Genomic DNA, 235,374 nt, shown 5'->3' with positions numbered 1-235,374 from the left:
AAAATTTTCTTGCGTTAGGTTCATTTTCACGTGTAACAAGAGTTTTAGATTTTTAAAAAATGACAAATGAATGCAATATACTACATTAGCAAAGAGTTCTAAATTTGAAATTCAAAAAAAGTTTTCATTAGCAATGTTTCTAACTGGCCAGTTCTTAACATTTTCAGTGTTACCCACGTATCAAGTTACCTCCCCTTAAATGGGTAACAATTGAAAACTGTATATATATTGAATATAAAAATAAAATAAAATATACATGTACAGCTTTTTTCAATATTCCTATAAGTTCGTAGCCCAAATGAAATAAATAGGCTGAACATTGTTTCTTTGTTACAATTTTAGAATATTTTATAACATCTACAAACGTACGTACATAAAGATGACGACTCTAAAAATAACTCCGTCCCATAGCAACTTTTATTATTCTAGATATAATTAAGTACTTGTAACTAAGTATACGAGTTCACGTTCCTTGAGTTGTAAACGGCAAAACGTCTACAAAATCAAACGTAGAGTCTCGTGGTGACATTTTGTGAGGGTGAAATGCCACTCCCATTCTCAGTAAAATATTTGTGTTGATACGAAGTAGGTCAAACCTGTAGCAACTTTTATTAAAAATGCAGACGGACAAACACGTATAGTATACCTACTTATTGTGTACATCACCCAGGTTACGTAACGTTTACGACTCTATTTAGATATGAATAGAGTTTTATTAAATTAAAATTAATCAAAAAGTAAACCAGAATAGCACCACTGCAAATTTATTCAAAACTATATTCAGGCTTACGCACTGGGCGTGTACTTGTGTCGGTAAGGACGCTCATGCTATTGCAGTTAGGGGGCTTGTTACGTGAAGAGCTTAGACTTCATACAAAAATTGGGAGCTCTCGTAGATATGTGAAGGCTTGACTTTGCCTAGAGCACATCAAAACGATCAATGCGCATGCGCGCAGTGCGGCCGGTGCCTTGGCCGAGGGGGCGCTGTCGTCGCGATAACGGCAGTAGTCTGCGCGTCGTCGACCGCTAACTACCTGTGACCTGTCGCTCTCATTCAAGCCATTGATCGCTTACGATCTTCGCAAAAAGCATTGTGTAACAAGAAGTCCTCGCACCGATGACATTATGGCAGTGATTCAATAGGTGTTTTAGTGATGAGTTCCGCGTGAGTGTTGGGATTGATGTGCCGCTGCCGCGAGGTAAACAACCGGTCCAGATAGGGAGGCTGCGTCTTGCGCCGGGCTCTAGTGGAATGCGGCAATTTTAACTACTGCGGACCTCAGGAGTCTTATAATACAAAAAGTGGGATTGCCCGTTTGCTTATTGAAGGTAATTAGAACTCATATTTATTTATCTACACATCTAATTAAGATATTATCATATTTTGATTTAAATTTTGCTATTAACAGAAATACTGACAAGTTCAATTTTAGTTATTGGTATTATAATTCAATTCAGACTAAATTTCGATGAAAAAAATCACAGAGAATAATTAAAAACCAACTCAATAACTCACTTAGGTGGTAGATACTAAAAATATGTCTATATAGGTGTGATAGCTCTTAGTCTATAATATATAATATTTAGTTAAACTATATAATATATACGTTCAATAAATGGATACAATAAGAACTCAAGCTTCGATACGGTAATATTCAGGTATTCTGAACCCAAGTTAGCGTATTACCTGGCGTGAAATAATCCTGTGAATCTATTTGAAAATTCATTGAATAGTTACACACACTTTCCCACGGCATTTTTATACAGTTCCCAGGGTAATTACGACCGCAATGTTGCAGAAAAGTGAAACCGATTCATTCAGAATTATTACAAAATAAAGCGGAACGCGTTACATCAATGTAATAATATTATAGAAACGAATTATTGTACGTTGCACAAGATGCCGAGATCTACGCGTGTCGTACACGAACACGATTACACCTACACCGCAAGCTATTTCTATCGACTCGAACTTGGAAATAGAGGAAGCCTTGGTGGCATATTAAATTGATACATTTTCAAGTTACCATTCAAATTCAAATATTTTTATTCAAAATAGGATTTAAAATCACTTATTGAACGTCAAAAACTACCACCCATTCGAAAGAGACTGCCTTAGACCTGAGAAGAATGGGCGCAAGAAAGTCAGCGGGCTTTTTTTTTACATAAAATATGGATTTCAATGTGATATCGTACAATAAACATTTATAATTAAAGAGCCTGAGGGTCATTGTCTTCGAGTTTAGCGGGAAGAAAGAATGCATTTGACATGAGTAACACAAATTCAAAAACATATTGGAATTATTTAAAATTGTAAATATTTTTATCTAACATATAAAATGTTCAAATCACTTATTTATAAATTAATTATTAATCGGTTCGTATAGATGATTAAATTTAAATAACACAGCTACCGAAGTGGACTAGTGACGGTTGTTGCTATTTGAGTGTCAGTAAAAAATAAAACTAATAGTGATTTAAAAGACGTTTTAATTAAATTCACATGAATCTGTTGTAAGAAAATTACTTTTATGTTTTTATACGTTTGTGATGTGATTCGAATGAGCCATAGAGACGTTTTAGCATCATTTTGCTATTCTCCCTTGTGAAAGCAAAGAGAAAAGGGAGAAGGTGAAATTAAACTATCGATATATTGTTGGGAGGTGAACGAAACTCATGTAGAGTCGCGCACTTCGATATTGGATTGCTCTACTTTTGACACCGTATTGAATGATACCGCTCAAGACCGCTCTGGGGACCACCGATAACTTCGTGGATCTAAAAAATCAGGCTTTAAATAAACTAATTAAATAAGAAGCATTTCGTGTTCTGTCTACTAATGGTAATTTATTTCAAAGGCTACATCTAAAGATCAATGGTAATTTACGGGAAATATTTTTGGGGCATTTTAGAAGATTCTTATAAAAATACTTTCAACTTCACTATTAAATGAATTTCTATACACGCTCATAAAAGACGAATATGACACGGATACCTTAAAGACCGGCAACGCTCCAGTGATACCTCTGGTGAAGAGAGTATGGGCGGCGGTGATCACTTATCATCACGTGGTCAAAAGAGTAATTTTTCTTTTATTTTATAAAATCTATGTAAGCACTCTTTAATAGCAAAGTAGGCTTAAACTGGACACGAATTATTTTGTTTCATGGAGCTTGCGGCATATATGATTTCACTTAGGGAAGGTTTATATTACCTACTATACTTACCAATTAGTTTCGAAATGGAGCGGTGATACAAGAAATTTATCGAGATTCAGGAAGTAAATGCATTTAAAATGGCTTGTTGGAAGTTAATGATCACTTCGACTTTAAGAAGGTGTAGATTTTGTGAATCGGAGGTTTTAGATGTCAATGAAACTGGAATTTAAAAGACAGATTCAGAAATATTGACTTAAGAGAGTGAGCGAGAAAGATGACGTAGCACGTGTTGTTGGTAAGAGAAAGAAGGGGCCGGATGGAAGTAGATTGACTGCACTACATGACAGGGCTGATGTGGAAGGAAGTGTTGGTAAAGGTCGAGTTAGACGTATGACTAGGAAAATTACGCAATTAGGTCCATCCTCGACCTTCAAGATTAGCAACAACGAGATAGCATAATGATCCTGATAGAAAGAGCCAAAGAAGTATGTCTGGACTCTACCAAATGGGGGAGTCCGCAAGTGTGATTGTATGTGTATATGTGTGAGAGAACAAATCTAAATATTTTTGAGTTGCTGAGGTTTTATTAAGTTAGAATTGTTGGGCTCATTCTTTTGAGATAAGTCAGTTGTAGTAGAAAGCAGAACTTATGAGTCTCTTATGATATCTGATCATATTAATTGGTATTGCACAGTATTTTTTTTAATGAAAATAAGGGATGCGACGAGCTGGACGTTCAGCTGATGGTAATTGATACGCCATGCCCGTTACAATGCAGTGTCGCTCAGGATTCTTGAAAAACCCCAAAAATTCTGAGCGGTACTAAAACTATGCTCGTCACCTTGAGACATAAGATGTTAAGTCTCATTTTCTCAGTAATTTCACTAGCTACGACGCCCTTCAGACCGAAACACAGTAATGCTTACATATTACTGCTTCACGTCAGAAAAAGGCGTCGTTGTGGTACCCATAATCTAGCCGGTATCCTGTGCAAAGCCTCGCACTGATCGAAGCACAAACATCGGTAATTACCACTACAAAGTGACACGATAGCTCCTTTAAAACCCCTATTCCATTATTATAATTCACAATTACTCGCTTTCCTGTTACGAAGCCATGTAAGTATTGAATGACTTGTAGAAGCTCCGGGAATTCTCACAGATGAAAAAAGGGTTTTATAACCATCCGTACTTAAGGGCGTGGGTGGCGATATTTTGTAATGTCATAACGTTTTTGTATCTTGTCTATATAAACGAAGTTGTAGTCTTATCTATATAAATAAAATGAAAGATTATTTCATTTATGTAAAGATATATGATAGAAAAAACTGGATAGATTTTTGTGATTTACATATGAAAGGAAAAGAGGGGACTCACTTGCGGTTATACCTACTTCATCTATTGGTACGCTAGTATCGCCTTTCTTTTCTCTCATTTTTAAACCCAACACCTAAGTAGACTCTAAGATTACTTCTAGTTGCACACACTCTAAATAGTTTAATAAGTCTCTTCGATCTATATATAAAGTACCCAGGTAAGAAATTAAATTAAATCCTTTTAATTTTATTGCTTAAATATTTGACCCTTATTTAAAAAAATCATTGCAATATATTAATTTAATATAAAGTTATTAATTATTTTTATACCCACAACGTACTCAATCATGTGTGTACGCGACGAAGTTGCGGGTATTAGCTAGTGTAAAAATAATTTCATTGGATTTAATGTTTTGAACATTAACTGTGCTATTACAAAAAAGTTAAACACGTCTTGAACACTTGTTTTAAAAAACTGCTATATCAATATGTGTCTTTCTGTTGTTTAGCGTTCAACAATCTTTAGATATTGCTTATATTGTAATACGAGTAGAATCTAAGGTGTCTCTAACTGATAGATCATGACAGTTAGATGACAGCTGTCAAAAATTGCGTTCCGTTTCTTACACTTCTTCTTGTTTCTGTACACTTCAGTTTATGTTGTGTTTAACGCAGTTTTGGTTAAACACAAGCTAAACACTGTTTTGTAACAGAAAAAGATAAACTCCATTTTAGATGTCGTTATTGTTAGGTCACTGACGTTGTTATAGTTAGGTTATGGCCACGTTTAAATTATTTTTTTGTAAGAACATCGTTAGAGATGAAAATTAAGTCACGAATGGATTTTTTTGGCAATAGACAAAAAAATCTACAGGTCAGCTGTTGATAAGTGATCTCTTGATCACACCAACTCTACATTGGAAGACGATTGGTCTCGACAAGAGCTGTCGAACGAAACATAAACGAGTATCGTAGCTTTTTCAAGTCAATGTATTCTAAAGTAAATTATATGGTGCAGTGAATATACCTGAAAATGGAGGTGTATCCCACTCCACCGGGCGCAACAATTCACACTGCACACTTACCGTATTGATTTCTTTGAGTCTATAGCTTAACTACACATAATTAACCGTTTGTGATATGCTTCGATTGAGTTTTAAACGCGTTTTAGCAATCCCCCTTCTTGAAAGGGAGAGAAAAGCAAAGCAAAGAAAAAAGGGAGAAAGCAAAATTGAACTAACGAAATATGGTTGGGAGATAAGGGAAACTCATATAGAGTCACGTACATATCGATATTGGAGTGCTCTAGTTTACGGTGTCAAAACTTGAATGACACTGCTCAAGAGCCGTCTGGGGTCCCCGATAACATGGTGGATGCAAAAAATGTGAATTTAAATAAACTAAGTAAATAAGAAGCATCTCGTGTTCTGTCTACAAATGGTAATTTATTTCCAGGCTAGGTATTTAAAGATCAATAATAATTTACGATGGGAAATATTTTTAAGGTATTAAATTAAATGGCGCAGTGAATATTCCTGAAAATGGAGGTTCTTCCCACTCCACCGGGTGCAATAATTAACTTATTGATTCCTTTGAGTCTTTAGCTATCGAGTGTCACTATAAATAAATCATATATAATACGTGAATGATAGATATGTAGCCCACCATACGACGTATTGCCTCCTACTATTCAAGACATATTCACAAATAGAGAAAAGTTCGGTCAAATTTCTTATCGGATTCATCTCTGTCACTTTTTTTCCTGTGGGGAACATTATAGTATATTTATTATAATGTTGCCCCACTTGCAAGTAATTCTACTTTAACTTAAACAGCTAGATAGATTAAACTAAGAATGTGTACATTAACATATTTCTGAATGTCTCTGTTAAAGGGAAGTGATTTTATTCATGTGTCTTTTATAACATTACTATTTTTATATTGTGTTACACTAATTCATTAGCACTACACAAACTTGAAAAGTTTTGTCCGTTTTTGTCTTCATACTATATCAGTGTTGTCAAGTTATATAAATAAGTTATTGTTTAAAAAAAATGTCTTAACAAATAAAATATCTTATTGTTCTTATATACTGAAACTAATATATAAACTAACTAGCTTTTAGCCACTACTTTGTTCGCGTGGAATAGTTACTTTGGGCAGACTTTTTATTTTTTAGGATACTTTGCAAATAATACATATACACAAACTGCTCTTTCCGCTGCTGGCGGCGCTCTTCTATGATACAGCGGATATCGCTTCCCTGCGAACTTTAATCTCGTTTTTCATCCCCATGTAGGCCAAAGTTTCGAAAATGCTCGAACAAATATATATAAATTACTTCTTATCAATTGCCTAAACACAAAGTTTCATGGTGTCATCTTCCGAACTTCCATCGCCTATCTCAACCCCCTCCATTTTTTTTCCATATATAAAAAGTAGCCTTTGTCCTTTTCCAAGCTCTAATCTTTGTACCTAATTTCATTAAAATCGGTTCAGTGGTTTATGTGTGAAAGCGTAACAAACAAACTTACATTCACATTTATAATATTAGTAGAGATATGTAATACAGACGCGTCAATACTACTTTAGCTATTATTTATCAAAATTTTTCATAAATAACTTATTGTAGGTCGTCGCACAATATATTATATTCAAACAATTATTATATGCCCAAATTTTATTGTACTTTTCAGTTAAAAAAACTTATAACAATTAGGTCAGTGTCGTAGAGTCCATTAGATAATTTATTGTCAGTTACGAGGTAGCATTAGGCAATATTATTATAACACATATTATTGAGTAAGTAAGATCAATTTAACTCTTATGTAGGCTGGCCGTGTAATCAGTTTAATTGGTTGAACTGGGGTCTTTAAATGTGACTAGCGTTTCTAAATTGCAAAACTAAATTACTTGTTTTTAAAATTATATATGAAAATTTATTGAATGGGCGTTATTTTGCGAAAATCCAAAATTATTCAAATATAGTGTGCCTTTCTTGACTGTAAATTCCGCTAAGATTCGTCTTCTAGTCTCGGGAAGAATTTGGCCAGTCAATATCTCCTGTGGATGCCTCGTGTGGAGGCGAATTACTTGTCGAATTGATAGAAGACAATTAATGTTAGCGGAATTTACATTCAAGAAGGCTCACAATATTTGAATATGGAATATATGTTTTCACTGGCCCTCACATCACACACCAGTGGGAGGCTGCTTTGGACAGGATGCCGGATAGATTATGGGTACCACAACGGCGCCTATTTCTGCTGTGAAACAGTAATGCTTACACATTTGTGTTTCAGTCTGTAAGGCGCCGTAGCTAGTGTAATTACTGAGCAAAAGAGACTTAACATCTTAATTATGTCTCAAGGTAACGAGTGCAATTATAGTGCCGCTCAGAATTGTTCTAATGGGCAGGGCGTATCAATTACCATAAGCTGAACATCCTGTTCGTCTCGTCCCTTATTGTCATAAAAAAAAATCAGCGGTCGCGTGGTGTTTTATTATCACTGGGATGCTCTGTTGGATAGAACGCCGGATAATTAGACCTGGAGATAATTAGATTCTTAACCTATCTAGTGTTCGTGATAGTGATCCCACTTTTTCTACCGACAAGCAGTAGGTAGTGTGCAAGTATTATTTCTGCTTAGTTTTCCGTGCACCATCACTAGTGAAACTACTGATCTTGTGTCTCGAGACTTAGATAATTTTTACGTCTAGATGGAGCCTCTTACTGTTACGCACCGCATGGTAACAGGCCAGATTTATTACTTTGTGTGCGTGACCTACGTCTTACCCCCGGCGATACTAAACAAAGTGACCGACCACTTTGTTTTGGTGTGCGTGCGTTGCTGAAAAGATTTTTTTTTTATTAAATTAAGGGACGAGACGAGCAGGACGTTCAGTTGATGTTATTTGATAAGCCATGACCATTAAAATGTAGTGCAGCTCAGACAAAATGATGTTAATGCTTACACAATACTGCTAAACGGCAGAAATAGGCGCCGTTGTGGTATCCATAATATGGCCGACATCCTATGCAAAGGAGCCTCCTACTAGTAAAAATGTAAAAAAATAATCTCTTATCAATAAGACAAATCTTCAAAATCAAATCTTGACAAAAGCCAACTGCAGTCCTGTTCAAAATTTTTCGTTCTTCAAGAGTTCCGAGCTGAAGCTGTACAAGCCAGTGGACTGTATTGCGGGATGCTTTACGGATCAATTACAGTGAACAATTACTTGTTGCTAGTCTCGTCAGTTTTTATGGAAGAGAAAAGCAAACCAGCTTACAGGTCACCTGATGTGAAGTGACTTCCGATCATATTGTCTAGCCACACCGGAGGAATTACAGGAGCGTTGCCGGCCATTTACGTGTACGCACTTTTCTGGACAATTCGACGCCAGCAATCAGGTCACACAACTCTTTGCATGGCACACTGTTATTAATGCGGTAGAAGATATACAATGCAACGACGTGTCTACCCATCGCCAACTAATCTAGCCGGTGAAAAAGCACTGGATATTCGACAATTCGAATAGGTGTAGGTTGCACACGGTCAGATTCTAATCATTAACAAAATTTAACGTCGTTGTCTGCTCAACAGGTAGGATATGTAAAATTTATTTAGCATTTTATAAGCCTAGTACATAATTTAGTTAAATATTCATTCATTCAAGTTTTATTTGTGTAACATAAATTATGTATGCATCTCAATAACATAACGGGTGTTTGTTAATATTTTTATCTTATGCAAATCGGTCTTCACAATATGATCACGTTTAGTCCAATTCAGAATATTGCTTTATATTAGATTCACCTGTGTATCTACATATGCATCAATGTATGTAACTGAATATTTGAGTGTGATTTACTTAGAATTTGTAGCCACATTTTGTTTTCTTCGTGTGCAACTTCGTGTGTTTTTTTTATGGAAAAGGAGGACAAACGAGCGTACGGGTCACCTGGTGATACCTGATGACTGCCGCCTATATTCTCTTGCAACACCAGAGGAATCACAGGAGCGTTACCAGCCTTTAAGGAAGGTGTACGCGCTTGTTTGAAATGTCGTATCGTCCCGGAAACACCGCACAAGGAAGTTCATTCCACAGCTTTATAGTACGTAGAAGAAAACTCCTTGAAAACCGCACGATGGAAGACTGCCACACATCCAGGTGTGGTGTGGTGGGGATGATATCCTAACTTGTGGCGTGTCGTGCGAAGGTGGAATTCGGCGGCAGGAATCAGGTGAAACAACTATTCGGAACACTCCCTGTGATAAATTCGATAGAAGCCACATAATGAAGCGACGTCTCTACGCAACGCCAAGTGATCCAGCCGTTCACAGAGCACTGGGTCCCTGCCAATTCGAGCTGCACTGCGTTGCACATGCTCAAATGGATCGAGCTGATACTGGGGTGCGCGAGACCAGAGATGACAGCAATACTCCATATGTGGTCGGACCTGCGCTTTGTAGAGCGCTAGAATGTGCCAGCTTCAAGTATTGCCGTGCTCTATTAATGACGCCCATCTTCTTCAAAGCCAATTTGGCTTTGCACTCCAGATGGCCACGGAATTGACAATCGCTCGGGATTTCGAGACCCAGTATTCCGATACTAGGCGAGGCTTTAAGAGAAGTGTTGTCGACTGTGTGTGACTTGCACTTGACTTTTGTAATTCCTATTCAAATAAAAGAGATCCCATTCTTCGGTCGGTCGTTCTTGTGTTTCAGGGCTCTAAAGTAACGTAGCGTCGTTTACAATAAAACAAACAAGTACATCGCAGTACCCACGGGCAGCTTGTGAGGCATGAAGTGCATTCATCCGCACTGCCTGTAGTTGTGTAAGGTGGTCTCACTTACGATCCTCATGTTCACTTTACTCTGTTATATTAGCTCGATAAATTATTCTCACTTTAGAGTTAACATTGATTTTTTTTTTCAAGAGGTAACCGACCGTAGTTAATTAAGTTTTCAGAAACGGTTCCGTGGCTTCTTATTAGTGTGTAAATAAACATTGTGGCTTTATCATCCACAAAGCTGTTGGTCAGACTAGTCTGTATGTACTGTCTGTTGTTGTGTGTATCCCAATGTGGTCTGCTTCCTTCCATCGTGTCAGGGTTCATGTTGTGTCCACGTCACATGGTGGAAAAACTCGAATGAATGCTTGCTAGTCGATCTTTTATTTTCAACTCTTCTACTATAGAAAAGTTGGCCCAAAGAAGCCAATGGAAAAGTGGCTTATGTAGAGAACAGAATCACCATATATATAGTATCTATACATATATACACATAATATGCAAATAAAGTTTTATAATCTTTCATTCCAGTCCGGCTCCTTTGCTCAGGATGCCGGCTAGATTATGGGTACCACAACGACGCCTATTTCTGCCGTGAAGCAGTAATGTTTAAACATTACTGTTGCTAGTGAAATTACTGGGCAAATGAGACTAAACATCTTATGTCTTAAGGTGACGAGCGCAGTTGTAGTGCCCCTCAGAATTTTTGGGGTTTTTCAAGAAAGGTTTTTCCTGAGCGGCACTGCATTGTAACGGGCATGGTGTATCAATTACCATCAGCTGAACGTCCTGCTCCTCTCGTCCCTTATTTTCCTAAAAAAAATTGAAATTCTTTGACGATAAAATCTAGTCTGACATAATAATTTAATAATCTCTAAATTAAAACCCATAACTACACATACCAAAAAAGAAGAGGACACTGTCAGTAAATTTTGCCAAAAACCATCTGTGTACAGCAAATACCACCTCCGAGGAAATAAATGGCGCTAAACTTCATAATGACAACTATGACAAATACTATCTTTGACTCACTTCATCTACAGTCCCCCTGAAAATGACATCTGGAAAGGTCTTGAAACGTCGGGTTAACTAAAATAAAAATGTTACTTTTACGCAAACATCTAATGTAAAACCGTTACAATTACACGCGTTTTAATCCTTTAAAAGTGTTTTATTTAAATACTTACATATTATTATAAATAAATACACTAAGTATTCTAAATTTCGTAAGCCTTCCTGTGGGCACGATTCTGAATATACCTGCCGCGTATCTAAAGGATTTTTAGTTTATATGGGTAACTTACCTTAAATAAGGGCGTTACCGCACACTGTGTAAAATGCGGCACTGTCTTTATAACCTTAAAAGAACTTAACAAAAATTTTAATCTTTAGGTCGGTAAGTTTTTTCTAAAGTTGATAGAAATATAAGTAACAAGTTAGAATAGCTAGTTGTTTTACAACGATTAAAATGAATTATGATTATAAATTAATTGAAAAACCTAGATTAAAATCCTATATTTTCCAGTAGGTAATTTGTACCCGCGTATAAATCTATTAAACATACAGTTTTGTAGAATAGTTTGAAACATCATCAAGCTTTCAAAAAAATGTATGTCGGTACCAACATACAAAAATATTTTTAACTAGTTGACCCGACAGACGTTGTTCTGTATATAATAAATAAAATAATGTTTTTATATGAATTTGTCAACAATATATCATAACATCAAAAATTACTTCGTAAAATATGCATCCTGCTGTCGTAAAGAAATTGTTTCACAGCAGAACTGTCAAACCGTGCGTCAGTAAATTCTCTCATAGAAATTATGTATGGACACATCAAAGGAAAAACAAAATTGGTGTTTTTATTTAATTTAGCAGCATTTTCCTATTTATTCACCTTTTAAACCTTCTCTGGACTTCCACAAATAATTCAAGACCAAAATTAGCCAAGTCGGTCCCGCCGTTCACGAGTTTTAGCGAGACTAACGAACAGCAATTCATTTTTATATATATAGATAGATAGATATTGTTATTTAAAATATAAAATAAAAGGAAGTAGGATAAAGTGAAAGCCCTGTATTAAATTCGTTACAAAGATTAAGCCAATTGTCCTTTCATCTCATTAAGCTTAAGACACGTAGGAACATTTAAAAAAGGTAAACCGGATCTTGATTACACGCTCAAAGTGAACCCCTTCTGTGGTCGCAGCGTGCGCGCTTTCCCATGCGTTTTACACATTCCAAGATTGTTTTTACTTGCTTTACGAATTGGTTTTAATGACTCGTGTCGCTTTTTTGCGGTGTCGTTTGACAATCCTGTTAGCGACGAGTTGGGAATCCATAGAAGAAGCTTCGTGAAATGAGTGAAGTCCGTATTAAAGTTTGCGTACCTACAATGAAATAAGAAACTCTTACCTAATATTAACTTCGTTGTATTCGTAGAGTACCTAGTGATAAATAATGATAGTGTCATATGTTTTACTTGAACTATATTTAAAATTTTGGATATTTTCTGCTTTTCACTCAATTTTTATTTATTTTTATAAGATTTTTCCATTTTAATGTCAAATGTTGTCCTCTATACGTATAATAATATTTCAAAAATGAACTCCTTCGTCGTGCTCGCTTAAATGTTGCTTGTGGCGGCGTGGGGCGGGTCGTTACTGTCCCTAAAGTTGAGAATAGAGATGTCTGGTCCATGCATTAAGCTTGTGAACTGACGAAACTTGTGGTGGCTGGATGATCCTGTCGTCGATATCCCAACTTTTTTGATAAATTTAGCTCTACTTTATAAAAATACTTGAAAGGTTTCAAATGCTTGCATAATACATTTATTTATACACCTACAGTGTGTGTGAATATCAATTTAGCATCAGCTGAACTCAATAACTCTTGAGTTTTATTTACGACTAGCTGACCCGACAGACGTTGTTCTGTATATAAAATTAAGTTTATTTTTTACCTCCTGAGAAAGAAAGATATAAATTCTAGTAAGTTATTCATTTTAAACTATTCTTTCAATTTGATTTCTGAACGACGGGGGACACATCAAAGGAAAAACAAAATAGTTGTTTTTATTTAATTCCGAGCATTTTAATTTTTATTCACCTTTTAAACCTTCTCTGGACTTCCAGGAATAATTCAAGACCAAAATTAGCCAAATCGGTCCAGCCGTTCTCGAGTTTTAGCGAGACTAACGAACAGCAATTAATTTTTATTTTCATATATAGATTTACTGACATTTTTAAAGTCGAAATTACTAACAAGTTGATCGATTGAGTTGTTGCATCACTTTGTATATTTTGTATGTAAAATAGTTGTAAAACTATGAAGCTCTAAATATTCTTTTAAAAGAGTGACAGTGAATTTCTCACGCTCCACTTTTCCGAAGTTATGGTAAATGGTAAGAAGTATATGTACAAGTACAAATCTTTGACATTCAATAAAAAAGTATTGGTTTGTTAGTATAATTCACGATATGAGTAGGTGATAATACAACATAATTCATATAATCTTAAAGTTGGAGGTTATCAGTAAGTTGATAAGTAAGTTATGTTCATCGAAGCGTGGTGACAGTGTGCTGTGGACTGTGCCTCTTAGAACTGAGGAAGGCCCTGGCCGCTCTACATTAATATTTCACACCGTACTTAAGTAACATGACTGTGGACTCGACGCGACCAACACATCGATTTGATTTATTTATCCGTCCTTGCGAGAAACTGTTACACTTTTCGATTTTGCTTTAGAATATGCAATGAAAAAGCTTTTATATAACTGAGACGAAGATTCAAATTTGTATTTTTGTTTCGGCATCGTAGACAATCCAGGGTCGTTACAAAATCTTAATATATATAATTCTTGTGTGCGTGTGTATGTCACTGAACTCCTCCTAGACGGCTGGACCGATTCTAATGAAACTTTCTGTGTGTATTAAGGTGGATTCGAGAATGGTTTAGATTCACAATTGAACTACCTCCTAAACGGCTGGACTGATTTTGATGATATTTTTGTGTGTTCCAGTAAATTTGAGATTGGTGTGTGTCTTCAGGTGGATTCGAAAATGGTTTAGATTCACAATTAAACTACCTCCTAAACGGCTGGACTGATTTTGATGACTTTTTTGTTTGTTTCAGTGAATTTGAGATTGGTTTAGATTCTCAATTCCGCCCATATAGTATAATTCTCCTGCTCATGTGTATATTAGTGAACTGCTCCTAACGGCTGGACAGATTTTTCAAATTTAAAACATGTGTACAGGACAACGTCTGTTGGGTCCACTAGTTTTATATATTACTAGCTGACCCTGCAAATGTTATTTTGTCATATAAATTAATAAGTAAAATTGCAATAATATTTTAGGGGTATGGAAAATAGAGTACGATCGATTGTCAGACCTACCGAATAAATGTATAATGTTTTATAAAAATCAATGAAGACGTTTCAGAAGAGTATGTCAGTAAGAGTATGGCAACTAACAGGTGATATGAGAATTTTATATAATATATATAGATTTGCGTTGGGTTTTTTTAAACAGCTCAATAATCTTAGGCCAGGAGTTTATCGTTAAGAGGATACATTAGCTGGGACCTTTCAAAGATTTAAGTATTGTAAATTAACTAGCTGTTACCCGCGACTTCGTCTGCATTTAACAGCGTGACTATATAAATTTAAGTTGCCGTTCCAATGCTGCCACATGCATATAACAAAACGATCATATATCTCTCATCATAAGAAATATTTTCGGTAGACCGTTTTTTCTCTTACTTACTTTGCACATCCGGCACTTCCGATTTTAGTGTATATGCAAGATCTAGTGCTAAAGGGCACTTACCGATTTTGGTCACGACACTCACAAATAATGCGGCTATTAGTAACCGAACTTTATTTTAGCAGCGACCATTTATCACCAGGTAACCCACTTTTAAGCTTAATCCTCTATTGATAATGTTCGCCACTCTGTGTCATACTTAGATAATAATCAAGTTTTAAAGCTAGGTACTAAAAAGAAGAAAATAATTTTAATAGTAAAAATGAAAATTATAATTCTTTCTAAATAAATTGATAAATACATAAATGAGCTCACCTTATCCCTTTGCTAAATGTTCTTCGTTTCGAAGCTAAAAACTTATTATCAAAATGGAACGAAAGAAACAGGAAGCCCCGGTTGATAGGGGATCTAAGAAAGGCAACATGGGAACGCGATTGGTGAAAAGAGAAATATCTGCTTGCTATTGTTAGTAGGAGCATGTTCCCACGACCATTGTGTAACGAGATATCAGTCGTCATTCATTAAAACTGCGACTTTTCCGTTATGAAATTATGAAAACCCTGTGTAATTATAGGCAACGCGTTGATCAATATGAGCGGTTGCAATCGAGTGCGATAATTATTGGAATGAATTTGCGCTTTGATTTAAAATTATACGAGCGATAATTTTAATAGCATTGAAAAATTTTGTTTAATTATTTTACGGGCTGAATTAAATTATTACGAGACAATTAGTAAGTATAATCTTTCTTTATTACCAATTAAAACATACTATTATAAAAGAATTTCTTGGTTAAAGAATATTCATATTTTGCACATATTTTGTTTTTAGGAAATAACATTACTTGAATACTTTTATACAGTTTATATTATTAGCTTTTTATTTTATTGAGGACCGATCAGAATACAATTTAATACCAGCGTCACAAGTATAATATGATTTGCAGCTATGTACCTTTCGACCTCTTTGTCACAGTAATTTTGCCAAAGCATTGCCGCCTGCTGGCAAGTTGGGTGTATCCATCTGAAATTATCTCTAAAGGATGCAAGGCCCAACATAAAAAATCACTTGATATTATCTCATTACTTGTCTAATATTGCAGAATTAATAATAAAGAATGACCTTAAGTTTTATTCTGATGGGAGTGCCACAGGGTACAATTCTAGGACCTTTCTTATTCCTAGTCGATCTAACAACGACTTGCTATATTTTAAAGATTCGATATAGTGAGAGATTCTCTTCGCCGATGGCATTAGATTATTCAAGGATGGTACAAACCTATACATATAATAAGATAAAATAAAGAAAACTTACTCATGTAGAGGCCAAAAAATAGCATTTAGCATTTTTGTGTTTTTGTCGGATGTCTGTTTGTGCACGCCAATCCCAGAAACGGCTAATCCGAATTATATGGGGCTTTTGTTTGATTTCAATCGGTTCACGAGCAAAAAGTTATGATGATACATCGATTTTACGCGGGAAGGTCGGACGCCCGCTAGTAGTTATATGAATATACAAATGTATAATGTGTATAAATAATACACTCATTTAATGTTAGCGCTACGGGTAATATGCATCTGATTACTCAAGTGATTTTTAAAGAACATTTGCGATAATGAGTTAAACTATCACTTTATACAGAGATATATACAAACTACATCGGTAAGTTCTCGCTTGCTTCTCTAATGACCAGGAAAATGGATAAAAAATAGCCTATATGTTTGCCTTTTTAAAAGTCTTTCCTTTGTATCGCATTATCAATTTGTGGATATCGATCTTTAGATCATTTATTCTCATTAAAAACATTACCAACTCTCACTTACATGAGAACAATATTTATAAATAATAATCTATGAATCGTCCTTATAATAAACGTAGGTATAAAACTAAATATAAGTGTGTGCACTAGAAAAAGGAAGTATCATATGCAATACATTTCGCTAAACGAAGCTTGAATAAATTATATTATGTATAGAATTATTTCAAATTATCTCGGCAAAAATTTATTTGTGATGCTATCTCATACATGATGTTAGTAATTTAGATGTAAAAAATCGTTATATAAAAAGCAACGGCTTTAACATATATTTTAAAACAAGTACCCTAACTAAAATATAAAATACAAATATTCTTCCTTCACTTATAAAAGGCGTCGGTTGCGCGATTGGTAGAACCGTTGTCTCTCACTAAGGTGTCGCCGGTTCGATTATTGCTCGCCACGTACTAACGTGATTTCGGAATTCAAATTTCATATTATGTAGGACGTTTATTCGACGCCTTATATATCTATAAGATCGGCAACCATCTTGTGATTCAACGACGTCAAAATATGACAAGAGAGGCCGCAGTTATCACATACTATTGAGCCATATTGCTCGGTTGTACTTCCCACTCGTATTGCTAGTTTCCCAACACTAAATGCTTCCCTGGGGCGTAAATTTAATAGGGAAGTCTCAGGCCCATAGGTGTCACTAGACTAAGGCGCCTGAGTGCTATTCGGTGTGGAAGAGTCACGCAGCCGTCCTTTAACAGAATGAACGGACCAGATAGACAGAGTTGGCGCCAGTTCCGTGCGAGTGTACAGTATACCTTATACCTTTTGTTACCTTTCGCGAAGGCTAGTGTCGATAATCTGCTGCTTCGGCAATTTTGAGGGCAGCTGTCTACTTTCTGGCTGCATGTAAACTTTCAGGATTGCGTTCGCATCTACTCATGTGTCTACAGGCCCCATAGTGGTAAGGCAGAAACGGATCGTGCCGTGGACTGTGTTATTTTGTCAATTAACGACGTGCTTGCATAGATCCCCCCCGCTGTGTGTGTCGTCAAACGGGCATAATGCTGAATGCCTTAGGTCGCGATCTGTACATAATTTTGGTCTGTCCAAACTGTTTTTGGCATAATCACATACTGCCCTTAATTTGCTTATCGAAACTGGGCAGTGGCGCTGGGTACAAAGGTCAATCCAAAAAAGTGCAAGTTGGAAACACAACCGATTATTACGCGGCAAAACGCTCTTGCGATATCTAAGCGTCGTCAGTACCCCATATGGAGCATTGCTCTCATCTAGTCTGGCGCACTCCAGTATCAGCGCGGCTAGATCACTTGGCGTTGCGTAGAAATTTCGCTTCATATACCGCATTTATCACGGGGAGTGTTCCGAAGAGCTGTTTCACCTGATTCCTGCAGCTAAATTACACCTCCTCACGAAACGCCACAATCTTGCCTATCATTTTCTCTATCTGGATGTGTTGCGTACCTCTATAGTGCGGATTTGAAGGTTCTTTCTTTGCGCGGTGTTCCAAACACACTACCACATGGGTATCTTCAAAAAAAGTACACTTTTCAAAAAGGCGGCATCGTTCTTGTTATCCTCTGGTGTTGCAGTAGAGTGTTTTTGCTCTACCTACAAAAAAAGGATATTATTTAGTAATACAAGTAAATATTAATGTATTTAACCATAAACGAACCTCGTGGCATGCCTTACCGTATCGATTATTACTAAAAATAGGTTCCTACTTCGAATCGATCAAACCGTGCGGCCCTACGTATCGACATCAATGTTAATATCAGCTAACAACGGATGAACACAATTCCAACCTAGTGGTAGGTAATTCAGATTCATTTCTTAACTAACTACCACAACCGGATGAACCAAGACATGTGGGTACAATAGATGAAATCTGGCTACCAGATATTTTATACACACAATTTTTTACACAGGCAATTTTGTTTATCCTACCAAAGAATATGTACAAGACAGTACCTACTACCTAAACCCGAGGTTCATTTTACTGCGCCTCATTCGTTTAGTTATTAAATGATATTATATATAGCTGGTCAAAAAAACGAAATAACGTAAGTAGAAATAAATAAACATAAAATAGGTGTGTAGTTATAGTTTTTTTTATGAAAATAAGGGACGAGACGAGCAAGACGTTCAGCTGATGGTAATTGATACGCCCTGCCCATTATAATTCAGTGCCAGAATTACTTTGCTTTTTAAGATTATTCAGTTACTCCTGAAAAAAAAACGATTTATATTATTTATAAAAATCATCCTGCACAGCAACAACTAAAAATTAACACATTAAACGAGGAAGCAGACGTATGCCAAAACGCTAAAAAGACAGCCAAGTCGTCTGGCCACCAGTCTAGCCAAGCCACTCATAAAAAGTGCCCGAAAAAACTTGCAATAATGGATTTGGCAACTGACAATGACATCTGAAGCGTCGATTTTAAAAGAGAATACGAAATGGGGATCCTCCTTGTCAAGTCAACCGTACTTCAACTCTTAAGTCTTAAACGGATTGATAGCAAAAACAGAACAAAATAAAATACAAATAATGACTTCTATCTATCATGCATATGTATTATAATATCTTTTTATATACTGTAAAACAAGGTAATAAAAAGTAATAACTAAATAAAATTATTTATATCATTTTATTACCAGAGACGAATGTAATTATTTTGTTCGGACATAAAAATATAAGCATTGAATATCGAAATTTATACGTTTAACTTGGCACTGGCACCAACTACAAAATTTTGTTGACAGTTATTTTTTTTTTTACATTTGGACACGGTAGGTTAGGACAAGGCGACATGGGTCCTGATGGTTCGATTTTAATTGATCAAAACTAATTGCATGCGATTTGAACTGTCGAACTGTTGAACGACGTGAAATAAATGTATTAAATTTTGTTGGCATGCGATATAATTGAGTTAAGATATCGAAATAATACCATAATTATATATTTTGTTTCACATCACCTAGCGACACATCACGAATATTAATTAAATTTATTAAATAAAATTTCCGCCATCTTGGCTAGCAATTTTGAACTGAATTTGTATTAAATTTTGTTGAGCAATACATAGTACGAGATCCGGCCGCTTGATTTTGGAGGCGGCTGATTATTGTTGCTTTGTATAATATACTGAATTTATTTTAAAGACAACTATGTGATGTGTAGTGTAGAAAAAATTCAATTTTATTTTTATACGTATATAATTCAACAAAATATATATATAAGTGTATATTATCAACTTGCTGACTTAAAGCTGGTAACCATATTTTTTCTATTCCCATGTTCTATACTTCTCATTATCTCCCAAATGATGTTGGTATCACCTAAAACATGAATCTGAGATTATCTAATAAAACCTAAACTGGATCCGTTTATCCTGCGGTTATCTATTCATCCATTTTGCCACCCATCGAATCATAAAAATTGAGTTTAATCCAAAAAACAGATACCTGCAGTTTCAAGCCGCCAGATCCTAGACAATGTTGGTCAACAATAAACGATTGAAAACGCTGTTATAAGATTTGTCACATATCAGAACTTATATTTGGAAAATTTCACTTCCCACTATCATCAGTTTTATCGTAGTAACATTGTGAACAATGTCTGTATGTTGCATAGTAGGTACAACGCATTTTATACTAGCAGGTACTCTGGTATCGAATATTTCCCATTTTAAATTAGGTAAATTGAGAGTGTATGTTTTACTAACATTCACAAAACAAACAATATAAATTCATCGGTAAATAAACTGTAACGCAATCTCCTTACAGCTCAATTTCCCCCACTCGTTACGGCCTTCACTTAGACCCTTTCGACGGCAACATAAAATTATGATAATTCTCACTTACCGCACTTCCAAAAGTGTACAAACTCGTTACAGTCAGGTCTTCGTTACATAATATCGGTTGACGGATGACGAGTGGATTGGTGAAGGAAACCTGCTAGGAGCCGGTTCGATGCCCGCGCGGGGCACTTGTCGCGTCTGCTGCAGGTACCTATGTACTTTATGTACTTATGTATAGAACAAGTACGATGTTTTCAAGGACATTCGCTTCGTTAGCAACAGTAGGTACTTACTTATCTCGCTTTGTAGGTTTTTGTTATTATTTTACAACATCATTGTTAAAATGTTTCTTTTCAGATGAAATGTTTGACGGTTAAATATGGAAGTATCGTATAAGATTTCGTTAGCTCAGGAAGAAAAATAATTTATGTAATTGACGGATTTTTGCTCATATTAATGTAAAAAAGAAGTATTATAGAATCACTTCGCTATCTGCCTAACTTCGTTACTTCTCACAGATCAGGAAGTGTTTTTTCAGTGAAATTTTCTATGTTGAATATTAGATACTTTCCCTCTATGGGCCTATTTTTTTTATGAAAATAAGGGACTAATGCAGTATCGCTCAGGATTATTGAAAAAACCCAAAAAGTCTGAGCGGCACTACAATTACGCGCGTCACCTTAAGACATACGACAGTTAGTTCACTAGCTACGGCGCTCTTCAGACCGAAACACATTAATGCTTATACATAACTGCTTCACGGCAGAAATAGGCGCCGTTGTTGTACCCATAATCTAGCCGGCATCCTGTGCAACCTCCAACTGGTAGTGGGCCTATCTGTGGAACATCCTCTACTTTTTTTTTATGGAATAGGAGGACAAACGAGCGTACAGGTCACCTGTTGTTAAGTGATCACCGCCGCCCACATTCTCTTGCAACACAAGAGCGTTGCCGGCCTTTAAGGAAGGTGTACGCGCTTGTTTTGAAGGTTCCCATGTTGTATCGTCCCGGAAACACCGCACAAGGAAGCTCATTCCACAGCGTTGTAGTACGAGGAAGAAAGCTTAAAAACCGCACTGTGGAGGACGCATTCAGATGGTGGGGATGATATCCTAACTTGTGGCGTATCGTGCAAGAGTTCGATGGCACCATGGAAGAAATTCTATATTGTGTAAAATATTTGAGGGATCTGCTTAATTACTCATTGTTTCCCTCATCAGAAATAATTTTTTAATCAGTGTGTGTGAATTGATACATCCACTGTACTCAATAACTTTTGCGGTTTTTTTATTATTAATTGTCATCTTTTATTTTTTCACTTAAGTATTTCAAGTTGAAACTTTTGAGAATCTTGTTGCATCACTTTAAATTTTAAAACGGTGGAGCTGTAAATATATTGCTTCAAAATTTATTGGATGTATTGAGTTTCTGGCCACTTCTTTTAATTAAGAAGGCATAAAAAAGGCATAAAAGGAATTTATTTTCTCAAAATTGATTCCTTTAGAATTCTTTTTGATGTCATTTCTAATATGCTAGACACTACTTATCTAAACTAAAGCTGAACTGTTCCTAAATGGTCATATGCATAACTCAAATTCATAAGTAGAATTTTTTAACTTACGTGAAGTGCTGAGAAACATAAAACTATACTCCAATTTACATCGTCTTTCATAACATGAAGTCGGTTGAAAATAGATTCCAACACATAATTTAAACGCCTTATGTTTACTTACGTTCACTAAATAAAAGGGCATTTAAAGCGCATTTCAGCCTCAGTTTGAAATTTTCCCACTGTGAAGCCTATAATAACATATACGCAAGATGCCATATGAAAATGAGACACGACATAAAAAAGTACTGTTGCATAATTGGTTCCATACAACAAGCTGGAAGTGATGAGTTAGTTGTCACAGATGTTATGAACTTATGGAATAGCATCACTATGACTAAACTTAATTAAAAATATCTCGTCACAGAACGCGATGCAAAAAGTCATGAGATTCTTATAGGTACTTACTCTAAAAATGTACTGATCTCAAATAAAATACACCGCATTACACGTACGGTCGAAACAATAAAACAGAATTTCATTTAGATGGATAAGATTAAAAGGAGAAAGAATTTCACGATAATCTTGTTTGCCGATGCGCTCTTTGAAGTTGAATCGTATAAAGACATCTGTGGCCTGTTCGCTACGTCGTATTTGCCAACAGCAGCTTGCAACGCCGATGTTTGTTCTCAATAAGCTATCGCAAATAGCCTTAAGACGTCTACACCCTTGCTTTCCAAACGATTTAGAATTCTCAGCTTATTCCCTAGTTTTCTTATTCTAGACTTGTTATATTGGTTTGGATGGAATTGTTCAATAAGTAGGACGAAATTTTTCAATTTTGCATCTTGGGAATTGTTCAAGAATTGTCTTACAGATATATGTCTGATGGACAATGTTTCAAAAGAATGCATGTAGACCGTATTGGTGTGAATGGACGTAATTAGTAAATAAAGAATATGGATCACATTTTCTTGAAGCTCGCATATGTAATGTAAACGACTGATAATGATACGAAACAATATTATATAATATTATCTACTTGTCTAGTAGTGCTGTACTTTTTTTATTATTCTCAGTTTTTTGTATTTAACACATGTTATATTATTGTTATTCTATTGGTATGTCATTGGCTTACGGCCGTTTTTAATAATCTATCTATCTATCCTTAGTTTAACTTACTAGAGGTAGACAAATCTGTCCTTTAACGCTTACTTACATTTCAATAACTTATCGACATAAAGCATTGGACTATAGCTATATTGGACATAACTATGGATAGAAAAGATCTTGTCATTAAACGGTGACAGCAATGTATCTGTAACTAGAGATACGTTATTGAAAACGGCCGTTAGAGGAATTCGGTCGCTAGAGATGAAGGAGTGTTCAATTTCGCATCATGGGAATCCAATTATGTTAATATTTCGAAACAATCAACATACAACTTGCGATTGTGTTTGTTCATTGCAGATTTAGATGGTGCGACCATGACATATCATTGTGTACGTAATAAAATATCGTTGATCAAAGCAAGTATTATGTTGTAAATATGATCCGTTTACAAGCGTCGTACCACATCTTTGGCTGTAATAGTTCAGCTTAAAACGTTATAGCCACAATAAATTTCTTTTCATTTACAGAAGAAATTAATATATCTCGTCATCTTATTTAATTATTATCTATAGGTATATCTTAATATATATATATATATATATATATTAGGATATATATATATTTCTTTTGTGTGTCTGTTGTAACTGAACTCCTCCTAAACTGTTGGACCGATATTAATGAAACTTTCTGTGTGTCTTCAGGTAGATTCGAGAATGGTTTAGATTCACAATTCAACTACCTCCTAAATGGCTTGACCTATTTTGATGATTTTTTTGTGTTCCAGTGAATTTGAGATTGGTTTAGATTCTCAATTCGGTCCATATAATATAATTCTCCTGCTCCTGTGTATGTTAGTGAACTCCTCCTAACGGCTCGACCGATTTTTCAAATTTAAGACGTGTGTACAGGACAACGTCTGTCGGGTCCACTAGTTATACATATATAAATTTACTATAAGATAAATAAACTTACAAGCGATACCACATCTTGAAAATCATGAAATCCATTTATTTGTAATACAATAAAATTAAAAAAAACCCCCGCTTATATCTTGCGCCCGTTCTTCTAAGGCACAACTTTTTTAAATAGATTCTAGAATTCCTATAAACTACTTTTAAATTTGATTTTTATATATCCAAGGAGACCAGTCTTGATTCAGAATTCAGCAAGTCAACATCTACTGATAATGCCTCGTGTTGAGGCGAAACGTGTGTCGAATTGGTGATAGATATAAATTAGCCGAATTAACAGTCAAGAAAACCTCACGACGTTAGGATAATTTACACAATTTGAATTAAAAAAAATGATTCTGAATTTTCAATGACATTGCAAATGGCTGATTTATTTACATTATCGTTATAATACCCCTACAGCCCAGTGGTTAGTGACCCGGCCTACTGAGCTAGAGGTCCCGGGTTCGAATCCTGGTAGGTGCAACCATTTATATGATGAATAAGAATACTTGTTTCCGCGTCATGGATGATTATTTGTATTATTGTTTATATGTATTTATGTATGTTTAAGTAAGTATATTGTATTAAATATATCGTTGTCTTGTACCCATAGTACAGGCTATAGAAGTGTGTATTTTTTGTGCAGTTTGGGGCAAGATAACTTGTGTAAGAGTGTGTCAATATTATATTATATATTATAATGCAGTATTCTATTTCGTTGAACAACATTAGATATTAGGTAAGTCCTGGCTTTGCACAGCGCAGCAGAATTGGCACGTTCTGGATAAGCCGCACCCGTGTTCGTGACTCTATGAAAGGAACACGCCCCAGCGCCGAGGGCACTCGGCTTAAGTGTCAACTTATCAGTCGGAATAACTGGGTCTCATGTTGCTTTCAATAACTTACTTCCGTTGAGATTTCCAAAATCCAGAACATAAACTTTTAGCTTCAGTTTGTGTCGCCTCTGTACCTCTAAATCTGGAATCTGGCTCCTTTGCACAGGATGCCGGCTAGATTATGGGTACCACAACGGATGCTATTACTGCCGTGAAGCAGTAATGTCTAAAAATTACTGTGCTTCGGTCTGAAGGGCGCCGTAGCTATTGAAATTACTGGGCAAATCAGACTTAACATCTTATGTCTTAAAGAGATGAGCGCAATTGTGGTGCCGATCAGAATGTTTGGGATTTTCAAGAAACCTTAGCGGTACTACATTGTAATGGGCAGGGCGTATCAATTAGCATCAGATGAACGTCCTGCTTGACTCATCCCTTATTGTCATGAAATATAAAATCAAATTTGCACCCGATGCGGCGTGTAGGATCTATATTTTTGTCGTAAAAGTAACCTCTTCCCATTATAATAAATTTCTCGTCCTTCAATAGTTTTAAATTTACTTTTACTTTCATCACGCTCCCTCGGGAACTCTTAAAAATTTCGGGATTAATTGCATCTCTGGCAATCTATTGAAAAACATACTTAAACTAAGAGTTTTTGAATAGTAATAAATATATTTAAGTAATTTGAATTACTGACTCTACTATGTGCGGAAAAAGTAGAGCTCGTGAGAAGAACATACAAGAAACTCAACGGCTTCTCTTTTTAATCAAATATAATATTTTATTTAATAGTAATATACAAAACAAATTAGTTTTTAAGGCTGCATCCATGATAGTAATTAAAGCTTGCTTATCAAACAAATGAAAAAACAAACATATTCGCATTTATAATAATAGTGAGGATATCAGAAACAAAATAATAAATATTACTATAATATACCAACATATACATATTTATCATATAGCGGTTCCGACGATAAAAAAGGCCATTGAACGAAACAGAGAGAGTATATGTGGCGAGTGAAAGACAAGATACCATTCGTTCATAGTTGTTCTTTGTATGTGAACAAGGCCTTATATAGGAAACAGTTAACTTCTCTTTTTTTCCTCATATTCACACATATTGACCCCTTTGTAATATTCATAGGGTTACAATAACACACACATCGGCGTATAGACAAAAGCATAGCGTATAGACATGCGAAAGAGAAGAACATCTCTAACGGATATACAGAAAATGAAAGCAAATATATTTTACTGTGACCTATTTTGATCTACAAGTCTTAAACAGTCAGCCACGCTTGGCATTATTAGCTCCTTCGTATTTTGAATATTAACCCAGTTCCCAATATTCAGTCTATCGCTTACTAGAGATAAAAGTCGAGATAAACTTATCGACGGTAACTCACCTTATACGTACACGCTGTCCGTCAATGGGACGACGTATAGCTTACCGGCGATAGAAGTTTGTATGGAAATTGCAATTCACGCGTCCTAATTCAAGGCAAAGGACAGCTTCAGATTATTGACAGCTAACTGACTGACAGTAGAAGGTAGTAATTTATCTCTATCTGTAGATAGTAAACCAATAGCTAACGAACGCACTGACAAATCAAAATTGTTCACAAATTATCGGGGTGTCAGGATGTCTATAGGTTAGTATATTCTAACTCTATGGTTATAACATCAATAAAATCTCTATCGCAGGTAGTTACGGTAGTGTTTAATTAACGTTCCCCACCGCCTTCTGCGCCCATTCAGTCCGGATGGCAGACACCCTCCTCACTGTTTGGAACTGACGAACGACTATTAATACACACTTCTACCAACTCAATCTAGCTAAAAGAAGTTTCAAACATACTCTCGCGAAAGTAACTCACTTCTAAAGTAATTTATTCACTATTAGTAACTTACTTTTGTTTTTGTCGGTTCGTAATCCTAACTTATCTCACCAAATCATTCCATATTAGATTGGCTGCCAATACTTACAATTTTATATATTAATAGCATTATTTTACCTATTTGCCCAGATTCTATAAACTTGTACTTGTTGGTAAAAAAGTACAGCTTGACTATTACCTGAGTTGAAGTCAAACTATTCTTCATAATATATACAGGGCGTCCCACGACTATGCCACATGGAGAGAAAGTACCGTAAATACTGTAGATGTTAACATTTTACCGAAAGAAGATTTTATTTTAATTCAAAAAACAATTTTTTACTGCATTCATACCTTTTTAAATAATTGCGTAGTTGAACCGGAAATTGTACCCACTGCACGAGATAAAAATACCGATCGAACGGTTTCATCATAAGCCATTTTTTTTGCTGCACTATCATAGAATCAGAAATAAAAGGAAGACAACGAATTTTAAGATTTTTAATTCCAAATTAATCAATAAATTTAATCAAATGCTTAACCTTCCCCCATCGGCGCTCTCCGCCTCAAAATGTCCCATTCTGTTGAATATAAAGCCGCACTCTTTTGATTATTAAACTTTCTGTCGCTTTTTGATCATGTTATAATGAATAATTAGAATAATACGTCTCAGCTTCATGCCGGTTCATATTCATATTCATTTATTTGCTATTAAATAGGGTGGTACAAATTTGGTCTTACAATAGCTTAAAGTATCTCCTATTTAGCCATTACCAATAGCATACAAACTTGGTCTTTGGCAAAAATTTTATTAAAATATTGTATTCTAAGTCTCTAACTCTTCTAGATTCCCAGCTAATAATATCATACGACATCTTTATCTTTAACCGATTTCAAAAAGGAGGAGGTTCTCAATTCGATCGGTATTTTTTTTATGTATGTACACCGCTGATTTCGCTGAGATTTATGATCTGATTTACGTAATTCTTCTTTAGTTCGATGCAGAATAGATGCCATTTGGTCCCATAACATATTTACATAGTTTGGCCCAGTAGTTTTCATTTTATGAACATTTTTATGAAAATTTTTGTCTACGTGGATGATATCATTGTTTTATTGTGTACAGATTTTTTAAGAATTACCATTTGTCTGTTATACATTATTATTATAAACTGAAACTAAGAATTATAAAAAAAACTACGTTTAAAAAAACCGACTCCAAAACCTGAAAAGTATAAAATATTGTGCCAATAACATCGCAAGCCAAATGTAATACTAGGTACTTACACACCCCACGCGTGACTTTGAGCGGAATAGCCTCGTCTAGAATAACACAACCCAAGCGGACAGACACGCGTGGCCAGACATCCTTAATAATTACAGTAAGTAAGCTGTTTATAATATTAAGTTTCATTTTGCTCAGGGCGTGGCACTGACTTAAAATCTATCAATAGTTAGCACATATAAATAACTGTATTTTATTAATATTAAAGGTTTGCATAAGAGGTATATTTAGTTAAATTTTTAGTTATCTGACTTTTCACTTTTTGAAGTAGCTTTTTGTCTCTCTAGTCTTCTTTCTAAGTCTATGGTTATGAGTAATAGTCTCTTAACGAAGTTTTTGGTAACCGGAGTGACAAAACGTACGCATGACTCGCCGTGGTGTAAGCTTCACAATAGTAGGTCAGCGGCACTAATCCGAGATCATTATAATTTAGCCATTAGGCATTTCAAAATAGCGACAGGGGGACACGGATGTTACTAACTTTCTATTTTTATATAATTACACATTATATGTCATCTATAAGATATATTGGATGCAACTGCCTGTAGTTATAAAAAAAAAATCTATCCCAAACCCAGTATGTTCATATAAAATCCCAGACTCTCTAGAACAGTGTTTCCCATGCCCCACTGGGGGCAATTAAAAAATGGACTCGACACGACTTTCGCTTTGGGTTATTTAAATGCAATGCTAGATATCGGTGACAAATTTAACAAAAAAGGCAAATTCCAAGAATGTGCAAGAATACTTTTACTACCATTTCCATCTTCATATTTAGCTGAATGTGGATTTAGTGCTGTGAATGATTTACTGATAAAAAATAAAGCGACTTGATATAACACAACGCAGGGACTTGAGATTAAAGCTAAGTAAATTGGAACCTAATATAAAATCTCCGTGCAGCAAGCATCAATCGCAAGGAAAGCACTAAATGAATATATGTAAATATGTAGAAATATCAATATTAAAATTATTTTGAATTTCAGTTTTCATTTTTTTTATGGAAAAGGAGGATAAACAAGCGTACGGGTCACCTGGTGTTAAGTGATCACCGCCGCCTACATTCTCTTGCAATACAGGAATCACAGGAGCGTTGCCGGCCTTTAAGGAAGGTGTACGCGCTTTTTTTGAAGGTCGTATGTCGTAATGTTGTATCGTCCCTTTGTAGAAAGTGGAAGAAAGCTCCTTGAAAACCGCACTGTGGAGGACCGCCACACATCCAGATGGTGGGGATGATATCCTAACTTGTGGCGTGTCGTGCTAAGGTGGGATTCGGTGGCAGGAATCAGGTGAAACAGCTCTTCGGAACACTCCCCATGATAAATGTGGTAGAGGACACACAATGTAGCGATGTCTCTACGCAACGCCAAGTGATCCAGCCGTTCACAGAGCACTGGGTTTTATGTTTTGAAATTTTACTAAATTTATTTCTTCCTAAAACTTATCATTTATATTTCTTAAGGGAAGGGGGCATAAAAATTTTAGATATGTTAAGTTGGGGCATGGCCTAAAAATGGTTGGGAAACACTGGTTCTAGAATGTTGCAAAACTTTCTTCCAAATTGCAACGAAAAGTTTAAGCACAATCCTTGCAACACGATTATCAAAGTATCACTATCGTCGGAATACTCATATTTTCAGCTACTTGATGGAGGACTTTTTGATCCCCGAACCTTAATTTATATAAAGAAAGGTTCCAATATATATCAAACACAAAGCTATCCCTCCCTTCTCTCACCACGCCCTTTCCACTAAATCAATCTAAATAATTCCTTCACAGTAAAGACTGCTTTTAAAGGCCCTGTATTGAAATTTCAATCATCTGTCCATTTTCTATCTTTCTTAATGAGAATATATATATATATATATTAATAAGCTCATATTACTGAAGTCCCAAAGCAAATAATCATTACATTTACCCTTTATAGATAGTAGTAAAGCAGTCTGCAAAGACCAGTCAAATTTTATAATAGGGGCAAGTCAAACTATGTCTACAAAGTAGAAATATGGATATTAAGTGGATTTTATAACGTAAGCATCCAACATGATTGGGTTTCATTCATGGGTTTCTATGATATGATGGTCTTCGTACGTTCGGTTAGAAGCATGATTTGAATTATTGCTTCTGAGCGTAAAAATAATTTCACCTAATTAGTATAATATTATGTAAAACATACAAAATTACTATTGATGAAATCGAATGTGGGCGACGGTGATCACTTCATATTGGGTGCTCATACGTTCGTTTGTCCTCTTTAAAATAAAAATGTAACGATGCCTTTCATCGAAGGAAAACAATTCCTTGTTACTACTGTACGCTGACTCAGCATATCAGCTCGCCCAAAGCGAACCTTACCAAAGGTACGCCTGTCTAGTGCAATTTTTTGCCTCAAATCGGCTGCTTGATATACATATATTAAAGGGAGTCTTTCGACTAGAAAGTTCAAACCAGGAAGATTCTTTAGATTGTACGTTCCGCTAATCTACCAGATCCACTCCAACACACCGTTTAACGATATATCAATTAACCACCGTTTTCAATAACCTATCTATCCTTAGTTAAACTTAGTAAAGGTAGACAAATCTATCCTTTTACAAGCGTAATAACCTATTGACAGATAGCATTGAACTATAACTATATTGGACATAACTATGGAAAGATAAGATATTTTCATTAAACGATGACAGCAATGTATCCGTAAGTTAAACTAAGGATAGATAGGTTATTGAAAACGGCCGTCAGTCACTAGATCTAATAACGAGTCTGTCTTTTCTACTACTTCAGTTTCCATCGTTACCTTCAGTTGTTTTATATATATTAAATAGGTCATTGCGATCGAAACGCGAGGCTAGATATTCAATTTGTTGAGTGATGTTTTTTCAGTCCAATTATTGCTTCAATGAAAATCCCAGATTGCTTTCTGTTACCAAAAGTGACTTCAAATGAATACGAAAGTTTGTAGTCGAATGAAAAAGATTGTTATGTGACAAATAAAATTTTGGAAAACAAACCTTGGCACTCGGGCCCACGACCTCTGGCGTTCCGTGCCAGTGCTCTAACCAACTGAGCTAACCGTTCGAGTTACGTGTCGTCATAAAATCTTGTATGCTTTGTTCAACTCTCAGGGTGTGGCTTTTTTTTATTTTTATTTTTATGAAAATAAGGGATCATCTACGTCTACAGGATCTACTTTACAGTTGATAACCTGCTCACCCAATATTTGCATATTGTTGGTTAGAGCACTGGCACGGAACGCCAGAGGTCGTAGGTTCGAGTCCCGCATGGTTCATAAAATTTTGTTTTTCAAATTTTATTTGTGTATTAATCTTATAAGTGAGGGTTATCACTTTAAAAACATAAATTGTTATGTGACTTAAAATAATCAATTCTTCTTTAATTATTAAATATTCAAAAAACATTAACGCCAATCTTCATACTTGTCAGGAGTCAGCGAGTAAACAAAACAGCCTATTCTTGAGTTACGAGCATTATTAAATGTTAAGAGGATATTGACATTTTGAAAGCAGGTTTATATTACAGTTAGGCTATAATGTGAATAAATTGCGTATGAAATGTTAATTTTTTATTTTTTGGTTCTATCTGTAAGCCAACGTCATTGGTATGAGCACTCTGGTATAGTTCAATGATTTTTACTGAATTTTTCAGTTCTGACTCTTATAAAGTTATTTACAAAGTGTAGGGACAATTTTGAGAAGCTAAATATAGAAGAAAATACCACATCAATTTAATTTAAAATTTTAATTGATTCCGGTTTAATTTATATCCCTAAATTTAAAATGCTGAAGTGATATATAAATGATTAACAAGTCTTTTGTGGGGATCCCAGAGAATGTTCAAAACAAAAGTGTTACGTTATTCAAAAGAATTGTTAAAAAACGTTTGTGTGGTAAAGGTTACTATAACATAAATGACTTTCTTAATGATACCACAGATTGGGAATGGCCTCAGGCTATTAAATAATAAGTTTAATTGTACAATCTTACTTTGTTACTTTGTAAATGTTACTTTAATTGTAAAACATATTTTTGATGAAAAAATAAAGCCCGCTGATTTTGTTGCGCCCATTCTTCTCAGGCCTGAGGCATTCATTTTGGAATGGGTGGTAGTTTTTTGACTTTCAATAAGTGATTTCACATCCTATTTTGAATAAAAATATTTGAATTTGAATTTGAAAATTGTCTAACATAACGAGACCTGTACTCGTATAGTGAGAGTTTAGAGTTACTGGGTTTGGGCTTCGAAGACAGTGGAAGTCAGTGACAAAGGAAGGAAATACTTCAAACTGATCCATATTCTAGCGCTCTTCAAAGCGCAGGTCTGACCACATATGGATTATTGCTCTTATCTTTGGTCTAGTGCACCCCGCAGTATCAGCTCAAACCATTTGTTGGGCATCGAGCTCTATAAAAATCTCATTCACTAGACTATTGCGAGGAGATCTCACCTTTTTGTGTATCTTAAACCGCATTTATCACCAAGGTGATTTCTGCCGCCGAAACCCACCTTCGTACGACACGCCACAAACCTGGACATAATCTCCTCATAATCTCGATGTATGGCGTCTCCTAACAGTGCGGTAATTTTCAATGAAATTTCTGCCGTGAATAACTAAACCCTGGAAATTCCCTGTGCGACTTCTCCAGGACCTGGATACCTTTAATACCATCTTTGTGCTGCAGAAGAGGGCTCTTCGCGCTATTTATAACCGAGGTCGTAAAGAACCATTAAAAGAAAAATTTAAAGAAATTAACATTTTGACTGTTGCATCTCAATATATTCTTGATAATGTTCTATAATATGTTCTTGCACATTAAGGAATTTGCTAGAAACTGTGACAATCATGTTAACACGGGGAACAAACATAAACTTGTTATGCCTACTACTGGGTAAAGACGAGTTAGTAAGTCTTATATTGGGCGATGTATATGCTTTTACAATATTATCCCCGACAATCTACAAAACAAATGTGTTACGAAATTTAAAAGTATTGCTAAAAAACGTTTGTGTGGGAAAGGTTATTATAACATAAATGATTTTCGTAATGATATCACAGACTAGGAACAAAGCCGACACCCTCAGGCTCTTTAATTATAAATGTTTACGATATAACATTGTAATCGATATTTTTATAAAAAATCCCGCTGAGTTTCTTGCTCTTCTCAGGTCTAAGGCAGTCTATTTTGAATGGGTGTTTTTATTAACGTTCAATAATTGATTTTGAATAAAAATATTTGAATTTGAATTTAAAAAGCGTTTATACATGGAAAGACCGGCAACAATCCTGTGTTTCCTCTGGTGTTGCAAAAGAGAGCCGGCGTTGGTGATCACTTAACACCACGTGGCACGTACACTAGTTTGTCCTCGTCTTCCATAAAAAAATGTTTCTGTAGAGACGTCATTAAAATAACTAATGCTGATAGCACCATACATTTTTTTTATCATCCCGTTGTAAGCTAAATACTTTAATTACAATAAGCTTTGGAACGAAGCATCCTAAAGCTAAAGAAAATACAAAAAATTAAAAGGGAAATGATAAGAAACAGACCAAGCTTTCAGATGATCTTGAAAATGCCTAAAAGCAAAAATGGAGTGGGCTGGAAATATCTGTAGAGTAAAAGATAAAAGATGAAGGTAACAAAATGGAATAGGCCCATAGCTAAAAGCAAGTCGGAAGACCCAAGAGACGGTGGGTCGATGACATAAAAGCGATAACGGAAAGGAATGGATGAAAACAGGACAGGACAGAGAACGATGGAAAAGTACGGAGGGGGCTTTACCCGAAAGGTGTCCGTATGAGACCAATAATAATTAGTGTTAACTGTAATAACTTTAGAATTTACTGTTTTAATTTAAGTTTAAAATCTTATTGATACAAAATTAAATGTAAAATGTGATTCGGAATTAATAAAGATTTATTATAGTTATAAGCTAAATTTACAATACTTTAGTCATTCTGCCATTCAGTCTATGTTTCTCAAACATTATTACGTTGTGATGATTTCTTTTGTATAAATTTTTAAATGAGGCTTCAACTTTGAAAGATTTGTACAATTCACTATACCATTTCATCTTTTTTTCTTTTCCCTACCATCAAATGCAATTCTGGTTATCTCTCTACACGGAAAAACCAGCCCAAACTAAATACCCAACGCTTCGCAGTTTAAGCTGAAATCCAATCAAAGTCTTTCATCAACAAAAATTGAAAAGCCTTTGTTAACTCTGCAGTTTGAGTGGAATTTCAATTTAGGGTAACAAACGTTGCTCGTCAGTGCTCTTTACCTTTGAGCTGGCGTCTACAGCTTCTTTTGTTTCATTATTAAGTTTTAACACAAGAATCGCTTAGGTCATTTATATCAACGTTTTATAACTCTTCATTGCGTTAGTGTCGGCCCTTAACGGCAATAAAACTTTTTAAACGACGTTTAAATCGAAGACAATAATAGAGGGCGAAAAATAAAATGAATGAAGCAAAATTGATTAATTTTGTGTTGTTTCATCAACTGAAATGATTGACATTAACTGACTGATTTGTTTTATTTAAGTCTCCTAGATCTTACATAACATCAGGTTTTTTGTGGCCTTCACTCATTTAACTTTTGACTCAGTTGAACTTAGATTAAGGATTGGTCTTCGCTGCGCTCCAACTAGATACCGCAGGCGAGGTCACAAAGTGCGGCAAGTATAAATAGTACGCCCCAAGTGGGCGTACTGCAGCCAGTCACGAACAATGTGTGACGTTGACGTGCCACGTGTTCTGTTAAACTTTGCTAATAATTGAAACTAAAATGCCGGGTTGCGTAGTAAAACTACGTAAAAATAACACTACAAGAAAGACACTGGGATCACATATCATCAGTAAGTATTTTGTGTTTTATTCATTTCAATGTAAAATAACACGAAGCGTGTGTTACAAAATTTGAAAGATGCCATTGAGTGTCAAGATGCCACGCACACAAGTACCTAATAGTTGCCGTAATAAAAAGGCCGTATTGTTCTTAGGTAGTACGGTATCTAGTTGGAGCGCATAAATTTATTCGTGCTTTTATTTCATAGCAGACAATTAGAAGTATTATCATTTTAAATTACTTATCATTATTTTCTTTTTATACTAACATGTTTATTCTAGACTTTTCACTCTACATTGTAGTTCATGTGTGAATGAATAAGTTATTGAACAAGACTGCGTGAAATATACGAAAAATATACTTACTATCTTAACAGAATATTAGAAAATTTCAAAATATTAATATTTATTTTAGCAATAATTATCAATTTTGTCTAGCAAATAACGATATAATTATGGAAAGAACATTTATGTAACACTTAGAATTATGAACTGAATATGTGCTATATATCAGCTTGGTTATAGACAGTCTCTTTGAAGAAAAAATAAAAATAAAATATTAGGACTGTTCATTGTTAGTACATTTATGAAAATTTAATATGTTCACGTAAATCGTCACCTTTTTGCTCTTAATAGTGATTTTCATTATTATAACACTAGAAATAAGGGATTGCTTGTAACTTATTCTAGTAGGCTTCATAAGATACATAATAGCTTTAAGGGTAAATGTATACACTTCTATAATAAAGCCCCAGCCACTGGTCAGGCATTATCTATAAATAAATTTAAATGTTTTATAAAAAAATGGCTCTGTCGTAAATCCACTGCTGAATATCTAAATGATCGGACAGCCTGGGACTAGATTGTGATTATTTTATAGCGATAGAAATAACTGTACAATATTGTATATTTTTATTGAAAAGAGCGCAAAAAAAAGAATGCTGGGAGAGTTCCTTGCGCCGCTTCTTCTCTCTCAGAGCGCCATTTGATTTCGAAGCGGTAGTAGTATCTAGTAGTATAAGAAATGACATCAAAAATAATTCTAAAGGAATCAATTTTGAGAAAATAAATTTCATTTTATGCCTTTTTTTTAATAAATTATTGCAATCTGATAATACTGTTCTAATTATACAAAAGTTACAATTCTGCTATTGACAGTAGTATAATTACTGAAATCATTTAATACTGAATCAAACAATCACCCATTGAATCAATCAATCATCATCAATGATCAATCCATTAATTCAAACAATCAATTATTGACAATGCTTCTATTCCGGACGTTTTAAAATACCCCGATGTTTCGAACAATGGCAAACGTTGAACCTGCATAGAGACGTTTCGTTGTTTTTTTTTTAATATTTGAAATAATGGAGAATGAATAAGAGCGCTTTGGCACTACGTCCGATCAGAGTCCGATCCGTATCCGTGAAAACATGGTCCGAAGTAGTCGTAGTACTATTTCTAAGGTTGTTTACGCACTAGATGTTTCCGTCGTTCGTTTTCTTTCCTTCAACCGTTAATCTCCGTTCCAGAGAAGATTTTCGAAGGACCGAAGTAGGCATAGTATTATTTCTATGAACGATGGGGCACTGCGTCCGATCCGAATCCGAATTACAGGGATGTTAGTGTTGATCTAACCTCATAAGTACCTATAAGTTAACAATAATAAATATTGTCTGTTTAAGAACTGAGTTTTACTTATCTTAATGTGACTGCAAGCATTTCTTCTGGCGGTATACATTATCTAAATTTTGTGTCTTTTCGCAAATATTATCTTTTATGTGTTATAAAATAAAATCGAAAGTGGACACACTCATTCGGTAGTAATTATAAAATTTCCTGTGGTATTGACGTAACAATGCGTGGTGATTGTAAAAATTTCGTAACACATTTGTTTTGTGTACATTTTCTGGGATCATATTGTAGAAGCATATACATCGCCCAACAAAAGACTTACTAACTCGACCCAACCGAGTAGTAGGCATAACATGTTTGTTCCTCGTGTTAACATTATGAATGTCACAGTTTCTAGAAAATTCCTCAATGTGCTTATGTACATACAAAACATTATCAAAAATGTATTGAGAAGCAACAGTCAAAATGTTTATTTCTTTAAATTTTTCTCTTAATGATTCTTTAGGACCTAGGTTATAAATCGCGCGAATAGCCCTCTTCTGCAGCACAAAGATGGTATTAATATCGGCCGCACTGCCCCATAACAATATACCATAGGACATAATACTATGAAAATAACTCGCGCCGTATCTATGTCAGTTGACCGTCTAATTTTCTTAACCGCATATGCTGCAGAACTAAGCCTATTCGCCAATCCTTCAATATGGGGGCCCCATTGCAATTTGGAATTAAGAGTACATAAATACAAACCCAATAAGAACAAAATTAGCACATTGTTATACGAAATAATGTAATACAAAAACATTAAATGATCGTATTTAATTCCGCGGCGGCACATGGGTACTGGCATCGCTAAATTGCTGTCATAGCGTCTACGATAAAATACTCAAGCAAGAAACCAATCTCTTTTACGGTTTAATCAGAGCTCGCTCTATCTGGAACTGTTCTCACAATGTCGTAACAGCTTGAATTCGAGCACGATCGTATCGTCCACACGAGGCCAGCATATTATACGGAGAACTTTGCGCGTTAGCTGAGCTAACCGCCGATAACGCTAATAACTCTGGGGAATTATATGCAAAACAAGCGATCGAGCTACTGAATCCCGTAACCGAATTGTTGACTTATCAATGCGATACGCTATGGTCTGGCAATTGCAATCGCCTCTCGCTATTGTCCCTGTATAAACTACCCGCAAGATCACGCAATGAATTTCCATTGCATTTATTGTCATCAAAAATGGTCTTAACAATTTGTTTTATTTTAAAGTGATAACCCTCACTTCTAGGATTAATAGACAAATAAAATTTGATAAACAAAATTTTATGAACGGTGCGGGACTCGAACCCTCTAACTCTAGCTCTAACCAACTGAGCTAACCGTTCGTATACTCTGCTCAACTCTCAGGTTGTGACTTCATCTACAGTATCTACTTTACAGTCGATAACCTGCTCAACCCCAATATTTGCATATTAGGAAATTGACTTCAGATGTCGCTCTTATAAATCTAAAAAATTTGTTATGTTTTTAAAGTGATAACCCTCACTTCTAGGATTAATACACAAATAAAATTTGAAAAACAAAATTTTATGAACGATGCGGTACTCGAACCCACGACCTCTGGCGTTCCGTGCAAGTGCTCTAACCAACTAAGCTAACCGTTCCAGTGACGTATCGTCATAAAATCTGGTATGCTTCGTTCAACTCTCAGATTGTCTAGACCAGAGGTCGTGGGTTCGAGTCCCGCAAATCCCCTTCAAATTCACTTGGGGTCTGCCATCCTTGTCCTTTTTGTCCATTCGGCAAGGTTTTGCGCCATGTCAGCTATTAAATGAGCTTCTTTCATGTCTTTTTCGCCCGTCGTCAACCAGGTGGGGGGTCTTCCACACATACGCTTCGTGATTACCATGTCTAGGGCAAGCTTCACCATATTATCGTCTGGGCGCCTTTGAATGTGACCGAACCACCTTAAGCGTTTCTCTTTGACCTTCTCGACTATTGGGGCAACTTTAAAACTTCCTCTGATGTACTCATTTCGGATTTTGTCTAGAAGTGTGACACCCGCAGACCAGCGTAGCATGCGCATTTCTGTTGTGTACAGTTTATTTAGGTGGTGCTTTTTGGGTCGCCCAACACTCTTAACCGTACAAAACAGCAGGTCTAATAGCTGCGATACGCCCTGCCCATTACAATGCAGTACTCAGGATTCTTGAAAAACCAAAAATTCGGAGAGGCACTACATTTGCCCTCGTCACCGTGAGACATAAGATGTTAAGTCTCATTTGCCCAGTAATTTCACTAGCTACGGCGCCCTTCAGACTGAAACACAGTAATGTTACCACATTAATGCTTCACGGCAGAAATAGGCGGCGTTGTGGTACCCATAATCTAGCCGGCTTCCTGTGCAAAGGAGCCTCCCACTGGTAGCTGTTTTGTCATAAAAAATATCTATTGCAAAAATCTAAATAGGTGGGTTTTTACGAATTCTTATCATCTGTGTCGTGTCTGATTTGTATATGCCGCATGGAATACATACGGGTCACGTGATGATATGTGATCACCGCGGCTCACAGTTATGGTTTTTTTCTTATGAAAATAAGGGATGTGACGAGCAGGACGATTCTTGAAAAACACCAAAATTATGAGCGGCAATAAAATAGCGCTCGTCACGTCGAGACATAAGAGGTTAGTCTCAATTAATACGGGACGAGACGAGCGGGACGTTCAACTGATGGTAATTGATACGCCCTACTCATACCCCTACAATGCAGTGCTGCTCAGGATTCTTGAAAAATCCAAAAATTCTGAGCGGCACTACATTTGCGCTCGTCATCTTGAGACAAGATGTTAAGTCTCATTTTCCCAGTAATTTCACTAGCAACGGCGTCCTTCAGACTGAAACACAGTAATGTTTACACACAACTGCTCCACGAAAGAAATAGGCGCCGTTGTGGTACTCATAATCTAGCCGGCATCCTGCGCAAAGGAGCCTCCCACTGGTAAAACTCGTCCGACTCACACTTTCTACAAAGAATAACAACAAAGGCATTTTTATTTAATGTATTTTTAACTTTAATTTCCACTCGAAGCTCCATCAAAAGTTTACGCCGAGCATGAAACGCGGACAAAAATTGATAACCAAATCAGCTTCAATTTTCTTTATATATCTCGGTTGATTTAATTAGAGATTCCGTTATGGAAATCAGTACCCGGCTGAAATTCGAAATGAATGTTTATTTTAAAATAAAACCAACACTAGTTTATCGATAAAATTTCCATTATTTTATAATACACTAAACATCATAGCCATCGTCAATCTGCGTACTTATATGATAAAATTATTAATAGTGACCTAAATATATGACATTACATATATGCAGAAAAGCTTTAAATCATTGGCTAACTTGTCGTCTGATCAGAAGATTTTCCTTCAGACTGACATGACAAGCACACGCATTCTATAGATGGACTCAATTAAAGGTCCAAACTCAAACCCACATGCACACACTCACACACACACACACACACACACACACACACACACACACACACACACACACACACACACACACACTGTTTGAGGGAGGCGATGGCTGCCTCATGCGTCATGCTCGTGAACGGGCGCTGCTTGTGGTGGCGGGATGATCCTGCCGCCGGAGACTCGGTATCAGTTTCTTAAAAGTTATTGTGTGTATGGATATATACATATTTATATAATTATAATCGCTTATAAAATGCTCACAGAATACCTTTATTTATTTACGGTGTGTGTGGATGATGCAGCTACTGTACTCAATAACTTTTGTACTAATTTACATTTACTTTTTTGACTTACTCGTGTAAGACATTGGCAATTTGACGTTTGAGTGTGTCTGTTGCATCATTTTACATATTATATTGTAATTGAAATGATTTGTAAATCGATGTAAATGTAAATCTTGATATAAAAGTGTGTCAATGAGTTTCTTGCTACTTCTTCTTAGCCTTTACGAAGTAGCGGTAGATTCAATAAGAAAAAAAATTTTTTTTTGACATTCCTAAGTGCCATTTCCGTGACCTGCATGAATAAACTGATTTTTATTTGATTTGTTTATTTCTATATTGTATTATGTATCTGCTAAGGAACTTGCGAGATATTCCCAATACAACTTACTGGGAAGTCTCAACCACTAAAAATGTATATATCTTTGAAATAAACGAAATATAAATTAAATTTATAAATAGTGCGAAGCGTACTACAGTTTTCCAGCTCGAAGTAAACTTTTTTATCATTTATCATAATACACTCTAGCGGAAAACTTGAAGCAGAACTACACTTGATTATCGAGTTAGCGTTTTTATTCTACAACTAGATAAGGAAAGGTATTCCTAGATTCATACCAGTTGTTTAGAAAAAAAGCACCTTAACAAGTACGGCTTTGCCTTGTAGTCTTTGGTATGTGACTTCACAGTCGCGGCGAATATGGAAGTTGATCCTAAAAGTTGACAAACAGCTTATGTACAGCCGCAGGATAAAATCGTGAAGTTGCTATTTTTTCTTTCTTGTGGGAATATAAGAGATTCAACAATGTTTAATATGATGTAATAGTGCCGGAGGTATTCATGATAGATAAAATAGGAAGTTTAATTTGAAAAAATTGCGCTGATTTAATAACGCTTCTATTTATGAGAATCTGGACGCACTTAAAACGACGTACGAAACACTTCACAAGTGGCGATTGGATAGTTAAGTGACTATAACATACCAAATTTATATTCTAATGAAAATATAACCTGGGGTAGTAGTAGGTAGTAGTGGTCATCGGAATTCGGAATCGGAAAAAATGTCAAATATATAAATATTTTGTAAAAAAAAAAATTTGCATTACCTAGGTACTATAATCAATGCCCAAGCGAGAGTTTCTAGACTATTCATTCTACCATTAGAGATATTTCTCACCATAGGCTTAGAATATAGATAACTAGCTTTACCCGCGACTCCGTCCGCGTTGAATAGGCATTAATTTTGAATTACTTTGGGCAATTTTCTTTATCTTTTAGGATACTTTTCTAATAATACACATACAAACTGCTCTTTCCGCTGCTGGCAGCGCTCTTCTATGATACAACGCATATGCCTTGTCACTGTGGACAGTCTCTTTAATAGTATTTCCCTGTGAACTTTAATCTCCTAATTGGTATGTAGGTCAAAGTTTTAAAAATGCTCGAACAAATATTTATAATTTATTTCTCATCAAGGGCCTAAATACAAACTTTCGTGGTTTTATCTTATAATGACTTACATATTGCCATCCCCTATTTCAACCCCTCCATTTTTTTATGCAAGGTAAGCCTATGTCCTTTTTCAAGCTCTAGTCTATCTCTATAGTAAATTTTATCAAAATCGGTTTGGTGGTTTAGGCGTGAAAGAGTAACAAACAAACTTACATTCACATTTATAATATTAGTAGGGATATCGTATAGACGATCTGACAGCCCGAATATGCATGACAAAGTATTCGTTAGTGAGTGGTTTAGTATTCAAAATGTGGTTGTCTGTTTACGACTTGTAAATCAAAATCGGTTATAGTAGATTCGCTTCTTGTGATATTATCTTATATTGTAAGCCTGTTTCTGATATATTCTATTGTCAATTACCTCAATAATTGATTCTAACTCATGTTTCATTTCTGTTAAAATTACTACATAACATTATTTTCTCCACTTCTCACTCTTAATTGCCGTAACTTCCGATGTCGAAGACAATCTTTGCGAATTAAATATTTTATTATGCCAATACGGGACGAGACGAGCGGGCCGTTCAACTGATGGTAATTGATACGCCCTACCCATAACAATGCAGTGCCGCTCAGGATTCTTGAAAAACCCAAAAATTCTGAGCGGCACTACAATTGCGCTCGTCACCTTGAGACATAAGATGTTATGTCTCATTTTGGCCAGTAATTTCACTAGCTACGGCGCCCTTCAGACCGAAAAACAGTAATGCTTACACATTACTGTTTCACTGCAGAAATAGGCGCCGTTGTGGTACTCATAATCTAGCCGGCTTCCTGTGCAAAGGAGTCATTCAAATCTAATCAAATCAAAATAACTTTATCCACGTAGGTCACGGGAATGACACTTATGACTGTCAAAAAATATATTTTTCTTATTGAATCTACCGCTACTTCGTAAAGGGTTGAGCTAATGAGAAGAAGTAGCATGAAACTCATTGCCACTCGTTTATATCAATATTTACATTTCCATCGATTTACAAATAATTTCAATTACAATATAATATGTAAAATGATGCATCATTTACATACAGCACAATCATTGGCGAAAATGGCAAAGGAATGGCAAAGGAAACGCCATGAACACAAACAATAATAATAAAAAAAAAAATATAATAATACGTTTGATATCTGTAACGGCTTTTAGACGGGGAAATATATTTTCACTTGATTTTGTATTACATGTACTTATGTAACTCTCACCTTTGTAAACCCAATTTCGCTTATTCAGATGATGTTGGCTTAAAGACTTACCGCGGACGGTAATAAAACGGTGTTTACACTATCTACCCACAAAAGGGATTAAGAGTTACGTTATGGACGGAACATTGTAGATATTGACTCTATAATATCTAGCTAATAATAGGAAAACTACCTTTCTGGCTTGTAACACAATAATCTATAAAAATGAATTGCTGTTCGTTAGTCTCGCTAAAACTTGAGAACCGCTGGACCGATTTGGCTAATTTTGGTCTTGAATTATTTGTGGAACTCCAGGGAAGGTTTAAAAGGTGAATAAATAGGAAAATGCTGCTAAATTAAATAAAAACAACAAATTTGTTTTTCCTTTGATGTGTCCATACATAATTTCTATGAGAGAATTTATTGATGCATGGTTTGACAGTTCTGCTGTGAAACAATTTCATTACGACAGCAGGATGCATATTTTACGAAGTAATTTTTGATATAATGATATATTATTGACAAATTCATACAAAACATTATTTTATTTATTATATACAGAACAACGTCTGTCGGGTCAACTAGTATTTAATACATATATTAAGTTTTATGACAAACGTATAAATTAGGATGGTCGATAATATTTTTTTGAAGAAATTAAGGACGAGACGAGCAGGACGTTCAGCTGATAGTTAATGATACGCCCTGCCCATTACAATGCAGTGCCGCTCAGGATTCTTGAAAAACCCCAATAAATTCTGAACGGCACTACAACTACGCTCGTCACCTTGAGACATAAGATGTTAAGTCTCATTTGCCCAGTAATTTCACTAGCTATGGCAACCTTCATACCGAAATTCAGTAATGCTTACACATAACTGCTTCACGGAAATAGGCGCCCAATAGGTGGTTACCCCAGCGTTGGCAGCTATATATAATAAAAGTACAATATTAAGTATTGCATATATATTTTTTATTTGTCCAGAACCGATATGAGAATAACCCCCTTATTCATAATAGTCTGCTAACTTAAAGCATTGCTAATTGTCACTCTGTCTTCTTCTATTGACCTAAGTCAGAATGAGAAAAAACACTCCTTAGCGGCTGTTTTAAGTTAGCGGACCATTATGAATATGGGGGTAATTGTATAAATTTCTTAAAATAATCTGCTGTTTGCTACCCAAACACGAATGTGACTGAACATATTAGAACGAAGCTTAGCATGCATTTTGTAACTTGTAGAGTACATTATAATAACAGGATTTACTATAAATACCTATATATCCCGTAAAAAGGCATAAAGGCATAAAAGGCATTTATTTTCTCAAAATTGATTCCTTTAAAATTCTTTTTGATGTCATTTCTAATATACCAGATACTGCTACGGCTTCGGAAACAAATGGCGCTCTGAGAGAGAAGAAACGGCGCAAGAAACTCTCCCAGCATTCTTTTTTTGCGCTCTTTTCAATAAAAATATACAATGTTGTACAGTCATTTCTATCGCTATAATATAATTATAATCTAGTCCCAGGCTGTCCGATCACTTAGATATTCAGCTGTGGAGTAATAGGATTTACGACAGAGCCATTTTTTTTATAAAAAAATTATTTATAGATAATGCCTGAACAGTGGCTGGGACTTTATTATAAAAGTGCATACATTTACCCTTAAAGCTTTTATGTATCTTATGAAGCCTACTAGAATTAGTTACAAGCAATCCCTTATTTTTAGCGTTATAATAATGATAATCACTATTAAGTGCAAAAAGCGTAAAAGAACATAGTTAGATGTTATTAATTGTGAAGACCACAGACGAAGCCACGGGCTGAAGCTTGTAGTGAAATATCTGGAGAGTGCGTTTGACAGCTGATGCAATTTATATTAATAAAATATCTTTGTTGAAACAGGTGGCCAAGAACTGGTAACTGGAAAGCTATTTGTGTTGTCATGTTGTATCCATCTGGTTCACTTGTAATCTATCAATATGAGGAGCTGGTTATTAACTCATTTATTTATTAATTTACATTTCTTTTAATGCCTTTGAGTATTTTTTAAAGCAACATCTGGATGTGTCGTTTTCAAGGAGCTTTCTTCCACGTACTACCAAGCTGTGGAATGAACTTCCTTGTGCGGTGTTTCCGGGACGATACGACATGGGTACCTTCAAAAAAAGCGCGTACACCTTCCTTAAAGGCCGGCAACGCTCTTGTGATTCCTCTGGTGTTGCAAGAGATTGTGGGCGGCGGTGATCACTTAACAACAGGTGACCCGTCCGCTCGTTTGTCCTCCTATTCCATAAAAAAAACAGTTTGCATAGATTGTACAATATTTTCTTTATAGATGAAGCTTTAACTATTGATTTTAAAGATTGGCAATGAGTTAATTCCACGTCATTTTTAAAAGTTCAACCTTTTCCGAAGTTGTGCTAAATGGTAAAATGTATAAATATTAACATTGATGTGTCTTTTCGTATTTTTTATTATAGTATCTTATATAGTTAAGCTCGTCCGTCTAACACAACTATGTCTATTTATTGAAGTAGGCGTTACTTTGCGGAAATCCGTAACAATACAAATGATTTGAGTTTTATTTAGTGTTAATTCCGCCAATATTTGTCCCTAAGCAATTCGACACGTGCCAGATTTTGGCGAGATAACACGTCCTGAGGATGCCTCGTGTAGAGGCGAAACACGTATCGAATTGTTTAGGGACAAATATTGGCGGAATTAACACTAAAGAAAACTCAAATCATTTGTACAACTATGTCAGACATAAAAAAAACCTATCATAATACTATGTGATAAGGAAGGGAGTTCTTTCTAAAATTTGGATGAACATAGAAAAAGTTCTTTCACACCGCCTTGGTTTTTTTTTCCAATTAGCGCCATGGCTGGCAACACAACTGGCAACTAGCATTTCCATTTCATTGTTTAAAGAGTGGAGTGACAAGTGTATTAATTGTAAGCGTACAGGAACGGGGCGTCTCTTGCGAGGCTCGAACCTTGGTCTGGCTGTATGCTAAGGTTATATAACGGAAAATAAAGATAACGATAAGATAAGAGAAAAATAAAGATAGACAATAATAAAATTAAGGACTCCAGACGCGACTTGGTTGGAAATGAAGGACCTCACCTTCGGCGCCGAGGGCCTGCATTGTGGAGGAAGATCACACAGATGGCTTGTAACATGTCATAATATCATGTACACTCATCCCATGGTTTGAACAGCATTTTAATCACCAAATGTTTGTTATTTTCAGGTACCTACCTAGTGAAATATTGCAAAACAACTAAGAATAAATTCAGGTATTTATTTTTGAAAGCTGAATAACTCATAACTATGAATTTCTTAAGCTGAAATAACCTTTTTGAAAAAGCCTGCCTATTACAATACAGTGCCGCTCAGGATTCTTGAATAACTCAAAAACTCTGAGCGGCACTACAATTGCGCTCGTCACCATGAGACATAAGATGTTAAGTCTCATTTGCCCAGTAATTTAGCTATGGCGCCCTTCAGACCGTAACACAGAAATGCTTACACATTACTGATTCACGGCAGAAATAGGTGCCGTTGTAGTACCCATAATCTAGACGACATCCTCTGCAAAGGAGCCTGCTACTGGTGATTAGGGCAACTAACAAATTACACTCTTTACACGCACACATATATGAATATAATAATTATATAGTATTAATATGAATTGGAGTTAATTCAATTAAAATTTCCGCTGTATTTAAAATAATACTTAATAAAAATAAATAAAGACCTCTATCCATTATAGCAAAGAACTGAAAAGAATGGAAATTCAAAACATCAATCACATAGCTTTTAAACAAAAAAAACCCTTCAAAGCAGGTCCATTCGTTTGGGATTTAAGGTGTCAAAGACAGTCACACTGCCAACGTATTTCTAAATAATATTAAATACTCTTGAATAATTAATACACAACTCAATTTAAACATTTTAAATGTTTTGAATAACCACAATTTATTTATCTCGACTTTTGGCAATTTATTTTGCTAACTTTGCAATTTAGTACGATGGCAACTCATTAGTGTCGCGACTCCTGTTAACCAGAGATGTATTTAATAAAGTGTTTTATTTAAATGTGATATTTTCGCTTGAGACCATAAATTATTATGAATTAATTATGCATACCACGTTACTACTTACTGCGATGGCTCAATGACCTGGAGTGGACAGTGGCTTTCGACTCTAAGCCACATCTTCCTGGCCAATGAACAGCAACAAGTAACACAAGACATATGTTAGCAGTTATTGCACTTCTGAAGAATATTCCGTGATTAATAGGGTTGATCCTGGTATAGCACTGGATCATGCTGTAACTAAATGAGTTTGTCATACATAAATAAAAACATAATCGTGGCATTAAACTGTAGACATCAGTGAATGATATGAATAATATAATTGTAATAGTTTAGCACTGGATAAAGCTGTAGCTAAATGAGTTTGTCATACATAAATAAAAACCTAATCGTGGCATTAGATTGTAGACATCAGTGAATGATATGAATAATATAATTGTAATAGTTTAGCACTGGATAAAGCTGTAGCTAAATGAGTTTGTCATACATAAATAAAAACCTAATCGTGGCATTAGATTGTAGACATCAGTGAATGATATGAATAATATAATTGTAATAGTTTAGCACTGGATAAAGCTGTAGCTAAATGAGTTTGTCATACATAAATAAAATCCTAATCGTGGCATTAGATTGTAGACATCAGTGAATGATTTGAATAATATAATTGTAATAGTTTAGCACTGGATAAAACTGTAGCTAAATGAGTTTGTCATACATAAATAAAAACCTAATCGTGGCATTAGATTGTAGACATCAGTGAATGATATGAATAATATAATTGTAATAGTTTAGCACTGGATAAAGCTGTAGCTAAATGAGTTTGTCATACATAAATAAAAACCTAATCGTGGCATTAGATTGTAGACATCAGTGAATGATATGAATAATATAATTGTAATAGTTTAGCACTGGATAAAGCTGTAGCTAAATGAGTTTGTCATACATAAATAAAAACCTAATCGTGGCATTAGATTGTAGACATCAGTGAATGATATGAATAATATAATTGTAATAGTTTAGCACTGGATAAAGCTGTAGCTAAATGAGTTTGTCATACATAAATAAAAACATAACCGTGGCATTATTAGACTGTAGAAATATTTGAATGATATGAATAATATAATTGTAATAGTTTAGCACTGGATAAAGCTGTAGCTAAATGAGTTTGTCATACATAAATAAAAACATAACCGTGGCATTAGACTGCAGACATCAGTGAATACAGTCTAATGCCAATAATACTGTAGATACTTAAATGAGTTTGACATTCAGACAGAAAAGCATCGTCGTGTAAATAGTGTGGTTACCAAAAAAAAATAAGTTGACCTATTTTGGCTGTAGATCCCCAAAAATGTAAAAAAGTGTAGGAGCGGAAATAATCTCGCACATTTGATACATAGGTACCTTGAAACGATAGACAGGCCGTGTTCTAGCCGGGATCGTTGACCCCAAACCGGTCTCAGAATTAGAGGGCGCCTATTTTGCTCCGTACTGTTAAATCTCACGTCAACATTGGCCACTTCATGACGGCCGGTCATCATCCACGATATTTCCACTTTGATATATATTATTTTTACAATAAAGTATAATTCGGTTTGTCTGTGAATTGCTTGTTTCGGTAGGTTTAATTAATTTTATTATTAATTGACATGTGTACGTTCAAAGAAACGCGTACACCCTTATAAAATGCCGGCACCTCTACCGAAATTCCTCTGGTGTTGCAAAAGAATGTGGGCGGCGGTGATGACTTAAATGAGTGAACATATTTTGTTTTAAAAGTGCTTAAGATTCTTTAAAGATTTGAATCAGTGATAATATTAGTGAAACAGATTAATCCGAGTGACAGATAATGTTTGTTTGTGAATATAAAATATAACCAGAGGCCGTATATTATGTGAATATTGTTACACTTAAATTATTTAAAATAAAATTTTTACAAAAAAACAACCGACTTCAAAAACATTATTTCAAAACAATAGATATAATATGCATTAAACAGTTTAAAAATAATTGCGTATTTTTATACAATCTAATAAATTAATCTAATTCTTATTACGATTATTGTTATTTTTGGAGTCGGTGTTCTTCCGCCGCGACCCGCTCTCGCCTCCTCACGACTCAAGCACATCTCACCTATAATTATGTATGTAGTTACAAACCTATCTTGGATGACACCGACTCCAAAAATTACAATAATCGTTGCTAAAATTTTTTTTTTATATGAGAGGGGGCAAACGGGCAAGAGGCTCACGGGATAGGGAGAGGTGAGGCAACCGCCTATGGACATCCGCAACAACAGGTGTGTCAAGAAATGCGTTGCCGGCCTTTAAGGTGGGAGTATGCTTTTTTCTTGAAGGTCCCTAAGTCGTATCTGTTCGGGAAGAACGCTGCCGGTAGTTGATTCCACAAAGTGGCTGTGCGAGGCAAGAAATTTCGAACAAAACGCGCGATCGTATAAAAATAGATTGTATAAAAATACGCAATTATTTTTGTACTGTTTAGTGCATATTATATCTATTGTTTTGAAATAGTGATTTTGAAGTCGGTTGTTTTTTTGTTATTTTTTTTTTATTTTTGATTTTTAGTGAATTTGAAGTACACTAACTAACAATTCGACCATGGATTCGGTAATCAGGACCTTACCAAACTCTCACCAAACTATCTTTGAATTATATCCTTTTCAATAAAAAAAGAATCATCGAAGTCGGTTGGCGCGATATGGAGTTATTCGTAAATTTATCATCCACTTTGCTATATGTATGTATAGCAAATTAAACACGTTTATGGTTTTCTCATGGATGTTATTATCAGAATTGGACCACACGAGAAGCATCAGCTTTCAAATAAAAAAAAGAATTATCAAATTCGGTTCACCCAGTCGAAAGTTTTGAGGCAGCAAACATAAAAAAGAACATACCGACGCATTGAGAATTTCCTCCTTTTTTGAAGTCAGTTAAAAAGTATTGATTTTATTAGCAAAAGTTTATTCACTCTATATTTTTAATGACTGCCGACTAATACCCTAATTACAACAGACACCCAAACGTGAAATGTATTACAGTGGGATCCAACCGGAAGCCGTTGCTCAATAAGGAACGCAATTTAACTCAAACACCGTTATTATCTATGAAAGATAAATTAATTTGATTTAAAAAAAAAATTGTTATAACAGCTTCCAATATATTTACGCAAATGAGGTTGATAAAACGTTGCCATAGTATGCTGTTATAATGTATTCTAAGTAACGGCGTCCGTTAAATGGCAAATAGATAATCTAATCATGCCGTTAATTTCATTATTACAAACACGTGAACATATTTATTACGTATCACACATGTGTATTCTATAAAACTGATTTTATGCATACTTACATTCACCACTAGTTTTTAATTCCAAAAACAGTTCGGCTATATAAAAGGAGAGCTCGTAAATATGCAATCAGTTTTCTTTATATTTTCCATTTGACCGCGTGCAACGCAGAGCAGCTCGAATTGTCGAGGACCCAGTGCTTTGTGAATGGTTGGATCACTTGGCGTTGCGTAGAGAAGTCGCTTCATTATGTGTCTTTTCTTTCTTTCTTTTTTCGCACGACGCGCCATAAATTAGGATATCATCCCCACCATATGGATGTGTGGGGGTCCTCCACAGTGTGGTTTTCAAGGAGCTTTCTTCCACGTACTACAAATCTGTGGAATGAGCTTTCTTGAGCGGTGTTTCCAAGACTATACGACAAGGGTACTTACTTTCAAAAAAAGCGCGTACACCTTAAAGGCTGGCAACACTCCCGTGATTCCTCTGGTGATAGATCACAGGAGCGTTGCCGGCCTTTAAGGAATGGAATAGGAGGCGGCAGGAATCAGGTAAAACAACATTAGAGGTAGGATAGTTTTAAATAGATCGAGACCTTTAATATTTTTTCATTGTATGCGATAATTGTTGAAAGTTGCTGCTGTGACATTTTTTCATTACAAAACCAAATAATTGTTGCAATGATTGAACTTCTAGAAATTTCGTAATTAACAAAAAAGATTTTAAATTTTGGCATCAGATAGTATTATTTATATTATTGCTACGTCTGTGATGGACTTAATACAATATGTGAAATAGCTAAGCGCTTGAAACCTTTACAAAATGTTGTGTGGGCGACATGAGCTTGCCTCGGTACTGTCCGGCCCCACTCTCGTCATACGGGTTCCATTCAACACCGCATGCTAATGATAAAGTAAACAAAAACATGTTTTGTACCGAACCAGAGATTTCATTCTTTTCCCATCCTCAATCCATTCATGTTATCCTCTGAGAATGAAACGTACTTTGGAATTGAGAATTTGTTATGCAAACACGGTTTTTCATAGATCTTCTACGTGTTAAATGAAGTCTAGGTAACTTTATTATGATGTATTCGTTATCCCTATTTCGACAAGTCATTATAACGTATATGAGTCTGCCATTAGAACATTTCATAGTGAATCTTCTAAGAATGTACCTGCTCGAAGTAAATATAAACACTCCCACGGCTGGTATTATAAAAATGTCGGTAAATACTTCAACTTCATTCAAATTAACATGGGCAATAGACTCCTGGTACCGAAACAAATATTGGAAACATGTCGTGTTATTAACTAGCGAATTCGAACTGTATTAGGCATTGATAAGCCAAGTGCAAATATTAAGCAAGTACATTTGAAGATTTGAAAGCTTTGCGCTCGTTGGACACCGCATGATTTTGCGAATTACCAGAAACGTTTACGTCTACTGTGATGCCGATAAAATTATAACAAATATGATGGAGGACAGTTATTCGCTGCATTTAAAATTGTCACCGGTGACTGAACCAGAGTGAATTGCTTTCAACATAAAAGAAAAAGCCAATCGGCGGAACGGTTCCCTCCTTTTGTAGATTTGCCTACGAAAGTTTAGAAAAGTTGTTACATTTCTAAGAAAATGATTGCTTCTCGTTCCGAATAATAGGGACATTATACTAGATTAACGCTTGAAAACCAAAGTACAGCTAGTGCGGATTGGTGAGTAAATACGTGCTTGCCCAGAGTTTTTGAAAAAAATTGCAAAAATGTTCTCGCAGCAATCTAGTCTTCACATTCTGCTAAAGTATTGAATGTCTGAAATATAGAACTGATCCATTATACAGTCTGGACCTTGCAGCTTGTGATTAATAATATAATATTGACACACTTTTACACAAATTATTATTACTTAAACATTCATTTCGTTTCGTTTCATTCATTCGTTCATCATATAAATGGTTGCACCTACCGGGATTCAAACCTGGGACTGGTAGGCAGGGTCACTAACCACTGGGCTATATTTATTTATTTACTAGTCGTTCCCGCCCGCTTTGTTAGGCGAATTTTAAAAGGAAATAAATTAAACAATAAAAATATAAGTAGCCATAAACCATCTAAGATCGCATCGAATGGTGGTAGTTTCATGTCGATACGATCAGTGGTTTAGGCTTGAAAGAGCCTCAAACAAAGACCATTTTTATTATATATATATATATATATATATAGATTATAAATACACTGTAACATTGATTAAATCTAAAGCGAATATGGGTCGACTATTTGCGATATGCGATGTATAGATGTATTTTTTTTCCAAAAGGACGAGAAAATATCAGAATAACATAACTTTTTCATCTATTCAATGCTCAGTATATTATACGCCATCTATGTAATATATTCTGGTGACCATATTATGCCAATAAAATTACGAAATGCTCGCGTCTATCGCTTTTAATTTATTATGGTGATTGTGGGACGAAGGGCAACGTGAATATATTATGGACTACTAATATTAAAATTGCGTGACCGCCGACCCTTGCGAGTAGGTGATTACCACTAGCAGTCAAAGAAATAAAGTAGGTTAGGTAACCATTATGTTTATTTAATTATCCAAACACAACGAGTACGTGATTCGTTACCTGGACGCCATTATTGTGATCAATATGGCGACGTGTCAGTTCTATTTGTAGCCGAATATGTTTATTACAATTAGATTTACAAAGGTCTCTTAGATACCTACATTGATTTCTACATTTCTATATGAAACACCAGAAAAACCGGCAATTCGTCAGTTATTAAGCTATTGCATAGCTTCTATCGCGGGCCTTGAGCGTGGAGACCGAATTCAGAAATTCCGTAACGAAAATAACCTAACACTTACTTACCAGATGTATATAGATATTTCGCCACGTTGATTTCAATTGCCGTGGAACAGCGGTTATTACGTATGCTTTTGGTGCAGAATGTCCCAGGTTCGAGCCTGGGGTACGTCTTGATTTTTAACAATTTTTTTTTATCACGTTTTTTATTTTCTATTATTATGACAAGCATTTTTATTTAGTTTCACCCGTCCCGTTGTCTGTCTGTAATCAAATCTTGCAAGTTAAATTTTACTCTCTTCCTGTTTGCTTTTTTTTAAATTAATTTTATTAAATAAAAATACTGCATAAATAAAATAAATAAATAATTATAATTGCATAAGTTGATAAAAAATGCTATGCGATAGCTTTACCGCGGTAGCCCACACGCGGTAGTGCCACACGTCTTTTTTTCTTTCTTCACAGTTGTTCTGTGTTCATCGGGCGCAGTACGAGTCGTACCGAATTACGCTACGGTGCATAGATAGTTTTGCGATGTGACTACTAAAATCAATACAAATTAAATTTGAAAACAAATTTGTGAACGATGCGGGACTCGAACCCATGACCTCTCGCGTTCCGTGCTAGCGCTCTTTCCTCTGAGCCAACCGTTCGAGCCAATCGTTGATAAATCTTGTATGTCTTGTTCAACTCTCAGGTTGTGGCGTCATCTACAGGATCTACTTTACAGTAACCTGCTCAACCCCAATATTTTGCATATTAGGAAATTGAATTAAGATGTCGCTCTTTAAAATCTAAACAATTTGTTATTTTTTAAAGTGATAACCCTCACTTCTGGGATTAATTACACAAATTAAATTTGAAAACAAAATTTATGAACATAACAAATAATAAAATTTATTGAAGTGGGCGTTACTTTGCGGAAATCCATAATTATACAAATGTATTGAGTTTTCTTTAGTGTTAATTCCGCCAATATTTGTCTTTAAACAATTCGACACGTGTTTCACTTCAGTCTCGTGCCAGATTTTAGTGAGACAACACGGCCTGAGGATGCCTCGTGTAGAGGCGAAACTGAAATCATTTGTTTAAAAAATAACAAATTCTTAATAAAATCATAATATTATCGTAGTGAAATGTAGAGTACCTAGCTTGTACATGTTAAGAAATTAGTGGGTTAGCTGTTAGATAAACAGATTGACGCATAACAGTGAGATGAAACTTCATACAGAGAAATAGAAACCTGCAGGATGAAGGGTGTTCAAACTCGATAAAACTGGTTGGTAATAGACTCGGCTGTAGCTATATTGGATCGGTTTCGATACACCCCTAAAACTCGGCGTATAGAAAATTTCATCCAAACCGCTTATACTTTATGTGCGTTAAAGCGGTCCGCGAGAAACATGAAATATATCTATGGAGTAAGATATCGTATATTATCACCCCAATCCATACTCTCTTGTGACACCGGTAGAATCATAAGAGCATTACCGACCCCGGTAAAGGGGCTCCTGTGTCCGCTATTAAGGCGAAGAGAAAGAAGACACCCAACGACGAACTGACTGCGAGCGGCGTCACAAGTCACAAATGTCATTCTTACGCATTACCTTATGCATCCTAGTGACGTGCCAGACTGCGTAGTGTTTTTCGGTATTTAAATATAGGTATTGCATGAATGTGCCCCATGTCTCTATATGCTCCCCCCCTCCCCCTACATATAAATACGAAAATCGTAATTATTGGTAAGCGGCGCGTAAAGGGGCTCCATGGTGAAAATCAACGGTTCTACCAATTGTGTCATTTACCAAAGCCGATCTTTAGCTCTCGTACATAAATTCGTAAAAAAAATCTCGTATTTAAATTAAAAACCACTTTGTTAGCCAATAGCATGATATTAATAATCAATATGTTTACTATTTAAATAAAGCCTAAAGATTCATCAGAAGTAATACCTTGACCTAGCTTCTCGCGTCATTAATGAATATTCAGTGTCCCACGCGTGATGGTAGATGAATGAGATTTACTGATAATACGTCACTCCTGAGATAATTTTGTCTGATATCTTAATGTGCGCGTAGGTTTATGTTAACACCTATTACGAAAGATCACTATATTTGTATACATGATACAAATATAGTGATCTACCACCATGATTTACCAGTGGGAGACTCCTTTGCACAGGAAGCCGGCTAGATTATGGGTACCACAACGGCGCCTATTCTCAAATTCTGCCGTGAAGCAGTAATGTTTAAGCATTATTGTATTTTGGTCTGAAGGCCGCCGTAGCTACTGAAATTACTGGGCAAATGAGACTTAACATCTTATGTCTCAAGATGACGAGCGCAATTGTAGTGCCGCTCAGAATTTTTGGGCTTTCCAAGAATCCTGAGCGGCACTGCATTGGAATGGGCAGGGCGTATCAATTACCATCAGCTGAACGTTCTGCTCGTCGCGTCCCGTATTTTCATAAAAAAAGACTATAATATAGGAATTACAATAAATAGAGACTGATATGTAGTTAACGCAAGTAATAACAAGAAATATAATATGAATTAATTAAAACAGCTTATTGCCTCTTATAAAGTTAGCATAGATTAAAAAATAACGATGCAAACAACGAAAAAATAATGACATTAACTTTATTTCACTAAAACAGAGATCCACAAGACTTATTTAAAGTTAAACTCTGGTAGCTATGATAATATCTAACTTGTGTTATTGGTACCAGCAACTCACATAAATCAACTAATATTTGTTTAAAACAACAATTCCCTTCAAAATGGAGGTAAAAAGCATTTTCAAATAAGTAAAGTAAAGTAAAGTATGCATTTATTCATGACAACACAAAACACATAACATATATACAAAGTAAAATTAACAAATAAAAAATATGGCGTCATGAAAAGGACAGCCACTCAGTATTTTTGGAAATGATTTCCAACACTGATTTTCAGTAGGTACCTACCAAGTCGACCTGTTGACAGTAGCTGTAGACAACACTTAAAAGTGACCATCCAAAAATAGTAGAAAAAGAAAAGAAACTAAAAGATTGAATTGGAAATTAAGTATTTACGTACGATTACGTATTTCGATAAATTCTTAAGAGATTCTTAAAAGAGCTAAGGAGACGTATAGGGATGCCTAAAAATGCAATGTCCCAGTTGCATAAGATATGGCGAGACCGTAACATCACGCGAAAAACTAAAACCAAATCGGTGACTTCGCTGGTTTTCTCTGAAAAAAGCCTACTCGGACCGAATACACGCCTTTGAAATGTGGAGTTGGAGAAAAATGCTACAGATTCCATGGACCGCCTTTCGCACCAACGTGTCTATTCTGAGACAGCTTAATGTCAAAACTAGACTTTCCACTGTATGCCATCGTAGGCTGCTGGAATTCTTCGGACATATTGCTCGTAAAGAGGGTCACAATCTTCAACAGCTGATGGTGACAGGCAAGATATATGGCAAACATCCCAGAGGACGCAGTCTTCTCTGAATATCAACGCCCACAATAATATAATAATAATAATTTATTTCTCTTAAAATCATAGTTTACAGCAGCTAGTGGCCGGAGTCACCTTTTAAGCAAATAATGCCTGTACCAGGTGTCTCCGCTCTTCCAATTCAGCAATGTGTTATATTTAACAAAAGTTTTATTGACATGGTGGTGAAATAATAATAAAGTTATGAAATGAATATAAATTTAAAAAGGTTATGAAATGAATATAAATTAACAATTTAAATATTTGGAAAGTTACTTTTGAACACCTTAACAATTACAGCGACAAAGATTTACAATTACGATTTTTAATTCTTATCGAACATGTAAGTCACTTTTTATTATTATAAACATAAATGATAAATATGTGTAACTATGTGTGAGTGTGTGTGTGCGTGCGATACTGTGTGTGTTTTGTGAGTGTTGTGTGCGTGTATATATGTTAAGTGCGTGTGGAATATTTTCTGTCTGATCTATGTAAACATTGGATAAGTTATTATACTCTGTACATTATTTAAGTTGTTTAAGTAAAATCTCCGTTGCCTCATAGTCGAGAGACTTTAACCACTTCTCTACGATTTTTTTACAATCGTTATATTGTTTTGAGTGGATATGTAGTTTTTTATTTATTTTATTGTAAATTTGAGCTGAGAGACTATTGTATTGTGCGCTAGCAAACTTTGTTTTTGTTCGAGGGACTTTAGTTACGTTAGGTTGCCTCCTACTTTGTTTATTATTTACGAGATATGGTACTTCTTTATGTTTTCTGATTAAAACATGTTTCAGAAACAGTTTCCTCACAGAGAGTAAACCGCACTCAAGGTAAAGTTGTTCTGTAGAATATCTGTAACAAATGACAATGACCTGAAGCTAAGGATCGCAGCAGATGTAGGAAAATCGTACAAGAAAAAGTGATGCTGCGGGGGAGTCTCGACTCTCAGTAATGAGGAAAACGACGCGAGGAGGAGGATCAATTCTTCGTTCGCTTGTTAACGATACTTAACAAAACAGAAGATAGAACCGAATCTGTACAAAAAACAAACGTATAATTTTAATCGAGTTACATTTAATAGATTAAAATAACGACGCGAGCAGCGGAAATGTATCTGTAGTTCCGTCCCGCTCCCCCCCCCCCTCCCCTGCCCCCCCCCCTCTCGCGCTCCGAACGCCCGTCATTTACACACGATCATTATCCCCTGCCAGCGGAACACATTTCAACTTTTTATCTCAACCAGATGAACGTACATATAACTATATATAGACGTCCTCGTTGCATTCACTTCATGCATTTATTCCACGGAGAAAAACATTTTCATGTCGCTAGGAAGCTAGGCAATCTGCACGGACTCGTTTCGTGTTTGAAATATAGTTATAAAATTAAACGCTTAAGTTATGTTTTGTTTACAAGTGGCGACAACTAATATTATTTGAGTTTGACATAGTTTTGATGCCTTTAATATTTTTTAAGTATAGACGAGGTCGATTTCCAGCGGTATAATGCTACCCACAAATCTAAATATATAAAAATGAATTAGTTGTTCGTTAGTCTCGCTAAAACTCGAGAACGGCTGGACCGATTTGGCTAATTTTGGTTTTGAATTATTTGTGGAAGTCCAGGAAAGGTTTAAAAGGTGAATAAATATGAAAATGCTCGGAATTTATTAGAAACAACGATTCTAATTCTTTTCTTTGATGTGTCCCCCGTCGTTCAGAAATCAAACTAAAATATCTAATTTGAATTTTTATATCTTTCTAACTTTCTCAGGAGGTAAATACCGAACATTTTTTTATTTGTTTTTATAAAAAAAGGATTGTTTTAAGCTTATTTCATACAAAAGTTAAGGTCTTTTTTTATCGATTGAGGCAGTACGAAGTTTGCGGGGTCAGCTAATACACAATATGTTTTAGTTATTAAAGTTTGTGGTGAGGAAACGCGGGTTAAATTTTGTTGGGCACTTGTTTTTTGTTTTTTAATCTTATTATCTTAAATTATAAGAAGATGAAATAGAACTGAAATTAATATTTGATTTATATGTTCTTATCGTAATTAAATAATGGTTTATAGTAGTGGCAATCGATACTGTTATAATACTATTAAAAAATATGAAAATTTAAATTTAAGAAACAGAAAGTAGGAAGCTTTTTGAATGAATATTTTGAACGTAAGATTTCGAAGCACTGCGCACTTTATAATGTAGGTTTTTTCTTATTATAATATACCTCCTCTATATATTAGAAAATGACAAATTGTCGTATTTGACATTCATTCTCCATCACCGGACTTTGAATTCGATCCCACCTAAAAATCGCACCTCTAACCTAATTTATAAACCAATTCACAATCTAAAATGTATGTCAAGCAAAACGTGCCCCGATTTTATATCCCCAGTGTTGTCTTGTTGCTAAAACCCATTGGACATATCTGTCACGTACCATATAAATAAACATGATAAATCTTATATCTGGGGCGGGAATCAATTATTTAAGACAAGATATAACGGGCTCTTGCCTCATAAAGTCGGAGTTTGGACCCAGAAACATAATAATGAATATTAAAGCATTTAGGGTGTGTGCACACTGCAACTGTCGAGTGTTAATAGACTATTTTACTTTACTTTTACATCCAAAGATGGTTTTGAAGTATTTCTTTCATGCACTTAACTATATAGGGCTGCCCAATCATATTGTTAGCTTTGAATTCACATAATACTAGTTTTTTACATACATCGCAATGTTTTTTGTTATCATAATAAATGACAAGACGAGCAGGACGTTCAGATGATGGTAATTGATAAGCCCTGCCCATTACAATGCAGTGCCGCTCAGGATTCTTGAAAAACTCCAAAAATTCTGAGTGCACTACAACTGCGCTCGTCAGCTTGAGACATAACATGTTAAGTCTCATTTGCCCAGTAATTTCACTAGCTACGGCGCCCTTCAGACCGAAACACAGTAATGCTTACACATTACTGCTTCACGGCAGAAAAAGACGCCGTTAAGGTACCCATAATCTAGCCGGCATCCTGTGCAAAGGAGCCTCCCACTGGTGTTCGATGTAATATGATGATGATATGAATTAAATATTTTATAAAAGTAGATCTTATAAATGTTTGAATGCATATTTACGATATACTTGTACCCGAAATTTCGAACTAGTTATAAGAAATAGTCACAAAAGAATGGTGAGTACCATAGAAAATTCAAAGGAATTTAATTGAACTCCTGTTTCCAGTTTTGTTTCTGTTTTTACGGTTTAAGAATAGATTGAGTAATTTATGGAGTACTGACGTATCAGTAATATTAATAACTGCAATATGAAATAGAAACTCAAAGTTAACATATTAGCATTATAAATATTAGCAACCTCTGACAGGTTAACTCATTATTAATTTTTCACTTTTATATATTTGTCTTTCCATATATGTTATTCAAAATGCATAATTTTATTTTATATTACTAGCTCAACATTTTGTTGTTCCACATCAAATAAAAATATCTCAATAAATGTTTGATAGGCGATTGTACTCATATTATACTTTCACAGAATAAAGGTATTTAAAACGATTTAAATCACAGATTATAGATTTATATGTGATAACTGTACAATGTATTCAATAGTCTGTCTTTTACTTTATATTTAGGCAAATAAATAAACCAATCCTAAGTTTCTGTTATAAAGTAATCATGATAAAATAGGATTTTTGGAAATTTCAACTTTAATGTGAATGTATAATTTTATAAGTATTGTATTTGTTCTTTGTATTAAGAATTATAATTTGAATTACAGCTACTGAGCATAATTATGTGCTACTAATTAAACTTTTGTATAGGAAAGTCGTATTTATTTTTATAAAGATCTAATAGTATTTTAACGGATAGGTTGACAACACATGACATTCGCTGCGTTGTAGATTCACTTTGCCAGATGCCGCGAACCACAGCCGGTTTCCGGTTATAACTGACATGATCTACAACTTCACCCAAGAAGTTTTAAGTGCAAACTTGATGACAGGTTTACTAATGCTATAAAAAAAACATGAAAAGGTTATATTCTTTATTTTCTTTGTAAGCAACACCTACCAAGCTACTTGAATATTCAAATTTTTTCTGATAAAAACAATCATTGTTCACTGTAAAACTTTATAAGTTATTTAGTGTAAGTCAGGATGAAGTACAAAAGTTACAATAATATTCAAATGAATATAACAATATTCATTAACAATAAATTTAGAACATTAATTTCAACTATCTTTATCATTAAAATAATCTTCACATTATAATAGGCCTTAGATGTTAATTTATTTTTTACGATACATTTTTTTTATAGCAGTATTTTTACCAAAGCTATATTATGTAAAAAATAATCTATTTATGTAGGGGCATAGTGACAAAACTCTCTGATAATGCAGAAAATGACTTGATGTTAATAGGCATATACTGCCAATTAAAACAACAGTATTATCTGAGTTATAACACATCATAAAACGACTTAAGATGTAGAGTATCCACACTCTTCAAACCCGACACATAATATTACAGTACAAAGTAAGTTATGATAGTATTTGTCAACTGAAAAGAAAATGTGCCTTCGAAAGTTTCTACGGTCACTGCATTTCTTTTTAGGATAATTACTATTCAATTATTTTAATTTGCACTTAGAGGAATCCACCCAATGCGCAGGTGAGTGCTACCTATAAGCGGGACATTGGTAACATGTGTGAGTTTTATATGAAAAGATGAATGACTTTCAAAAATTTTACGTAGCTTCTATAATACAATGTGACTGAAATATATCTTTTTTAAATTAGGAATAATACTGCAATATACGTTGTCAGTCTTCTAAACAATAGTTATGATAAATATGATGTGTCCCAATTACAAAGCGAGCCTTATCATTAGAAATTAAGGGTTAATGTTGTGATATATCAGTGTGAGTAAATGATTGACTCGCTCTGCCGTTAATCCTGTATGATTCAACATGAATTCAGCTATTAAATATTCACATGTGGAGGGAGTTGGCATTTACTGTTTCCACTCGAGCTACTCCGAGCCGAGTCTCCCCTTCGCCACCCTCCCGCGCCACCATTCCCCTCTCACCCCGCAGTACCCCGTCGCCACCGTCTGAAAACAACTGAATGTGCTAAAATCAATATTGCCGACTGTTGTTTGACATTGGAATCAAAGTAATTTGCGGTTATTGTTTAATATAACAAATTTTAATATGTAGTAAAATAAAAAAATATCAGAAGACAACAAAAGGTTTGTATTTATTGTAAACTGACCTACTGAATTTTTGAACCATAAACAAATAACAGATTTCATTTCTATTATTAATATAATAATATAATATTATTTAATACAATATTAAAATACAAACATATCAGCTTTTAATAATGTATAACCCTAAATTTCGTTGCTTTTTCGTGTTATGGGTACGGGGTTTCAATTTTTCATGACTCGAGAGCCGACCCGTCACCCCGCGAAAGAGGCCCTAGATGTTGGTTAGGTTAGTTTCCTCGACCCTTAGACATTCGTGAATATCTAAGGATCGAGCCGGCAAATGCGATTAGTTGGTCAGTTTGATAACTTTCTATAAGATTTTCTAAAAATTCTTAAAGTGAGTTCTAATCTGTTCTAGTATAGTTGCAGCGACATCTAGTGATCTTCGTCGGTGTTATCAAAGGAAGATCAAGACATACGCTCACATACGCTTATATTAGGTTATGAGTGCATATAAAATTTAATTCCTATGTCAAAATATATCCAAACTGAAAATATTAAGTATGATAGACTGACCATAAATTTTTTTAATTTTTTGAACCCAAATTTGGATGGCATTTATAATGTTGCACACTGATAATTTTCCCGCCATATCACTTATTTTTTCGAGGTTAATAATTATTAACCTCGAAAAAATAAGTTTTGAATGAATTAATTGAAATGAATTAATTAATTCACGAGAATGGAATATGGTGTTAAAACACAGATTCAGTGGTAAACCACTATAAGTATGCAATTGGATAAACTCAAGACAATTCAAGAGCTAGGTGGCAGTTGTTTGTTCGTATGTCGTACTATCGATAGATTTAAATACAGGAGATAATACCTACTGTTAAAACCAGGAGTCGCCGAAATCCTATACCATAACAAAATAAAACTTAATATTATACACAGCTTACTTACTGTAATTATTAAGGTTGTCTGGCCACGCGTGTCTATACGCTTGGGTTGTTTTGTTCGCTATCCCGCTTAAAGTCACGCGTGGCGAGTGAAGGTACTTACATTTGGCTTGGCACCGACTTCAACGCTATCAATATGTAGCACATACAAATAATAGTATTTTATTAATATAAAAGGTAAAGGTGTATTAAATTAAATTTTTAGTTATTTAAACGTAGTTTTTTTGAATTTTGACTTTTTAGTGTCAGTTAATAATTATAATATATAATCAACCTGAATGAAAACTCCTAAAAAAGCCTTACACAAAAAACAATTATATCATCGAGGTAAACAAAAACTTTTATAAAAAATGTTTATAAAATGAAAACTACTGGGCCAAACTATGTAAAATGGGACCAAATGGCATCTATTCTGCATCGATCTAAATAAAGATTACGTAAATCAGATCATAAATCTCAGAGTAATCGGTGTTAATACTTAAAAAAATACCGATCGAATTGATAACCTCCTCCTTTTTGAAGTCGGTTAAAAATTGTCATTTGCTGATATACGTCAACGTCAAATACGGTATTGCTTTTCAAATATTTCAATTTCCAAAAATTTTTTTCACATTTAAAAATTAATTTCTTGCGAAAGCAATTTATCCATATCCTACGCGTAATTCTAAAGTTATGAAATTCATTAAACAATGTTTGACTCTTATTTAAATCAATGTCAATCAAAATTAAACAAATTATACTTGAATAAGAGGCCGGAAAATTATGAACATGAATAATATTAAGTTATAACTAACACAATAAATGTTTTATATAAGTAATATTATCAGTGTTTGTCCATTATAATCTAACAGCATGTATATTTGTTTCAGGTATAATAAGAAAATAAATCTGTTTTGATTCTGGGCACCGGTCATTACTATAATCACTTATAAATTCGTTTACACCGATCAAATGACACACTCTAAGCTTGTTGGTCTACTGAAACGTGACATTGGCGAGTTGTGGTGCCCCTTCCACAGAAGACACTAGAAAGAATAGAATAGAATGATGAACATGATATAGAGATCTCAATCAGCCACGGTATTATGAAGATACTCGATGTTTGGTTCGTTCGTACTTTTTGTGGGCAATGATCGAAGCTAAACAGCCAGATTGCACGGGAAGAGGTTTGCAAACCACAAACCTCTTTCCGATAAAACTGAAATATGATAGCTTTGTACAATCTCAACGCTGCATCAAACCGGTCATTTTTTAACTTTTATAAGGTTTCTTTCCCGGACGAGCGTCGTATTAATCCTGTTCGATCTGATGTTTATAAACTTTGACTTTACTGAAATGAGATTTTTATATTATCAGTAAGTAACTTATGCTTAGTATTTAAGAAAATTTCAAAAGATAATTAAATAATAAAAAGATATACAATAATAATTTTAATTAATATTTAATAATAATATAACAATTTCACTAGTGATGTTATAATAATTAACCGGTAGATTGTCAAACGGCTTCATTTATTACAACTTAACGGTCTGGTTTTAGTGACATTGGTAAGTTACTTGTACTTTTCACGGGCTCTACTTAATCCGATTCGAATGAAAACAATTTGAGTTTTATTTTCAGCTTAAAAGTGATCAAAGTTAGTTCGCTTAGTAAAATAAATAATAGATATTAATCAGTTTTCGTACTTTTATTTTAACGAAATGAAAAGATACGACAAATGTTGGTACAGTATCTGCCAACTTCACCTGACAGCTGTCAACACTGTTATAATTGACAACAAAAACAAAATGGCGCGTAACCGATAAAAATTTCTCTCGTGTGTCGATAAAGAAGTTTCACTTCAAAAATAAACTCTGTAGGTTATCGTAAATGTCGACGTCCTGAGATAAAGTTCCGCGGGGAAAACTACGAGATCCGTTGTTTCATTTGGTAGTAACGAACCCTAAGAAATAGTACGTAATTGAATGTCAGTACAGAGAACTGGAAACACGAGCTGTGAAGTAGCTCTTGAAAGCCCTCGTGTTACAAGTGCTACAGCGAAGTAACATCCATGAGTGAACTAACCATGCTCATTGAAGCTACTGCATTAATTAATTTACATTTTTTTTATCTATGAATTCTAACAAGAAGGCTCCTTTACGGTTTCGTGATTTAGACTCGTAACTGTTATAGATATCTACTGTTTTATCGTATAAAGTTATGAATAAAAATATTTCGACTAAGTTCGACTACTATATTTATACATTGCTGTATTACTCCAGTTGTTAATAGTATTCTTCAATAAATCACAAGGTAAAAATTTAATCAGTTCAGGTAACGTCTGTTGAATTTAGAACCCGATTCGGACAGTATCAGTACAGTACAGTGGGTTCGAATCCCGCATCGTTCATAAAATTTTATTTTTCAAATTTTTTTTGTGTATTAATAAATTTTTTTAAGATTTTAAGAATGACTTTCTACAAGCATATCAGGACAATATCATTCGCAGTCTGATAGCGGAACGGTTAAAGTGTGCTTAAAGACAATGTAAGCACATATTACTCCTTAGTCGTGTGTCAACCGTCAGAGCGCTTTCGCACTACGTTCGATCAGAGTCCGATCCGTATCCGCGAAATTACTGTCCGAAGTCGTCGTAGAACTATTTCTACTGTTGATGGAAAGAAATCGGTTCTAAATTCAACAGACGTTACCTGAACTGATTAAATTTTTACCTTGTGATTTATTGAAGAATACTATTAACAACTGGAGTGAGGTCCTAGAAGTTAGGGTTATCACTTTAAAAACATAACATATTGTTTAAAATTGATTAAGAAGAAGATTAAGAGAAACGTGTTGTGGCATGAGAACACAAAACGACGTGCAACTGATTTTCTTTTCCGTGACATTCTTAAATAAAACACGTCGCCGGTAGTAGGGGGCGCCGTGCCTCTTCATACCACCTTATCGTTGTCCTGTCTCGTCGCGGAGTTGACTTTCTGTCATAAATAAACTAGCTGACCCGGCAAACGTTGTTTTGCCATATAAATTGTATTGATCTTTTGCTTGCTGATAAGTTGATTGATAAGAGATGGCGCTAGTTGTATTCATTAGTAACAATCACACTTCTTTTATATTTTGTATAATTCACACGATAGTATTATAAATTATAGCCTATGTGTTATTCTGGTGTGAAATCTATTTTATTGTTAAGTTTCATCAAAATCTATTCAGTAGATTTTGCTTTGATGAAAATATTAAGGAACCAAAGAATAATTAATAATTTAATAAAAAAAAATATATGACGAAGGGACTGTGGTGAAAAGGAAAATGATATATTTGATATAAATATTGAGTTTATTTTTATATTCATATATGGCAGTCGGCCATGTTAACTGAAACATGAATGAGTCACGCCTTAATTATCATCACTGTTTCGCTTGCAGTTTTGGTTTTTACACAATGTATTAACATTAATTTTGGTGACGATGTATAATCCGGCTAAATTTGAGACCGTATGCGGCCTTACAAATAAACTTGGTATAAAGTTATACCTGAGTACAAACCAAGAATATGCAAAATGTTGACTCTATCGCTGACAACACTGTCAATACAATGATAATTCTCAACTTTTTCGAATGTCAGGCAGTCCTGCAAATAAATGCAGGAAACGTCATACGTCCGAATAAACCAATCTTCAGCAAAATGTCTTTTTTGTAAACAACAAACAAACAACCATTTTGTATATTCTTGGTTCGTACCTAGGTATAACATTATACCTCTAATAGCTTTAAAGGTAAATGTGTACACTTCTATAATAAAGTCCCAGCCACTGTTGAGGCATTATCTATAAATAAATTTAAATGTTTAATAATAAAATGGCTCTGTCGTAAATCCTATTACTCCACTGCAATATCTAAATGATCGGACAGCCTGGGACTAGATTGCGATTATTTTATAGCGATAGAAATGACTGTACAGTATTGTATATTTTTATTGAAAAGAGCGCAAAAAAAAGAATGCTGGGAGAGTTTCTTGCGTTGCTTCTTCTCTCTCAGAGCGCCATTTGTTTCCGAGGCGGTAGTAGTATCTAGTAGTATAAGAAATGACATCAAAAAGAATTCTAAAGGAATCAATTTTGAGAAAATAAATGCCTTTTATGCCTTTTTACCATATTTATTTTTAAGGCCGATTGGGTTTTTCTACTTTTTTTGCAAGATTATAGCCGTCATCTGTCAATCTATCAATGACTGCACGTTTCATACAATCGTGTGCATCGCTTTGTTCTTACAGAGTTTCGCTACCATTACATCATACAAACGAGTGTTGTAATGAAATTCAGTATAACATTATATCATCCGTTTTCATAATAACACTCCTTTGCATGATATTATAGTAACTAGGACTGGATTTTTTTAAGTTAGCAATATACGAACTGTTTCAGAATCTTTTATAGAGGATTCATTTTATGGGTGTAGATAAAGTCTTGTATGGAACTGTTCATAATTAGGTATTAAAATACTCATGTGATACTATTATCTAGATAAACCTGCATTCGTGTTTTAATACCCCTTATTACACAACACTTGCATAAATAACTAATATGTTATTTAATTTTCAGCGGCTAACATAAACTGATAACCTTTGTAAGTTGAAATTATTCTCGTATATTTAACTCCGCCTACCTACCGCTAAGGGAGTGCCCCTTAGCCGACTTTAGCCGGAAGCACATTGCTAAGCCGAAGGCTGCAGCTGAGTATCATTTAATACCTTAAAATATACAAAATAAAAGTGCTCAACGCATCTAAAGAAGAATTCACATCAAAAAGTTACTGTTCCCTGACGATGAATGATCAAATCCGCTCTCTTGAAACCTGACCACATGAGCAACGCCGGCGTTCAAAGGTAAAAATAACCAACACGTGTCAATTTCAATAATAATATTAAATTGCTTGTTCGAAACAGGGCTAATAGAAATTCAAAATTTCAAATATATTTGGCATCTATAAACTTTAACTCACTGCTATCAAACATTACACACGCGATATCAAATACGGGTACGAAATTTGCTGAGTGTGTTACCTATCTGCAGTGTACCGGGAACGGCCCGATTTGCCTGTCCCCACCAAGTATAGCTTCCTTCCCCCGGCTTACTCGCTATGACTGCTGATAAAGCTGAAATTTGCCCTATATTTTGTTATTCAAATGTGCAGAACTTGCCAGTGAGTTGGTTACTTGTTCGCACATGGTAATAACACGATCGTGAATTTATTGCAAACAAGTTTTACTAGTGGGCGGCTCCTTTGCACAGGACCCTGCCTAGATTATGGGTACCACAACGGCGCCTATTTCTGCCGTGAAGCAGTAATATGTAAGCTTTACTGTGTTTCACTCTAAGGGCGCCGTAGCTAGTAAAATTATTTGGCAAACTTAACATCTTGTCTCAAGGTGACAAGAGCAGTTGTAGTGCCACTCAGAATTTTTGGGGTTTTTCAAGAATCCTGAGCAGCACTGCATTGTAATGGGCAGGGCGTATCAATTACCATCAGCAGAACGTCCTGCTAGTCTCGTCCCTTATTTTCATAAAAAAGTTAATTTATTACAACCATTTGTATACCAAGTAATATTGTTAGTAAACGCCTTTTAACAGTGACGTCAAAAGCGGTTGGAATACCAAAACCCTGAAAACATTTGTAGGAATGTACTATGTAGGGTTTAAAAAATATTGAACAATTTATTCAGAATGCTCACGTCTAACGCCTGCTTCAGGCATGTCTTATATTTGAACACGAGTCGAAGCTTGTCTTAGGTGTGTCTAACGGGTAGATAGTCACAACAAAATGGAAGATTTAGATTATATGAGGACAGATAGATGACAGCTGTCAAAAAAATGTTCCTTTGTTCCTGTACACTTCAGTTTATGTTGTGCTTAACGACGTTTTGTAATTGAAAAAGATAAACTCCGTTATAGTCGTCGTTATTGTTAGATCCCTGACGTTGGTATAGTTGGGTCATTGTCTAACAAAACTTGTGTCTAAGCTACGTTTTTTAATTAATATAAGTTAATTATATTTTTGTTATAACACCGTTAGATTTTATATTAATAACATCATTCATTTGGCATTAATGTATGTTGTACCTACTAATCTCGAGATAGAAACTATCCCCCTTATTCATAGTGGTCCGCTAACTTTAAACAGCCACATAGGAGTGTTTTTTTCTCGTTCTGACTTAGGTTAATAGAAGAAGAAAGAGTGAGAATTAGCAATGTTTTAAGTGAGCAGACTATTATGAATAAGGGGGTATGTCCACGAATAACGGCAATACAAATTGCATATTAAATACAAAAAAACCTAATAAATCCAAAAGTATACAGCCAACACCAATTAATCCAGTATTCATTGTCAAAGTTACTGTTGAAAATGGCGCCAATTTAAAAAGCTCCAGCGTACATTTTCATATCATGCCTCTCCGCCTTCTACAAAACTAATTAAAACTTTCAAACATCATCCAACTTTCATAAACAAATCCCAGGTAAAAAATCGCTAACTCTTAGTTTTAAGGGAATATTTATGAGATACCAGAATTATATTTTGGCCAAAACGTTGAATTTAATGAAATCATAAGTTATAGGGCAACGCTATTTATATCATACCTAAAATAATGTTGTTCATTAAGTTCATTTGTATAACAGAAGAAACCTAATTTTAAATAATATATTGTTTTTTGTCCTTTATGGTTCAGCCTGAATAGAATAATAAACAGAGAAATTATTTAATTTTATTTGCGATGACTAAACATAAAGCCGATTAAAAATTTCAACAGAAAAAAAAAATCCGAGGTCAGTCTTGTGCCTGAGTTTTGCGAGTCAACATCTCCTGAGGATGCCTCGTGTAGAGGTGAAATCGTGTCGATTTGTTTGAAGACAAATATTGGCGGAATTAACAACAAAAGAAAACTCAGAACATTTGGATAGTTATCAAATTCCGCAATGTAACGCCTACTTCAATAGATTTACAGAAAAAAACTTATATTATTATCAAGTTGTTAAAAATTTCAATACTCGGTCATTTTGTTTTCGAGTGAAGTCAGGGCGAGCTACTAGTCGAGTATAAAATGTAGAAGAATATATATTATGAAAGTACTGCTTTAAATTAAACAGAATCAAAAATAACATTGTCACCAGAATCCTTGATTAAAATGGAAAAACAGCACGTCATCCTGTGGCCCAGTCTATTGAAATGTTCATTTGCTCAGCTTTAAGCGGTTCGCGCGCGTTGTGTTGCCAACTCGCCTCCCGATAATTAAAACGGTCCACTTTATTACCAGCTCCGTTACCCTGTGGAAGTAGGGTAAATTACCATTAATATGGAAAACAATTTGTTGGTTGGTTTATAAGCCGTATGCGTTAACAACGTAACTTTTTGTACCTACCATCATCGTTAATGCTTTTATGACAGATATCATGTAAGAACTATATTAATTTAATATTATTTGTTTTTGGAAAACATTAACAACAAGTTTCCACGCTTTACAAAAGTTCAAAAGAAAATGCAAGATTGATGATTAAAACATTGTAAATATCTATCACATAATTAATATTAATAATCGAAACATAACAAAATGGTGAAATGTATGTAATGGGTGTAGGCGGCGGTGATCACTTAACAGCCGGTGACCCGTACGCTGATTTATCATCCTCTTCCTTAAAAAAAATAAGTGTGATTCTCCGGGAGTGCCGGCAGAAGTGAAAACTTGAACATTAATGTTGTGCAGTTTAGAATATTTTGGAATGGTTAGGAAATAATTTCTTACGAATTGCTTTATCTATCAGTATAAGAGTACTAGCATTTATGTGGTTAAATACAATATTCATTTATTGCGCTGTAGTACCTACACAAAAATGACAAGTTACATTACCTACATAAAATATTAACACTTCAGAACTATTACTATTATTTTACATTAAATAGTTTCTAACAATCTCTCTGAAAAATCAACTTTCATCCATAATTTCAACGGCTGTCTTACGAATTTTCGATCAGGCCACGTGTCCTGACGCGAGCTTAACATTTTATACTCATCCCAAGAAAAGTGCTCAACGCCGATAAAATAGTTTTCACTTCAAAAAATGTATAAACTTGATAAAAAAGCTACGGTCGGTGCCACAAGTAGTCGCCTGCAACTGCCCTGGAGACAATATTACCTTGAATATTTACATTACCCTTTGAGGGCAAAAAATGTATTCTTATAGTATAATTATAATATTACTATCATTAGTGTAACATGTATTCATAACCCATTCAGTGTTGAAAATTAATTATAAGAGTTCATTGTCGAATTTTCCAATTATAAAATCGGCACTGCTGCCAATTAAAATAGTTATTTTCATCTCTCTCATGGTGGCTCAGAGCTCTTATGAGCAAGGCATTATTTATGAACGGGAGAGTTGAAAAAGGGTTATATTATTTTTATAATTATTTTTAGCGTCCGGTATGGCATTATGGGATATCTTTTGCGTCTTGTATTAAGGCCGCTATCCGAAGAAATCGCCAAAATAGCGCATAATTGAAACCATTTCTTCACGGTTTATATAAAGCTTATGTTTTTACAAAAAAATAATTATATGTTTACAAGTGTGTCAATATTATGACATAGTTTTGTTATTTTTGTAAAGAAAATCGTATTATGTTTGTAATAAATTATAAATGCTTCTAATTTTGAATTAAAAGTATGGCGATCTTGAGCGAGAGAGGTAACCTAACTCCACTTGGTTCCTCAAGGCCATTGGCTCGGTCCACAGCCTTAAGGCCTCTCCATATTTTATCCACGATCAAGCGTATTTTGTCTTGTTTATGCACAGTCTTCATGACTGTGACAAAACAAACTTCATCTCGGATTACGTACTGCCTTTCAAAATACAGACCAATTTTTTAAGCTATTGCATATATTCTATCGCGGGGCTTGAGCGTGGAGACCGAATCCAGAAATTCCGTAACGAAAATAACCTAACACTTACTTACTAGATCGATATAGATATTTCACTACGTGCATTACAGTTGCCGTGGAACAGCGGTTTCACGTATTCTTTTTGTGCAGAAGGTCCCAGGTCCGAGCCTGGGGCACGTCTTGATTTTTTTAATTTCTTGTATTTTTTTATCACGTTTTTTTAATTTTTATCATTATGACAAGCATTTTTATTTAGTGTCACCTGTACCGTTGTCTGTCTGTAATCAAATCTTGCAAGTAAAATTTTACTCACTTCCCGTTTCCTTTTTTTAAAATTAATTTTCACAAAAAAAAGTACTGCATAAATAAAATAAATTAATAATTATAATTGCATAAGTTGATAAAAAATGCTATGCAATAGCTTTACCGCGGCAGTCCCCGAGTACCACACGTCTTTTTTTATTTATTTTAATCGATTTTACATAAATGTATGAGATATGATTTGCAAAATTGAAAATATAATGACATACTTTTTACTCGAAAAATAAGTAGAATCAATTTGAAGATTTTATCAAATGACAGGAAATTATAATATGCCGAAGATGTCAGAGATTGTCCAGAGCTTAGAAAATTACTATATAGAGGTCACTGTTAGAGAATTTTACTGGATTCAACCGACCTAGTTTTGATGTAACACAGCAAACTTAAATTTACAATTACACTTCGACCTTTGAACATATACCGATATAAAAATGATGTCTTTTTAAAAAGGGAAGATTTTTCTGGAGGTAGATAAAAATCTTTTATGCATCTGTACGTAATTTGTAATTTTATATCGTACTACACACTCGTACACTCAAAAAATTTGACTTAAATAAAAATGACAGATTGTATGCGCCCTGGGCTGTAAAAAAAGTGTTGTTAAAATAAGTATAACAGCGAGTTATACTTATTTTAACAACTTTAATTAAGGGGAAGAGTAAGCAGAAAACACGCAAACATGATGTTTTTAGAAAATTTTTGTGGTGAAAGTATAGCATTTCGAGCTATGAACACTATTTAATCCTGTTACACATATCCTTAAGTCTTATTTGTAGGTTGCTAATACTTGCTGTTGGTTATAGTTAACACTGCCGAGCCTTTTTGAACTACCACTTTTCTTTGAAGTTTAACAAGGTTTTTGGCATGGCGTGACGCATTTTTTTGGTACTTCTTTCAGAAAAGTTATCCTTATAGCTTATACTTTTTTTGTAGGTTCATTTATTCAGATTAGTAGTGAATAACGAGGATTGTAAGCATATAAACTGTTTTCCACGTAAGAATTTTGAAAATATTGGCTTTGTTACATAGATGGAGGGCCGGCAGCCGTGAACTCATATCGCTCAAGGTCGCTGACATTTAGTGTCGCCTTAAGTTAACGCGTCCATGGCGAGTTAAGGTCTTATTTATGAATTAAAGGTTGCTGCAAAGACTAGTAGGTGTATTAGTCATTACATGGCTAGTAAGCATACGAAAATTCCAATTCAAATCAAATAAAATATTAAATGAAGGTAAAATATATAACGTAACTTACTTAAGTGAGTAGAAAATCTTATATTTAAATTTATTTTATAAAAATCTGAAATACTCTTATTAAAAAATGTTCCTATCTTCACGGCTTGATTCAATTACTCTCTCTCTCTCTCTCTATAAGTCGCCAGTACTCCATGTTCCGAGAATCAATCTAATTTACCTGAAGAGCTTGAGATATCGCAAAATTAATACAGGATATATCACGTTCGGGCTGAGTACCGATATCCGGATATTGCCAGCAACTCTACTCGCACTAAATCTATATTCTACATTTAGCCTACACAATATCGTCTGCCACACTTAACTGAGTTTGCGTAACGTTGTTATATTCAAAGGATTAGAACGCGTGTATTTATAGCTTAACTTAAACGTAAGTTTAAACAATGGCTTATAAGGTCGGCAGCATTAGAATATTATAGAATAGAAATGTATTTATTTACGATAGGGAGTAACAATAACATAACATATTGCAACAGCACTTGGTAAACATCATGAAGCTATACATCAGTTCGTAAAAGGACTTTGACACGGAAAGGAGAACTGGTAAGAAATTCCCAGCCCGTATTAAAAATCATAGGATAAAAGAATTCTTTAGCATACTTAATAATAACTACCAGTTATAGGTGCAATTTAGAATTGGCAGTAGGTAGGGCACATATTTCAACGGACAGATGACTGGTGGAGCTGTAAAGTCCTCGAATGGCGACCACGTACCGGAAGACGAAGTTTTGGTAGGATGGACACACACAACATGGACTGACGATCTGGTCAAGATCGCCGGAATACATTTAATGAGGGCAGCGCAGGACTGATCGTCGTAGAGATCTTTGGGGGAGGCCTTTGTCCAGCAGAAGACGTCTTCCAGCTGATCATGATACAATTTTAGGTGGCCTACGCAGAACCAGTCCAGCACCTTGCATCATTATCCTCTATATAATCTGCTATACTATAGTAAGCCTTCTTTATCAAAGAAGCTTTTATATATTAATATGATATACACTCTTGTGATTCCTCTGGTGTTGTTACATGAGAATATAGCACGTTTCCTCTTCTCCCATAAAATATGCTATAAATTAAAATTTGTCTTACTCAAAGATCAAAATTAATATTAATATACACATTTATTTCAAATTGAAAGACAACAGAATTATTACATTTTCTAAAACTAAAATTATGAACATATTACTCATAAATACTACATGCTTAAATTTATGAAAATGTTTCAATATATTAGTTAGTATCAATATATTAATTAGTTTTAATATATTAATTAGTATCAATATATCAATGTAGAAATCCTTCCGTTGGTGGAAGTAAAGTTTTGAATTTGACGAACACACAAAAAACAGACATCGAAAGTTTTTAATTACTTGCTATTTTGTGACAATAAATGTTGCCGCTGTTTTTATTTTCTCATAAACGTTTTACTACCCATAAATTAGTTTTTTTTTTGTTAAATTTATAATAATAGTGTATATGCTACTTACAATATATTCATATTTGATTAATGTTGGAAAAGTTTTTGCATATATAAATTCAACCCGAGAATACTACCGAAAGAGAAACATGAACTAATTTGGCCTCGTTTTATTTATTATTCGTTTTTTTTTCGGTTTAGTGATTCTTATGACGATAAAAAATTTTTCAACGCAGCTAAAGAAGTTTTCACTTCAGAAAATTTGCAAAAACAATAATGGAATTTGCCTTTTTAATCACGGAAAAAAAGGTCAGTCACATTTACTTTAAAAAAAATCTCAGGCTCTAATTTAGTAAAGAGCACAGCTATAACAAAAAGAAATTTCGCAGACGCGATCTTTTCACAAGCCCACCTCCCCTTAACACATAAATTTTTACTAAAAATATTACGAGCTTCAAGTAATAAAGTGCGTCATTAACATGTACTTTAAATTCAGAGGCAGCTGTGAGTGTCGGCCTCTCCCTGATTGATTGGTAACGCCTTCCCCAGCCTTGGTCCTTGTCGACACGCCAGCTCGGAGTACGCATTGTTTTGACATGAGCTCTTACCATGATTCTGTTATGCACACATCGTAACTTATACAGAATTTGCTGAAATTTATGAGCCAGAACAGGCCAGTGTCGGCTGCAATTATCAACTAGAGTTATGTTGTGCGTTGTCGTGTTCTAATATTCTGTGCTTTGTGGTATCCCTTGCATTAATTTCGTTGGTTAAAGCTTGTCCAGTTTTGCTATTGCAGGGATTATCTAAATTTCCCTCTGTATCCATGTTTGGTAATATATTATCATATATGTGTGTTCTATTCTATTCTTCCTACTGTGGCTTCTGTGGCAGGTATACCACAAGTTAGCCAATGTCATGTTAAAGTAGACCACCAAGCTTAGAGCATTTATAATTTTTTTATTATTAATTTCGTTTGGACCACCCTTAAGATTTAGGGGTATGAAAAATAGATGTTGGCCGATTCTCAGACCTACTCAATATGCTCACAAAATTTCATGAGAATCGGTCAAGCCGTTTCGGAGGAGTACGGGAACGAACATTGTGACACGAGAATTTTATATATAAGATGTATATTTGATTCAGATATAAATATCTGAATCAAATATGCTGTCAGACTATAAAGGACATACACAAATATAATTACTTAAATTATTAAATATACTTTTTTTATGGAATAGGAGGACAACCGAACGTACGGATCACCTGTTGTTAAGTGATCACCACCGCCCACAATCTCTTGCAACACCAGAGGAATCACAGGAGCGTTGCCGGCCTTTAAGGAAGGTGTACGCGCTTTTTTTGAAGGTACCCATGTCGAATCGTCCCGGAAACACCGCACAAGGAAGTTCATTCCACAGCTTTGAAGTACGTGGAAGAAAGCTCAATATTATTAAATATACTTAGTGATATTTATTGAATGAAAACTAGGGAGGAAATTTAAAGGAATTTGGGCGGAGAACTTCAGGTGGTATAAATTTGTGCAAAGAAGGTTGCATTAAAGGGCAATTGAAGAAGAAATGATCCTCATTTCCTTTATCTAGACCACATTCACAAAGGGAATTGTCTCCGATTCTTAGTTGTACTAAAAAACAAGCTTCGTTAAAACGTAGACGACAAACAGTTGATTATATCACAGTTTCATTGGTAATTTTAAATTTGGAGTACCAAGGATTCAGGTTGGTGTTGAGGAATTTCAGATTGGAGTTCTCCATAAAAATAATTGCCTTTAGAATTTTCGGATACTTGTCATATGCAGGACCGACTCTCATGCAATTTGGGTTTCAGGATAGTGTACAAGCTATGATAGAACATTTCAGAATATTGGAGGGAACCAGTTTGAGTAGTTAATCTCGCACAGGCATTTTCATTACCAAGGATGTCTGAATGACCTGGAATCCACGCTAATATTGAGTTCTTAGCACTTTTCCAACATGGTTTGTTAAAATGTGTGTCAAACTGTCAACCTGTATTTGTCAGATATTGTATCTAACGAATTTTGTTCATTTCTTCATTATAGTAAAACTACTCAAACCAATTTCCGTATATTATTGATATAATATTGACACACTTTTACACAAATTATTAGGTATCTTGCCTCAAACTAGGCATAACCGATAGGTACAAGACAACGATATATTAAAAACTTACTAGAACACACATAAATACTTATAAACATCCATGACTCGGAAACAAACTATTATCTATTATTCATCATATAAATGTTTGCACTTACTGGAATTCGAACCCGGGACCTGTAGCTCAGTAGACAGGGTCACAAGCCATTGAGCTATATGGGTCGCCTGTAAGATATAGATTATAGACGAATTATAAAGTGAATTTGGTTGACAGCAAGGTAACGGTAGAAATCTCGTGCTAAATTAATGTAAAAAAAAAATGTGCAGTCTATTAAGGTCAACACATATCTCTAAATTATTTTAATGCTAATGTTCAATATTATTTTTCTGTATAGATGTTATTTAGTCCCTAAAATTCTGTTTCCCTATTCGATTTAGATTTCATGCATGCTTACTTCATCGACCCAGCGTTCCAGTGCATCTCGGCCTGTTAATTGAGACACTACCTATTTCACAAATCTAATTTATTTTTTTATCTATTATCTATTATATCCTGAAGAAATGATATTTAAAAATTGCCTTGTTGTTTTATAAAACCACAAGGCAAGTGAAACTTTTTATCACAAAATAGCAGCACAATAATCGAAAGAAAATAAAAATTATGATATATATACTAGCTGACCCAGCAAACGTTGTATTGCCGACATTAAAATTGCGATACAAAAGTACCTGTTGATCGTAGATGGGTGAAAATTGAAGTTGTGTGTATTTTTAATGCTGACTCATAATCAAACAAATTTAAAAAAAAAATAAAAAAAAATAAAAAAAAATCGTGTGGAGCATCCTTAACATTTAGGGGGATGAAAAATATATGTTGTCCGATTCTCAGACCTACCCAATATGCACTCAAAATTTCACGAGAATCGGTCAAGCCGTTTCGGAGGAGTTCAAAGTTTAACACCATGACACGAGAATTTTATATATTAGATATTTGTCTATATATATGCTGGACTTATGTGTGGCGCCTTAGTTACTGTTACCACCTAGTAACTACTCACCCAACTTGACTTCAAAGAAATTAATTAACGAAAAAATTTAAGGCGATGCAATGAAGTTTCACTTTAATCAACCTAAGAGCTAATAAATAACACAGGAATTTGTCACACGCAAAAAAAATACAAACAATTTAAAACAAAAGATCCCATAATCTATCGCCACGTTAGCCGAATCAAATAAATTATCCATAGAAGTCTTAATAGATCTATAATGGGGTATTTACGGAATGTGTTGAAAAACGCAGCATTTGATAAAGGGGTATTGGCACGCGGCGTGTCACGTCAAACCGTGAAACACGCACCGACCGACGCAGCCTGCCAACTCTCGCTCCAGTGTGAATAGAGCCTATTACAAATACAATAAGGTTCATAATTGTGATGTTTATTTCACGGCTATTAGCTGTCTGTTGTTCGCAATGTGATTTATTCTTTAAAATGTCCTTTATAGTTTCACTACGCCGTATCCAGTGCCAATTCAGGGCATTGCACTGTGCTTGTCGTCAGAAGACATCTACATTACATTCTAAACAATTTGTTCATTTAAGAAACAAGAAGGGTCCCTAGATTAAGGATTGGTCTACCTTCTTCTCTCTCAGAGCGCCATTTGTTTCCGAAGTGGTAGTAGTATCTAGTATATTAGAAATGACATCAAATATAATTCTAAAGGAATCCATTTTGAGAAAATAAATGCCTTTTTATACCTTTTTAAGAACGCACTACCTTAGGACAATAGCTTTTTTATAACGACAACTATTAGATGCTTGTGTGCGTGGCATCTTGACACTCAATGGCATCTTTCAAATTTTGTAACATACGCTTCGTGTTATTTTACATTAAAATTAACAAACTACAAAATACTTACTGATGATATGTGATCCCAGTTTCTTTCTAATTTTTTGTAGTATTATTTTTACAAAGTTTTACTACGCAACCCGGTATTTTAGTTTTATTAGCAAAGTTCAACTGAACATGTGGCACGTCAACGTCACACATTGTTCGAGACCGGCTTGAGTACGCCCACTTGGGCGTATTATTAGTCACTAATTTGGAAAACCAATCCTTAATCTAAGTGTAGTGGTTCTTTAATTTACATTAATTACGTATGGTGTTTTTTAACTTGATTTGACGTTTGACTATTTGTAAAACTAGTTGATGTTGATTTAAAAGAGTGGCAATGAGTTTCTTGCCACTGCTTCTCCTTAAAAGCTCAACGTGGTGGCTCTAACCAATGTTGTGGTATGGTAAGAAGTAAAACCTTTGACATTCATAATAGGTTTCCATTCGACCGAAACAAAAATAGTGATACTGATATTTTAAGAGGATAAAAATATCTCATAATGTTTGATAACAATGACGTTTTAAAATGAGTATTTACATATACCCACAAACTGTATCTAACACCATAATTCCTGTACATACATGGTGTGAAGTAACACAAAGCAGTGAAACTATAATTACAGTGAAAGTTTACGTAACCCGGGGCTTCTGCGAGACATCAAAGAAGGAAAATGTAACATCAAAGTCTGTGTAATCTTAAAGAAGTGTCTCTAGATAATTCATCATAGAAAGGAGGCGAGAATGGACCCATATAATTAAAAAAATATGCATCGTACAAGTACAAGTTTATATTATTTATAAACGTAAGTTTATAAGATGTTTATACAAAAATTATTGAGGCGCTAAGATATTTAAATCAAAAGATATAAATTATTAAGATTTATTAAAGAATAGGTCATCTTGCACTATCGGAACGTTTTGCGCAATTGATTATTGGCATCTACATTTATTGACGTGACAAGTAATTTATTATATGGTTTTATTTATTTATTAACACACAAAGAAGTATTTTACAAGTTTACTTAAATTTAAGTACAAACATAAACCCAATCGGGTTTTACCGTGTACTACACTCGTCGCATTATATAAATAATTAATTAAGAGTAAACTACAAATATACTAAATGACATAATATCAGTACTTAAAACTAATAACAATGTAACTTCAAAAAATGTATTACAATAATTATTAACACTTATTCTTATTTCTACAAACTTATTATATTAAATTACAAACCTAGTTCTTACCGTATACTTATTAACAAGTACCCTTCAATACATTTACGTTTGTGTATTATTGTTCTCTGTTGAGGATGTTCCGACACCATCAAACTATCTATACTTACTCAAATCAATAATTCAGTAGTGATATAATATGAATTACAATAAGATTCAATAGGATTATTATCGTTTTTGATACTAAAATCAGTAGGTAAGTAAGTATCTTTAAAAGATTCGATACCTGCTTGAAAAAAGAATGAATGTTGGTCAACCTTCCACATATTATATATTATTTTATGTTTTAGCAGACAGTAATTACGCATAGACTTATGATACAAATTATTGATTGAACAATATATTCATTAATAATTTTAGGTTATATTATACTTTTAGGTAAGTATATCTTTTTTCTTCCCACTCTTTTAGACTTAACAATTATTAATAAGTCTCCATGATGTACGCCACTTATTTCAGTGGGTCCCAAAATACATGCATTCTCGCCATCCTCCTTTAATTCAGATTCGAATAATTACTTAAGGCGACACTAAACGCCAGCGACCTTGAGCGATATGAGTTCACGACTGCCGGCCCGCCATCTATGTAACAAAGCCAATATTTTCAAAATTCTTGCGTGGAAAACAGTTTATATGCTTACAGTCCTCGTTATTCACTACTAATCTGAATAAATGAACCTACACAAAAAAGTACAAGCTATAAGAATAACTTTTCTGAGAGAAGTACCAAAAAAAATGCGTCACGCCATGCCAAAAAACTTGTTTAACTTCAAAGAAATGTGCTAGTTCAAAAAGGCTCGGCAGTGTTAACTATAACCAACAGCAAGCATTAGCAACCTACAAATAAGACTTAAGGATATGTGTAACAGGATTAAGTAGTGTTCATAGCTCGAAATGCTATACTTTCACCACAAAACTTGTCTAAAAACACCATGTTTGCGTGTTTTCTGCTTACTCTTCGCCTTAATATAACCACCAGCGTTCCGCAATACGAGGACTAATCTGATTTATTATTAAACACCGAAGTATTTTAAGGCATTTCCAATATTCAATAACAATAGAAGCCGTGCTTTATCTAGAAATATTCCGTTTATTTTTATTCGCATTATATTAAATTCCGTTAGCATTCAGTTAAACCGCACGATTTTATATTTTTAATGCGAGTAGCCTATTCATTCTCTTTTATACGTTCACATATAAGTCTGCTAATGAAATAATACTTCAATTCCATTTCATGTGTTATGCTATTATTGATAGCTTCGAATATATTATTTATCGTCCCGCGGTGTTATCCGCGTGTATTAATATTTGTCCCATAAATCATAACATTTACCAAATTCAAATATAAGTGAGCTAAATATCTGTTAATAATTATTAATTACCTACTTTTATATACTATGTAATATGTGATTAATAAATAGTATTTATTAGTTATGGGCCGAATGTGGTGTGAATCGAATACGAACTTCTGCCGAACATTCGGTAAAAATAAAAAATTGCTTCGGCCGAATGCCGAAGTTCTGTTCAAGCCGCCGAAAATCGGTTAAACCGAATGTAAAACGAAGAGATGATGGAAATTGATACTCCCTGCCCATTACAATGCAGTGCGGCTCGGGATTCTTGAAAAACCCAATAATTCTGAGCGGCACTATAATTGTGCTCGTCACCTTGAGACGTAAGATGTTAAGTCTCATTTGCCCAGTAATTTCACTAGCTGCGGCGCACTTCAGACCGAAACACAGTACTTAATGCTTACACAATACTGTTTCACGGCAGAAATAAGCGCCGTTGTGGTACCCATAATCTAGCCGGCATCCTGTGCAAAGAAGCCTCCCACTGGACATCATAACATTTACCAAAATTCAAATATAAGTGAAGTATATATAATACTGTTAATAATTATTAATTATCTACTTTTATTTATTATGTAATATGTGATTAATAAATAGTATTTATTAGTGATGAGCCGAATGAGGTTTGACCCGATTACCGGGATTCGAACCCGGGACCTCTAGCTTAGTAGGTAGGATCGCTAACCACTCGGCTATACAGGTCGTCATAATATATATACGGATATAAACGGATTTAGAAGTTCGAAAATTCTTTTTCTTTTTACTTTATATATTTTTAAAGCTGAGCAGTGATCCTAATGCTATTTAGCCTTTATTTACTTTTCCTCATAAATCTGGCTATAATACACAAAAATAATTATTCAAAGCCGATTGAAGGACCTAAAGATTGGCGTGTTCAAACAAACAACACTTCAGCTAAACACATAATATGGCGTTATAACAAAAAATAATTTAAACATGTCTTAGACACTTGTTTTCTTAAACAGTTTAACTATTTAAGCAACGTCTAAAAATTGACGTGCGGCCGATATTAATACTATCTTTGTGCTGCAGAAGAGGGCTATTCGCGCGATTTATAACCTAGGTTCTAAAGAATCATTAAGAGAAAAATTTAAAGAAATAAACAATTTGACTGTTGCTTCTCAATACATTTTTGATAATGTTTTGTATGTTCATAAGCACATTGAGGAATTTTCTAGAAACTGTGGCATTCATAATGTTAACACGAGGAACAAACATAAACATGTTATGCCTACTACTCGGTTGGGTCGGGTTAGTAAGTCTTTTGTTGGGCGATGTATATGCTTCTACAATATGATCCCAGAAAATGTACAAAAGAAATGTGTTACGAAATTTAAAAGAATTGTTAAAAAACGTTTGTGTGGGAAATGTTATTATAGCATAAACGATTTTCTTAATGACACCACGGACTGGAATTAAAGCGAACACCCTCAGGCTCTTTAATTATAAATGTTTATTGTACGATATTACATTGTAATCCATATTTTATATAAAAAAAAAGCCCGCTGAGTTTCTTGCGCCCATTCTTCTCAGGTCTGAGGCAGTCTCTTTTGAATGGGTGGTAGATTTTGACGTTCAATAAGTGATTATAAATCCTATTTTGAATAAAAATATTTGAATTTTAATTTGAATTTGATGCTAAACAACAGAAAGACACGGATTTGCAATAGAACTCTATTTAAACAAGTGTTCAACGCGTGTTTAATTTTTTTATAATAACACGAACTTCGGAAACAACGCCCATTTCGAGGTTGTGGTTTTAAAATTTACAATAGCGGGTATTTTTAGTATTTCTTAATATAAGATCAGGTGCAGTATATTGTAGCATGAAATATTTGATAATAATTATTGAACAATCCGACAAGTGAATATAATAAGCGGTCGTTATCAAGACTTTGCACGAAGATTGTTCTTTGTGGAGATTTTGGCTTTATTTTATAATGAACATATAATGTTCATTATAAAAACATAAAAGGAAATAAATAAAACAAGTAATTAACAATAATAACAATATTTATTTTAAAATATACCTATTTTTACACTTATTGTCGAATGAAAAGTCTGTGTGAAATAAAAAAGAAAGACAATATGAATAATTTATACATAGTCTTATAGCTTGTTTCAATAGCTTTCAGTGACAGTCACTCAAATCACCCTAGTTATAAGCATTTTATAACTACACGTAAAATAATACGCACGGGGAAAACGGTGCGCGAGCGCCGACCGCTTGCCGATCTAAGGTGTACATCGAGCGGCGGAGCGCGCCGATCCGGAAAGGTTAATAAGTGAATTGTCGAGTGTGTCATTATTTTTCGGAAACGGCTAAACTAATAAAGCAGGGCCTGACAGTAAAAAACCTGAAATATAAAAATTTTAATATTACATTTTGTTTATTACTTTATATGGCAATACGTTTGCGGGGTAAGCTAGTAATATATATAAATCCAGTGAACTCCTAACTAATAAACGGATTTAAATGGGGATTACTTCATGGAGTGCAGTTAGGTCCAACTTGAGAGATATGATAGTTTTTATTTCGATTTGGGACCCATAATTTTTGAGCATATTTTACGAAATTATTCTTGATGCTTTGAAATATTATTGACAAATTCATAAAAAAACAGTATTTTATTTATTATGTACAGAACAACGTGTGTCGGAATAGCTTGTAGTTACAATAACATAAATTACTTTCTTAATGATACCACAGATTGGGAATGGAGCGACTGCCTAGTATAATATAATATTGAACACTTTAACACAAATTATCTTGCCCCAAACCAGTCATAGCCACTATGGGAACAAGACAACGATATATTTAATGCAATATACTTACTTTAACATACAAAAATACATATAAACATCCATGACTCGGAAACAAACAACAATATTCATTATATGAATGTTTGCACCTACCGGGATTCGAACCCGGCACCTCTAGCGCAGTAGGCAGTGTTACTAATAACCACTGGGCTACATAGGTCGCCGATATAGTTAGTTTATGAGTTATACCATGTTTATTCTAACGAGTATGAAAGTTCTTGTAGGTTTATGAACTAACTTGATGCTGCATAATGGCTTTAACCCGCTGCGCACTACCCGTCCATAGGCCTTTTCCGATCCACGAAAACGCAATTGACGCGTTGGCAATATGCCAAGAGATTTTCTCCATACATTTCATCCATACATCCTCTTCTATATATTCCTTGTTCTTCTAGAAAGAATTGCTGCAACTATCTAACGGCAGCATTTATTTCAGTCAGTAGAGAGATTATTACTGACAATGCTGGGAACATTTAAATAAAATACTTTATTTAATTAGGCTTATTTTGCGGAAATCTATAATTGTTATCCAAATTTCAACACGTGTTTCATCACTATACGAGACAACCTCGGGAGATGTTGACTCGCCAAACTCTGGCACGAGACTCTCACGAATTGATTAAAGACAAAACTTTGCGGGTTTTATACTCGATAAAAAATCACTACATTTGGATAAAATACTCTTAGAGGACTTAATAAAAAAAAAATTCGTTAACAAAAAATGTTTAGAAGTATTTATTATAAACTGTACCACACGCCGCTTAAATAGAGTATGTAGCATTGATTCACGTAGAACTATAGCTGCAAGTCGCCATTACAAACACATAAGGTCTAAAATTTATAACAAAATCAAAAAAAGCATAAAACCTATCCACTGACCAAGAGGAAATGTAAAGCGAAACTTGACTCCTGGCTAAAAACACTACGTTATGAAGATACAGAGAAACTTGTCGATGTGTCAAATATTCATCACTCCCTCACACACCTAAGAAAACCACACACAGCACAAATGTAAGAAACTTCACAATCACTATACAGAGTGTCCCAAAGTTATGGGACATGAAGGGAAAGTACCTTAAATATCGTAGATAGGGTATTTTACTGAAAGAAGATTTTTAAAGGGGTGTTTTTTTTTACATTTAAGTCGGTTCGAGTCCCAGACAAGACAAGTAATTTTTAGAAAATTTTTTGAATGCAGAATTACTAACTCTTAAAAATAACATAAAGTCTTCTTTCAGTAAAATACCCTATCAACGATATTTAAGGTACTTTCCCTTCATGACCCATAACTTTGGGACGTCCTGTATACATATCTCTTACACTCACCCACAGACTTCACCCAAAACTAATCACATAATATTATTATAATAATGTATACATTTCAAATCACATGTCCTGTACTATTTTTTAATTTCTTGCTATCAAATACTGTACTCTGTTTGCTATTTAGATCTTTGTGCATGGAATATCATTCCTTATTGTATTCGGAGAAGGTCATTGTTAGCTGCGCTGTAGTTCATACTTTTGCAGCTATCATCGTTTTTACTTGTTTGTATTAGCTTAGTTAAATTGTTCAAAGAAAAAGTTTTATTATTTTATTATTTATTAAATATTTTTGAATTAATTATAGCTACTGAATTTAAACATTAATTATTTCCTACCTTAAAACCCTTTTTTATTTCTTTTCGAATTCTTTGCATCCATGGTGATGGAAAAAGATGATAATATATATAATATATATACTGGGAATGTAACTCTGCTCTTGTTGGTAATGAAAACTTTAAATTTAAAATATTTTACTAATAAAATGCTCGCATTATACTTTTATTTATTTAGAGTATTTGCCAATTCTTAAACGCGGTCTTTTCATTCTAGCCCGACCTTTCGTTTGAATGTTAAAATCCAAATATACCACACATTGATACTAAAAATATCCCAAACTTTATCTACCGATACGGGTGAATAATATTGTGAGTAGTAGGGATTCGCCGGTTCTGGCTCACAGTAGTAGGGATTCGCCGGTTCTGGCTCCTCGATTCTGGCTCACTTGCTCGTGATGCCTACTAAAAAAAAAAAAAAAAGAAGTTTGGTGTCAAACTGGGGGTTTTGATGTATTTCCGAGCGATTGCGCTGATCCGTTTTTCGATATCTCTTATAGTTTCAAAGTTAGCATTTTAAATTAAATAGAACCATAATCATTAATAATCACTGGTCATTTAGCTAATGATTGGTGAGCGACTCAATGTCTAAATTTCCATGAACGTGATACAGGTAATTTACTAATTACCTCTATCACATTCGTTACTACGATTAAAAAGACAGTTTCTGTATTTATTATTTATTTTTAAAACATGATTTAAATAAAGTATATAATAAAACATCATTGCAGATTGTATCATTTTCAAAATATTTGATGAAATCATTCAAACTCTTCTTATTAAACTTAAAGTATAGATACATTATGCAGTACTCGCCACACACTGCGGTATATTCATTCTGTACTCTTGCAGTATTGTAGTTATACATTCTGCAATTCCTTTGTAAAAACATCAGCTGGAATCCCTGAGGTGGACGACCATATGAATCGAAGTATTGTCCAATACCCTGCTCATCAATGTGTATTGCAACCCAGTGAGTGCCTGGCTTATTATCACTATCTAAATTGCTGACAATATAACAGGGCGTTACAACATATATCGGCAATCGGTTTGCCGCATAAACATTATTTTTAATACTGGGATCGATTTTGTTCAAATAATTCTGTATCTCGATTGTATTCATATTAGTTGAGAACAGGGTCTTGTCAGTTGCGAGGATTGAATAGTTATGTGGATCATAATAACATAAGCACTCAATAAATAAGGCTTTAATGTATCTTATTCATGTATTTAAAACTTATATGGTTACAATAAAACAAAATATCATTACAAGCGATTCAAATATAAATCTATGAACATTTGATGAAATTATATTTTCATCAATTTTATTATAATATAAAAGCTGATTGAAAACGAACTTTGTACCTACATACTTACGTAGTCATTAGTACAATCTGGAAATGTTGACTCCATTAAACTATCAATAATTGAACTTATCATTTAAGTGCCATTATGTTTCACCACAATATTTAAAAACCAGTACTAATCATAAACAAATTTACTTTTACGATATTTTAGTATAAAATGCTAGAACTGTTCAGAAAAATAATCATTGAAGTGGCGTATTCAGTCAAATTAGTATATATTTTGTGTGTTGTGTAATTGTTGAGTGATTTGCTGCAATGGAGGTAAGTTTTATCTATTATTCACTTTGAAATTAAAAAGTAATATCATTTGTTATATTAAGATATGTATGTATAATACTATTCTAAAGCAGTCTAATTGTTGTTGTAGAATGCATTCACCCCAACAATGGAAGAAACTACATATAAAACATTTTACTATCCATTATCTGAAGATAGTCAGGATTCATTAAAAGTTCCTCAACTTAAATCCTTGAAGAGGGCCAGCTCAAATGAAAATATAGATGCATTATTCGAAGTGAAAAAAACAAAACAAAAGAAAATATCATCATCAATATCCAGAGCACATGAGAATGGAAGTATTTACATTACAACTAATGCAGATGACGGAAGAAATGCATCACATTTGGTTAAAATAGAAATCTATGATCTCAATAAAATAAAAAACACGCCTGCACAAGAACAATGGAAATACGCTGATTATAGATTAAAATATTATACAATCGACAATAATGAAAGTTATAAGGACATAAAAAAGATTTTATACAATGTTACGAAGAAAATTTTAGAAACAGAAAATTATAAGAAATATAATTTTAACAATAAGTAGGTAGCTATGAAGAAATACATAAATATTAGTTCAGTTTAGTTATTAGTTTATTTATTCTCTTATACAAATAATATTATTATATTCTCATCATTTGGAAAATTAAACATAACGATATGGAACTCTGCTTTGTATGTAATGAGGTTGAAAAAATGATCAAGTGAGTTATTTTCTTTGTAAATTATTTAGTATTATATTATTGATGAAATGTGGCTAATATCATTCACTTATGTTGTAGTCAACCTGTTCTACAAAGTGGAGGAGGTTTTAAGAGAAGAAGTGCAGTATTACAAGGCAGTGAAGACAATGATACAAGTACAAAGAGAGGACGACAAGGGGAACCATCCACATCATCGGGGCTCACCAGTGTGACCGATGAAATGGTGAACTGTTCTTTATGTCAAATCTTAATACGGAAAAGATATTATGCAAATCACCTTAGAAGTAACCTCCATAAGAATAACGTAATGCAATTACATAGTACTTTAAAAAATGTCACAGTACACGAATCGGCTTTTGGTAATAGAATTATCTCATATAAAATTAAGAGTAAATCCAACCAATTACAAACATTCGAAACACCAGAAATGTTTTTGAATTCTATTAGAAATGAAATTATTTCACTATTTGAGGAATCTGTTCGATTGCTTACAATTTTTAAAGTTAATTTTATTCTGCACGCTAATTTTGTTCAAGAAACAAAAAATATTTCTAATGAATTTGAATTTCAAACATGTAGTTATACTATAATGCAGGGTGAGGATTTAAATTTTTTCTTTTCGTCCTTATGTGATATGTTGATGACTAAAATTAGCACATTTGAGAAAAAAGATAGTGGTTGGAGTCTTAAGAAAATAAATGCATTAGACATGAATATAAACAAATTCAATCCATTACGTGGAAAATCATATATTGAATTACCTAAAGAAATCAAATTAAAAAAAAGTGTTATAAATGTACAAAACTCGGATGATTTATGCTTTAAATGGGCTTTGCTTTCTGCATTATATCCAGTTACTAAGAACTCTCAGAGAGTTTCATCTTACAGTAAATATTCAAATAAATTAAATTTTGACGGAGTTACGTTTCCTGTTAAAATGACAGATATACAGAAAGTAGAAAGGTTAAATAATTTAAGTGTAAATGTTTTTGGTCTTGAATACAATTGTAAAAAGAAAGTACATGAATTAGTTGGTCCATTGTATTTAACAAAATCACGGAAAATTGTTCATATCAATTTATTATTTATTTCGCACGGAACAATTAATCATTTTTGCTACATTAAAAACCTATCGCGTTTAGTAAGTGGTCAAATTTCAAACCATGAACATGCAATCTACATCTGTGACGGTTGTCTTTTACACTTCTCAACAAATGATAAGTTATCAGCTCATCAATTGAATGATTGTTGTCATATTAAAGTGGAATTGCCTAATACAGAAAAAACTTTAAAAGATTGGTTTGAACAACCAATTTCAAACAATGTCTTAAAATTTGATAAATTTAATAAGATGTTACAAATACCCTTTGTTATATACGCGGATTTTGAAGCTTTCCTTAATCCAATTCAGACATGCTTTAACGATCCATCAAAACCTTATACAACTAATGTTCACAAACACGAAGTTTATAGTTTTGGGTACTATATTAAATGTTCATATGATGATAGTTTATCAAAATATGAAACATATAGTGGTCCTCATTGTACTCATGTCTTTATGAATCAGTTGTATAAAGATTTAGAAGTGATTTGCACAAAAAATTATTTTGTCATAAGTCCAAAACCTTTAACTTCCAATGATAATGAAATTATTTCACAATGTAAAGACTGCTTTATATGTCAATCTAATTTAAATGGTGAATGTGCATTATACTTTGACTCGCATACAGGAAATTTTAGAGGAGTTGCACACGAAGTATGTAAGACAAAGTTTAGAATCCCCTATCACATTCCAGTTTTTTTACACAATCTTAGTCAATATGACTCTCATTTTATTGTTCATGCATTAAATTCTATTGAAGGGGAAATTGATATTATTCCACAAACGAAAGAAAAGTACATTTCTTTCACAAAAACGATAAAATTAAATAATCATAAAATTCAATTGAGATTCGTTGATTCGTTTAAATTTTTACCTTGTAGTTTAGACAAACTTGTTCAAAATTTGAAGGAAGAACAATTTCAAACATTAAAATATAATTTTCCAAATAATAATGATTTTTTACGTCTTAGAAAAAAAGGAATTTATCCATATGAATTTATGTCATCACATGATTCCTTAAAACTTTCAGCACTCCCTAGTCGCGATAAATTTTACAATACATTAACCGACACACATATTTCCGATGAAGATTATGAACATGCCAAGGATGTTTGGCAACACTTTCATTGTCAAAATATGTCAGATTATTCTGATTTATATCTTAAAACCGATGTTTTACTTTTAACAGATGTGTTTGAAAATTTCCGAGCCTTATGTTTGCAAACATATGGTCTAGATCCAGCTCATTATTATACAGCACCTGGGTTAAGTTGGGATGCTATGTTAAAATGCACAAAAATTAAATTAGAATTACTTCAAGACTTTGAACAAATAGCTTTTATTAGATCGGGCATTCGAGGAGGTGTATCTCAATGTAGCAATCGTTATGCCAAAGCTAATAACAAATATATGCGAGAATATGATAAAGACACACCAAACTCATTTTTAACTTATCTTGATGCTAATAACCTTTACGGATGGGCCATGTCTCAATTCCTTCCTACAGGAGGTTTTGAGTGGGTAGATGTCACAACTAATTTTGATGTCCCTGATGATTATGAATATGGTTTTATTTTGGAAGTAGATCTAGAATATCCTATTGAACTGCATGATTTACATTCTGACCTACCCTTATGTCCCGAGAATATATGTATTGGTAATACAAAAGACATAAAATTAGTTCCAAACCTTCGTAATAAAATTAAATATGTGATTCACTACAGAAATTTAAAGCAATGTCTGACAATGGGTTTAAAATTACAAAAAATTCATAGAATTTTAAAATTCAAACAATGCGCATGGTTACAATATTATATAGATTTAAATACAAGCATGCGTAAACTAGCCACATCTGATTTCGAAAAAGATTTTTATAAATTAATGAATAACTCAGTGTTTGGAAAAACAATGGAAAATATCGAAAAAAGAGTAAATGTAAAATTATTGAGTCATTGGGAAAATCAGGGTAAAATTCTAGGCGCGCAAGATTTAATTGCTAAGCCAGAATTCCATAGTTTATCTATTTTTAATGAAAATTTGGTTGCAGTTCAATTACGAAAGACGAAATTGTTCCATAATAAACCTATTTATTTGGGATTTTGTATATTGGATATTTCTAAAACTCTAATGTACGACTTTCACTATAACTATATGTTTAAAAAGTTTCAAAACAAATTAAAATTATTGTACACAGATACTGATAGTTTAATATATCAAATTTTTACAGATGATTTTTACAGAGATATAAAACCTGATTTACATTTGCGTTTCGATACCTCGGGCTATACAGAAAACAATATATTTGGCTATCCAAAACTCAATAAAAAGAAGTTAGGCTACTTTAAAGATGAAAACAATGGTAACATATTTAATGAATTTGTAGGACTTAGATCTAAAATGTATGCATTAGATGTTGAGGGAAAATTCACAGCTAAAGCTAAGGGGGTTAATAAAAGTGTTACTAAGAATATGAAAATGGAAAATTATAAGACTTGCTTATTTGAAAATAAGAACGAATATTGTTCAATGCTTAGATTTAAGTCAATAAAGCATAATATTTTTACTCAAAGAATAAATAAATCTAGTCTGTCATTTAATGATACCAAACGGTACATTTTACCAAATAATATTGATACCTTAGCTTGGGGTCATCATAAAATAGAATAAATATTATATTAAATTTTAAGAATAAATTATTATAGTTTTAAAAAACCAAATGAGAGATTATTGTATTTAGATGTATAAGTTGCGGAGTAAAACATGATGTACTGTATATTGTTTCAATTATAGATTTTTCTGTTTAAATAAATGGTGGTTTAATAACAGATTGTTTCATTACTATACTAAACCTTAACACACATAGACGTAGTAGATAATGAATCATTTCAATCATCCATTCACTGCAATAGTTGCTGGTCCAAGTGGATGTGGAAAATCAGTTTTCGTAAATAATTTTATAAAATTTTTGAATGATATCTGTGATGCAAATTTTACCCAAATCACCTGGTGCTTTGATGAAATGCAGCCTTTATATAATCTCAACCACATTAATTATCTTCAAGGTTTACCTGATTTATCTATGTTTGACGGAAAAAATCCTCAACTTGTAATAATTGATGACCTGATGAGGGAATCAGATGGTCGTATTGTTGATATATTCACGAAAGGAAGTCATCATAGAAACTTAAGTGTGTTTTATTTATCTCAAAATTTGTTTCATCAAGGTAAAGGACAAAGAGATATATCACTCAACTCAAGTTATATAATATATTTCAAAAATCCTCGAGATAAAACCCAAATTCGATACTTATCTCGTCAAGTATTCCCTGAAAATCCGAAATATTTGGAAGATTCTTACAGAGATGCTACCAATGAAGCTCATGGTTATTTAATGATTGATTTGAAACAAGAAACAAATGAATTGTGTCGCGTTAAGACAAAGATATTTCCATCCGATGGATATTGCACTGTTTATGTACCCACAAAAGGGTTTAAATATGGTAAGAATCAAGAAATTTCGATCATTTATAAATGATGCATAGACGTTTAAAGACGCATAAAGATTTGTTAATTGCTCTACATAAACTGAAGCCAAAATATCAAAAAGCTTTATTAAAATCATGTAACAAAACAGAAATAAATTACATTTGTGAATGTATTCATAACGTACTGCGGGGTAACGTTGAATTGGCCGAGAAAGAAAAATCTAAATTAAAGAAATATAAAAATATTCTTCGAAAATTGGTAAGAAAAGGTACGAATAAAATTAGAAAAAATATAATTGTACAAAAAGGAGGTTCATTTCTACCGATAATATTGGGTTCTATTCTAAGTGGGTTGATTAATTCATTTATTTAAGAAAATGGATAATGCTAAAAAAATGTTACTTATTGAACCATCATTATTGGAGAAGTTAAAACAACACAAAGAAAATGATACGCCAAGATCTCGATTAGATACTGATATGCAAAATATCTTAAGCAGTGACATAGAAGATCGAAAGAAATGTATTTTATATTTGCAAACCCTTCAAAGATATCTAAACTTCGTCAAAGAGGATCGACAACCATACCACATACCACTTATAAATGATAATGATTCATATATTGGTTTTAATCAAGGTCATAATGAAATCGATACTGATTATATAAATCATGATGTGAATAAAATAAATGTAGTTCCTTCTCAAACATCAGTGGAGGTTAACAAAAATATTGGGGAAATATACACGAGCTCTGAAATACTGAAACTAATACCGAAAACATATGCTAAAAAAGGTGAACTTTTACTAAATTTGATTTCCTTGAATAAAAATAAAATAAGCTGGGATGAATCTGGTACCGTGATTATAGATAATGAAAAAATACCTGGGAGTAATATTGTGGACTTGGTGAGTGATACCTTGAGAGCTCTTCAGAAAAGTGAACCTATAGGTTGGGAAAAATTCGCAACAACTTTGAAGGAAATAAAAGTACCACTCACTTATATCGGGAACCCAAAGCGAGTGGATTTTATAAACCATTTGCAATTAAAAGAGGTTGAATCTAAATCAGTACCTGACGAAGAATTTTCTACACCAACAAGTAATAAGTACACAGGGAAACTAAAAAAAAGATCGGACTGGGAAAAATGGACCCCCTATTAGAAATAAATAAAATTTATTATGATGCATCACATCCTGCTGGCTACAGCACTATTGATAAATTGTCAAAAGCAATGAAGGGTAAAATGGACAGAAATAGTGTCTTAAAGTGGTTACAATCACAAGAAACATATACATTACATAAACCTGTTCAAAGAAAATTTTCTCGTAACAGATATATTTTGTCTAATATTAATGAGTTATGGCAGGCCGATTTAAGTGATATGAGATCTTATTCTGAATATAATGATGGTTTCAAATACATACTTTGTGTTATTGATGTCTTTAGTAAATATGCGTATGTTCGAGCAATGAAAAAGAAAAACTCTGAAACAGTTAAGGAATGCTTTGAAAGTATTTTTGCTGAAGCTAATACTACACCTACACATATACAGTCTGACAAAGGAACTGAATTTGTTTCCAAATATGTACAAAAATATTTTAAATTAAAAAACATAAATTATTATACAACCAATAATCCAGATATTAAAGCAAGTATTGTCGAAAGATTTCAGAGAACTCTTAAAACGAAAATGTGGCGCTATTTTACACACAAAAATACTCATAAATACATTGATGTTTTACAAGATCTAGTGCATTCATATAATCATAGTTTTCATTCTAGTATAAAAATGTGTCCATGTGATGTTAATAATACAAATATAATGAGTGTATGGCAAAATTTATATGATAGAGAAAGTAAGATAAAAACATCAATTAGTATGGTGAATCCAAGAATTCACATTGGAGATTATGTTAGAATAACAAAACATAAACATATTTTCCAAAAAGGATATGAATCAAATTGGAGTGACGAAATATTCATCGTATCTACCATAATACACCGATCTCCGTTTGTAGTATTTACTTTAAAGGATTTAGAAGGCGAAGAGATAGTTGGTACTTTTTATGAAAAAGAGTTACAAAAAATCATATTCGACCCCACTACTAAATACAAAATAGATAAAATAATACGCTCTCGATATACCGGTAACAGAAAAGAATTGTTGGTGAAGTGGAGAGGTTATCCAAATAAATTTAATAGCTGGATATTAGCTTCTACTTTGAAAAAAATATGAATAAAGATAGTTTTTATTTAACTTTACTAAGCAATAGTTCTATGGATTATTTTCCTGATAATACAACAACATTATTTTCTACGAAACTGCCAAAACCAACAATACTAGAAGGTGAATGGAGGGTTGGAGTAGTAGAATTTCAGTACCCATGCACTATGTTCACCGTTCAAGAACATGAAAACATTATTTATATAACAAAGTTGATGCAAGTACCCAATGAAAGTAAACCGTCATATGTTTATTACAAGACACATATTCCAGCCACAAATTACGATAACATAAATCATATTTTGATGGCACTGAATAACACTCGAGAAAAAATTAAATTTAAGTGCGATGAGGTTTCAAGGATTGTAGTTGCTACGATAACGGATGAATCCATAAAATCTGTAACTCTATCACCTAAATTATGTCTTCAACTAGGGTTCGAACCAAACAGGAACCTCGTTGAAAAAAATTTTGGAAAGTGTCCAGCTAATTTGCATTTGGGTTTACCGTCTCAATTATTTGTTTATTGTGACATAGTGGAGCCTCAAATCGTTGGAGATGTTATGACACCCCTTTTACGAATAATACCATTGGATCCCTCAAAATACATATATGGAGCGTACAAAATGCACGTTTTCTCTCCTCCCCATTACCTACCTGTGATGCGTAGAGAATTTGATACAATTGAAATAGATATAAGAACAAGCACCGGTCAAAAGATACCATTCCAATTTGGAACAGTGTGCATTAAACTCCACTTTCAAAAATTATAATGTACGGCAAACGTGATAATATTTCATGTCCATATGAACACTATTATACTCACCAGGCCGGATCAGGTATCGGAGTTATTTATAAAGGAGCACCGTATCAAAGAGGTCATGGAATCGGAAGTTTTCTTGGGGGGCTGTTTAGATCTATTTTACCACTACTGTCTAGTGGTGTTCGAACTATTGGTAAAGAAGCATTAAGTACCGGTGTAGGTATATTATCAGATATGGTTAATGCACGCCCCATGGAAGATTCAATAAAAACTCGTCTAAAAGAAGTCAGCTCAAATTTGAAACGAAAAGCTGATGCCAAAATAGATAATATCAACATGTTTGGATCTGGGTATATAACAAAACGAAAACGTCGTTCTGCGATCATTCCATCATTGACTGCGAAAGCGAAAGCTATTAAAAAATTAAAATTGAATCAAAAACAAATCAAAGATATATTTACTGATTAAATATGTCATTTTTACATAGTCAGTCTTGTGAATGCATTAAGTCCGAATTGGATTTATTTGCATTACCATCAACTCAAACTAGCATTGAAAGTGGACTATGGATTCATTATAAGCCCATTTCATCACTTGCTGATGATGGACCAATAGAATTTCAAGTACCTGGGGCAGGTGATGACTATGTGGATTTATCCCATACTTTACTCCATATAAAAGCTAAAGTTTTGAATCAAGATTATACAAAACTGACAGTACCGACAGTTGTGGCCCCAGTTAATAATTGGTTACATACACTTTTCAGTCAACTTGATGTATATTTAAATCAAAAACTTGTATCGCCACCGAATAATACATATGCATATCGAGCTTATATTGAAACTCTATTGAATTATGCACCTGCTGCAAAAGAATCTCATCTCACTTGTGGTCTATGGTATGAAGATACAGCTGGAAAAATGGATGCAACTGATGAACAAAATAAAGGATTTATTAAAAGACAAGAATTGGCTAGTGAAAGCAAAGAAATAGAAATGATAGGACATTTACATGGAGATTTATTCAACCAAGAAAAATTTTTGATTAATGGCGTTGACATGTGCGTAAAGTTAGTTCGTTCTAGAGAAAATTTCAATCTCATGGCTTCATCAACTGACCATAAATTTAAAGTGTCTATTACAGATGCAACTCTTATTATTCGAAGAGCACGAATCAACCCAACTGTGCTACTTGCACATCAAAAAGTTTTATCATCTACCACAGCAAAATATCCAATCACGCGAGCAGAAGTCAAAGTTTTAACTATACCATCAGGCATTCAGGGGAAAACCCTTGATAACATATTCCTTGGCCAAATACCCAAAAGGTGTATAGTCGGTTTTGTGAATAATGCATCCTTTAATGGTAGTCTCACAAAAAACCCATTCAATTTCGAAAATTATGATATTAATACATTTTGTTTATACATAGATGGACAACAGATACCTTCAAAAGCCTTACAGCCATCGTTTGACAATAATATTTTTACTACGGTCTATCATACGTTATTCTCAGGAACAGGTATACATTTCCTAAATGAAGGCAATGGAGTATCAAGAGAGCAATATGCCAAAGGGTTTTGCTTGCTAGCCTTCGACTTAACACCCGATTTATCAGCAAATTCTTCAAGTCATTGGAATCTTATAAAACATGGTAGTGTAAGATTAGAAGTTCGTTTTGAATCAGCTCTTACACAAACAATTAACTGTATTGTTTATGCGGAATTCGATAATGTTATTGAAATTGATAAAAATCGTAATATTTCTGTAGATTACAGCAGTTAGAATATAATAATTAATGTTTGAATCGTTTGTATCCTTGTGTATTTTTTATGTTGATTAAATACTAGATTACCTTATAAATTTATATAATAAAAATATGTATATAAAATGATATTTTCTTTTATTATGGTGAAACATAATGGCACTTAAATGATAAGTTCAATTATTGATAGTTTAATGGAGTCAACATTTCCAGATTGTACTAATGACTACGTAAGTATGTAGGTACAAAGTTCGTTTTCAATCAGCTTTTATATTATAATAAAATTGATGAAAATATAATTTCATCAAATGTTCATAGATTTATATTTGAATCGCTTGTAATGATATTTTGTTTTATTGTAACCATATAAGTTTTAAATACATGAATAAGATACATTAAAGCCTTATTTATTGAGTGCTTATGTTATTATGATCCACATAACTATTCAATCCTCGCAACTGACAAGACCCTGTTCTCAACTAATATGAATACAATCGAGATACAGAATTATTTGAACAAAATCGATCCCAGTATTAAAAATAATGTTTATGCGGCAAACCGATTGCCGATATATGTTGTAACGCCCTGTTATATTGTCAGCAATTTAGATAGTGATAATAAGCCAGGCACTCACTGGGTTGCAATACACATTGATGAGCAGGGTATTGGACAATACTTCGATTCATATGGTCGTCCACCTCAGGGATTCCAGCTGATGTTTTTACAAAGGAATTGCAGAATGTATAACTACAATACTGCAAGAGTACAGAATGAATATACCGCAGTGTGTGGCGAGTACTGCATAATGTATCTATACTTTAAGTTTAATAAGAAGAGTTTGAATGATTTCATCAAATATTTTGAAAATGATACAATCTGCAATGATGTTTTATTATATACTTTATTTAAATCATGTTTTAAAAATAAATAATAAATACAGAAACTGTCTTTTTAATCGTAGTAACGAATGTGATAGAGGTAATTAGTAAATTACCTGTATCACGTTCATGGAAATTTAGACATTGAGTCGCTCACCAATCATTAGCTAAATGACCAGTGATTATTAATGATTATGGTTCTATTTAATTTAAAATGCTAACTTTGAAACTATAAGAGATATCGAAAAACGGATCAGCGCAATCGCTCGGAAATACATCAAAACCCCCAGTTTGACACCAAACTTCTTTTTTTTTTTTTTTTAGTAGGCATCACGAGCAAGTGAGCCAGAATCGAGGAGCCAGAACCGGCGAATCCCTACTACTGTGAGCCAGAACCGGCGAATCCCTACTACTATTGTGAGTATTTTCTTCATCGCAACGAGAAACAAACAAAGTCAAAAGATCGGAAATATCTCGTAACGAGGCAAATTTGCTCGTTATCTTCGTATTCTGGTGTTATTTAAGTCAAGCATATTCTAACGTATGAGGTAAATTGTACTGAAAACCAAAACATTTGAAGAATAAAAAAAAAATTTTCGATTTTATCTTTTATCTTATACCTTAAAATGAGCAATTCTTGTATATATAAAGGCATAAAAGGCATTTATTTTCTCAAAATTGATTCCTTTAGAATTATTTTTGATGTCATTTCTTATACTACTAGATACTACTACCGCTTCGGAAACAAATGGCGCTCTGAGAGAGAAGAAGCGGCGTAAGAAACTCTCCCAGCATTCTTTTTTTTGCGCTCTTTTCAATAAAAATATACAATATTGTACAGTCGCTATAAAATAATCACAATCTAGTCCCAGGCTGTCCGATCATTTAGATATTCAGCAGTGGAGTAATAGGATTTACGACAGAGCCATTTTTTAATAAAACATTTAAATTTGTTTATAGATAATGCCTGAACAGTGGCTGGGACTTTATTGTAGAAGTGTATACATTTACCCTTAAAGCTATTATGTATCTTATGAAGCCTACTAGAATTAGAAACTATATAAAATGAATATCTGAACGGCTCAAACGATTTTAATAAACTTTAGTAAACAGGGGATTTCGGGGGCGATACATCGATGTAGCTAGGTTTCAATTTATAAAAAAATAAAGGTACCCATAATCTAGCTGGCATCCCATGCAAAGGAGCCAGTGGTTGAGGGATCAGGTTTCTGTGATGTTTTTACCACTCATCAATCATTTAATCAGATCACAAGGATTAGAAGAAGATCTTATTGATTGGATCCACTTTCAGTGTCTTATTCCTTATACTAAATTTTATTTGTGTTTATTAATCCCAGAAGTGAGGGTTATCACTTTAATAAAAAACAAATTGTTTAGATTTGAAAGAGCGACATCTCAAGTCAATTTCCTAATATGCAAATATTGGGGTTGAGCAGGTTATTCGAAGCCACAACCTGAGAGTTGAACAAGACATGCAAGATTTACCAATGATATGTCACTCGAACTCAGTGGAAAGAGCGCTCGCACGGAACGCGAGAGGTTCGGTTCCCGCATCGTTCATAAATTCTGTTTTCATATTTAATTTGTGTCATAACTTATCATAAATTGATCAATAGACGAAACTTTTCGGTGAGTATAAAACACTGGTTGATGTTTTAAATCATGTCTTAAAGTTGATTGTGATACATTTATCTAGAAGATATTTATGGAAGTAAACGTTTACCACTTTATTATATACGTATAACAGACATAAGCTTATAATGCCAACTACTCGACTAAGTCGAGTTAACAAGTCTTTTGTGGGACGATGTATATGCTTTTACAACAGGATCCCAGAGAATGTTCAAAACAAAAGTATTACGTTATTCAAAAGAATTATTATAAAACGTTTGTGTGGTAAAGGTTACTATAACATAAATGACTCTCTTATGATACCACAGATTGGGAATGGAGCGACCGCCCTCAGGCTGTTAAATAATAAGTTTAATTGTACAATGTTACTTTGTTTTAGTTAGTTAAGTTTAATTGTAAAACATATTTTTGATGAAAAAAAAATGCCCGCTGAGTTTGTTGCGCCCATTCTTTTCAGGCCTGAGGCATTCATTTTGGAATGGGTGGTAGTTTTTTGACTTTCAATAAGTGATTTCACATCCTATTTTGTATGAAAATATTTGAATTTGAATTTGAATTATTTTCGAAACTTACTAAGATACAAAGTGCGGTGCGCAAAAAGGAAATTGATCCAATAAATACGGAAACTCGGAGTGCGACGCTTAAAGGAATAATACATGCTGAACCTGGATAAAGATGTTGAACCGAAGCCAAGCCAGCTGTATTCGAGCAGTGATGTTTGTCATTCTTCTGTTTATTAAAGAAACGATTTAAGAATGGTCAAGTAAGGGATATAACTTGCACTTTTTTTAATGGAAAGGGGGCGAAATGTGCGAAATTAATTATCAGTATGTTTAAGACATCTTTAAAAATGCGATGAGATGCTGTTATGATGCAGCGACTAGGATATATTTGGCATCGAATGGGGGTAGTCTCATGTCGATAGGATCAGTGGTTTAGGCGTGAAAGAGCCTCAAACAAAGATCATTTTCATTATATATATACATAGAAGAGATTATATTATGTAGGTACTAAATTAAAACAAAATATACGCTTGCCATATTATGACTTATCCATGAATACGGTTGCGGAATTATGGTACAATAATTAAATTAGAGATGAATTAAGCTTTAAATTAATGAAATTCGGTTTAAATATATATAAAAATATTCCACAATATGATATTATCAAGATCATTAGAGACATGTCGGCCTCTTTGATAGTAGTAGCACATGCCTGCAGTGGGAGTAGCGTGTAGTTGAGAGGTACCGGGAGCGAGGGCCGCTGGACAGTGAGCACGTGAGGTGTCCGGGCGACGCGGAGGGCGCCATTCATGTCGGGGCCCGGGGGCGGAGGCCTGCGCGCGCAGGGATCGATAGCGGCGCCGCGGCCAGTGCCGAGAGTGCCCCGCGACTGGCTGCACGCGCCACGAGGAGCTCCATGCGCGCTCGCTACAGATGACGGAGCCCCTGTCTCCTGCCCGACATCGCCCTTCGCCCAGCATCCGCGCGCACGAGATAGCGCGACCCCGCACCGCTCGCGCTCGCCTCGCGATAAGGTACCGCTCGCGAAAATCAATATCGCGGCCTCGACGCGCGAACTGTGTCCCGGTGATCCCCTAACCCCATCAGTAACAAAACACCACATTTTACTGTTACTTTCGCTGTGTGCTGATGGGCGTAACAGAAAACAAGAAACTCACGTTAAGTGGTGTATATCAATGATTAGAAGCGAACGTACATTTAAAAATTAAACATAAAGTTTTAAGTATCTACCATGGTAGTAACTAAATAAATAAATATTCAAACAACTGGCCAGTGACTGTTCCAAAATCGTATAGTCTTCGTAGCGACGAAACCTTTTTATTTTCGCGAAATAGAAAGAGCTTCGATTCAAAATGTTTCCGCGTGTTTCATTTTTTGGAGCCGTTATTACGTGATAGTGAATTATTTAGGCAATTTCAAATTCAGTGTTTTAGTACAGCTAATATAGTGCAATGTTATTATTATTTCTAACACTAGGTTGGTTGGTTTTAATATCTAGTATTTCATAGATAAATAGTACAACAATTTTTTTGTAGATATACCGCGCCCAAATCCGATACATATTTATTTAAATGTTTAAAAATTTAATTTCCAAAATAATTGTCTTCATTACACTGTCTGCCTTAAAAATCTTTCAAAATAACTATTATTGAAATATTGGTTAAATTTATAGTAGAACCGTTATATCAAATATGTGGAACTACATTTATATGTATGTACACCGGAGGGCGACCCAATATTTTGTATAGTTATAGTTTATCATATTATTCACTTGATCACGCATTTCGTAACAAGCAAGGTAATTTTGGTAGATATAAAAATGTTTTTATGAGGAAATCCGTAGGAGAACCAAAGTCACTAACATAGCCCAAATGGTTGCGAAACAGAAGTGTCAGGGCACATAGTTCGACGGACAGATGGCCGTTGGGGCAGTAAAATCCTCGAATGGCGACCACGTACCGGAAGACGCAGCGTTAATAGGCCCCCCACAAGATGGACCGACGATCTGGTCAAGATCGCCGGAATACGTTGGATGAGGGGACTGATCTTCGTGGAAATCTTTGTGGAGAGGCCTTTGTCCAGCAGTGGATGTCTTCCGGCTGATAATGACTAGATGATGATGATAGATTTTATTATAACATAAAAGGAATTATATAAAGTTAAAATGTAATTGAACGTATTATACCCCCACAGAAACCAAATTAGTACTCTAGTACTTTTAATAAAAGCTGCATTTGGTCATAATAATGTCATTTACACATAAGAATAATACTAATGACAAAATAATAATAATGACACTTAATTGGTGAAACCTCAATTGATATAAAGTAGCGAAAGTAACATTTCGAAGGAGTTGAAAATGTCAACGTCAAATGTAGAAAAAACGTGGTCAGTGTGTTAACCCTTTCCAAACGAGTGAGGGTTAAAGGAGGGGGCTGAAATGTCGTGAGGCAGTGCAATTACTTCGGTACTAAAGAAAATAGCCCAAGGACTTTTACTTAACAGTTTAAGATCCCTGCACGTAAAAATCTTTAAGCCCAATCAAAAGGTAATTTATATTTACATACCTACATGACTTTTACACTACAGTCAATATAAAATTCCTTTCGCTACTTCTGAACGTAAGATTACTTTTACTTTTGTACTTGACGGCTTTTGCATTTTCAACCGACTACCTATTTGTGAAGTGAAATCTTCTTTAGGTGTTGAGCCCTTTTCTTGGGATGAGCATAAAATGTTAAACTCGCGTCAGGACACGTGACCTGATCGAATATTCATAAGACAGTCGTTGAAATTATGGATGAAGTTGATTTTTCTAAGAGATTTCTATTGAACCACATAAATGCTTGTACTTTTATACTGATTAATAAAAAAAAATCGTGCTAAATTATTCCCTAACCATTGCAAAATATACAAAAATTCACAATGTTAATGTGACTACAGCTCGTAGTTTTTCTTTTTTATAGGTCTCTCTTCTCTATAACCACCAGATTTCTGCGGTGATGAGAAGCGAACTTAATGTTCATTTTCTTAATGGGTTTGGTATATCTCATGGGTGATTCTGTGAAACATATTTACAAAAATACCACACCAAAAGTATTTTTACATTTCTCAATGTATTCGCCATTTGTGAATTTTGTTTTAATTATAAAAATATTTTTTTAAGTTTCCACTTTATAATTATTAGCAAATGTCAAAATGACTTCAAGTGAATATTAATTAAGAGTGTACTCAAGGTTCTTGAGTTCTTGTGCGTCAATGATCACTTATCAAAGACACATCGGTTTCATTGTAGGTATAACCGATACCAATATTATGAAGAGCAAAGATGTGTTATTGTATAAATGATTGTTTGCAATAAATAAATTTATAAACAAATTAGGATATCATCCCCACCATCTGAATGTGTGGCGGATTGCGGTTCTCAAGGAGCTTTCTTCCACGTACTACAAAGCTGTGGAATGAGCTTCCTTGTGTGTTTCCAGGAAGATACGAAATGGGTACCTTTAAAATAAACGCGTTCACCTTCTTTAAAGGCCGGCAACGCTCCTATGATTCCTCTGGTCTTGCACGAGAATGTGGGCGGCGGTGATCACTTAACACCAGGTGACCCGTACGCTCGTTTGTCCTCCTTTTGAATCAAAAAAACTATCAAACCAAAATAAAAAAAAGTGCGTGTGTACTTCTGTATGCACTATTTATACTTCTTTGGCAAGCAAAAATCATAAAAATTATTTATTCCTCGTACATACTTCGTTTTTAGAGAGAACAATTTTGTAAAAATCTTGCAAAGATGGTTTTGACAATAAATTATTGAATAATGAATACGGCTGTATGGGCTTGAACCCTTTGCCTGTCCTAATAATGGACGAAGAAACCATAAATAAATAACGAATGACGCAAACGTCAGAAAATTTTAGGAACCAACTTCAACCTGTTACTTCGTTATCGGCAAAAAGTAAACGCTATTGCCAAAAGAAGAAAAAAAAACCTGTTACTTTTGTATTACAGTGATGCGCGCACATCTTAAAATTTCATTCTCATAATTTAACCTGAACGAGTAATCTAGACTGACTATAAAATCCATCTAGTTGACTATAAAATACATTTAAGAAAAATTAGCAAAATTTTATTTTTGTGTCTTCTTCTTCTTCAAGTGCATTCTTCCTTCATTCTGGAGGTCAGCAGTCAGTTTTTTATACTTTTCCTTGTGTATGGCTAAGCGGAAAAGTTCTTGGACTGTCTTGATACCAATCCACTCACTTATATTTCTGAGCCAAGACTTCTTTCTTCTTCCAACACCTCTTTCCCCATCAAAATAGTTTGCAGCAGGCGGTACCTATCGTTGGGCAGTATATGAATGACGAGATCTTAAGCTGTTTGATTTAGATTTATTGGTGTCATTCATGTTGAATAATACAAGTTTATTATTAGTTCTTACTTGAACTTGAAGCAAAATTTTACAAGAAAAGTAATTTGATATCACCTTTTGGTTTGATATCACCACATATTACACAACTTATTTATTGCAAGACTGTTTTAAACTGTGGAAAAATTAAAATCTCAAAAAAAAAGGAGAATTTTTAGCAGATACTTATTAAGATTCTTTTTCCTGAGATTGCTGAGCTAGTTGCAGTTCACTTGAAATTTAGGGACCAGTGTTCATTTATTTATTTAAGATTACCTACTGAAACTACAACATACATTCCACTATAACTACAATATATAAAAAAAAATAAAAATGTTGTGTGTACACATGTCAGAAGAGAAACTTCTTTGGAAAAACAAATTTTTAAATCTCGTTTATATTATTTATCCTAATCTGTTCTCTAAACCAAATGTTTTTTTGTCAAAATTAGTAATTATAAGATGTCCTACTTACTCGTGGCCACGCGCTAAACCTGCACGATACAACGCTAGTACGAAAGATGTTATACTTTTTCGCGGCAGCGTGCTGAACCCTCGAGAACCTCGGATACGATATCTATATTGTTGAAATCATAAATTGGCGCGGCGGCCATCTTGGATTTAAAAAATGATCCCAAATTCGTTCTCTGCATCCTCGAGAACCTCGGATTCGATATCAATATTGTTGAAATCATAATTTTGCGCGGCGGCCATCATGGATTTCAAAAATGATCAAAAATACGTTCTCTAGACCCTCGAGAAGCTCGGATACGATATCCATAATGTTGAAATCATGATTTTGCGCGGTAAAAATGATTGAAGATAGGCTCACAATACAGTGGTTTGTATAAGAGTTGAAAAACTTATAATAATTAAATGAAATATGTGTTGAGAGTGAAGGCAGGTTCTAATTTTTAAATTTCATTAGCAAAGAATATATCTACATAGTGCCTTGATGTATTTTTGAATGAAACTATTAAATTTATAATTAAAGTATATACTGGCTTAACAAAACAAAATTTGATGCTGTCAATTAAAAACTTAACAAAGCTATTAATTATGAAAAAGTTTAATTAAAATAATACTCAAGGCTTTTGGGTACATTGACAGAATTTTTGAGTCGAACGCCTAGGCTGAGTTGATTGAAATTTGTCGGCAAAAGCATTCGATACTGTACCTATACCAATTTACGTAGCTTGAACATGAGGAAGAATGTATGTATCGGAGCTAGTTGCGTCATATATTTAGCTTGCTTATGATCGCTACAACCAATACCGTTTGGTTCGTAAACAGTCGGTATATTGAGAGCAGCATAATGGCCTACGGATGAAGTTAATAATACCGTTATAACTACGGAAACGGCTACCGATTTCGGACGGCATACCCCATGACGCCCTTGAGAATTTCTGCGATTCGCATCGTCACTGATGTGATTGCTTTTATTTTATATTTTATTTTACCAGGATTGCTTTTTACACCTGTGGCCATAAGCAAACTATATGTCACAGATGAAAAAGGTGCGTTTTGGCACTAAATGAGACAGAAAACATCTTAAATTGTGTATCTTTTTTGTAGGTGATGCTGAGAGGATGAGTCGCCGCGCGCGGCCGTGACATGGGAGCGCAGGTATGGGCTGGCGCGCCGAGCACACGCCGCACATCGCCGCCCGCGCTGGCCTGCTCCTGCTGCTGCTAGTCAACCTGCCAGGTACGTGCTATGTACACAGTGCTATATACAGGACATGGAGTCAGGTATGGGCTGGCGCGCCGAGCAAACGCCGCACATCGCCGCCCACGCTGGCCTGCTCCTGCTGCTGCTAGTCAACCTGCCAGGTACGTGCTATGTACACAGTGCTATATACAGGACATGGAGTCAGGTATGGGCTGGCGTGCTCCTGCTGCTGCTAGTCAACCTGCCAGGTACGTACACAGTGCTATATTCATGACATGGAGTCAGGTATGGGCTGGCCTGCTCCTGCTGCTACTAGTCAACCTGCCAGGTACGTGCTACGTACACAGTGCTATATACAGGACATGGAGTCAGTTATGGGCTGGCGTGCTCCTGCTGCTGCTAGTCAACCTGCCAGGTACGTACACAGTGCTATATACAGGACATGGAGTCAGGTATGGGCTGGCCTGCTCCTGCTGCTACTAGTCAACCTGCCAGGTACGTACACAGTGCTATATACAGGACATGGAGTCAGGTATGGGCTGGCGCGCCGAGCACACTGCTACTCTTGTTGCTAGTCAACCTGCCTATGTGAAATGTAAGCTGCATCGCTGTGTGGTGCGTTTTGTTATCTGTGTTTAAGACCCAATGAGTTTAGCAGATCCTTTATTATGTACTCAAATTGTGGTCGTTCGTAAATTGATTAAAACGATTGTCGCAAGTATCCGTCGGTGGTTTGAATAACCAAACGTAGCCTAGTATAGGTATTGTTGTGATCTGATTAAATCTGCCAATGCATACAATAGCACTACAAATTGTTGAAGGGTAATATGCTAGGTCATCAGAACATAATCTATTAATAGGATGTTCAATATGTGACGTCATATTCTCCGCTTTCAATCAAGGACATTTTCATACAATGTACACAATACTGGTACTTGGTATTGTGCTGCCTTATAAAAATACCTGTCATAATTTATCGTAAATACCATTAAAAGATTACTTTCTTTCCTTCTTTTTTGCCCATTTATTATTACGGAATAGGATAGCAAATGAGTTGAAGTTACCTCATATCGATCTAAAGCTTTGCTGGTCGTAAAATAAAGTTTTTTGTAGAACCCTAAACATAATATAATTCGATGACATGAATATAGATTTCAATCTTTGGATAGTTAGAACAAACATACCTTACTATTAAAATAACATTACAGCCCTTTTAAAAATGTAGGTATAACTTAACCTGTTCTGTGGGTATAACCAAATACTCAATAATTACAAATAAATTAATTTGACATGACTAGGATCTGCTCATCAAGAGTGGATAAAAATATAATAAAATCATTGTTTAGCGGCTTGTTAATGCGGTATATGTAGCGTCAACTGCCCTGTGCTTGACAACAGCTGCCCGTACACGGGCTTTCACCAAAATGTCTGTAAAAAATAATTGCAAACTCTCGTTGAACAGTTAGTTAAATAAATATATTGATATATTAATGTTATTTTATCGCCATGACGTGTCCATTTTGTCTAATGTTCCAATTTTCGTACAGTTACTTGCCACCAAGACCACCAAGATGCAGTGCATATCACGGCGATACTCGGCGAGAGCGTCGTGTTTAACTGCCAGGTGGACTTCCCTGAAGAAATTCCCGTGCCGTACGTGTTGCAGTGGGAGAAGAAGGTAGGCGAAACGGTACGACGGTCCACACTCCACTTTACATTACAATACTGCTCATCTTTGGTGTGTGTTTCTGTTCAGTAAGGGTCGGCTCGTCTCCGCGACGCGCCCCGCAGACTGTAACGTATAATTGTTGCGTACGCTTGTGTTCCCTGCCCTTGGGATACTTGGTATTGTCTCGACTCCCGTGTAGTGGTACCGAGGCGCCGCGGGTCGGGATTCCCCCTGACTGCCGCGCCCCGGGACCCCGTATGCACGCCTTAACATGATGCCTTTTATGTCGCGGCGGTCGTCCAACACCACAGTAACAAAGACCTCTAGAACGAGTCCGAGAGAGCAGCAGACCCCCGTTACATACCGAACATACACGTACACAATCACAAATTACGATTTTCTTTTGGGGTGCACCGATTTGCGTATTGGGGAAGCACTTAGCTTACACGGCTGACACGGGGCCTTCGCACTCCCTCGCGCACTGCGGCGGTTCTGTCTGTTTCTCTCTTCCTGTGGCTGTGGTCTCCCAGCTGCCTCCACTCTGTATCGTACACGTAGAACCTTAAGTAGGTACATGTCTATTCGTATTTCGTGCTCTGAACGTATTGCATGTCATGTACTCAAAAATGTATTCTACTTATTTACGCATGCATTCTGGTATACCCACAGCTTTTGGATAAACATATTATTATTGTACGTTAGCTTTCTTGCGAAAACGATGTGTTATGTGTCGTATTTGCACACGTACGGGACACGTATATTATATTTTGCCACACTCGCATGCTTATTTTGCCCTTATATATGTTTCGTATTTAGTTCTATACATCTTCCTACGACAAGATTACATAGTAGAGTAAGCAATGCATAATACAATACATGGACTAAACAATGACATGACTATAGATGTAGCATACGATGTTGCCAGTAGTTAGCCATATTGTGTCAGGAAGGTGTTCGATCGCGACAGCAAGGGTCATATAATAATGTGTTTATGTATGTGTAGGGTCAAGATATACCGATATACATCTGGTATGAGAGCTACCCGACGCACAGCGGCGAGGGTTATGAGGGCAGAGTGTCCCGAGTCGCTCCGGACTCGCCATATGGCGCAGCTAGTCTCAACCTCACCAACATACGAGAAAGTGATCAGGTAATTCTCACTCTGAATGTCATGATGAACTTTCATTGTATTTGTCTTCAGATAGATATCACATGTACTCAGAAAAATTCTCTACTCTGTATTCTGAAAAATGTTCTTATGCTTTTTTGCAAAAGAATATGGGCGGCTATCAAATAAAGGACGGTTTGAGTGTTATTTCATAATTTGTCGATCGTGCATATTTTGTAAGAGTGCTATACCTCGCTTTTAAACCCCGGTACGAGGGACAAAAGTGGCCGATTCTCTCCCGGCAAGACGATTTGTCCCTCGTACCAGAGACTAAAAGCCCCTTTTCATCCAGGTGGCAAAAAAGTCGTATACGCACCATGTGAGATAAGTAGGATATTTCCGCCCTCAGAATATTGACAACCGCAGTTTCTCTCTAGGTACGTAAACCTAAAACTTCCAAAAACACCCATAATAATGTGATGGGGTTTTTGGTTGATTACTGTTTCGTTTATAGAAGAAAGATGTCGAAAGAAGTAAGAACATTAGTCCATAAGGTCCGCTCTGCCCATTAAAATGCAGTGCCTCTCACGATTCTTCAAAAACTCAAAGTTCTTCGCGGTAGCACGATTGCGCTCGTCACTTAGTGACATCTTAAGACTGCTGGCAAACCGCCTATGATGGGGACAGCTTCCAGATGTACAGATGGCGTCTTTCCAGCACTGTCACAGTGGGGAGGAGATGAGTTGATGTACACACTGAAATATATCTACCTGGCCGGTCTGGTCTATATATAGGTACACTCCCCTTGCCTGCCTAACTTCCCACAAGTTAGGCTCATCTTCATACCTAAGCAAGGTGCCACAGACAGTCCCTTATGCAGAGGTTGCCTGGAGACAGAGCAAACAGCCGTCCCTGATCGGCTGGAGTGCACAGAGGTGGCAAACTACAGGGCAAAGCACCTGGGCTCACCAGGTGCTCTTCGGCAATGTTAAGAAGTTAAGTGACTCCCTGGAGCTTGGCTGGTTGGAGTAGTCTCTAACTCTAACTCACACAAAATATGACGCTTATATGACGTCTTGTTGCGGTAACCACCCGTGGGAAGAAGAAGATGTTAAGACTTTAAGCCCATACACAAATAGTGCTTGCACACTACTTGATGGCGGCAGGAATAGTCGCAGCTATGGTGGATCCTGTGTTGGGAGGATTCTCACCGGTTTAATGATTCTGTGCTATATCATTTTGAATTTGAAAATTGTCTGTATCATTAACAGGGTTGGTACGAATGTAAGGTGGTCTTCCTCAATCGGTCTCCAAACCAGCACAAGAACGGAACCTGGTTCCACCTGGATGTCCACGCACCGCCCCGATTCTCCATCACTCCGGAAGAGATCATATACGTCAACTTAGGTATGTATCGAGTGTTTTATTCTTATAATAATATTAAATCTTGTAGATTTTATTTGGAAAGACTTTTAATATTTATTTATACTTATTTCAGATACGGCTTCGGAAAATTTCTTATGATTTGGATGAAATTTAATATTTAGGTAGCGTTAATTTATCTATGTGTAGACGATTATGGTACAGATTAATCACGATTTAAAAAAATAAAATAAATGAGATCAATTTAAAAAGTATCTCTATTGGTGCTATTAGATGTAAGATTTGTACAATCTTCAAATCAATCTCCTCTCCACAACCCTGTGCCGTGCCCCTCGCTTATAGCCTATACACATAGTCGGATTTGGTCCGGCCGAACCAAAGGAGTATAATATATTCGATGTTTTGTCGCAGTGTAAATCGCACAAAGTTATTATCAATACTTTCCGGACCGTACCGAGGCAACCACTCACGCCCACTGCAACGCCCGATGGTCCGGCCGTACCAAATCCGACCATGTGTTCAGGCTTTTACGCTGACCTACAAGACCGACGACCTTATAGTTACCACATAATCTTTGTAGTTATTTATCGTTATAAGTTTGTGTATATTCACATCTTTTTGTTCTCATTATTGAGCTTAGAATAGGGATTTATGACTTTCACTGCACAACAAAACTACCTAGTCCTTCCATTCTTCATTCAATGTGATGATAACTTTAAATACTCAACAACGTAATAAACGAACAAATAGAGGCAGTACCTGAGCGTATCTGTCTTAATAAAGACATAGTTACTCTATAGTATTTACTTAACAGATTTCTATCAAGTCATTTAAGAGTTTCAACGACGATCAATCATCGTGTATTACTTTTCATAGCGAAAATTCTTCAGATGTAAATTATTCTTTTAATATTATGACTACTTTTAAGTATTATAATATAAATAATATGTCACGCAAGGTATTTGTTACGTGACATTAGCGGAACATTAATCTCAAATGATTTATAATGGACGGTTTGATGTCACTTAGTGCGGAGTAGCAATAAGCTGTTCACTCATAAATTTGTTTCGTTACATTTATGTTACGAAATTTAAGTGAAGGATAGATCGCCGACTATATCCATTAAGTTTCGTTTTATTATATGTACTGAAAATCCTTGAGTCATCAACTATTTACCAGTCGGAGGCTCCTTTGCACAGGATCCCGGCTAGATTATGGGTACCACAACGGCGCCTATTTCTGCCGTGAAGCAGTAATATGTACCTAAACATTACTGTGTTTCGGTCTGAAGGGCGCCATAGCTAGTAAAATTACTCGGCAAATGAGACTTAACATCTTATGTGTCAAGGTGACGAGCGCAATTGTAGTGCCGCTCAGAATTTTTGGGTTTTTCAAGAATCCTGAGCGATACTGCATTGTAATGGGCAGGGCGTATCAATTGCCATCAGCTGAACGTGCTGCTCGTCTCGTCCCTTATTTTCATTAAAAAAAAAACTAACACCGTGAATTTAAAATACATACCTAATGGATATGAAAAAGACGCTTTTGAAACGCCTCTAATCGTCACCTACCTATATTTTGATAAATAACATTATTTATTTATTCCGAAGTTTCGATTTCTTTGAAACAACAAAGTATAATTACTTAAATCGGCTTTACTCGCGATTGATCGATGTTGGTACTGAACTGACCGACTATGGTGACTGGGTCAGCCATTATTATGAAATTCTTGGCTGAAAGCTCGGCAAATGTTTATCACAGTAAAGTTTAACGAAATAATATCCTTGTAGGAGATGCAATTATACTGAACTGCCAAGCGGAGGGAACGCCAACTCCCGAGATCTTGTGGTACAAAGATGCGAACCCCGTGGAACCTTCGGGAACTGTGGGCATCTTCAACGACGGCACGGAGCTCAGGATCAGCAACATTCGACACGAGGACATCGGGGACTACACCTGTATCGCTCGCAACGGAGAGGGACAAGTGTCTCACACCGCGAGGGTTATCATTGCTGGCGGTGCAGTTATAACGGTATGTATTTATTACTTTACTTATCTAATAAGTTCCACAAATAAAGTAAACATTTGACGATATCATGGCCTTTTTGTTGTTAAAGGTCAAGTCAAAGTCACCGGTTAGAATACCGATAGGTGCAAAAAAATTTATGATGACTTTGAATGTTTATTTCCGAATCATGGATGTTTATTTATTATATACTAGCTGACCCAGCAAACATTGTATTGCCATATAAAGTAATAAGAAAGAATCAATAATTAAATTCAAGTTTTTTTTACCTCCTGTGAAGATTAGAAGAATATAAAGATTCTTATCAGTTATTCATCTTAAACTATTATTATCAAAGGAAAAACAAAATTGTTGTTTTTATTTATTTTAGAGCATTTTCATATTTATTCACTTTCACCTCTTAAACCTTCTCTAGACCTCCACAAATAATTCAAGACCAAAATTAGCCAAATCGGTCCAGCCGTTCTCGAGTTTTAGCCAGACTAACGAACAGCAATTCATTTTTATATGTATAGATTTATGATATATGTTTATTTATGTACCTAATATGAATATGGTATATACAATTACCTAGAGTTAAAACATCGTTAGGGTTCTACGTGAAGCTTTATTTATTTTATATTTCTTATCAATAATTATATACCTACTGCTGTGAAAAACTGTTGCTTACCGCCAACAAGAGTGCTTCCTTTTCATTCACCTCACTTAAAACCTCTGATCTTGATCTGAGCAAATCCTCGCAGGATTTGCTGGCTCTGAAAACGATTTACCCCCTTATTCATAATGGTCTGCTAACTTTAAACAGCCGCTAAGGAGTGTTTTTTCTCATTCTGACTTAGGTCAATAGAAGAAGACAGACTGAGAATTAGCAATGCTTTAAGTTAGCAGACTATTATGAATAAGGGGGTTAGTATTTATGGCCTTACCGCAGCAGCGGTTGTCTTTTGTTTTAAGAAGAGGTGGAAAGTTGGACGATTCAGCATTGATTCTAAAGCTGTCAGTTCACATGCATCATGTGGTCCATTTGATGACAATAAGAGACGACACGAGCAGGACGTTCAGTTGATGGTAATTGATACGCCCTGCCCATTACAATGCAGTGCCGCTCAGGATTCTTGAAAAACCCAACAATTCACCTTATCACCTTGAGACATAAGATGTTAAGTCTCATGTTTAATCCAAACAGTCTGATGTTTAAAAGCGTTCTCGTTTGTAAGTGCGTAACCACCAGACTACTGCACTGTAACATATCGTAGGTCGCATCACAGCTGTGTAAAGCCAAAGTGCACATTCAGAGCAAGACCCCATATTTAACCTATCATTTTATGGCATAGACTTCTGAATATATTTGCGTTAGGACTACCCTGATAGGCTTTTAATGCTTGACCAATTTTGATTTGTCAATTTTAGCTAGTTTACTGTTCAAAATTGGCTAATACCAAGCGTGGCTGACTGTTTACGAATTGTCAATCGAAATAGGTTACAGTTACAATAGATTCCTTTTCTATATCTCCATAAGAGATGTTCGTCTCTTTCGCACGCATTGTTTGTATGTGTATATGTCTATACGCTAGTATATTGTAAGTACGGTAGTAATGGCCGTACATAATATTTTCGCCTCTATAATATATAGCCATGATTAAATGAGTCGAGTAGTAGTATTTTATATCAGTTGCTTGAATCCAATTTCATCTATTCATACGAAAAGATATAAGCATTAAGCAATAATAAAGAGAAAATATTTGATTCAGATATCTCATACAACTGGTAGGAAAAAACCTATATTTTGCTGATATTTCTTATTAAAAATGTTTAGATCTTTTGACTATAAACTTATATATGAATAGCCCTAACTAACTTGAACTCGTCATTATAGTCTTATTTAAACTTTTCTATATCTGCTAAGAGTGAAATAAATCAAATTGGTATTCAGACTTATATTCAATACCATTGCTTTCACCAATTATAACTAGCTTACTCAATAGTAACGCCTTATAAACCTAACCTACATTTAACAAGGTAAATTGATTTTTGAAATAGCTCTATAAACAGATATAACAGTTGTTAAATACCTATTAAATTATCCGTCTATGTATTTATAACTCTATGCAATACTGTATGTCTAGTGATACAAAGGATATCTATGGTACGAACAAGAATCGATTCTCGTTTAATTGTGTTAATCTTTTGTTAGTTAAGCGCAATCGCCGACAGGACCGTGGGTCCACCATCGCGGTTCCTGCTTCTGCGTGTAATGAGTGTGGAGTCCATGCGTTGCATAGTTAATTACTTAACTATCGATTTCATCATCACCAGCTGGAAGACGTCCACTGCTGGACAAAGGGCTCCTCCAAAGATTACCACGACGATCGGTCCTGTGCTGCCCTCATCCAACGTATTCCAGCGATCTTGACCAGATAGTCGATCCATCTTGTGGCCTACCAACACCTCATCGAATATCTTCCAGAATTTTAATTTATATACATTGTTACAGATGCCACCAACGAATCAAACGAAATTAGAAGGGGAGAAAGTTCAGTTCTCATGCGAAGCTAAGGCGTTACCTGGAAACGTTACGGTGAAATGGTTTCGGGAAGGTGCCCCCGTCGCTGAGGTGGCAGCCCTCGAAACGCGTGTGACCATCCGGAGAGACGGCGCCCTGGTAATCAACCCAGTAGCAGCTGACGACTCGGGGCAGTACTTATGTGAAGTTTCCAACGGCATTGGTGACCCTCAAAGTGCATCAGCCTACCTGAATGTTGAATGTGAGTAATACATCGGAAAACAAGAAGAAAACAAATGCTGGAATTGCTTCTTGAAGTTCTACTTCTCTAGGCGAGATATGAAAAAATAATGAGAGTGCAAATTTAAGATGTGCGCGCATTACTTTCCTAAAATTTTCTGACGTTTGCGGCATTAGTTTTTTTTTTGGTTTCCTCATCCATTATTAGGATAGGCAAAGGGTTCAAGCCCGTACAGCCGTATTCGTTATTTAATAATTAATTGTCAATGCCATTGCCATCTCAAGATTTTACAATATTGTTCTTTCTACAAACATTCTATTTTTGCATGAGAAATAAATAATTTTAAGGATTTTTGCTTTGTTGCGTGCATACACACATATAAGTACACACACACTTTTTTTCCTCTATTTCTGATTGTTCATCAGAAGCAGAAAAATTCCGTAACACCGGGTCATTAACGCTGAATTGCTTAAAGATCTTTCCTTCCTTTGATTCCTGTGGTGTCGTGTGTGTTTAGATGGTGATAGTTGCTTAGCTTACAAGTGGGAGCCACCTTTGCACAGGAAGCCAGCTAGATTATGGGTACCACAACGGCGCCTATTTCTGCCGTGAAGCAATAATATGTAAAAATTTCTATGTTTCGGTCTGAAGGGCGCCGTAGCTAGTGAAATTACTGGGCAAATGAGACTTAACATCTCAAGGTGGCGACCGGAATTGTAGTGCCGCTCAGAATTTCTGGGTTTTTCAAGAACCCTGAGCGGCACTGCATTTGTAATGGGTAGGGCGTATCAATTACCATCAGCTGAACGTCCTGCTCGTCTCGTCCCTTATTTTCATAAAAAAAAGCTTCAGATAAATGGGTGGTAATGTGTTCTTCTGTGTTATTAAAATATCATAAATCAACAAATTAGTTACAATGAAAATGCTCTTCCTAAAGGTCATAATTAAGTAAATTTTGAATAATAATACTATATCAGAATCTACTCATCTCTCATTCATCTGTTACTGTCGATTGTTAATGTTAACGCATTAGTTGATATAACTCTTAAAACTTTATGGTTGTGTTTTTATGGAAGAAGAAGACGAAGGAAAAGACTCACACAATCATAGCTAATGTTAAGTGATCACCGCCGCCCACATTCTCCCCTGTAACACCAGAAGAAGCACAGAAGAGTTTCCGGCCTTTTAGAAATATGTACTTATGTTACACTCTTAAAACTAATAACGAGATATTTATTATAAATTGAGTATGTTTCGAAAATCTTTCATTGTGTTATGAATTGTGGCTCCTATCCAGTTATAAGTTCTATGAACTCATAAATCAAGTCACAAGCTACACAAAGGCCCAAATAAACTCACCATTCAATTGTTTTTTGTAGATCCAGCGAAAGTAACATTCACACCGACGGTGCAGTACCTGCCGTTCCGGTTGGCTGGAGTCGTCCAGTGCTACATAAAGGCGAATCCCCCCCTACAATACGTCACGTGGACAAAGGACAAGCGGTTGTTGGAACCATATCAGACAAAGGACATAGTGATTATGAACAACGGCTCCCTACTGTTTACGCGAGTGAATCAGAATCACCAGGGACGGTATACCTGCACGCCATACAATGCTCAGGGAACGCAAGGATCTTCAGGTAACGACAGCAAAAAAATTGTCGCAATGAATGACGATAGTTTTTTTTAGTCGTAAAGTCAGTTGTTGGAATTCCACTAATGATTATTTTGATAAATTCAGGACCCATGGAAGTACTGGTGCGTAAGCCGCCTGTGTTTACCGTGGAACCGGAACCCTTGTATCAACGAAAGGTATTGTTTCTTACAAAATAAGATAGCCGATGACCTTATACAAATAAGAACCATTTACCACACTATCACAATAATTAATCATAGATAATCAGAACTTACAATTATATGACTTATACACAATATGTGTGGTAGTTTTTGACTTTCAATAAGTGATATTATAATGCTAATTTAAATTATAATATTTAAATTTGAGTTGTATTCAAATAAGATGTTTTTATTGATTAAAAACATCTTATTTGATATTTTCTTATGATACTATGTACAGTATGAAGAACACTAACGATACGAACAAAAGTACTCGGTATTCGATTCACGATGTGATTTAATTAACTAATTTACCCCATTAATAAATCAAGTATAATGACACATCATCGCTCTGTGCAATTATTTTGTAAGCGCAAGCGCCGTCAGGTCCATGTGTGTTCCTCCTTCCTACTTCCGCCCCCGCGATCAGCGTGTAGCCGTGTTTAATATATAATATTTATTTTTAATGTTATGATTGTCAAATATCACATCTTCTCGTCAGTCGTGCTGTAGAGAGACGAGCCACTAGCGATACAAAAAACAGAAAAGTCGAAATTGCTAGTTTTATATGTAAATCTTAGCGCATTGGTTTGAAGTTTAATAAGATGGTACTACTACCACATTATGTTTTAAATAACCACGTTTTGTAACTACAATACTCTACCTTAAATTCTCTAGGATTATCACAATATATTTTATAGACTATCAGATCTATATTAATATTATAAAGCTGACGATTTTTTAGTTTCTTTGATTCTAATCTCAAGATCTACCAGTCCGATTCAAACAATTATTTTTGTACATGATAGCCAGGTTCACGAGTTATAAACACCTGTAAGCTCGCATTAAATATTCATTTCTATGAATTAAATTTGAAGAAAATCGCTTGCAAACTGTATTGGAGTTATGGTGTGGAAAATATTATTCCTCAGTGCATAAAAAAAATCCGGGACACTATATGCCTCTTTTTTATAAATAGGTATACCCACAATAGAAATTATATGTCATAAATTCTTGTATGCTAAAACAGCTAGCCACGGCTTATAAATAGAAAATTGGTTGACTGTTCAACTAGATTCAAATATTGTTATTTAAATAATAGGTAGGCGAATCTGTGGAGATGCATTGTGAGGCTCAAGAGGCGGAGGGAACCCAGCGACCCAACGTGGTGTGGAGGCGGCGAGATGGTTTGCCGCTGCAGAAGAGTCGGGTGCGCGCGCTTGGAGGAAACGTCACCATCGACACGCTGCGGAGGCAGGACTTCGGCATCTACCAGTGTGTCGCGTCCAATGAGGTATGGCATCCCAATAGCTGCTTCCGACGGCCTGCACTCTTCCCCTTGACCTGAAAAATTATTGAGCTTTATTGAGATAAATTGGCAAGACATTCATTGTCACTTTTGAAAATCAACATTTACAGCTTAATCTTTTTACAAATCATTTTAGTTACAATATATGTGAAGTGATGCAATAAAAATACTCAAACGTCAAACATTCAACATAAAAAAATATAATAAATTCAATTTTAAAAACATGAAGCATAGTTTCTGGTTACAGGAAAATCCTGTCACCACAAGTAGCGCCCGTTCACGAGGCAGCCATCGCCTCTCTCAACCATATTTTAGGGATGGAAACGACCTGTCCCACGTCGCCGCCACAAGCAGTGACATTGATTACACATTAATATTATATATATAATATTCAATCTGTTACGTCCAGGTGGCAACCATCGTGGCGGACACTCAGCTTGTCATCGAGGGCACACAACCCCACGCGCCCTACAACGTGTCCGGGATTGCTACTGAGTTTCAGGTACAACTTTATAAACATGCTTTTATTAGCTTGGTATATATTATCTATGTAACGAACTCTTTGTGATTTTTACCCACATTAAGAACGTCGGATTGAAGTGAAACCATGCACACTATATTTATATATAATTTAAATAGTGTGTCTCACTTTTATGAGCCTTATTCCTCATTAAGCGTGATTTTGACTAACTTTATAACGTCGGATTGACGTGAAACCATGCACACATATCAAACAATGATAGCAATGCAATTATTTAAATAGACTGAACTTTTATTAGCCTCATTCTTCATTAAGCGTGATTTTCACTAACTTTTAAACTTCGGATTGAAGTGAAATTTTCCACACTTATCAAGCACAAATTACAAAGCAATAATTTTTATATCTGTCCTTATTTTTCGTACCAGGACCTTCAGGATATTCGATTATTTAATGTCCGATACCCGGTAGTGTATTTATGCCAAAGACCTAGGAGCATGTTAATCCATGCATACACAAAAAAGTCCATTTATTATTGCTTCAAAATTATCATTGTACTGACTAAGAAAGTAGTAAAAAAATAATAAAAGTAGAAAATAATTTTCAATAAGTTTAAACCAGTGTAAGTGTGACAAACAATGTATTTTATTGTTAACAAAATTGTATGCAATTGTCAGATTATAAAGTAAACGAAGTCTACATGAGCATTATCTTTATTTATTTATTTGGTCAACTAACAAATTACACTCTTTACATATTTAAACTTAAAATATAGTAATAATATGGATAAGAGTTAACTCACTTATAAGCTATCACAGCTTTCATAATTTTTGCTACATTTTTAAGACAGTAATTAACAATTTAAAAACTATAAATATTGTATTGTATAATAGAAAAATAAAAATGAAAATTGAAAACAAGGTTTCTAAATCACTTCTGTAAATTTAGTATTTTCTTTTTATATTCAGCTACCAGCATGAAAAAATCAATGTTCTGTGATTTGGCCAGTGAGTTATATGACCTACAGAGCCTAGAAATAGTTGCGTTTTGACCCAGATTAGTTATGGAAGAACATTTATTTTGAATTTTGACAGTAAGAATGGAGAATCTATTTTACCGTCTTATCATGTGTAAGAAGATGTCACAGAAATCTTCTTACTAGGGTCCGTCACACTGTTGCAGGTAACTCTACGCTGGCAGCCGGGGTACGCGGGCGGGCCGGACTATAAGCAGGACTACACGATATGGTACCGGGAGGCTGGCTTCTCGGAGTGGACCAAAGTACCTGTCACGCCCTCTGGAGCCACTTCTGTGAGATTATTTGACATTAATTACACATTATTTATTTAACAAATTAATTTCATCAATTTCCACAAATGCAGAACAAACTTTCTGTTCACGGTAAGGTCTTTCAAGTTGATCAAACATTAAAAAAACCCTGTTATTTATTAAGTTTAATAGTAGACGTTGCAGTTTAGTAATAATGTCACATTTGACTATACGACGTTATAGTCAATCCTTCAGCTCGAACTCGGAATTCTATACTTTATAACGTAGCATAAAGTGTTTATATTTTTGTTTCTGTTCAAAAGGTTACGATAAACAGACTTCAACCGGGGACCACATACGAATTCCAAGTGAATAGTAAGAATACAATAGGAGAAGGGATGATGAGCAAAGCTATTACTATTAGAACGCTAGGTAAGCTAATCTTCCAAATATAACTTACTTGTTGGTCGCTGAGGGGCGTCGGTGAATTAAAGAATATTCAATTAACCCTTCTTTGTAATTTTAAATAATCTAATTGTAATTACAGGCTTACTAACAATTAATCATGTGAATATTAAATTATATAATATATTTGTTTATATTCTTATGGAAGTTATTATTTTATAAAATCTTTAAATAAAAAATTTTCTACTAATAATTTTGATAATATTTATTTATAATTTTAGTATAAACTCGTTTATTTGTAGCTTGTTTGGTGGTTAGTTAGTTTGCTGGGGGATCGCACGGCCTGTTCATAACATACAATTGCTTTTTGTAGATGTAGGCGCCAAACCGAAAGCGGCACCCACAGCCCCCGGGCCGGTCGACGAAAAGATATTTCAAATGGCGCCTGAAGGATCCGGTACATCTTATTTAATAACCTTTAGAATGCTTCTTTGCCTGAGTTTGATACAACTAAGTTGTAGTTCGATGCTTCGACTAATCCCTCCCAACAAGCCTTATGATTAAAATGTGTAAAGTTTAAGTTATTTCTTCTTTCAATCATGATTGATCAATGAATTGAAATAACTTTTGCCTATATAACTATTATTAATGAAACTCTAACCCCCTTATTCATAATGGTCCGCTAACTTTAAACAGCCGCTGAGGGGTGTTTTTTCTCATTCTGACTTAGGTCAATATAAGAAGACAGAGTGCGAATTAGCGATGCTTTAAGTTAGCAGACTATTGTGAATAAGGGGGTAAATCTTAACATCCCTTTAATAAATATGTCATAATTTATTCACGATGCGGTATTCTATGTGTTGTTCATAAATCTTTGTATGTTTTTTCAACTCTTTAATAACAATAAAACGAAATATTTTATTTCAATTTTTACACCAATCACTGGACAGAAATTACTACATTTATTATTTACAATTACTATATTATTAGCAATATTTTTTGATACTTTGAATAAAATTAAGAAAAATAGTATTGCAATATGATCAGAAAGTATGGACCCCTGAACTCGAAACAAGTAAAAACTGTATCTTCGGGGTCAGTGATTTTTCGACAAATTAAGGTCTCAATAATAACATTTTTATAAATGAAAAATGAAATGTATGAGTGTGTGTGGAGGAGTAAGGGAAAATTACTTAAATATAAGAAATTGCTCAAAGCCCTTTTTGCAAAGTATTTGTTTTAAAATATATTTTATACCTAATATCGGTGGATGTTATCAGAAATATTGGATTCGAAAACTATCGCAACAAAAAATTACAAATATATTGCATAGTAATTCATGTTGTAAGAAGTTACTTTATAATATGTTAATTTGTCTTTAATTATTCAAAAACATTGCTGGAAATAGGCAAATCTGTTCGTAATAATTTCTATTTAACTTCAAAAAGCTATTGTTCTTTTTTGCGCAACAATGTCACAACTCGGAATAATGCGTTTAAGAGTTATTTTTATTTTGCGTCCTATTATTGACAATAATTCATAAAATTTGTCTTCATTTTTGTTATATTTTGATACCAGGTCCAAAATCAGGTCCGCCACGCAACTTGACTGTCACAGAGGTCCATAACGGTTTTCTAATTACCTGGCAATCCCCGCTGGAGCGATCAAACCTCGTTCAGTATTATACTATCAAATACCGAACGGATGCACAATGGAAAACGCTCAACAGGGGACAAATACGGCCAGAGGAAACTAGCTACCTTGGTATGTATAAACTTTTAAAGTGAAACTTTTATTACATCGTCTCAAACTTTTTCGTCTGTATGTTGCATGTCGCGTGACGGTCGACCGTCGTACTCTCTGAGACACAGAGTTCAATAAAAATATTAGTAGAAGACTTAGTCTACTTTTATTATTTCCCATTATCATTCCAATTTTCCAAGTATAAAATTAAGATTGATAAAGCGTTTTTTATACCCTTATCGGAATATTATTCGAAAAATTTTTAGTTACATATCTATAATGTGAAAAAAAGTTTCACTTTTACCGTGGTTTCTTAAAACCACACAATCTTTTTTTGACAATTTGCTGTATAGATCACAATCTTTAATGGATTCACTATATTTACAATTTGAGACCAAAAAACAGTTATTAAAAATGTATTTCCCCTGTAACATACAGCTTTGAAAGGATAGCAGTTTTATGAATCTTTTTAATATTGATATATAGATGTTGTAAAGCTGTAGAATCTGGCCTCAAACATAGCTTTTTACAATTTATTCTTGTCTGTTTCAGTGAAAAATTTAGTTGGCGGTAGGACATACTACTTTCGTGTGTTGGCGAACTCCGCGACAAGTTACGAGAGTTCGGATGAAGTGAAGTTCTCTGTTCCGGCAAGAGTTAAACACAAAGCCATAACTGCCGGGGTCGTTGGTGGAATACTGTTTTTTATTGTCGCCATCATTCTGTCCGTGTGTGCTGTTAAAATATGCAATAAGAGAAAACGACGCAAGCAAGAGAAAGGTAAGGCTGAAAGGGTAGCGGCCGTTTGCTCGCTCCCGACAAATTAGAGCTAAACATAGTAACTTTAGATACCCCTCCTACGTTCTGAGTGATTCTGACAACATAAAATAAATCGTCGCGTTAAAGTTGCCATATTGTCGGTGATAAAGCGTTTATGTCACTTTACTTTCATAGGTTGGTTTTGGTTTTAAGTCAATTTTCTTTTGCTTATGTAAGTTAATTTTTGATAACGCATATTATTATATTTAATGCTTTTATGCATTGCGTATAGCTTGGCATGTTATTGAAACCCGTGTGTTGTGTGGTAGTGTGTAATTACATTTAAATGGTATTATATTTATTTTTATCAGTCTATCTAATGATATATCGGTATTGGTACCGATTAGTTTCAGACCAATCGGAGGTCGTTCATCAGGGTTAGTGTTGTAAGTTTAGACAGGGTCACTGCTAGACGAGACACCACCAGGAACTCCTAACACTAAACCTGATGAAAGACCTCTAATTGGTTCTGAACTAGTCCGTACCAATACCGCTTTATTGTGAGTAAAACTGACTTAAATAAATATTAATGTAAACTAGCTGACCCAGCAAACGATGTATTGCCATATAAAGTAATAAAAAAAAAACACAATAATTAAAACTTTTGGGTATAAAAAAAATAGATGTAACCGATTGAGACCTACCAAATATATCGTACTACAATAATTGTATTCGATTGCCATCTTGCAACCCCTATAGTGGATTGAACAGAATAATATAAAAATCGCGATACAAAAATAGTTGTAGATCGTAGAAAGTCGAAAATTTGAAGTGTATGGAATTTTTTAATGCTGAATAAGAATAAAATAAAAGTAAAAATATTGGCAAAAATATAAAAAAATATATTTTGGGGTGGGTCCGTTTCGGAGGAGTTTGGTAACAAACACCGGGACACGAGAATTTTATATACTAAATAATGTCCCACAAAAGTTTTAATAATTTAATTAAATGACATTGTTAATTTTGTACAAGACACGACATAATATCGCACATAACCCATACAAGCTTTGTTTTTATTTTCACAGTTAACACAATTCATATACCTGACATGTTCTGAGTTGAACACTGTTTTTAACGCATTTTCATTATCATAATTCACCGGAAAGAAGCAATTGTATGTAGAGTAGTGTATCGATGCCGGTGAATGTGGCTTTAAGTTGACAATATGGTGTGGGTGTGGGTTGAGGGTGTGGGTTGAGGGTGTGGGTTGAGGGTGTGGGTGATGGTGATGGTGTCGGTGGCGGGCAACGGCCGAGTTGGTGGCGGACAGAGACTGACTACACCTCGTTAATGTTCAGAAATAATTCGGTTGCAGCATACAACATGGTAACGGCGCGGCTGACCGATCTCCGAGCAGCAAACAGCACTCAAGTGCCTTTTAAAAAGTAAGTTATTATAAAATTACTTATTTACAACAACAAATATTTCTTATATAATCTATACGTCTAGATAGACTGTGACAACTGTGAACACGTCGAAGAAATAGCGGCGAACTGTTAACCTCTATTTTCAGCCACGCACGGACACAAAAACATTGTGCCTAAAGCTATAAACCTGGCCTGTTGTCATGCATTGCCTAATAGCAACATTGCCCAGAGCCTCTACTCTATCTAGATGTATAGATTATCTAAGAAATATTTAATACTCTTACGACTTGTATTATATTCAATTTAATAGATTCCTAGTATTTATACTGCTAAAATAACGGCCCAGTGTGAGTCGGACGAGTCTCAGGTGAAGTACTGTCGTACAATGTTACACTTCATTAATATTTACTTTTATAAAAATTTAATATTTTTATTTGCACTTCGGCTATTATTATATCCGCCATTTTGGTTTTTATATCTTAACATCCGTATTATGAAAGAAATACATAATAAACCTGCTTTCTGCTTTCGAACTAATGAAGAGCAACATGAACCATCAGCCTATTTTTTTTATAGAAGAGGAACGAGCGTACGGGTCACCTGGTGTTAAGTGAACACCAGAGGAATCACAGGAGCGTTGCTGGCCTTTAAGGAAGGTGTACGCGCTTTTTTTGAAGGTACCCATGTCGTATCGTCCGGGAAACACCGCACAAGGAAGTTCATTCCACAGTTTTGTAGTACGTGGAAGAAAGCTCCTTGAAAACCGCTCTGTGGAGGACCGCCACACATCCAGATGGTGGGGATGATATCCTAACTAGTGGCGTGTCGTGCGAAAGTGGAATTTGGCGGCAGAAATGGTAGGCAGGTGAAACAGCTCTTCGGAACACTCCCCGTGATAAATACGGTAGAGGACACACAATTAAGCAACTACGCAACGCAAGTGATCCAGCCATTCACAGAGCACTGGGTCCGACAATCCGACAATTCAAGCTGTTCGAGGTTGGATCGAGCTGATACTGGGGTGCGCCAGACCAGAGATAATAGCAATTCTCCATGTGTGGCCAGATCTGCGCTTTGTAAAGCGCTAGAATGAGGGCCAGCTTAAAGTATTGCCGTGCTCTATTTATGATGCCCAGTTTCTTCGAAGCCAATTTGGCTTTGCTCTCCAGATGGCCGCGGAATTAGCAATCGCTCGAGATTTCGAGACCCAGAATTCCGATACTAGGCGAGGCTGTAAGAGAAGTGCAGTCGAAGAGTGGTGATACGACAAAAGGGACTTTTTTAGTGATAAACGCGCAAACTTGAGTCTTCTAGGGGTTAAATTGGACAAGGTTCAATTTACCCCATTCCGCGACCTTCTCAAGAGAGGACTCGATAGAAGACAAGTTTCTCCCGGCACTGGTCGACGATTTCTCTAGAGAGACCTGCATGGCCCGTGTATATGGCATCGCCCGTGCTGTCTGCACAGCAATGCATAGCAATGTATGTTAGAGGTGTCCAATATATCATTGATATGCAGAAGAAACAGTGTGGGAGATATGACAAGTGTAGATAATTAGCAGTTGAGCAATGGCTAAACATACACAACCGAACTGCTACTATTACTAAAACACTGATGTAGCGACAACTTAGTCTGTATATAGGGAAGGCCTGTGATCGAGCTATGTGGCACAAGGTGCTTCCATAGTTTGGGCTTTCGGAAAGTTTATAAAAGTTTATCACTAGCTTCCTAGTGAGGAACAGTGGTTCACAGCACCCTTAGCCCATCAATGCTGGTGTTCTTTACGGGCGTGTGGTACCTCCTAAACTGTTTCTTCTGTGTAAAAATGATATGTTGGATGCCTCATACAATTTCCTATGCCGATGATAGAACTTTAGATCTCGTATATACCGACCATGCATGTCTGTCTTGGGCAATCGTCGACCAGTGCTGGAAGTCCTGTTTTGAGAAGGTCGCATTTTGTCAATATAATGAGACATTACCTTAAGACTGCCGACATTCCAGCATTCCTAACTGAATTGCAGATCATTGCTTCATTGTATGTCTTCTCCTGCATTTGTTACGGGAGGGGTCCCGAACTCCTGCTCGACCTGATCCCTTCCGCCGAAATCTACCTTCGTACAACACGCTACAAACTAAAATATCGTCCTTACTATCTGGATGTGTTTTGTTTTGTTTTTTTATCTCCACGGTGAAATTTTCAATGAACTATCTTCCGCGTACAACCAAACTATGAAATGAAATTTCTTCTGCGTCGTTTTCAAGACGACACGTCATGGGTAACTTAAAACGCATTCAACTAATTAAAAGGCTGCCAACACTTGATTCTTAAGGTGTTGATGGAGAACCGTGGGCAACTTTCATTACATGGATATATTCTAACAATAGTTAAGCTTTGCAAATTCATTCACCGAAATAATTCCCAGCTTTGCAGTTTAGGAGTTGTGTTGCCAGTGTCCTATTTGCTATGACTATGATTAAAGTTGCGATTCAGTTGTGCTAAATGCTTATTGTTGAAGCCATACTCAATTTTGAAATGATATTCTATAATGGTATGTTATATTGGTTTCCATGCTGGCATTAATTCCAGGAAATCAGGTTTGTATAATACTACAATATTATGATAAATGTCCAAACTTAAAAAAATACTAATAAGGTACTTTTTGAAATTAATGAAACAAAAATAAGCATAAAAGTTAAGGGAGCCTGTTGAACTCCTACCAAAAAAAAATTAAGAAATTTAAGTGAAAGCACTTTACCAACATAAACTTTATGTATCATTGTGAAATTGATAATAAATGAATCCGAGGCATTTAGCATCATCTTCCAGTAAGTTATGAAATTGTTTTGATTTTACTATGGTTTTATTGGTTTCGTGACGAGACAATCCCATAGATTGTAATAAAAAGTAAATGCAATTTTTAATAAAACAAATCCTGTTTGTGTCAACAGATTTAGAGAAAGCGGAATATCGAGTATAGTTCAGTGTCTGCGCTTCACGGCCAACTGGATATGGCCGCCCGGCCGGTGCGGCGCAGAGACGCGGCCCTGGGGAGTCGTCCGGCGTGTGTCCCCCGCGCCCTCCGTGTCCTCGGGGCCCTCCCCGGGCCCCTCCCCCGCGCCCTCTTCATCGGACGACGGCGGGTTTCTCCCGCGGCTCCGGGCGCCCCTCCACCCCGCGGCCGCGCCCCCCCTGTTCCGCGCATCATCCCCCGCGCTCGCTAACTGGCCGCCATGGCCCCCCTGGCCCGCGTGGGTGCCCGCCTGGACACCGTGGTCGCCGCTTCACATCTCCGACCTCAGTTCGGTGCCATTCCCGAGCTCCGCGGACGGCTCGTTCCCCACCCCGCCCTCGTTCTTCCTCCGGACGCGTCCGCCCGTCAACGACTCGGCGAGCCGCGGGCCGTGCGGCGCTCTCAACCGGACAAGATGGCGGCCGCTGCCCCGGCAGGCGCGCGCGCGGGCCGAGCCGCCGCCGCCGCACGAGGCGTCGCCGGAGAGCCGCTCGTCGTCGAGCGGGTTCGGCAGCAAGAACGCGTCCTCCCAGCAGAACCGCAGCAGCCGCACTGGCAGCCTGGCCGAGTGGCGGCCGCCGCCGTACCGCGCGCCGCCCGCCCCTCCCCCCGCGCCGCCCCCCGCGCCGCCCCCCGAGCCCGACGCGGGCTCCGTGGACGGCCACTACGAGTGGGACCGCGCGACCCGCACTCCCACGCCGCAGTCGCCCGAGCGGCCCCGCGCGCGCCCCGCCCGCGACGACGTGGAGGCCCGCGTGCGCGCCATGAAGGAGGAGTTCCTGGAGTTCCGCAAGCGCCAGGCGCTGCGGCGACGGTCTCCGGAGCCCCTCGGCCTGGCCGCCCTGACGCCGCTGGGGCCCGGACCCGTCGCCACCCCCGCCGAGACTGTCTGCTGATGGAACTAATGCGACTGAAACTCAGAATATGTCACCGAGTGATGCGCTAATCAAACAAAGACTGCTGCGCTACTGTTGTCGCTCCGACCACGAGTGAGAGTTGGCCGTCGTACGCTGACACGTCGGATTGTTTCTTTTGTCCCCACCGAACATGTTTAAGCCTGTTTTAAAAATCGCTCTATTTAATGCATATTATAGTCATGGAAACATAATACATATTTAAAGGAAAGATTTACAATCGATACTCGATATCGGAACGAAGATAGAGCGTAACTTTGAACAGAGAAAACATATTAGAGTGTTCATAATATAAGCGTGGCTGATATACATTTGTTTCGTTAAGTTAATTTAAACCCACCTTGAAAGAATGTAGACGAAATGTTGGCGACTATATTTATTATACTTATAAGTATGATGCGAATATTTCAGTCCCGTGGCTGTTCGACTGAACATAATCTAAACTGTACATACGTGTATGAATGTGGATGCAGTGCCGTTTTGTTTCGCACGGCCTGTACGTCTACAAGTATTATTATAATGTCAATTAAAATGTCAAGTGTTCCCTCAGATATATGCTATTAGCTAGCATATCGTAAAAGTGACGGAGGTAATAAAAATCTTCTGATAACTGTTTCAAAAGGTAGATTAAATTTCAAAACGAGACCTTTCAATACATAGCAATAGCCAACAAAGAAACCGTAAAAAAAATATGAAAAATAGAATAATCGAACAGAAAGGAATTCCAAATTTGAAAGCTTTTGTGAAGTTAAGTCTAAATGTACCTACCTAAAACATCGGGCAGACAACATTGATAAACAACAGAGAATATAACGTAGTATAGTTGTTATTACGTAGCAAACAGGCGGTGCGAAACGATTCGATCACCTAAACGCTTTAGGTATGAGCGGGGAAGCATCCACGACACCGCTCATACCAACATTATATTGTAGTTTATTGTAACTATAAAAGTAATTTAAACTATTATAAGACTACGCGTTCGGTGCTAACGCAGCGGCAACACGAAACTTATATACGAGTATGCAGCCTGCAAGTTTCGAACGCAAATATACCTAATGTACAACACAAAATAAACTTAGCTAGAACTAGAGTATAATATATTTGGTAGAGCAAAACATAATCGTGTTTAATTTTTATTATTAAGTAATTTATTTTGAAGTACAAATTTTTAAGTTTTATCTGTTACATAGTTATTTTATATGTCTTTTTTGAGATGTACATATGTAAAAACGCGGTAGATGTTATGCGATAATTACTTTTATTTATTTAAGCAACATGTTGATATCTACGGAAGTTATGTCACATACGAAAAACGCTGTTGTTATGTGATAAAAACGAAACTAAATGTTAAGTTTAAGCATCATGGTTTTCTTTAAATTATAGAAATCGCAATGTTTATTACTACTTATAAAATCCCATCTCTCATATTAATTGATTCACGGTTTGTAATTTTTACATCAAGGTCCAAAAAATGTATTCATAATATTCTAAAATCAATTTTGATTATTATTTTACCTAGATTTTATTTTACAATGTGATCACATTGAGCGATTTTTTTTTTGTAGATTAACTTCAAGATCACTTGTTATGTTGATAGTCATTCAAAAAAATCAAAGAGACAAAAATTGGATCGATTAGTTTCATACTTTCTAACTTTTATCGCTTCAACTCACTTGTTGAATGTCAACTGTCATTCAAAACATTATATAAAATTTAAAGAGGCAGGAGGGCCTGCATCAGAACTCATCTTGTGTGATGTATGTGGTTAGATAGGCAGGCAGGTCGGTGTGAGCAGAAAAATCACAAGTCCTTGTTACAATCACAGTTGTTTAATCAGCACAGGGTTTAATAATCGAAATACACAGTCAAATGAACAATGTACAGTCTAAGCAACACGAAAAACCAACTTAATTTTAACACTAGATTAAACTATCACTCGGATGCAAAGCGATTCGTCACAAGCGTGGTGTGCGGGCATCGTCTCGAACAAAAAGTGAAGTCAAGATGTCCGCCCGCACTGCCATCGACAATGACGCTTCGCTAGGCTGACTTTTACAGCTAAAAGTCAACCTGACGTCCAACGTTGGCGGATGCGCCGTCAAATTTATTTTATAAAATTTATATTATCGTGATGGTTATATTAGAACAAAGTCAACAAAACAAATTAAAATGAACTGTTTATTTTGATTTCATCATATTAAGATTTTTGCACGGATTAGGTAATTTCCTCAGAAGTAAATTATGCTCACATCCTAGATCTCCCAAATACCATACCCACAAACAAATGTTTTTCGAGATCTCTTCTATTAATAATGTTATCTTATTTCTTCTTAAATAATCTAAATATTATTATTAATTATAGAATACATATTTGTTATACATAATTAATTAATTATTTATTTGACGCACAATTTTTTATGTCCGCCAGCTTTGCTATGAATGCTAATCGTACCGTCTGAACATCCCTTTAGCTTTTATTTTTATAATGAAACTAAAATCGCTCTTTGTGAAGCCGTTGTTAATTTATAGTATCACTAGCAAACATCAGGCAATGCATTGGTTCCTGCAAAAAATCCCACCTGACTTTAATGTTATTTTGTTGACCAGTCAATAGAAAGACTGTTTATTTAGTTTTAACTGCTAATTATAACTAACCTTAATTTGTTGCGATGCATAATTATTATTTAAGTGAACAATGTCGAATTGGATTTAAAAATAATGAAACGATGCGTGAATAGATATCGTGTTAAGGAACTCATATTAAGTAAGTATAAAATGTACGCTTTAACGAAATTGATACATAAAATAGTAAAACTAGTTAGGTAGTTATGGTAAGGTGTAGTTGAATCGTACGTATGAAGTTTGAGTGATAACATCTGCCAGCTACTACTACCAAATATCAGATATTAAGTTTCAGATGTGTAGGCGACCATACACGTAGGTACAACTCTCCTATTTCTAATAATATATACAAAATAAAATATTATCCTCGTTATACGGACGACTAAAAAAAGAAGGACTCCGTGTCACATTACATAACATTGAAGCACCAAAACAAGCCGGTAAACGTGTTAATATATAGCCCTACGCACACACTTACACTAATACAAGCCGATCGGCCGCCATTATAAGATATGCCATTGTCTGTGACAGATCAGTTTGCGTCGCAATAAAATATTTTAAAAATGCCGTCGTAAATACGTTGTGAAAAAGTGTAAAAACAATACTATAAAAGTATTTGTGGATATGTGATTATTTAAGGGAGAAAAAATTGTGTAACTGGTATAGGTACCCCGTAACCGCACACACACTAGCTTAAAGGTGCTTCACTTGCTAATATCACAGCGCGGAGTCCTTCTTTTTTTACTAGTCCGTGCCTTATTATTGCAATTTTCAATAACATCGATTAGCATATCAAATATTTTATCACAGAAATATAAGTACGCTATATTAATATTGAAATATATTAACTACGGGAGCTTCCACTGGCTTAGGTTTATTTTGTATAATTCATGTTCACAATCTATTTAATATAGATGTAATGGTTTACGATTTGAATAATAATTCAACATAATGTGAATGTCTTTTTGGTAGTGGTGTTGGTAAGGAGTTCAGTATCGTGCTACTGTTTATTGTTAATCGTCTAAGAAAAGAACATCAGTCAGTTCACTGCCGGATATTAGATATAAATAAAATATAAGTTGCGGTTCTTGTATTCTCTCACGGTATGTAGAGCGTAGAAATAACAGTGGTAGAGAATGTAACAACTATCGTTTTTATCTGAGCTTTATTGCAAATTTTGTAACAGACATTAAAAACTCAATCGATTTATCTAAAATCGTCTTTAGCCACACTCATGCTTTATGGCCCAATGTCCTAATAACCATTACATCATCCAAATGAGTGTTGTAATGAGATTCAGTACAACATTACAAAACTCGTTTGAATGACATAATGGTTACTAGGACTGGTTTTTTAATGTTAGCAGTAAGCTAACTGTTTCAGAATCTTTTATAGAGGATTCATATTGTGGGTATAAAGTCTTGTATGCAACTGTTGATAATAAGTTGTATAGTTGCATAAATGACGATTAAACAACTCCGTATTAAAAGTGTTATTTGTTATCTGTTCTTACCACAGATGTTAACTATGACTTTGACACTCTTTAACTTGACCACAGATTAAAAATAAAAACTCGTAGAATACTTTATCGGAAGTATTGAATTTTAAATGAAATTTGCAATAAAGATATAAAAACATGTCTTTAGTTGCGCCACGTATCACCTGTAGACTAGTTAACAGTTTGTGCAATAAATTCTCCGTTCAATACGATCATAGTTATTGTTATGTAAATATTTCCCACTACTAAAAATTTATTTTTCCTAAAGTACCTACTGTTTGCAAGAAAGTTTTGCTGCTTGTACAGTACCCGGTCCTACTACGAGTTTTGTTGTTTGTGGAATTCTCTGATACGTTAACGAGAATACAGTGTCACCAACTTATCTGTGAACTGATAGGTGTCGCCATCGTTGTTTCAGTGTTGCTAATTAATTCCAATGTGCACAAAATATTAATCGGGGCATATTTAACGCTTAAAATTCAGAAGTAACGCAACAAAAAACACACGGAACACTCGAAAGTAGCAGACACTGACAGTCGAATGACATTTCAAGATGGCGACCGTAGTTTCTATTTTTGCCACTTCACAGTTGTTGGTATTACTTTAAATGACATGTCTACTATAGCAGTATAGTATACACTAGAGTTTCACATCCTACAGAACCGTAACGAGACGTACTTAACAAATGAACCCTGTCTCAATTAACTACATAGTATCGATGGCAAATAATGATAGTTAATATAAGTTTTGACTTGGCGCAAAGAAAACTAAATTTTAATGATGTATAATTAAAGTTAGGGCAAAGATATTCTAAAATTAATCATTAATAATGAACATTTAAAATGGACTGTCTTGCATTCTCCTGCACCATTCCTATGTGCGTTATAGGTACCCATTAACTTATATACTGGGGTTATGTAGAAATATAATATATATATATATTACTTGTTCATTAAACTATAATTATATTGGGTCCATAAACTTCAACAGTTGACAAATTATAACGGAATACAATTTAATTTTGAATGTTTCACGTGCCTATAGCGAATTAGTATAATTTTTTAAAATGTCGAAGTTTTTTATCGTAATAAATTTGAAACGAAATATATGAATATGGACTTTTCCAGATTGGATTTACAAGGCCTTACCTGTCGTGCAGGACGAGAAAATATTCAAGCCATAAAAATGTTTTAGAATTTTATAACACGGCTCAAACCATGTGATATCTAGTCTTTGTCATAATAAAAAAAACTTTCTCTATATTAAGTACTGAATTCTGTATGTCATTGAATTGGAATTAAATCTTTGGTTTTTATATTATTTAAATGTGCATTTTATATTTTTTTTTATTAGTGGGATTCGATGAATTGTTGAAGTACGTTCAACGTTTAGACTAAATTGAAATGATAGCAATATATTAGATTAAATGTATGTAATTAAATCTTATATCATTTATTTAATGCGATGAGCGATGATATAATAATGTGCACATTGGCAAAGTATATTAATACCTGTATTACACGGGGATACATCGGCACCCAATATTCTTAAAGGCATTTAAAACATTATTGCACTTAAATCTGCACAGGTATCTTCTAAGTTCCAGAAAATACCTACCTAGCACTTTAATATCCAATAACCACAATGGCCATTCGACTTGGTTGAAACATAAGAATAAATTATGCACAAGCCACATTCTTTTATAACGGATGTATTTTTGTTTGTTTTCATTTAGAATATTTTTAGTTGTAAGTGTTGAAATCTGTGTTTACTGTGTAAGCACACAATGGATTCAATTCGAAAAATTATAAATACAATAACGTTGCTATGATATTATTGAAGTTTTAATGTTCTCTAACACCTCACTAATGTAGCGAGCGAAGGGTTGAAGACAGTCCCGAAAGATCGATATTTGGTACCAATATTATTACTTACTTATTTACTATTCACTCGCTAGATGCCTGAGTGTTTATCAACTTTCCTACTCCTAACTAACTAGCTGGTCAAGTGGTGTAATCTTCGCCAAAGTCACAAGATAACAGTAGAACAATACTTTTAATTTTATACTACAGCGCCCGATTCGACGCACGCTCACAAACACACGACTTACACGACCGCTAAGATATCTAGGGGAGACAAACTTTTGAGTGCGACACTGTAGACCGCCGAGACTGCATGCCCTATTGCCAATATCGAAATACGAAGATTCGGTTGACGGATCGTACATTTTCGTATTACGAAAGTATTTCGGATCCGAAGATCGTCACGAAGTTCGCGATTAGACATTTTGTCTTTCGTTTACCTTATTCCCAAATTAACTTGACATTTACTTTTTCGTTGTTTCACATTATTATGATCGTAATAACAACTTTACTTTTTATTGTTATGTCTTTTGTTCCGAAACGAAATCCGCCCGCAGTATACGGATCCGAAAGTACTTTGGTAATAGGATTTAATTCGAAGTTCGTCGTTCTTTCGTTTCGGACCGAAACTTCGGCTTTTGACTTAGGTAATAGACCTGGTCGCTGTCCGAGTTAAATTAGCGTCCGCGTCGTCAATCTTTTTGTATGTACCAACCGTAGCGTTCCGCCCAGACGTAGGTACCCTACAGCTGTTCTTTTACTGTATTATGCCAAAGCTCTAGTTTGCTCGAATGTTGCTGAAAATAACTGCGTTGTAACAAAAAATGGGGGTTGGAGAAGGGAAAGTGGGTTTCCCCTCTGTAACTGGATACAAATGCCAACTTTAGAGCGATCTAGTTACTAGAGTATTGGCGTGTGGTATATACGTGTCCTATTGCTGTAACAACAGGCTGTGGTTCAATCCCCGCTGAGAACATCGCCATACCAAGTCTACGTTAAGTTTTACTCGAGTTTTTAGCAGTACACTAAGCACCTACAGTATACAATTCAAATTTTGCATTATTTATAGTAAGAGTTGAACAGCATTGCGAGAAGTGTTCAAAAGAGGATCCAATTGTGTACTATTTATAGGTAAAGATGAACAGGACGGGGAGTAGTGTTCAATATAGAATTAAATTATGTATTATTTATAGACAGACTTGAACGGCATTGCGAGAAGCGTTCAATAGAGGATCTAATTATGTACTATTTATAGGTACAGACGAACAGGACCGTGAGTAGTATTCAATATATGTAGAATCAAATTATGTATTATTTATAGATAGTGTTGAACAGCATTGCGAGAAGCTTTCAAAAGAGGATCTACTTGTGTACTATTTATAGATAGAGACGAACTGACGGGGAGTAGTGTTCAGCATAGTCTGGTACTACTAATAGGCGTCCAGTATACGATCTAGTGGTTTACTATTTTAAAACCTTAACGGCAGGTGAGTAGAGAAGGATCTAGTTGTGTGCTACTTATTGATTTAGATAAAGGGGATAGTGAGTTGCGTTCACCACACGAAGTAAGGAAGTGGGAAAGTTAATACTTGAGTACTTTTAATGTAATTTTAATTTATTTATTTTATTTATTTAAATAAGTATTATTGATGAAATTGAGAATAAGAGCATAAATAAATAACTGTATACACAATCCCCTTTTAATTGGAATGAAATTGTTCACGGTGTATAGTTTTTTATAGAAAATTCGTAAATAAATAGAAATAATTATATTACAGCCTGGAGCTAGTTCCACTATGTGAAAATTTCACGTTCATTAATTATTTTAATACATTTACGGCGGTTCCCAATATAGTATCTACAAATAGAGATAAATTACTACCTTCTACTGATGGTATTAGCTGTCAATAATCTAAAGCTGCCCCAATATACCCGATAAGTCATTCTTATCGCCTTATATTGGGACGCGTGAATTGCAATTTTCATACAAACTTCTATCGCTGGTAAGCTATACGTCGTCCCATTGTCAGACAGCGTGTACGGATATGGTGAGTTATCGTCGATAAGTTTATTGGGACAGAAAAGTCAAAGTTAGTTACGAATTTTATCACAAGTAAGAGATAGACTGGATATTGGGAACGGACGTTAAACATTTGTTTAGGAAATAAGTGACATTATCTACCGAAAAAACCGCCAGTAACAAGTTGTAATCATAGAAATCTAAATAAGAATTGAGTGACATTACCGCGGCAAACATGTCGTCTCACAGGTGACTAATAGCATAAACACATGATCGGATTTGGTACGGCCGGACCATCGGACAAACCGGTAGGCGCCTCTGACCAATTGGTTCAGCGTCTTATTGGTACGGTCTGGGCTGTAATAACAATATTTTTTGCAATGTACAATAAATAATGCGACAAGTATGTAGTAATCGAATACAGTCCGTTAGTTTACCGCGTATGATGTTTCGGCCGTACCAAATCCGATCATGTATTTAAGGTATTACAGACAACCAATGAATATCGGAACGTACGTATTAACTAACTGCGGAAGCTCTCACAACCTACAACTAAACTGTTTCTTTTTAAATAAAATATATAGCGATCATTTTTTATCAATAAGATTTCTTATTTATTCGTATTGCTGCAAAATTGCACACAATTTCGTCACAATCCCCTTAGTATCTAAAGCGTTGTAGGCATAAGCAGCAAGGAATAAGATTTCTGTAACCTACCTTCTTATTCAAGAGTTTTTTCTTAGTAATTTTCACAGTCGGATACTTGAAACTTATGACAAACCTAAAATAAACAAAAATGCAATTTCGTTTCATTTAGATAAGCGGGCGGCACCGAGCAATAGTACGCAGTTATATAGAGAATTTCGAAGTTTTGTTTTATTTAAAAATTAGTACAACTTAGTTTTTTATTTCAATAATGAAATTCAAAAATAATAATTCATTATTGAGCTTAAGAGGAGCGAGAACAGATACACAGCAGTATGACGCCGACTTAAAGTTACGAAGCGACTAAGTCATCCTTATTTTGATATTCATGGTCGTGTGATAAGAAATAATTAGTGCTAGATAACAATCGCGGATGTATGATAAATAGCAACCAGCAAAAAATTGTAGGTAACAGAGAAACAAGAAATGAAAGCCTTAACTTTTGTTTTATGTATAAAGACTTCACAAACACGTTCATGTGTAACAGTAACTACAACAGTTGGTCTTTAAAATGAAACCGAAAACGTTCATGAGTTTTGTAGTTCAATTAATCGGTTTGTACATATCAAAAATATTTTATTATTAGAATTAAATATTAACAATTAATCTATTAAGTATAGTTTTAAAACTGTGATGATATTTTAAAAATTCCTTGAACGGTTAATTAAAATTCAGACTTAATTTAAGGGGCTTACCTATTAACCTGTACTAGATATGTTATCTCGTGACATCCAGAGGACAATATTAGAAGGATAGTTTTTAATAGCAAAAGCTCTAAAAAATTGCAGTTCTATTTTGTAATAATATTTAGTTTTATTTGTATTTGAAACTTCTTAATAATTTCCAAAATTCGTGGGATAATAATTATGATATTGTTTTTTCAGTGACGTAATCGATATACCAGTTTTTTTTTTTTTGATAATTTTATAAAAACGTGTATCGTGTAGCTTCATCGGCGACATTGAATGAACACACGCGTAGAGCTAGTTAACCGTAATCATAAAAAATAAATTCGAAAAGATAAATACATAATTCATCTAAATATATCTTCTATTCATAATATCATTTGGGAACACCCTGTAAGTAATAATATAATAACAATTTGTCGGACGCCGCGCCGTAGCCGTTCAGAACGTTTTTTTTTGTACAATTTGTTTGTTGAAAAGTTTCATAATTTCAATTATTTAATTTAATTTTAAGATTTGTTTTTTTTTTTAACTACGGTTAAGAAGTTCTACACTATGTTCATTGAATCTCACCATTGGATTGGAGCTGTATGTTTTAGGAAATAAATTATACTTAATTGTAATAAAATCTACAATATATACAGCGTGGCGCTAAATACCGACATTAAATAAACATACGTGTAGAACTAGTTAAACGTAATCATAATAAATGTATTTAAAAAATAAAATACATAATTCACCCAAATATTCCTAATAACCAATTTTCTATAATATAATCTCGGAACAACCTTTAAGAAATCTAGTAGCCGCGCGCTAGCGTAGCACTGATACCTCCTTCGTGCCGTCCGTAAGGGTGATTAAAATTTTTTTGCTTAAATATATAAACAATTTGTTATGTTTTTAAAGTGATAACCCTCACTTCTAGGGTTAATACACAAATAAAATTTAAAAAACAACAAAATTTTATGAACGATGCGGGTTGGTTAGAGCACCGGCACGGAACGCCGGAGGTCGTGGGTATGAGTCCCGCATCGTTCATAAAATTTTGTTGTTTTTCAAATTTTATTTGTGTTAATATATTATTTGTTTGTTTGAAAATTTCAAATATTTACTTCAAATTTTAGAATAATCTTCTCCATAAAGTTTTTTTCGCTAGCGTAGGCATTGACACGTACATCTTAGTTATGCGACCACGTATGATTAAACGGTGATTAAAATTTTGTTGCTTAAATATATATTTTGTTTGTTTCTAAATTTTAAAATTCCAAATATTTACTTTAAATTGTAGAATTTTTTTTCCATCAAAGTTTAGATAGCTGTTTATTTAATGTCGCCATTTGAGCAACACGCTGTATATTTATAATCTGAAAGGTAAAAGAATTAAAAAGGTAACTAAATAAACAAAAACAATTAGTTTTAAGATATCAGTATGGTGAAGGTCACGAGGCTGATCCAGGATACGGCCGGAAATGGCTTCATTTCATAGATGAGGGGGGACAACGTCACATCATGAATTTCTCGAGCATTCCAGAAGTATTTCACAGCTTAACACTTGGCCATACAATTCTTAGATTATATACAAGGTTAGTAACCTGAAATTTAATACATCGAAGTGTGGGGTAAAAAATGGAACGAATTCAAATTCAAATATTTTTATTCAAAATAGGATGTGACATCACTTATCGAAAGTCAAAAACTACCACCCATTCCAAAATGAACGCCTCAGACCTGAGAAGAATGAGTGCAACAAACTCGGCTTTTCTTTCATCAAAAAATATGTTTACAAAGAAATATTGTACAATAAAATTATTAATTAATAGCCTGAGAGCGATCGCTCCATTCCCAATTTGTGGAATCATTAAGAAAGAAAAAAATCAAATAAAAAATCTTTACCACACAAACGTTTTTTAACAATTCTTTTGAATATCGTAATAATTTTGTTTTGAACATTTTCTGGGATCTTGTTGTAAAAGCATATACATCGCCACACAAAAGACTTACTTACTCGACTTAGCCGAGCCGTAGGCATATCAATTTTATGTTTGTTTCTCGTGTTAATATAACGATTGTCACAGTTTCCAGCAAATTCCTCAATGTGCTTATGAACATATAGAACATTAAATTATCAATTAATACGGCTTTACTCACGTTTTTGTTGGTGTCGGTACCGACTAGTTTCGGTTACTTAATAAATAATTTAATAATGTCACACGAAAGTTTTAATAATTTAATATAGATTATTATATTATTATATCATTATCAAGAATGTATTGAGAAGCAATAGTCAAAATGTTAATTTCTTTAAATTTTTCTCTCAATGATTCTTTAGGTCCTAGGATATAAATGGCGCCAATAGCCCTCTTCTGCAGCACAAAGATGATATTAACATCGGCTGCACTGTCCCAAAACAAAGAAAATATCGACTTAAAAGCAAAAACGCAAAATATAGATAGGTTACTTTAAAACGAGGTAAATAAAAATTAAACTTTAAAAAGTAATTACCACCAACTTACGAAATTTTGTAGAGAAATATATTTTTCTTACTTTTTAATTACTTCGTTTTAAATATACCATGCATATTTGAAATGGGTTTTCTTTTTGTATCGCTATTAAGTATTATAAACTCTCCTTATCTATTACCTCACACGGAAATTGATTACGAACTATCAAATGCATAAATAAAGTATCTATATATATATAAATACTAGCTGACCCAGCAAACGTTGTATTGCCGATATTAAAATCGCGATACAAAAGTAACTGTTGATCGTAGATGGGTGAAAATTTGAAGTTGTATGTATTTTTTAATGCTGACTAATCAAACAAATTTAAAAAATAAATGACAAAAAAATTAAAAAAAAAATCGTGTGGACCACCCTTAACATTTAGGGGAATGAAAATTAGATGTTGTCCGATTCTCAGACCTACCCAATATGCACTCAAAATTTCATGAGAATCGGTCAAGCCGTTTCGGAGGAGTTCAAAGTTTAACACCATGACACGAGAATTTTATATATTAGAAAATCTAGTAGCAAATGCATTATTAGACCACTATAGTGTAAAGAAAGGGAATTTATACATAGCCTTATATATTCTAGATTAAGGATTGGTCTCCGCTGCGCTCCAACTAGATACCGCAGGCGTAGTCGCAAGTGCGGCAACTAAGTGGACGTAAGCTACGCCCAAGTGGACGTACTCGAGCCAGTCTCGAACAATGTGTGACGTTGACGTGCCATGTACTATTAAACGTTGCTAATAATTCAAATTAAAATGCCGTTGCGTTTGCGTTCAAATACACGTATGTTACAAAATTTGAAAGATGCCATTGAGTGTCAAGATGCCACGCACACAAGCATCTAATAGTTGCCATTGTTCTTCCTAAGTGGTGCGGTATCTAGACAAAGCGCAGCGGAGGTACGGTAAGGATATATGGCTTAGAATTTAGATCATTCATATGTCTACATAGATTATGACAGAAATGATACTTTTTGTATACATATGCTTATTATTGAAATAACCAAAAACTATAGTTTAACAATTGGACACATCTGCGGGTAGCTATAAACAATCCTTTCAATCCAAAAAAATTCTAATCGTTCCCTAAAATTCAAATTGAAATATGTGTCAGACCTGAGAAGAACGAGTGCAAAATACTCGGCGGCCGACTTTTATTTCATTAAAATATGGTTATAATGTAACTTCGTACAATTAAATTTATTATAATTTAATAGCTTGAGGGCGGTCGGTTCATTCCCAATCTGTGGTATAATTAAGAAAGCCATTTATGTTATAATAAACGGCGGATATATGCAGTAACAAACTTAAAACAAATCTTTCGTTTGACGTTGATGTTTGTATGTAGACAAGTCATAAGACCACATAGATTACCAATAGGTAATATTTGATAACAATAGTTATCATCTCTGATATAACCGTTATATTTAAATAGAGAATATGACAAAGTCCGTCATATCACGAAAAATAGTAGGATTATATAATATCATATAGAAATACACAAGTTTTTGTTTCAATAAAATCAAGCGAGTAGTTATGAAGTTACGATAGTTTTGCTTCCGCATTAGGTATATAAATATTTCATTTGCCACGTCTTCCGCGTCGAAGGCGCGCTCTAAAGAGCTCTTATGAGTGGGTGTGTACACAGCACTCAAACAAAAATATTTTTAACCTATTTTTCTTTAATAGATAGTTGTAGGTATAATAAATACAGTCCCCTCTCAAAATTACTTTGCATTTAATTTCATTCAACATTTTTGAAGTGAAACTTCTTTATCGACGTATGAGAAAAAATTTAAAGCAATACGTCACGATTCTGATATAATCACTTGAATATTACCACCATAAATCACCAGCAGTTCGATGAACTTTGAACGAGATGTATTATACAACGTTATAATTTTTTTCAGAAATAATAAGAATACAGCGGAACGATTAAAATTACCTCGAACCGGCGATTTGTTTATTAAAAGCAGATACTTCAATGCAGCAAACGATGTTAAAATTATAACACATGGATGGTTTTCTTCGAACAATGCCAGCTGGTTAGAGGATATGAAAGATACGTTCCTTCAAGATATGGATCTAAACGTCATAACTGTTGACTGGAGCAGCTTAGCACAGAACATCTTATATCCGGCCTCGGCACTGGCTACGAGACATGTGGGCAAGAAGGTTGCGCGCTTGATAAATGCCCTAAAACGAAGTTACAGCATAAAAAGTGATATGGTCCATCTAATAGGTCACAGCCTAGGTGCCCATGTAATGGGTTACGCTGGAAGTTACACTCAAGATGACCCTGTATTTAGGATAACTGGTAAGCACTCTTCATAAGTTAATATTGCATTACTCGAAACTAAATCTATCGATCAAATGTAGATTTTAGTTACTGAAATAATATAATATATTGAAGTAGTTACTAAACAACTTTAGATTAAAAATTACCTGAAGTGATCTAATGTTATTTTTTTTTATTTACGTATGTGTTTATCCATGTCAAAGATACGTAAATTACCATCACTTCGGAAAACGCTTTAATGACAAGTAACTATTTTATCACTTTTTTATATCAATATAATACAGTTTAACTTTTTTTTACTATATTTACGCAATGTAGGGATACAAAGAGCTGCACCAAAAATAATCAAATGTGTAAGTTACAAAAGAAGTGATTAAATGATTAAAAATCTTCAAAAAAGTAACAGTTGCATCTATCCACACACTCTAAGCAAATAAAGTCATGGTGCGAGCATTTTATCAACTTAAGTAAAATAATTAATGTAAATATACTTATATCATAAAATGTAATATTACCAATATGATTGTGTTACCAAATAACAGGACTGACCAGGCACCACAAGCCGCCCATTGGTAAGGTACCTGACCCACGACGCCGTGACGAGCCAGACTGTGTCCAAGTTCAATTGTATCCCTATTTCACACATATTTCTTTACAGGCTTAGATCCCGCACGACCTTTATTTGAAGTGCCGAAATTGCCAGATAAATATATTTTAGATAAAAGTGATGCAGTTTTTGTAGACGTAATACACACTGATGCTGGAGTGCTGGGCTTTTCAAGCAATTGTGGGCATGTTGACTTTTTTCCCAATGGAGGCAAACCAATCCAACCAGGCTGTACTGGTAATATAGTAGAACAAGGTACTTATGACAGACATTTATTTTAATAAATAGTTTTCATTAGGGTACAGTCCCTCATTGGGTAATTTTCATGTAGTTTTGTGGGTATATGTCGGAACTTAAATCAGCCATTCAATTGGAAGGCTATCCCATTCATATATGTTAAGGAATAGTAATCAATTAATTGGCGGAAAAACTAGAACCTGATGGCTGCGACGTATACACCACTAGTTTTTAATATTAACTCAATAGACTTTTTCTCCAACCATCAATATGGTTTTAGATCACAATTCAGTACTGTATCTGCTACTATAGTTTAGTTATTTACTTACTGAAATAAAAACAAACATTGACCAAAAAATATAGACATCTACTTTTTTTAATTTCATCGATTTAAAAAAAGCATTTGACACTGTCAGTCACACACTTTTACTACAGAAATTAGCAAATCTGGGTATCACAGGAATAGTTCTAAAAATGAATCATATTTGAGTCAACGGCAGCAAATTATCAAGATAAATAATCATCAAAGAAAGCCTTTGTCACCTTTATACGGGCTGCCTCAAGGCTCAATCTTAGGACCCCTTTTATACTTAATTTATGTCAACAACATTCATGAAATAGGTTTGCACGGACAGATTAGCCTTTATGCTGATGACACTTGCCTTTTTTACTTTGGAAAATCAATTAATGAACTTGTTTCTTTTGCACAGGCCGATCTTAATACTATTTTTCAATACTTTCAAATTAACCTTTTAAATAGTTTTAGAGAAACATATCTAAAACCTCGTACATCATCATTAAAGCAAAAAACAAAACTATTCCACCTTTCACACATTTAAGAATAAATAATCAACAAATCGAAGAAAAAAAAGTAGAGAAATATCTAGGCCTCATTTTAGATAGTGATATGGCATGGATTCCACATATCGATAAAGTAAGAACAAAATTATCATCTCTAATTGGTATGTTGCGAAACATTGTCAGATCTATTCCACGCCGTGTCTGATTTACAATAATTTACAACTCACTAGTTAAACCACACCTATTGTATCTCATAGAAATATGGGAGTGTACTGCAAAGTCGAAATTAGTTAAACTACAGACAACACAAAATAAACTAGTAAAGCTACTGTTTCATTATCTTATATATTCATTACATTATTTACTTAACTTCAACTGAAAAAATCTACACAGAAACAAAAATTATGACAATCAGACAATTATACACACACACTACATGCTTACTCATTTACAAGGTTTTAAATAAAAAAAATTCACCCTAACACATCCTTCTTTAAAAAAAAGAATTTAACCAGAAATGTTACACGAAGAGCTAGTCATATTGAGCTGCCAATGGTGAGAAGTAATTATAGAAAACAGACAATAACCTTTGAGGGAGTTCAGATATATAACAACCTGCCCTCAGAAATAAGAAATGCCAAAACATTGACTTATTTTAAAGCGAGCCTTCAAAGGCATATACTCAATAATTATGAAACGTTTCAATAACATATGTAGGTTGTTTTATGTCTTACTCGTATCTATTTGCCTAACATTGTATTGCATTCTGTACCTATCAAAATCATTGTTTGTGAGTACCTACTTTAATTGTTAAAATATTAATTTCTCATGTAAGTGACAATATGATGATTAATGAGAATAAAGTTATTTAAACCTAACATGCACACAGATTTTTGTATTGGAAAATAATAGAACTATTAGATATTATTAAACTTTTAGAAAATCCCGCCTAAAATTATTATACTTATCAATGAAAGTATGAATGTAAAAATTTTTCTACCTGTGGAACAAGTGAATTGCGAATTAAATGATTTGCCATTTTCTTGACCTAATTTTCATTCACACAAATGTGTTCCGCAATAAGAAAGCAATGTTTTGGTTATTTTAATGTAAAGGTACCTAATACTACGTGACTGAGGCATTTGTGAAAAGTATTTTGAAGCTATAAACCACATAGTACATTATATAATAAAACGCCTAACCACAGTGAGCAAGCTATCGAGTATAATTCTATTATTTTCGGGTTCAAATAACTGACTTCATAATATTTACGATCTCTTAACTGTTCTGATTGTATTTATAATTAAAATGAAGTGATGTATGTATAGCGAAGTTTTGTCTAAACTATAATCATTTATACAGTGTATATAAATTTTATTTTTAATGGATAAACACAAAACTTCACCTATTTTCAACATGTGCAGTGTTTAACTATTTTATAACAACATCAAAATTTTCCTGTTTTTTTTTAGAAGCTTGCAGTCACGGAAGATCGTGCGACCTGTTTGTTGAATCAATAAGTTATGCGTCAACTGATAATGGATTTACATCGCGCCTTTGTGAAAGTTGGGATCAATATATAAATGGTTTATGCAAGGACGCACCGGAGGCTAAAATGGGATATCCTGTTTCTCCCACGGTTCGGGGAACTTATTATCTGTATACGTCGAATCAAACCAAATATTCAGTGGACTAAGTAATGTGTACATTAATGGAACTAAAAAATGCCTCAATCTATATTTAGTTCCACTTATCAGTTATTTATGATGTCAAGATTATTTAAAGATTTTCTAATCAAATAAATAAAGAATTTGTAATAATAAATATTAAATATTGAGTCAATTGAATATAGGTATCTCTAGTAGATATAGTATGGTGAACTTAATTATTTACTTCATAACAGTATTTTTTAAATTAGTTAAATATATTATAATGAATTTAGTGCATTATTATTGTTTATATATCATTTTAGTTTTGTGAAATTTCACGGTCATCTAAAAAAAGCCAAGGCAGGCCTTTGCCGGCAACGCATTTCTTGACACCTGTTGTTGGGGATGAGATGGGCGGTCGCCTCACCTCTACCCATTCCGTGAGCCTCTTGCCCGTTTGCCCCCTCTTATATTAAAAAATAGTTGACTTCAAAGAAATCTTTTTCGACAATGTGAGCATTTTTTGGGAAAACAAAAATCATGGAACTCGCGTCATTGTCACCGAACGCTTTCCATAAGCTATATGAGGTATACTTCTGTTGATTTTTCTGAAGTGTACACTTTTATATGAAAAACTAGCTGACCCGGCAGACTTCGTACTGCCATTATCGATAAATAAAATACCTTAACTATTGTATAAAATAAACAAAAGGAATCATTTTTTTAAGTGTTACCCGTGTTTTACGGAAGTTTATATTTTACCTCCTCAGAAAGTTAGAAAGATATAAAAATTCTAATTAGTTATTCATTTTAAACTATTGTTTTTATTTGATTTCTGAACGACGCGAGACACGTGGGAGGAAAATCAAAATTGGACCTTCCCTGGACTTCCACAAATAATTCAAGACCAAAATTAGCCAAATCGGTCAAGCCGTTCTCGAGCTTTAGCGAGACTAACGAACCGCAATCCATTTTTATATATATAGATAATTGTAATAATTGTGTACGATAGCGCAATAAATAAAAATTATATTTCACCATACACGTGACTAGTACTCTCTACTGATTAATAATACAATTGATGCGAAATTAATATTATTAATGTTTATGTTCACGAATTAAAGTTTAAATTGGAAATTAACTCTTCTTTACAAGCCAAAATTAACTCATAAATAATGATCTTCCTGCTCGACGATACACTTCACAAATTTCTTAGTTTTCACTTATATCGGCTGTCCCAAGCATTGTTCCGCATGTTTTTTTTGAAGTAAAAACATCTTTTAGCGCCGTACGCATATTTTTAGATGAGATAAAATCTCTGGACTCGCGACACCGTTACGAGACGCAACTATAGTGTATATATGCAATATGCATGTACATACCGCGACCGCGAACGCGTCTAGATAAATGAAATATAGATTATTCGAGTATTTTTTTTTATTTCCTGTTTTAGTAACCATGAACCTATAATTTCTATTTTAGATTGTAATAATTTTAATGAGTTGTCGAAATTGTTAACGATGATTCATAAAAGAATATTGAATGTATTTTAAAATTTATAAGTTTTCACTTCTGTCTCCACTCCCAGAGTGCAACCCGATATTGTTTTTCTAGAAAACTATGATATACAGGGTGTCCCAAAACTCAACGATAACCTGGTACCGGGCGAGAGGCCAAGGTATACCAGTTATGAAAAAAATAAGAAAAAAAATCTATGTCACTTAGTCAAGCGATGATAGACATTTTTCGAAAATGTTAAAAATTTGACACCCTTTGTCGTATTTTTAGGTACTGTGATCGCAATTTTCACAATTTTACAGAGGTTTTTTTAAAAATGTTATCTCAAATAACAGTGCTATTAATGGTAACCACAAATGAAAGTAATATTCATTGTTAACTAAGTAAAATAAATTAAATTTTGACGAGTTATGGTTTATAAAATTTATGTCAGTCAACTTTGACACTCTACGTTGGAAAAAAAATGTACTACACTACCTATGGCAAGTTTTTTTAAAAGATGGCCCATTTAGTCTAGATTTCAAAATAGTACAACACTTGCCATTTTTCTTGCCAATAAAATTGCTATTTCGTATTTTTTGCGAAAGGAACTCATGGAAAATTTAATCAAATTAAAACGGTAAATTATCGTAACACTTTATTATCCTAAAATTAAAGCAGATGCTCAAATTGTTTCCCTCCAGCACGAATACAAGCTCTGCATCGCCTCAGAAATGACCTGTTCACCAGTCTTGCAAATCTCCTCGCATTGATTTCTTCTGATGCTGCATCAATTTTTTGGAGCAATTCTGTTACATTTTGAATTGGTTTTGAGTAGACCTTTTCTCTGGATTCTAAGAAATAGCAATTTTATTGGCAAGAAAAATGGCAAGTGTTGTACTATTTTGAAATCTAGACTAAATGGGCCATCTTTTAAAAAAACTTGCCATAGGTAGTGTAGTACATTTTTTTTCCAACGTAGAGTGTCAAAGTTGACTGACATAAATTTTATAAACCATAACTCGTCAAAATTTAATTTATTTTACTTAGTTAACAATGAATATTACTTTCATTTGTGGTTACCATTAATAGCACTGTTATTTGAGATAACATTTTTAAAAAAACCTCTGTAAAATTGTGAAAATTGCGATCACAGTACCTAAAAATGCGACAAAGGGTGTCAAATTTTTAACATTTTCGAAAAATGTCTATCATCGCTTGACTAAGTGACATAGATTTTTTTTCTTATTTTTTTCATAACTGGTATACCTTGGCCTCTCGCCCGGTACCAGGTTATCGTTGAGTTTTGGGACACTCTGTATATCTTTCAAAACTATAAATCATAAAAATCTGTTTTTATTCTTGTGCCAATGAAGTCATTTCAAACAATTGGCCCCTAATGACACAGCTAATCGACTAAGTCGAGTTAACAAGTCTTTTGTGGGGCAATGTATATGCTTTTACAACAGGATCCCAGAGAATGTTCAAAACAAAAGTATTACGTTATTCAAAAGAATTGTTATAAAACGTTTGTGTGGTAAAGGTTACTATAACATAAATGACTCTCTTATGGTACCACAGATTGGGAATGGAGCGACCGCCCTCAGGCTATTAAATAATAAGTTTAATTGTACAATGTTACTTTGTAAATTGTACTTTAATTGTAAAACATATTTTTGATGAATAAAAAAGCCCGCTGAGTTAGTTGCGCCCATTCTTCTCAGGCCTGAGGCATTCATTTTGGAATGGGTGGTAGTTTTTTGACTTTCAATAAGTGATTTCACATCCTATTTTGAATAAAAATATTTGAATTTGAATAAAAAATTTGGATCGTCGCGCCGTTCCTTTCATAGAGACCCTGTTTTTTAAAATTATTTAATTAAAACTATATAGTTTTCAGACCCTACACTTATAGTATAAGAAGGTATAACTTGCCAAACTCAATGGTTCTAGGTCAATCAAAAATCTAATAGATAGAATTCTCGTGTCGCGGTGTTTGTTACCAAACTCCTCCGAAACGGCTAACGGCCGTTTTCAATAACCTATCTATCCTTAGTTTAAGTTACTAGAGGTAGACAAATCTATCCTTTTACGCTTACTTACATTTCAATAACCTATTGATAGATAGTATTGGACTATAAATATATTGGCCGTAACTATGGATATATAAGATCTTGTCATTAAACGGCGATAGCAATATATCCGTAACTAGAGTTACGTTATTGAAAACAGCCGTAAACCGGTTTAAAGGAAAGTAGGTTGCATATCGGATAGGTCTGAGAATCGGCCAACATCTATTATTCATATCCCTAAATGATAAGGGTGCCCCTTAATAGTTTTTATTATGCTTTTGACAAATATTTTTTATTAAAATATTATGATTCAACATTGAAAAATACATACAATTTCAATTTTTCACCTTTCTACGATCAACCCGTGTTTTTTAATCATAATATGTATTTATATTATTCTGTTCCATCTACAGATCCGCAATAGGGTTCCAAGATGACAATTGAATACAATAATTGTAGTACGATAAATTTTTTGTACGATATATTTGGTAGGTCTGAGAATCGGTCATCATCTATTTTTTATACCCCAAAAATTTTAATTATTGATTTTTTTTATAACTTCAATTGGCAATACAACGTTTGCTGGGTCAGCTAGGACCCTATAAAGTTAGATTCCCTTAAGAGTGTCGAAAAACGCTTTTTGCGGCATAAACAGTCGTATCTTTTTTTACGTTTACTTATCCTTATAAATATAAAGATAAAATCGTAGAAATCTACAAGTTATTAATGAAAGAGATTTTAAATATTTCCGCTAATTCATTGAGGATTTAACCAGCCTTGAATTTGGACTGGCAATCAACAGAGTTAAAACCAAGATGATGATAGTAGACCGCGTAAATAATAACAGATTAGAATTTCAACACATTGCCAACTGTGAGGTGGTGCCAACTACACCTATCTTGGTTCTACTATCTCCATTTCCAGGGGTTGTGAGCTGTCCGGATATCCGAAAGCTACGGCATAACCACGGGGCTGAAACCTGGACCCCTAGACTCCGAGACCGCCGCAAAATTGTTGAAGAGATATGCTGTTGGAGACGACTCCTCAAGATCCCTTGGACGGCTTTCCGAACCAACAATGCTATCTTAAAAGAACTGAAGAGAAAGTCTAAGGCGTCGACTGTGCAACTACAAATTCTGAAGTTCTTCGGTGACATCTCCAGAAATGAAGGATCGATTGAGCTGGGCCAGGTGGAGGGGTAACGAGAGGACGCTCTCCCACGCGATCACGCGACGGATCTTATCAAACCAGTGATCCAGACACCTGTGGTGGAGTGCTCCCGCAATGCTACAAACCGTCAAAAGTGGACAAGCATCGCGAGGTAGGCAGTGCCACCCAGAACTAAGGAGACCAATGGCGACTAATGTTGCATCATCTAAGCAACAACGACCACTCTGACAAGACTGACCGATTGAGAAGAAGAATTGAGGATTTAGAATTCATAGGTTCTCAACGTGGGCGATAACGCCCCCTTGAGGGCGTTTGAGACTTTCGGGGGGGCAGTAGAAGACCCAGAGAAAATTAGGGGGCATTGACTTGACGCAGATGGGGCGTGGGTAGATTAAAAAATATAGTCTAAAAAGGCAAAAAAATACACGAAAATACTCTAGAAAAAAAACATATTCTCAAAGTGGCGGTGAGCAAAATAAGGTTGAGAAACTATAAATTTTAGATCGATCTGAAATAAACATTTATTTACGAGAGGAAGAATGATAGCACTAATACAGCTACTTATCCAAATAGTGACGACATAGATAATATAGGGATCATTTTGAAATACGTTGTTTTATTTCTTACTCATTTCATTGGTTTAGATTTTGACGATGACTTTTGACAAGCTGATAAAATAGGTTTTTTATAGTTATAATCAAACTCAATTTATTCACGTAGGTCACGGAAATGACACTTATGAATGTCAAAAAAATAAAATATTTATCTTATTGAATCTACCGCTACTTCGTAATGGGTTGAGCTAATGAGTAGAAGTAGCAAGAAACTCATTGCCACTCTTTTATGTCAAGATTTACATTTAAGTACAACGATTTACAAATCATTTCAAATTACAATATAAAATGATGCAACAGACACACTCAAACGCCAAATAGTCAATGTCTTACACGAGTAAGTCAAAAAAGTAAATGTAAATTAATACAAAAGTTATTGAGTACAGTAGCTGCATCATCCACATACACCATAAATAAATAAAGGTATTCTGTGAGCATTATATATGAGTAGGATAACGTCGACCGGATCAGGTAGTTAATTATAATATAACGTGTCACATAGTGGGAGGCTCCTTTACACAGGAAGCCGGCTAGATTGTGCGTACCACAACGGCGCCTATTAGTGCCGTGAAGCAGTAATGTGTAAGCATTACTGTGTTTCGGTCTGAAGGGCGCCGTAGCTAGTGAAATTACTGGGCAAATGAGGCTTAGCATCTTATGTCTCAAGGCGACGAGCGCAATTGTAGTACCGCTCAGAATTTTTGAGAATCCTGAGCGGCACTGCGTTGTAATGGGCAGGGCGTATCAATTCCCATCGGCTGAACGTCCTGCATGAGCGATGCGATGAGCTTAAATACAGATAATGACCCATATAACGCGGTAGAGTGGTTCCGCGTTAAAGGAAAACGTGTTATAGGTCTTGCATAACTACTACATCACTAATTGTGGAAACCTATAATTGGCTCTCTGTAATTATACAAATGATATAAGTTTTCTTAAGTGTTAATTCCGCCAATATTTGTTTTTAAAACAATTCGACACGTGTTTCGCCTCTACACGAGGCATCCTCAGGACGTGTTGTCTCGCCAAAATCTGGCACGAGACAGTCTCGTGAGAGACTTAACTGAGATACTACTACTCAGAGAGAATTAACACTAAAGAAAACTTATATCATTTGTATAATTATGGATTTCCGCAAAGTAACGCCTTATTCAATAAATTTTCTCTGTAATTATACAAATGATTTAAGTTTTCAGTTTTTTAGTATCCTAAGGACGTGTTGTCTCGCCAAAAACTGGCACGAGACATGTCTCGTGCCTACACGCCTACAACACGTCCTGAGGATGCCTCGTGTAGGGGCGAGACACGTGTCGAATTGTTTTAAAAACAAATATTGGCGGAATTAACACTAAAGAAAACTTAAATCATTTGTATAATTATGGATTTCCGCAAAGTAACGCCTAATTCAATAAAAATTCTCTGTAATTATCTTAAATATCACTTAAGTTTTTAAAGCTGTTGCTTTTCCAAATAAATAAAATAACGCGTTATACGACCTCGTAATTTGTAATAATAATAATTAATCACAATTCGTAATAAGTATTTCCAATTGTATGCCTAGTTTTACTATTTTATTAAGGCTTTTAGGGCTGTTGGTTTTCCAAATAAATAAAATAACGCGTTATACGACCTCGTAATTTGTAATAATAATAATTAATCACAATTCGTAATAAGTATTTCCAATTGTATGCCTAGTTTTACTATTTTATTAAGGCTTTTAGGGCTGTTGGTTTTCCAAATAAATAAAATAACGCGTTATACGACCTCGTAATTTGTAATAATAATAATAATTAATCACAATTCGTAATAAGTATTTCCAATTGTATGCCTAGTTTTACTATTTTATTAAGGCTTTTAGGGCTGTTGGTTTTCCAAATAAATAAAATAACGCGTTATACGACCTCGTAATTTGTAATAATAATAATAATTAATCACAATTCGTAATAAGTATTTCCAATTGTATGCCTAGTTTTACTATTTTATTAAGGCTTTTAAGGCTGTTGGTTTTCCAAATAAATAAAATAACGCGTTATACGACCTCGTAATTTGTAATAATAATAATAATTAATCACAATTCGTAATAAGTATTTCCAATTGTATGCCTAGTTTTACTATTTTATTAAGGCTTTTAAGGCTGTTGGTTTTCCAAATAAATAAAATTACGCGTTATACGACCTCGTAATTTGTAATAATAATAATAATTAATCACAATTCGTAATAAGTATTTCCAATTGTATGCCTAGTTTTACTATTTTATTAAGGCTTTTAAGGCTGTTGGTTTTCCAAATAAATAAAATAACGCGTTATACGACCTCGTAATTTGTAATAATAATAATAATTAATCACAATTCGTAATAAGTATTTCCAATTGTATGCCTAGTTTTACTATTTTATTAAGGCTTTTAAGGCTGTTGGTTTTCCAAATAAATAAAATAACGCGTTATACGACCTCGTAATTTGTAATAATAATAATAATTAATCACAATTCGTAATAAGTATTTCCAATTGTATGCCTAGTTTTACTATTTTATTAAGGCTTTTAAGGCTGTTGGTTTTCCAAATAAATAAAATAACGCGTTATACGACCTCGTAATTTGTAATAATAATAATAATTAATCACAATTCGTAATAAGTATTTCCAATTGTATGCCTAGTTTTACTATTTTATTAAGGCTTTTAAGGCTGTTGGTTTTCCAAATAAATAAAATAACGCGTTATACGACCTCGTAACTTGTAATAATAATAATAATTAATCACAATTCGTAATAAGTATTTCCAATTGTATGCCTAGTTTTACTATTTTACTAAGGCTTTTAATAACACAATTAACACACGTGCGAAGGTAAATAAGAAGATAATTATGAACTGTACAAATTATTATAAAATTCACATCGCGTAATATGAAACCGCGTTATAAGGATATATGGGGGATTAACTTATACATATATTAAATATAAGATATATTAAATAAAACAATATTAATAACAATATTTCACCTAATATATTAGCGTCTTTATTTATAATATATTTAACACTAGATTCTATAATATTTTACAGTGTTTGACTAACTATTGGTATGTATCAACATAGTTCTTATACAATTCTAGTGAATCTCTTGACACATGTAAATAACCCAACCCTCTCTGCATATAATCATGATATATTTCTTTGGAGGCCTTTGAGATGGTGGGAGGAATCGTGTCGACTGAACTGTCGATGGAGAACGCACTGCTGACAGTGAGTTTAATGTGAATGTCCGGCTTGTATTTGGGATTCGAGCGCCTTTCCAGGTTTACGTACCGTCTGTACCTGGTAATATCAAATTCAAAAACACTTTATTCATGTAGGTCACGGAAATGACACTTATGAATGTCAAAAAAAAAATTTGATTTCTTATTGAATTTACCGCTACTTCGTAAAGGGTTGAGCTAATGAAAAGAAGTAGCAAGAAACTCATTGCCACTCTTTTAAGTCAAGATTTACATTTTAATTGTTTTACAAATCATTTCAATTACAATATATGCAAAGTGACGCAACAAAAATACTCAAATGTCAAAAACTGAAAGGCTTACACGAGTAAGTCAAAAAAAGAAAAAGAAAGTAAATTAATACTTATAAACACAAGAGTTATTGAGTATAGTAGATGCATCAATCCACACATACCGTAAATAAATAGAGGCATTATGTGAGCATTTCATAAAATAAAATATATAATATTTTTAACTTTAAAGAAAATAATTATAATAAAAAACACATCAAGCAGACCTCTCGGTAACAAGATTATCCAGCCACCACTTCAAAATAGGATTTAAAATCACTTATTGAACGTCAAAAACTAGCACCCATTCAAAATAGATTACCACAGACCTGAGAAGAACTGACGCAAGAAACTCAGCGGGATTTCTTTTTTTCTTAATTTAGTTATAATATAATATGTAAAATCGTACAGTAAAATGTATAATTAAGGGTATGTTCCGATATGCACTGCGACCACTGTACAGTGTGACGTCAATTTAGTATACTGTGAAGCCGTTCCTTTATAGTTAGTCATACTGGTTACTATTTAAAACGGAACGCATTCCCGTATACTGTCAGCCGCATTTTTTGACGCAGCATTCAAATGAGTGTATTAGAGTTTTCTAGTTCATTAAAAAAAAATGGTTGTTGGAGTACTGTCGAATTAAAAATATTTTATATATTCATTGAAAAAAAAAACAACCCTGCGTAACTTTCAGCTCGTTTTGAACATTTTTAATGTAGTCTAATAAGTTTAATTTTTGCAATTCTTCCATTTTTTTATTTATTTATCCAAACTACTTACAGAACTTTATTGTATAGGTATTGTTTATAAAACGTTAGGCACTCGAGTGGTTTTGACTGATCACGTGATCAAAGTACTGCGAGTACCTTACCTCGAAAACGACAGTGCTCACAGTAGAATATGGCGGCGATTTATGACGTCATATATTTCCTTAGGGTACTGCGGCACTATACTGGCAGTCCATAACGGAACGAATTTTTCTACAGTGATAGCACTGTTCAGTGCTCGCGGTGCATATCGGAACATACCCTTAATAGCCTGAGGGCTTTCGCTCTATTCCCAGTCTGTGGTATCATTAAGAAAATCATTTATGTTACGTTATGTTATGTGTTAGCCCCGCATCGTTCATAAGTTTGGTTACAAAGGAGACTATTTTTTTGGGCCCACTAGATGTGGTGATGTTTATTAATCGTATTATGCTACTAAAATTGTAATTAATGTTATTATTGTCAACAGGCCACATTTTATTGTAAAATCTAACCGGGATCATGAAATCATAATAAAAAGGCAAACACTTGATACATTTCCTGTATCTAGTTATGGTCACCATGGCAAAATCATGCGTATAATGAAATATTTGTAACATTAATGTGAGAAAATAAAAATATTACTGAAAAACTGGAAAGAGAGAAAAAAAGAGGTGGCAGTGATTATCGGCTTTTGAAAAGTAGCAAATATCTATTGGATCCATGAACCTCATATTAATTATTGTTTTGGAGGTGAAAATAAAAATAGACTGTCATCTATTGTAAAGTCGACTATTTTAAATCATATTATTATCTGCAGTATATTTGGTGATTTTGAGTCCTCTAAAAGAAAAGCAAGGCCTGATATGTTTAGGAGAACCAATTATCAATTCTGCCAATAAAATAGAACAAAATAGTACAGCTCGACTTTGTTTAAAAAAAAACAAATGAACGCTTTAACGCGGGTAAAACTATTTTTATCCGTTGTTCGTATTTTGCAAAGTAATTGTATTTTGTGAGTTCAAATTAAGACAATGAGTGTGATGAAATGACTTTAACGAAACCTAAAATTCAAGAGGCACTAGGAGCCGTTTAGTTTTAATTTCCACGAATTATTTGAGAAAAGTATAAAAGTACTATACAACCTTTGGCCACAACTAGACAATAATTTGACGACCGATATAGCAGAATGGTTAGTGACCCTGACTACTGCACCAGAGGTCCCGGCTTCGAATCCCAGTAGGTTTATATGATTTATATGATGAATATGGATGTTTGTTTCCGAGTCATGGATGGTTATATGTATGTATGTGTGTTTTAGTAAGTATATTGTACTAAAATATTATATCTTTGTCTATGCCTAGTTTGGGGCAAGATAATTTGTATAAGAGTGCATAAAATAAAGAAAAAATAAATGGACTCACATGCGTGTGCCTCGGCTTGTACTATAGATACACTCTACCAGTCTAGAATGGTAACTTACATCAACATATCCCTTTTGTTTGGTTCACACACCAGCGGCTTGCTTCTCTTCGGCAAGGTGACCCGGGGCAACTCACTAGGCGCGCTGTCCCCTGACTTTACGTTGGTCAACTGACGTGAGCTCATGGTGGAACTGGTCAGCTCTTCGTCTGATGTCGATGAGCTGTTCGAACTGGACACAGATAATAATATCAATCAAGGCATGGAACCAGTTTTGAAACAGTAAACAAAGACACTAAGAATACTTTGGTCATGTACTTTTAAGATTCTATTCATAAAGTCACATATCAGCAAACTTAATGAAAATGTTTCGGAACTATATAAACGGTTATAAAAAAATCTATATATTGCTTAGATAGATTACAAAAAAGCATAGAGCAGCTCCAATTGTCGGGGACCCAGTGCTCGGTGAACGGCTGGATCACTTGGCGTTGCGTAGAGATGTTGCTTCATTGTGTGTCTTCTACCGCATTTATCACGGGGAGTGTTCCGAAGAGCTGTTTAACCTGATTCCTGCCGCCGAATTCCACCTTCGCACGACACGCCACAAGTTAGGATATCATCCCCACCAACTGGATGTGTGGTCCACAGTGCGGTTTTCAAGGAGCTTTCTTCCACGTACTACAAAGCTGTGGAATGAGCTTCCTTGTGCGGTGTTTCCGGGTCGATACGACATGGGTATCTTCAAAATAAGCGCGTACACCTTCCTTAAAGGCCGGCAACGCTCCTGTGATTCTTCTGGTGTTGCAAGAGATTGTGGGCGGCGGTGATCACTTAACACCAGGTGACCCGTACGCTCGTATGCCCTCCTATTCCATAAAAAAAAGCATTCGATAACGTATCGCACGCAAGCATCTGGCGTATTCTAAAAGAACAGGAAGTAAATACATAAAATATAGCAACAGCGAAGGTAGAGTTAAATTGGAGAGACTTGGTGCAAGCTTTCCCATCGATAGAGGTTTGAGGCGACCCAAAGTCCCAAGCACTGTTCATTACCATCCTGGAGAGTCTATTATGTGAAAGAGCTGGGATGGAAAGAATGGGTTTGTATATGGACTGGAAATACCTGAATCATCTCCACTTTGCAGATGATTTGGTACTTCTATCGGAATCCATAACTTATGTTCCTATCCTTGAATATAATCGGTAAATCACCAGGCTTAATATGAATCTTACAAAAACAATGGTAATGGCAAAAAGCACAGAAATGAAATCGCTCAAGGTTGACAACACAATGTGGACAAATTCATATATTTAGGGAGAGCAAATAAATTTTAATAGGAATATTAACGATTTAGAAATAGCAAGATACTTGCAATAAATATTGGGGAATGAAGGAACTTATTATAAGATATAGTATGTAAATATTTCCTTCATGCATGCCAGTGAAAAAATGATTGCGAAACTGAAGTGGCAGTGGGCAGGGCCTCTAATGGCGACCACGTAACGGAAGGCGCAGTGTTGGTACAAGATGGATCAACGATCTGGTCAAGATCGCCGGAATACTTTAGATGTGAGTAGTGCAGGACCGATCGTCGTGGAGTTCGTTTGGGGAGGCCTTCCTTTACTTAGATGGAAATGGGCAGGTCACGTAGCGCGACTCCAGGAGGGAAGATAGACCAAAAAATATAACGATTTGGAGCGGCCCAAAGGGTAAGCGCTACAGAGGAACATCGCTGACGAGATGGATTGAGGAGATTATTAAGACGGCTGGCCCAGTCCGGATATAAAATACTGAAGATAGAAATCGTTGAAATTAGGAGAGCTTTACCCATGGAGGGTTCTTGCAGACCAAACAAAAGATTAACTATAAAAAAATATAAAGCAAACTCTAGATAACAATACTAACTGTTATTGTAGGTTAAGTTTTTAAAAAATTTCTATAAAATTTATTGTATATTAAATCATTGCAATAAACATTTTTTGTTATTTATTAATGGTATATTCCGTTCGGAATGTAAACGTTAAAAATTATTTTAATAACCCATATTAACCGGTTGATTCTACAAAAATAAAAAAGGTAGAACCAAACCGAATATAAAGTTCGCTTTGTAAGTATTTTTTTTCTGAGAACATGCAGAGTCATATTTATGAATTGTGAATGCATAACTTTAAACTCAGATCTTATCCTCATCGTAACTCTTAACTCAGATCTTACCCTCATCGTAACTTTTAACTCAGATCTTATCCTCATCGTAACTCTTAACTCAGATCTTACCCTCATCGTAACTTTTAACTCAGATCTTATCCTCATCGTAACTCTTAACTCAGATCTTACCCTCATCGTAACTTTTAACTCAGATCTTATCCTCATCGTAACTCTTAACTCAGATCTTATCCTCATCGTAACTCTTAACTCAGATCTTACCCTCATCGTAACTTTTAACTCAGATCTTATCCTCATCGTAACTCTTAACTCAGATCTTACCCTCATCGTAACTTTTAACTCAGATCTTATCCTCATCGTAACTCTTAACTCAGATCTTACCCTCATCGTAACTTTTAACTCAGATCTTATCCTCATCGTAACTCTTAACTCAGATCTTACCCTCATCGTAACTTTTAACTCAGATCTTATCCTCATCGTAACTCTTAACTCAGATCTTACCCTCATCGTAACTTTTAACTCAGATCTTATCCTCATCGTAACTCTTAACTCAGATCTTACCCTCATCGTAACTTTTAACTCAGATCTTATCCTCATCGTAACTCTTAACTCAGATCTTATCCTCATCGTAACTCTTAACTCAGATCTTACCCTCATCGTAACTTTTAACTCAGATCTTATCCTCATCGTAACTTTTAACTCAGATCTTATCCTCATCGTAACTCTTAACTCAGATCTTACCCTCATCGTAACTTTTAACTCAGATCTTATCCTCATCGTAACTCTTAACTCAGATCTTATCCTCATCGTAACTCTTAACTCAGATCTTACCCTCATCGTAACTTTTAACTCAGATCTTATCCTCATCGTAACTCTTAACTCAGATCTTACCCTCATCGTAACTTTTAACTCAGATCTTATCCTCATCGTAACTCTTAACTCAGATCTTATCCTCATCGTAACTCTTAACTCAGATCTTACCCTCATCGTAACTTTTAACTCAGATCTTATCCTCATCGTAACTCTTAACTCAGATCTTACCCTCATCGTAACTTTTAACTCAGATCTTATCCTCATCGTAACTCTTAACTCAGATCTTATCCTCATCGTAACTCTTAACTCAGATCTTACCCTCATCGTAACTTTTAACTCAGATCTTATCCTCATCGTAACTTTTAACTCAGATCTTATCCTCATCGTAACTCTTAACTCAGATCTTACCCTCATCGTAACTTTTAACTCAGATCTTATCCTCATCGTAACTCTTAACTCAGATCTTATCCTCATCGTAACTCTTAACTCAGATCTTACCCTCATCGTAACTTTTAACTCAGATCTTATCCTCATCGTAACTCTTAACTCAGATCTTATCCTCATCGTAACTCTTAACTCAGATCTTACCCTCATCGTAACTTTTAACTCAGATCTTATCCTCATCGTAACTCTTAACTCAGATCTTACCCTCATCGTAACTTTTAACTCAGATCTTATCCTCATCGTAACTCTTAACTCAGATCTTACCCTCATCGTAACTTTTAACTCAGATCTTATCCTCATCGTAACTCTTAACTCAGATCTTACCCTCATCGTAACTTTTAACTCAGATCTTATCCTCATCGTAACTCTTAACTCAGATCTTACCCTCATCGTAACTTTTAACTCAGATCTTATCCTCATCGTAACTCTTAACTCAGATCTTATCCTCATCGTAACTCTTAACTCAGATCTTACCCTCATCCCAAATCAGATTTTAACCCAATTGTGCACGCTGTAATCTAGATTTAACTAGTCGTAGATGCGCTTTAGTCCAACAGTACTAGGCTTTGAAGTCTTAATATTGAAGTTGTATATCGAATATGTACGAACTTTAACACTAGTGCTATATTAATGTATGTTCATAACGAGGTAAGCACTGCCTAATTGCCTATATGATATTCACGCCCCTGCTCCTACCACCTTCAGTCTTATTCATAAAAAAAAACTTACTCGCTGGAATTATTAGACGCCGTACTGGAGCGTCCGCTGATCACCGGGTTCTTGGAAGCGGGTCCCTTCGCCCCGGCGGTCGGTCCCCGCCCCCGTACCACGAACGGACTCGGGTTGTCGATGAACGCCGGAGCGATATCCCGCAGCGTGTGGCACATCTATTATTGATAATTAGAAACTGTTCATATCAGAAGGTTTAACAAAAAAAGAGTGAACCCAATACACCATAGTATCATGTAATAACATACCACCAGTGCCCTGTTTATTAAAACTTATAGCCTTGTTTACAATTATCCAGTATTTTTATTTATAACAAATATATTGTGTATAACAAAAGTACACGTGTCAATTACTTAATAACATAAATTCATGACATCTTGATTTAAGAAAAAATACGTAATTAATTAACATTTTCGGTACCAGTGGAAGGCACCTTTGCACAGGATACCGACTAGATCATGGGTACCACAACGGCGCCTATTTCTGCCGTGAAGCAGTAACATGTAAACATTATTCTTTCGGTCTGAAGGGTGCCGTAGCTAGTGAAATGTCTAGTCTGGGCAAATGAGACTTAACATCTTATGTCTCAAGTTGACGAGCGCAATTGTAGCGCCGTTCAGAATTTTTAGGGAATCGGCAGGGCGTATCAATTACCATCAGCTGAACGTCCTGCTTGTCTCTTCTCTTATTATCATAAAAAAAGCTATTTATAAAGAAATACAACATAATCCACACCCTGTCAATTAAATTAATATTACAAATTACTCTATATTGGTCCAGACATGAGTTTTTCTGACGCATGGTGTAATAAAATACAGTTCACAGTGAGAGGCCATCAAAACGTATTCTTTAAAAAAACTGTGTTAAATGGCCGAAAAATATAGAGGAGGTAGTACAGAAGATTCATATGTTGAAAGGAATGCTATAAGTTTGTGGCGGTCTAGATGGTACCTTGATAAAAATCGATGAAAATAAGAGTATTATATTTACTTCCATCATTTGGGCTTCCCGAGAACTTATGCAAGTGAACCTCCAACTTCCACACTGGGCGCAGCATACAGGTCGTTGTCGACGGTTATTGGTCGAACTCGAAGGCCGTGAAGGCTGGAGTGCCCCAGGCTGTATGCTATCTCCCACGCTGTTTCTTCTCCATATCAATGATATGTTGGACACCTCCAACATACATTGCTATACAGACGACAACAATTGCAGGTAAATTGAACCTTGTCCAATTTAACCCCCCGAAGACTCAAGTTTGCGCGTTTACCACAAAAAACCCCCATTTGTCATATCACCGCTCTTCCTTTAAAGCCTCGCCTAGTATCGGAATACTGGGTCTCGAAATCTCGAGCGATTGCCAATTCCATGGCCATCTGGAGGGCAAAGCCAAATTGGCTTCAAAGTAGCTGGGCATCATGAATAGAGCACGGCAATACTTCAACCCGGCCCACATTCTAGCGCTCTACAAAGCGCAGGTCCGGCCGCACATGGTATGCTGTCATCTCTGGTCTGGCGCACCCCAGTATCATACACACATACTACAAAGCTGTGGGATGAGCTTCTTTGTGCGGTGTTTCCGGGACGATACGACCTTCAAAAAAACGCGTACACCTTCGCTTCTGTGATTCCTCTGGTGTTGCAAGAGAATGTGGGCGGCGGTGATCACTCACCAGGTACTCTCGTATGACCTCATATTCCATAAAAAATGTTCAAGCTAATTTCGATCTACTTGTTTATTATGGCTGAAGAAAATGCCATTAAGATAAGATTCAATTTTGCCGATAGTACATGCAGAGACAATGGAGATTTACCTTAAATTCGAAGCACTCCATGAAGACGGTATATTCGAAGGGGCGGTGGTACTCCTGATACGGGTCTAGCATCTCGAGCACAGAGTCTCCTTGCATGCCGATGATCTCGCAGCACAGCTTCCGCATCTCATTGCATGGCCGCGGCAGATAACGTACCACGTCGTCATCCCACCATTTTGTTAGTGATCTGAAAAAGTATCTGATAAAGTTGGTTGTAGACTGTTGTTACTCACGACCTGTTGCGAACGGTCCACAGATTTTTGAAGTGAAAACTTTTTTAGCGGCGTTGAGCACTTTTCTTGAGATGGGCACAAAATGTTAAACTCGCGTCAGGACACGTGACCTGTTCGAAAATTCGTAAGTCGTTGAAATTATGGATGAAAGTTAATTTTTCTGAGAGATAAACTTTTTAATGTAAAATAATTATAATAGTTCTGAAGTGTTCATTTTTTTATGTAATGTAAATTGTCTTTTTTGTGTACGACACCGCAATAAATTAATATTGTATTTAACCACATAAATGCTAGTACTTTTATACTGATAAATAAAGCAATTCGTGCGAAATTATTCCCTAACCATTCCAAAATAGGAAAAAATGCACAACGTTAATGTTCATATTTTCACTTCAGCCGGCACTCTCACTTTTTATGACAATAAGGGACGAGACGAGCAGTTCGTTCAGCTGATGGTAATTGATACGCCCTGCACATTACAAAGAAGTGCCGCTCAAGATTCTTGAATAACCCAAACAATCTGAGCGGCACTATAATTGCGGTCGTCATCTAGAGACATAAAATGTTAAGTCTCATTTGCCCAGTAATTTCACTAGCTACGGTGACCTTCAGACCGAAACACAATAATGCTTACACATTACTGCTTCACGGCAAGAAAGGCGCCACTAATCTTAATATATATAAATTACGTGACACGTTGTTGGTCCGCGATTGACTCCTAAACTAATGAACGGATTTTAATGGGGATTACTTCATCGAGTGCAGTTTAGTCCAACTTGAGAGATAGGATAGTTTTTATTTCGATTTGAGACCCATAATTATTTTTAATTCCAATATTTGTTTGGACATATTTTCTATAAGAGAATTTATTGACGCACGGTTTGACAGTTCTGCTGTGAAACAATTTCATTATAACAACAGGAAGCATATTATACGAAATAATTCTTGTGGTTATGAAATATTATTGACAAATTCATAAAAAATCTATATTTTATTTATTATGTACAGAACAACGTCTGTCGGGTCAGCTAGTATATATATATTATAGATATATGCACTATAGACAGGAAATAAAGCTATGGAGAGAAAAATAAAGAGAATGGGGGCGGGGAGAGTGAAGGAGAGAGATCTTTGTATGTGGACAAGACTAAATCTATATATATAAAAATGAATTGCTGTTCGTTAGTCTCGATAAACTCGAGAACGGCTGGACCGATTTGGCTAATTTTGGTCTTGAATTATTTGTGGAAGTCCAGAGAAGGTTTAAAAGGATTATGAATAAATAGGAAATGCTGCTAAATTAAATAAAAACAACAAATTTGTTTTGCCTTTGATGTGTCCATACATAATTTCTATGAGAGAATTTATTGACGCACGGTTTGACAATTCTGCTGTCAAACAATTTCATTACGACAGCAGGGTGCATATTTTACGAAGTAATTTTTGATGTTAAGATATATTATTGACAAATTCATATAAAAACATTATTTTATTTCTTACAAGCTGACCCAACAGAATGTTTTTATATGAATTTCTCAATAATATATCATAACATCAAAACTTACTTCGTAAAATATGCACCCTGCTGTCGTAAGTAAAGTGTTTTTAATCTTAAGATTAAAAACACTTAATTTTGTCTTATTTAAAATGTTGAATGAACCAAATTAGAATAACCAACCTAGAATTAGTATGTAAGCGCAAATCAATTGTTAATGTTGAGTTATTGTTGGTATATCTAAAATAAATAAATAAATTATGTACCTTCTATTCCGAATATAGACCATAGTCTCTGGATGATGTAAGTAATAGTCACTGGGGTATTCCCATATAGCGGGCCTGCTCGGGTCGGGCACAAACAAGCCAAGGAACAGATTCATTGTATTTTGTTTCTCAGCGTCAGAAAAAGTGTTCGAATAGTACCGACTCAATGTCTGCATGATATCGTTACCATGCGAAGACCACGGCGCTGTCTTGCGGTATGTCTTGATTCTGAAATTAAATAAATACCCGATTTAGGTTTAAAAAAAAACACCGACATAAGTACAGTAAAAGTGAGAGTGGACATGTTGTCGATAACTTCTATTAAATCTAATTTAATTTTTCGATAATTATAGCCGACCTTTATAATTAAAACAGTAGCACTCCGGGAGTGCCGAAGAAGGTGAAAACTTGATTGAACGTTCTCATCTCAAAAAATCTTAAAACGGCATGTTTTTCTATTTATGTACGTACATACATACACAATATGTACATTCTTTTTTAATGAAAATAAGGGACGAGACGAGCACATGCTCTTGTTCTGCTGATGGTAGTTGATACGCTATGCCCATGACAATGCAGTGCCGTTCAGGATTCTTAAGAAAACCGAAATATTCTGAGCGGCACTCTACAATACTACAATTGCGCTCGGCACCTTCAGACATAAGATGTTAAGTCTCATTTGCCCAGTAATTTCGCTAGCTACGGCGCCCTTCAGACCCAAACATAATAATTCTTACACATTATTGCTTCACGGCAGAAATAGGCGCTATTGTGGTACCCATAATCTAGCTGGTAAAATGTATACTTAGGCATATACCAAAGTGTCAGTAACGGTAACAGTGTCCCGAGTTTAACCGTTTTCTCATCTCAAAAAAGTCCAGTTTTCACTTCAATAATCTTTATAGATTGATTTTTTTTTAAAACCGCGTCGTCGAAGTAAAACAAAAGTCATCGATGTCAAATCCAAAATTAGAAGACTCAAATGGAGATGGGCTGGGCATGTGGTAAGAGGACATGACAAATGGAGTAAGAAAGTGACAAGATGGTATCCCAGGGAAGGGAAAAGGAAAAGAGGTAGACCCCAGAAAAGATGGGAGGACGATATCAGGGAAGTGGCAGGAGTAACTTGGAACGGAGTGGCTCAAGAAAGACACGAATGGAAACGGTTGGAGGAGGCCTTTGCCGATTAGCAAACAGATCCACAAAAAAAAAACAAATACTAGAATAAGTTATTTTGTTTCTAATGTTTTATGTTTGTTTAAGAGTATTGTTAGTTATCTTTGTAAGTTAAGATCTGAATAAAGGCTATATTATTATTATTATTATTTTATTTGAAGTAGATACCTGTGCACCAGTTGTGAGCCGCCATATTGCAATGCCAACGTGTCGCCGTGATCTTCATACAGACACTCGAGGAGACGCGCGCAGTCCGAGTCAAACTCTATCACTGGCTCGGCGATCACACCCAGAGCGTGTAACTATATAAAAATAACATAAGTTACTCTGCATCACTGACCTCTACTATACAGGGTGTCCCAAAGTTATGGGACATGAAGGGAAAGTACCTTAAATATCGAAGATAGGCTATTTTACTGAAAGAAGACTTTATCTTATTTTTAAAAGTTAGTAATTCTGCATTCAAAGATTTTCTAAAAAATACTTGACTCGTCTGGGAATCGAACCGATTTAAATGTAAAAAAAAAAACACCCCTACTCTTATAATGCCAATCGAAAGAATGGCCAAAAACTAATAACTCTTCCTAAGTAACATAGTATTTTAAAAGAAAGTGGGTATTTTTTTGTAAATTAATTAATTAAATGCTCAAAATGTGATCCGTCTTGTCTTACGCAAATCGCCAATCTTTTAATGAGTCCGCTGCCTGTTGATTTTCTTATCATTTAATGGTGAATACTCGATATGATATGGCACAATTCTGTTTGTAACTCGTCCACGTTCTCGTATCGTTTTTTGTATAGCATATCTTTCACGTATCCCCAAAAGAAAAAATCTAATGATGTAAGGTCCGGGGATCTGGCCGGCCATCTAATCAGTCCATTCGTACCAATCCAAGTAGGAAAACATTCATTTTACGTTGTTCTTTTCTTATAAAATACTATGTTACTTAAGAAGACTTATTAGTTTTTGGCCATTCTTTCGATTGGCATTATAAAAGTAGGGGTGTTTTTTTTTACATTACAGTCGGTTCGATTCCCAGACGAGGCAAGTAATTTTTGGAAAATCTTTGAATGCAGAAGTACTAACTTTTAAAAATAGCATAAAGTCTTCTTTCAGTAAAATAGCCTATCTTCTATATTTAAGGTACTTTCCCTTTATGTCCCATAACTTTGGGACACCGGACATCTAGACTTAGCATGATAGGTAAGGCGCGTGATATCCATGCATTTTTTTTTGCATGACGTTTGGCTATGAATCACACCATACGAGCTATATAGTCACATCCTCAGATCATTTATCGTCTACATAGGCAGGTGTGAAAAGTCGAAAAAAAAATGAGTTTAGAACTAGCCTCTATTTTGAGCAAAGCACGCACAATAACACAAAGTATCTTACAAATCGTGAGTGTAAGACGTAACTTGTCACGCACACTAAAATAATATTCCTGGCCTGTTTTTATTGGTTGTCTAGCAGCAAGGAACTCTATCTAGATGTATAAATTATGTAAGGTAACATCGATAATATTTTTACCTGATATGCCAGAACACACTTCCCAATGGCAAACTGTGCAGTGTTGGTCCTGTCCAAGCAGTCCACGCAGTTGACCCGCACAATGCCGGTCTGAAGGCGACCATTCTGATGTCCGTCCACACCCATCTCCTCGCCATAGCCCTTAAAGCTGAGGAATATCCCCGTACGCTTCACCACAGTGCGAGCTATGGCTGAAAGCCTGTTAGGAAGACGTAACTTTGATTATAATCTTATATCTATAAACGAGCAATTCTTATATATATATATAATCGTGGAAACGGCTCTAAAATTTAGTATACAGGGGATTTCGGGCGCGATAAATCGATCTAGTTTTCAATTTAAAAAAAATGAAGTTTAATCCGTGTTTTAATGAGAAACAGCTACAATAACATTAGAATACAAAGGTAAATTTCGTCACTATATACAGGACATAATATAGCTCATATGGGACATTGGGTGATCCGGAAAGCAGAAGACCCAGGTTCGAAGCCAGATGTCCTGTTAGTTTTTTTTTGTTCCAGTCTTTTACATTCTTTAAAATCCGAGCAAGGCTTGTTCATCCGGATATTTATTATCTTAAAATGAGATAACTTATAAATCTGATATTGAAACAATTTTTTCTTGAAGCATCTGAGATAAGGGTAATTTTTTAGTCTTAAAAGTAGGGTTTCCGATTTCTCGAGGTTTTTTAGTTCTCGGGTGTCGAGACTTCTCGAGCCTGATTTATCGGGTCTTCTCGGGTTGTCGAGAAAAAATAAAATACGTCTAAATTTTTGTTTAATTAATAAAAAGAGTCTTTAATTTAATTAAAGAATTTTGTGGAAAATTGCTTGAAAGCGTAAATCCGGTGGTAAAGAGAGAATTTACGCAGAAGTAAACTTTCAAAGTAAAAATAGCTATCTCAGTGCATTAACATATATATTATTATTAAATAATTGAGCGTCAGGGTTGCAATCTGTTGCTGTTGTATTTCGTCCAGAAAGCGCCACATAAAGCCCTACCACCGCGTAAGAATGTGTTTTCGATTTTCCCAAATTATTGGGCAAATGAGACTTAACATCTTGTCTCAAGGTGACGAGCGCATTTGTAGTGCCACTCAGAATATTTAGGTTTTTCAAGAATCGAGTAAGTGGCACTGCATTGTAATGGGTAAGGCGTAACAGTCACCATCAACTGAATGTACTGCTCGTATCATCAATTATTTTCATAAAAATAAAAATAAATAAAAATTTATTATGGTGAAGACAAACATTATGAAGAAACACAACAACTGCTAATAAATTCAACAAATGACCTTTCTTCGTTTCTCTAAAAATATTAACAATACCAAGTCTCCTTATACTACAGGTAGGCTTATACGCCCGAGCTCAGTTACACCAGTATAAAAAAAGAGGCGACACCAGCCAGTACCAGCTGCGACACGCCTAAATACAGTCCCACATAGCCTGGAAAAAGCTTCCCGCACAATACATGCTATGAGCCCTCGGGTTTATAACAAACTCCCGGACTATATCACAAGCGTGTCAAATTGTAACACTTTTAAACATAAACTCAAAAGGTGGCTCATTGAGCGCTCGTTTTACTCATACAATGTATTTATAAATTAATAATTGAATTATTATGTTAAGTATGTATGACGTGTAATAGTATTTACGAATAAAAACTTGGACTTGAACAAATGTGTGAAGTTGATCAACCCCCAATCTTAAAATAAGGGGGGCACAGTATATGTTGATTTGCGGAAAAATAATCCAAGAATATCTTTACAATTATTTACACTGAATAGTATACTTATAATACTTCAATAAGTACTTACTTATCGAGAACTTTCGCATCTGCCCCTTTATTAATCCTTGCCATATCTAAGTGGAAGTATTGTATACAATGCTCAGGTGGTAGGAATTGGTTAAGATACTTAACAGCATTACTTATAACTTCTGTTAACAATGACTCATGCTTCTTTTTCTCCCTCTTCTTCACCAGATTCAATATCATGATTGGTGATCCATATCGCTGCATCAGATTGTTGAAATGTTTTGCCGGTATTTCTGCAAATGGGTCACCCCTGTCAATAGATATAGCAGGCTTTGGTACCATTTTTGATATGTCTTGAGACCAAAAACATGGTATTGAACCTCTCATTTGTACAAAAGAACTGAACCTGAAATCAGATTTAAATATATTTAATATTAAAAAAAAATAAGTTTTAAACTACCTTCAAAATTTAATGATAATTTAACTATACAAATGATCTGAGTTTTCGACACATGTTTCGCCACTACACGAGCCATCCTCAGGACATGTTGTCTCGCCAAAATCTGGCACGAGACTCAAGTCTCGTAGTCTGCCTCGTGTAAAGGCGAAACACGTGTTTAAAGTCAAATATTGGCGGAATTAACACTAAAGAAAACTCAAACCATTTGTATAATTATGGATTTTCGCAAAGTAACACCTACTTCAATAAATTTTCATAATTTAACTAATCAAAAAATTTAAAAATATTTCAATAACAATTAAAAAAACTTTCTTACTTCACTAAAACACAATGTCCAACTATTATAAATATTTATTGTTTACAAATAAAAAATAAGATTAAATATGGTTCAAAGTGAGTATATTTTTTTTATGGTATAGGAGGACAAACGAGTGTACGGGTCACCTGTTATTAAGTGATCACCGCCGCCCACAATCTCTTGCAACACCAGAGGAATCACAGGAGCGCTGCCGGCCTTTATGGAAGGTGTACGCGCGTTTTTTGAAGGCACCCATGTCGTATTGTCCTGGAATCACCGCATATTATTTAACAAAACACTTTATACCTTCCCGATGAAAATGATGAGATCATTGAATCATGAACAATTTGTTCTGTCTCAACCTCATTTGCAACATCGCCATGTATATTAGCACCTCTCTTAAGAAACCTTGTCCCTGCATATCTGTTACTTCTCCTTGCAATAAGTGTCAAGTATATTGGTCTGCCAAATATATTCAAATTACTTTGCTCAACAAAGCCATGGACAATATAGAGAATCCAGTCAGGATGTAATTGTGAATGTACCACAGACAACAAATGGCTGTTCCACACAAATCTCCACTCTGGAACTGTTCTAACTCCAAATTCTAGCTTTGTTGATAATAATCTGAAATGATTAACCATTAAGTTTAAGTTATTGAATATTTTGTCAGATAAAAATGTTACTCAACACTCAATTTATTTATTGCATTCCACATTGTTATTATAATAATTATTGTGGTAAATCTTAGGGACTACGCGCACTTATTCAGCTCCATTCCATTTCGCTGAACGATTTTGGTCACACTTATACAGCTCTGCTTCTATCTTCGTAAGAATGAGAATAATAACTTTAAATCACGTCTGCACTCTTTAATCTTTGCGTGAATAATGATTACGTCAAATTAATGCAGGAACAATACAGGTCGCAACTTGTCGACAAGGAGCCGCGAACCATCCCTGTAAAGAGCTGTTTCGCCGCATACGACGACGAACAGCGCTGTATGCGGCAGAACAGCGCCGAACGCTCTCTATAGCATTGGCATAATAAAAACACATTTATCCTAATTTTATGCTGGTTTGCCGCGAAAGCAGAATGGACGCGGAAAGCTGAATAGACGCGTACACGTCTCCATACAAAATTGTTGTTTTCTATGAACAAAAGCTGTAAAGAGCTGAATAGGTGTGTGTAGTCCCTTAAGTTTTACTAACATTGTAGAACCTGTAGTGCAAATCAAATTTTTAAGATTTAATCCATTATAAATTGTTAAATCATTACCTCAAGTTAGCAAAGGTTATAGAGACCACTTACAAACTTACCATTAGGTACTTCAAACCCAATCAAATAGCTATTTAACTTATAACTACCTAAAACAATAATCACCCCATTTTTTCTTTTCGTTGCTTCATCTGCTGCTTCCATGTTTCAAATATGTCTTCATCATCATCTTGAGTATTACAAGTGCACGCCTGGTTTTCATTTGAAGTAATACTAGATTGATAAACTGCAGCAGTCACAGGTTTAGGGAACAAAGCTGGGGCTAACTTTCGAGGCGGTGCCATATTCATTTGTAGAGTATGAGTGACATCATAGCTGTAACTGTAGTAGAAATTTGTAGACAAATCAATGGCCATAAACATCTTTACGTAACGCTGCTCGTCTTGATGTTGAGGTTTGTTGTTGTCATTTGGAATGTAGATCATGGCCGTATCCTCAATTTTGTATATTGAATGTGGTCCAATAACTGCTATTTTCCTTCTTTTTGTTACTAATATAATATAGTAACCTTCCAGGAATCTAATAAAACCTGATAGTAAAGATGGTATAAGTTATTATTCAAATATGTTATACAAAACCATTAAATAATTAATTTCATTAGCTTTGGTAAAACATTATAATTGTCATTTTGTAAGAATAAAAAATAGATATGGTGTGCCACATGGAAAAGGCTAAAACTTTGGTGTCTCGCCTAGGCACTCCAGCCAACTTTACCTAAACAAGCAGTACTCAGTGTGAGTACTGCTTGTACAACCAACCTCAAAAAGCAAATGTTGCAATGAGAATTAATCTTATAATAATTTCAAAAACTTATAATCTCCAAGTTGATTTATAATGCATGATGTGTTCAATCAAATTACTTACCAACGATGCCAAAGGCTGAAACTAGTTTATTAAATCCAAGACCAATCCGAGACCCTCTATTTCCAAACCCAATCATGTTTAAAAGTTGGTGTATCTCTTGCTTGTTGTATTCCACTTTGTCATCAACTAATATTAATTCCCTGGGGTCTGTTCGGTCAATTTTCAAAACACGAAATCGAGTCTGAGTGTTATTTGACCCAATAAGGTAGAACCTCTGAAATAGAATATCATAATTTCATGAACTCAGAATTCCATGCGTACATAAATCTTAACTGAATGTATTCTTCACATACCGCTTTGGTTTCATAAAGGGCTATTCTTTGAATGGAGCTGATAATAGGATGGAAAATAACATTTTGTTTAGACATGGTTACACTTCTTGAAATAACTACCCTTTAATATCTTTATTTAGGTCCGAATACATAACAACAATAATATTATTATTCTATTCTTCCTATTGTGGCATCTGAGTTCTGTGGAAAGGGCACCAATTTTTCAGTTAAGAACAAAAAATATTTTTACATCATTGTTTACATTATGCTGAAATATTTGTAAAATTTTAAAGTTTGTTGTTTAACGTGAACATAGTGTTAAATTCTCTTTGGTCGTATTGATAATAGAGATTTGACAATTGACGGCTGACGCAATTAGATTCTGTTTTTTTTGTTCTGTGGTACTATACCCACACATTCAGCAAAAATTTTGATCATACTTTGGTTCCAGATGCAAGCATTTCAAATTGCTCAGAGTGGGTATCTTGGTGGTAAAAAAAAGGGGAAAAATGGGCCGAATTACTAAATTAGAATGACATGCAAATGTCTCGAAAAATAACCCAGTCGTGGCAATAACATCCGTCACAACGAGTCACATTTATGTAGCAACAGTACAGCTTCTCTAGAGTAATCTGGAAGATAAACTCATGGCGAACACCATGGCTGCTGCTAGTGGAGAAAAGACCACTTTGTTGGGCAAGCCTGCTTATGACGGGGGTGTGCTACAGCTGTATTACTCTAATCTGAGTACACTGAAGCGGCTTAAACAAACTGTCTTGGACATCACACTCCCAAAATATCATATGGACAACTTGACGGTGAAGCAGATGTTTCTAACCATAAAAGATGCGGCATCCATCTGCCTAGTGTATGGAAGGACACCAAAACGATTGGTGGAATGCTACGGTCCATAAGTTGTTGCCCGCCGAAGAGTTTGGTCGAGTTTTGAATTTGTGCACAATGTGATTTGTTCTAGTCTTCTACCTGATAATCGGTAAGTTGCTATTTTATTTGATATACACAAAAAGAGTATATTTATAACATATTATGCATTAATGTAATATTATATTATAGTATTTATCTATATAACATCACGAAAAAAGGACTGGGGCACAAAACATTTTGTACCATATATTGTTAGACGTGAATAGATGATTATTATTATTTTAAAATATAACTAATTTTCCACTTTATGTTGAAAGAAAGCTCTGTGTAAAATAAAATAAAAACACAATATGAATAACTTATGCATGGTCTTATGGCTTGTTTCAATACCTTTCAGATACATTCACGCAAATCATGCTTATTATAAGCAATCTTTAATTGATACACGTAAAATAATACGGATTGACAGAACGCTGCGCGAAACCCAAAATCGCGATCCGACCATACCGCGCGTATTGTCACATGTAGACTCTCTCTCTTCACTTAGATTTTATTATAATATAAAAAATTGTTGACTGCTATCAGGCCATATCAGTGTCACTATAATCAACTTGGCCTATAGACTTGCATCCTATGCCACTAAATACATTTAAAAAAATTCGTCTATCAACTGTCTTATTCCAGACAGCGACATCAATAGATTTTTGTCAGTACAGGTAAATGTCAAAATTCTAATGAGAATGTCTTTTTCATTACTCGAGATTCGAGAAATTTGCAATCACCAATCAGAATAAAATACATACGTACCTATTTGTAATTTCATCAATATAAACTTTATGGGGGTGGATGGCGGACTAGAACTACCTATTGTGATACTAAAACCGGTAAAATGGCAATGTCCAAAGGTTTCAAAGTATTCGAAAAGTCAGCACCACCTAATCCATACAGTATAATTCTACAACACCGAAATAAAGATACAGCTTTACTATTTGAATCTCAAGCTGTTGTGTCTCTTTCCTCACAAGAAACCGAAACGTTACGGAAGTTATATCATAAAATAGCAGACGCCTACGGATGCCTAGGAGTGCTACAATTAAACGCTGGTGAAACTTGTATGCTGTACCTAGTTCTTATTACTGGGTGCAGTTCTGTCGGGAAAATAGGCGACACTGAGGTTTTTAAAATAACACAATCACAATTCCTACCTTTGTTTTATCATTCACATGGAGAAGATAAGGTTGGAGAAGTAAGGAAATTATTAAACTCAGGTACATTTTACTTTTCTTGGAATTCAGGAAAAACGAATGATAATCTTTTTGACCTAACATTATGTGCTCAGAGGAAAAGCAAGGGAGCCAACTCGGATAATAGATTTTTTTGGAATCGAACCTTATTCATACATCTCATTAGGTTTGGTATAGAAGTTGAGGACTGGCTTACAAGAGCAATGTGTGGATCTGTTGAGATTCGCACCATTTATGTAGGTCACAGACAAGCAAGAGCTGTGCTAGTGTCTAGACTTAGTTGTGAAAGAGCAGGTACTAGATTCAATGTAAGAGGCTGTAATGATGATGGCAATGTTGCTAATTTTGTTGAAACTGAACAAGCTGTTTATATAGATGACTCTGTATCTTCATATATTCAGACTAGGGGATCTGTACCTTTGTTCTGGGAACAGCCTGGTGTACAAGTTGGATCTCACAAAGTTAAAATGTCTCGAGGGTATGATGCCTCTACTAGTGCATGTGAAAGACATTTTGCTCAATTAAAACGTAACTATGGTTCTATCTTTGTGGTAAATCTTCTGGGTTCAAGTATGATTGGTGGTAGTGAAGGGGAAGCAACCTTGAGCAATGCATTTCAAAAACATCTTAATGAATCAGCCCATTGTGATATAGTCCAGATTATATTTGACTATCATCAGGAAGTGAGAGGCTCATCTATTGAAAATGCACTGGCCAAATTTAAAAAAATAATTGAGCAACACTATGATGGCATTAGTATATTTAGTGCTAAAGGTACAGACATTTATAATGTCCAGAAAGGTGTTATACGAACCAATTGTTTGGATTGTCTTGACCGAACTAATTCAATACAAACATTCATTGGACTAGAAATGCTGGGCATTCAGTTAATGCTCCTTCAATGTATAGATAAAAAACAGAATGTCAATCGGTTTGAAGAAGTATTCAAACAAATGTGGATAAATAATGGAAATGAAATCTCAAAAATTTATGCTGGCACAGGAGCTATTCAAGGAGGCTCTAAGTTGATTGACGGAGCTAGATCTGCAGCAAGAACAATACAAAATAATTTACTTGATAATTCTAAACAAGAAGCTATTGATATATTGTTGCTGGGGTCAACATTAAACTCAGAACTTGCTGATCGTACAAGAATATTATTACCATCTAATATTTTACACACATCAACACCAGTGTTGAGAGAAATGTGCCGTAGAGCTAATGAATTTACTCAACCTACAAATATTCGTATCACTATTGGAACTTACAATGTAAATGGTGGAAAGCATTTTCGAAGCCTAGCCTATAAGGATGTGTCTTTAGCTGATTGGCTTCTTGATTGTCCAAATTCAGCATTGGTTAACACTGTCAATTTAAAAGATCATCCATCAGATATATTTGCTATAGGTTTTGAAGAAATTGTTGACTTAAATGCAAGCAACATAATGGCTGCTAGTTCTGACAACGCGAAAGCTTGGAGTGAAGAACTTGAAAAAGTTCTGTGTAGAGATGCATCATACACTCTACTTTCTAGCCATCAGTTGGTTGGTGTTTGTCTGTTTATATTTGTAAGAAAAGATTTAGTTCCACATATCAGAGATGTAGCACTTGATTCAGTTAAAACTGGCCTGGGAGGTGCAACTGGAAATAAAGGGGCTGTTGCTATTCGGTTAGTTATTTATGGTACATCACTATGTTTTGTTTGCGCTCATTTTGCTGCTGGACAGTCTCAAGTAAATGAACGAAATGCTGATTACACTGAAATTACACGCAAAATAGCGTTTCCGATGGGTCGCTCCCTCTATTCACACGATTATGTCTTCTGGGCTGGAGATTTCAACTATCGTATTGATTTGGATAAAGATGAAACACGTTTACTTGCGTCTCAAAACAATATACAACGATTGCTAGAGCAAGACCAACTTTTACGACAAAAGTCACAAGGACTAGTTTTCAAGAATTGCTTTGAAGGGGAAATAAATTTTTTCCCAACATACAAATACGACTTATTTAGTGATGATTATGATACTAGCGAAAAATGTCGGGCACCAGCGTGGACCGATCGTATTTTGTGGAGAAGTCGTAAACATACAATCGATCCTGATTCAACGTCGGAATTTGCCGCCGGAAAGCTATTACATTATGGCCGAGCGGAACTCAAGCAAAGTGATCATCGACCCGTTATCGCAATATTGGAAGTCGAAGTTTTGCAAGTTAGCTATACAAAATGTATGGAAGTGTTCTATGAAGTCGTCAAGGACCTCGGACCACCTGATGCGTGTATAATTATTGAGCCAGTTGAAGAAGTTGACAGTGAAGATACAATATTTAATGATAACCTAATGGCCACAGTATTACAAGAGCTAGCAACATTTGGCGAAGTTACATTAGTCCGATTTGTAGATGATCATACTTTAAGTGTCACATTCAGAGATGGTCAACACGCTTTAGCTGCAGCACAGAAGGGGACAATCTCAGCCTCACAAATTCCTCTCCAAGTGACGCTGAAGTCGACAGATTGGGTGGATATAGTTAAATCCGAGATAAGTCTGTGTACTAATAATACTGTACCACTGTTTGGAGATATTCCATTGGATCGTCCGTTGCGCTCAGCTCCACCAACACCTAGAAGACAACAGCCAAGTCGACCACCTGCACCGTCTCCTACTCCACTTCTACCTTCTCGGGCGCCGGCTCCAACCCCAGCCAGACCTCCACCTAGACCAGTGCCACTTCCTCCACAGCCTGAGCCAGCTTCAGAGCCCTCTCTAAATTCTCCTCTGGCTGACTCTGCTCCACCATCGTGTGCACCTCCACCACCTCCCTCAGCAAACACCTCTCCTCCTCTCGGTGGACCACCTCCACCTGTTCCTGCTAGACAAGGTGCCCCACCTCCGTTACCAGTAAGACCGCGACCAGTTTAAATCTTCCTATCAAAATTTATATCATTATGTTTTTTTACTGGTATTGTTTGTATTTTGTTCTTAATAGTTTAATAATGTAAGTATTATAGGTTCTTGTATTTTGTATTGGCTGTGATACAATGTTTATTGAAAATCAATCATTTTGTCTTAATTAGTATTTCACTATATTTTTATTTGTGTGATGTAAGATTATTGTATTATTTGCAATATTTTGTTCCTGAATGCTATTGTATCCTGGTTCTAAGTCAAAATTTTGAGATAAGTTTATTATTAATTTGTCTTAGATATTTTTTTTATGTTTGCTGACATTCATTTTCAGTACCAGTGGATCTCTTTTTTAGCTTGTTTTCCAATTTTTATAATATTAATTTATAGGTTTCTTCAGGTGGCTTCAAATTAGATCCTGTTTTATAATGTGTTTTGTTTACTTGTTTTGAGTTTATTTTATATTATTTATATATTTAATTTATACTTTATGGAGCTACTTAACTAACTATATTGTCTACTGCCCTTTTTAATTTTTTTTTATATATTCAACAATTTCATATTTCAATGTTATATAATTACCATATTTATTGTTTAATTATTTATAGTACAAGTATATACTTAATATTTTCTTTATTATGTATTTAACTCTGTTGTATTAATCATACAATGATAACAAAACGAATTCTCTTATAATTCCATTTATATAATATAATAGGCTTAATTAGAACTTGTTAAGTTTGATAATTATTGTAGAGGAAAATGTAGGTGTTAATGATTGTATGTAATTGATGTGTTTTAATGCTGGTAGTAATATATGTAGGAATTTCTGATCATGCAAATAATATTTTCAATTGTATTGAGTTTCTAATGTACTTACACTTTCTTAGCTGTATAGGCCCAGCACAGATTTTGAACTGAAACAATTGTGGAATTATTGTGGTGATAGATATATTGAGTCACACACTCCAAGAAGTTACGATAGAATTTTGGACCCTCATTATTGGGCATTCAATAAATTAAAATGGAAAGAGTATGCATTATAATATAAATTAATTATATAAATAAAAAAAATAAAGATTGGTGATAGTACTATGTATACAAATTGTATGTTATGTTGATAAAATAAATTAAATCCATAAACCATTATCAAATTAGGTATCTGGTCAAAAATATACTCATATAATATAGATAAGATTAAGATTATCAAAGCTTAAACTTAAATATTTGATGCATTTCACAATAATGGTTATTGTTAAGTAGGTACCTGATTTTATTTATTTTTTATTATATTCAATATAGGTATATTGAAAAACTGGTGAATGCTAAAGGACAAATTATATTATAAGATTTACGCATTGATTTAAAGCACTCATAGCTGAGATGTAATGTATGTAGTGCAAAAATTGAAGGCTCTCAGTAAATATATAGTGGCCAGTGTGTTCTATATCAAAGTTGAATAAATAATATTAAAGACGTTTCTGTTTTATTTATTGTGTGACCATTTTCCAGTTGTATTACAGTCGATAACCTTTTTGATGACAGTTCCATAATTTATATTTAAAAGTACTGCAAGCAAATAAATCCAAATATGTTAATTAATTAATTGATTTAGTCACATCCTCTTTTGTGACGTAAAATAAATTATTATTGCCTAAATAGGTACATTTGAGTGTGAAGCAGTAAGTTCAAATATTCATCATAATGAATTTAAGCCACTCCATGGATATTTTAAAAGGTGCTAATATAACATTGATATCTGCTTAAGTAATAAGGTTTTAATTGTCTCTCATTGTCACTTAAATGTAACAAAACAGAATCACTCAGTGTCTTAAGTTATTTATGTGGTGGACCAATCACATAAAACCTGCCTTTAGTGGCGATACCTTCAATAGAGATGAAAAGATATTGTGTGGATACAGCTACCCTTTCTATCTTATGAGCACCAAGATAATATGTGAAAAGATATAAAATTAAATATTCTGCAACTCATTATACTTATATGCAATAAAGGAAAATGCAAATTATTATTTACAACAAATAACTAAACACAAAATTAAAGAAGTGAAATTTTCAAATTAAATGAATTAAAGAAACAATTCTTCGAAATGTTCAAATTTTATAGTGTACTTTTTGACCTAATCAATGCCGTTTACATTCATTTTTAGGGTTCCGCGGCCAAAGAGCAAAAAACGTCATGTCTGTTTGCGGCTACTTTTTCCGAAGCTATAAGAACTGTACTGTTAAAACTTGGTAAGTAGATGTATCTATTCTGTGAACCGCATTTAGATTTTCATACAAAACAACAATAAATTTTGGGGGTTCCCCATGTTGTGAATCAAACAACCGCTCGCTGAGAACTGACGATGTTCAAGTTGATTTGATATGTGGTTTTGATTGGATGGCGCTATGAATATAGAATCAATTATTTTACCTCGCGCTATTAATGTTTATTTAGATAATCTTATTATTTGTCAATCATTTGTAGTAGTCAGTCCAAAAATAAATATACAGTGAGTATCAGTTCGGTTTTATATTAACAGTGTAATAGTGAAGTATCTCCGTGAAAGTTAGGGTTCCCTGGTGCTGGGTTCAACATTGATCCTTCGAGCCGGATTTAGGCCGAGACTCTGTTTTTGGAGCACCACGCAGTGTGTTGGTTAGGTGGTGATAGTGAAGTGAAAGTAGTATAGTGAAGTGGCCAATATATTGGATGGGTATGATGAACGCTTGCTTTTGTGGACTTTGTTAATGGTTGAACTTTGTACTTTTGAGTCAGTTAATATGAAAGACTAATTTTTCGTAAATTTTGGAACACTAGTTTATTAGACTTTGAAAAAAAAACATATATATTCTTATGGTGAATTTGAACTTTGTTAAATTTTTAGATCTTTCCTTTATGAATTTTGTGCTTTTCAAACTTCAATAAATTTTGAATAATTTGAACACTTTGAAATTTTACGATTTAAAATAAAATCTTTGGACTTAGAAAATGCAAATTTGGGACACAGTGCAACCAGTGTTTCCGTTAACTTAGAATATTGATCAAATGTGGACCTAGTGATTTTGTAGTATACATTAACATAGAACATTTTCATTAAACTTTAACTTTCTTTTGGACTTTATATATCTTTGGGTTAAAGTGTTGATATTATAAAGAACAATGGAAACGTTGTGAGTCCTGCAAGGGAACAACTTGCGACTATTTCGAAAACATTAATCAATTTTAACAAGACACCAAAAGCAAGATTAAATGCATACTATGTGAAAATTAGACTTGAGAGCTTGGAAAAATATTGGGAAACTTTTCGAGAAACACATAATGAAATTCTAAAGGTCGCAAAGTTAGAACAACGGAGAAGGCATGAATATTTCGATGATGACTTTTTTTCTAAAGGCGAAGAAGAGTATATTATGGCTAAATGTGAGTTAACTTTCGTGTTAGACAAAATGCAACCACAGCATGCTATACAAATGTCCCAAAATCCAAACAGTGGAAAGAGCACTCAAGAAGTGAAGTTGCCCAAAATGAGCATTCCACAATTTAATGGAAATTATAATGAATGGAATACATTCCAAGATTTGAATATGTCGCTTATACATTCCAACACATCACTTAGTGACATACAGAAAATGCATTATTTAAAAACGAGCTTATCCGGGGAAGCTGAACAACTTCTTAAGCACATAGCCATAACAGATAAAAATTATGAAATCGCATGGGACACTCTGAAAGAAAGATACAACAATAGAAGAGTTATTGTCAATACCATATTCAATAGATTACTATCACAAAGAAAACTTATCAATGCAAGCGCCAAAGGAATTAAAGATTTGGTGGATACTACAACCTAAAAAACAATGATGTTAATATATATAATTGGGATCCAATAATGATACATATTATTGTGAATAAATTAGATCCAGAATCACACAAGGAATGGGAAGAAGAGTTGAAAAACCTACCCGTACAAGAACTTCCAACATGGAAGAAGTTTCAAGACTTCCTTGGAGGAAAATTCAGAGTATTAGAGATGATACAACCAACACAGTCTAAGGAAAGGCCTAATATAAGAACAAAAACTTTTCACACCTCTGCACCAGAAACAAGTTCTTCAGAAACTTCTTGCGCTTACTGCAAGGGGAATCATATTATTTACAAATGCGATGAGTTTATACGATTAGACCCAACTACGAGATCGGAGTTTGTGGGGAAAGAGGGATTATGCTTTAATTGCTTATGGCCAGGACATAGCGTTAGCTACTGCAGAAGAAATACTACCTGCCATAAGTGTCGAAGGAAACAGCACACATTGCTACACACAAAGAAGCCAAAGAATACAGACCAAACCGATACTGAAAAAAAAGAAACAAAAGAGAACACAACTAGTACTCCGAACATTTTATCCCATGTATACACAGAGCAATGTAACATTGTTAGCTACAGCCTTAGTTAACATTCATACAAGCAGAGGAGAACAAACAGTCAGAGCTCTTATAGATCCATGTTCTCAAGAATCGTTTATATCAGAGTCAACAGCCCAACGATTACAATTGAGAAAGAGAGAAGTGGAAGGACAAGTCACTGGAGTTGGTAAAATGTCTACTTCTATTAAGCATGTGGTGAAGCTAGAAATCACATCAAGATTTAACCATGAATTTAGATTGAGATGTACCGCATTTGTTATAACACAAGTGACTGAAATAATGCCAGCTACGAAAATAAATGATCAAAAATGGGTTCATTTAACGGGACTACGTCTTGCTGATCCAAATTACAACACTCCAGGGCCCATTGATGTATTACTCGGAGTCAACGTATATACTGAGATTTTGATGAACGGCATTATTAAAGATAAATCAGGAGTACTGAGTGCAGTCGCTCAAGAAACACAACTTGGGTGGATAATTTCTGGAGGAGCAAAATCGGAAAATTCTATGAGCCGTGGAATCGTCAGCTTGCACTTAAATGTGAATTTAGAACACATGCTGTAACGATTATGGGAATCAGGGACTTTGGAGACAAGCAAAGATGCCCTTGCTCCACTTGAAGTAAGAGCTGAGGAAATTTATGAGAAAACGTTAGCTAGACAAGAAGATGGAAGATACATTGTTAGTTTACCATTTCGTACAGACAACCCAAGTTTACCAAAAGATTCCAGAGCAATTACACTGAAGAGATTCAAGAGCTTAGAGAAGAGATTAAACAGCAATAAGTCGCTTAGAGAAGAATATAACAAGGTTTTTGAAGAGTATTTAACATTAAATCATATGGAACCTGTAACAATAGAACAGATAAAAAATAAATCAGTCTACCTTCCTCATCACCCAGTGATAAGAGAAGATAAAGAAACGAGTAAAGTTAGGATCGTGTTTGATGCTTCTTGTCGAGGGAGTAATTTAATTTCCCTAAATGAAGAATTATTGATCGGGCCCTCGCTACAAGAGGAATTAAGAAATATAATCATGCGATGGAGAACACACAAAATATGTTTTGTGGCAGACATTGTAAAAATGTATCGCCAAATACGGATATGCCCTGAGGACAGAGACTTTCTGCGTATATTATATAGATTTAACCCAGAAGATGAAGTGCAAGATTATAGATTACTAAACGTGACGTTCGGTACAGCTTGTGCGCCATATCTAGCAATGAAGACCTTAAAACAAGTTGCAAAAGATGAATCGCAAGATGGCAGATTTCCCCTGGCTAAGAAAATTGTGTTAAATGATTTTTACATGGATGATAATTTATCGGGGAGTAATGACGTTGAAACAGCAATATAAATGCAGAAACAACTCACAAAATTACTAACATTAGGAGGTTTTGAGTTACAGAAATGGTCTTCGAATAGTGAATGATTTCTGGAAACACTCGAGCCAGAAAAAAGAGCTAAGTTGCAAGAAGTAGATATGAATAGGAAAGCAAGTATAAAAACACTGGGAATCATTTGGGAAATTCATGAAGATAACTTAAAAATAGCACAAAAGAATTTTTTTCACTGAAATTTAAAAAAAAAAGAAATGTATTGAGTCATATAGCTTCTCTGTTTGATCCTATGGGATGGCTCGCACCTGCAATTATTACAGCAAAAATATTTATGCAAAAGCTATGGCTAACAAAGTTAGACTGGGACGAAAAACTGCCAGATGATCTAAAAAATGAATGGATCACATATCAAAATAACTTACCTTATCTCTCTGATATTGGAATTCCTAGAGGATATGGTTACTTTAACAACTGTTCAGTTGAACTACATGGGTTTTCAGACGTTTCAGTAGTACGAGTCCTACTCGTACTACTCCATTATCATCAAGGATTATTAGATTGAAGCAGGCAAATCTAAAATTTAATAGAAAACATACCATTATACTTACAAAAGATAATGTCCTCTTACCCCTGTTACTGCGCGAAGCTCATTTTAAAACTTTACACGGTGGTCCCCAATTGATGACCACTTACCTACGAAGTAAATATTGGATCATTAAAGGAGGACAAAGTATTAAAAGATACTACAGACAATGTAAATTGTGTGCTAGATACAATGATCCGGTACACAAATGATGGGAGATTTACCAGATGTCCGAGTGAATCCATCGCGTCCTTTTTCCATTAGTGGTGTCGATTTTGCAGGGCCCATTTCGTCAAGAATAAGTAAAGGTCGAGGAGCGAAAACATACAAATCATACATCTGCCTTTTCATCTGTATGGCAACTGTTAGCGACATGACTACGGACGCCTTTATTGCTTCATTCAAAAGATTTGTTTCGAGACGAGGTCATTGCAAGGAACTGTGGAGCGATCATGGTACAACTTTTGTGGCTTCAGAGAAAGCACTATTGGAAATGTGGAGACAAGGAAGAAATGAACTTCCCACAGAATTTCAAAAAATTTTAGATAGCAGAGAAACGAGATGGAAATATATACCTCCAGGAGCTCCTAACTTCGGTGGTTTATGGGAAGCCGGTGTGAAATCCACAAAATACCACATAAAACGTATTTTAAAAAACTCAACACTAACATTTGAAGAATTATACACCGTTCTTATACAAATTGAAGCTTGTTTAAACTCCCGTCCATTAACAGCTTTAGGCGAAGATCTACATTATTTGACACCTGCTCATTTTCTTATTGGAGAGCCAACGGTTACGATACCAGACAGCAGTTACGAGAAGGTTGCAATCTCTCATTTGAATCGGTGGCAATACTTACAGAGAATGTTAAGAGATTTTTGGACCCATTGGCAATCAGAATACTTATCCCGCCTTCAACAACGTCCAAAGTGGTTGAAACCTAAATTTGAGATAGGCCTTGGACAGCTGGTGCTGATTAAAGATTCAAGATTGTCGCCTGGAGATTGGCAATTGGGACGTATTGAGAAAATGTATCCAGGGAAAGACGGTCTCACTCAAGTTTACGATGTCCGTACCAGCACTGGAATAAAGCAGCGTGCAATCTCAAAATTGTGTTATTGCCAGATTAAAACAAGAACAAGACTGTCCTTGGCGGTGGAGGATGTTCAAATTGATTTGATATGTGGTTTTGATTGGATTCCAATAGATGGCGCTATGAATATAGAAGCAATTATTTTACCTCGCGCTATTAATGTTTATTTAGATAATCTTATTATTTGTCAATCATTTGTAGAGTCAGTAAAAGGCGAAAGATTTATTCGTTTTGAAGGGAAACCAGAATTCTTGAAAACCCCAAAAATTCTGAGCGGCACTACAACTGCGCTCGTCAGGTTGAGACAAAAGATGTCAAGTCTCATTTGCCCAGTAATTTCACTAGCTACGGCGCCCTTCACACCGAAATACAGTAATGCGTACACATTACTGCTTCACGGTAGAAATAGGCGCCGTTGTGGTACCCATAATCTAGCCGGCATCCTGTGCAAAGGAGCCTCCCACTGGTAAATGTATTGTTTCTCTTCATTTCACATCTCACTAGCTCGGCATATTTTCAGAGCACTTAGCAAGGTCAATTCTTCCGATCGAAATAGCCTGTCTCGGATTTTGCTATCTGAAACCCCGCACACGATGCGATCCCGAATGAGCCAATATCCGATCCCGAAATATACAATATTTTACAGTCGCTATAAAATAATCACAATCTAGTCCCAGGCTGTCCGATCATTTAGATATTCAGCAGTGGAGTAATAGGATTTACGACATTTTTTTTATAAAACATTTAAATTTATTTATAGATAATGCCTGAACAGTGACTGGGACTTTATTGTAGAAGTGTATACATTTACCCTTAAAGCTATTATGTATCTTATGAAGCCTACTAGAATTAGTTACAAGCAATCCCTTATTTCTAGTGTTATAATAATGAAAATCACTATTAAGAGCAAATATCCCTTATCATATAATATTCATTAATTATAATAATCATAACCCCCCGGTCCTATCAAATACACCACCAAACTGGCTTGAACATGCGTTGTTTCTTTGTGAACGCCGGCTTCTATCTTTTAAAAACGCCATTTACGCCACGCGTAACACGTTGCGCCGGCCCTCCTTCTAGGCTTAATTCCAGCGATGGTCTCGCATGTTCCATTATTGTTATTACACATAATATATACACATAAACTCTAAAAATTTTTATAACTTCGTTAGCTAACTTCCCCTTTTCTGTATATTAACATGAATTACTGTTCACCGCTGTCACCATGTTGTGAATCAAACAACCGCTCGCTGAGAACTGACTTTATTTAATGATACCTACATATTATTATAGTGTTACAACACCCCATACTTAGAACTGAAACTAAAAAAATATTTTTCTGTATGTGTATGGGGTGTCTATGGATAGGTCTTCAAAAATGATATTGAGGTGTCTAATATCATTTTTTTTCTTAACTGAATAGTTTGTGCGAGAGTCACTTCCAAAGTGGTAAAATGTGTGTGCCCCCCCCTGTAACTTGTAAAATAAGAGAAGGATATTACCATGTAAACTTCCACTGAAAATTGGTTTGAATGAGATCTAGTAAGTAGTTTTTTTAAAATGTCATAATTCATATTATCAATACCATAAATTAAAAATTATACACTATTATTAAAATATTGATCAGTTACAGCAAACTACAAGAACTTTTATTTTATGTTACTTGCTGCTATGGAACCCTTCATGGGTGAGTCCGACTCGCACTTGGTCACTTTTTATATTGTTTACAAATGATGATAACAAGTATGTAGCTATATTCCATATAGATATCATCCTATATTATTAAAAATATTAATTAGTATGGTAAATGTGAGTGATACACTAAGTAAGCTTTGAAAGTTACAAACAAGTCAATAATTAGTAATTCATAGGAACATCTACAGCTAAGAAATTATTAACAGTTTATATTTATAATTATTTATTTATAACTCCAAATCACTTTACATAAATATCAATTAATACTACTTTCTGGGTAACTCAAACTACATTCACTTATTTTGTGGTATTGCGTGAATGTAGACAGTATGCCCTACTCCAACCAAGCCAGCTACACACAGAAACATGGTAAAACGGTAGAGAATGACATCAAAAGCTCCTCCCTTCAAGAATACCGGGACACCATCTTCTTTCTGAAATAAATAATTTATAATTACAATATTATATCATTAAATTTAATTTTTATGTAAAATGTGTCTATTGGATAATATTCTATGGATAGTATGTAATGGTTTTAAATGCAAAAATTTTGTTCACACAAATTATTTTGCCTGTACTGCTCATTAATTTGTAATACTTGTACAATACCAAGTCTACATACTTGAAATCTAAATTTTACCTGGAATCGTTGTTGTTTCTCACGAATTTTAGGCGACAGAGGGGCATAGGGTTGGTTAGTTCCAGGAACAAGTTTTCTTGGAGTAGCCGGGCATGCTTCAGTTACAGTAGACAGGTGTGCTGTGTTGTATGTGATTGCTGGCGGATCCACTCGTTGCAAAGCAATTGGAGCCTAAATAATAAGTGGAATATATAAGTAATAATTTACTCTAAGGATCCACATGAATCAAAAATTTTTATACGTACAACTGGAAACAGTGGAGTTTGTAAATTGGTAGCAGATACGAGTCTGCCAGAAATTCTACACAGTTGATGATACATTTTGCACAAGGAAATATGTAAAGTAAAGATTTGCAAAGTGAATTATTGAACCTGTTACGAAACAAGTATGTACTTCAAGCAAAAGCATAGACTAAGGAGTCTTATCGAATATCGATAACATCTTGTCTAGAAATGATCTATGGTAAGTTTTTATTTCTTGTACGTTACAAACGTCAGACATAACAACTGAGCTATACTTACAATACTTTGAAATTAAATAAATATATTCAAAGAAATATAAAAATAATATATTATATTATAGTAGTTTCTAAACGAATATCAATTTATCATACATAATCAACGTGGACATTTCATCTTGACGCTTTTTTACAGCAATGCCAACCTACCTATTCAATCATTCATCGTAGATAGAAGATGAACGTAGTATAATTTATTTACAATTATAATAAATTATAATATACACCAAATACAGGATCGAAACAAATTAGACAGTTCAGACGGGTGTCACACAATAAAATAGACAATTAATCGTTTGTTCACCAAGAAGGTGCGTAGGCTTACTTCCTTCTTAACATCCCGTCTCGTTTTTTGCTCGGCTTAGCCTCTTATGAAAATGCTTAGTTCTTTTATCCGGGGCTTGAATAGCGGCTTCGTTAGGAAGTCAGCGAGCTGTATCGCTGAATTTGAATTTTCAGGCATAAATGACCTCTCTGACTGTTTCACTGACTGCCACTATCTCCGCCTCTGTGGAGGAAATCGCAACTGTAATTTGCCGCTTGCTTTGCCAGGCGTTAATTTGCTTCTTTTGAATATGTACAGAAGTAGATTTCCCTGTGGTAAGATCTCCTCCATGGTCTACTTCACTATAGGTTTTGATACATCTATTTGTTGTACTCAGTGGAATTTTGGTCACTTCATCTTCACTCTCACTACTTCTTCGGGATTTGGATTGCCTAATTTTCTTGAGATAACACTAACAGCGTAAGCTATGTCTGATCTTATCCCAACAGGTAAATAAGAAAGTACCCCAACTGCTTCTCTATAAAGGAACGGAGCTGCTTCTCATTCTTTTGTAAAGTAGCGTCTTTGACTATTGTTGTCACAGCAGCTTTACATTTTTGCATGTTAAAACTCTCTAGCAGAGTCTTTGCATAACTCTTGTCTCATTTTAATTGATCCACCATATTTTCTTTCAATTGCTATCCCCAAGAAATAGTTTCTGTTTCAATTGATATAATAACCTCTCAGCCTCTTTCGGGTTCGCTGCGGCGATCGTTTATGTACAACGCCAGAATCAGTTTCTTATCCTTGCTGTGCTTGTTTAATGAAGAAGAAGAGGCATGGATCACTATCACAATCCTATCTTTAGGATGTATTCAGTAATAGAGATCACCATGCTTCTCTCTCTTTCCAATTAACCGCTTTTCACCGTTCACCTTAAAAATGCACGTTTTTAGTGTGGACTCAAACGTGATGTTGATCGAAACATCATGTGCCGCAAGAACTGAGAAAAGATTTCTACTTATGGTGAGTACCCAAAAAAAGTATGTGCGTGTCATCTTTACGCGCGATTGAAGTAAAACTTATTAATTTTTAACTTTAGGAATAATTAACAGATACATAATATTATTACATAACATTAAATTTACATTAAATAAAGCCGTATTACCAACTAAGCACTCACGTATTAATGAAGAGCTAGGAGCAAGATATTTTGCTATTTTTTTTCTCGGAAATGCCGACGATTTAACTCCATCTTTTTGTGTGTAACTTCATCTTCATGTTTTATGTTAATTCGTACAAGTTTTATAATTAATTTTGGGGCTGTTTCACAATGTCCTAGTAAAGTTCCTGATGGGCTACTTGCTACTTACCTATCGAATGAAGACATCATTTTGGTTTCACAATGTATGTATGTATGTTAAATGACGCTTACCTGCTAGTGACAACTAGCAGGTAAGCGTCATTTAAATTATAGGATGGATATAGTAGCAGACATCATAGTTATCTCATGGATCGCCTGACAGAGTGACAAGCATTTGATAAAATAGTGTCAATTTATATAATGGTAGGGGAGTCCAAGAGACTAAATAGGGATCTACCCGAGCGTCGTGGGCACCTATTGGATTGTGTAGGTTAGATGCTAAAAAGAAGAAAAATTTATATGATGTCTTACCTGTCACTGGTGGGGGAGCGTGAACAACAATGTAAAAAAGCAATCGCAAAAAATTCTCAAGAGCTTCAGATATTAATAGTTTTTATTGTCAAAATAGTAGTTGAAGTGCTATCTAGAAATATATCTTAATAGAGAACTGCAAAATATGAAATATAATTTTCATTAAAAGCCATTAAGCTTGTGTTACGGTATTTCATATGAAAAAAGCTTTTTTAATATCGTCAAACGGAATTATTGAGTGCGAGGTTGCCAGACCGATCTGTCAGATAAGTCACCTTGAAATTAAATATAGTGATTGTGAAACGCAATCTGTTCTATCTGGAACTTTTAAGTGGCCATTAATATATCAAGTCTATGCCAATCTGTTACTTTAAAAGCAAAACAAAGTGTATTTATTTTTATATTGTTCATTTCCGAAAGCCATTTTTTTCCATTTATTAGAAAAATAGGTATGCTGCAAATTTTGGTTTCATAGTGTTGTACAGTAATAATTTCGCTATCGATACAATGAACATCGTATAAACTTTTTTTTATATATAGAAAAGGAAGACAAACGCGCGTATGGGTCACTTGGTGTTAAGTCATCACCGCCGCCCACAACCTCTTGCAACACTAGAAGAAACACAGGAGCGTTGCCGGCCTTTAAGGAAGGTGTACGCGCTTTTTTTCATTCTGTTTTGTAAGTAACTAAATATTATACTAATTGGTTATGAATCGATATCCTAAATTCAACAGTTTATTCGAAGTATTGAAAATCAGAATGACTTTTTCAGATCGAGAGAACCCATCGAGCGTTTAATTCATCAAAAACGGAAAACAAACAAATCGCATTTACGACTTTCAGTAAAAAAAAACGACTTGAAAATCGGAATAAAATATTGAGGAGTTTTTGGGTGTTCCCAAAATTAACATTATCAACTATCATTAGACAAAAAAAGTCTTACTACTTTTTGTAAAAAATAAAATTATTCTTTGTTCGACTGCGAACTCGGTGCTTCTAGTTACAAGTAACAAAGGTACTCTGTGGTCGGCAAACCTAAAATAATTCTTTTTGTAGTTTGACAGTTCAACAAGCACATTTTTGGAGAGGTTAGTACAATAACTTAGTAGAAAAATTATAGCTTGTAATTAATTTTTAGTGGAATTGGTATTACTTCTAATTGCAACTAAACAAACTCTTTGGTTAAAACTGCTGCATTAAATTTATTCTAAATTTGAAACGTGTATCGTGGCGTTTGTCATTTGGCCATCAGGTTTCAATTGTTTTTCATCATTTCACTTTCAAACTCAAAATTTACGGTTCATTTAATAAATTCTCATATTCCTATTACAGCTGAATAATGCAGATCTTCGTTAAAACCCTTACGGGGAAGACCATCACCCTCGAGGTGGAGGCTTCCGACACAATAGAGAATGTGAAGGCTAAAATCCAAGACAAGGAGGGTATTCCACCTGACCAGCAGAGATTAATATTCGCCGGTAAACAACTGGAAGATGGTCGTACACTGTCAGACTACAACATTCAAAAGGAGTCTACACTTCATCTGGTGTTGAGGCTGAGAGGAGGTTAGTAGAATTTTTTGCTATTAGAACCTAAAAGAGAGTTACAAGTTCCACACACTTAAAAAGTAGATTGATTTCAACAGCGTTGAAGCTATCAGTAAATTTACTATATTTTATTATCATTATTATGTTGGCTGTTGTTTATTTTTGGGATGGTGACATCTTGCTATGAATTTTTAAATGGATGCAAGATATTTGTTTCATGAATCAATTATTTTCTTACTTTTGCTAATAAAGGGATATGTTGTGCATTTTAATAAAATAAAGCAAATTGCAGTATATTTGAGATGAAGTTATTTTATCCCAGGTACTATTGAACCATCTCTGCGTATCTTGGCTATGAAGTACAACTGTGACAAGATGATTTGTCGTAAATGCTATGCCCGTCTTCACCCTCGTGCTACGAACTGCAGAAAGAAGAAATGTGGACACACTAACAACCTCCGCCCCAAAAAGAAGATCAAGGATTAATTTTGTTTTTTTTTCCTTTTTCATTGTAACTGCTAAATTAAAAGTAAAATAAAAATTGTTTTGTTATTTAAAGATCTTAAACAGTTATATGGAGAGCTTACAGTATGCATTTTATTTTCTCCTCTATCTTGCATATTTTATGGAAGTTGACCTTTTCTGTTAAGCATAATAAAAATAAACTTTTCCAACTCTTAAGTTCTAAAGTTATGCATATGTATGTGAGGTGTGCGAAGTCGGTCAAGAACTTGAGTTACAACATGCATCCCAAGTTGTACACTGAAGACAAGGCCACTCATTAAATTATTAGGAAAGACCAACTAGAATAACTGGATAAAAGTTGGTTAGCTTCTGGGAAATCAAGTATGTATTGCATATTTTTATTAAGGTTTGTTTCTCATTTGTAATTTGTGTAGTCATGTTGTAGTGTAAAAGATGGTAGGTATGTTATAATCAACTTTGTTTGCAAAATCCACATGTACTCAAAATAACTTAATAAAGTTGAAGAAATTAAAGTAAAATTAAGTTGCAGAATGTATATAATTTGTATTCCAACTACTATTTGCAGTATCTATGTTTGATCAATTATAAAACTAAGTATAAATTCTCACCAATACTGTCTTGCGTATTTTATGAACTGAAATTAACATCTGACTGTTTATTGCCTTATTTCAAGTTGAAAGTTACACCTATTACCTACAGAGTATTTACAACCTTTGGGTACACCCTTTTAATATAAAATCCATATGGTATGAGAAAAATATGGATACTAAAATCTGCTCATCAAAATTTGATAGTAACGTTTTTCTCATTTAAATAAAAACGGACTGTCTACTTACAAATAAGGCAACAATTAGCATTGTATTTTCCTGTCGGCCACCTAGCGTTACTTTTGAAAATTATTTTTATTTTGCAATAAGAAGTGTTGTGGTTAGTGAAAGTTAGTTTCCTAAACTTTAATAGTCTATTGCGTTGAACCACAGACACCGCTTACCTTAGTTCAAATTAAAAACAAATAAAGAAGATTAAACGTCATCTAGTGTCAATTTCATAAACTATTTCGTATTTCCAAATCGAACACTGAATCTATCGAGTAATACGACAACATAACAGTTTTCGACAGATGTCGCTGATCAGATTTTAATAATAATTTACCTGACCATAACAAAAATCACTATTACCTATGAAGTTGTTTTATTTTTTTAATATCTATTAATATCTTTAATTTTTTTATAAAGTGGTGTAAATAATAGTGCCGGAAAATTTGATAAGCACGTGGGTACTTGGTAATGGAGATCAATTGGATGAACAACAATTGCAAATGATTGAATCGAGGTTCTGTTCAGAGGCAGAAGCAGAAGAACGTTGTCCTAGTGGATTTCATTTATTCAATGACAACCATTCAGTTGATAGTTGACAATTTAAGAATTTTAAGCTCATCTGGTGAAACATCAAATTCTATTGCTGATGATGAAATAATAGGATGTGATGGTGATCGCGAAATAGAAAGGGTTGCTAGAGATAAGCTCAGTACACACAGCAGTATCGACACAGGAGGTTTATCCCACGAAATTATTTTCGCTGTAGATAAGCCATACATGATAACAACGAACATCGATGTCGCTGATGGTTTAGCCAATGGGGCTGTAAGTAAATTGTCATATGTTTAACTAGGTGCTCTAAACGAAGTACTGCGAGTTTAGCTTCTATTTCCAAACGGAGTTGGTGTTAAAGCTCATGGAAAAATGGCTGGTTATACGAACGCAAAAGGAATCAGTAGAGAATTCGTTCCTATCAACCGTAGATCGGCAACAGTGCTTCTCAACCGAAATAAATCCATCCATGTGAAAAGAATTCATTTCCCACTCAAACCGGCTTGCGCGTTGACAATTCATAAGTCGCAAGGAGGAACATTTAATGAAATTGTTTACAAATACAACAAGACACACAACCTCTGGTCTACGTAGCCTTATCCAGAGTAACGTCTCTAGAAGGCTTTCATATTGTTTCTACAAATAACCGTCCACGTTTTCATCATGCTAGACAACGCAACGAAACGATGCTTCTCCTACGCCAAGAGTTTGCAAGACTTTCTTCTGTTCAGCATACTACAATTGATCGTATTATTCTCAATAAAATGAATGAAGTATGATTATCTTTTCGCTTAATTGCCAAAGTCTCCTGGCACATGCACGTGATCTCCGTGGTAACATTGTACAGAAAGCACATATTTTAATGTTATCAGAAACATGGCTTTGCAACGAGGATTCGGTTGAAATTGAAAATTTCAAATGTATATCACAGTATAGACGACCAGATATTAACCGTGGGAGCGGGGTCAGCATTTACCAACATGTTAACGATTCATACCATGTGCAATGATACTTTCTTAAGAAATGCCCAGCACTTAAGCCAAACACGTTCGAATTTGGGAGACATATGTGCCGCGAGATGTACTTACGGTAAACACATTGTTTTATTTTTTTGTTGTTTTGTTTTAGTTTATATTTCTGTCAATCAAAAAGTTACCGATATAATAGATTTTATTCACGAGACATTGTTAGCTTATACTGAGAGTGGATCAAAACTATTGAGAAAACAGTATCATTTACTTCCACTGTTGCTTAGCGGTGATTTTAACAAAAATTACGGATTGAGATTAACAATTTTTTTTAAATTCGAATTTGATTTAGATATTGTTCCTGATAAAACAGTGGGGACGACGAGATATGGTACAACCATTGATGCGGTGTTTTCACGAATCGTGAACTACGTATCTACCAACATTCACGTGTCGTATTTTAGTTACCATAAACCCCTTGTCACAGTGAATAATAATGATGACAATATAGATCTAATTAATATTTGAAATGATAATAATAGTTAAGATGATAATAATTTTCAAAAGTATCGCTAGGTGGCCGACAGGAAAATACAATGCTAATTGTTGCCTTATTTGTAAGTAGACAGTCCGTTTTTATTTAAATGATAAAAACTTTACTACCAAATTTTAATGAGCAGATTTCACTCTCCGTATTTTATTTTCTATTTTTGTGTAAAAATCTTAATGCGGTTCAGAATATATCTATTTACCAAGTTTCAACAGTATAGTTCTTATAGTTTTGGAAAAAAGTGGCTGTGACATACCGAAATTCAGGCAACTTTAGACAATGGCATGAGTCAAATACAAATAATCTTGTATGAACAATTAGGTGTAAAAAAGTTGTTTTCCCGATGGATACCGCATTTGCTCTGTGAAGAGCAAAAAGCGGCTCGCGTTACTTGGTGCGTCAAAACTCTCGAAAGATTCCACGTAGGATCCTCAAATGCTGTATACAATATCGTATCACGTGACGAATCCTGGATATACTCGTACGAACCCGAAACAAAAACCAGTCACGAGTTTGGGTGTTCGAAAATGAGTTAAAGCCAATAAAAATTGTTCATTCACGGAGTGTTGCAAAAAAAATGGTGGCCATGTTTGTCTCGAAAAACCGGCCATGTTGCGACTATTCCTCTTGAGGGACAAATAACGGTTAATGCAGAATGGAATGCTAGCATTTGTTTGCCACAGGTCGTTTCTGAACTCCGTAAATAGAACTACAACCGCCGCATGATCCTCCATCACGACAACGCGAGTTCTCACACCGCGCACAGAACAAAAGAGTTTTTAGAGCAAGAAAACATAGAATTATTAGACCATTCGCCGTACAGCCCCAACCTAAGGTCTAATTATTTCTATACGTTTGTAAAATTGCGTGGTCAGAGATTTTCATCACCTGAAGAAGCTGTGGACGCCTACAAAACGGCCATTTTGGAGACCCCAACTTCAATGGAATGGTTGCTTCAATGATTGGTTCCATCGTATGGAAAAATGTGTAAAATTTCGCGGAGAATACTTCGAAAAGCAATAAATTTATTATTAAATAGTAATGTTGTGTCACTTCCTTGATTCCCGATACTTTAAGTGCAGCCCTCGTACCTATATTCTTTAAGAATTTTCATTAATGCGTTTATTTACCCTTACATATGATGTCGATCTTTTTTTAATTAATACGCTTTTTTTAGCATCTGCTGTATGTCTGTTTGTAACCGACTCCATTGGACTTGATTTTGTTTAGTACCTGTTCAAAGACAATCGTTCTTGAGGAGTAAACTCCAGTCGTGCGTCGGAGCTGACACACACACACACACACACTATTTTAAATAGTAAATTACTGGGCAATTTTCGAGACTTAACATCATATGTCTCAAGGTGACGAGCACAGCTGTTGAGGAGCTGCTCAGAATTTTTGGGACTTTCTAGAATCCTGAGTGGCACAGCATTGTTATGGGCAGGGCGCATTAATTACCATCAGCCGAACGTCCTGGTTGTCTCATCCCTAAATGTCATAAAAAAACAATAAGTATTTCCGTAGGTGGTAAGCTTGGGTAAGTAATTTTCATTTATGACAAATAAAGCAATTCGCACGAAATTATTCCTCAACCATTTCAAAATATTCAAAAATGCACAACATTAATTGACGACCTGTATAGCCGAGTGGTTAGCGATCCTACCTACTAAGCTAGAGGTCCCGGGTTCGAATCCCGGTAGGTGCAAGCGTTTATATGATGAATGTGGATGTTTGTATCCGAGTCATGGATGTTTAAATGTATTTATGTATGTTTAAGTAAGTATATTGTATTAAATATATCATTGTCTTGTAACCTATGTACTATGTGTTATGACACAGGCTATATATGCTTAACTTGGGGCAAGATAATTTGTGTAAAAAGAGTGTCAATATTATAATTAATGTTTTTTTTCACTTCTGCCGGCACTCCCGGATTGCAACCCGTTATTTTTTTTAAATTAGAGGCAAACATGAAGGTTGGCTCCTTGGTAACAGAAAACCGCGGTATTAGAGATGTGTTAGCTTGAAACTCCCTTTACAGTGATTCTATCAATATATGATTGTCTGTTCTGAGATTAATTTGAAACCAATTTTATGAAACGAATATGTATTTTGAAAACCAATCAGACTTCGTTATTTCCACATCTCTCCTTGATCCATTTCTAACGAAGCTAATCGGTTGAAATGGATCAATCGGGAAGGAGAGCTCTTTTTTTATACACTTTATATTAACTTCACCTGTATGTTTGTAATCGACTTCTTTGGGCGCGATTTTGACCCACTTTAAACGGCTAGATTTCGCTCAAACTTTTTATCTAGGACGACATTACACTAATTTGACTAAAAAATGAAAAATAAATAATAGTTAAAAAAAAACTACGCTTTTTTTACAATAAAATATATTTTTTTCACACTATTTTCAATTTAAATTTATTTTCTATTTTTTAGTTAAATTTTATATAAAGCGTGCTTTTTAGTTTTTTAACTATTATTTTTATATTGATTTTGTGAGCGGCCGGGCATCCCAAGTCCCTGTCCCCACGCCTCGCACACCCGACAGCGTTGATATAAGTACAGCACTTCTTCGCGGCTTATCTCCTCTCCTCTCAGCTTTCGTAGATACAGGGCCTTAAGCGAGACGTTCCTTGCGAATCGCGCAATCTAATTGATACAGGGCAAAATCAAACTACCGAATAAATAATCCATAAGACTTTATTAAAAATACAGTATTTCTGGAAGCGCATAATATATTACAGATTTTATTAATATCTATAGTATAACGAAGTTAATGTAATGGAATCTAAATTCAGAATTGAAATAAATCTAAAAACATTAAATTGTTAGAACATCACCCGTTGCAGGCTGCTAATAATAATTAAATAACAATACATAATAAATATATTTTTACGCATAGAATGTCCCTTAATATTATATCATTAACTTACAGATGTTCCATAACATAGTAAAAGGAAAGTAATGTATTTTATATAATTCTGTTAAGGAAGACTCACATTCATCACAACCATTGAAATAGTCTATATAATGAGGTCTAGTCAAATTATAAATTATTATAACTACTTAGGCATTACTTACAATTACTGGACGGATTATAAATCAACAAATCTAACTAAAATTATCACCTTTTCACCTAAAAACACAATTATTTTACAACCTGATTTGTCCTTATGTCATCCGGCGAATGATCCTAAATCTGCATTTCAATATTGCAATTTAAATTTTCATACCCATAAATATTAATAGTTACTAAGTAAAAAATCCATTCTCCCAAAGATCGATTGAAAAAAGAGATCGCCATTACGTACGTAATCCCTAAATCATTATTGAAATGCGCAAATCAAAACATATCCAAGATTCTTATATATTAAATATATCGGATCGCTAATTTAGGATTTACTTATAGAAAGCGGACGTTAATCGTAGAACAGCGGTTATGTGTGACAGTTTTCAGAACATAATAACAATATAACGTAGAAGGTATCCTTCTGATTTCTATGTAGCAATATTACCTAATAGTGGACAATCAATCATAAAACAAAAGATCTGATACAGCGGATGTGTTTTAATTCTGTTATCTGTGGCTTATACAACTACATACGCTTTCGCCGAATGAAAACGTATGTATACGATAAAAAAGACATGTTAAACGGACTGCTGTGTAAACGTGCGCTGAGCAGTGAAGCCGGATCCACATAATATATCGAACGACAGAAAAAGAAAGCTATGGAATGAGAGAGTGAATGTCGCGAGGCGGGCGAAAGAGAAGAGAGATGTTTCGTTCACTCTTTGTATGTGGACAAGAATTTAGATGGTCTTATTCATAATGAATTATCGGCGGTTTAAAACTTCATTATACACTCTCTCTCAAAATGGTAGTCATAGTGCAAAATATCATATTTCCGATATTGTGTAATTGATGTTACATTGACGTACCACAAACAAATACTCACAATCACGTTCAACATAGGAAGCTCTAAAAACTCGATACATAGATTAAAATCACGTCATTTTGTCCGAAATGGGAAGATTGTTTACGAAAGAGGCATGTTAGTTATCAGATATTTATGAAAGATTATGAATAAAGGATTCTATCGAACGTTCAATAGGCTTAAAACATAGGTTTATGCCTTCGATAAGCGTTTCATTATGAATAACCGGGTAAAATATATATTAGGTATACAATATACATAGATTTTATTTGTGGGACCAAAATTATATCAACACTTGTAAATGGTCCACCATCTCTTAAATTTAATAATTTATTATTAAAATAACGTTGACACGGTCTATAGTAAATAAAACAACTGTAATAATTACTTAACTATAACAATTATATCCAGTTCATAATACTGTTCCATTAATTACCTATACCATACCAAAGTGGACGACTTTAATCTTAGGCGGATTGGTAGACGAAGAGGCTGGAAAAAAGATTTTAATTAATGATTAATCTTAACTATTGTACATAGGCATAGGCATGAGACTGACTTCAATATGTCGACCAAAATACATATATTCAATGATGTCTCCGTTATCACCGCATATTAAGAGGTAAATTGAATATAAATTCAACACTGATCGATCGAAGTCTAAGATCCGATCTGCACCCATCCAGATCCAAAACCCGGAAACTTTTAACTCGAATGTCTCGGTGAGTGCGTTGACGTGGAAGAGTATTTTGTTTGTGGAAGCTGTTCAAACTGCAGGAACTAAGTTATTTAAGGCCAGCCGTTCAAAACGAATCGGAAAATTCTCAGAATCTACCATCAAATTGATGGATGTAATACGAAAATTGGCCCTTGATTCCCCGGACGATGCTTCTCAGTATGGGCAGCTAAATAGACAAATCTACAAGTCATTGACTCGCGATATACGCCGCCATAACACAGATTGTGTGAAGGTGGCCATAGAGTCTCCATAATATTCGCACGAGATTTGTCTATTGAGTAGAGCTAACTGACGAAGCTGCAGACCGATGACGGCAGGATCGTTTCGTCTAAACTCGAACTTTTGAGGGAAGTCGAGTAGTTCTACGGATAGTTATACACTTCTGCACGGGCACCTGAAAGGCTGAACCTTGTTGGTAAGAGGACCCAAGAGCCAAATTAACCCGCCCTATGTCGAAGATATCACAGACGTCAGCCTGTAGGAGATCAGTATGGCCCTAAAGTAGCTTAAAAACAACAAGGCGTCGGGTGCTGATGGAATTACAGCCGAGCTTCTGAGAGCTAGTTGTACTCCTGCGCTTAAGATCCTTCAGAATCTATTCAATTCCATCATCGTCAAGGGTAAAACACCGCAAGCATGGCACAGAAGTTGAGTGGTGCTATTCTTCAAAATGGGCGATAAAACGCTTTTTAAGAACTTTAGACTTTACTCTGGGCCATTGTATATAAGCTGTTTTCTAGGGCTATCACGAATCGTCTCGTACGCAGGTTCGACGACTTCCAGCTTCCTGAACAAGCTGGATTCCGAAAAGGCTTTAGCACCATAGACAACATATATACGCTGCGGCAGCTTATACAGAAGACGACGGAGTATAACCAGCCACTATGCTTGGCTTTCGTGGACTATTGGATCGATCGGCCTTTGTTTTGATCGAGATCTGGGCGGTCCTTCAGTCTCTTCAGGAGTGCCACATTGATTATCGATATATCGAAGCATTGTGCAAGTGTTTGTATAGAAACGCCACCTTGTCAGTCCGTCTCCAGAATCATATCTCGAAGCCTCTCAGACGAGGCAATGTCATATTGTCAAAGCTGTTGACCGCTGCATTGGAAGATGTCTTCAAGCTTCTGGACAGGAACGGACAGGGTAATAATATCAGCGGCGAATACATCACACACCTTCGATTTGCAGACGATATCGTAATCATGGAAGACTTAATCAATGGAGATCAGATATGAGGAGATCCGTAGGAGAACCAAAGTCACCCACAATGTCACTAGATGGTTGCGAAACTGAAGTGGCACATAGCTCGACGGACAGATTGGGGCAGTAAATCCTCGAGTGGCGACCACGTACCGGAAGACACCCACAGTGTTGGTAGGTCCCCCACAAGATGGACCGATGATCTGGTCAAGATCGCCGGAGTAGGTTGGACGAGGGCAGCGCAGGACCGATCGTCATGGCGATCTTTGGGGGAGGCCTTTGTCCAGCAGTGGATGTCTTCCGGTTGAACTGGGGAGGATATAGGCAGACCTTTTTTTGGTAGTTAAAATCTAGTGATGTATACAACTCCTCAAGTAGTCATTAATAAATAATAATGTTAAATATATCAAGTCGTGTAATGCGTGCACCATGCAAGTGTTGTTAATAACGGAATACATATGGCACTTAAGAGTGGAGATTAAAACTGAACAACAAACATATTTCTAACATCTCATGACAAGCTATAGTTCTTGTTGTGAAATAAAAAAGTAATTATAAATTAATTGAGTATTTTAACATATTCTTTCAAAATATATTTTATGTGTAAATTATAACAATAAAATCGCATTTTAAGCATATAGGCATAATGGTATATACTGATTTTTATTAATTAGTATAATAGTATCAGGAATAAATGATTGAATAACAGTCCATCCCATTTTATTATAATAACTGACAGTTCTGTTTATATTAACTAGCAATTAATGACGTAACAAGTACACAAATCTTACACCAATCATTGTTCATTGGGAAATAATTAATAGGAAAAATTAATAAATTGTTTTTATATTTTCAACACACTTGCTCGTAAAGTCAGCTTTATTTTCATTCTTAGGGCCATAAACCCTAGTGCATAATAGAATTATTCTGAGCCACTAGTGCATAATAGAATTATCCCTACAAAGTCTAGTTAGTACCTAACTGCAAATTATATGAGTGTAAACAGAGCATTTTCAATTTAACCGGGCAATAGTTTTTTTTGTAACAGCAAAGAGGTTTTATCCCGCTGAAAATCCGTTTATATTTTTGTTATAAATAAATGTGTCCCTAATTAAGGCGAAATACATTAATTATTATCAAATTATTTATATCAAAAACTTCCTCAGATCTTTGAGCATAAATAGAGTCATTTTGTTTATTAAAATGATGCTCAACTGTAAACAAAGTCTCATCCGTAAACAATATTTTTCTGTGATCTTCTTTGCTTCAGTAGTTGTTTCGATTTTACCACCCTATTCTTTTTTAAATTATCTGTTAAGAAATTACCACTACGTCTCTTATTATTCTTCGAATTATTTCCCTTACTGCTTTCCTCCACCAGATCTTTTTCTGTCACAAACAGAGGAGGGCTCATTGTACATATAAATAGCCCGGTACACATACATTTTAATAATATATACTTTATGTAATGCAATCACTGCTACCCACAGCCTCGTGCAACTTTACTCATTTGTGTCACAATATACTATTATTTGTGGTCATTCATAACTGCTATATAATTATGAAAAAATATGTGCAATAGAAGAATTAGAATCATGCTTTCATATAAAAGAAGTGTACTTATGTATACACGCAAGAAGTTATACTTCTTTGGCCTAACAGCAATAATCCTTAAAATTATTTATTCGTCGTGCTATTTTACTTTTATAGAATTATTAAATGACGAATACGGCTGTACGCACTTGAACCCTTTGCTATCCTAATAATGGACGAAGAAACCTAAAAAAAATAACGAATGTCGCAAATGTCAGAAAATTTTAGGAACCAACTTCACCCTGTTACTATTGTGTTAAAGTGATGCGCGCGCATCTTAAAATTTCACTCTCAACATTTTTTTCATAACGCGCCTAAAGAAGTATAACTTCAAATATATCTAAATTAGAGGTTAATCATGCAAGAATGTGCAAACACACGTGTTATAGTGCTGGCATGCTTCACACTTCGACGTAGTCGAGTGCAGTACCGAAGGTGGCCGAGTGCGCGTCGTCGTTCGGGTAGATAGAGCGGGAGGGGAGATCGTGCCCTCTCGCCTGAGTGCTCTGCGCTTGCGGTGTGAACGCCGTGAGGTATTTGTTTGGCGGACAGAGGGGAAGACTATCCGCTAGTTCCCGAGCCACATCCGACTGAGTTTGAGTCTAAAATAATACAAGAAAAATGAGAAGAATGGAAACAAACACAATATCTAATCATTCATATCTATCAAATCATCGAGGTGACCTTGTGGTTCACGTGTCACGCGGGGGTCACAGAAGATCAGCGTTGCAACACACTTGTGTTGAAACACATGCCGAGTGACTCCTTTTTTGAACACAACACGTTTTTATATTTGTATATTTTTAAGTTGATTCATTTTATTATTTGTGTGTGTGTTATTAAATAAATGTTTCTTTCCCTTCTTTCTTTCAGGTACAAAGATCATATTATGCTAATATACGTATATTGAATGGACAAAACTGTCTTTGATTTAAATTCAAAGCCTTGGGATGTACCCTAACTAGGTACTTAGCCATGTCTATAGGTTAAATCGCATGGTAATATTTTGTGATGTATATCACCCAGAGAGGAGTTTTCAAGGAGCTATCTTCCTCGTACTACAAAGCTGTGGAATGAGCTTCCTTGTGCGGTGGTCCTTTTCCGGGACGATACGACATGGGTACCTTCAAAAAAAGCGCGTACACATTAAAGGAGGCAACGCTCTTGTGATTCCTCTAGTGTTGCAAGAGAATGTGGGCGCCGGTGATCACTTAACACCAGGTGACCCGTACACTCGTTTGTCCTGCGATTCCATAAAAAAAAGAGACCCGGAAACTATATTCGGATAAGTATCATAAAAATCCCAATTATATACTTAACTAAACATGCAAAATTTTATAAATTTTCTTTGAATCATTTCTCGATCCTTTCAATTATGTTGTATTATTTGGTGATGTCACCTGAATAAGTGATCACCGCCGTCCATATTCTCTTGTAACACCAGAGGAATAAACATGACATATGTGAATCTTTTAATAATTTTATTCATCAGATTAATCTATCGAGAATCCAAAATTTACTCTAGTTAGAATTTGACTGTGGCATTTTTGTCCATAAATTTATTTAGAGTTCAAATGCACAAAAATGATTAAAAGGGAGGTTTTAATAAGCTCCGATCTACAAAAATAATCGAGAGAAAAATACGATAATCGTTTATTATTCGTATATTAAAAATTTACACCACATTTGCATGCAACATGCATTGATAGATAAATTAACCTGATACATAAATGTAAAAACTGAAAAGGGATATTGTTACATGTCACAGCTAGTGTCTATAAGATTAAGTCTTTCTAATTTTCACATTATTATAAAGTTCAGTCCAGGTCCCCCCACATGAATGACATTTTAGAAAGATATAGATTTAAATTAATCACATCACATAAGTTTATCACGTAGCCACGCCATCAAGCTATGCCATAGATCAATCAGCAGATATCCCTTCTATAAAATGACGGAAACATCGACGTACAATAAAGAACTTGACTCAAAATCACGCTCAAAAATTGTCTGAAGTAAAACTCTTAGGCTTATGTTTCAACCGCGCTTTGAATACAACGCCACGCAATAACAACTAACGTGAAAAACTGCCTAAATAACAGCATATCAAAACTTAAAAAGGATCGAGTGTTGCATTTCAGGTAAGTTTCCCTTTATTTTTAACAAAATTGTTACATTTCAATTGTAATCAAAAGAAGATGTTCATGCATCGTGTTCGCACCCGAGCTTCGAATGAGCGTACACAATAAATTTTGAACATTACTGCCAGGAAATAAGTTGTTAACTTGAATGAATGCTTTAATGTCATCTATATAAGTTAATGTATAGGTACGTATATACAACGCCACTCGGACATTTTTTGACGACCTTTTAATAGGCATTTGGGAGTCTAGTTGTTAATTGTACGTCAAAGGACAGAAACAATTTAAAAATAAAATTACTCACCGGCACAACAGCAACAGTAACTGTATCAGAAAACTTAACCTTATTCTTCTCAAGCGGTTTCGGCCCAGTCCAAACCGTCTTATCCTGACGATATCTTTCATTGAAATTCGCATTACTCGAGTGCACACCGCTGTTGAAACGATACGTCGGCAAATCGGGGAACAAATGATTGAAATGAGTGGAAACCTTGCCATATTGCTGCAACTCCCCACTTTTCTTACTACCTTCATTAATTCTGCTATAATTCAGTACATCCACGCTGTTCCATCTGTTCTGCTGTGATTGTTTCATGCCGAGCATCTGTTCTGCGTTTTTGATGTAAATAGTATCATCTTTGTCTAGGTACTGATGTAAGTTTGGGCGTATACTTGTCGTAGACGGGGCTTCGTTGTGTGTGATAGGAACGGGTATTGTTGGGTGCGGGGGCAGTTGTACGCGGGGCAATGGGGGAGGATTCATTTTTCTTTTCTCAATAGCGCTCCGTTCGACCTCAGAATCCGTTGATTGTGAACTGCATTGGGAACACGAATCTGAGCATTCTGAACCTGGAAAATAAAACAAATAGATTTTAATGAATTAGTAAAGGTAATCTTAGATTTATAAAACAACAGCTTAAAGTTGATAAAATATCACCAAGTTTATACAAGGCGAGTTACAACAAAGTAATACAAATATAATAATTAATTAATAAAATAAAATGAAACTGGAAAAAAAAATATTTTAGGAGACTCTGACACTACATGAACAAGCGAATAGAACTCCTTCTATAATATAATAGGTCCCAAAAATTACACGCTATGTGTGTTTCCGCATTACCGGCAAGACGTTTACGAAATGCCGCACTGCAATGACTTCCCTTTCTAAGGTTAGCAGTAAAAGTGTTAAGGCTTGTCAGCCGGTAAGTCTGTGTATTCACAATTTGATAATGTTAGAGTGTTGTTCGTTTATAATGAGATACAAAAATATTTTTTAATGATAATCGCATCTGCTTATTTTGTGAAAAAAAAAAAATACTCTGAACATTTTCATAGCAACACTAGGACAACCGAACAAAGTATGTAGCAAAGTGATCTATATCACAGCCAGACATGCTCTCTCTCTAGTCCCGAGTTTTTCTTGAGGAAAGCCCCTTTCTTACCACATATACCATAAATGTATATTTAATTTGTACCAAAACTTATGGACGATGCGGTATTCGAACCTGCGCTCTCCAGCGCGGGGACCAACCCGAGTATTTAATCCCAGAAGTGAGGGATGACACTAATAAAACTGACGAGCGACATCTCAAGTCAATTTCCTCGTATGCATATATTGGATTGAGCAGGCTATCAACTGTAAAGTATCCTACACGCAGCCACAACCTGAGAGTCGAACAAGACACATTAAGATTTACGGATCATGCGTCATGCGAGCGGTTGGCTCAGTTGGTAAGTTGTCGTTGGGACGTAGACCGAGAAGCACATGACAGACATGAATGTTGATGTAAATTAAACTTGTATACGTAATCCCATGCACAAACGTCTCGATACTTGAAGAGCTCAAGGTGAAAGAAAGGCTTTCATCTATAGTCAGAGCCCGTATCCTCAGATACTTCGGACATATCACGCGACGTGGAGAGCATGCCATAGAGAGACTTGTTGTTCAGGGAAGCGTCAACGGCAGTAGGTCAAGAGGACGCTCCCCTATGCGCTGGACAGACCAGATCAAAGCCCTAACCCATACTCCCCTCAACAAATGTGCCAGAGAAGCAACAGCCAGGGATAACTGGCGTAGAATCGTTCGTCGTTCGACGTGACCACGACTGCTCTGTCAAGAGTAATCCGACGAAAAAGAAGACTTAATCCCAGAAGTGGGGGATATCACTTAAAAATAACATACTGTTTACCATATTATGTGTAATTACAAAGAGGCATTCAACTGGCCACCACACAGAACAACGACGGGTTAAGGTAATAAGCAGCTTTCCCCTCCTCGTCATTAATTCCATTGCACATCGGTACTCATCAATATCGGTATCTTTCACATAGGTGTGCACATATCTTCTATCGTCGTTGTTGTATTCATTGTGTCCTCTGAAAACGAAGCAAGCCTTCTAGATGTCAAATATAAAATTATAATGTCGCTCACCAGGTCCGTCAGTATGGTTTGGTGCATAGTGGGCCACGCAGGCTGCAGCCTCTCGTGCCAGGTCCTCCAGCCCTGCTCTGCTCGCGGCCCAGCGAGCGTCCATGAACAGATCCCACGCTTCCAGCTCCACGGCCAGACTCATCGCCGTCTCTATTCGCCCACGCCTGATATATACAGGAACAGATCAAATACAATTCAAATCTGGTAGTACCTCAAGAACTAAATGAAAATTTCAAAAATTTCCTCAGAAACATCAGTGTGGATTTTATTGTTTACTATCTATCCCAGATATATGCTGACAAAAATAATGGCAATTGAAATTTGAGCATAAGATAATATAATATAATTAAAATAATTTGTAAAACACTGAACCTGTAACTGTTGATTTAAGAGTGACAATTTCCTGCCCATTTTTCTTCATTAAAGCTCAAACTTTTTCAAAGTAATGGTAAAAAGTATTCACAAATAGTGTCATTTCCTTCACTTAAATGATTTTTCTATGACAATAAGGAACGAAACGAGCGGGACATTGAGGATTCATGAAAAACCCTAGAATTCTGAGTGGCACATAATATGTTAAGTCCCATTTGGCCAGTAATTTCACTAGCTACGGCACCCTTAGACCGAAACACAATAATGCTTACACATTGCTGCTTCACGGTAGTAATAGATGCAGAATAAAGTAATTGTCATTTGATTTTCGAATGTTCACATCTTCTGTGAGATGGAGTAGGTGTTTACCTGAGTAGGTGATGGAAGAACTTCCTGGCGAGATCGTGCACGGGTGGTGCATATTTGACAGCAGATGGCGGGAGTGTCGCATTGGGCGCCAAGTACACGGCCAACGCGCCTTGTATGGCGCTCTCGGAGTTCACATCAAACGATCGCCGTAGAGTTGAGGTGATCACTTCACTTATCCCATGCAGGCACTCGTCACCTTCAGTCTCCCAGTCTAATGTGCGCAGTAGTTCTATGGCGTTTGATGGCCTACTGAGTTTGAGCCATGACTGAAATATAATGTATTAGTACAATAAGCTATTAGGTCAAATGTTCACACTTTTATAATAAAGTTCAGACCTTAAAAGTATTATTAAAAATGGCTCAGTAAGTCTTATTAGTTAACTGCAGACTAACTCAAGGGTGAGACGACTTGGAACTAGCTTGTGGTTGTCTTTAGCAATAGGTTTAACTCATAGTAATTTAGAGAAAACAATTATTATAAGTGTAAGTTAGGCAAATTACTCTAAAAATTTATATATATAAAAATTAATTGGTGTTCGTTAGTCTCGCTAAAACTCGAGAATGGCTGGACCGATTTGGCTAATTTTGGTCTTGAATTATTTGTGGAAGTCCAGAGAAGGTTTAAAAGGTGAATAAATATGAAAATGCTTGGAAAATCAAATAAAAACAACAATTTTGTTTTACCTTTGACGTGTCCCACGTCGTTCAGAAATCAAATTGAAAGAATAGTTTAAAATGAATAACTAATTAGAATCTTTATATCTTTCTGCCTTTTTCAGGAGGTATAAACATAATTTTAGCTACCTATAGTTGATAGATTTTATGTACGATTTAATATTTGTTAGGTCTGAGAATCGGTCGTCATCTATTTTTTAATACCCCAAAAATTTTAATTCTTGATTTTTTCTTTTTACTTTACATGGCAACACCACGTTTGCTGGGTCAGCTAGTATTTTATAAATGTCTATTGCAAAGTCAATTTATATGGATCGAATAAAAAAAGATGTCTTGAAATGTTATTAATCTAGAAAAGTGAAAGACTGCAACTTTGAAAAAAAAAATCCATCCTGAGCGGGAAGTTTCTTCTTCTCATAAAAAAATTTAGATAAAAATCGTACCTTGATCAATCTTGGATGGTTGATGCGTAATAAACTGAGTGGCCCACCATTAAACATAGCCAATATAAGTGATCCGCTGCCAAAGCTATGGGTCGCTAAGATTTGAATTCTACGGGACTCCCTAAAAAAAAAACAAAGTTAAACATACTTATAAAAATTTACCTAATTTTTTTTAAGAATTTCGCGCTCGATTAATGCGAAGTTGTGAAGTACAAATCCAAATCAAACGTTTTTAAGGATCTCCATGGACAGAGTAATTGTGAGGTTTCTGATATTGATTCCGTTAAGAGTCAATGTTCGATATTAGAAGTGGACTGTATATTGTTTGGTAGGCGTAATAGAAACAACTGTGAAAAGAACAATGCTTATACCACCTACCAGTGGGAGGCTCCTTTGCACAGGAAGCCGGCTAGATTATGGATACCACAACGGCGCCTATTTCTGCCGTGAAGCAGTAATGTGTAAACACATGAAATTACTGGGTAAATGAGACTTTACATCTTATGTATAAAGGTGACGAGCTCAATTGTAGTGCCGCTCAGAATTTTTGGGTTTTTCAAGAATCCTGAGCAGGACTGCATTGTAATGGGCAGGGCGTATAAATTACCATCAGCTGAACGTCCTGCTCGTCTCGTCCCTTATTTTCATAAAAAAAACCTTTACTGCTTCTCGCCACACACAGCATCCACCGGTGCACGGCACTACAGAAACCAACGTGGTGTCAACAATGGAGAGGCGCCTGAGAACGTCTCTGACAGTACCTTCTGTGTGTGAGTGTCACGCGATTGTCGCGCCTAACGCCACCCGAAACCGGTTGAAACCGGTAGCAAATCTACCGGTTTTAACTTAGGGTTGAGTTACAACAGCGATAGATGGCATCTTAGCATGTCCGATGTTCACAGTAGAAATTAACTGGTACTTTATCAAATAAGTTTCGGCTATGACAAACTATATTATTTTAACTATTACTTATATATATACTTTACTATTGCTTCCAGTTGCAATATTTCTTGATTAAATATCAACATTTAAACAAAGGATTAATTTGTTATGTTTTTAAAAGTGATAACCCTCACTTCTAGGATTAATACACAAATAAAATTTGAAAAACAAAATTTTATGAACGATGCGGGATTTGAACCCACGACCTCCGGTGTTCTGTGCCGGTGCTCTAAACCACTGAGCTAAACGTTCGAGTACCGCAAGTAAGTAGAAAAAGAGTAAAATTCTGTTTGCTTTGTTCAACTCTCAGGTTGTGGCTTCATTTACAGGATGAGAGTTGAACAAGTTCGAATCCCGCATCGTTCATAAAATTTTGTTTTTCAAATTTTGTTTGTGTATTAAAACAAAGGGTTTACATTTATAATCAGAACATTTATAATTCTTTAGACTCACAACTTTATAATACCTTGAAAATTCTGCGTATTAATCGCTACCTAGAAAATATTTACCGGAAATATGAGGTGAGATCCAGGCACTTAGTGTGATGGTGTAAAAGAGACAGTGCTCGGTCAAAACACTGGAGCCTGCCTGACTCTTCGCTGACTACCACTAGCTCTCCAGCCCATATCACATCTGTTGCTATCTGGAATATACTTACAAGTTATACTTATTTAATATTCACATTCAAATATATTTATCCAAAATAGGATTCAAAATCACTTAATGAATGTCTGCCTCAGACCTGAGAAGAATGGGCGCAAGAAACTCAGCTGGCATTTTACTATAAAGCTACAATCAAGTGTTTTCAAGGTAAGAAGTACGAAGGCTACAGCAACTTTAACGACAAACAGCTTTGTGCAAATATCACAGAGTTACATTAGTATTTCATACAGTGAACTAACTTAGCGGCTTGTCTGTTGCTATGTGAAGGAAGCGGTGTACCCTCCGATCTGCGACGTTCTCCCTCATACCGGTTTGCTGACTTGCGTATCAGTACTTGTATTAAATCATGTCTCGAAAACTAATGAGAAAACGGAATGAATATTCATATAAGAATGACTATGATAAGTAGGTAAATGCTAATATGTGGTGGTAGCCTCAAGCCAAAGTTATATATTTTTGACTAAATTATCACTGAAGTTAAATATTTTTGAAGTTACGATAATGTCTGTACTTTCACTAAAGTAAATATTAACTTTAAAACTCAAAGGTTAAATGATTATATTTTCGGAATCGTAGAATTACAGAGTGTGCTATTTTTCCGCCTTTGTAAATTTAAGTTTTTTTTTTAAATATTTAATTTTAACTTTATATGAATTTATATGCACATATAATTTTTTTAATGTTATATATCTAAGGTAGCAGATTCTGTATCTTTGCTCATATTTATTGGTGAAATATTTTATTTTTTATCAGCTAAAAGTATTATATTACATTCATAGAAAGAAAGTAAGCCTAAACGCAATTAGGGAACCAAAATGCACCGGCGGAATATTCTTTAAATTTGAACTAATACATGATTCTACTATTTACATTTGTAAACAATGGTTGTCTTACCAGTGGGGGGACTTCCTTTGCACAGGATGCCGGCTAGATTATGGGTACAACAGCGGCGCCTATTTCTGACGTGAAAATGTAATGTGTAAACATTACTGTGTTTCGAACTGAAGGGCGCCATAGCTAGTGAAGTTACTGGGGAAATGAGACTTAACATCTTATGTCTCAAGTACCGCTCAGAATTTTTGGGTTTTTCAAGAATCCTGTGCGGCACTGCACTGTAATGGGCAGGGCGTATCAGTTACCATCAGCTGAACGTCCTGTCCGTCTCGTCCCTTATTGTTATAAAAAAAAATGGTTGTTTACTAATTCTAGATGTAGTCTGTAAATTTAAACACTTACAAACCCTGCCCTTATTGAGTGTGTTAGTCCTGATATGTGGTGTAGTATATGCACTGAGCCGTCCACACATGCGGCCAATAACCTCTGGTCGCACGGGGAGCGGCGAGCGAGGCGCGCGGGCGATGGCAGCACTGCGTGTGTCACTGTCTCATCTAGGGTTGACAGTTGCGTCACTCTGTCAGATTTAGGGATGTCAAATCTAATCCAAATTAATTCGACACCACTCTGAAAATTTATGATATTATTTCGTTAAAGTAAATAATGCTTTCTACTACTCAATAAGAGACTTAACAGTGGTCCATCGCAAAAAAAAATAATGGTCAATCTTACACATATTTACTGGATATCTCCCTGACATTTACTGCCTCAATTGTAGGAGAGCTTTTAATATTCGTAAGAAAATGGAGCAGAAATAAATTTGCATTATAATAATTGGTTACTAATACCAGCACTTTGATAATTCAAAGTGTTTGGATATAATTATCTTGGGTTTTGTGTACCATATGACATTTCTTATTATGGGTACTAACTCCATGCTTTTTTTTAACTCTTAACCATATTTATTTATTTATTTAGGTTCACCAACAGGTTATACACTATTACTAGCTTATAAAAATAACAAAATAAGTATAAATATTGGTGTAATTTCAATTACGGGCAAACCAGCATGCATTTTTGAGTTGCACAAGTGCGGGGTTGCAAGTTTACAATGAAAAAATATTGTGTTGTACTATTATAATGTAGAAGTGAACAAGTGAAAAAAAAAACTAAAAATTAAATTTAGGATATAAATCAAAACAAAGCATAAGTTATGTGGTTTCTGCATTGAAAAATTGCTGCAATATTTTTTTGTAATGCTGAGGGGAGGAGGAGTGGATGTCAACACGAGTAGTTTTGAAAAGATTATTGTGCTCCCGGTAGGTCCTTTCTAAAACACTATTAGCACCGAGTTCAGTTCTATATAAATATGACACTTAAATTAAGCTATTGCAATTATTAACAAAGATTAGGCAAGTCATTGTTATTAATTATTTTGTCCTTTGTTTAATAATTGTGACGTTCATTTACCTTGTGACAAGACGCTTGTTCTACAATATGTATTATGTTCCAATTTCTATGTGATATTTGAGCAAATAATGTTTCGCTTTCTAGTTGATGATAAGCAATTAAGGACACTTGCTGCCTGCAATATTAATAATCTGATTAATTAAGACATCTGACAAATACTCATAATCTATTCAGTTCAAAGAAAATTATATACAAGGTGTAAGTCAAGTATGTTGCAAGTTAGCCAGATCATGGTTTTGAACATATTAAACATTGAAAATTATAAAAGTATTATGTAATATGAAATCCAAATATCTAATATAAAAATTATTATTATTATATTATATATAAAATTCTCATGTTGCGGTGTTTTTAGTTAAACTCCTTCGAAATGGCTTGAACGATCATGAAATTTTGAGTGCATATTGGGTAGGTCTGCGAATCGAACAACATCTATTTTTCATCAAATTTTTCTTTTAATTTGTTTGATTATGAATCAGCATTAAAAAGAACATACAACTTCAAATTTTCACCCATCTACGATCAACAGTTACTTTTCTATCGCGATTTAAAATCAGCAATACAATGTTTGCTGGGTCAGCAAGTAAATAAAATAAAAAATAGCCTCTATCTTGCTGTACCTCTGTTAAAGAGTTACTCTCTCTCACAAACTTTGTTTGCCAGTATATTGTAAAATTATCTGGATATCTAGATATATATAATGAAAATGGTCTTTGTTTGAGGCTCAACCACATCTAAACCACTGATCGTATCGACATGAAACTCCCACCATTTGATGCGAGATCGAATTTTCAAATTCTAATGTTGCTACATTAATTTATTTCCTTTCATAATTCGCCCCGCGCAATGGGCGGGAACGGCTAGTATGTCTTATATATAAAATTCTCATGTCACGGTGTACGTAATTGAACTCCTCCGAAACGGCTAGGCTAGAGAATCGGAAAACATCTATTTTTCTTCCCCCTAAATGTTAAGGGTGTCACCCCTAAATTTTAGTTTAATTTTTTTGGCCAAATTTTTTTTTATGATACGGCATAAAAAAAGATACAACTCTAAATTTTCAACCTTCTACGATCAACACCTATTTTTGTATCACATTTTTTATAATATTCTATTCCATCCACAAATCCGCAATAAGGTTGCAAGATGGCAATCAAATACAATAATTGTAGTATGATATATTTGGTAGGTCTGAGAATCGTTGCATCCCTATATATCAATTAAGTCTTGACACTGGTGAACTTTAGGTTAAAAGATTCTGTTACATAGACAGATAGAAAATAGTAAATTTTAACTAAATAACTTTTACCCATCAATATGGTACAGGTGTAAATTTGCATGATCCTCAATAACTGGAGTCCATGGGGCTGGTTCTGCTACATTAGTACACCAAACCAATATTCTGACACTGTTCCCATTTTCACATGATGAGACCTGCCTCTCTGTACGCCTCGAGCTACCACCTAGCTCAAGACTCTAAAACAGAATATGTGTCAAGGTTATTTAACTTGGAAAAAAAATTGTTACAATAATAGAAAAGATTAAAGAGGTTATCTTACATTTCAACATCCAGTCATGCATGAAAATAATTATAAAGGTATTTATTTCATCAAACTTAAGTCCAATTAGGTCAAACCTACAGTTACACAGATCAGTGATGAAATTTGAATGTGAAAAGTTAAAAACTTTTAGCTAGTAATTTCCACACTTTTAAATAAATATTTACAGCTACATCATTTTACAAATTATTCTAATTTATCCATTCCACTTAAATTACAACCTGTGTGAATTGATGAAAAAAAAATACTCATATGACTCATGACTTACACACATCAGAAACAAACAAAACTCTGAGAGAAGAAATTTAATTCTTTGCAGTCTTCTAAATAATTAAATAGTGTATTATGTCATTGCTGATCTGGTCATCAAAAACAAACACAGATACACCAGGCTAGTGAAACTCTCTAAGAAAAAAGTGGTTCACTCGATTGTATGAAACATGCAGTCATTGAGAGAAGACGGCTATAATCTTGTAAAAGAAGCAGATAACCGAAATCCACTATATTTTAAGCAGTTGCTTTCAAATTTATGTGAAATGACTGCATGCTTCATGCTAACCTAAATTAAAATTTTTACTCAGGCAGTCCCACCTCTTATTACGTAGTATTTACATTCTCTTTGCGATACACATTCTTTTGGTAGAGATTATGGACCTCAATTTGCCATGGTAAGACCATATTATATTTACACTTATATCAACCTTTTCATATAAGTCGTAATAAGTAAGCTTTTTCAATTATTCATTGTAATTTTGATCTGTATACCCATTTGAAAAAAATCTCCAATTTTGGAATGTATGTATGCCTAGGTTGACCTTACCACTTTTGTCTGCATTCATTCTATGATATTGTGCAGTTACTCTCCTTACTTCATAATACAGAAAATAATGAATATAAATATAGAAACTAAGTGCTTAATACTCACTTGTAAATGAGGTTCCCTATCTGAGATTCTAGTTGGCACATTATTTGAATTTATTTTCCCAAAAACAACTAATGTTGCTACCTTCTCGGGATGAACAAATAAAATGTGACTTCTACAGTATACAACTGAAACACAATAGAATAAATAAAGTACCAAATGCTAATTGTAAATTATAATAATATATTAATAAATAAAATGTACCATCTGAAACAGTTTGACCTATCAATTTTCCAACACAATATCTATCAAATAAAATTTGAGTAATGTCCAGTGTACTCGTTTTTATAGTTATATGAGCAATGGCTCCAGTGGAGAAGACGAGTGTGGCAAGTGTATCACTGCTCCATTCGCAAGCTAGTACAGTAAGCTCTCTCAGTTTTGATTCTAATCGCCGAAAATGAGGGACTTTTTGGCTTCTCCACAAACCGCCGCGTCGTTCACAATAGTTACGCTTCCCATGATCATATATAGAATCTTCAAGTTTCTTTGTAGTTTCATACCTATGTTACATAAAGAGTAAGTTATATAAAGTGTACAAATACTTAATCGGAAATATACATAAACCAAGCACATACTTAAAACTTTTCAGGTCATTGTTTTTAATACAAATACTGTCATCGTTTGAGAAAAACCTAACATCATAACTAAACATGATTTTTGTTACAATTTTTCCATATTTTGGGTTTAAAGTCGAAACTAAAAAGTTTTCAATTATTTATTTACATTAACCCATTTCCATTGTCGTGCCGTGATTATACTTTGGAGTTCGGAAGTTTAAACTAAATTCTAAAATGTCAACGTCAAAAGTCAACGTCAGGTGATACCGTGAGCTGAGCTGAGAATATTAGTGTCATTATTCTGCTGCAGAGCATCAAAAATAGTTCGTTTTTTAATTATGACACTATGATAAATAATAACAACTTATAAATTATAAATGAATGGTGATTTTTCGATAGGAAAATTTGGCGATAATTGATACCGTTATGGCGAGAATATTTTTTCAAAATAACTTTTTACCGACCGCGAAGAGGTATTTGTGGAGGGACGTATCGAACTCTGCGTCATTGAGAATGCGTAATTAACCGCGGCACGATAAAATTGTAATACTATTCGCCCCTTTTAATATGAATAATGCCTTCGAGATGTGGTTTTCAATGTTATGAGCTGGCCAGCTCGTTCGCCCGACTTAACCGAACAAGGCTGAGAGACAAATAAAGAATTAAATTCTATCACCGCTAGTTTGAAATAACTTTAAAACGCGTTATAGAAAGATTGGATCACAATCCCTATATAAAATCTTGTTTTATTGAAAATTTGATTCGAGCTCAGAGCTAGAGAGGTCAATGCTAAGTACTGATTACTTATAGCCCAAGGACCGTCTCAAACGTAATGAAAAAAAAGTTTGTTTCCTCTTAGTACACTAACAATCTCCCAACAAGTTTTACGCTTCAAGTTAAAATTTTGTTGCGATTCGTTTTCCTTTCCTTTCCTTTATGAAAATAAGGGACGAGACGAGCAGGACGTTCAACTGATTGTAATTGATACGCCCTAACCATTACAATGCAGTGCCGCTCAGGATCCTTGAAAAACCCAAAAATTCTGAGCAACACTACAATTAGGCTGTCCCAAAAATAAAACACAGTAAAGGATATAAATATTATTTTACAGGAGAGTAAAAAAAACATATTTTTGACTAGCCGTACAAAAATACGTAAAATTACACCAAAGTGACTATTGTGTGATAAAGGTAAATTATTGCCTATATTTGCGTAAATTTAGAATTTGTTTTGAAGTAAAGTTTTGTAAAGCTTTCATATTCATTATCAAAACTGGCTGTGTCAGAAATTCATCGATCACCGAGTTACCACAACTTCCCCGAGATCAGGTAATGTAATTAAATTTTCGATCTCTGGTACTCTTGGGTTCATACTTTGGTCCAAACTGAAAAGAAACAAACCTGTGCTAAGCGCATTTAAGAAAACAATATTGGAATTCAACTGAATTTAATATCAAAGCTGCTTCTCTTTTACTATCTTTCTGCTTCGACTCACATTAAATGTGGATATTATACCAATAATAATTTGGAAAAACTGATTTTTCAAGTCTTCAAATTTACGTCACGCCTTAATAGGTACTGTCCGCTGCGGACTGCGTTTATGATGAACGGCAGACGCTCTCTACCCTCCTCTGCTGACTCCCCATACCCTTCTCTTAAAATTACGTGGACTCTGCGGTTTCCCACCAAATTGAAAAATGCCAAAATCTTGTCTCAAAGGTTGACACGTGTGCTATGCTGTGAATCTATTAGTCAAGTAGGTTTATAAGCAACAACAATTTCCAAATAGAAAACACAGGAAGTCTCAATTACCAACATCAAACACAGTAAGTGCATCCCACTTGGTGTGTTTCATATTGGTAACTGTCTCTTGCTGTATTTTTGTTTTAGGTATCATGTATCAGTCCGAGCCCTTACTGTGTTTTTTAATTTTGTAACTTGAAAACTATGGCCTCTTTTAAAAAGAGGGTCTTTGCATATTGTAGGGAATTGCTGTGTTAGTAGAATGTTGTTAAAATGTGATTTTGAGTGTATATAATGTCCCTTACTGTGTTTATTTTTGGGACAGCTGAATTGCCTTCGTCGCTTTGAGATATAAGATGTTAAGTCTTGTTTGCCCAGTAATTTCACTAGCTACGGCGCCCTTCAGACCGAATCACAGTAATGTTTCCACATTACAAATAAAACATTTTCAAATAATTGAACAAAAATAAAGATTTTTTTATATAATATTGATGTATTGGTTTAATTCCGTACACGGCGTGAATACATTGACAACTCGACTTATATCCAATTTTAAGTAATAGCAAATTTGAGTTCTGGATTTATTGCTTTATATGGGGAATAAATGGGTAAGTCGATAAACTCACTCATTTTTGGTGTATCACTCTTGTTAATAATTAAACAACTCTGTTGCCTACAAGATAAATATGACATCTGGAGATGTCTAAATATACTAATATTATTTATTTATACAACTCAACATGCTTAGTTATTTTCGCGAGATGCTCGAATTAACTAACAGCACAGCTTGAGATGGTCAGTTGTTCAGATAACCCCATAACTGCGTTCCCAAATATACATATTGAGATGTCAAGTTATTAACTACAACTACAAAAGTGCGGTGCAATATGTAATAAGTAAATCATTTGCGAAATTTGCCGCTGTATCTAATTAGACAAAGCGATATATAAGATAAGGATTAATAATAATTAATTATAATAGCTTTAATTTTGGCACTGTCCTCTTCTAAGCAATCAAACTTACAAATATTTTTTTAGAAGTTTCCGCGTCTTTGACCAATTAAGTTTGTATTGTGCAATTATTGTTTACTTATTTAAAATATTGTTATCAAACTACACAAATATCTACGATACCGATTGGTAAGGCGGTATATTTTTCAAGAATACAGTTCCGAAAAAAAGTACAAAAAATAATGATTTGGACGAACACTCATTCAAATTTCCATAGCGGCCATGTATCGTTTGTAAAGAAATTTGCGCAAATCTTTTTTCTTGTCTCTGAAATTGTACAGCCAGTGCCTCTATGATTTTAACTCGTCTTTAAATAAAACAGTTAACATTTCACACGTGTGACCTTGTAAGATTTGTTAACACAGGGAGACGAAAACTTCATTTTGAAAGCCGCGCTTGAACACCAATCATTAGCTGAAAAAGCATATTCTGTAAAAAGGAAGGACAGAGAGGAAGCAAAGAGTAACCCATCCATTCGATCATTTACATTTGATCTGCAGTAAAGCTTACCCACCCCCTATCTGAAAACTTCTGTTTTATTTTTATAAGAGACAGTCGGAGAAAAAAGACGGTCTTAAAATCTCGCAATTCATAATTTATTAACTAATGTTACATGTGAGATATGACCATAAGTGCTCGTGGAACTAACCAAATTGCGTCGTTTCTCCATAGAAATTCTGAAGAAAATGCCTTCAGGTCACGTTTTATTCCGATACATGTCGTGGCCAAAACAAAAATAATACGGTTGCAATGATGATGATCAAATGTTTCTTATTAGTGGCCCAAGAATACATGGGGCGTGACTCGAATCATGCCTTAATAAAGAGAACTAAAAGAAGGATCCAACTTAAAATTAACCATTGTAATGACTGGCTGCAACTAGTAAGATCGTGCAAGATAAAAAATTGCATAAGATGTTGTATCAATGAAGCTGTAATATATCCTAAACTTAACAGAATTATCTTTAAAAAAGGGCCATTTACGATTTTAAAAAAATACTCTGATTTTTTTATGGCAACCTGTAATATTACAGTGCTTTTGATATAGCAGCTATATAGCTGCAATATCAAAAGCACTGTGGAGAAATACGTTTCAAGGCGGACCTTGTACTCAGAAGTAGTCTCCAAAGAGATTTTGCCTATAAATACAGAGAAAAAGAAGGATCTAATGGATTTCTTAACATTAATAGATCGGGCATTTTATGAGATTTTTAAAATCGTAAAGACTGACAATGACACAGTGAACATTGATGCTGATTTGGATACATACTTAGAGGAAAATGGAGAAGATTAAGTACAACAAAATTCCGACGGTCATTATTGTTTCATAATTTTTTTTTTATGGAATTAGGAGGACAAACGAGCGTACGGGTCACCTGGTGTTAAGTGATCACCGCCGCCCACATTCTCTTGCAACACCAGAGGAATCACAAGAGCGTTGCCGGCCTTTGAGGAAGGTGTATGCGCTTTTTTTGAAGGTACCCATGTCGTATCGTCCCGGAAACACCGCACAAGGAAGCTCATTCCACAGCTTTGTAGTACGTGGAAGAAAGCTCCTTGAAAACCGCACTGTGGAGGACCGCCACACATCCAGATGGTGGGGATGATATCGTAACTTGTGGCGTGTCGTGCGAAGGTGTTATGTTTGTATTAATATAAAATACTTTGATGTAAAAAAAATATGTTTTATCTTATATTTTTAAATTAACATAATTAAAGAGAGTACAAACTGTCTATTACTAAAGTACAAAAAACTTTATTTGACTATTTTTTATGCCGTCAATCTTAATTACTCTATCGATTTTTCATTAATTACTAAGGTGACGTTGACATGTCGTCGGTGAACAACCTAACATGTCATTTATTTCGATGATTAAAATGTTAATTTACTATTATACCTACATCATTTGAAAGTTCCGATTAAATTACTTAGATACATATAAAAATAACTAAAAAAGACAAAACCATCGATTTACCAGTAATATTTAAAATTAAATATGGCTGCCCTGAAATGTATACAATTTCGATTTATCAATGTATTCACGCCGTGTACGGAATTAATAATCAATTAATTTAATTTACAAGTACATTAACAATCGTTGTTATACATATATATTAACTAGCTGACCAGACAGACGTTTTTCTGTACATAATAAACAAAATACCTACTGTTTTTGATGAATTTGTCAATAATTTTTCATAAAATCTAGAATTATTTTGTAACATATGCTCCTTGTTGTTATAATGAAATTGTTTCTCAGCAGAACTGACAAACCGTGCAATCGTGCGTGACAACCTCAATAAATTCTCTTACAGAAAATATGTCCATACAAAACAAATATTGGAAATAAAAATAATTATGGGTCCCAAATCGAAATAAAAACTTCCTATCTCTCAAGTTGGTCTAAAGTGCACTCCATGAAGTAATCCCCATTTAAATCCGCTCATTACTTTTGGAGTGCATCGCGGACAAACAACGTGTGACGTAATTTATATATATTAAGATAATTAATATATATAAATCCAGCGTCCTGGTGTTTTTTCCAGTAAACTCCTAAACTGATGAACGGATTTTATAGGGGATTACTTTACGGAGTGCAGTTTAGTCCAACTTGAGAGATAGGATAGTTTTTATTTCTATTTGGGACCAATGATATTTAAAAGTATAGATAGGTTACGTAGACAACATTCGGTGTTTGAAAATGATACACTAACGCGCACATGAATAATTTAACATTGCAATAGCACACTACATTACGATTACACATCAAAGAAGGATAGTAAATGCAACTATCGCAAGCGAAAAAGAGATAAATCTAATTTGCTAATTGCTTCGTATTTGTATAGAAAAAATACAGTTAATTCATCAGATATGATTTTTTACCGTACACCGTGATTTATGCCTAAATTACGATTCATTCATGAGTTCATGTAGTAAAAGGTATAAAGTAGTAAAACTGCCTTGAAATTAGAATGTGTCATTAATTACATAAAAAAATAATTTAATATTGATTATAATATATAGCCACATTGATGATATCAATTATTTATACATAAAATAATAAAAAACATACAGACACCAAAACAAAACAGAAAGGTATCTACAGTAAGGGTCCCATTATTACAATTTTACTTACGACAGCTCCGAAAAAGTTTTAAGATTACAATTATTTTTTGTATCTTATATTATTTATGAATGTCTTTTTGTTGAGAGTTTATTACAATAAGGTAATGGGAGAAGAAGAAAATGATCCATTGATTCTTCCGCAGTTAGCAAGGGATATACTGAAAGGGACAGTGTTACTGAAAAAACTCCTACGTAAACAAATAGCACTCACTGTTTACATCCGCTACCTACCCTAAAACTTGTTTTAGTAGTTTGATAGTTCAGCTACCTATATACGCATTTGTTAAATAAAAATATTACATTTCGTATGACATTCACTGCAACAACGACTTTTTTACATCATTTCCTAAAATATTCTACCTCGATCAATCTGCAAGAGACACCATCAATATTTTGTCATTTCTGTACGTTAATCTATGATCGGCGTTGTCATGGCGACATATTTATTTTGTTAGATAAATAATGAAATCAAATAAAATTTTATAATTCATGATTTCTTAACTGTGGTATGTAATTCTATGATTTTTTGCATTCCCATGCATTGCATCTTCCCATAACACAAGACGGCGTTTTAATGTTGTACCTATATCAAATTGTAAGCAATTCTGTCAACAACAAACGCGTGCGAACCGATTTCGTATCGAGAGAGCGACTACGAGCACAGGAACCAATTGACTCCATTTAGGCGATTGATTTTCGGCGCGATAGTGACATATCTACCTCTTTTAATACTATAATATTGATGTAACTTGTGAAGCAATACAAAATGACTTCACAGATTATGTTAAGTCGTTCGGAAAATTCTAGTATTAAATAAATATATTATTTTTCGTACCACCTGCTCAAAAATTACATATTCTGTGACTAGTAATATCTACTTAAAGGTCATTCAAGGCCTCTGAAAACAGTGACATAAAATTGTACTTGCACGACGCGGTGCTGATAACCTAGAACGTCTGATGGTCACCGGGAAAATTGAGGGGAAGAGAGCAAGAGGCCGGAGCCCACGACGCTGGTCTGTCCAAATATCCGAGCAGACTAACCAACCCATCAGCATCGCACTCCACCATGCGATAGACCGAAACAGATGGAGGAAAGCTGTAGAAAAACTTAATCGGAGTCACGATCCTCAGCAATGAGGGAACGACTGTGAAGAAGAAGAAGAAGAAAATTGTACTTAATTTGTACCTTAAATAACAAAAATGTTGATCGTCTTAAATTGATATGATTGCAAATAAAAATAATAATTATGAATCGACAACATATAGGTACTCAAAAATCTCTGGAAACACTACAATTTTACAAATTCCAAAAAATATTAAAATTTTAGTACAAAGCCGCACCTTATTGCTGTGCAACCACTAATAATATTAATAATAATTATATTATACAAATTAATTTAATAATAATATTATATTAAATATATTTAAGCTGCAATAGCAATACACGCACTTTGTCAAAATTTCTGCTTTGTATTTCTATATATTAGTATACATTTCTAATAATAATAAATTTCTTTATTGAGGCAACAGAGGCCCATATTTTGTTAGTAACAGGCTTAAAAACTATGTTAGTATATTACAATTTATACGATTTGCTTAATATAATTTATTCTTAATACATAATAACATAGAAGGACTTTGTTTACAATCTGAGACGGTGTGTTTTTATCGGACAAGAACTTGAACGAATCGTTGCAGTATTGGCGAATCCAGTTTTCCCGCTATCATATTCAGGATACTGTTTGAGCTCGAACGCAGCCTTATGGTGGCATAGAAATCATCCGTTCGTGCTTCAGCAAACATGCCTGATGCTTAACAAAACCGCGGCAAGCCCAGCAGCATCCTGAAACTATTGTTATTCTGCACCCTTAGCGTGTCGAGTGTCTTTTGAGTGTAGTTGGTCCACAGCCCCCCCGTGTAGAAGGTTTGACAGTAGGCTTTAAACAGCGTAATTTTTGCTTCCTTGCTACATCGGGTGAACTTTCGGGCCAACATATTACACCTTACGACTAAGGCTCTTCGTTCTCGTTATGTGCCCACCTGGTCCCAAAGGTCCTCCGCAACATAATGACCTAGATATTTGTAGTGGGTGACTCGTTTGAGTAAAGTCCCATTGAGTGCGATACTAGGCTCATATTGCACTTGCTTACGAGGAAAATTAAAAGTGGCCAAAAGTGAATACCTGATCTTTAAGGTAAGGTAAACTTTATAAGATGTACTATAACAGACAGATGGATTGACTAGGGTTCCCTCTCCTTACAGTTTAGTTACGGAATAATAATAATATAAAACCCATTTTTCTAAGAATCCATGTAAACAATGTTCTCGTGAGAAATTTTAATGGTATTTAATTCAGCACATAAAATATAACTGCTCAATTATTGTAGCAAAAGCCATCTGGCGAAAGGAATGATCGCATTAACTCAGACCGGAATACTACTTAAAATTTCAGTAGGCCGCTTTCAGCTACATTTATTTTATTTTCAAGAGAAATTTTAGCTATTGTTTGGAAATTGTACGATAAGGCTTAGTATGTACACAAATTCTTCATAAAGTGACTCATATGTTAACATTAGATATATCTTTTTTTTTAATGAAAATAAGTGACGAGACGAGCAGGACGTTCAGCTGGTGGTAATTGATGCGCCCTGTTCAGGATTCTTGAAAAACCCCAAAAATTCTGAGCGGCACTACAACTGCGCTCGTTACCTTAGGACATAAGATGTTAAGTCTCATTTGCCCAGTAATTTCACTAGCTACGGCGCCCTTCAGACCGAAACACAGTAATGCTTACACATTACTGCTTCACGGCAGAAATAGGTGCCGTTGTGGTTGTGTGTCTAATATTTGATATCAAAATAACGAAAAAAGAAGAAAAGCTAAAAAATTAAAAAGATACGTTTAACACTAGGACACTAAAATCAAGTGAAAACTTACTTGAATTAGAAACTTGCCAACATACACTGTCATATTGGGTCTAAGTGAGGTTAGAAGAAAAGAAGAGAAAATAGGAGGACACATAGGAGAAACTCCTAGGCAATACGGAGAGGAGTTTATAATTGTCTGAGACATACACAAAGATTATAAAACCGAATTTTTTGGAGTGTCCGAATTGATCGCATCCTTTAAGCGAAGAGTAAGAAGAAAACATGCAAACATGGTGTTTTTAGACAAGTTTTGTGGTGAAAGTATAGCATTTCGAGCTATGAACACTACTTAATCCTGTTACACATATCCTTAAGTCTTATTTGTAGGTTGCTAATGCTTGTTGTTGGTTATAGTTAACACTGCCGAGCCTTTTTGAACTACCACTTTTCTTTGAAGTTAAACAAGTTTTTTGGCATTACGTGACGCATTTTTTTTTGGTACTTCTCTCAGAAAAGTTATTCTTATAGCTTGTACTTTTTTGTGTAGGTTCATTTATTCAGATTAGTAGTGAATAACGAGGATTGTAAGCATATAAACTATTTTCCAACCAAGAATTTTGAAAATATTGGCTTTGTTACATAGATGGCGGGCCGGCAGCCGTGAACTCATATCGCTCAAAGTCGCTGGAATTTAGTGTCGCCTAAAAATTTTTTCTTGGAGGAAATAATGAAAAGTGGAGTATAATACAAGTCTACTCACCCACAGAACCTACAGACAGAGAGATAAGAATGTAATTTGCCAGCGAAGACTTATGGCTGCCATAGCTCTTACGAAAACTCAATGTGACAAACATTCAATCTGTCAACGCAAGTAGAAGCAGGGGCGTGCATTGATTTTCTAGCAATGTAGGCACTGTGTATCTAACTAGTCGTAGTTGAGCTTTGGAATATCCAAAGATTGTCTACCGTAGGTATTTAGTAAGCGTAAGGAAAAATTGTATGAGTACTTGTTCAAAAGAACATTGGTTATAAAATAATGGAACCAAATTAAACTAAATTAACTTTAACACTAGTGTTATATTTATTTAGGTTCATAACAAGCTAGGCACTGCCTAATTGCCTATATGATACGCACGCCCCTGAGTAGAAGTATGCTAGGCGTTAGATTCTCCTTTCTAGGAGAGGAAAAGAAACACAGAGATAATAATGGTGACAGGAGTGGCAGACGTTTCAGTAAAAGTCAAAAGATTTAAGTGGGAGTGGGCTGGACATACCAGAAGAGGAATTGATAGGTAAGAAAAGGGTTTACTTATCACAAGTGATGACACGTGTAAAGTTGTTTTGCTATTTAAATTAAAGTAACCCGTGCCCGCTCATTGTATGAATTGTCATAATTAATGAAATGCCATTAACTAAATTATAAGTATGTATTGCGAATATATAAGTATTTCTAAGTAAAAAAAAAGGGTTCCGGATAAGTAATCACCATAACTAATATACAAATACCATGTCCGAAACACTGTATCTTGAAAAAATTAAAATGAAAAATGAAAAAATATTTATTTCTGTAACAAAAATGGTACAAACATAATAGTGGATCTGACCTTCTATTAAGTGAGAAACACCTGTACCAGAAGGCCGCGCTCTTCCATATCAATTAAAATTAACAGTACCAAAAACTAGGGATCACAAATTAGGTCTAAAAATATAAAAAAAATATTATACAAACAGAATGTCTGAGTGTGTGTGTGTGCGTGTGTGTGTGTATGTGTATGTATGTGAGTATGTGTGTGTATGATCATGTGTGCATGTGTGCATGTGTGTGGTGTATTTCATTGTTACTTTTCGTAAAACACGACTTATTGTACTATCAAGAAGGTATAACTAAAATTTACTCCGTGTAGTTAAATAGCTCTTCCATTTCCTCATAATTCATGGATTTCAACCAAGTAGTTAAACTTCGTCTACATTCCATTTTGTTACGCGTATAGATCTTGAGTTTTTCATTAATAAGGTTATAAACATGTTCTGATTTTTTCATAAACTGTCGCATTGCAAAAGTGATCTTTACACTAGTTGGCTTAATAATAACATGTTTTGTTCTTTTCAAAAGGTAAGAAGGATCAGGGATTAAATTTTTGTGTCTTTTAAGAGTAACATGAAGGACATAAAGTTTACTAACGGATAGTACGTCGCAGTCTTTATATAATTGTTCAGTACAATAGTCTTGGCTTAAGAAATGTCACTTTTAAAAGGGCTCTCTGAGATCTTTCCACAGTTAAGAATTTAGTTTTTGTGGCACCACCCCAGACAGGAATGCAGTAAATTAAAATTGACTGTGCCAGAGAAGTATATATTAAACTAAGCAAAGGCTTAGAAGCAACATGCCTTAGTTTTTTAAATATTCAGGTTAGATTCCTAATTCTATTACTAATCTTATGTAGTAGTAGTTTTTGTAGCATAATCGAAGGAAAGAAACGGCTTTCCATTTATTAGTATAGATTTACCCCCTTATTCGTAATGGTCCGATAACTTTAAACAGCCGCTTAGGAGTGTTTTTTCTCATTCTGACTTAGGTCAATAGAAGAAGACAGAGTGAGAATTAGTAATGCTTAAGTTAGCAGACTAATATGAATAAGGGGGTATAAGTTTATTATAATTTAATCTTATTTTCTACATTTATACATATAAACATATTTATAAAAAACAATATTATGTATATGAATATAAAAAATAGAGACCCTCTGGTGGTTATGGCAACAGCTCAGGAACTTCCGCAGGTAGCGTGCCGTTCCCAAAACATCTTCATTCAGTATCTGTCGCTTTATTTAATTATTAGGCTAAAGCCGCTTGAGATAATGGGTCGAGGCTCTTTTTTTATCGAAAAGGAGGACAAACGAGCCTACGTGTCATCTGGTGTTAAGTGATCACCGCCGGAAGGTGTACGCGCTTTTTTTGAAGGTACCCATATCGTATCATCCCGGAAACACTGCACAGGGAAGTTCATTCCACAGCTTTGTAGTACGTGGAAGAAAGCTCCTTGAAAACCGCTCTTTGCTAGTAGACCGTTTACGGACACGACTATCGAGTCAATTGCTAAATCATTAAAGTGTTGGATCGACACATTAAATTTCAAAATGTGGCTTTGCATCCACATTAATTTAGGTTCGCAGCTCAGTACTGTTTGAAGTGCCAACATCACATAAGAGAGAGGGAGATAGAGATAGACGGTAACCTTTACCCGCAAGAGTCCTAGGCATTTACTTGTTAATGTATAAATTATAACTTATAAGTCTTGTAGTTACCATTACATGTGTAGTAATTCACGAGTGCAATACGAAATAAACTAAAGCGCAAAAAAAAAGAATGCTGGGAGAGTTTCTTGCGCCGCTTCTTCTCTCTCAGAGCGTCATATGTTTCCGAAGCGGTAGTAGTATGTAGTATATTAGAAATGACATCAAAAATAATTCTAGAGGAATCAATTTTGAGATAATAAATGCCTCATATTCCCCGCCCCGACAATCTCTTATAACAATTCTTTTGACTTATCATAAGTTTGATAGTCTAACGGCCGCTCCCAATATACTATCTACAGATAGAGATAAATGACTACTTTCTACTGTCAGTAATTAGCTGTCAATAATGTGAAGCTGTCCCAATAAACTAGATAAGTCATTCTTATCGCCTTATATTGGGACGTGTGAATTGCAATTTCCATACAAAATTTATATCGCTGGTAAGCTATACCTCGTCCCATTGACAGACAGCGTGTACGGTGAGTTACCGTCGATAAGTTTATTGAGACAGAAAAGTCAAAGATAGTTAAGATTTTTATCTCAAGTAAGAGATAGACTGAATATTGGGAACGGCCGTAAGCGGTTACGTAATCTTTATAAGTAGACAACGATGTCGATAAATTTAATAACTTTATGAGAAATTCAAATCTTATTAATTGCAACATGATCGTATGTTAAATGTTTTTTCTTAAATCTGTATTGTAATCAATTGATGTCATTATAGTAATTTTAGATTCATATTAAAAATATTTAACTATATTAAATGCTCATAAAGACCCGTGTACGAACCTATTCTTAACGATTAATAATAATTTGTAAATTTTATTGTCAGTTTTACAAATTTAAATGTATCGTTCCTGTCAGGCAGCGTATTGGAATATCCAGTTTAAATACTATGTAATAAAATTAAAATATATAAAATGAATTATAGTTTTAAAAATCCCTCTATGTTCTAGGTAATATCCGAAAACGGTTGGACTATCACTGGCAAATAACTCATGTTTTCGAGCGTAGCTTAGGTAATGCTTATTCTAGAATTGAGTTCGGGTTCCATCGCAAAGAACAGAGCTACAAAAATATAAGATATTTGTTTAAGATACAACGATATTTACGCGAGCAAAATCGTAGAAGAAAGCGCGTATTTTTTTTTTATGGAATAGGAGGACAAACGAGCGTAAGGGTCACCTGGTGTTAAGTGATCACCGCCGCCCACAATCTCTTGCAACACCAGAGGAATCACAGGAGCGTTGCCGGCCTTTAAGGAATGAGTATGCGCTTTTTTTGAAGGTACCATGGCGTATGGTCGCGGAAACACCGCATAAGGAAGCTCATTCCACAGCTTTGTAGTACGTGGAAGAAAGCTCCTTGAAAACCGCACTGTGGAGGACCGCCATACATCCAGATGGTGGGGATGATATCCTAACTTGTGGCGTGTTGTGTGAAGGTGAAATTCGGCGGCAGGAATCAGGTTAAACAGCTCTTCGGAACACTCCTCGTGATAAATGTGGTAGAAGACACACAATGAAGTGACTTCTCTACGCAACGCCAAGTTTAGTATTAGAAAAAAAGCATTTTATGTTTATTATAAACGCATCTTTATTATATTATAAATAAAAATGGGCCCCAAGTGCCGTATATTCTTTATTAGAATAAAATAATTGAAGCATTTAAAACAATAATTGATGACGAGACACTTGGCCCGTGGGGCCCAGAGGTGCGGAGAATTTACAAAGTACTATTTCATTTTCGCGCCTTAATAAGGCTGCTATAACTCTAACCCGCAAGCGCTGGCAGCTATTTTGGTCAACGGATCAGCCTAGCTATCCAACGTGGAAATGCTTCCAGTATTCTTGGTACGCTTCCCCGTAATTATAGTTTTAATTTAATGTTATCATAGTATTGTAAATGTAGTTATAAGATTTGTTTTGTTTGAATAAATATGCCGTTGAAGCTAAACATAACGACAAGGTTACACAAAGGCATTTGTACAGCGTTAAGTTGGCAAGGACTAACATCTTAGGATTCCTGGTCACAATTTCGACATTTTTGACTTTTAAATTCAGTTTGAGGTAATTTAATTAACTTAATTCATTGGTATTATTATCTAATATATAAAATTCTCGTGTCATGGTGTTAAGCATTGAACTCCTCCGAAACGGTTTGACCGATTCTCATGAAATTTTGAGTGCATATTGGGTAGGTCTGAGAATTGCACAACATCTATTTTTCATCCCCCTAAATTTTAAGGGTGGTTAATTGTTTTAAAGACACGAAAATTTTTTTTGACATTTTTTTTAAATTGTTTGATTGTGAGTCAGCATTAAAAAATACATACAACTTCAAATTTTCACCCATCTACGATCAACAGTTACTTTTGTATCGCGATTTTAATATCGCCAATACAACGTTTGCTGGGTCAGCTAGTATTATATATTATTATTTATTTCGTGGCAGTAATGTTCAATGTCTATTGTATACGCTCATCAGAAGCTCGGATGAGAACACGGGGCATGAACATATTGTTTAGAATTGAAACTAATTATTTTGTATAAAGATTAAAAACGTCAAGTTAGTTACACAATTTTGTTAATTATATAAAAAAATTACATAAAACCTGCATCCTTTTTAAGTTTGCATATTCTGTTATTGGGACAGGTTTCCATTGAACACTTTGTCATTGCGTGGCGTTGTATTAAAGCGCGGTCGAAACACAACTGAACTAAAACTTTGCGTAGGCACAGTTTTGTTTCAGACAATTTTTGAGTGTGATTGTGTGAAGAGTCTACTTGTTTATTGTAAGTCAATGGTTCAGACTTACCTACGTTTTAGTGCAACGTAGATTTATTTATTTAAAACATCACAAAATCCGCAGAACTTAAGTTAGGTTATAAAAATATTATTTTGTAGAACTTACTTCTAATAACGGATTTACAAGATTAATGTTAAATTATTTACACAATTACTGTCTGATGGTCAATTCAAGTACTCAACATTGGAAATCGAAAATTGTTTATTGCTTAAATAAAAAACACACAATATTAGTGTTGGAGTCTCTTTAAAGCATAAAATGCTTTTGGTAGGAGACCGCTCCTCCATAGTAAAACATAGAATACATAAACATTCAATATATGGCATATGATGTTTGTTGACATGTCAATATGACACCAGAGTGGTGCTGCAAACAATATCAAATTCCCACAACACCGCCATCGGACTTTGTATTCAATTTCTTGGCGTGAGATTACAACATTGTTTTTCTTGGAAATAAAAGAATACGATTATGATTTATAGATAATATATGAAAAAACATAACTAATAAAATTATCACGGTATAGAAAGAACGATTCACACGCCTTTTGAAAATGTATTGGACATATTAAAGGGGGAACTAAAGAATGAAGAAGTTTAACGGTGTTAGGCTATATAATGGGTACCACATCGGCGCCTATTTCTTCCGTGAAGCAGTAATATATAAACATTATTGTGTTACAGGCAGAAGGACGCCATAGCTAGTGAAATTAATGGGTAAACGGGACTTATCATCTTATGTCTCAAGGTGACGAGCGTAATTATAGTGCCACTTATATTTTTGGGTTTACAAGAATCCTGAACGGCCCTGCATTGTAATGGGCAGGGCGTATTACCATCAGCTGAACGTCCCGCTCGTCTTGTCCCTTATTGCATTAAAAAAACATTGAAAATGGCGCCAGATTGATATTTTCCATGCGTGTATCCAAATTTTGTGCGGATTGAATGCCTAACGCTTCTCCGATAGCAATTAGTGAAAAACTGGAGCCAAATATATTTTAAAACTATCAATTCGGCCAAAACAATTACGGTGTCAAAATTGGCTGTCGTTTACAGCCATGTCTGTGCGTGGAACGAATTTTAATAAAAAGTTGTTTGACAAAAACATAAAGCAAAACTTACAATATATTAAAGTATAGACAAAAAAACTACGTTTAAAAAACCGACTTTAAAACTCAAAAGTATAAAATAATACAAATGATTTGAGTTTTCTTTAATGTTAATTCCGCCAATATTTGTCTTAAAACAATTCGACACGTGTTTCGCCTCTACACGAGGCATCCTCAGGACGTGTTGTCTCGCCAAAATCTGGCACGAGACAACTTGAATAAAGATTGGTTTTTTACTATTACATTAAGTTTTTTGGGAAGGTCGTAAGTCGGGGCGCCGATATAAGAAACTACTAGTATAAAATAACTTAATAGAGATTTAATTTAATACACCTCTTATGCGAAACTTATACCTTTAATATTAATAAAATACTATTAATTTTATGTGCTAACTATTGATAGGGTTTAAGTCGGTGCTTGCCCGCTTGGGTTGTTTGGTTCTACACGAATCTTTCCCGCTCAAAGTCACGCGTGGCGAGTGTAGGTACATTTGGCTTAATTAAACATTTACGTAAACAAAAATATTCATGATCAAAAATGAAATAATAAATGTCAGAGTAATCGGTGTACATACATAAAAAAATTCCGATCGAATTGAGAACCTCCTCCTTTTCGAAGTCGGTTAAAAAAGCGTGCGAGAGAGAAGAACATCTCTAATGGAGATACAAGAAAATATATAAAAGTTAACGAAACTATTGTAACTGTAACTAACTCTGATTGACAAGTCGTAAACAGTCCGCCACGCTTGTCATTTGCTCCTTAGTGCTTCGAATATTAAATTATAATCTTATGCAGACATTGACAAATTAAAAAGGAAACACAAAAGAAAATTGCAGGTCGTCTGTTGACTAATCTTCATTCTGGCCATAATAGTTGTCAAATTAAAACTAAAATTGATCCAATTAAAACCTACATGTGCCCTAAGCAACAAAATTGTATGCGTCATTAAACAACGCTGAGCGAGCTTCGATGTTTACTGCGCAGCGTTTGCCAAGCGACTTACGTCCGAGTGACCAAAAACGAATTTAGAGGGATTAGGCGAGGCTGCGTGGACTTTTAACGTAAGAGAGTCGTGTTGGCTTGCGTCCGTACAATTGGTCAATTAGTCAAGTTTTGTTTGTGTAAAAGGACGTAGACAAACTGATGTAAATTTTAATTATAATAAAGTAAATTTATTGAAATTGGCGTTACTTTGCGGAAATCCATAATTATCTAAATGATTTGAGTTTTCTTTAGTGTTAATTCCGCCAATATATTTTGTCTTTAAACAATTCGACACGTGTATCGCCTCTACACGAGGCATCCTCAGGACGTGTTGTCTCGCTAAATCTGGCACAAGACTCCAGTCTTTTAGTCTCGAATTAACACTAACGAACACTCAAATTATTTGGATTATAATAAAGTGCCTTGGGCACGGGGAAAGATTCTGGTGTGGGACACGACTTGCATCGACACTCTGGCTCCTTCTCATGTCGAAGTTACATCAGTTGTTTTTTTTTATGAAAATAAGGGACGAGACGAGCAGGACGTTCAGCTGATGGTGATAATTGATACGCCCTGTCTATTACAATGCAGTGCCGCTCAGGATTCTTGAAAAACTCCAAAAATTCTGAGCAGCACTACAACAGCGCTCGTCACCTTGAGACATAAGATGTTAAGTTTCATTTGCCCAGTAATTTCACTATCTACGGCGCCCTTCAGACCGAAACACAGTAATGCTTACACATTATTGCTTCACGGCAGAAAAAGGTGCCGTTGTGGTACCCATAATCTAGCCGGCATCCTGTGCAAAGGAGTTCGACTGCTGAAGACATCAAGCGTCGCAACTATCATGGTCTCAATGAGTCATACATTTTTGTGCCGTTTGGTATCGAGACACTTGGGGCCCAGAGGCGCGGAGGATGTACAAAGTACTATCTTCGCGCCTCAATAAGGGTACTGGAAGCCCAAGTGCTGGCAGCTATTTCGGTCAACGGATCAGCCTTGCTATCCAACGCGGAAATGCTGCCAATATTCTTGGTACGCTTCCACGTAATGATAGTTTTTATTTTATGTAGTCTTAGTATTGTAAATATAGTTATAAGATTTGTTTTGTAGGAAGAAACATTGAAAAATTTGACTGTACTATATTTTAAGGTGTTATCTTACACAAGGACCTTAATTTCTATGATCACATTGATAAGGTATTCTCTAGAATTTATACATTTGTGTATGTCCTTAGAAGACTAAGGAGAATGGATTCTAATAAGTTATCTACAATGGCGTACCACGGATGTGTCGCGCGTCAGTTTCTGAGTACTGTTAGAAGTACTATTAGAAGACCGTATCTGAATACGGTCTTCTAATAGTACTAAGCATATGTTGCTCAAAAAAATGTATTTGTTGTATATGTGGATTTGGTCCGACTTTTTCATGTAAAGACATTAAATAGTTCAATATTTTGACATTGCCCAATCTATATATATATAAATAAAATTGGAGTGTCTGTTTGTAATATTGAAATAACCGTTTTTTACTACATGTATATATACATACACCAAAATAACATTTATTACTATTTTTGTCTGTTTGTTCCGGCTAATCTCTGAAATGGCTGGATATATTTTGACGGTACTTTTATTGGCAGATAGCTGATGTAATAAGGTGTAACTTAGGCTACGTTTATTTTAGAAAAATTCTTTTATTTTACAAAAATAAGGTAATATTGCAATGTCCAAGAAACGAACTAACTCTAAAAATAATTTATATGGCAAAACAACGTTTGCCGGGTCAGCTAGTATGTACCTATAGGATATATATTTCAAGCGTGTAAAATAAAATAATCATTTACTTATTTAAAAGGGCCATTGAATTGAATCCTCGTTCCACCCGATTACCGGATGACTGGTTTATGGCCACTATCCTTGCTACGCAATGTGTATAAAATTATTCAATCAACTACCTCTAGAAATAAAAAACTTCCCACAGAAACGATTTATTGGACTCCTCTTTAAATGTTTAATCGAAAAAAAAAAATTTATAGTGTCAAGGATTTTTTAAATTTAAGTAAATTTTTTGCATACTAATTAAAATTAGCCGAATAGAAGACACTACAATAAAAGTATAATGTATTTGACACAATAAATAAATTTTATT

The 235,374-nt window shown here is 35.0% G+C and overlaps 7 protein-coding genes and 1 long non-coding RNA gene across 12 annotated transcripts; 4 read left to right on the top strand and 4 right to left on the bottom strand.

Annotated features, from left to right (window-relative positions):
* Positions 1-1,019: 1,019 nt before the first annotated feature.
* LOC126971570 (protein turtle) lies at positions 1,020-128,205 on the top strand. The gene is made up of 18 exons (XM_050817877.1): positions 1,020-1,329; positions 106,877-107,008; positions 108,520-108,662; positions 109,645-109,791; positions 111,021-111,156; positions 112,923-113,164; positions 115,653-115,923; positions 117,282-117,542; positions 117,644-117,714; positions 118,841-119,032; positions 119,457-119,549; positions 120,708-120,836; positions 121,118-121,226; positions 121,573-121,656; positions 122,778-122,963; positions 123,495-123,722; positions 125,060-125,146; positions 128,082-128,205. Exons 2-17 carry the CDS (start codon positions 106,930-106,932, stop codon positions 125,089-125,091), a joined length of 2,403 nt encoding a protein of 800 aa, XP_050673834.1. The 5' UTR covers positions 1,020-1,329; positions 106,877-106,929; the 3' UTR covers positions 125,092-125,146; positions 128,082-128,205.
* Positions 38,517-38,840, bottom strand: LOC126971892 (uncharacterized). Its single transcript, XM_050818407.1, has one exon. It carries the CDS (start codon positions 38,838-38,840, stop codon positions 38,517-38,519), a length of 324 nt encoding a protein of 107 aa, XP_050674364.1.
* On the bottom strand, positions 119,043-137,915 carry LOC126971727 (uncharacterized). The gene is made up of 3 exons (XR_007730980.1): positions 137,777-137,915; positions 120,643-120,834; positions 119,043-119,082 (listed from the first exon to the last, which is right to left on the bottom strand). It is a non-coding gene; the product is annotated as an uncharacterized LOC126971727 (long non-coding RNA).
* Positions 137,916-138,191: 276 nt separating this feature from the next.
* LOC126971644 (inactive pancreatic lipase-related protein 1-like) lies at positions 138,192-146,857 on the top strand. Its single transcript, XM_050818011.1, has 5 exons — positions 138,192-138,318; positions 139,865-140,033; positions 142,875-143,281; positions 143,922-144,125; positions 146,381-146,857. Exons 1-5 carry the CDS (start codon positions 138,276-138,278, stop codon positions 146,602-146,604), a joined length of 1,047 nt encoding a protein of 348 aa, XP_050673968.1. The 5' UTR covers positions 138,192-138,275; the 3' UTR covers positions 146,605-146,857.
* A 14,896-nt stretch (positions 146,858-161,753) lies between these two features.
* On the bottom strand, positions 161,754-173,522 carry LOC126971573 (polyphosphoinositide phosphatase). 3 transcript variants are annotated; one of them, XM_050817882.1, is made up of 10 exons: positions 173,233-173,517; positions 172,940-173,153; positions 172,181-172,604; positions 171,104-171,424; positions 170,101-170,445; positions 168,285-168,483; positions 166,922-167,055; positions 165,578-165,805; positions 163,584-163,770; positions 161,754-161,930 (listed from the first exon to the last, which is right to left on the bottom strand). In XM_050817882.1, the coding sequence occupies exons 1-10, from the start codon at positions 173,305-173,307 to the stop codon at positions 161,769-161,771; spliced, it is 2,289 nt and encodes a 762-aa protein (XP_050673839.1). In that variant the 5' UTR covers positions 173,308-173,517; the 3' UTR covers positions 161,754-161,768. The 3 variants fall into 3 exon arrangements, with proteins under 3 accessions (XP_050673839.1, XP_050673840.1, XP_050673841.1); XM_050817883.1 differs by lacking the exon at positions 173,233-173,517 and having other exon boundaries at positions 172,181-172,396; positions 172,940-173,083; XM_050817884.1 differs by lacking the exons at positions 161,754-161,930; positions 163,584-163,770; positions 165,578-165,805; ... (1 more) ...; positions 168,285-168,483; positions 170,101-170,445 and having other exon boundaries at positions 171,308-171,424; positions 172,165-172,604; positions 173,233-173,522.
* Positions 173,523-174,846: 1,324 nt separating this feature from the next.
* On the top strand, positions 174,847-179,726 carry LOC126971556 (synaptojanin-1). The gene has a single exon (XM_050817855.1). The coding sequence runs from the start codon at positions 174,986-174,988 to the stop codon at positions 178,262-178,264; it is 3,279 nt and encodes a 1,092-aa protein (XP_050673812.1). The 5' UTR covers positions 174,847-174,985; the 3' UTR covers positions 178,265-179,726.
* An 11,713-nt stretch (positions 179,727-191,439) lies between these two features.
* LOC126971702 (ubiquitin-60S ribosomal protein L40) lies at positions 191,440-192,580 on the top strand. Of its 2 annotated transcripts, none has more exons than XM_050818100.1 (3): positions 191,440-191,580; positions 191,825-192,057; positions 192,362-192,580. In XM_050818100.1, the coding sequence occupies exons 2-3, from the start codon at positions 191,832-191,834 to the stop codon at positions 192,523-192,525; spliced, it is 390 nt and encodes a 129-aa protein (XP_050674057.1). In that variant the 5' UTR covers positions 191,440-191,580; positions 191,825-191,831; the 3' UTR covers positions 192,526-192,580. The 2 variants fall into 2 exon arrangements, with proteins under 2 accessions (XP_050674057.1, XP_050674058.1); XM_050818101.1 differs by lacking the exon at positions 191,440-191,580 and adding an exon at positions 191,610-191,744.
* A 5,530-nt stretch (positions 192,581-198,110) lies between these two features.
* On the bottom strand, positions 198,111-216,480 carry LOC126971568 (WD repeat-containing and planar cell polarity effector protein fritz). 2 transcript variants are annotated; one of them, XM_050817874.1, is made up of 13 exons: positions 216,298-216,480; positions 215,924-216,222; positions 215,723-215,847; positions 214,548-214,714; positions 213,239-213,353; positions 212,171-212,395; positions 210,781-210,914; positions 209,330-209,450; positions 208,212-208,477; positions 207,471-207,634; positions 205,344-205,888; positions 203,279-203,500; positions 198,111-199,855 (listed from the first exon to the last, which is right to left on the bottom strand). In XM_050817874.1, exons 1-12 carry the CDS (start codon positions 216,372-216,374, stop codon positions 203,300-203,302), a joined length of 2,439 nt encoding a protein of 812 aa, XP_050673831.1. In that variant the 5' UTR covers positions 216,375-216,480; the 3' UTR covers positions 198,111-199,855; positions 203,279-203,299. The 2 variants fall into 2 exon arrangements, with proteins under 2 accessions (XP_050673831.1, XP_050673830.1); XM_050817873.1 differs by having other exon boundaries at positions 203,329-203,500.
* Positions 216,481-235,374: the final 18,894 nt, after the last annotated feature.

The sequence above is a fragment of the Leptidea sinapis genome, chromosome 24 (assembly GCF_905404315.1).
Source record: "Leptidea sinapis chromosome 24, ilLepSina1.1, whole genome shotgun sequence".
Classification (NCBI taxonomy): domain Eukaryota; kingdom Metazoa; phylum Arthropoda; class Insecta; order Lepidoptera; family Pieridae; genus Leptidea; species Leptidea sinapis.
Note: the sequence above shows the minus strand (reverse complement) of the source record. Positions and strands in the feature narration are given on the sequence as shown.

Excerpts from the sequence above, each read along its gene's own strand:
- LOC126971570 (XM_050817877.1), top strand. The coding sequence starts at position 106,930 with ATGGGCTGGCGCGCCGAGCACACGCCGCACATCGCCGCCCGCGCTGGC. Across the intron at positions 115,924-117,281 it reads AGCCTACCTGAATGTTGAAT|ATCCAGCGAAAGTAACATTC; the intron begins GTGAGTAATACA and ends TGTTTTTTGTAG. Across the intron at positions 117,715-118,840 it reads AACCCTTGTATCAACGAAAG|GTAGGCGAATCTGTGGAGAT; the intron begins GTATTGTTTCTT and ends TTTAAATAATAG.
- LOC126971568 (XM_050817873.1), bottom strand. The coding sequence starts at position 216,374 with ATGTTTAGTTATGATGTTAGGTTTTTCTCAAACGATGACAGTATTTGT. Across the intron at positions 214,715-215,722 it reads ATAGGGAACCTCATTTACAA|AGTCTTGAGCTAGGTGGTAG; the intron begins GTGAGTATTAAG and ends ATTCTGTTTTAG. Across the intron at positions 209,451-210,780 it reads GATCTCACCTCATATTTCCG|GGAGTCCCGTAGAATTCAAA; the intron begins GTAAATATTTTC and ends TTTTTTTTTTAG.
- LOC126971556 (XM_050817855.1), top strand. The coding sequence starts at position 174,986 with ATGGCAATGTCCAAAGGTTTCAAAGTATTCGAAAAGTCAGCACCACCT.
- LOC126971702 (XM_050818100.1), top strand. The coding sequence starts at position 191,832 with ATGCAGATCTTCGTTAAAACCCTTACGGGGAAGACCATCACCCTCGAG. Across the intron at positions 192,058-192,361 it reads GGTGTTGAGGCTGAGAGGAG|GTACTATTGAACCATCTCTG; the intron begins GTTAGTAGAATT and ends ATTTTATCCCAG.
- LOC126971892 (XM_050818407.1), bottom strand. The coding sequence starts at position 38,840 with ATGCGCATGCTACGCTGGTCTGCGGGTGTCACACTTCTAGACAAAATC.
- LOC126971644 (XM_050818011.1), top strand. The coding sequence starts at position 138,276 with ATGAAACCGAAAACGTTCATGAGTTTTGTAGTTCAATTAATCG. Across the intron at positions 138,319-139,864 it reads TTTTGTAGTTCAATTAATCG|TTTTAAGATATCAGTATGGT; the intron begins GTTTGTACATAT and ends AAAAACAATTAG. Across the intron at positions 144,126-146,380 it reads TGGTAATATAGTAGAACAAG|AAGCTTGCAGTCACGGAAGA; the intron begins GTACTTATGACA and ends GTTTTTTTTTAG.
- LOC126971573 (XM_050817882.1), bottom strand. The coding sequence starts at position 173,307 with ATGTCTAAACAAAATGTTATTTTCCATCCTATTATCAGCTCCATTCAA. Across the intron at positions 173,154-173,232 it reads CCCTTTATGAAACCAAAGCG|AGGTTCTACCTTATTGGGTC; the intron begins GTATGTGAAGAA and ends ATTCTATTTCAG. Across the intron at positions 163,771-165,577 it reads GTCTATATTCGGAATAGAAG|ATCACTAACAAAATGGTGGG; the intron begins GTACATAATTTA and ends ATACTTTTTCAG.